This window comes from Carassius carassius, chromosome 41 (genome assembly GCF_963082965.1).
Source record: "Carassius carassius chromosome 41, fCarCar2.1, whole genome shotgun sequence".
NCBI classification, from domain to species: domain Eukaryota; kingdom Metazoa; phylum Chordata; class Actinopteri; order Cypriniformes; family Cyprinidae; genus Carassius; species Carassius carassius.
In genome coordinates, this window is record NC_081795.1 from 2,745,285 (window position 1) to 2,982,675 (window position 237,391).

General features: G+C 37.0%; 10 protein-coding genes, 1 long non-coding RNA gene and 1 pseudogene across 19 annotated transcripts; 10 read left to right on the forward strand and 2 right to left on the reverse strand.

The window, feature by feature from the left end:
• Positions 1-5,898: 5,898 nt before the first annotated feature.
• LOC132123430 (2-phosphoxylose phosphatase 1) lies at positions 5,899-17,562 on the reverse strand. Of its 3 annotated transcripts, none has more exons than XM_059534039.1 (6): positions 17,470-17,562; positions 15,871-16,012; positions 11,635-11,796; positions 11,421-11,547; positions 8,405-8,544; positions 5,899-8,012 (listed from the first exon to the last, which is right to left on the reverse strand). In XM_059534039.1, the coding sequence occupies exons 2-6, from the start codon at positions 15,947-15,949 to the stop codon at positions 6,991-6,993; spliced, it is 1,530 nt and encodes a 509-aa protein (XP_059390022.1). In that variant the 5' UTR covers positions 15,950-16,012; positions 17,470-17,562; the 3' UTR covers positions 5,899-6,990. The 3 variants fall into 3 exon arrangements, with proteins under 3 accessions (XP_059390022.1, XP_059390021.1, XP_059390020.1); XM_059534038.1 differs by lacking the exon at positions 17,470-17,562 and adding an exon at positions 16,205-16,369; XM_059534037.1 differs by lacking the exons at positions 15,871-16,012; positions 17,470-17,562 and adding an exon at positions 12,677-12,893.
• A 3,451-nt stretch (positions 17,563-21,013) lies between these two features.
• Positions 21,014-33,029, forward strand: LOC132123433 (solute carrier family 25 member 36-A-like). Its single transcript, XM_059534045.1, has 7 exons — positions 21,014-21,394; positions 25,592-25,756; positions 27,654-27,731; positions 29,369-29,469; positions 30,688-30,754; positions 30,864-31,153; positions 32,195-33,029. The coding sequence occupies exons 1-7, from the start codon at positions 21,354-21,356 to the stop codon at positions 32,386-32,388; spliced, it is 936 nt and encodes a 311-aa protein (XP_059390028.1). The 5' UTR covers positions 21,014-21,353; the 3' UTR covers positions 32,389-33,029.
• Positions 33,030-35,106: 2,077 nt separating this feature from the next.
• LOC132123010 (tripartite motif-containing protein 16-like) lies at positions 35,107-37,542 on the forward strand. The gene is made up of 5 exons (XM_059533545.1): positions 35,107-35,127; positions 35,979-36,233; positions 36,378-36,531; positions 36,624-36,683; positions 36,820-37,542. The coding sequence occupies exons 1-5, from the start codon at positions 35,107-35,109 to the stop codon at positions 37,335-37,337; spliced, it is 1,008 nt and encodes a 335-aa protein (XP_059389528.1). The 3' UTR covers positions 37,338-37,542.
• A 4,665-nt stretch (positions 37,543-42,207) lies between these two features.
• On the forward strand, positions 42,208-45,276 carry LOC132123432 (gastrula zinc finger protein XlCGF8.2DB-like). Of its 4 annotated transcripts, none has more exons than XM_059534044.1 (3): positions 42,208-42,614; positions 43,197-43,385; positions 43,667-45,276. In XM_059534044.1, the coding sequence occupies exons 2-3, from the start codon at positions 43,289-43,291 to the stop codon at positions 44,698-44,700; spliced, it is 1,131 nt and encodes a 376-aa protein (XP_059390027.1). In that variant the 5' UTR covers positions 42,208-42,614; positions 43,197-43,288; the 3' UTR covers positions 44,701-45,276. The 4 variants fall into 4 exon arrangements, with proteins under 4 accessions (XP_059390027.1, XP_059390024.1, XP_059390025.1 ...); XM_059534041.1 differs by having other exon boundaries at positions 42,209-42,690; XM_059534042.1 differs by having other exon boundaries at positions 42,209-42,531.
• Positions 45,277-46,004: 728 nt separating this feature from the next.
• On the forward strand, positions 46,005-49,100 carry LOC132123444 (uncharacterized). The gene is made up of 3 exons (XR_009426511.1): positions 46,005-46,254; positions 48,609-48,677; positions 48,881-49,100. It is a non-coding gene; the product is annotated as an uncharacterized LOC132123444 (long non-coding RNA).
• Positions 49,101-51,260: 2,160 nt separating this feature from the next.
• LOC132123436 (SPRY domain-containing SOCS box protein 4-like) lies at positions 51,261-54,058 on the forward strand. Its single transcript, XM_059534047.1, has 2 exons — positions 51,261-52,101; positions 53,240-54,058. The coding sequence occupies exons 1-2, from the start codon at positions 51,384-51,386 to the stop codon at positions 53,365-53,367; spliced, it is 846 nt and encodes a 281-aa protein (XP_059390030.1). The 5' UTR covers positions 51,261-51,383; the 3' UTR covers positions 53,368-54,058.
• Positions 54,059-56,610: 2,552 nt separating this feature from the next.
• Positions 56,611-109,684, reverse strand: LOC132123424 (calsyntenin-2-like). The gene is made up of 17 exons (XM_059534024.1): positions 109,405-109,684; positions 101,068-101,190; positions 94,889-95,084; positions 90,504-90,712; positions 90,227-90,376; positions 82,399-82,584; positions 80,616-80,873; positions 79,644-79,765; positions 71,766-71,928; positions 68,810-68,976; positions 67,397-67,545; positions 63,876-64,078; positions 62,788-62,958; positions 62,563-62,705; positions 62,364-62,478; positions 57,584-57,765; positions 56,611-56,943 (listed from the first exon to the last, which is right to left on the reverse strand). The coding sequence occupies exons 1-17, from the start codon at positions 109,466-109,468 to the stop codon at positions 56,767-56,769; spliced, it is 2,778 nt and encodes a 925-aa protein (XP_059390007.1). The 5' UTR covers positions 109,469-109,684; the 3' UTR covers positions 56,611-56,766.
• On the forward strand, positions 104,753-111,844 carry LOC132123437 (gastrula zinc finger protein XlCGF7.1-like). 2 transcript variants are annotated; one of them, XM_059534048.1, is made up of 3 exons: positions 104,753-104,859; positions 110,796-110,891; positions 111,014-111,844. In XM_059534048.1, exons 1-3 carry the CDS (start codon positions 104,853-104,855, stop codon positions 111,754-111,756), a joined length of 846 nt encoding a protein of 281 aa, XP_059390031.1. In that variant the 5' UTR covers positions 104,753-104,852; the 3' UTR covers positions 111,757-111,844. The 2 variants fall into 2 exon arrangements, with proteins under 2 accessions (XP_059390031.1, XP_059390033.1); XM_059534050.1 differs by having other exon boundaries at positions 104,753-104,828.
• A 6,671-nt stretch (positions 111,845-118,515) lies between these two features.
• Positions 118,516-128,520, forward strand: LOC132123011 (NACHT, LRR and PYD domains-containing protein 12-like; annotated as a pseudogene).
• A 10,316-nt stretch (positions 128,521-138,836) lies between these two features.
• On the forward strand, positions 138,837-175,782 carry LOC132123425 (NLR family CARD domain-containing protein 3-like). The gene is made up of 13 exons (XM_059534025.1): positions 138,837-139,048; positions 139,219-139,298; positions 139,650-139,736; positions 139,887-139,970; positions 158,171-158,257; positions 159,025-159,108; positions 162,211-162,297; positions 162,507-162,596; positions 162,882-162,932; positions 165,393-167,201; positions 167,573-167,746; positions 175,124-175,302; positions 175,638-175,782. Coding segments are annotated over exons 2-13 (2,775 nt in total). The 5' UTR covers positions 138,837-139,048; positions 139,219-139,257; the 3' UTR covers positions 175,640-175,782.
• A 1,911-nt stretch (positions 175,783-177,693) lies between these two features.
• LOC132123446 (ubiquitin carboxyl-terminal hydrolase 16-like) lies at positions 177,694-185,293 on the forward strand. 3 transcript variants are annotated; one of them, XM_059534057.1, is made up of 19 exons: positions 177,694-177,853; positions 178,122-178,202; positions 178,279-178,463; positions 178,537-178,637; positions 178,709-178,824; positions 179,670-179,872; positions 179,957-180,052; positions 180,143-180,273; positions 181,323-181,410; positions 181,560-181,641; positions 181,771-181,916; positions 181,987-182,160; positions 182,874-183,138; positions 183,169-183,567; positions 184,219-184,313; positions 184,408-184,494; positions 184,603-184,750; positions 184,919-185,115; positions 185,147-185,293. In XM_059534057.1, the coding sequence occupies exons 2-18, from the start codon at positions 178,142-178,144 to the stop codon at positions 185,041-185,043; spliced, it is 2,502 nt and encodes an 833-aa protein (XP_059390040.1). In that variant the 5' UTR covers positions 177,694-177,853; positions 178,122-178,141; the 3' UTR covers positions 185,044-185,115; positions 185,147-185,293. The 3 variants fall into 3 exon arrangements, with proteins under 3 accessions (XP_059390040.1, XP_059390038.1, XP_059390039.1); XM_059534055.1 differs by having other exon boundaries at positions 177,695-177,853; positions 182,874-183,567; XM_059534056.1 differs by having other exon boundaries at positions 177,695-177,853; positions 182,874-183,567; positions 184,922-185,115.
• A 14,310-nt stretch (positions 185,294-199,603) lies between these two features.
• LOC132123447 (neutral amino acid uniporter 4-like) lies at positions 199,604-221,219 on the forward strand. The gene is made up of 12 exons (XM_059534059.1): positions 199,604-199,928; positions 200,864-200,968; positions 201,646-201,748; positions 201,960-202,050; positions 202,609-202,697; positions 205,967-206,062; positions 209,848-209,932; positions 210,123-210,368; positions 211,666-211,764; positions 212,682-212,851; positions 214,770-214,939; positions 220,486-221,219. The coding sequence occupies exons 2-12, from the start codon at positions 200,947-200,949 to the stop codon at positions 220,734-220,736; spliced, it is 1,422 nt and encodes a 473-aa protein (XP_059390042.1). The 5' UTR covers positions 199,604-199,928; positions 200,864-200,946; the 3' UTR covers positions 220,737-221,219.
• Positions 221,220-237,391: the final 16,172 nt, after the last annotated feature.

Consider the following 237,391-nt stretch of genomic DNA (forward strand, 5'->3'; position numbering starts at 1 on the left):
TTTATGTGTGGTTTTTTGTGTGTGTGTGTGTGTTTGTGTGTGTGTGTTTAAGCCATGATTTCCATCGACTTACATTATATATCTTGGTTTGTGTTCTACTGAAGAAACAAAGTCATCTACATCTTGGATGCCCTGGGGGTAAGCAGATAAACATAAAAATTTCAGTTTTGGGAGAACAATCTCTTTAAGCAGTTAAGAAATAGTGCCACTTACTGTTTAAAAAAATATTTTATAACTGACAAATGTTAGATTAGGTTTCCATTTCCTAACAAATCCAGTTGGTCCATGCATTTTCCTGTAAAATGCTAACAAATATATAATATATATCTTTGCCATGATTTTAATTATTAGAAAACAAATTAGTATGTGACCATGGGACTGTGTCCTGTGTTGTATCACAATAAATTACTGGACAATAAAATAATTCAAGAACCAAACAGCATAATCAGTTCCTTGGATAAAGTGTGTAATTTGACACATAAACTGATACATAAATATACTTTATTTAAACCAGTAAAAAAAAAAATATCTGACTGATTGATTTTATCTAAAATATTAATTCATCCACCAAAAGTAATCCAGAAAATAAAAGGGGGAAAAACCTAAATGGAGGAAGAATTTCACTGCTTCCTCTGTTTTTTTTCTTTCAGACAGATTTAGTGCAGTTCGGGAAGTCATAGATCCTGCATCTTTCACTGTAGAATTATACACACAGAATGAGGGATATTTGACCTTAAGAGATTTTCAAGTCACTGGTTTTGTGTCTTATGTGTCAGTGTTGATAAGTCCATCATAACTGAACTCAACCACCCCACAGTTTTAACCCACACTTCTTATACACACAAGTTTATATCCACAGATTCCTTCCAAAACACTGAATAATGAGTGAGATACAAATCTACCGACTGACTGACTGACTGTTTGTTTGAGTGTTTGTGGGTCTCGCGTGGCTCGGTTAGTGATTGTGTTATGGTATTGCAATATGTGTGTGGATTTGTTCAGCCCTGGGGGGTTCTGTGTCGTTTTGGCTCGGATCTGTTCCACCCATCTGGTTTTGGAGCACAAAACTGAGAGGATCAGACCAAGCCAGAAATATTTCCCTCACTCACACACACAATGAAGAAACAAAGCAAAGAACAAACAATTAGAACTTTAATTAATTAACAATAACTTTAACATAAGAGTTATTTCCTTTTTTCTTTATTATCTGAAGTTTGACTATTTCTGATCCCAAACAAGTGGAACTTATACTTTCTAAGCTATTCTGAGTGCTTTTAGTGCATTATTATTGTCTTGGGTCTCATATGGATTTTACAGCAAAGTTAAACACTTTAAGTAAGAGTTTTAGAAGGAATATCTAAAAAATATTAATCTAAACGAATAGTGCAGATGTAAATTAAGACACAAAAGGAAGTAGATGCATAAGGAGATCAGAGGAAAAATACAAAGCAACACTTCTTTATGTATGTGTATGTGTGTGTGTGTGTGTGTGTGTGTGTGTGTGTGTGTGTGTGTGTGTGTGTGTGTTTCCCTGCGGGAGGTGAGCTGGTATGACCTGCAGCTCAGTGTGCTGTTGAGGAACAGGTGGAGATGGAAGACACCACAGAGACTGTCACAGGGGTGTTTGGGCTCAACCATGTCATACCTGTGAGCACAGCATGAATTGAGTCTCTTTTACTCTTTGCCATCCAACGCAGTCATGCAGTCGAATAGAAAGCTTTGGCATGCTTGTATTCATGGGGAGAAGAACACAAAGAAAACTAGACCTATAGTTAATGAAGAAAATCTGTATAGTGTTTGCTTATGCAAAACTAATTTCAGTGATTGCTAGTTTTGTCATTGAAAGGTGTTTGCAAGGTTGTTCAGATGTTGATGTGGCATTGTTAGTTGTTTGACAGGAGGTTGCTATTACATTGCTAGTCAGTTGCTATTATTTTCTTTAGGGATGTAACAAGTCACTCTCACAATGTGATACGATTCACACAACTGATTTCACGATTTTCTCTGAATTATTTTTTTTTTTTTTTACTAAATGAGAATTACCACAAATTATAAAGGTGTCTTTTAGTGTTTCTCAGAGAAAATGCTCCGCATTTCTTTGTGAAACTGAAATTTGTATAATAGCAAAACTAAACTGAAATATAAAACAAATCCCAAATCAAATACATAAATAAATAATACAAATAAAAGAAATGTTTTAATATAAACAAAACATTTCTGAACGAAAACAAAAAACAAAACAACAGACAGACTGAATGAATGAAAATGCAAACTCACTCTCTGACAGCAGGTGGCTCTTATGGAACAGCAGCAATACAGCGTTTCCTTGATTACCGCTGTAAACAAAGCAACGCTGCGCTAATAAATTCTACTATTTTAATATTCACTATACAGAGGCAAGATGAAAAGAAAATACCATCTTAACTCTTCTAAAGACAGTAAGTTCCCCTCAGAGATACAGTACATTCATACAAACCTCCACCCACAACTCTATCGCGATGATCACAACTGAATCGTGACACATTTTTAACCAACTCAACTCAAAATTCATCGTTCATCGTTAACATTATGTTCTTAACTACTGCTAGGCGGTGTCTGGTGTGTTGCTTGGGCATTGGTTGCATGCTGCTTGGATGCTCAGGCAGTTGCTAGAATGTTTTTATTGCTAGGCTAGGAGGTTCTCTTGTGGTTGTTAGGGTATTTCTAGATGGATGCAAGAGTGTTTCTAGTCATTAGAGTTCTTAGTGATTGCTAGGGCATTCAGATGGTTGCTTTGGTGTTGCTGGGACATTGTTAGGTTGCTAGCATGTTGCAAGGGTGTTTAAGCAGTTGCTAGAATGTTTTTTTTATTACAGGGCAATTAAGGTGTTAAGGTGTTCTGGGTTGTTGCTAGGACATTTCTAGATGATTGCTGGGTGTATCTAATCAGTAACTACAGTGTTCTTGGTGATTTCTAGGATGTTGCAGGAGTGTTTAGTTACTAGAATGTTCTAAACTATTGCTAGGTAGTTGTTAGGGTGTTGCTAGGCAGCTGAGGTAGTAAGGTAGAATGTTCTAAATTATTGCTAGGGTGTTTTGGGTGGTTGCTAGTGTGTTGTGGTTTCTATCAATTATGTACAAATGGTACAGGAGAAGCTACATCTTAATTAGTATAGCTGAAAGTCTTTTTCTTTGTTTTGTAATTAGAACAAGCTGTTTATAGAAACCCACGCACACACATTTGTTTACTCATTGCATCTGGTCTCAGATGTTCATTCACTCTGTCAGCGTGTTGAGGGGCGATTGGAGAGAAAAGCACACCCGATTGGCCCGAGCTGATGAACTGAGTCCAACATGTGGAGGTCAGGATTTCTGAAACACTTCATGATCACTCAGCACCAGCATTCACTCGTCATTCTTTTCCTCGCTCAATCACTCACGCTGACACACGCACACACAGAAATACTCACAGTGCGTTAATGTCCCATGGCTTTCTGCACCTTTTAAGTGTGTGTGTGGAGATGTATTCGAGTTGTAAGATCTTTTTTGGAGGGAGGAAACATCAGGTTGAAGAAAATGTTATGACAGAGCAGTGAGTGAGGCATCGCAGATGTGACCACACACACATTCACAGCGCTGAGAAAACCTTTTATGAAGACACGCTCATGTTTATGTGTGTCTGAGGCCAATCGTTTAAAAATCTTACAGCAGACATGATGAAGATCTTGATGGTGTTGCTCTAGTCTAAAGAGTTGAATGTCTCATTTTTAAATGATTCCCTTCAATTCTGTTTCTCCGTTTTACATTATTTCACTTGCTGATTATCAGTTTTAAAAATAAAGGGTCATAACCTCCATAGACGATGGATACATTATTCCTGTATTTTGATTGGTGGTTGATTAAAAAGTGGTTTTCATGCATTTCATTTATAATTTTGGACCACCCTAAACTTAAATATTTGGTTTGTAGTTTTAACCACAAGTTTCCAGTAACATTTAGGCCAAAATTATACACCCTTAATGTGAAAGGCAACACTGGCCATTCAGATCACATTTAATACTTACTATAAGTATAGGGATTGTTTTTTATAACAATAAAACATCATATTCATTTAACATACTACTATTTTTAGCATCAGTGCTGGGTAGATTACTTACAAATTGTAGTTATTGATTCCAAATTACACAAAAATTCCAATAATCTATTACATTACATGGTTTACGTAATATAATTGGACAATTTTATAATTATTCTCCGATTCTTTTTGACCTAACTTGTTTATCACATTGATTCAAATAGTATAATCTTGTAACATATTGCTATAAAAATACAAAGAGAAAACAAATATATTAAATTCTTTGTTATTATCAACATCAAGTACATTGCGTTACATTAGATTTCCTTAGGCTTTGTGAAGGAAATGCAGGGGGGGGGGGGGGGGGGTATAAATTGAATGAAAATGTAATAACTAAACCTTAAAAATCCAAAACAAAAATAAAACATTTTAAAATAACCAAAAATCTAAATGCTTACTAAACTATGCAAATGTTCATAAATCCAGTGCTGTGTGGCATTTTCTGTGTAATTATAGTCAACTGATTGGTCTTCGTGTGAATGTCCACAAAACTAGAAAACTTTTTGAGTATGTGGTGGACTATTTTAGAAAAAAAAAAAAAAAGATCACTTAGAAAGAAAATCAAAAAACACTTAAACATTTACTGCTATTGTGTGAATGTGAAATCATATAATCAATAAAAAAAAAATTTTTGGAATCTGATTGCGTAATCCAAATTCCATGTAATAATTTACTGCCCAGAAGTCAGTTCTTCTCTTTTTATAGAAATAACCAAGCCATGTTTTGCATAATTGCAAATTAATCAAAAGAGAGTCTGGACTGTGTTGTCTTGAAGCTGCTAATAATTTCTGTATCATGCTTAATTTGCTAAGTTAATTTTATTTCTCTCTCACTATAACTATAACACTCGCCGGCACACAAACACCATCTGATACACACACTCTAACTCTCTGTAATTAAGATTGATTTCTCTGTCCTAGTCAGTAAATGAATGATCTTTTCTTTGGCGAGGAAGGCAGCGGCTAATTAAAATCATCCCGTAGAGATCAGAGGACCTCAGATTCCTTTACTTACATCCCAAGACACACTTCTGGGGAAATTCTGGAGATTACTTCTGGACAGATTTTTGGCTGTTGTGATTGAGTTATTCAACAGGAGAGGCTAAAAACAAGTCAGCATGATTTGCAATCTCATATTTAACAATAACTACTCAAAGCCAAAAAAGGCTTTCTGCATTTAGTGTATGTATAATGCTGACCACTGAACTGATGTTTGTTCTATTTCTATAATGCTGACTCAACCTGAGGTCACTTGATTGGATTTTTACTCTGAGCCACTGATGAAATTCTCCTGCCACCTAGTGGTGATCACATGAAACATAAAAAAGTATGCTAGTTATCAAGCAAGTTCAACACTGACCTACTTGAGTGGTTTAGCAGAGCAAAAAAATTCCAAGTTCCAATCAGATTTACTAGCTTTACACAACTTTGGGATATCTGAATTCACCAGTCTGTCTTGAAACAAATTTTTATTGTTAAACTAGATTCTCTCATGCAGAATTGAAAAGACAGAAATCCTTGGTTTTCTGTACAGCTGTTCTCATACCAGCACTGTTGAGCAATGGATGTGAATGCATTTTTCCATGCTGGACTGTTATTGTTTTATGAAGTAGTTTAGATAAATGGCATGCAAATCAAAAACTGTGGTTGGATGCTTTACTCTAAATGTCAATCAGAAGATCTCTTCTTGTCTAAGCGGGTGGATCTTGGACAGAATGGGCTACAAAGTGGCTCAAATTCAAAAAGATGTGTATTTTTTTAGACAAATCACAGTGAAGTTCCTAGACAAAATTATTCTTTTATTGAAAAATGTTCTTGGAGGTTTGGAATGTGGCAGTACAGACTGATCACAAGAACACCATTCATGATACAATTAGTTGATTGAATCAGTTTTACAGTACTCAAAAAAATACTACCACTCCTGTTTTAGACTTGACATTATATGTAAACAAAGGCGAAAAAAGCACAAAATGTGTGAGGAATGTGTCAGGAAAACATGATTGTGCTAGAAAATATGCTAATACTATTCAAGTGAGAACTTATCCGGGAAATCCACTGGAAGAGAGATGTGAAATTGTAATAACATTGATTCCCGATCACTGAGGGAACTCTGCAATAAAGTGGCATTGTGCCCTAAATTTAATACAAGTGTTTAAGAAATGTGTTCTAAAAATGACAGTTCAAACTCTTTTTTTATATTTAGCAAACCCACTGGGATTGTCATAATTCCTAGATCACTGACTCAGAATGAAGGCAACAATTGACCGTTTCTGTGTTTGTCTAGATTCAGGAGCTCTTGAAGGGTCCTTGACATCACGCCACAACATCGATCAGATAATCAGTCACAGCCCACGGTTTAAAATGATTACAGTAAACCACTTCAAATTTTGTCAGCGGGATTAGTCAAGTGTACCAAAAACAATTTTGTGCAGAGATAATTATTTGGTCCACAAACTTAACACTACATCAGTAACATTAGTAGTGCTCAGTCTTAAAGGAACAGTTCACCCAAAAATGAAAATTCTGTCATCATTTTTTTAACCTTCATGTCATTCCAAACCAGTTTTTCTTTCTTCAGCCGGACACAAAAGAAGAGATTTGCTGCTCTCGATCAGCACAATTCAAGCATTCAGTGACAAGCACCTGGAAACTCCTTGGAATATAGTGCGGAAGTCCTATGGACTTTTAGGAAGCTTTTTAAGTCTTGCATTCATTGAATATTCATCACAATTTATTCAGTTGCATTCCATGAAAAATCATATGGGTTTGGAATGACATGAAGGGACTAAATATTGACTGAGCTGTACAGAATATTTGGGTAAACTATACTTGTTCCTCATTCTTGCTTCACGTTTGCTCTCTGTCAGTCTTTCACATTTACAGTACAGTTTGGTGGCAGGCCTGCTGGTAACTCGTCGCATTGACAATATTAAACATATCCTTTCTCACAAAAGACAGGAAATTACCCAGAGGGCACAGCGGCTGAGCCGAGTGTCGATTGTGGTCACGGCAGAAGGCTGTGTCAAAGGTCAAGTCCTCACCGTTATAGAGAACACGAATTAACATATTTTCCAACCACTTTCCTTCTTTTCTATCACTCTTTCTGTCTTTGTCTTTCTCTTCCGGGCTCTTCCACAGCTCAAACACCAGCCGCGCTGCAAACTTTGGAAACCCCACCCCTTCCAAACCAAGTGCGCTTAGAAGTGGTGCCATTGTTACGTCATGAGCAGATGCTAAAGCGAAGACCGCCTCTTCCTTGCCTTTGCGCGTTTGGCTTCCTCTGGCAATCCTCTCCATCCGTGTTGCAGTGCGGTTTAGGTACGGATGTGCCGCGAGAACAGCATACTGGCGGTAAATCCCCACCTCCCGCCGCTCAAGTTCATCATTTTTCTGCTGCCGTCGAATCACAGCAAAGTGCTGTAGTTTAAGACACACCCCCTCATCCGGAGCGTTTGATGTAGTCTGTGTGCTAGAGCATGGAAAAGAAAGACCATGACAAAAGTGACACAACAACGCATCCACCGGATTGGCCGCCCTTAGAGTCTTTGTGGCCACGCCCAAAGTCTTCGCCATTGTGACATATGTGTGTTCCAGTTCGGTGTCTGCAGTCCTCTGCCGATACTGCCTGCGCTGCTCCTGCTCCAGGTACCGGTTGCGTGCGGGACAGTCGCACGAGGAACCGCAGAACAGCGTACTCCACTGCTGTCTTACCGTCAGCCGTGACCAATCGAAATGAGGCAGGAACCCAAAGAGGAAGGCCAATCCACTCTGAAGGGTGCGGCTCTTACCTGTAGTCTCCACCCACAACTGCTGTGGCGACCAATCAGAAGTGAGCAGATTGTGACGCTTGATGTAAGCCTGGCGAAGATGATCGCCGTTTTTCAAGTGCTGTACGACTCCTTAAGAGGAAAAAAAAATACATTTGAGTAAGAATGTGGAATAATATTATTTTATATCTTGTTATTTTATCAAGGCTATTTTTTTATCGTAGATATACTGTTATAGTTAATATTTTGAATTTGTTTCTAGTTTTAGATTTTTTTGGTCTACGTTTGTAAGTTTTAGTTAAGCTGTGTGTTTTGGTCATTTATATTAAGTAGTTATTTTTTATTAATTTATTTTATAATTTATTATTTCAGATTTTGTTTTTTTAGTCGAGTTCAAGTTTCACTAAAGTTAACTAAATAAACATTATCTCTTGACTTAAAATAAGTTTCATACATACATATACATACATTCATATATATATATATATATATATATTCTATGGCTGTGCACTGTGATTGGTTACCTGTCTGTGTGAGCTCTCCCATTTCACAGGTGCTGTGATTGGGTAATCTGGGCAGAGATACCAGTGATGTGTCCCAGTGACCACGCCCACTGAGAGCCATGTGACTAATGAAGGAGGCCAAGAGGGGGTGAGAGGGATTTCTGCAAAATTACAACAACAACAACAAAAAAAAGTGTTTTAGAACTTATTTTAAATCATAAATAATTTTGATGTGATACATTTGTGAGACTTTACCAATCAAAACAACACAGTAGGCCAACAAGTAAGTAGCCATGTGAGCATGTCATTACTAGACATATTCAGATGGGGGAAGCATGATAACCTTCATAATTATATGAATTTAACAAGCTATTCTACATTAGGGACTTCTTCCAAGTAGAGTTGGGCGATATGGTCATTTTTCAAATCGTCATATCATCAGCCCGTGAGATCGACGATACACGATCTTATCGTGCATGGGTGGAGCAAGAGAGAGACTCTTTGTTCTTGTGTTTTAAACCGTGCAGGTGCGTGAGAGAGCCTATGGAATCACCAATTATTGAAAAAATATACTTTAAAACATACTGATAAACTAATGTTAAATATAAAAATACTGTATTTAAAACAGCTACGTTCATATATATAGTCGGACACAACTGTCATATCGTGCGTCCTGTGACAATTTGCCGCATCTGTGTGCAGAAGTTATCAGTCTAAATGTTCTGCATAATCAGTCAATGGTGAAAATCAATATTAGATTTCATTTAAAGTCCAACAGTTAAACACTAATATTGGGCATAAACGAACAAAGAAGTTAAATATAAAGTATTTAAAACAGGTAAGTTCATATATTTGGAGTAAAGTTGAATTGAACAGATGCATCAGTCATACAGTGCTCCGGACCGCGCGCCTCATGACGAGCTCGACGCACCGCAACAGAAACAAGAATGAGATGCATTCTAACATAACTGTGGCATTAAACTCAGTGAGGGCTCGTTTAGTGCACATATATAGGCCGTTCAGATTACTTGTTAAAGTGCAATGAAACACCTTATATCTGCAGACGATGTACGTCTGTTTGTGGATGGTGACTTAGTAACGGCCAAAACTCTGTATTTTGCATGCATCACATTATAGTGTGGTGTGCATGAAAATAATAACAAGGCTGCAGAGCAAACTTATCATCCATAGTGGTTCTCACGTAGTCCTTCTACGTCATCACCACATAGTGAGTGTTATAAGTGATAAGTCTAATAGAAGGTCTACGTGAGAACCACTATGGATGATAAGTTCGCTCTGCCGCCTTGTTAATATTTTGTCTTTACTTTATTTGTAACGCCAAGAAAGAGTTAATCTGTCATGTATGAGAAGAGCGCGTTGCTGTATACCAGCCATTAAATGTGTGGGACACCAACTCCTTGTTTTCTATCTCTTTCATTTCATGGATTTAACGAGTTATCAGTGTCAAGACGGACAGTTTCAGTGACTACAGGCTCTAATCCTCCTGCGCTCGCACGCGCGCGTGTGTGTGTGTGTGTGTGAAATGCGATGCTGAAATGAAATAGCTGGGCAGTTTTATTTTAATAAGCAGCCTAATAAAAATAATAGTTATTATTATTATAATCTAATACATTAATAGGAAAATGAGCCTAATATCGTCTTGATTATCGACAGAGAAATCTGCTTATGTCGATATCTCTGACTATCGTCGATACACGATACTATCGTCTATCGGCACAACCCTACTTCCAAGGTTCATAAATAAGTCAGTTAGCCTTTTGATTAATTATAAAACTGCGTATAACTACATTTTGGGTTAGTCTGTAGTAAAATATATATTTTTAAATAAATTAAAAACAATAAAAGTCAAGGGCAGAGGTCTGTTACCTGCTTTGTTCCTGAAAACTAATACTCATGGTTATAAGATGACAATAGCATATGCAAAAAACAATGCGAGAGCACTGATACAGTATTAACTACACTGAATTGATGAATAAAAGAACTACAATTGCATGAAACATGCACCATTTAAATAATTACTGCATGGAATTAATGCAAGTCTCATGCAACTAAGGGAATCAAAACTATATCTAACACACCGGGTATTATTTCCCTTTGCAGTCAGTTTTGATTCCTAAAAACAAGGGATGTCAGATCACTAAATTTTATTATAATGCATTCTCATTTTTGAGTCAGAGCCCATCAGAACAGTCCGGTTGGGTCAGGTCACAGAGTTAATCTGAATCATCTGACCTCTGAGGGTACGTCTGCATTTAGATAGTAAGGTAAGCATATTTGAGTGCATGTGAAGAACCAGAGCATGTTTAAGGGGATGAGAAAGAAGGATTTGTGGTTGAGGATTACTTTGTAATACATAAATCTCAGCCATCATGGGAATATTATGATATGCTGTGCATGATTAATAATTTTTGGAATACTCTGGACAAAAGCATTGGTCAAGCCATTGGTAAGAAATCTACAGTGAAACCATGGAAACACAACAGTGTTATTTTCAGCAGTGTTCCAGTGAATTTTCAATGCTGCAGTCACCACAGAGACACGGCTCAGGAACGGCTAAAAGAGACGACGATGGGAATGAAATCTTAATCTGATAATGATTCATAAACTGCATGCCCTCTGACAGACATCAAACACTGATAAACACACGCACAGAGTAAACGCAATCATAATCCCACATTTACACACCAATCACTGTTGGTTATCAGCTGTAAGATCAAAGAAACAAAATACAATCCTCTGCAGCGAGGGATGAGTCTAATCAGTTTTGATTCCTTGAAAAAACAAGCTGCATTTAAAAAAAGTGCTTTTTCAGTCATTTAATTAGATGGATGGATGGATGGATGGATGGATGGATGGATGGATGGATGGATGGATGGATGGATGGATGGATGGATAGATAGATAGATAGATAGATAGATAGATAGATAAAGATTGTAACTTTAGTGAGCATGAGCATCAGAAGTTGTATGTTCATTTACAAATATGGGGTTCATCATCAGATGATTTGCATATGTACCTCTTTTCTGATAGTAAACAGTCTATGGCGGGTTTCTTGGTTTTGGGGATGGAGTACAGAGGGAAACGGTCTCCATGCCGAATCATCACGTGTACCGACAGCAGCCTGTAGTCAGCCGGACTGTGACCTATGACACACAAATACATCAGCATTCAGCACACATCTGAGAGAGTCTTCAGGTGAGTGAGAGAGAGGGGAAATTAGTGTTTCTTACCCTCCCAGCCGTGCTCTGTGAGGTTGGGGTAATTGCAGTACTTGTGAGTGTCTCGGATGGGGTCTGGAGCGGGAGCATCCGTGTGGAGGACCGGATTCACACGCTTTCTGCTTTTACCAGGTGACCTTTGCTCTGCCACCGGATTGGTTGGAATGAGGTGCACTGGGGAAAGAAAGAAAGGACTATGTGAGTCATTGAGCTCAAGCACACACTTTTTCCAGCTTCCTCAGTTCTGACCTCATAAACCAAATATTGAGACTGCACAGTGCTGTGGATTGTAAATTTTGGGAATTGCCATGGTGATGTGGGCAGAGGGAGGAGTCTGACCGGATATTAACCAGTGAGTGACAGCTAACAGAAAGAAGGTGCTACAATCCTTCAATGTGACAGGTGAAAACACAAGACCAACATCTGGATTTTACGCTGCATACTTACATTTTAAGTACACATAAACAATGACAGCAACTCATGCTCAGGGCTCATAATTATGATAAATCAAATTGTCTCCAGATTGCACTATAAAAACAGACTCTAGCATTAAGAACTCAAATTTTCCAAAACCAGCATCTATGTAAAACTAAGACGCTTCAATAAAAGACCATGAAAAACTCAATTTTGATTGTTTTGGAACAAACAAAAAAACACTTCACTAACATTATAAGAGTATTTAAAAGAAAATAAATAAAATGTGAAAACATATGATATAACCCTTAAAGAGCATGAAATGCTTTAATAAAAGAATCGAGCGGCATCACCCACTAACTACTAATTAAAAGTATGTTTAACATGGCATCAAAGTAAGCCAGGGATTGTTAAAACTTTTCATTGCTCCTGTTACATAATACAATTTGGCATCAATTTAAGCATAGTCACTTTCAGTTTCTTTGATTCCATTCACATTGGAAATATGTATGCAACATTATGAAGAAAAAAAACTGAGAAAAGCATATAAATACTGTTGCTGAACTTAATAAATAAAATGGGCTAAACGATAAACACTAGCATTTCCAACTAACCCTAACCAACGAGGAGTTAAACTCACCAGACAGAAGTATAATGGTTAGCTGGTTTACACGCACCATGAAAGACATTCTGGAGATATTAAAGTGAGCCTGTGCAGGTTTGTACCTCATACTGGTTTTAATTCAGCATCAAGCCCTATTTGACTCCTGTAAAAGCTGCCTGACCAATCAGGCGTAAGCTCAGAGTTCTCAGCCAATCACAGCTCAGTGCAGAGGCCGGCCACACAAAGAGCTCTTTGTTGCTGAAAGTCCGAGTAGGGTGTACAAAAAGAATCACACACACCTAAACACAAATACAAGAGACACAAATCAAGCAGGACAGACAGTGCTGTTCAAGGCCGTCCGGCTGATATTGTGTGTGTTGTTAGCAGTGTGTCCTTCAGCAATGAAGCAATGTTGACAGAAACAAACATATCATGGAATGAGAATGGGTCATTTTTCATCTTTCTCAATGTATGGCCTCTTTCTCTCATGCCACATTTACACATAGCCGGTTATTTAGAGAAACAAATATTTCCCCCCCTCCGTTTTCAAAAATAACATCGTGCACACAACATCGTTTTCAAAAAAGTTGTCGTTTACATCAACCCGCATAAATACGCCGTCGAGCGCCATCATAACTATGCCAAACCTATGGGCGACAGTGTAGGGAGAAGGATAAAGCCATGCAAGCCAATCAGAATCCTCAAAATCGAGCAACTTTGCAAATGCAAACAGACCAAAAGCGTTTGCACAAACGTAAAAATGAGTACCACCTTAACAGCATCCATGATCAAACAGTAACGTTACCCAAACAAACTCTAAACATAGGGCGCTCACATGACGTTAAGCATTTTCTGGCGCATAATGTGACGTTTGAGAACCTAAAACCCCATTTCTCCCAGTTGACACGGCAACACATAACCGGCGTTTTCAGAAATCTCCACTTTGGCCGGAGTTTTTAGAAATAATCGTTTTCAGGGATAAAAACGGCGTTTTCGTGTAAATGACAGGCCAAAACGCAGGGAAATATCTGCGTTTTCACATCGTGTAAATGGGGCCTCAGTCTCAACAGATTCTGAGCCTCCTTCTCTAAAACTACATCAGTCATGCTTGAGTGAACTGAAGTGAAGAGAGAGAGGAAGAGAGAGGAAGAGAGAGAGAGAGAGAGAGAGAGAGAGAGAGAGAGAGAGAGAGAGGCTAATTTAAGACCCTGTTCCGTCCTACATTCAGACAGCTTTCAGCTCTTGTTGAAACACCACAAAGGAAGGAATGAATTAGTAATGACCTCACTCTAGGTAAAAGCAAACAGGGAACGTGAGGAAGACAGTAAGGATGACAATAAGATTCAGCGAAAATACAGATGCATTTAAGCATTTGAGACACTTAAAATGTCATTGCATTAGATTAAAAGTGTGTAAGCAGATGCGGTTTTCTGAACTAACAGCTGAGTGAAATGTTTTAAGTACAGAGAGAGACTGTAAACCAGATCAAAGGGCAACTCTTTACTATCACCAAGCACATGTTCATGCCTGAGCACAACCAAAATTTGGTTCTCTTATGTTGGCCTGTTGCTCAGACTGAACTGTGATTGGCTGTGGGATGCAGAAGGCGGGTATTTAAATGATCACTGACCAATCCCTGCTTGCCTTGTCAAAAGATGTCATGGTTTCATTCGAGTTGGCTTTGCAAATTCTTACCATCTGTGATTTTAAACGACTAAATTAGCGGGATTTTTCTGTAGCTGTCACATTAAACGTTTAATCTGCTTATATATAACCGCAGTCATCTGGGAAAGAGGATTTTTTTTTAGTCAAGGACATGGGGAATCTAGGAATAATCTGTCTCAGAAGCTAATTTGATTGACCACTGCATTAAAAAAATTAAAATACATAAACATTTCTCTGCTATAAACTATATTCTCTCCAATGACTCTGGGTCTTCCAGGTTTCTGGACTGCTCATTTTCACTAGTTAAATATTTCATGTAAACTTAAATTTCTAGTTTCCAGCATTTAGACCGTCAAACCTATCGGCAGTGAAGTATCATCCATGTGTCGGCTGGCAGCCCCCAACTTCTACTAGTTCACAAGCTCATGCAAACATTTTCAGAGGTCAGACAGTCTCTGCTTTTCTTCTTAAAGTCAGCTTGAAATAAAATCTCTTTATTTTTCAAATGCTTATTATAGATCTAATTGTACATTTTTAAATTGTGTTTGACCTCATAATTTTTAATCAGAATGTCATAACTGGACAGATAGATAGAGATTTTCTAATTTATCTAATTCATGCTATAGATCTTATTATGGACAATTCATCCATGCATGCATTTATTTATTTTTTGTTTTGACCTCATAATGTTTAATCAAAAGGTCATAAATGGACATTCTCGTAAAAATACTGGACTTGTCTCACAATACAGAAGAAAAATCACTACTTGATGATAACTTTATACTGTTTAACATATTTCTGAGCAGAGTATCAAGCAGAAAGCATTTCATCTGTGAGATCTCATGCTTTCTTTTATACAGCAGATGCCATTGCTACAAACCAGTTCTTTAGAGAATAGTGATTTGTCTTTACACTTACAAAATAAAATAAAAAAGTACCATGGGTTGTTGGACATGCACCATTCCATACCATGACATACTTGGAAAGACCCTGAGGTAAAGTGTATTATTATGATATATTTACTGCTACACTACCTTTTTGTAGACATTTAAAAATTCATAACTGAAAAAATCCTATATTGACTGACCAAAAATCTTAGGGTATATTTAGGGTGTTTATGGTGGCCAGGCGTGGTAGTAACAGTGTTTTTGACTTGGTAATAATAAAGTATAAAGACACAATTAGTCTTTTTTTATTTGTTTGATTTTTTTTATTCATTTTTTAACAGCCAATTAAAAAAGTACCCTTTAAAACTGTGTTTTACTTAAACAGGGAACAATTTATGAAATATATATATATATATATATAAATACAGCATGTCTTCAAGGGAAATGCCTTTGTTTAGTGTGTTGAATTCAGTCTAATTGAGACCATATTCCCACTGGACACAAAACCCACACTCGGGCACATACTAAGAAAGTAAATACAATTCAGCGGAGGTTATATTCCCACCTGACACACCAAACACACATACAAAGCAGTCCTCGGTGAAAACTTAGAGGATGCATGAATAGCTGTAAATTCAGGAAATGTGACTGAAATGATACATTGTGTTCCACACTTACAATACTGCAGGCTGAAACTCAGCACCGCCAGCAGGGCACCCACCATCAGCACCAGCATGAAACAGCTTCGTGCCAGCATTGTCCTGTGACTGGTTCAGACGCCTGTCCATCAGCCATACATGCACAGCCCACTTACGGTCACCTGGAAAATTAAGAGCAATGGAAACATATTAATATTGCACACATATAAAAAACAGAACATGCATGCGATGCTTAACAAATGTTAAAATGTTGATCCCACAGTGCTGTTTTCACTTTTATAGGCATATTGCAAAAAAAAAAAAAAAACATGACACAGGACAGCCAAAGTCTGGTGAAACAGAAACTTACAAACCTTCACACAGCACCAAGAAGCAACGTGTAATTTACCCCAGTTGCACAGAAGCAAAAACTGCTATTAACTCTAAATACAGATAATAGCTGTGCCTTTAAATTCCTACAATGAGCTTTTTGACCAAATCTGAAGTGCACATACAAACATGCACGCCTGATGAACTGAGCACATGTTTATAGCCGCCAAAGAGCATTAAACCACTTCCTAGACCACACCCTCACTCCTCTGCAGCTAAACTCCAAATACTGAGATGAAAACAAACATGCTGTGACATTTTAAAAATGCAATATCACACCAATTTTGCAGCTGCATTTTGTCACCTTTTTTGCTGTTGGTAACGTTGTGCTTCTAATGCCAGCAGTCTCTTGCAGTGTGATGGTGTGACATGCATTATTCTTTTGTGTAATTATTATTCATGCTGTTTTATGGCCTCATTTTAAAGGAGACACATGAGATGAAATATTGATCCTGTCAAAATGTATCACACAGCAGGATAATTCAAAAGAACTAGTAAAGGCTAAAACAGTTAAAAAATGAAATTTAAACAACTATTTGAATGCACACTCTTTTATAATAAACATGTTTTGGGATTTTGAACTGAAAAGAGAAATTTTGTAAGTTTTATAGAAAACTATAAAACACCCTCATTAAGGTGTCTCAAGGTCATCAAGTTCATATATTTAACATATTGGAACTTTATATGAAAAGGCATGTTTTGCTCAAATAAAAATTGATATATATATATATATATATATATATATATACTCCCTTTGTTTGTATTGTGTATGTTTGTATGTATGAAACCAACAATAATGCAAATATGACATTTCTAATAACTGTATATATATTTACTTGATTATACCTAAATGTGTTTCTATATTTTTACTATTTTCTTTACATGATTTTATTTCTTTATAGGCCATATGGAGAAGATGCTGTTGACAGCGCGCATGTAATAACGCATTTTAAACAATAAATGTCACTGTCTGAAAGTGTTGAATCTGAAAAATCCGACAATGCTGGAACTCGCTGTTTTTCTGCATAACGTCAGTTAGTCGTGTTTTAGCAGTAGCTAAAGACGATCAGTTTGCGATCTCAGTAGCGCAACATCGGTGTCCTCGGGAAACCGTGCAAAAGGAGCACGAGAAGAATTCATGTGGAAAAAGGGAACGCTGCATATTCAATCCTGAATTGTTCAGTGAGATCAGCGGATCAAACACACGTACAGACACGTCACGGCACGAGAAGAGGGAAACCCGCTTTACCTGACCGAACAGAGCCGAGATATTCCGTTCAGACGACACGATCCGAGCGGTGAAGAATGACCGATCAGCCCTACTGCGAGCCTCTAACGATATTGAGAGGTGTGTGTGTGTGTGTGTGTGTGTGGGTTAGACATACTGTCGAGTTCAGTGCTCCATCTGCTGGTCATAAATGGACAAATATACAAGATTTTATGTCACGTTCAATTTATATTGACTTACAAGCAGTGAAATGTAGGAACAGAAGTGAAATGTAGGAAAACCACATACACACCAAGGTGCAAATTGAGCAACGCCAAAGACCAAAATTGTGGTGATACCATGGTATCATATGGTACTTGTGTGTGTAAAGCCTAGTCAGCTATGGAAACAGTCTATGGGATGTCCTCTTCACTCAAATAAAGCTCTTCTGTGTAGGCCTGGGTGTTTGTTGTGCCTCCATGCACTTGAAAACAATTAATAGTTCATGCATTCATGACCTCTAGACTGGACTATTGTAATGCACTTCTACAGTAAGTGGTTGTCCTGCATCTTCAATAAACGAGCTACAGGTATGCAAAATGCAGCAGCTACAGACCTTACCAGGTCAAGAAAATATGATCATATTACCCCAATATTACAATCTCTGCACTGGCTACCTACTAAGTTCCGTATCAGTTACAAATTATCATTATTTACCTATAAGGCCCTAAATGGTTTAGCTCCTGCGTACCTAACTTATACCACTTTACAACCCATCACGCTCCCTAAGGTCTCAAAACACACCTTCCACCTTCGCCTTCCTGGTAATGTTTGGGGTTCAGACACACTCTCTCTGTTTAAATCTAGATTAAAAACACATCTCTTTTGCCAAGCATTTGAATAATGCATCTCAGTTTTATCTGATCAAATGTGCATTATTATTCTTTAGCTTGGGTTAAACTAATTAAATTTATTTGGTTGGAACAGCAGTTACGCTAAGGATGTCTCTATTTGTTTCTCTGTTTCTGCTGGGATTTACATCCCGTGGTAACTAGGATTTACACAAGCTCCAGTCTGGATCCAGAACACCTGAGAAGAGATGATGCTGACCCCTCAGAGGACCTCAGACGATTCTAACCCTGAAACTACAGAACTAACAAATATTGCTACAAGTGTGATTGCATCATAATAATTGCTGTGTTCATCGGTTGGTTGACTACATCTTGTATTGATTTTTCAGAAAATTTCTGCCATATGCACATAAACTGACAGTCACCACTGATAAGCTACTACTAAATAATGTAGAAACTTAATTTTCTTTAAAGTTGCTTTGCAATGATTTGTATCGTAAAAAGCGTTATACAAATAAACTTTACTTATAAACTTTTGAATTTAATTTAATTTAATTTAATTTAATTTAATTTAATTTAATTTAATTTAATTTAATTTAATTTAATTTAATTTAATTTAATTTAATTTAATTTAATTTAATTTAATTTAATTTAATTTATGATCCACTAGAGGTTTCTGTGTTTCTGGACACAGATTTAACATCGGACATCAAGTGCCAGAGTACACGTCTCTCGAATTTGGCTGGGAGTGTGACCACATGAAAACAGTGTTTATCATTGTTGCAGGGAAACCTATATTCACTCCTTGTGAAGTATACTAATAATAATAGCATGCCCATTTATTTTGCAAGTATGCACATTTAAATGGTTAGTTGCAACGTGTTATTTGCATTTAACAATTTATTTATTTTTTTTACTGTCTGCAACCCATTTTATGCCGTGTGTGTGTGTACACTCTGCTTGTTTGTATGCACAGATTCGGCATTATTTGAACTGATTTCCAGTTCAAGTGTCTGAGACCAGGTTGCCCTTTACACTAGATCACTCTTTGGCAATGCATTTGTATGTTTTTTTTTTTGCTGCACGTTTGTTCTTGTTAAACTCATTTCAGGGGTTAAAGTGGAAATGTAAAGCAGCTCTAACAAGACAATGGCACAAATATTTAGTTCAAGTCAGTTCAGTTCAAAATGTTCAGGTTTGCAGGGAATAGTGGAGCAGAAGGGAATGAGGAACTGCAACAGGGAGAGATTGGTTTATTTGGATAAACCAGTTTAAAGAACTACAGTAATAATTAACCATTCTTCCGTAAACAAAAAATTAAATAAACAAAAGATGAGTGGTTTTCTCCCCTTTCACACATATTTTACTGCCTATGACAGGTTTGCTAGTTCATGCATGTTTGCCGCACTGACTCATGTGACTTATATATAAAGTTGCACATAAAGCCACGACCTGAACAAACAGAAGACTGAATCACTTTAAATATAGATCTACCTGTTTACATAGAACACACACAGTTCAAAGAGCCTTTGTCTTCTATTCGTCCTGTTACTGATAGATGTGATAGAGATATGCTGTGTCTTCATCTCTCTTGAACACACAGAAGCAGAAACAGTAGCTGCAAATGTCTCTATTAACTACAGCTGATAATTTTGGTTGAATGTTTGAAGTTTGTTAATTGCATTTTGCAAATCTGTTCATTGTTAGATTATATACTTTTATAATAATTTGATTAGGAACAGCGGGTTTTACAAGTTTTGTCTGATTGCTCAGGTTGAAGACGTGTGCAAAGACTTTACTGATCATGTTAATAAACCAGTGATCTATAACATCCAGGTAAATCCCAATAATTCTACTTTATATGCCTTTATATTATTTTTATAATAAAATTAAAGAAATTCCTCAGAAAAAAAAGAAAAGTATTATTTATGGTAATTTTTCAGTAAGCTGCTCAGGTAAAGAGTTTGTTTTGGAAAACATATATTGTCAATAAAAGAGTGTGTTTTGTGCACAAAGTTTTTGTTTGCTGTCAAAGTACAAGCTTAAGGTTTTCTGTTTTGAACAGCATTTTTTTTCTCCTCCCATCCACAGATGCAAAAAAAAAAAAAAAAAAAGTAATGGTCTTAAAATCATAATGACAAAAAATCAACTCAAAATAACCCCTGCCAAATAAGTCCTCTTTATTTAGAAAAAAAATAAATATCTCTAACTGTATCTATAAAAAGAAACCTAACAGATGCTACATCATCTAGGAAAATAATAGAAAATAAAAATAATCATTATTTTAAAAATAATTAATTAAAGAAAAAAAGAACAATTAACACTGTCTGGGACCAAAGAGTGCAGAGGTTAGTTATAAAACGTTGGGAATAAAAAGTTTTATAAGTTTTACAAGAAATTGTTCAATTTTTCATGTTTAGCCAAATTCAGTGCGTTTCTTTGTAAACATTTGATACATTTATAAGCCATGTCTGGGGGATAATTATTTCAGTGTACTAGGCACAGAATAAAAAATAGTTTAGTTATTTCTGGCAAAGTTTGTAATTTTTTATTTTAGTTTTGTCACACATGTAACCCACACCACTGTTATGTAGGCTATATGTGAAAGAGCAGAGATCACGTGACAGGCGCTTGATGGGGGCGGGCTCTGGTGACGTCAACTGAAAGTCGACCAATAGACGCTTTTGTTTTGCGCTCTGATTGGTCTATAGCTAGAGTGAACAGTGAGCGCGTTCGCGTCGTGGAATGTGAGTGAACACGAAGGTGAACTCCGTGCGAGGCAAACGTGCACGTTCTGTATACCCTGATTTGACCTGACAGTTGGATTTTGACCCAGATCAGTGATATTTAGTCACCTATCCAACGCAGACTCACTTTCAGACTAATTATTGAAGAATCGACGGCCGTGGATCGATCAGCGGGGGTTTATTGGAGGCGAAGCCGCGCCGAAATGCTTTGAGGTTTCAAAAAGTGGCTGATAGTGACCGCGACGCGACGCACACCCGCATAAGCGACACCCGGACACGGACTCTGACACTTGCTCAGCCCGGTGTATCCCGAAGAGAATGAGCCGAGATGAGCCAGAGAGACACACTGGTGCATCTGTTTGCTGGGGGGTGAGACAGCTTCACTCTTCAAGATTACACAAACAACATAACTAGAGTCTAGAAGTACTACTAACAATATTACTAATAATAGTTAATTTGATTGATTATAAATTATTTTTTACACTGTTTTAAAATATTTTATATATTTGCACACACACATTTTAATGATTTTTAACCCTCTGGGCTTCTTCGGGTCAAAAAAGACCGAAACCATGTACGTTTTAAATTTTTAAATTTTTTTGCTTCATCGGAGGGGGATGAAACTTGGTGACTTTTGTTGTATTACCTATGTGAACACACAAAAAAATCAAGGAGATGATTCTGATATGTTAAAGGGTCGTAAAAAAAAATTGCACACTTAGCTTCCTACGGGTCAAAAACGACCCACATAGGAAATGAATGGGAAATACAAGAAAATCCGAAAACTCAGAGAAACTTTGGTGGTACAAACTACAGATCAGCCACTGTGCAGAAAAAAAGTGTACAGCAATGAAGGGGTGACACTCTAAAACATCAAGAGTGCAAATAAGACACCCTCCCCCCCACACACACACACCCACACACACAAACACACACACACACAGAGAAATTAACTGGTAAGACTGAAACAGCAAATTTTGCTATATTTTACTATATAATCATAATAACTCCAAAACTATAGCAAGGAGAGTCAAAAGGTAGGTATCGTTTGAAAGAACTCTTTTTAAATTTTTCAAAAATATAAATTAGATTACATTTAGACATTGTCCTGCAGAGAAATTGCGGATAAAAGACAAAATATATATATAATTTGTATTATGATTTTGCATATCTTTCTTATTTGTCATGGAATAACTCAGGAAGGAAATAAGGTAGGAGGAAAATTCTTTTTTAGTGAAGTCCCCCTACATGTTAGCTGCATCTGGATAAAAAATAATAATAATTTGGATAAAGGAATCAAAAGTTACAGCATTTGGAACAGAGATAGCCTTTTTGTACAGTCTTTGACGCCCCCTCATGGGCAATTGTTTCTCCATGAAGAATATCTAGTCATAAAAGCAATAGATTATGTTAATTTTAGGCTCATTGTAATTGTAATAATATGCTGTAAAAAATGAAGTGCCATTTTCAATGATCTGTGAATGTTTCATGAGCTGTATGATGTTTTTGACACATTGCAGTACATTATTTTATAGATTATGAAAAAAAAAGAAATTGTATTTATCACCAAATAACTCAGCAATACTTAAGATTTTTTCAAAGTGGATACATTCACTGTAAAGGTCATACCCTAAGCTTTCAAATGACATCAACTTTGTGTTAATCAAGGCAATATTTTTGAAAAATATGGTAATGAATATTTTCGCAGCTAGGTGGCGCCTGCTGGCGGTACACTCGGTTTTAGAGGGATTACTCAGCACTCGTTAAGAGTTAATAAATGTGATTAGATGCATTAAAAAGCTGAGATCCTAAGCTTTAAAATGATATATAGATTGTGTTGTTCCATTCAGTGGTTGCTTAGTAATTCGATTTTTTTTCTTTCCAAATGGGAATAAAAAAAAAAAAAAAAAAAAAGCTATGGCAGCCTATAGGCGGTTACAGGACATTACACACATTTATTATATTTTAAAGCCACTGGATGGCGCTCTTCTCACTTGAATTTTTTTTTATTTTAGGCCTGCACTCTATTTTGATGTGCAATGGTGCATTTATTGAAAAAAAATTAAAATTAAAATAAAATAAAAATATATATATTAATTCTAATGGAAAAAATTGCTCATAAAAAATATATAATTAATGCAAAGTATCATAAAAATCTTTAAAAATTCTAAATAATATACAAAAAATATTATTGAACAAAAATATATTTGATTGGTTTTCCTGGGAAAAAAAAAGTTACATTTTTAAGGCTTCGGTCTTTTTTGACCCGGAGGAAGCTAAGTGTAACCCATTTACGAAGAAGCCCAGATTAAAGAAGCCTCTTCTGCTTCTTATGTGAAATATTATTGCAATCTAAAATAATGTTTTTCTATTTTAATATACTTTTAAAATAGAATTTATTTCCGTGATCAAAACTGATTTTTCATCATCATTACTTTAGTTTTCAATGTCACATGATACTTCAGAAATCATTCTTAAATGCTGCTTCACGTTTCTGTTGAACTTCAACTTCATGTTTTTTTGTTTAGGATTCTTTGATGAATAAAACATTAAAACGAACAGCATTTATTCAAAATAGAAATCTTTTTTTTTAACAACATAGACTACCATTCAAAGTCTGGGGTCAGTAATTTTTCATTTTAATTTTTTAAAAAGAAATGAATGCTTTTATTCAGCAAGGATGTTAAATTAATAAAAAGTGATAAACTCTTAAATTGTTAGAAAAGATTTCTATTTTGAATACATGCTGTTCTTTTCATGTTTACTAAGCAGCACAACTGTTTCCAACATAAGCATATTAGAATGGTTTCTGAAGGATCATGTGACACTGAAGAAGACTGCAATGATGTTGAAAATTAGCTCTTTTAAACACATTAAAAATCTTACTGATCCCAATAATATATATATATTTAAATGGGGGAAAGAAAAAAAACTGTACCCCATGCTGTTGCTATTACCAACCATTTTAGAGAACAATTGAGTTTTTGTTTGGTTATGACGGACATGAGAAGCGTCAGGGTGACAGATTGAGGGTTTTAAGATCAATTCAGTTTTTAATTTTTTTTTAAGAGGAGTGGCTTTAATAATTGTGTTTTCAATAATTCTGAATTTCAATTCAGAGACAATATATTCCTATTTATTTATAAGATCGACGTTAATTCGTTGCTATTTAACTTGCTGGGTTTACCAAGTCAAAAATGATCCTCCAAACACTGAAAAGATCATTACAATAACACACAATATACCAAAGTCTACTCCATGCTCGTTTAAAGCTGTGATGATGAGATTGTTTTTCAATGCATGTGATGAGTATTTCAACATATGTTTGATGCAGTATAGTTTTCATTAATATGTTTGCATTCCCACTGTGTATATACTGTACATACATAGAGGTCAGATTGCTCCACACGTCCAATAAGTTTGCGTTTCCCGGTAAGAGTAAATCTGATGCAACACAGGAACTGACAGCTGTTATAGAGTCATTTAGGGCTGATAATGTTTTCACTAAATGAATAACTGATATATAGACATTCAGTTTGATTCTGAAACAGACAGAAAATCAACAAGCACAAATGAACCTAAATATAAACAACGCATTAGGGTTTGCAGTATGACGTTGCATAATTTAGCACTGCCAGTGCCATCCCAAGAGGCCTTGAATTCAGCCACACTGATGTTTATATTACAGTCTACATAGAGAGAGAAACCTCAGGATATTTGTGTTCTTATTCTTTAAAAATAAAATAGAAGGTTTAAATCTTTATTCTTTAGTAATACTTTAACAGTGAGAAGGTGTTTTAGAAGTGACAGTCACTAAACTCTTGCGTTAGTGTGCTTTCCTGAAGTGACGAGGGACTCATCATTTCGGCATTGATATTCAATGATTGTAGCCTGTGCTCTAAATGTCTGTCCTCTGATAAACCAGTGCAGTTTAAAATAGAACTATTGACTGGCACTCTGTTTCTACACGATACTGTCAGAAAACTGGCTTTTTATCCCATCTTTATGTCCCATATACTCCTGTAGTAACTGCACAGTATTGCATACCATTTATAGTCTTAGTGTTTTCATATATGAAAATAACAATCAAAAGTAGCATGGTATTGCTATATGATACTTTTTTTTACATGCATTAATTTACTTTTTTATCTTTGTCTAATAAGCTGTTCCTCAACCACATTTCTGTAACTTTAGATTTGTATCACATGTATCACACCTCACATTTCAGATGGCGTTTTTCCATTGGGAATCACTGATATCAGGTTGTTTTTGGCAGGTGAGGGGTGGTTTGGGTTACTGTGTTTGCTGACCCACATCTCGCTGCACGAGTGCAAGTGTTGGAGCCGATTAATGGCAACTTGCCTTTGACATTAGAGTTGAAATTCTATCACCCTCGTTTCCTCTATATCCATGTTGTGATGTTCGACTGAAGTCTTGTTCGTTTCAGATAAGAAGTCATGGGATGAATGTCCTACATTGGCAGAATTTGATTATATTTTCAACATCATTTCTTTTAATTGATTCTTATGTACAGAGCTGAAATAGCGTTTTCTCTGTTTCTCTCAGATGTGGAGGCACGGTGGGTGCGATCCTGACCTGTCCGTTAGAGGTGGTGAAGACGAGGCTTCAGTCTTCCTCAATAACGCTCCGCTTCTCTGAGCTGCATCTGAGCACAGTTAATGGAGCCAGCGTGGCACGTGTGGCTCCTCCGGGGCCCCTACATTGCCTCAGGTACGTTTAAACAAGTTAGACCTCTCTGAGTTTTGTGCAGTGCATGCATACACATTGCTTTCTTTTATCTGTAAGTACACTAACAAAAAAGTACCATGCTATTTCCATGTTTTTTTGGAAATTAACCGTGATAAAATCATGATATTCTTTGAATACAATACTGTGATACAATACTGAGGTGCATAAATATATTATTCAAATAATATATTTATATAATAATCATATTTTATACATCAATTCTATATTATATATATTTATTTATAGATATATGTATACTAGATATGAAGACAACAATATTTACTCATCCGTTTTAACATGTTGGTTTTAGTTCTGGATTCAGGCATGTTACATCTGCGTTGCATGAGCTCAGGGTTTTGCAAACATTTGCTCTTTGGTTTGTGGGCCTAAAACCAAGCGTCCATCTTCCCTGCCAGAGGAAACGCCCCTTAATTGTCGGCTCTTTCCAAAAATGTGGTCATATTTCTTCAGTACACCACCAAATGTTACTAAATAAGGTCAGAAGATGAGACAAAATAAGAAACGTTGGTTTTTAAGAGTTTTGATACTAGTTGGTTCCACATATATAATATATAAATGTATACATTACCAAAGCAGATGTTCATTGTTTATACAGCGCATATTGCATAAAGTATATAATGCACTCTCTTTGCATGTTTTCTTTATAAAGAGACTGTTCACAGTGGTTTCCACTCCCCCTTACCCAACCAATCACTGCCCTCACACTAAACACTGCGTCCTGGCTCTCGGTGTGTTGGTGTGTTGGTGTGTTGGTGTGTGTGTGTGTGTGTGTGTGTGAATCACTGGCTCTCAAAACAGGCCCCTTGTCCTCATAGTTTAACTCATGTTATATCACAGAAAGATAGCAAAATACAAAACACAAAGACATTTATATCGACTTTGGTCTCATTTATTAATTTTAAACGGTAAATAAAGGACTCTTACATCATACACAACACTCCTGGCTTGTTACATAACCTGTCCATGTTGGCATCTGTCTATTTTGGCTATTTGACACCTGAAATTGCATCTTAGTACTGTAGACTTTGATTGGACACATGTACTTTGACGTCAATAACAAAAGGTATGGGAAGTATTTTTGCTTCCTTTTTAAAAGTTGATAAGTTCAATACCAATTATGGCAACTTACACCCAATTACACACGTAGTTGCTTTTTATTTTTCCATCTAGCATTGTTTTCTTGCCTGATGTCCATGAACTTATATGTCCCATTTTCTTTCATAACCTGCCAGTTGCAAACCACTGGGGATAAAGAATAAATGCAGTATTAAGATTGTATATATTGAAGTTCAAGATGGAATATAAATAACTCTTGAACAATCTGAACAAGGTCATCATTCATTTGATTTCATCTTTATTTAGCTTCTCTTTATGTCTTTCTTTTATACTATATGTGTGGGATGTCAAGCTCTCATGTACACAAGAGAAATGTTTTAGGTGCGTCTCTGAGGAATTTCTTTGTTTGAACGTGTTCTTCTTCAGAGGTGTGTCTTATTGACTGATCGAAGGATTAAAAAATATTTTAGTGATTCTCACAAAAGAAATGTTTTGGTTATATTTCACTCCAAAACAAATCAGCTCATTTATATAGTAAACGCCTTTACATAGAAAATAAAAAAGAATACATATTTGTTTTCATAATTAATTTAATGACAATTAAGCTCCCATTTTTTACATTGATTTTGGAGTGAAATATAGGACATATATTACCTCTGCCCCCAAATATTTTTTAGGAACCACTTTTTAACAACTCTAGACTGTTTATCTAATGTTCACAAAGTCATTCAGAACAAAAGTGTCACTTTGGTACGTTTGTCTTGCCCTTCTGTTGATATGTTTCTCTCTCTGTCTTTCTCAGATTAATTCTTGAGAAGGAAGGCCCTCGTTCTTTATTTCGGGGCCTGGGGCCCAATCTGATTGGAGTGGCTCCTTCGCGGTGAGTGTTTGTCCATTCATACAGTTAAACAGGCAGATTGAAACACCTGTAAGAGCGTGTAGTCCTGAACTGTGTGTGCTGAAGTGGTGTGAATCTGACCCTGCTCAACCAGTAAAGCTGCAAATTTACAGAGCTTGGGAAAAACACACAGACACAAGTGAAAATGAAAATTCTCTTATTATTTAATGACTTGTTAAAATCCCATATGACTTACTCTCAAATTTAGGACTGAAGAGATATTTTGAGAAATGACTCTGTGTTTTTTGACTGTCCAAACAATGAAACACTTCCTAAATATCTTTTTTGTTTGCGAGTTTTGGGTGAACTGTTCCTTTAAGACGTGAAAAAGTACATGTAGAGTTTTAGTTCTAAATGATACAATGCGATTTTCAACATAATTTACCACTGAGTTTATCATCAACATCACAAAGCTCAATTAACAACTGTAGATTAAATCAGGTGTTAAACCCTGCTGTTTCCTGCCACTCCAGCATTTTTGAGGTTTTCAGGCACAATGAAGCTCATATTCTGAAATCCCAATGAGCCGTTTCTGCCTTCACCTGAGGTGTAACAAACCTCAGACGGCTCCGATATAACAGCACAGCTTAAAGAGCAATTTAATAAATAAGTGGCCATGATAAATGGTGGTTTTATCATTTATTGTCTGTATAAACAGATGTTTTACATGCATGCATTCAGGATAAAGCGTTTGTCCAATGAGGCATGCATGATAAATCAGTGCCGGACCAGTTACTTTAAAGGCTGCTTATGTAAACGTGTGTGTTCTACAGGCAGTTTGGTGAGATCAAACTTGAGATTAGTTGCGAAGTGTGTGGAGAGTGTTTTCCTGTTGAGTGTTCACCATCCAACAGTTAAGAGCTTCAGGATAGTACATGTGCAAACATTTGCAGTTACATGCGAGGCTTTGTGAGGAACATGCTGTCCTTGTGAGCTGGCTATGTAGGCATCATAGTCACCCAATATGAATTTTAGAAGGTGGGGAGTGAAATTATGTTGTATTTGGCAGCTTTGCATTTATCCTTTGGAAAAATCTAGCTTAGCCTTGGTATTTGTGTTTGGCCGATATGATGTTAATCAGATAATATCTAAATTTTATTAAAAAAAATAAAATAAGGCTATGGAAACTAAATATTAATGTATGAATGTAAACAATTCTGTAAAAACTGATGCCGCATTATAAACTTTGGCAGAATTGCATTTATTCTCCTGAAAAATCATTATCTTTGTCAGTTGTGTCCAGAACTTGGTGGATAGTTTTTGCTGTTCACCAAACAACTTGTTTCAAAACCCCTCTAAACTAGTATGAGGTTAGTTTGTTGCAGATAATAAATGACTTGGACCAGCTAATGACCAATTTTCCTCCTGAAGGGAACATTTTAAACCAGCCTAATTGGTGATTTGCTTGTCTTAGCTGGTTTAGATGATATAATCAGATGAGTCAGATAATTGGTACACGGTTAATAAGTCTCCAAGCTTGGCCAAGGTGGTGTTCAGCTGCTTTATCTGGTCTCCCACACCAACCAAAGTGGCCAAAACCAGCCTGGCCAGTCTGTTGTAGTTCAGAAGGGTGTTATATCGTTGTGTGTCGTTACTCATGTGTCCTGCTGTGTTTTCAGGGCCATCTACTTTGCCGCCTATTCCAGCTCAAAGGAGAGACTGAACTGTGTGTTTGAGCCAGACTCCACACAGGTGCACATGACGTCTGCTGGGATTGCAGGTAACTTTCAGCATGCGATCCAACTATATCCTGTTTCCTCGGTTTTGATGGGCTCATAAAATATAAACCGTTTACTGCTTAATTGCACGTGACAATTTCTTCAGTGGATTGGAATAGCAGCTTTTTCCTTTTGTTCCATGCTGTATCTCAGTAACAGGCTAATAAATGTCACAGCGCTCATGCACTCAATAAAGACCTGGCACACGGCCAGAAGAGAATGTGTGTGTGTGTGTGTGTGTTTGTTGGTCTCCTGTCACCTGGACGTTTGCCAAGGTGGATTAAGTTTAACGCCCGTACTATGCTAGAGTTTTCTTACGCCTTTAAGCTGCTTTTTCATTGTTTATGAAGATGATAGACAGAAAGTCGTTTAGAAGAAAATCACACAAGGAGGGCAGTATTTGTTGAAAACTGGCGCTGTAACTCTGAGCTGCAATGTTTTCCTCCAAACAATGTGAAAATTCAGTGCTATAACATATATATAAATTATGCTCACATTGTGCAAAGATATAAACATACAAAAAAAATGTTTACTCCAGTTTTAAAGCAGCAAGACGGTTTGAATCAAATTTTGAATAACAATAAAGAAAAATAAGCACACAAATTTCCAATAAATATGGTTAATTTTAAACCTAAATGTCCAACAACAACTATTATATCAAAATGAATTTGGATGGTTTTGCTAAAAATGATTGCACTGCCTGCTGTTGTTTAATAGTGACATGCTTGCTATCAGGACGGCCCTTTATGCAAAACTAAAATATTCATAAGTGTTTAAAAGTTTGAGGTTGATGAGATTTATTGGTGTTTTAAAAGAAGTCTCTTATGTTTACTAAGACTGCATTTATTTGATAAAAAATACAGTAAAAAGTGTGATATTGTGAAATTATTACAATTTAAAATGTATTCTATTTGAAAAACGATAAAAAAATTTTTAGGATTCTTTGATGAATAAAAAGTTCAAAAGAACAGCATTCATTTGAAATGGAAATCTTTTGTAACAATGCAAAGATCTTTAATGTCAATTTCATGCATCCATGTTTAACCAAACTGTTAATTTTTCAAATGATCTTCAAACTTTGGAATAGCATTGTGTTATAAAAAAGTTAGTATTTAAAAAGTAGCTAATTTGTCAGAATATCTGTTAGTGTGTGAAAGTTTGTGCTCATTTCTGTGTTTAGTAAATTTGCATTTTAATCTTTCTTCTTCTTCTTCAATAAGGATTCACGGCTATAACTGCAACCAATCCAATTTGGTTAATTAAGACACGTCTACAATTGGACGCCAGGTAAATGCAAACAGATATGTGGCATTATGCAAGTAGATTATAATTTTAACATGACCTAGTGCTGCTTATTCATGATTCCAGACTAAGTTTTGTATTTGACTCTGCACAGGAAACGCGGAGAGCGTCGCATGAATGCGTTTGAGTGTGTTCGGCGCGTGTATCAGACGGACGGTCTACGCGGGTTTTACCGCGGCATGTCTGCTTCTTACGCAGGCATCTCAGAGACTGTGATTCACTTTGTGATTTATGAAAGCATAAAACGCCGTCTTTTAGAAGCCAAAGCAGCAACGCACATGGATGGGGCGGAGGACACAGCCAAGGACGCGTCGGACTTCGTGGGCATGATGCTGGCAGCCGCCACTTCCAAGACCTGCGCCACCTGCATAGCCTATCCACACGGTGAGCATGTGCATCTTACCATCAGAGCACCTTATCGTCGTGAAGTCAGCATGAAACATCATTAACAACCTATTTCCATAATGTTACATACACGACTGTTCAAACGATTTGAATTCATTTATTCAGCAAGGATGCATTAAATGCATCAAAAGTGAGTGTAAAGATGTGTTTCTAAGGGTCTTAAATAGTCTTAATTAACCCTTTTCACAATTTAAAGCCTTAAAAGGGTTTTAAATCAGAGCAGAAAGTCTTAAATTCATAAAGGCGTGACATTCAACGTTGCATGCATTGTATAAACAGAATTATAAATCCTCTTCCTCAGTGTTTTTGTTTTGCAATAGAAATACTTAAACATCATTAAATCAAGATACATTTACTTAAGATGCAAATTAGAGAAATTAAGTGTTGCAATTTAAGCAATTTTATGCTTCGAATGTGAACAAATATCTGTCAATGGAAAACTTGTTTTTCCTTTAAATAGTGTACTTACCCTCATGTTGTCCCAAACCCAAAACAACATGTGGGTGAATAATTGGTCACATAATTTAGATTTTTGGGTGAACTGTCCCTTTAAGTTGATTTTTCTGAGCGTTTTGTGAGATATTTGTCATTGTTTTAATCATAAACTCAACTTCAGTTTGATCAATTTCACAGAAAACAAGTTTTGTCTCTTAAATAACTATATCTTGATTTAAGAATCTTAAGACGTGTGAACTGGAAAATAAGACAAAAATACTGAGGAAGAATATAACCTTTTTTTGTTTTTTTTGCAGTGTGTTCAGAAGGTAGAGTTAAAGTTGTGACAATATTCTAGTGAGTGGGTAAAGTTATTTTAGATTGCAATAACAGTTCATTTTCAATCTGTAATGAAATAAATACAACCTTGGTGAGCATAAGAGATTTCTTAAAAAAAAAAAAAAATCTTATTGACCTTAAATGTTTGAATGGTATGTAAAAATTTGTCATTTTGAGTGTCAAGTGTACTATTGATAGTTTGTTACCAACTCTGAGCATATGTGTGTTTTCTGTGTGCTTCTGCAGAGGTGATCCGCACACGGCTAAGGGAAGAAGGCTCCAAGTACCGCTCGTTCTTCCAGAGTCTCAGTTTGGTGATTCGAGAGGAAAGCTATCGAGCTCTTTACCGAGGACTCACCACACATGTGGTCAGACAGATCCCCAATACTGCTGTCATGATGTGCACCTACGAGTTCGTCGTCTACCTGCTTGATGGCTAAACTTTGACCTCAAAGACAAAAAGCTATGTGGTTTCATTCACCATTTGGGAGTGTCTTCGGAGAAGAAGGTGTTAGGAGAAAAAGGGAAATGACTAAAAACGTTGTGTCTGGAAGTCATTGTTCTTGTTTCTTGGTTTTCCTTAACTTTCAGTCTTTTAATGTTCCTTAAGACGATGCTGCTTCTAAAAAGCCTTGACAGTCAGTTCACCTTCAGCCTCCTCTGAGTTTGTTTTTCCATCTCAAACAGCACTTCACGTCAGATAGATGTTGTATGTGGATTCAGCAGGATATTTCTGTCAGAGAAGCTGTTCTTATGTAGGCAGGTCTTTCAGGTGGTTGTCGGCATCATTGCGATGCTATGAGGGCGATCAAAGCTTCACTGGATTTTCTCGAGGTTTGGATTCGGAGAGGATCCAATCTGAGACTCACTTCCTGTCTGGGAACAGCCAATCAGGTTGCACTTACAACCATGCAATGTAAAAGCAAAAACATCTTGCACAGATGCATATACCTGACACTGTGTGCACATTTATGCAAAAACAGATGTCCAGTTCATTTATCACTGTACAGGTGATTGTGTTCTAGTCTGAGAGTGTCATATTTGTCCGTTTATTCCTGTTATTGTGTGTTTGAAACCCCTATTTGACATCCTTTAAATAAGATCAGTTTGCTTGAGAAGAAAAATTGCTTTAGATATTAAGACGTTTTTAGACAGTATATTTCGAATATACAATTTTTAATTACAATGTATTAATACTTCATTATAACTTAAAAAGTATAAATCTGTTTTGTTAGATTTATACTTGACTCATTGGCAAATTTCTTTTTGTTTTGTTCTTAAGTAAAATTTGCATTGTATATTTACTGAGAATGTCTTTATATCTATCTGTATTTATATTTTTGTTTCTCAATTTCAAGTAATTGATCTTGTTATTAAAAATGTTTTAGTTTTTTTTTCAGGAAAACGACAGAAATAATTTTCATTGCATTGCAGACAGAAAAACAGTCAGTCATATAAAATATTGTCAAAATTCATGTTTTTCTTTATGATGCAGTTTTTTATCTTGTTCTCTCACTCTTTTATTCCATCATGGTATGTCACAGTGTTTTGTTTTGTTTCTTTCAGTGTTTGGTTGTTTTGTTTACAGTCGGTTTGGTGTGACCTGCTCTGTTGTCACTGTTCATTATGACATTAATATTCAGCAGATGATCATATGTGAAAATAAAGCATCAAAAAAAAACAAAGAAGGACGTGCATAATTTGGGTTGGATGGAGATTCCCGATGGTTTTAGAGGATAATTAGTCCTTGCCACCCCTGTCTTTTCAAAGAATAGTACATTGGCAAATGGGACAAGTATAAAAGAAGAAATCCTAAAGGATAAATCCTACTTCACATCGGCAGTGTCGGACCAAAAAAGCTGCATTTTGAATATCAGTAACGTTGATAACTTTAATTATTTTAAGCGGCTCATGTTGTTATGAAAACATTCATATATTAGAATGATTAGAAAAGATCACGTAATATTTAAACAGTCTTCTGTCTGTACTGCCTTCATTTACATGCTTGTTTTCATCACTTTTGCTTTAATTCTCGGGCACTGACTCGTTCGCTAACCTGAACATTTTTTATTCTGTGGTGGAAACGGGCTTCCATAATAAAGCTGATGATACACAGGGCAACTTTTTGAGCAATGTTGCTGAGCAACTTTGGCTTGTTGCTGTTAACGAGAAACTAGTTTAGACCGGACCCACGACCGATCTAAAGTATCCAGGTATACATTTGTTTCCCATTCTCAAGTGCCCAAGTAGCACTGCTCAAAAATGTCTCCCTGTGTATATTTCTATTGTGACTTTAGCTACATGCTGACGAGAAAAAATATTAAATTTTGAGATATAAAGTCAAAAATACTATTTTCTTGTAAAACACATTCCAAAAGCTAATTTTTATTTACAACTTTGAAAGACAGTTCTTTTAATGAATGCTATTTTCAGGTAGTTGTCTTTTTCTACCTGAGCTGATAAAGTTTAATTAATTCAATTTTTAGGATAATGGTACACAGCATCTTACTTGATATTTAACAATTACAAGATTGGCAAGGTGTGTATTTCTACTTTTGTTATTTAATGATTGTGTGTGTTAACATCCTCAGGAAGAGTTAAAGGAGATAAACGTGGCGTGTCAAAAGCTGAGAGAGAGAGAGGTCAGCAAGATCTCAGTGAAGCTGTGAAATATTTTAAAGCGAGTAAATGGGTGAGAAAAGAGAATTGAACAATAAAAGCAATGCTTCGTATAAAAACTGAATCCTACAGACAACCTTTAGTAAGATTTTGTATGCATGAAAAAAAAAGATTTAAATTGTTCTTGTGTGCACACAAAAACACCTTTTTGTTATATTTATTTTCAGAAACATCACTTTAAAACTAATCCACTATAAAAAGGCAACTTTTCTTATTTTGCAAGATTCATTTATAATTATGGAATAATACATGTAAAGGGGTCATATGATGTGATTTCAATTTTTCCTTTCTCTCTGGAGTGTTACAAGCTCTTAGTGCATAAAGAAAATCAGTAGAGATGCAAAGACTAAAGTCTAAAAACCAAAGAGATATTCTTTATAAAAGTTAAAACTCTGCCACACACCCCTAAAACGGCTCGTTCAAACACGCCCCCACAAGTCTATGTCACTATGTGGAAATATTTGCATAATGCCGTCCAAATGTTCACGCAAAGAAAGAAGGTTTGGTTTCAGAAACCGCTATTAATGTTGAAGCTGTTATGTCCGGGAGATGCTGTGTGTATCTAGGCGAAAGCAAAAGCACTTTATTTGGCCTTCTGAAAGAAGATGCAGTTAGGAATCTTTAAGATTACTCACAACAGAACAGCGACGCATTTTATGGACAACTATTTCATGAACCTAGGAGAGGAGATCATTCCGACTTTGCTACGACAATCTGTTGCTTCTGAATCAGCTACTGTAAGTATGTTTTGTTATTAGTTTAAGTATTTGCTATTGATCAAATGCAGAGTTTGGTGTGCCATGTGTGTGTGTTTGTGTGCTCAGGTTTTTGTGTGAGAGAGAGACAGTGTCACACAGTGGAGTCAGCTGTCTTAACCGTCCGTGGCTTCAGGCTTGTGTACTGTCTGCAAACACATACGAGCTTCATCACTGAGTCTGTCACGCGACTCTGTTCCTCTTTCGGGCTTGACCTGATGGTTAAACTAAGGACATCACATTATTAATGGTCTTTACATTTATTTTTAAAGATGAAGCTTGTGATTATGGAAAGGGGCGTTATATTTCCGATGTGAGCCTGCCGTGTTCGGCCAATCACAATGCACTGGGTCAGTTGGCCAATCAGAGCAGACTGTGCTTGTCAGAAGGAGGGACTTCGTAAAAAAAAACTAAAAAAAAACAATGCGTTTGGAGAGAGGTATAGAGGGCCTAGAATAATTTACAGTATTTGAGAAATAATGTTTTTTGAACACTAAAGGATATATATATATTCTGTTACACCAAATACACAAAATAATGATCTTTAAAAAAGGCAGCCCTTTAATTGAACTTGGTCACATAAATACAATATTTAGGCTGTTGTTCCTCTCCAACAGAGTTCAGCACAAGAGGCCGTGGAGGACATTGAGAAGGTCTTCACTGAGCTCATCTGCTCTCTGGAGAAGAAACGCTCTGAGATTAAAGATCAGATCAGAGATCAGGAGAAGACTGAGATGGATCGAGCAGAGAAACTTCACAAACATCTGGATCAAGAGCTGACAGAACTCAGAAAAACACAAGCAGAGATTGAGAAACTTCTGATTACTGATGATCAGATCCACTGTCTGAAGGTGATGAAAGTCCTTTAATAATCATGCAGGATATAACAGGGGGCTCACCAATCATTGTTCTGTGCTTTTTCTATTTCCTTTATTTAGTGGAAACAGTCACTTGTGTGTCACTAAGTAAGTTTTTAATTATTATTGTGATTTCAGAGCTGTCACTCTGTGTGTGTTTTACCCTCATATGAAGACGTTCCCAGCATCACTCAACACACTCATCTGTCTTTTAAAGACATTTCAATCTCAGCATTCAGAGAGGTTTTGGAGGACGCCTGTCAACAGCAAACAGCCAGAATATCTCAAGAAGGTCTGAATATTCTGATATATTTGTATTGTCATATTTACCGAACAGGATTGAAACTTTAAATTAATTATGTTTGCTTTGTTTTGTCTCTTAAGTGTCAAATGTCCATGTTGCAAAGCTTCCAGAACCAAAGATTCAAAATGATTTTTTGCAGTGTAAGTTGAACTTCAGTTTCTTCTAGGCAAACACTCATTAAATAATAAGTATCAGTGATCTGTTACAATCTGACCATTTTGGAACCAAAGTGTATTTTGTTCAATATTTGTTATTATGTCCATTTCTCCCCCTCAGATTTCTGTCAGCCTCACCTGGATCCAAACACTGCACACAAAAATATCATCTTGTCAGAAGACAACAGGAAAACAACATATTCAAATGTAGTCCAGCAATATCCTGATCACCCAGAACGATTTGACATCTATGAATATGTCTTATGTAGAGAGGGTTTGTGCGGTCGCTGTTACTGGGAGGTTGAGTGCTGTGGGAACGACTGGGCTGTAGCAGTTTGTTACAAAGGAATTGGACGTAAAGGAAAAAATGATGACTGTAAACTTGGCTTGAACAAGATATCTTGGAGATTGGGCTATTTTAATAAAGATTTCTGTTTCTTACATGATAAAGCACAGGTCTGTGTCCCTGCTGCCTCTAGAATAGGAGTGTATCTGGATCAGAGAGAAGGAACTCTGTGCTTCTACAGCGTCTCTAACACAATGACTCTACTACACAGAGTCAAGACCACATTCACTGAACCCCTCTACCCTGCTTTTGTGGTTGGAAATTGTTCAATTATCAAGATAATACAACATTAGAAAGTTCACATAGACCAGTAATAGACTGATCAAAAATAAATTATTTAAAAACATGCTGTTTAAAGGGTAATTATTCTCAAATAAATATCAGTGCTGCGTATTTGGTTTCTGTTATATTTAGAGACCCTTTGATTGAGAAGCCATTAGTCAGTGGAGACAGAGGTATAGCGTAGGTTTTTGCTTAATACCTTGTTTCTGTTTCTATTGTTTATATATATTGATGACCTGGGGCCTGTTCTTCGTACGTCGCTAACTCAGTTAACTGGATTTGATTGTTGATGATTTGGTGTGATCTTGGATCATTTGGTTCTTCAAAACTCATCCCAGAGTTGCTGTCATAGCAACAGGTCTTAAACCTGCTCGGGAGCAGGCTTATTTCATGTAAACAGAAGTAGATAGCTTCTTTTCAACCAGAACTGATACTCAAAATATGTCTGCTACCACTGCTACTTTATTACAAGAGTATCGTACTGATCCAGGGACAATAATTTAAAACAATAATCATTTAGAAAAATTATTTAAAAATAATATAAAAATTATGTTTAGTCCATAACAGCCTACTATAGACACAGCCAGTTTTACTCACTGAAATATTTATTTGTTATAAAATTATTACTTCATAATTGTATTAGAGTCTTACACACATGCTATACAGATAATAGAGTCGTGCATTATTTTGAGTGATGACTGCTATTATAAGAGTGGCTTGTTGGAGTGCAGGAGATGCAGATAACATGATATTGACCCTTAAGAAACTTTCATTAATGCTGCCTGTCACGTAACAAATCTGTCCAAATATAAAATGAAATGAATAGATAATTTCTACATTGAAATAAAAATGTAAAGACTGCACAACTATTATAAATTGCGAATCTAAATAATTGGGAATCATGAAAGAAAATTCTAATAAAATAAAAACATGTATCTATTATCTGTTTCATGAATCTGTCACACCCAGGGGCTGGCTATGCTTTAACTAAGCCACACCCCTTCTCAACTTCCACCTCGAGGAGGTCCCCAAACCCGACCCAATGGCCAAACAACACGAGAACAAGTAAGTGATAAAACAATCTTTATTTAAATATCTAAAAATAGCTTGGGGAATAGGGAAAGGGCAATTAAAACTAAACTCTGACTCGGCCCTCCAGATGGGCTATGGCCGGGAAGAGGTCAGGGAGCAAGGGGGCCACGGGGATCCGGGGCGTGGGACTCGGGCCCCGGCCTGAGTCTTAGGTATCCGTAGCGCCCTCCTTCTTCCTCCTCTTCGCTGAATACAGCTCACGGTAAGTACTGGTTCACACAGTTCGTTCTCGAGGTGCTCACTCTCTTTCTCTTCCTCCACAGGCAACGGGCTCTTTCTCTTTCTCCACAGGCAACGGCTGGGACACACAGGCACAGTTAATTCAGCTTGGTTTTGCTCTCACCTCTTCGCTGATTACAGCTCACAGTAAGTACTGGTTCACACAGTTCGTTCCTTGGGTGCTCACTCGCTTTCTCTTTCTCCACAGGCAACGGCTGGGACACACAGGCACAGTTAGTTCAGCTTGGTTCTGCTCTCACCTCTTCGCTGATTACAGCTCACAGTAAGTACTGGGTCACACAGTTCGTTCCTTGGGTGCTCACTCGCTTTCTCTTTCTCCACAGGCAGCGGCGTAAGTACAGGTTTCCTCAGTCTCTCCTCGTGTTACCCACTCTCTCTCCTTTTCTCTCCACAGGTATCAACTTGGGCACAATAGCACAGTTAGTTTGCTTTGAATGGCTCTCACCTCTGGGCTGGACACAGCGTACTGTAAGTACAGGGTTCGCTCTATTCCTCCTCGTGTTATTCACTCTCTCTCTCTTTTTCTCTCCACAGGTATCAACTTGGGCACAATAGCACAGTTAGTTTGCTTTGAATGGCTCTCACCTCTGGGCTGGACACAGCGTACTGTAAGTACAGGGTTCGCTCTATTCCTCCTCGTGTTATTCACCTCTCTCTCCTTTTCTCTCCACAGGTATCAACTTGGGCACAATAGCACAGTTAGTTTGCTTTAAATGGCTCTCACCTCTGGGCTGGACACAGCGTACTGTAAGTACAGGGTTCGCTCTATTCCTCCTCGTGTTATTCCCTCTCTCTCCTTTTCTCTCCACAGATATCAACTTGGGCACAATAGCACCGTTAGTTTGCTTTGAATGGCTCTCACCTCTGGGCTGAACACAGCGCACTGTAAGTACAGGTTTCCTCTGTTTCTCCTTGTGTTACTCACTCTCTTTCCTTTCCTCTCCACAGGTATCAACTTGGACACAAAACACAGTTACTCTGCTTTGGATGGCTTTCACCTCTGGGCTGGACACAGCGTACCGTGCTATCTCCGGAGATCTGAAGCACGCTCACAACATATACTGTACTGAACTAGGCTAGGACCAGCAATCTCCTTGTCCTCCCACGCCGAAGTGCGTGAAGGCGGGGGTTTATCTGACAGGACACACGGCAATACACAGCAGCCCACAGCAATATACAGCACCACGTCAAAATTATAGGTTTTCACAGCACGAAGACTCACCCACCACACTCAGTGTACGGAAAGGACACCCGTCTTCCTTCACCTCGCCTGGTTCGGATCTGGCGATGGAATATGCGGCCTAGCTAGTGATGTCGTCGTTGTGACTACTTCAATAAGTATTCCTTCGGCTCTCCCACCACACTATATTAGGGGTAGGGCCGCCCTCCTCCTCCTGGAGAGATCTACACAACGCCAGGTCAATATACAGGGCACTTTCGACTGGCTCTTAGTACTCACATCAATGCCACTTCCAATCCCCTTTTTCACGTCGTCTCAGTTCGCCGTATAATCTGTTCACTTCTCAACCTTTAAGGTTCGCGATGTCTTCACAATCATACAATTCCAGCCTGAGGGAGAGAGAGAGTTAGACAGCTACCAGCAGCGTACCAAGACGGGCACAACCCAGTGCTTCACACACACCAAAAAGAGCTTCCCAGACTGGGAAATAACTTGGCCTTAAGTACTGCCTTGTCCAGCGTATCCTCCAATCACCAACCGCTGTCCCTAACTAGGCACAGGTGCATCGAATTCCCTGATTTTCCTTCTTACGGCGCTACCGGAAGTTCCGGTGTTCTGTTTTTCCGGTCCGGGCGGAAACGCTTCCGGGCGGAACCAAACTTCCCGAATTTTGGTTCCGCCCCTAAAGATCGTCACCTTGTGACATATCTATTATAACATTTATGTAGTTTTGTTTGCTTGGCTGTTTCCCTTATAAAAGTCCAGAAATGTGTCAAGTTTTTCGTCGGGTGTCATTTTAAATTATATGACGTCATTACATTGCCGTCTTGCCACCAGCCAATCGCTGCACTGCTGATCATGGTTTCGAGTATCGATACATATCCCCTTTTAAGCCAACGCATGAACGCGCAATTATCTCAGATAACTAAGAGTTGGACTCGCAATCGAAAGGTTGTGAGTTTGAGTTTCGGGCCGGCAGGAATTGTGGGTGGGGGGAGTGCATGTACAGTTCTCTCTCCACCTTCAATACCACGACTTAGGTGCCCTTGAGCAAGGCACCGAACCCCCAACTGCTCCCCGGACGCCGCAGCATAAATAGCTGCCCACTGCACCGGGTGTGTGTTCACAGTGTGTTTGTGTTTGTGTGTGTGTGTGTTCACTGCTCTGTGTGTGCGCACTTCAGATGGGTTAAATGCAGAGCACAAATTCTGAGTATGGGTCACCATACTTGGCTGAATGTCACGTCACTTAACATGATATGTATATATATATAATTATTATTATTATATTTTTTTTTTGGTATGTCTGCATTTTCTGTGAATTGTGATTTATTTTGGTGAGTATAATAATTGTGGTGGGATGTGATGAAATGAGCCAAAACCACTATAACCTATCACTGTTTCACGTGTTTACATATGTATTACTGCAAAGTCCAAGTGAAATGCCAAATTCAGCTGCACTTTTTAATGCCAAGGTAATAGAAAACAATGTGATTGCTACATTCTATTATCAAGTGTTTGTAATTCCCTCGCCGTTTAAGGAATTTTTTTTGTGAGGGATCATATAAAAGAATTGCATTCTTATGGATAGCAATCAATGTTAAGGCATACGGTAGAATGAATATGACAGAATATTTTACAGTGTTTTCACTGTCCTGTTCTCAAATGAGATGCATATACTGTATGGAGCTTGCCTGGATGTCATTTTGTGGCACTTTTCGGTTCACTGTATATTACTTAACATATAAGAATGCATGCAACATGCAACTGTGACTTTGCTCTTTACATGTAACGCGTTGCTACAAAATAAAAGGGAGCCTACTGTATCCATGCAATTATGTATATTATATTTCTGCATACTATAACTCCTGCCTATACACAAATTTGCCGTAGTAAACTTTTACCTGCTGTTGAAATCTGTATCTAAAAAGTGTTATACACTACAGCATTCAGCTAGTCAAAATTGCCTTTCTTGTATTGTAGTATATTCAGCTGTCAAACAAAACAAAACAAAACAAAACAAAAAAACAGAACAAAAATGTATAAAGTATATAACTAACATATTCCATGTTTGGTGAAAAACAACTAATTATTTTGACAATGACAAAAACGTCTTATTTTGAAAACCAATAATCAGAATCAGAAGTAGCTTTATTCTCCAAGTGTGTGCAAACCCACAAGGAATTTCTTGTGGCTTTTAAGGAGCTCTTGTTACATAGCCTACACACATACTGTACATAAGCTACATACAATAACAAGGTTTTGAAGCGTGAAATAAAGTGGGTGGGTTACTAAAATCTGCAGACTTGCAGTAGCCTAGCTGTGATGTCCTATAAAACAGTGTCATTTTAATTAAAGTCAATATTTTATACGTCTATAAAGCATGTGTTAACAGAAATTTCCAATAGGTGGCAGAAATGCGTTTTCGAGTTTGTCCTAAAGAACAAACCGGATGCTCAAAGGAGAGGGTTGCCAAGTCCGCTGTTTTACAGGCGATCTTTCAAACTGATGCACTGAGAGGATCCTGGGGATGGTTTTGTTTCGCACACCTGGCAACCCTGCTAAAAGCTAAAAGTGAGCATTTTAACCATCGTGAAAGAAGGGCTAATATGGAATATTTTCGACGGATGTGAGATTCAAGACAGATTTACAGAGATTACGGATATTAACCTGCTCCAGAGTTCAAATACGAATGTAATGAAACGCATCATATGTCCCGGTTTGTTATTAATTATAGTCTATTGTGTTGACAGCGAGTTTTTTTAAAGGCTCTATGAGTGAGTGTGTAGCTCTGTGTGATCAAGATTTAATTCCAAGGCTTAATGTTATTAAAAACCGTGTTTCTTGATGTTTGTGTTGATCTTATGTACATTGTCCATATGTGAACTACTAGAGTAGCTAACGATACATTGTATTCTACATCGAATCATCATTCATTTTGATCAGCTTCCATTCAGTCTGTTCATATTTTGTATAGAGTGGATCTCTAGAAAATCCTCTTCTTTTCATAATTTAACCTCTGCTTAAGATTGTTTTTTAGATTTTTTTTTTTTAATAGGTCTTGTACACCACGAATAATATTGAATCAGTGATGCATGTCTTATGTTCCTGTCTGCTAAAACATAATTTAATGTAACGTTACATGTAAATCTCTGTTTTCTATCATCGATTTCTGATTAGTTTGTATATTCTTTTAAGAATATAAAATCCTTGGTTACATAAAAATGAGCAACCTTCTTATGGAGTGGTTTTACTAACATATAACTATATTAACATACTCTATATGTCTGAAAACACACATTCACTTAAATTAAGTGTAATTAAAGTAATTCAGTATGAATTATTTTTTCATTTGGCAGCTCTGGTACACATTTCACAACAGACCACCAATGAAGGTTAGCAATATTCCCATCATCCTCTAAGAAGAGAAACTGCTCATTTGTGACACACTATGGCAAAGACTGAGTTGGTTGAAGTGGAGATTGATGACATGAGTGATCCACAAACATCCCGAAACAATTATGATGAAGAAACTGAGGAAGAAACAGGTTGGTCTTTATTATTGACTGCTGAGAAACATTAAGATAAAGCTTCAGTTCACCAGATTTAATGCTAGTGAAATAATAAGCAATATATGAATGATAAATGAAACAGAAAATGCATCATAACCTTACATTGCAGCTGTCAGCCACATTTTGATCGTATTATCAAGCAAATGACAGAACTAACCTTTGGCAACTTTTGGCATATATTGTTGCTTTCTGTTCTTAAATCATGTTAACTTAAACTGATTAAGTTAAAAATTAACTATTAAGTATGTTTATTTCAGATCGGATGGAAGTGAAAGAGCAAAGACAAGAACTAAGCGAGGAGGAGGAGGAGGAACATCGCAACTTCAAAACTCGAAAAAGAAAATCCAACAAGCAGCAGCACATTTGCTCACATTGTGGAAAGAGTTTCAAATATAAATCAGGTCTCAGGAATCATCTGTGGTGCCACTCTGCAGAAAAGCCGTTTAACTGTGCTCAGTGTGGTAAAAAGTATATTTCTTTATCAAATCTAAATCTTCACCTGAAAGTTCATTCGGATGAGAAGCCTTACGCGTGTTCTGTGTGTGGAAAGAGTTTCTCTCGACTGGACTGTTGTAAACAGCATCAGAAAACACACGATGAAGTGAGAGATCACGTGTGTTGTGAGTGTGGAAACAGCTTTACTACAGCTGGCCAGCTGAAACAGCATCAAGTAGTTCACACTGGAGAAAAACCTTACAAGTGCTCATATTGTGACAAGAGCTTCGCTCAACGTGGAAACCTGAAATCACACGAGCGAGTTCACACTGGAGAGAAGCCATACCAATGCACTCAGTGTGGAGAGAGTTTCAAATATTCAAATTTTCTCAATGATCACATGCGTGTTCACTCTGGACAAGAGCCATTCATCTGTGATCAGTGTGGCAAAGAGTTTAATGCATCCTCAAATCTGAAAAAACACCTGAAAATCCATTCAAATGAACGGCCTTATGTGTGTCCTTACTGTGGGAAGAGCTTTTCAGTGTTGGTCTGTTGCCAACGGCACCAGAAAATCCACACTGGTGAGAAAGATTACGTGTGTAGTGAGTGTGGGAAGGGCTTTACTACACTCGGCCAACTGAAATGCCACCAAAAAATTCATACTGGAGAAAAACCGTACAAGTGCACGTTTTGCGACAAGAGTTTCACTCTGTCTTCACAACAGAGATCACACGAACGAATTCATACAGGAGAGAAGCCGTACAGCTGTACTCAGTGTGGAGAGAAGTTCAGACATACAAACTCTGTAGTTAATCATATGAAAAAGCATTTTCCACCAAGTCTATCCACTTAGTTCGTTTCCAGGTGCTTTGTAGAAATTACGCATATTTATATATTCAGGTCTTAAAGTAATTGCATTGTTTCTGCATGCAATTAAAATTGAGGGTGGCGCAAAACAACATAAAGAAAATCAAAACACTGCAACTGGCAACAAAATAGGTGGCATTGAAGAATAAACATTTATATAGGAAAGTCAATAAAGTATGAGTGTTGTGGCCACATACAGTGTAAGCATTATTCTGTGGCACTGTGAGATCCTGTGTTTTAATTAAATAATGTGAGATTCGGATAAAGTTAATGTGTTAGTTACAGTAAACTTGAATTCCTGTATAATCTTTCTTTTTAGATTGCCTTTTTTTATGATGAATCGCTTCTTGTATTCCCCATTTGTAAGTCGCTTTGCATAAAAGGGTCTGCTAAATTAATAAATGTAAGCTATATAACACAATAATTGTGGAGATATTTATTCTGTTATGTTGGGGGACAATAAAAGTTTTGAATCACTTGAATCTTACATGTATTTTTACTGTTTGAGTGCCCCTCATTAAGGCATGGACAAAATAAATTAACCCAAATTAAAAGAGACTGGACACACACACATATATATGAACAACAATCAGTCTTCTGTCAGTATGAAACGATTCCCTCAAGTTGAGTTTTTAATTTTTTTTAAACTTACGTTTTAAATCTCCTAGATGGAAGTTGTCTATAGTCTCTGTATAATAGCAGAAATATAATTATTATTGCATTGACAACATCTCTGATTATGTGTGATATTAAAGGAGTAGATCACTTCCCTTCCACTTGTTCCAAACCTGTATGAGTTTCTTTCTTCTGTTGAACACAAAAGAAGATATTTTAAAGAAAAGGTTGGTATCTGAACAGTTGATGAAAATAAAATAATACTATGGAAGTCAATGCTGCCCATCAACTGATGACTTAATTTTAATTCTGGACGTGAACTACTCATTCAAGTAATGTTGAAATGTAAAAGTAATACTGGAGCAATAGTATTTTAAATGTTTGTGACGGTTTTGTTGCCTAGCCTAGGATTATTTTTGATGCCATAACACGAAACAAGCGCTACATATTAATAAAAGAACACACATTTAACAGAGCCTTCTCATTTGGTTGTACCTAATCTAATAGATTACATTTAATTGATTAGAGCTGAGTTTTTGTTGCATTTACATGATTTTGGACAGTCTGGTGTGTTTCGAGGGTTTTGAATAATTTTGAGTGTGAATGAATCATTCGGTTCAAATGATTCAGAGATTCGAAAAGCTTCACCACAGAACTCCGCCCTCCCTTCGACGTGGCCAATCAGCTCGCGCTGGCCTCGCATGATGTCACGCGCCAGCTAGCTCTCGGAAGAAAAGCCACCTGCGCCGCGCGCTCCGCTCCTCCCCGCCGGATGCAACCGAGAAAACACGGACGCGTTAGTTTTCAGCTTTAAAGTTTGTTTTATAGGAATTAACGGCGTGACATACGGTCACACACAGTACAAAAGTGTAAATCTCGGCGAGTGTTTTTGTCCGCGCCGAAGCTTCGAGGAGTTCTCGCGAGAGTAAGTATAGTAGCAGCGCGTGGCTGGTTTGTTTGTGTTTGTGCTTTAAATTGTTTCAAAGCAGTTGAAGCCGCAGGACCGCATTGGGTCGTATTGCGATTGTGCAATCTTGTTCTGCACCATGTTTTACACGAATTATATTGACAGTATTCCGGATGACTGTCAGACAGTTACGAAAATAGGTTTGTGTATCATTTTCACTGTTAATGTGCAAAGGTCACACTGAATGTTGTGAAATGCATGAACTAATCAGAGGTGAACAGTGAGGGGGAGTCTCTTTAAAACCCTTTACATTTAATCTTCTGTGTATGTCAGCGGTGATTTAGACACTGCATGATGGTATTTCCTATTTTAGGCCGCTGTCACTTCTGCAAAGTTCTTTCCATTCCCTTTGTCTCGTGTGATTTTGTACTTCTGTTGTCTTTAAAATCGTGCCCACTTCCTGTTACCCATTGAATTTGCATATGTTCGTTATTCATTATGGATAACTTTCTCAACCCTTACGCAAACAAGCTCTGAGACGTGTGTGTGTGTGTGTGTGTGTGTGGTGTACATGTGTCTGTTTGAGTTTAAACGGCAGGTTCTGTACTTTTAATGATCAAAAGGTAAGTTTATCAAATAAATCTGATATGTATCAATCAAAATTAACAATATAACCCAGAAATGTTTTTGATATACAACTGTGGAATTCATAAATTTTTTAATTCAAACATTTGGGGCCTGTGTTAAAATCATCTTCTTCTTCTTATTATTATTATTTTTTTTTGACCGTTTTCAGATGGATGCAATAAAGTGTTGAAATACAGTAGTTTTCTCTCTTCATAGTAAAAAAGCAGCAGACATCTGCTTTCATCTAAAGTTTTGACTGTCTACTCGACTGAATCGCCTCATCAAGAGGCCACTGTTAATTTTCTTAGCTGCTGTTTATCAGCTGAGGTCAAGCTTAAATCACTTCTCTGAGTATGCTCAGAACGAGAGAGGAAAGCAGGAAGTCTCAGTAGCTAAGGCTTCCTCTTTCTTTGATCTCATTCGATTTTCAACTTTTTTTATGGGTCATGTAAAGCTGTTTTCTGCATCGAGGTCAAACGGAGGATGAGGTTGTCACAGAAACACGACACAACATCTCGACTTATTCTTCAGGAGTCTTGATGTTGAACTCTGCCTGACCTTTAAACTTTATTGCGACTGGTTGTTAAAGTCACTCCTGTGGAGGCACTGACCACATGTGGTGCACAAAGTTTTAACCCCTAAAGAAGTTATTAGTTTTCAATTTTGCTAAAGATTGATGCTATACAAAAAATAAGGTGGCACGATTAAGGGGAAATATATTTGTTTTATTGTCTATTTATTTATGCAAGTTTAAAGTATAAAGTGTAAAGTTTGTAATAATAAGTCAATGGCTAATAATAATAATAATAATAGTATTAAATGTTAAGTATTATTATAATTATTATTATTAAAACAGTAAGAAATATTACTGTTGTAATGTTACTGTAAAATAAAAAACATTTAAGAAAATACAAAAAATATTGATATTTTGCATTACAGCTGTAAATTTACAATACTGTCTTAATTTCCCCTTATTCACATGTTAAACCATCAGTTTTTTTTTTTTTTTTTTTTTTTACTGCTGTGCATTTTGAAACATGTCGCACATTTATTTATTTATTTAAAAACAGCCATATTACAATTTTGGTTTAATTTTCATTAATCGTGCATCCCTAATGCACAGTTAATTCACTTATACAACTTTCTGCAGCTTGAGACGTTTTTTTTTTTTCTCGTTATTAATGACTCAATGGCTTTTTATTTTAAGTTACTTTTTAAGTGCTGCTAGAGTTTATTTATTTTATTCCTTTCCATCTTGTTTTTAGGAAACCAAGATAAATTAAAGTAAAATCATTTATTATTATTTATGGAATACATACTTGGCACAAAGGAAGGGTTAATACCTGAAAATGTTCTGCACATTTGCTCTTTTTTTTTTTTATTGCATATTTTTGTGACCTGAGGAATAAATGTTATAAGCTTTTTTGGCTGAATTTGGATGAGTGTGGAATCTTTCATCTTCATATTTTTGTATGTTTTGGAATAAATAATAAAAAATACATTTATTAGCTTATAATAAATTTATTTTTAAAGTTGGAATGGGATTGTCCATTACCAAGGCCAAACTTAAATCTGGGTCTACATACATTTATGTTTAGTTAAAAAAGAAAAAAAAGATTTTTCTTCCTGAGAGAAAGTTTATGTATATGTGTGTGTTGACTGATGAAATTGTGACTTCTGGTTCTGGTTCTGGTTGAGCACAGGTAGCTGTTCTCCTAACAGAGCTCTTCTTTCTCTCCGCGCAGGAGTTTGAGGCTTAATAACAGTCGTCTGGCTGACGTGGATCCTCCCTCAGTCCTGCAGTGATCTGAAAGGTGAGTGTTTGCTCAGTAATTCATAGTTACACCACAGTTTATTCCAGTGAAACACCATCGTCATGAGGGAGTCGAGAGAGAGAGAGAGAGAAGCCAGTCGTGTGTTTGGTGCTCGTTGAGGGAGGAGAGTTGCTCTGGAATCACTCCACTCTGAACTGCTTTCTTTAATTTTCTCCCTTTTCTCCTGCTGTATGCTGACACAGAAGCTGCAAGGCATGGAGGGTAAGACCAGACTTTGTTCTACATGTCTTGTGTAGATTGTGTGGATAAAATCTCACAGTCTTCTTCTTTCATTACTATACAAGCTCATAGTTGATGGTCTAAACGAAGCACTAGAACTCAGTACTGAACTTTAGTGTGTAACACAGGCCGCACTATTTGTGCTCCGGACATGAATGATTCCTCAAGTTCAACTAATGTGTCTGGTTGACAAGAGGTGTGCTGTTACTTTTCTAACTGATGGAATACATTTTTTTTTGCTGTGCTTGTTTTAAGGGCTAGTCAAAGATTTTTTTATAACTTTTATACCAACATAATTATATAATAGTAATAATAATAATGTATTGTTATTATTAGTAGTAGTAGTGCATTTATTAAAGTTATTTATTAAACTATTAGAATATTATTAAAATACCAATATCACAACAACAATATTAATAATAAATAAAATAAAATATTATAAAATAAAATAATAATTTGTAGACGTAGTAGTATTAAAAAAATGTAAAAGATATTAAGTAAAAAAAAAAAGATTAAAAAAATATCTGTAAAATTGCAATACTGGTTTTTGTGGCCGTCATAATTTCTTAAAATTTAAATGTTAAAGTCACCATCACATCAAAATTGACAGTTTTGCATTATAATTAACACGGCAATATAATAACTTTTTGCTCTTTTTTTATTTTTTTTTATTCATGCCCCTTCATAATCTTCAAGTGAAATCATTAGCCTAACTTCCCTTCCCTTGCAATGACATCTCATCTTTTCTATACACTGGCACTTAGTTTATAAACTTCCATGTTTTGTTGCTGCATTCTCACATTTTGGGTGAGATTTAACATTGATGGTGATAGAAATATAAATGTTCTTCATTTTGATCTCTGTCTTGGTTTGTTATTACTTGTGTGAGAGTGTTTGTTTGGTTTAGACCAGTCGAGCTCATTTCCTGAGAAGGGTTTGGCTCCGGGGATCTCTGTTCAGTAACTAGCTGGAATAAGTGAAGGATGTGACACGTGACTCCTCTTCTGGAGAAAATAAATGCATCAAATCAGCATATTAGAATGATTCCTGAAGGATCATGTGACTGTGAAAACTGGAGTAATGATGCTGAAAATTCAGCTTTGCATCACAGAAATAAATTATTTTTAAATGTATTACAATAAACAGGTGTTTTAAATTGTAATAGTATTCACAATATCACAGTTCTTAGTGTTTTAGATCAAATAAATACAGCCTTGGTGAGCAGAAGAAACTTCTCTCAAAAAGCATTAAATGCTTTTGAACTGTAGTGAATATTTAAAAAACACTGTGTTCAAAAGAAGTTTAAAATTATTTAAAATATTCATTATCTCATTTTAATTTTGTGCCTCTTTCAGCAAAAAATAAGCCCTTCCTCCGTGTTGTTTATTGACATGTCAGAAATCATGATGTCATTGTGCGTGAGAGTTCAAGGGAGAGTCCAAAGCCATGTTTCCACCGCAGGAACCAGAATCAAAATAAAGTACAGAGTAAATAAAATGCCCCTTAGTAAGTCCCTGCTGTCGAGATGGTACTCTATCAAAGTTCCTGAACTTTCGGGGGCGGAACTTGGGCGCTAAACATCCTGATTGGTTGAGTTCACGCAGCATTGTGATTTCAACCACCATTTATTTGGATAATTTTTAAAATATTACTGTTATTGTGTCGTGAAATGTAGTTTTAAAAGTATTTTTATGTGAGAATGTAGTTGTTTAAAACTCAAATCTGCGGTTTATTTATAAAAACAGTGCCTATTTAAAAATATGTTTCGCCGATTTCGGAGAGACTGTGGTCTCCATGCGATCAGCGTGTATCCTCCAAGAGCAGCCTCGCCTCGGCTAGACCTTCTGGTATGTGCCACTGGCTCTGATGTCTCTTTAGTGGTTAAACATAAAATATAATTCGTTTTTAAATTAAAACGAAAGGAGGCAGTGGTATATGATTTCCTATTTTATTTTATTGTGAATATACAGTGAGGAAAATTGCAGTAGCCAAGGCGAGCTGACTGATGAGCAAAGTCTGAACCACTGAGGATGCAAGTCCGAAATTTGCATACTTAGTAAGAAACGCGTGCAGACCTACGTCACCAGACTATTTGCCTAATCTTCACGGTACTTTAGACCACGGTGAAATGCAGAAAGGTCTGGGGGAAAAAAAGTTAATGGTACAATTGTTCCGGGTAATTTCGATGGAAATACGGCACAAGTGTACTCAAAATTGAGACACCTGGTCTGCGATTTGTTTAATTTAGTTTCAAGTGCAGCAATATATAACAACACACTGTGTCTTTAAAAGTCATAACAAGCTTCATTACTCTTTTATTTTACTCTACAGTGCCGCTGACTCCTCTCTGGACTACTTCTTGCACATGGGATCGTGTCGTCTCTTTTGATTGGCTGCCGCTCACCGGTCTGTCCTGCTCATGAGGTAACCCCGGCTGTGGTTGTTGATGCCCGTGGCTGGGCCGTGATGGGGCAGAGGGTGTCAGGTGTGGTGAAATCCACGGATGAGCCGGAGACGAGCGAGCTGGTGTATCCGCCGGTGTTCACGTCGCTCCATAGCCACGGCGTCCCGTTACCCGCCCGTCTGGAGTTGCTGTTGGACATGCCGCCGGCGGGACCGGATATCCAGCTTCAGCACGCCTGGAACCCAGACGACCGCTCGCTCAACCTCTTCATCAAAGACGACGACCGGCTCACGTTCCACCGTCACCCGGTGGCCCAAAGCACGGACTGCGTGCGGGGAAAAGTCGGATTTACCCGTGGTTTGCACGCTTGGACTTTGCGCTGGCCCGTACGGCAGCGCGGCACACATGCTGTAGTCGGGGTCGCGACTTCTTCCGCTCCCTTGCTAGCCGGCGGATACTCCGCCGTAGTCGGCAGTGATGCCGAAGCCTGGGGTTGGGACTTGGGACGAGGTCACCTTTACCACGACAGGAAGAGCCGGACCGGCCCTGCGCCGTCGTATCCGGAGTTTATCGAGGACAAGGAGGAGGAAGGGACGTTCACGGTGCCTGAAGAGTTTCTGGTGGTTCTGGACATGGACGAGGGAACGCTGGGATTCTGTGCCAATGGGAACTACCTGGGCGTGGCGTTTCGCGGGCTGAAAGGGAAGCAGCTGTACCCGATCGTCAGCGCCGTGTGGGGTCACTGCGAGGTCACCATGACCTACGTCAATGGATTAGAACGTACGTGTCTTTTTCAGTTTCTGCGGCTTCTGGTTTTCCTCCTTTTCTCATGTTTTCTGTCATTACTATCCATGTGCTTGAGTGCATGTCAATTTCAGTCCAGCTCTTTAGAGATCTTTTCATAGCTTCGCTGTTGCTTCATATGATTAATTGCGCAACCACTCACACTAACTGGTAAAAACATGTTTTTCTAATCCTTTTCTGTAAAAGCAGTTTTAGATGCACCTATGAAATTATTCCCATATTGCTAGCACAATGCCACATTTCCAGACTTCTCTAAAAAAGGCAGTTTAATAGGGGTTTTACATGGTTGCAACACCAACCCGGGAATTTACAGAAGCGTTTAAAGAGGCCATATCCTACATTTAGTATCATTTTATTCATTTTGTTTCTTCCCCAAAAAGCCTACTTACAGTTGATTCAAATATAGTTGGATATGCAAGTCACACCTATTTTAAAAATTCACTTGGTGTGCTGCAGGATCTTTTCACTAACATCACATTTCTTTCTTGCTTTCTTTTTAAAAGTCAGTGTACACTACTGTTGAAATGTTTGGGGTTGTTGTTTTTTTTATGTTTTTGAGTCTCTCATGCTCACCAAAAAAATATGAAATATTAATACAATTTAAAATTACTGTGGTAAATATTCTATTTGAATTTTCTTCAATGTTTAAAACCGTTTTCGCTGCTTAATATTTTTGTGGAAATGGATACTTTTTTTGTTTTTTTTTGTTCAAACGAAGAGCATTTATGTGAAATAGAAACCTTTTGTAACACTATAATATACTTAACTGTCACTTTTGATAATTTTAACACATCCATCCTCATTAAAAGTATTATTTAATAAATACAAAAAAAAAAAAATAATAATCACACTGACCCCAAACTTTCAACATGTAGTGTTTAAAGTCAGTTTTTAAATGTTTCACAATGCTTTGTCATTTTCAACACTATATTTAAAAAGTAAGTTATAGTTTAAACGGATGTTAAACTGGATGTTGAACCATTCTTCTACAACATCATGAATCACTCAGCTTATCTAGGATCAGTGCTGACTTTGAAGTCATAATGAGTGTTTTCACATGATCACTGGAGGTCTTTGACCCTTGACCCTTACTGATCTCTGCTTTGTCCCGCAGCTGAACCCCTGCCTCTGATGGAGCTGTGCAGGAGGGCAGCACGACAGGCTCTGGGACGCCACCGAATCCATCACATCGAGTCTCTGCCACTGCCTCAGATGCTCAGGAACTACCTGCAGTACCAATGAGAGACACAAACACACACATACAGCCAAAAAAAATCACCTTCGTTCACTGAAAGCGTGCTCAGAAATGATCTGCGGTGCTGTAGAGGCTTTGTGCTGTGCACAGACATTAAGTGTCGTAGGGACAGACGCCCCATGACGAGTATCTGGTTTTATACATGATTATGAGATGATTAATGAGAATGAGATGTCTGTATTTGTGTGTGAGAACGACTCAAGTTCATGTCTTCCATAGAAATAATTTTCTTAAGAGCTGATGATTTTTGCATTTAATTTCACTTTTATCCAAACACTATTAAGGACCTAGCTTTCTTGGACATAAATCCAACATAATCATATTAGAGTAATGCATTTTATTCCAGAAAATGGGTTCTTATTCTTTTGCAGGTTTTAACTAATACACATCCGCAGCGCCTGAGAGCTTTTAAAATCCTTTTTCCGTTTGTTCATCATGAGTTTGTTTTCGTTTGTGTTCATGACGAAGCTGATTAAATCAGTTTTCAGATGTTTTTAGCGTATAAACGCAACTTTGAAATAGTGAAGCAGATTTTTGCAGATTTATTATTTCAGATTTTTATATGAAATGGATGCTTGTCTTTTTCAGGGATCCAACAGAAACCCGCAAGACGGCAGACACGACTTTGTTCATTTGTGACCTTTGAAATGTGAATAAAAATAAAACTCCAAAGCCAAACGCTGTCCGCTTCTCTTTTATTTCTGTAGTCTCACTTGCTTTTAAAATCAAATGTTTGACTCCGATTCTGATGTGATCTGTTTATCTAATATGACAAATATGAAAAAAGTATTTATAATTAATATTTTACTTGAAATAGCATTTTATGTCTCATCATAATATTTGATATTTATTTGAATGTTGACCCTTTAGTGAGGAATGTTGTCATAGTATGGAGTTATTTGTCACAATTTTTCACAACTGTTTTTAAATGTGTCCTTGATATGTTTTTTTTAATCATTATCAAAATCCTCATCATGATTAAATACTCCTAATTATATGACCAGTTAGAATGTCTTTATTTAATGAATTTATTATATACTCCTGAGAACCAGAAAAAATGGTTTCAGGCTATTTTTAGCAAACTTGTGCAAAGATGATCAGTTTTATGAAAGATGAAACAGAATGAGTTGATATACTACTGCACTTTATGGAATATGTGTGTACAATGTCCATGAATTGGTGTTTCCATTATATACAATGTATCTATACATTGCATCTGATAAGCATGAATGTATTATTGGGGTAAACCATAATGAAAAAAAAAAAAGATTGATCCATAATTTATTATGTCTCCCCAAAATGTCTGATTAACATGATGCTTGTCTTGGTGTCCTCTACAGAAGACATGAATGAAAAGTATTCCCCGTTTTGTAACAAAAAGTCATATTCCAATTTGAAACCCCATAACATTTGTCTGTTTATTTATGACAAACAATTCGAAAATGAGTCAGATGTAAATGATAATCGCAAAACATTATCATATTTCCCTAAGAGTGCTAAATTTGATCATTCTAATACCAGTCATATTTAAAGATAAAGAAAAAATTGATACGTATAATATGCTTTGGCAATATTGTATTATTTACATTCATGCCAATAAAGCAATTTTGAATTGAATTGGAAAAGGAGTGTTTATGATCAAACTTTCAATATTTGGTATCTCTAACGCCCTGAATGTGCTCTGTACAAGACATCTAGACCTAAATCTGTGGCCTTTTTTTTCTTTAAATATAACTGTATGCGACACTTTACCCAAATCTGGCAAATGCTAAAATACATGAGGACACAAAGAAATGACTGCGTGAACGTGCTAAACGTGTGACGTCACTAGATGTCGCTGTTGTATGATTGTGTGCGTTCATGGCGTCTCACCAGTCTGAAGTGCCAGTTCGACGTTAATGCATTTTATTGTGGTTAAATTCCAGTAAAACATCAATGTTTATGAGTAAAATGATTTAGGAGACTAATTTCTTAAAACCGTTTTTATTGACCCATGTAGAGAAAGTGCAACAGAAAGGAGCAAATTGAGTCGGTAAGATGTACAAACACATAATACATTCAATAGCACTTGTAATGAGAGAAAAGTCATTTACAAAACAGCTCGCACACAAATGTACCGCATGTTACACACAAGAGAGACCGATGGAGTAAGACGACACTTAAAATGAAGCACGTACGGATTTACAAAGAAAAAGAAAAATCTTTTCAAGGACGTCAGGTTTCAGGTTTATTATGGATGTCTGATCATTTCACATTAAAACGTCTGCAAGATGTCTGTTAAAGATCAGTTCATCTGGAAAGCATCTGCTGTTGTACTACCAGTCAAAAGTTTTTGAAAAGTAAGATATAAAAAATATATATTTTTACCATTTAGAATTACTGCTTTCTATTTGAATGTATTTTCAAATTGAATTTATTCCTGTGATTTCAGATCAGATTTTTCAGCATCATTACTCCAGTCTTCGGTGTCACATGATCCTTCAGAAATCATTCCAATATTCTGATTTGCTGCTCAAGAAACATTGATTATTATGTTGAAAACAGCTCAGTAGTATTTTTCAGGTTTCTTAGTTAGCATTCATCTGAAATAGAAATATTTTGTAACATTATAAATGTCTTTATCATCCTTGCTAAACAAAAATGAGAAAAAAAATGTAACAGACTCCAAGCTTTTAAATGGTATAATGTGTAACAAAAGCTTTTTATTTCAGGTAAAATGCAGAATTTTTGATTTTTCTATTCATGAACCTGAAGGGAAAAAACAGCTTCTCAACTGTTTTAAATAATAATAAAATCAGAATATTAGAATGATTTCTGAAGGATCATGTGACACTGAAGACTGATGCTAAAAATGCAGCTTCGATCACAGGAATAAAATACATTTTAAAATATATTCAAAAAGAAAGCTGTTATTTTAAATCATAAAAATATTTCACAATATTACTGCATCTAAAATATTACTGCATTTAAAATGTTTATGATTCAAAATGTATGTAAAACTGACATCTTAGAGAAGCCTATCAGATGTTTGACACAGCAGATGCTTTCCAGATGAAGAGATCTTTAACAGACGTATGTGTGCTATCTGGGAGAAAATAAGATGCACTGTAGAGACCTCAAAATGAGTCTCTCTTTAATCAAACTCCTGAACAGGAGACTGCTCGAGGTTCTTCTGTGACCTCACTGTCTCTCATTCTGTTATTGTCCTCCAGCGGTAGAAACAGAGAGTGTAAAGGGAAAAGACGGACTTTTATTAGTTTGTCATCTCACCAAAAACTGTATCACAAAGGATCAGAGCTGTTTCGAAGTCTTTCGAAGTGTGTTTGCACGTCAGCTCACTTGTATTGCAGGTCACTATAGAATGCTACAGGTAGAGCGTTGTGTTTTCAGCAGTGACATGTTGATGTTCCCCATTGCACCCTGGTCTGATGATGTATGGAGGAAGTCATGCTGGTTTCCTCTTCATCACTATCTGATTCTGTAGTAGAGATATCACAGTCATCTTCCTCATCTTCCTCTTCCTCCTCAGTTACTTCTTCTGCTGACTGAAGCTCCTGAAAGCTCTGGAATGAACCAAATGAATCTACTGTCATAGACATTATTCGAATTATTTCAATTTTTCCATTTATCCAGTGTCATTTAAAATACATATAAATGTAAGTAGTGATTGTATGTAGTTTTTGTGCATTTTTTGGGGCTTTAGAGCCCCTTGCAGTTAAGGAAGTGAAATTCGCTGTCGTAAATATATATAACACACAAACTGTTTACATTCAGTGGCCATACTATTGAATCTCTTGAGTGTTTTAACGTTTACTCAATTCCCAATTCTTAACCGTTAATTTTCTATAAATCCAGCGAGGGGAAGGATAGTCTGGGTAGAATGATATTGAGACACTAACCTACAAATCTGATTGGTTTTTAAAGATGTTTTATCAATAGAGATACTGATTGAGGTATATGACATGGCAAAATACTAGGTCAATGATCCCTCACAAAACTTTAGTCTTTTTTTTTTTTTAATTACTGTGTTTAAATCAGTTGTTCAGCTCTAGCTGATTGTGTAACTGCTGTTCTGTTTCGCAATGCTATAAAGAAAAGTTCTGGTTTTCACTGAGACTGTGATGCTGTGACAGTTTGACAAGTGTCATCTTCTTTACATCATGGTGTCTTGTGTTGTGTGAGCATGTAGACGGTTTGTCGTACCTCCAGAGGGTTGACGATGATGGAGACAGAGGATCTGTCACAGTCCGCCTGTTTCTCTGGCAGTGTGTGTGTGTGAATGTGCTCTTGGTTTTGTGGTTGGTTGAGGTAGTAAACACTCAGCAGCACTACCAGCAGGGCGGCGATACACACCACAATGACTGCAGTAGCAACCGCAGGTACAACTACAGAAAGACAATAAACTCATCTGAATCTTACAATCTATAGACTTTATAGACTCTATAGAGTAGATGTGGGGGATGACAGTCACTGCACTTATCTGTTTAGTATGTTGTAATAAATAACTGCCATGTTTTATGGAGGTTTTTTTCTGTCAGTTGGTTCCTTAATGATTGCATTTGATGATTGCAATGATTCTTTTGCTACTTTTAAGGAAGCTTCACCAAATCAAACTGTATTGAATGTGAATCTTAAGGAACATAGTTACAGGTTTTAGTTTATTTGAGTTTATAAAAGTAATAACTAGCTCTTCTGTAAGTCAATAACCAATCCAGCTTATTCAGTAAGTGATCCATAACCTGATTTAACCTTCTTTTCTTTTTTTTTAAGAAACATTTGTTCAAAAATCAGACTACACTGGCATTGGTTATAAACTGGAACCAGTTGTGTGTTTTCCAACCCTAAATGGTACAATATATTGAAAACACTGTTTGAAAAACATTTTGTTAACATTAGTTAATGCATTTAGCATCATAAGCTAACTATGAACAAAATACTTTTATTAACATAATTTAATTTATAGATTTATTATTGTTAATGTTTATTTCTTGTTCCTTCATTTTTTTATTTTTTTTATTTAAACTTTATTTAACCAGGAAGTCCCTTGAGATAGAATCTCTTTTTCGAGGGAGACCTGGCTAAGACGGCACACCAGTTACAATTTAAATACAACCCGAATTCCGGAAAAGTTGGGACATTTTTTAAATTTTAATAAAATGAAAACTAAAGGAATTTCAAATCACATGAGCCAATATTTTATTCACAATAGAACATAGATAACGTAGCAAATGTTTAAACTGAGAAATTTTACACTTTTATCCACTTAATTAGCTCATTTAAAATTTAATGCCTGCTACAGGTCTCAAAAAAGTTGGCACGGGGGCAACAAATGGCTAAAAAAGCAACCAGTTTTGAAAAGATTCAGCTGGGAGAACATCTAGTGATTAATTAAGTTAATTGATATCAGGTCTGTAACATGATTAGCTATAAAAGCTTTGTCTTAGAGAAGCAGAGTCTCTCAGAAGTAAAGATGGGCAGAGGCTCTCCAATCTGTGAAAGACTGCGTAAAAAAATTGTGGAAAACTTTAAAAACAATGTTCCTCAACGTCAAATTGCAAAGGCTTTGCAAATCTCATCATCTACAGTGCATAACATCATCAAAAGATTCAGAGAAACTGGAGAAATCTCTGTGCGTAAGGGACAAGGCCGGAGACCTTTATTGGATGCCCGTGGTCTTCGGGCTCTCAGACGACACTGCATCACTCATCGGCATGATTGTGTCAATGACATTACTAAATGGGCCCAGGAATACTTTCAGAAACCACTGTCGGTAAACACAATCCGCCGTGCCATCAGCAGATGCCAACTAAAGCTCTATCATGCAAAAAGGAAGCCATATGTGAACATGGTCCAGAAGCGCCGTCGTGTCCTGTGGGCCAAGGCTCATTTAAAATGGACTATTTCAAAGTGGAATAGTGTTTTATGGTCAGATGAGTCCAAATTTGACATTCTTGTTGGAAATCACCGACGCCGTGTCCTCCGGGCTAAAGAGGAGGGAGACCTTCCAGCATGTTATCAGCGTTCAGTTCAAAAGCCAGCATCTCTGATGGTATGGGGGTGCATAAGTGCATACGGTATGGGCAGCTTGCATGTTTTGGAAGGCTCTGTGAATGCTGAAAGGTATATAAAGGTTTTAGAGCAACATATGCTTCCCTCCAAACAACGTCTATTTCAGGGAAGGCCTTGTTTATTTCAGCAGGACAATGCAAAACCACATACTGCAGCTATAACAACAGCATGGCTTCGTCGTAGAAGAGTCCGGGTGCTAACCTGGCCTGCCTGCAGTCCAGATCTTTCACCTATAGAGAACATTTGGCGCATCATTAAACGAAAAATACGTCAAAGACGACCACGAACTCTTCAGCAGCTGGAAATCTATATAAGGCAAGAATGGGACCAAATTCCAACAGCAAAACTCCAGCAACTCATAGCCTCAATGCCCAGACGTCTTCAAACTGTTTTGAAAAGAAAAGGAGATGCTACACCATGGTAAACATGCCCCGTCCCAACTATTTTGAGACCTGTAGCAGAAATCAAAATTGAAATGAGCTCATTTTGTGCATAAAATTGTAAACTTTCTCAGTTTAAACATTTGCTATGTTATCTATGTTCTATTGTGAATAAAATATTGGCTCATGTGATTTGAAAGTCTTTTAGTTTTCATTTTATTAAAATTTAAAAAACGTCCCAACTTTTCCGGAATTCGGGTTGTACAAATACAACATAGTCAAAACAACCAAACAAGCATCACATAAGAAGGAACAGGTCACATATGGCAGTTACATTTTTGAGTTATATGGCATTTTAACATGGTCTTGAATTCCTTTAATGGGACTAAAACATTTAGATGTAGCAAGTTTTGCAGATTATTCCAAGACCATGGTGCAAAGTAAGAGAAGGCTTTCCTCCCCAGCTCAGTAAAAACCCTTGGAACCTGGTAAGAGAGCCACCTGGTGGAACGGAGATGAAAACTGCTGGAATTCTTCTTAAGAAGATTACTTAAATATGTCGGCAGTTTACCTAACATGGCCTTGTTTAGAAAAATATGAAAATGAAGTTGTCTACGTAGACTTAGTGACGGCCAACCAATCAGTTCATACAACGTACAATGATGAGTACGGCAACCAGAGTTAGTTATAAAGCGCAGAGCACTGTGATACACAGAATCTAAAAAGTGGAGAGTACTAGAGGCAGCATGCATGTAGACAACATCACCATAGTCCAAAACACTCAAAAAGGTAGCCTGCACAAGTTTTTTTCTATCTAACAGGTTAAAACAAGCCTTATTCCTAAAGAAAAACCCCAGTCTTACTTTCAGTTTTTTTACAAGCTTTTCAACATGAACTTTAAAAGAAAGTTTGTTGTCCAGCCAAAAACCTAAATACTTATATGATGTAACATTTTCAATTAAGTCCCCATTTAGTGTGTTAATAGTTATATTATCTGGGGATTGGGAACGAGCCCTTGAAAACGTCATAAATTTGGTTTTCTTAGTATTTAGCACTAACTTAAAGCCATGTAGTGAGACTTGGAGCTCTTTAAAGGCTAATTGAAGGTAATTTATGGCTTGGCTCAATGAAGGGGCAACTGAATATATCACAGTATCATCTGCGTAAAGGTGCAGTTTAGCAGTTTGCACATCCTTTCCAATATTATTTATAAATATAGAAAATAAAATAGGGGCTAAAATCGAACCTTGAGGAACACCCTTGGAAATCTCTAAAAAGTCTGATTCAAGACCATCTATAGAAACACATTGCGTTCGTTCTGTAAGATAATTTTTGAACCAATTAATAGCTGTGTTTCCTATTCCAATATTACGTAATCTATTTAGCAATAACTCATGGTCAACAGAGTCAAATGCCTTGGACAGATCCACAAATAAGGCAGCGCAATGTTGCTTTTTGTCCAAGGCATTTATAATGTCATTTAATAGCAACAAAGTTGCTGTAACAGTGCTGTGTCCAGCTCGAAAACCTGACTGTACATCAGTTAAAATGTCATGCTCTGCCAAATATTCTTTTATTTGACAGTTTACTTGAGCTTCCAAAATTTTTGCAAGAATAGAAAGTTTGGAAATTGGTCTATAATTATGAAGATCTGAAGGGTCGCCACCCTTTAGCAAAGGAAGCACGTAGGCTGCTTTCCATAATTTGGGAATTAAATTTGTCTGCAGACTACAATTAAAAATGTATGCTATAGGCTTAGCTATAATTTGAGTCAATAGCTTTAAGAGCAATACAGACATCCTCTTTTAAAATGGGTCTAAAAACAAAAGTTTCTAGTAGTGCTTCAGTGCTGGAGTCAGAGCAATGATAATTTGATTTAGACTCATTAGAAGTACAACCAGCTGATACAAAGTGATTATTAAAATTATTAATTTTTCATAAAAAAAAATTAACAGTACTTTATAAACTTCGATTCAATATTTGGGTTAGTATGATTTTTATTTTAAAGAATTAATAATTTTATTCTGAAATCATGAATTAAAATGTTTAAAAATGATAGCAAACCATTCACGATTTTACAAAGGATTTATATTTTAAATAAATGCTGTTCTTTTGAACTTTCTATTCATCAAAGAATCCTGAAAAAAATGTATCACAGTTTCCACAAAAAAAAATGAAGCAGAAAAATGTTTCTTGAGCAATCAAATGATTTCTGAAGGATCAGGAGTAATGATGCTGAAAATTCAGCTACAGAAATAAAATACATTTGAAAATATATTCAAATTTCTTTAACTTGTAATCATATTTCACAATATTTTTCCTGTGATTTTGATCTAATAAATTCAGCCTGAAGTGACTTTTAAATGTGGTGTATAACTTAAGAAATGTATAAATTAATATTTAATGAGATTAATAAATCAAATGATTAAATGTTTGGTATCTCCTCAGCTAATGTTTACCATGTCTTTTCAAAATTAACATAATCACAGACACGCTTAATTAATTCTGACACAATCATTATGTCTTTCACTCACCTAAGCTGTAGCCGTTAGATTCTGTGACTGTAGGATGAATAATTTGCATGTATTTGGGTGGAGCCATCACATGATTGACATGTTCAATAGCTTCCTCACTGTGAAGGATGTTGACCTTGAAGAGAGAATGATAGAGATCATCTTTAGGTCAAAGATCAGAGTGTGGCTTATGTATAGCATGCCTTTGTTTGGTTCACACCTGTAACGTATACTGCTCGCTGGTGTAACGTCCGCTGAGCTCAGAACAGGTGAGTCTGAAGGAGCGGACGGAGTCGACAGCCTGACGGCTCTGATAACGCACCTGTCTGATCACCTCTGTGAAGTGACAAACAGAGTCCACACCTAAAACAGATGCAGAAGATGAAAGATGTGAGACAGTTGTACAGGCAGTAACAGAAGTAAACTGTAGAGTTAGTGTTTTTACCGTATATGGACATGCCGGTGCTAGAGTTGGCGTATTCCAGGTGTTTGCCCAATAAAGCGCTGCGGTGCAGTTCCAGACTCTCTAGCCCCGCCCCTAACTCCTCCCCCAACACCATGATGTCACAGTAGTCCAGATTATGTGCAATGTCCTTCAATGCACCTAATCTGTGATCTGCACACATACAAAGATGAAGCTAATTAATAATAATAATAAACATATAACCCTTCCTTTCTTTGTCTGCTACAATTCCCATATTTTTCAATAATATAACATATAGTCCATGGGAAAACTGGACTAATTTTTTTTTTTTGTTGCCTTTTTTCAAACATAAAAACATACATTTGTAACATAAAGGTCTTTACTGTCACTTTTGATCAATTTAATGCATCCTTGCTTTAAGTAATAATTTTGAATTGCTACTGAATATCTACATAGTCATTGAAACTTTAATTGGAAAGAGCAAGTATAATATGGTTTCCCATGATTTGTGCTATTTAAAGTAAACATGTAAGCCCTCAGGATAGAGGAGGGAGAGGCATTTCAGATTCAGAAAAGCATCCTCATGAAAGACTCATGTGATGTGTTGTGTTGTGAGGGTGCAGGGTTTAGTAAGCATCTGTCTTTTATGATTTATTAACATGTTTTTTTTTTGCATTTACTGTTGTTTGCCACTAAAACAGGACTACACCTGCGGCCTGTCAGTGAATAATGTGCTCTGTGCAGTGTTTGGGGACTTTCTTTGTGGCTTGTTTTCATCAGGAGTGTTTTTGTTGCAGAAATACTTCACCCAAAAATCTGTCATTTACTCACCCTCATGTCTTTGCCTTTCTCTCTTTTATTCAACAAACAAGGAAAATTTGATCAGGATGCTTTGTTTCTACACTTTGGGATAAATTCTGTCAAGCTCCAGTAATGATGATAAAACACATCGTCATTCCTGTATATTCAATATGGTGGGTCAAGACTGGTTTGAATAAGCACTGCATGTTTATAATGACATGAAAGTAAGTAGATAATGACACTTTTCTCATCTGAACAAATTATTCTGTTAAGAGAAGCAAGGTGATTCTAGAACTAATTCTCTGTACCTGTGTTTCTCTGTTCTGCGCTTTTTGTAACTGTGCTGATGATATGCAAATCTCTGAACAGGGATAGGCCGAGGGCAAGGTTGGAGGCGGGGACTGTCAGGTGCTCCGCCCCAGTAATTATGATGCGTGGTTCACTAGGCTGGATTATCATGACAGCTGTCTCAATATCAGGGACAGAAATACATACATCCTCTCCGAAACACCTGCAGAGATCATAAACACAACAACATATTATTTCACTTTTGTGTGTTATTTTAGATACACACAAACACACACGGGGTCCAAAAATAATGTACCAATAGCCACACTGCCAGGGATTTTATTAGGATATATATATTATATATATATATATTTTTTTCATTTTATATATATATATATATATTTATTATTTTCTATTTTAATTTTAAAGTTTTAATTTTAAACTTTTTGTTGAGTGTGTTTGTCAGTTTTATTCATTTATTTTTAAACATGTCTATAGTTTTCAGTATTTTTTCATGTTTGTTATTTTTCTAAACCAAGATAAACTAAATGAAAATGTTGCTTTAATTTGCAACATGTGTAACATTTATTTCAGTTAGAGTTTTTTATTTCAAGTAGCAAATACTCTTTTATGGTTTTTAGTTTTAGTTGACTGTGAATATGTAACCTGATATTTAGAGCTGGTCAATGTTGTTCTCTTGTTATTGGCAGATGGGGCATAAAGTTAGTTTTGGGTCCTGCAATCACTCCCTCAGAGGTGAAGACATCTCTACTCAGATATAAATAATAAAAAGCGTTCGACAGTGATGTGTAGATTGTAAACAAATCTCTTGGAGCTGTTCCCAACTCATTACAGAGACAGCAGCGTTGATAACTTCACACAAAGAGAAAACTTACGCCTGGAGTGAATTAATAACACTTCAGCTTTCTTGGATCTCGCAGTAATTGGACTTAATAAGCTTAAAAGCAAAACACAAACAGTGTTTACTAGAATTAATTTACAACTCTAGTGAATGCACCATGCAGCTCTGAATGACAGGAAGGAAGTCCATTATCCACAAATGAACCCAGATCCGCATTCTCTAATTAAAGATGTTGTTCGTAATCCTGTCGCAAACAAACACTCGCATTCATCAACAGACAGGAAATGAATGGAGGAAACCATCTGTGACTGAAGGTTTAGATATAGCAAGGCTTGAAGAGATTAATCCATATTTCATTGTGTAAACAGCTGTTTGCTACAGGATACAGTTGGTTTAAACCAAAATATGATTTTACTTGTTCTTTTACAATCTGTGATGATTGACTGATGATGACCATACGATGCATGCTATATGACATCTTTAGCCCTATATTTGGTTGTTAATTGTTTCTCATGGTGATGTGTGTTGAACAAATGCATGGATTTTCTATGATAAAGTTCATGTGTTCGAATGGCAGTTGGTAAATGAAGGATGAGGCATTCTGCCATCCATAAAACCTGGATGTTTGCCTCACATCTGTTAAACACATGAAGATATTCCAGCATTGCACTGAAGGAGCTTTACATTTATATGCTTTTTTTTTGTTGCTAAAATGTATAGTTCATTTAATACTATTAAATGTAATCTTTAGCAAGTATAAATATATATATATATATATATATATATATATAAAATTAATATCGTTTTTGTAATATTGCAGTGTTGTGCTGCATGAAGGGCTGGGCAATAAGCAAATCTTTAAAATGTTTTTATTTTATTATTATTTATATTTATATTTTTGGCTTCCAACAGTTTAGTAATAATAAATAAACATTTAGTTATTTTTTTAATGGAATAATTACTACTACTATCAGTAATTCAGTACTTAAAAATATTATATAAAAATAAATAATAATAATATCAAAATTGGAGCAATACAACAAAGTTGATCTAATATATTTTAATTTATTATCTTTAAATTAATTAATTAAATGCTTACATATATTTATTTTTGTTTTATTGGATACCCACTGTTAAAAAATTATTTAAATAAAAAAATGTTCAATAACATAGTTCAGTAAATGAGTGATTTTTGTCAATTAATAACCAGGATCTCAATATTGACCAAAATAATGTTAATCATGATTTTATTTGATTGTTTATTTGAAATTCATGTGTAGCATTTTAAACAAGTGTTTTTTATTTTATTTTTTTATTTCATAAATCAAAGTAGTATTGAATTTAATTTATTCGTTAAAAAAAATAATTCTGCCTCCATATGTCTACATGCTCGCTTTTCTATGTTTACATCCTTACATTTTATGCCAAGTTAATATTTTGTTTCCTTTAATTCGAAGTTGTTGCAAAGTGTTTGTCTTTTTAAAAAGCAGTCTGTTACTTTGCAGAAGTGTAAATGAAACTTTTAGAAAAAAGTTACTAATTATGCAAAACACAACACATGTTTGTCTTAATATAAGTCAGCAATGATCAACAATCTAGAGTTCAATTATATGTCTTACAGTAATATAATAATGAATTGCTCTATGTGTGTTTGTTTTCATGCTAATTCTCTGTTGCTCTTTGTTGAAGGAACTCCGCCCACTGGCAGTGCTCAAGCCTCAGGGGGGCGGGTCATAATCCTTTAAGGGCTTATGCATATTCATGATCTGCTTTGAATAATCATGGGGTGCCAGTGGGTGCAATTGTGCTCCAAAAAACAAATCTCTCTGCCATTCTCTTTGCATTTCCCTGTCTGTACATATAAATTAAACCTCCCTCAACACAGAATATGAATTAGAAAAGAACAGAATGAGTGATATTCTGTTAATAAAGGTTACAATAAGGCTTAGTACTCCTTATAGTATACAATTAGGGATTTGAAATAGTCAGTAAGCAACCAGAAAGCAGCTAGCTAGCAGAAAATGTACAAATCTAGTTACAAATACACTTAATAATAAAGGTTCTTATTGGCATGGATGGTTCCATGAAGAACCATTAGCATCAATGGAACCGTGCAGTGTTCTTTATAGTGGAAAAAGGTTGCCAGATTGAGGACACACAATCCACGTTTTAATATTACTCTGTTCAGGTCCAAAACAAAAACAGACATTCTGACACAAAATGCACATTTCAAAGTAGAATAACTGTAGCAAAGTTTTCTGGAGAAACAAGTATGTAAACTTAACATGTTTCCTAAATATCTATAAACAAATTAGGGTATTTTTATGTTTGTACAGTCAAAAAATTACCTACAGCGCCTTTAAATAAAAGAAAGGGCAAGTAACACATTGTATTAAATGTCAAATCTATTAGATAAACTAAAAGTGTGCTTTCATTTAAAACATACTCCAATAATCATCGTTTTATTTCCTTTTTTTTTTTAAATGATACATTTTAAAAACTTTTCTAGCCATGGGTCAAAGCACAGATTAACATTAAGTTCTCGTATGACTCTGGGGGGCAAATCAAAACTGTGCAACCAGATATAAATGGTTTGATCATTTATATTGCCGTATTCCAGAGCTGAACCTGTAGTATTGTAGTTCAGAGATGAGATCTCATGAATATTTATGATCTTACTGCACTGCCGTTGAGATCCGGAGGTGACGCGCTCCCTCGGTGGGAAACTGCAGAGAGTTGATGTAAGAAACTTTCCTCAGTGCGGCGTTCATCTGCTCCAGATCCTCTCCCTCCATCACCACCAGAGACTGAGCAGGATTCAGATGAAACTGAGAGGAAGACAGAGGCAGACAAACGTGAGATATTAAACTATCAAGGTGTTTGTGAGAGTGAGTGTTTGAGGCAGAGATGGGCAAAATTCAGAAATGGCTGTGAATTGGTATTTGAATTAGAATGATAGGAAGACGAAATTCAACAAAGGAATTGTAACAATTACATTGCATAAACTAATTAGGTAAATAATGCATATTTATTCAATTTTGGATTTTATTTTATTTCACTCAGAAATTGATAAAGTTTCAGAATTATAAAAATATGTGCAAGTGACATTGAATAACAAAAAATGTTAGGCAGAAAGACTTTAAATGTACTCCAATAATCTTTGTTATATTTGCAAAATAATTTTTACAATGTAATTTTTACTGTGAAAGACTAAACATTTATTATTCTTTAATCATTTATGATTAAATTTATGTACCTTATTATTTATGTAATTTATTATTAATTTTTTGTAAATATGTTTAATTTGTTACTGTACTTTTACAGAACTTTACAGTGTAGTTTTGCTTTAAAATATTTCATTAATGTTGTTGTGAACATGCTCACACACTAATGTCTAATGTGTAAGTAAATCAATGTTTATAGTCCGTTCTGAATCAGTCATGTGAATTAATAAATTGGTCTTTTTTTAATTATTTGATCAGTATCCAGGAAAAGTCTGGAAATGCATTGTTCAGAACTCTGTGGCATCAAGATAATAAACTAGACTTACAGCAGTCATATGAATTTCTTTTCTAAATTCTAAAAGTAAAATTCTGCATCCTGCATCACGGCAAGAACTGAACTCTTATTTATCAAAAAGCCATCATCAGGTCGTTTATGAATGAAGCACACTTCTGCTTTGAGCTTCTGAGCGATCAGACCACCGGAGTGAAGGAACAGTATTCTGTCTCTCACTAACTCTGACTCTGTCTGTAAAACCTGCTTTCATTTGATCCTCGAGTCTTCCCTAGAGCTCCTCGAATACAATAGAACAGAACAGAGGAAAGCAAAGCAGAAAAAGGAAAATGTGCATGCAGAAATATCTCTCCTCAAGTCTTGTCTCCTGGCTTTTCTTAACCTCTTCCTCATTAGTTTTCTACAAAATAGTGAGCTACAACTCTTCTGTGGTTTTATTCGGGCAAACTCCTTTTCAGTATTAACACAAAGCTTTTAATGGCATTTTACACTGGCTTCAAGCACAGCTCATTAATTCAGACATATAATGTAGAGTTTGTTCTAAGTTAGATGTGTGTGTGTGTGTGTGTGTGTAACCTTGATCCTCTGTCCGAGGCTCTCCGGTGAGGTGATGTCCAGCCCTTCTTTGCAGGTCTGTAGACAGGAGATGATATTCTGGCTTGCAATCTTCCCAGATCGTATCGTCAGTCCAGACAAACTGCCTCGGAAATACTGCGTAAACTTTGCTTTAGAGACTTCTCCACCTGTACACAAACATGTGAATCATATTCTAGGCTTCTGTATAATTGTATTTATCCCGCAAAGTACATTTATAATGTTTCTTGCACCAAAACCAGACAAAATGTAGATTTTTCTTAATGACAATTGTTTACCCTCTGTTTGGTTAATAGAATTAAAAAGGATGTTTTGGGTCCTTTTTTTTGTGATTCAGCAAAGATGCATTTAATTGATCAAAAGTGACAGTAGAAATGTATAATGTTACAAAAGATTTCTATTTCAAACACATGCTGTTCTTTTGAACATTCTTTTCATCAAAGAATCCTGAAAAAAAGTATTTAAGTTTCGCAAAAATAAAAATAAAGCAAGGAAGTAAGACAGGGTATGGAGTTTTTGAATGTTTAAGTAGACCTATATTACATATTATATTGAACTGTTTAATTCTAATAGAGCAATATAAATCCTTATATTTATATAATCCTTTTATTATTTTATTTTATCTGAATTAAATATTTGCTTGTTTTAAAGAATGAAAATAGCATTCGATAAAGTGGTCACAAAAAGTTAAGCAATTCATAAAGGTCTATATTTTAATAATAATAATAAATTGTAGAATGAAATAAGTGCTGTAATCATTAAATATTCACTTGTGTAAGCTTTCTAACTTTGTTCTTGATCATTAGACCTGCCCTGGAAGCCAGAAAGCTCTTAACATTGGAGGCACCCTCAAACAAGAACAAGTTCAGTCATTGATTGACTCGGCAGCTGCCTTTAGTTTCAGACACACCTACGGTTACACATCACACACACACACACACACACACGCATGCGCACAACATAAATACAACATAAATTTCAGCTTCAGTTGAGCTAGATTGAGGTCTTTAGAAGCTGCACTGAAATGAAGCAATCACATAAATCAACTTAATGATGACCTTAGTCAGAGATAATGAGCAATTAGATGCATCTCTCTGCTCTGTATGAGACGTGTTCGAGTGTAATGAAGCCTCTCTGAGTGTGTTTGTGATCAGGTATCTGTGTGATGAGACTTTGAGCCTCGGGCGATGGCATACTGATGTGTATCAGGCTCCTGTGTGTGTGTGTGTGTGTTTACATGGCTATAGATTGGGGACTAAATTGTCACAGCAACATTGGTTGACACAGTTCGCCCTGGCCAGGATTCTCAAACAAACAAATCAATGTGTTGATAGAAAATAATGAAATGGAGACTTGACTTTCAGCCTGAACCCATAGGCTTGATTTTTTTTTTTTTTTGGTCAAGAGTTTCATACAGATCATTAAAAAAAGTCTACCTTTGTGTTCCACTGATAAGATAACAGAATATAAATAAATCTACTTAAATGTATTTGAAGTTTATTTCATGCATATTTATGTACTTGCTAAAATACCCTGCAATTGTACTTTAAACTGGAATACTTAAATTCTACTACATTGGAACAACTAATTTTGTACTTAATGCACTTTAATTGTGCAGAAGTCCAATTAAAGACATACTTATTGATTATGCTAAAGTGGAACTATTGCAAGTATACTTTAGGTACAAATATAAATATTTTACATTTAAAGACCGATATTGTTCGAAGATTATACAATCCTCATCAAAAGTAACATTAAAACACAGTTTAAGCTTAAATGTGCATAGTGTACAAGTAATGCAAGTCTTGAGTTATCTGTCAGTAAATATATTAATAAATTTGAACTACACTTAGTTTTGAAATAAATGTATGTTAAATATCACTTTTTAGGATATCTATATAATATTATAGTATTTATTAATAAATTGAATTAGCTTTTATATTTTCTTAATACTCTTAGAATATTTATTAATATTTATTATCTATATCTTTTATATCTTATCTTAATTTTAGTTTTAGTATTTTTTTAATGTATTTGTTATTTTTGTTTATTTTTTTTATATTTCTATTTAGTTTAAATGTATTTAAATTTTACATTTAGTTTATTTTCAGTTAGTTTCCAGTTAGTTCAGTTAGTTTATTTTTTTAAATCTAATACAAACACTTTATATTATTTAATTTTGTTTTTAAGTAATGAAAATGATTACTAAAATCACAACGGGGCTCTTTGCAGCATTATTATAGTAAACTAAAACATCTTCATTGCTTGAAATAGAATAAACTAAGATAAAATATAAAAACAAACTTAACTTGATGTACTATAAAAAACTGAAAATAAAATTAATAAAAACTAAAAGAATAATAGACATAAAGACAAAAACTACAAAAATACTCAACATAATTACTAATTTAAATTATAATGAAAATGGAAAATATAAAAACATACAAAATATTAATAGCATAGAATCTTGATACACTGGCTCTTTGAAGAAAATCATTCATATTAACGTTATAAGTGTTACAAATATTGTATATCAAATTGAATCAATAATCAGTTCATTCAAAGTGGTGTAAACTGAATCGAACCGAATCATGAGAAATCATTAAACTCTTATCATTAAAAGCTCCACAAATTTTTAAAAGAGCACATGTCAGCTCTCGTTATATTTTCTTCCCATGCACATGCACACAATGATCTTTTTATTATCTCTCTCACTCATTTATTGCTTTAATTCTGAAACAAAGCATCTCAGAGACACAAAGAGAGAGCATGGGCAGGTCAGGAGGCCAACACGTTTGTGTTTCTGAGCTGCGTTCGGATTATTGAAGAGAGAAATACAGATGAAAAGAATGAAGAAAAGAAGTGAAACAGGGATATTTGTTCATTATGGATTTGCATGCTGTAAGATTTCACATTTCTCTTTCACATCATTTCACACCTTGCCAGCAGGCTCCTACAGTCAGCTGCAGGTCGATCTGAGAGGAGTGGATGGGCCAGTCATCGGTCACCAGGTAAGGGTCATAGGTCACGCCATCCACATATAGAGTCACCACCGGGAAATCAACACTGATGATGTAATAATGCCACTCCTTATCACAGATCTGAGAGAAAGAGAGAGCATTTCTGTGTATGTCTGATGTTTTTGCTTCAGAGTGTTATTTTAGTATAATTTGTATACCGTTTTGGTTTTTAATATTATTAATTTTAGTTTTATTGTTATTAATTAGGTTTATATATTTTCAGGTTTCATTGTGTTTTGTCTTTTATATATATATATATATATATATATATATATATATATATATATATATATATATTTAGGTTTAATTTATGGTCACATGAAATGCAGGTAAACAAAATATTTCAACTTTGGATTTTCAAGTTTTTTATTATTATTAGTATTTAAAAAGAATCTACTATATTTCATGATTATTTAAAAAAATGCCCCATATTATTATTAGTTTTAGTAATTTTATATGCTTTTATTTAATTTTAGTAATTCTCCTTAAACTTACTGTATTTTATTTCAGTCAAGGGCAACATTTCAAATTTTTTTTAAAGTTTTTAATCTAATATTTGTATTTCATTTTAGCTTTACTTCAGTTAAAGACAATTACTTTTAATAGTTTTACTTAACAATAAATCTTTGATTAAATCACTAACCATAACTATATGATCAGTAGTACTTAGCCTTTGCAAACAAATAGACCGGTCGGTTTAAATGTAAAGTCTCTGGAAGTCTGTCTGTGCTTGGCCCGTCTGGACCGCTTCCAGTCAGAAGCACACAGCAGCAGACGGTTTCTGCTCGCTCTGTCACACACAGTGTGTGTTTGTGTGTCTGGGTCGAAGAGTCGAGTGGAACTGATTGTTACACCCTCATATGAAACCACCAGACATTTCTCATCTTCACTTTAGATAGAATGTCTTCCTCTCCGCCCAATGTTTTCCTTTTATATTCCTTTTATTATATTATATTATATTATATTATATTATATTATATTATATTATATTATATTATATTATATTATATTATATTATATTATATTATATTATATTATATTATATTATTGATTCATTTATTTAATCAATCTTACATTAGTTATTAAAAATTATAGATTATTTATATCTTAGAAAATATGATATGATGTGTTTTGTGAGGTTCCGCTCATTCTCTGCAAATATCCAGGTCGAAATATATATATATATATATATATATATGTCCACATATACAAACCATCGACTGTATAAAAACAGTACACACATATATATTTATTTTTTGTAATATTCAACTCTCTATCTCTCTCTCTCTCTTTAAAAGCAACTGTAATTGATTTCATAACGATTAATCACACCCAGGTTCTCATTATTGTAATTTGTTTTAATGTTTTTAAAATGTGATTGTTATTAATATTGCTTGCAGTTTTCTTGCCTGGCAAATGATAAAATGTCAATGAAAAAAATCAAACCATATAGCAATCTATCAAAATGTAAGACAGATTTTTTTAGGTAATTAATAATAATAGGTATTTTTTGCATTTACAGTAATTATGAAATATGAAAATATCATACTGCAAAAATATTGATTGTACAAAAATACAATGCAAATTATATTCTTGACAGATGTTGTGCAATTCCGCCAGAGAGAGAGTTATTTTTCAGTGTTTTTCTTTGATGGATTCCTTCTCTCTGTGCACACAAGTCATCTCTCTGAGTTCTTATGATGAATACATTGATTACTTTTTCTTTAAATTTCCCCTTTTATACTCTATTGGTATTTTTCTCGTATTTCTATTCAGCTTCTTCAGCCTTCTTTTCTATCTCTGGTGTGTCTCTGGACATGCATTGATTTTTTGCAGAGATGTGTGTGTGTGTGTGTGTGTGTGTTTGTGTGTGTGCGTGCGTGTTTGTGTGAATGTGAAAATGGCTGTGTATAGCAGCTGTGGTTCATGCAATCCTGTGAATCCAGATTTAGTCATTTATGACTGTAATTTTTCATCTAACATACATTACTGTGTTTTCATACAGAAAACATTTACAATTTGTCCATATTTTGGATGTGCTCACAGTGTGTCCACGCAATCTCTAGAGAGCAGAGTACCTCACTGTGATGTTTTCTATGAAGGTAAATCAGTAGCAAAACTCGAGAGGTTGAAGATCTGATTGTGAGAACTTGTCATATTAATATTTGTATTTGTAAGTTAAAATTTACACTCACAGCTCTGATGTGAAAATCTGAATCTTTCAATTTGCACACACAGACAATGATCAAAACACCCGTGTTTTTAATTGGAAGTTGTAGATTAATAGATACAAATGTGTAGAATGACATTCACACAAAGAAAATGACATACACACATGTTTACGACATATTTACTTTTGCACTTTACTTCAGTTTCGCTGCACAACGTCAAGTCGGCACTTACAACCTCTCAGATCTGGAAGTACAAGTTCAAATCCTAGCGCTCTGACTTTTGCTACTCTTTTTGCGGTATTCTGTTGCAAAATCTCACTTGTGCACTTGTATATGCAGATGTGAGAGAGCAGAGCTGGGGGCGGGGCTTTGGTGCGAATGAAGACATTGTATTGGTCGATGCCCGACCAATGAACAACGCCAATTGTTTTCACTGAATATCTTTAGCTTTGACAGGATTTTAAGACACTGCATTCATTTTGCCATTCAGGTATTATCTAGTAGACAAAAAAATGCAACATATTTTATATGTATATCCCACTGCATATTACAGAGTAAACTCGCTGTACCAGAACATGCTTTGATCTCACCGCCACGCGGTCACGTGGTTCATGGAGCTATCAATAGTACTAAACTAAACGTTTTGTCAATATGCTTGAAATGTATTAATTGGGACAGACAGCAGTTTCATTATATTTGCAGCGATTTCTAGTAATTTGTAACACTTAAAGTGCATTGATTATGCATGGATAACTACGTTGACTAATGACTATGCGTTACAATAGCATTTTATACTGGAAAATGGAACAGCATTATGTTCTCATACTCCTCCTTGGCAGTTAAATGTGACTAAACAAGTAAGTGTAACTTTTAACCAATAAAATAACTGTACTACATGTTAACTCAGTCCTGTTTAGTTAATTTGAAGAGATCATGGTACTAAATAATATGCGCAATAATTATGATCCATGAATGACCATTTGAAATATAACATTTTCTAATATGGTTATTATTTATACTACAATAACTGTAGTATTTAGGTTTAAATTCCAGTGCAAAGAGGCACGCTTTAAATTAGAGGCATTTGGTGGCCAGAAAGATAATATTCATATGCAATTCCATTGCTTAAACACTAGATGGCCTTGTTGATGTTTAATAAATACATGTATTTAGCTCTACTAGTTGCTCAAAACAGTATTTCTGGTCATAAGTGCTTATTTTTTGGTTTTGCTGTTTAATGTACATTTAGACATTATTAAACACTCGATTTTTATAAAAAATAATAATAATAATAATGTTGCATTTAAAAAGGTTCATTACTGACAAGCAAATTAGGAATTTAACCCAATGAAGAAGTTAAAATTATTTTTACAAAACATAAAAATAATAAAAACAGCATTATATTGTAACTCTGGTAGAGTGATATGCAGTGGGATATACATATAAAATATGTTGCATTTTTTTGTCTACTAGATAATACCTGAATGGCAAAATGAATGCAGTGTCTTAAAATCCTGTCAAAGTTAAGGATATTCAGTGAAAACAATTGGCGTTGTTCATTGGTCGGGCATCGACCAATAAAATGTCTTCATTCGCACCAAAGCCCCGCCCCCAGCTCTGCTCTCTCACATCTGCATATACAAGTGCACAAGTGAGATTTTGCAACAGAATACCGCAAAAAGAGTAGCAAAAGTCAGAGCGCTAGGATTTGAACTTGTACTTCCAGATCTGAGAGGTTGTAAGTGCCGACTTGACGTTGTGCAGCGAAACTGAAGTAAAGTGCAAAAGTAAATATGTCGTAAACATGCGTGTATGTCATTTTCTTTGTGTGAATGTCATTCTACACATTTGTATCTATTAATCTACAACTTCCAATTCAAAACACGGGTGTTTTGATCATTGTCTGTGTGTGCAAATTGAAAGATTCAGCTTTTCACATCAGAGCCGTGAGTGTAAATTTTAACTTACAAATACAAATACATGGGGGAAGTCGTGGCCTAATGGTTAGAGAGTCGGACTCCCAATCGAAAGGTTGTGAGTTCGAGTCCCGGGCCGGCAGGAATTGTGGGTGGGGGGAGTGCATGTACAGTTCTCTCTCCACCTTCAATACCACGACTTAGGTGCCCTTGAGCAAGGCATCGAACCCCCAACTGCTCCCCGGGCGCCGCAGCATAAATGGCTGCCCACTGCTCCGGATGTGTGCTCACAGTGTGTGTGTGTGTGTGTGTGTTCACTGCTCTGTGTGTGTGCATTTCGGATGGGTTAAACGCAGAGCACAAATTCTGAGTATGGGTCACCATACTTGGCTGAATGTCACGTCACTTTCACTTTTTTACAAATATTAATATGACAAGTTCTCACAATCAGATCTTCAACCTCTCGAGTTTTGCTACTGATTTACCTTCATAGTTTTCTCTGTGTGTGTTCAGTAAACGCACAGCACTGAATCGATAGAAGTGGTAAAAGACTTATAGCCACACTAAGCCAAAGTCCACTTAATGGCAAGGCAATTTATCAAAGAGAGAGTGAGCGAGAGAGGTGAAGAGAAACCATTGTTTCAGTTGCTATAAGTACACTGGGCACTTTAACAGTTACTGCTGTGCTATCGTGTCTCACATCCGTGTGAATTCTGTCATTTTGCCTCTATTTCAGCAACTGTCCATTTCTGAGTAGTGGTCAACTGCATTGGCATTTTTCAAATATCGGCATTGATCGATAAGTTTTTCTGTTCGCGTGATGTGTTTGAGGTGGGACTTTTATATCGATGGCACTGAGAATGGAATTCTCCCGCTTCATTGTTTGCTGTCACAGTTCTGTCTAAAATGGAAAAAGTCTGTCTAATAATCATTCAATTTATAGACAAAGGAATTGAAAGGTATACAAAAAGTATATATATATATAGATATAGTTCGCTTAAAATAAACAGACTGTTAAAAGTTGCTTGTGTGGATGCAAATATAGTTATCATTGTATTTATAGTTATCATTATCACACTTGGTGTGAACGGGCCTTAACATTAAATAAATCAAATGACAAAAAAACAAAAAACAAATGTACACTGTTATTAAGAGGTTTGAGATTGAATACATGAGGACGAATTTTTGTGCCAGATTCACCTGTTGTGAATCTGGTGGAAATTTTTCTGCATGCATAAATATACAAATTGTACAAGGATGTTATGTTTTTGTTTTGTTTTGTTTCGCAACAAGTGCATAAAGCACACGGGGGAAAATGATATTAGTGAAATGCAATGAAAGGAATTGGCATTTATGTTACTGAGCCAACACTCAGCACTCGTCCAACAAAACTTCACATTTGCATTAATATTCATCTTTTAATATCCATTTTCATAATGGAAACACAACACCATCCTTTACTAATTAAATTAAACTCTCAGATTCTTAAAAAAAAACTAATTTAATTAGATCTCTTTGCTCTGCGGGTAGAGGAAAGAAAAAGTCTTTAGGAAAGATAAGAAAAGATTGCTCATGTTCTTTGAAGTGTCTTAGATGTGCAAAGACCAAAATATTTCTCCCTCAGGCCAGTGGACCCTCCACCCCATATATTTTATGTAACGCATTTATGTATTTATGAAACTACATTATGAAATTCGTTTTAAGGTGGGGTGAAGTTCTTCAAGAGCTTGTTCTCCACTGGGGAAAAGGCTCTTTGATGCTTAAAATCTCAGCAGAATCTATAAACTATCTTTGCATCTTCTAATGCTGAGCATGTAGGTATAGCAGATGTACAGTTATGTCAATAAAGATTTCAGAGGAACAGAAATGAAAAATGAATGCAACTGCGCTGCTTCATATCCATGCTATCCATACAGGTGGCACTAAAATGGCTCTTCAATGGTTTGCGGGTTTGATGCTCTGATGTTAAGTTGAGCTTTTGTTGGTTCGTTTGTTTTGCCTGCAGAACTATGCTTGCCTCTTGGCCCAATCATGTTGGAAGAGTTTGTGTTTTAAAGACCCCCTGCCATTTTTCTGATGTGGTTTTAAGTGGGCTTTGGCAGGGACGTTCATGCAGCACATTGTTAGTTTTGTGTTGTGCAGCGTTTGTGTGTTTGTTCTCTCAGATAATTAAGTCTTCCCGGAGCTCCGTTCTCTGGCACAGCAGTGAGAAGAATTCACTGCTAAACAAACACTCTTTTAATGACTGCACTGTTTTCTCTCCCTTTCTTTATTCTAAGGCTTTATCTTCACCCTAAAAGTGGATATTTGCATAATTATATGCTTGATGGACTAATTCAAGTATTGTTGCATGAACGAGATGAAGGATTCAATTAACCTGCAGCAGACCTGTGAATCTAAACACCACCACTGACACGAGAGCACAGTACGTTTCATAAACGGTGTCTTTAAGAGGAAATTAATTACTGATATTTGTTGGATGGTTGTTGTGCTTAAAGTAAAGAAAGTTTTGTGAAGAAGTTTCTTATGCCACTAAATTGAGGCGGGCACAAGAACGAGGGAGAAAAAACGAGCACTCAAAGACACTTGTCGGTTACTGCCTGGTTAAACTGGGTGGCACTGGGCAAATGATCTGTCTGTCTGTCTGTCTGTCTGTATCTATGTCTGTATGTCTGTCTGTCTGTCTGTCTGTATCTATGTCTGTATGTCTGTCTGTCTGTCTGTCTATCTGTCTGTTTGTCTATCGGTCTGTCTGTCTGTCTGTCTGTCTGTCTGTCTGTCTATCGGCCTGTCTATCTGTCTGTCTGTCTATCGGTCTGTCTGTCTGTCTGTCTATCGGTCTGTCTGTCTGTCTGTCTGTCTGTCGGTCGGTCTGTCTATCGGTCTGTCTGTCTGTCTGTCTGTCTGTCTATCGGCCTGTCTATCTGTCTGTCTGTCTGTCTGTCTGTCTATCGGTCGGTCTGTCTGTCTGTCTGTCTGTCGGTCGGTCTGTCTATCGGTCTGTCTATCGGTCTGTCTGTCTGTCTGTCTGTCTGTCTGTCGGTCGGTCGGTCTGTCTATCGGTCTGTCTGTCGGTCTGTCTGTCTGTCTATCGGTCTGTCTGTCTGTCTGTCTGTCTGTTTGTCTGTCTGTCTGTCTGTCTGTCTGTCTGTCTGTCTATCGGCCTGTCTATCTGTCTGTCTGTCTATCGGTCTGTCTGTCTGTCTGTCTGTCTGTCGGTCGGTCTGTCTATCGGTCTGTCTGTCTGTTTATCTGTCTGTCTGTCTGTCTATCTATCGGTCTGTCTGTCTGTTTATCTGTCTATCTGTCTGTCTGTCTGTCTGTTTGTCTGTCTGTCTGTCGGTCTGTCGGTCTGTCTGTCTGTCGGTCTGTCTGTCTGTCTGTCTGTCGGTCTGTCTGTCTGTCTGTCTGTCTGTCGGTCTGTCTGTCTGTCTGTCTGTCTGTCTGTCTATCGGTCTGTCTGTCTGTCTGTCTGTCTATCGGTCTGTCTGTCTGTCTATCTATCGGTCTGTCTGTCTGTTTATCTGTCTGTCTGTCTGTCTGTCTGTATGTCTGTCTGTCTGTCTATAGGTCTGTCTATCTATCTGTCTGTCTGTCTGTCTGTCAAATAAATTTATATTAGCTAAACATGCATACATGAGTGATTATATTTTGTATTCATCTAAAGAACGTTTGAAGTGAAATTCTTAGTGCAAAGCGTCTCTCATACCTGTTCTAATTTCCAGTGGAATTCAGCCGGTCTGAATGAGTCTGTCTGAGTGTAGTCCGTCCTCAGCAGGAAAACCAGCCTGCAGTTATGCACATACAGAGAGTAATGGTGCCGGTTCATCTCTGAGAGAGAGACGAAGAGAGCATAGAGAGGTCAAGAGACAGACAGAGAATACAATTACCTCTTGACATACAAGATAATATCGCTAAATTAAACCTGAGAGAAAAGAAATGGCACCATTCGGTGAGTGTTTATCTATATAAAGATCCTGACAGGAGACGATAGTCAACTTAAACAGGCTTAAAGTAGAGCTCCAACTATCCAGTACAAATGAAATTTTGATCTTAAATGTTTCCACTTCAACCCTGCTGAAAAGACCAGCATGAACCTCCATATCCTGGCTGATTTTTGCTGTTTATCTGTTCATAAATAATTGTAAATAAAGTTGAAATGCATCATAATTTTTGATGGTTTGTTTGTCATGTGTTTTAATGCATTATACGTTCTAAAGCCGTAAAGTATGATAATGAATTATAACTGTGATTACAATATTTAAAAGATCATTAAATGCATAATATAAAGTTGGCAAGGCAAGGCCTTGCCTTGCCTTGCCTTACCTTGCCATATAAAGTTAATTAAAAGGTATCAAAACTACTTTTATAATGCATTGTATATAAAGTCTTTAACTAAAGTGTTACCAAACTTTCTAGCAAGCCATCTTATTACAGAAGTTATGGATTAATGTTTTATAGAAGTATTTTATTATATATTATATATATGATTATGTATTATATATATATGATAAATTATTAAGTAAATTATTGAGATATTTAGAGTTTTTTGGACCTTACATCTGGGTGGAATGGGAAACAACAGAGATCTCATTAGTAATGACAGGATTCATAAACTGGTCTTTTAAACAGGTTTCTCCTCTTATCTGCTCTCTTCTCATTCATATTCTCTGTGTCTCACCTGTTTTGTCAGAGTTGCAGAGCAGCGTTTCTTTCTCGGCTCTCTGTCCTGGACTCGGCCCGTGCTTCATCCATGTGGTTATGGTGAACTGATGGGTTAGATTCTGCGGGACGACCCAGTCTGGGATCTTGGCAGCTTGACGGCCATCAAAGCGGTATGAGAGGTCACTGTCCCAGCCGCCATCTGCCACAAGAGTCACCGTCCAATTAAAAACACCGCTGGGAGCCGGCAGAAGATCTGTGCTGCCTGATGAAGCTCCTGGTATGTTTCCATAGAAAAGGGTCAGTTTAGAGATAAAATGATCATTTGTACATTTTAATTTGTACAGAATTTCTACAAAATAGAGAAGAAATTTAATTACAGAATACATTTCTGTACCACAGTAAAATGAATAGTAAACACAATCTTTTTATTTTAATGTTTACTATGAAGATAATAACAAACAAAATTGATATGATTAAATAAGCAATTAAATAAACATTGCGTGTAATGTTGTAATTTAAAGTATATTGACAGTAACATTCACATTCATATACAGTATATATATATATATATATATATATATGTGTGTGTGTGTGTGTGTGTGTGTGTGTGTGAATGTTATTGTTATTATACTTTAAATTATGCTTTATATTAATTTGTTATTGTAATAATTATACTTCAAATTATTCTATAGCCACTGTGTGTATATATATATATATATATATACATATATATATATATATATATATATATATATATATATATATATATATATATATATATATACACAGTACAGACCAAAAGTTTGGACACACCTTCTCATTCAAAGAGTTTTCTTTATTTTCATGACTATGAAAATTGTAGAGTCACACTGAAGGCATCAAGGGCTATTTGACCAAGAAGGAGAGTGATGGGGTGCTGCGCCAGATGACCTGGCCTCCACAGTCACCGGACCTGAACCCAATCGAGATGGTTTAGGGGTGAGCTGGACCGCAGACAGAAGGCAAAAGGGCCAACAAGTGCTAAGCATCTCTCGGGGAACTCCTTCAAGACTGTTGGAAGACCATTTCAGGTGACTACCTCTTGAAGCTCATCAAGAGAATGCCAAGAGTGAGCAAAGCAGTAATCAAAGCAAAAGGTGGCTACTTTGAAGAACCTAGAATATGACATATTTTCAGTTGTTTCACACTTTTTTGTTATGTATATAATTCCATATATAATTCCACATGTGTTAACTCATAGTTTTGATGCCTTCAGTGTCATGAAAATAAAGAAAACCCTTTGAATGAGAAGGTGTGTCCTTCTCATTATATATATATATATATATATATATATATATATATATGTGTGTGTGTGTGTGTGTGTGTGTGTGTGTGTGTGTGTGTTTGTTTGTATATATGTGGAAATTTCCACTGCCTTTTGTCTTAAAATATGAAATCTTATGATGACTTCAGTTTTAGCTTTGCATGGGTTTTCGTTACCAAATAATTAATTTCGACACATTAATTAGATGCTTCATCCCAATGCAATAGGATATTCTGACACGTGTCATATGAAAGGACCATTAGTCTTCTTGAATATCTGTGAAGAGCTGATTTATTTGTAAATATAGCTTCATTTGTAGTTCCTGATATGGATGAATTACACTGCTAATGATTCTGCTCTGAGACACATACCTATTTTAAGACAAGGGTGGAGGTTTTGTCTGACTAGTTAAGCCCTCAGGCACATTTGATAATTAAACCAACCCAAGAGAAATGAGGAAGCGAGCAATGGAAGAATTAATAGCTATTAATCGTACCACAGAGCTTCTGTGAGGCCCTCTCAGAGTGAGACTGTCTGTCACAGCCTCTCCCAGAACCGCTCGACTCCAGCTCCACTGTGCTCCTGATCCACGACACCCATCCCTCACACGTCTCCAGGTGCATCTTGGGAAATAACAGCTTACTACCTGTTCCTGGTTCATAGTCAATCAGCTTGCTCCAGCCTAGAAAAAAGGCATTTAGGAAATGTTTTGATAAGTAGCTTGCATACTTTGTCTAGACTCTTAAAAATAAATGTGCCTCACAATGCCTTTGAAGAACCTTTGTGTCTAAATGGTTCCATAAAGACCCTTTATCATCTGAAGAACCTTTATGTTTCACAAAAGGTTATTTGTGGTGATTCAGGTTATAAAAAGGGAAGTAAGAACCTTTGACTGAATGATTCTTTGTGGAACCAAAAATGGTTCTATTGTTCTGTGGCATCGCTTGAAAAACCTTTTAAAGCACCTTTATTTTTTAGAGTGTAGAACTGAATTGGTAATGTTGTAAATTTTGGAATTAAGAGCTATTTTATTAATTTTTTTGAGGAAGGACCTGTTAAAATGGCCAGGAAGGCCCAGAGTTTATGTTGTTGAAGTTTTTATGGTTACAGTTCTGCTGAAGAGAAGATCTTGCGAAGATCATAAACACTTGCTTTAACAATTGACTAACATAAAAAGTATATACTTATTCACTTTAATTTTACTTCGTTAAACTAGTTTTATGTAATTTCTTGCATGACATTTACTTACATTTGTAATTGTAATTTTAATAAAAATGTACTTGATATATGGTAAGCAGTTCCCTAAATATATATTAAATATAATTATATATATTCAGCACCCCCTTAATGTAATTTTGTGATATTTTTTTGGAGAACAAAAATGACAAGTAGCAAAAAAAAAATTGTTAATCTGAACTGAATAAGCCCATTTGTTTGTTTTTGAATGAAGAAGAATGGTATTTCCTTTTTGTTTTATTCAGTTCTAATTTATAATATATTTGAGGTTTGTTACCCAGAGCTCTTAATGTGTCTGGTGAGATATTTCTTTTTTTTTTTCTGGCTACATTGTTGCTGTAATGAATTCTATAGCCAGGGGTTATTTAACATGAAGTTATGGGTGAAAAATTGAAACGTTGGACAGTATTAAATGGATTATGTAAACATGCATTCACATACAGGCCACACAAATATTAGCTCACACACACTTTGAGCTGCTGGGTTTGGACATTTGGAGCTTAAATGATTATTTTATGCATGGACGGAGCCTAAAGGTACTGTAACAACAAAATTAGTGTGTGTGTGTGTGTGTGTGTGTGTGGTGTGGATGGTGCATGTCCACACCTGCTGAATTATTCACCCTTGCTTATGAGAAACAACGGGAAGCTGTTTACTTTTCTCTCTCCTTCATGCTTTTATGTCAGATGTGAAAAATGGCCTTGACTCAACTTGTCATCATCCAGTGGGCTGGAAAAATTGTCCTGAAGCTTTGACCAAATTCGTGTGTGTGAGTAAAGAGGAACATTTTCTGAGCCTCCGAACTCACCTGAGGGACAGTCACATCAGAGACACAACAAAGTGCATTCTGGGATAAACAGTCTACTTTAGACCAAAAGTTTACTTGATTTTATCCATAGGGCATTGACTGGATGGTGAAAAAGCGAATGAAGGGGATGAAAAAAATATGGGTTTGATGACGTTAGGAGACAAGAAAAAATTTTGAGGGGATTTTGATTACAGTTTTTTTTCAGTCACTAACAAGCGTTTGTCCAAGCAGTTGTCATATTTTCAAAACTCTAAACACAATTAGCACAGCATCGGTCTATTGTGGCCATACCATTCACACATTTCATGTCGTTTTCACACAATATGGAGTCATTGAACACATCTCCACAATGCTTACATTTTCTTAATAGACAAGCTATACCTCCCAACAAAATTATGGATTGTTTTTGTAGTATTTACGAATGTTAACACACAACATCCCACAATAGCAAAAACAATATTCCAAACCTTAGATACAGTATAAAAACCTCTGCTTCTGCAATGATATCAGTTCAAAAACAATATATCTTAGCTGATAATAAACAAACAATTGATTAATTGACACACAGCTGATTTATGTTGTGTAAATTGGGCCAACCACAGCTGATTCCAGTCTGGCTTAGACTCAGTGGCAGGGGTTATTTTTTTCTATTATATTGACACTTATACAATAAAAGGAGGACTTTGAGGAGTGATGTTTTTGGAAACAGAAACAGAAACAGAAAAAGACAAACACTGTAATGTCTGGACGAGGAAGAGTAAGAGCAAGGGGCCCAGGGAGAAGAGCAGGCCCAGTGAGAGATGCAGTGAGATGTGCAGTGAGATGTGCAGGAGCAGTGAGAGATGCAGTGAGATGTGTCGTGAGATGTGCAGGAGCAGTGAGAGATGCAGTGAGATGTGCAGGAGCAGTGAGAGATGCAGTGAGAGGTGCAGGAGCAGTGAGAGATGCAGTGAGAGGTGCAGGAGCAGTGAGAGATGCAGTGAGATGTGCAGTGAGATGTGCAGGAGCAGTGAGAGATGCAGTGAGATGTGTCGTGAGATGTGCAGGAGCAGTGAGAGATGCAGTGAGATGTGCAGGAGCAGTGAGAGATGCAGTGAGAGGTGCAGGAGCAGTGAGAGATGCAGTGAGAGGTGCAGGAGCAGTGAGAGATGCAGTGAGATGTGCAGTGAGATGTGCAGTGAGATGTGCAGGAGCAGTGAGAGATGCAGTGAGATGTGCAGGAGCAGTGAGAGATGCAGGGAGAGGTACAGGAGCAGTGAGAGGAGCAGGCCCAAAGAGAGGGAAAGGTAGAGGTGTAAGAATGCGTGGTGGTGGCATTCCAAGGGCTGCAAGAACAGTAGTCAGTGATGAAATTTGTGCCACTATCATTGACCATGTAATCAACCATGGTCTTTCACTAAGAGAGGCTGGTGAAAGAGTGCAACCCAATTTGAGGCGGTCAACAGTTGCCTCCATTATACGCATCTTACAACAAACCAACAGGTAAGTATTGCATTTTACATGGATTGTTTCTGTTCTCACTTGACATGTCAATAAGGTCATACAGTAATGCATATGTCGAATTTTTTGTCCCTCTAAAGAATGCAACATCTTCCACCCTCTGGGGGAAGAGGAAAGCTCCTAAATAATGATCAAGAGCTTGCCATTGTAGAAATGGTTGTTGCAAATAATGCAATAAAACTGCATGAAATTAAAACTAGAATTGTAGAGGACCATAAAATATTTGATAATATCGATAGCATCAGCCTCACAACGATTATGCGGACATTGTCCAAATACAGAGTGCGGATGAAGCAGCTCTACACTGTTCCCTTTGAGAGGAACAGTGAGAGAGTCAAGGAGCTATGTCCAGGTATAGTGCATGTTCAATTCAATGTCCAGTTCTATAAGCTTTGCACTTTGCAAGTAGGTAACCTTTACAGTAATAGGTTACAGTAAAGTATGGTATATAGTAATGACATGATTTACATAAACTTCGTTTCAGAGAGTTATGGAATTGGAGGCCAACCAGGCCCCTCATGAATTCATATACATAGATGAGGCAGGATTCAATCTGGCCAAAAGGTGTCAACGTGGACGAAATGTAATTGGGAAAAGGGCCACAGTTGATGTGCCAGGACAGAGAGGGGCAAACATTACCATGTGTGCAGCAATTGCAAATGCAGGATTACTCCTTCACAGATGTCAGGTTGGACCCTGTAATACCGAGCGCCTCCTTGCCTTTCTCAATGATCTCCACCAGCGCCTGGTTCCAGAGCAGGATCAGGAGGGTGAAAACATGAGGACCTTTGTAATTACCTGGGACAATGTGGCAAGCAATAACAACATGGTTTGAAGTCCACCCAAGACTGATATGTGTCTTCCTTCCACCCTATTCACCTTTCCTCAACCCCATAGAGGAGTTCTTTTCTGCATGGAGGTGGAAGGTTTATGACCATCAGCCACATGACCAGATGTCCCTCCTTGAAGCCATGGATGCTGGCTGCAGGGACATCACCATTCATGATTGCCAAGGGTGGATCCGACATGCCAAGCGGTTTTATCCCAGGTGCATCGCCTTGGATAATATCAGATGTGATGTTGATGAAAGCATGTGGCCTAACCCTGAAGATCGCAGAGATTAGATACAGTAATTTTGTGCCTGGGTTTTTTTTTTTTTTTTTTTTTTTAGTTCCGCCCCTTTTTATCTGGGCTTTTTGCTGTTGTTTTTTTGTTCATAATGCTCTTATGTGTTTCATGGATATTTTGTTCACTGTAAGCAATACTTTAAAACCTTTTCTGTTCTATCATACCGTTGTTTTTACTGTACCTCCTGCAGTAAACAGTAAAGGAAAAAATTGCTTTTTACTGGAATGCTTTTGAATGTGAACATTATTGTACATTTGGACATACAGTACCTAGCCAAGAAATTTAGTGTAAAACGGTGGATTGCATGTTTTGCATGCAAATACCTGTGAAACTGAAACCTAAAAGTCTATGCAGTTTTTGTAATGTCAACAATAGCCAGTATTTTGAAACCTGGTTTACTTTGATTGACTGCATGTACCTTGTGAGGTGAAAAACAAGTGTTTTTCTTTGACAGAATAATTTAATTTTGAGTCAGATTTCGATTTCGTTTAGCAGTGTATATAGGAAACCACTCATGAGGAGGTGTTTAAAATGGAAAGAGCTTCTTAACATCATTTTAGGCTTTTTTGTTGCTTTTTACTTCTCATCGTGTAGAATGAAACATGTCTGTCTGCTCTCAAATGAGTGGAGAGAGATGCAAGCTGCTTAGCTAATGCAGTTTCTACAGAGACAAGAAGCCGTGAGAAATGCATTTATATTGTATTAGGCAAATTATATGATATTGATAGCAGTTGACTTCTGCTAACTAGGCCAGATTGCTTTTATACTAAAGCTTATTGGAGTTTGCATGAAGCCTAAATGTATCTAAATGAACCAAACACTAAAATCAAACTGATCTTTGGTCTGCATCTAAAGTTTTAAAATGAAAGAATGAGAAGTTCTGCATGAATATTTTTTTTCTCCCATTTAAATGTTGCATGTTATTTTATTTTGTCTTTCCTCGCTGTCTGCAATCATAACAGACCCTTTTTTTTTGCAGCCAGCTGAGCAGCTCTGCTTTAGATGTGTCATATCTTTAGCTAGTAAAACTGATATCAGGAGCTTTCAAAGAACTGCATAATGCATCATGCTGGCTATCATATAAAAGTGTGTGTTAATTCTGATGCAAGCCTCCTGTGGCAATCAAAAGCAAGAAAAAAGCACAAACCTACAGGAAATAAAACAGAGATGCAGAGAAACGGGAGGGGTCAATATATTGAGTTTAAAAGCAAACAAAAATAGCTTCAAGGGAAAAGAAAGAGACGGACAGAAAGTGACAGGAAATTCAAAGCACAGATCTGGCCCTCGTGTGTGTGTGTGTGTGTCTCACTGGATTAATCTGGTTTCAGACAGAGCACCTGTCATGCACAGATCATAGGAAATGTATGAAATTGCTATACCAGAACTGTATTTTGATTGTTTACTCTTTTTTGTGCATTTAAGTGTTAAACATGCATCTAATTTCCACACTGACCTGGTATTATTATATTGATTCATTATGGCAATGAAACAAGTGAATACTCACATGCATTCTAGTGTTGGGGAGCAAAAAACAAAATGGACTGTTATCAAGTTGAGCTGTATGGAGCAAAGAGTCTTAGAAGCTGAGATGCTCTCTTTAATTGTCCTCCTTTTGGATAGATTAGTAATGTCTGGAAGTTTGATTCATTTCAGAGAATGTTTATTCAGATGATTCATTTCAGTGAATCAGTTCAATCCACTGATTCACAGATTGAAATCTAAAAGGTCTGTCAGATTCAAACTGAACTTCAATTCATTTTAAGGTTATTATTACACATGCGATGTAGGAGCAGATTTATCTAAGATGGTTTATTAGTGTTGTTATTGTTAACTAAAATTGAAACTACTTTTTTGCATTTAGCAGACTTACAAAAGTAGAAAAAGGCAATTTGTTAAGAGCCAACAATGATTGTATGTTATAATGTCAGGTTTATTAGACAACTAGATTAGGAGTCTAATAATTAAAATAAAGATTAAATCAAATAAAATGTAAATAAATAATCTTGATGGAATGCTACAGAAAATTACAAAAACTAAAACATAATATAATAATAATAAATATGAATAAAAAACATAAAATTATTAAAACTTAATAAATATATATATGAAAATAAAAAATAATAAATGCTATAATAGTAAATAAATAATATAAAAATAACACTGATAATTATTTAAAACTCATATTCAAATAACTTTACAGCAGTCCAGCTGAACAGTCTCATTAAAAAAGTACACAGATGTTATTATTGCAGTACACTTTCAAAAGGTACTATGCACTATGTACCTTTAACCACATCAACTCTGGGGACCCACCGGTGGGTCCAATATTGCATATGCCTAATTCTCAAAAAATCAAAATAACAGCTGAAGTGGTTAAGGTACTAAAATGCATAATTTAGTGGTAAATAAGCTACAAAGATGTACCTCTAAGCTTTTGTACCTTAGGGTGCCGGCCCACTGACAGCGTTTACCTTTTTTATGAGAGTGTACAGAAAACACTGAAGAATTTACCAAATTAGCTTTCATTGACTCCATCTGCCAATGTATTGGTGAAATTAATATTTGGATGTACCAGAACATTCTTCAGTTAAACAAGAAAAAAATTGAAGTCATAGCATTTGGAAACAAAGATGAAGTGTTCAAGGTGAATGCATACCTTGACTCTAGGGGTCAAACAACTAAAAATCAAGTCAGGAATCTTGGTGTGATTCTGGAGACAGACCTTAGTTTCAGTAGTCATGTCAAAGCAGTAACTAAATCAGCATACTATCATCTAAAAAACATTGCAAGAATTAGATGTTTTGTTTCCAGCCAAGACTTGGAGAAACTTGTTCATGTCTTCATCACCAGCAGGGTGGACTATTGTAATGGGCTCCTCACCGGCCTTCCCAAAAAGACCATTAGACAGCTGCAGCTCATCCAGAACGCTGCTGCCAGGATTCTGACTAGAACCAGAAAATCTGAGCATATCACACCAGTCCTCAGGTCCTTACACTGGCTTCCAGTTACATTTAGGATTGATTTTAAAGTACTTTTACTCGTATATAAGTCACTAAATGACCTAGGACCTGAATAAATTGCAGATATGCTCACTGAATATAAACCTAACAGAGCACTTAGATCATTAGGATCGAGTCAGTTAGAAATACCAAGGGTTCACACAAAACAAGGGGAGTCCTCCTTTAGTTACTATGCAGTTGGAATCAGCTTCCAGAAGAGGTCAGATGTGCTAAAACACTGGTCACATTTAAATCTAGACTTAAAACTCATCTGTTTAGCTGTGCATTTATTGAATGAGCACTGTGCAATGTCCCAACTGATTGCACTGTATTTTACGTGTTCACTGTATTTTATGTAAAATCATTTTCTATTTTTAACTGTTTTAAATTCATTTTAAATAAGTAATTTTTTAAATCATTTACAAAGTTTTAAAATTGCTTGTTTTTATTTTTGTTTTATTATTTCTTCATGACTATTTTACTTTATTTTATGTAAAGCACTTTGAATTACCATTGTGTACGAAATGTGCTATATAAATAAACTTGCCTTCCTCAAAATAGCACAAATTGGTAACTTGTGAATATGGCTTGGTTCCCTGGTTGACCACTGAATCCTGACCATTGCATGCGCAAAATGCACTTCCAGATCTTACCTTGCCATCCAGGTTTGCAAACGGGTTTGACATGGATGTGTACGACAGCGTCCTGCTCCGCTCTCTTCTGACCGCAGTCAAACGCTGTCACATAGATTTTATAATGTGACTTCTTATCAAAGCTCAGGCTCTCTGTGTTCCTGATGTTACCTGCATGTAAACACACACACACACACACACACACACACACATATTTATATAAAGACGATAGCAAAGTGCTCTCTGCATGTGTGAATGTCTTTGTTTATTGTGTGTGTGTGTGTGTGTGTGTGCTGACCGTTGCGGTCTATAGCGAAGGCTGTGTCCTGAGAGCTGATCTGGTAGTTGCAGATCTGGCTGTATTGTGGAGAGCAGTCCTGGTCTGACGCCTGCACCTGCAGAACACTGTCATACACTTTTCCCTCCATCACCGAGCCGTGATACTCCAACTGACCGAACACCGGAGAAAACTCATTCACATCTCCCACCTGCACATGCACCATGGCCCTGAGAAAAGAAAGAGAGAGAGTTTTTTATTGCTTTTTCATTGTCCAGGAGACTTCATGGAGAAAATGTTCTCACCCTCAGGCGAGTACCCTTCATCTAAGATGAAGATGAGTTTGTTTTTCATTGGAACAAATTTGGAGAAATATAGCATTTCATCACTTGCTCACCAATGGATGCTGTGCAGTGAATGGGTGCCGTCAGAATGAGAGTCCAAACAGCTGATAAAGACATCACAATAATACACAAGTAATCCACACCACTGCAGTCCAAGAAATAAAGTCATCTTCGATGTTTTTAACTTCAAACAGTTGCTTCATGCTTAAATATGAGTCCTCTATGCATATTATTGACTTCTCCAGTAGTTTTATCAGAATCAGGAGAGGAATCTGCACAGATCAAGCACTGTTTACTAGCCAAAACAGCTCTATCAAATATGTTGGTGAATTTTGATGTGGGAAGACAACAGGGGATGGACTTGTGCATTGGAAGAAGCGTTATGGATCATGGATGAATATTTTGGCTAGAAGCAATTTTTGTTGTTGTTTTTTTTTACTTTACAAGCTGTTAACTGATGGACTGGACTGATGTGGATTACTCATGATTCATTGTGATGGTTTTATCAGCTGTTTGGACTCTCAATCTGACGGCACCCATTCACTGCAGAGGATCCATTGCTGAGCAATTGATGAAATGGTACATTTCTCCAAATCTGTTCTGATTAAAAACAAACAAATAAACAAACACACATATCTACATCATAGATGTCCTAAGGGGGAATAAAGTTGATATAACTATATTTTAAAGTGTCAACTTGTCTAATGCCTGGTTCACACGGGACGATTTTAAAATTGTCGGCCGATTTTCCAAACCTGAGAGACCCCACACACGGCGATAAAAAATCACGGGTCTAACAGTGTTGGTCATACAGTGTGTGGTGTGCAGCCACACGGCAAAATCAACACATCACACACGAACCGATTTGACTCCCGAGCATTCCCAGGTCAGACGGGAAATCTCGCAAAATCCCTCGAGATCTAACGTGACTTCAGAGTAAACAATCATGGCGGACGAAGAGGATGCAGTGGCCATAGTTTGTCCTTTGTTTGTAACCGAAAAAAAACATAAGAAAAAAAAGAAAAGGCGATTGTCAAAGAAGTGGAGACAAAGTCCTCCATCTCCGACATCCACCGGACTTTCTGGTGCGCCATGCCGCCGGCTGTTTTGATTTTGTTTCCCGGTACTTCCTCGCCGCCTCATCACCTCGCTTTCTGATTGGCTACACGCCACAGTCCACAGGCTGTGTGATCGTTTGTCCTCGGGGGACACCACATATCCCCGATTTGAGATCGGAGTGGTCCCGACGTCCTTCCGAGCAGAGGAGAGCAGTCTTAACACACCACACACGGCAGGAATATCTGATCAGATTATTTTACGATAATCGGAGCATCCTTAAGATTGTCGGAAGGTGTCAATCGGGGCTAAAATCGGCCTAATTATCCTGCCGTGTGAACCAGCCTTTAGATGTTTCTGTTCAGTTTTACTGCTGATTTCAGACTTTAAAACTTTTGGCAAATCTGAGCACAGTTTGCGATATTGTGCTAATTCCTCCAAATGTAAAGTAGGAAACAAGAAACTTTAGTAATGTTTTTATTGTTTATACACACAAACACTGTTTTATTTCTGTTTTATTTTGATTAACAAAGCCATTTTTAATAGTTTTTAGTCAACAATAACAACACTGTTAATGCGTTTAATAATTGGGATTACATGGAGAACAATGAACACTTTTCTCCTGAGAAAAAGACTTCAGGACATGTGTCTCCTCTAGAGCAGAGCTCACTTATTTCTCTAAATTTCCTTCTCTTCATCAGCTTATTAAAATAGCAAGTATATGTCAGGTCAGGTTGGGTTCATCAAGAAAAGAGCATGGTTGTCTGCATTTTATTTTGTTTATTTTGATTTTACTGGAACATATGATAGTGCGCCACATATTTGACTACTGAGTTAAAAGCATATTTCTACGGGGCCTGAAATGAAAAACAGCAACTAAAGCCAACGTAAATAGCATCTATAATGAAAAATGTTCAGGTCAAAAGTCAAAAACTAATAATAATAAAAACGTCTAATAAACTAATAAATAAAAATCTAAATAAACTAAATAGTCTCTCCAAGACTGCTGCTTTATAAATAATTCTAAACTGACTAGTGGGGAGCAGATTTTTATTTATTTTTTTCATGTCATTTTGAGTAAATTCAGACTTTACATTTTAGATTTGCTAATAAAGCTGTGCTGCAGATTTTCTTGCGATTTTTGTGTCTATATTAATTTATGAGAAATGATTTTTTTGTGTTCCAGATCTGAACTACTGTAATTATTGATCTCTGCTTTAGAGGAGACACGTGTCCTGGAGTCTTTTTCCCAGGATAAAAAGCACTAAAAAGTCTCCATTCGTTCTCCATCAAGCAGTGAACATACTATAGAGATCTCGTTTTGTGATTTCTCTGTCCTGCAGGTCATTATAAAGTCTTCGGGGAGAGAAAGATAATTAAAAAAAAAGGTCTAAAGAAAAAAAAACTGCTTGCATCATTCATGTCAAAGACAGAGTGAAAAGTGAGTAATGCTTTGCAAAGGGCAACAGCTCGTCTGAAAAATGATGTGATACAAACACTCCTGCTAATCTGTGCTGTAAAAACCAGAACATACAGTACGCAAACACACATATGTATATGAATTAAGCATGAAATCTCTAGTAAAGCTGTGTGATTTTGCAGCTTTACTCCCCTTTAGACTCCAATATTTCATTTTTATCCTTTATACGTCTGTGTGTGTGAAGAATCGTAGATCCAAGCTGTCAAACCAGAAACAGTGATACAGTAATCCTGTCTGGATTAAAGAGATACAGAGTAATGAGGAAGTCTCTCTCTCTTTTTTTTCTCTTTCCACGATTTCATCACTAACCTCATTTCTATCTCACTCAGTCACAAATGTCTTTTTCATTTTGTTTCAAAGGAATTCGGTCTAGCTCACTGCATTAGCTCTGTTAAAGCATCTTTATATCTGCCGGTGAAGAGAAGCGCCTTTGGCTCAGTGTTTATTTGCAGCTCTCAGTCTGCAGGTACACAGGTGCAGCGTTCACTGTAGAGCTCTTAAAAGCTCTTAATGCCTGAAGGTCAGACACCTGCTGTTCATAGTCACTACTGAGATAAAAAAAAACTAGATTTTTGAGTGGCAGTTCAGTATCCTACAGTTCTGAAAAAAAAGAAAGAAAGAAAACTGTGAGGCATCTTTAAATTCTGTATATATGCTAATGTAAGAATAAGACTCTTATGCTCAACATACGGTAAAAATGTGAAATATTTTTACAATTTAAAATAACTGTTTTCTATTTTAATATATTTTAAAATATTATTTATTTCTGTGATCAAAGCTGAATTTTTAGCATCATTACTCCAGTCTTCAGTGTCACATAATCTTCAGAAATCATTCTAATCTGTTATTAATAATGCTTGGCTTTTTACCAATGTTTTTTTTTTTTTTTTGATAGAAATCTTATCTAACATTTTTATTGACTTTGCTGGCACTTTTGAGCAATTTAAAGCATCCCTAATGAATATTAATTTGGCTTTTTAAAACTGTACTTACCTCAAAATTTTAAATAGCAGTTTCCAAAAAAAATATGTTTTCAACATTGATAATAATCAGAAAAGTTTCTTGAGCAGCAAATCAGCATATCAGAATGATTTCTGAAGATCATGTGACTCTGAAGACAGGAGGAATGATGCTGAAAGGATCAAAGGAATACAAAGGATACAATGTTGTTTTGGATTGTAGTTACATTCCACAATATTACCGTTTTTATGTATTTTTAATTTAATAATGCAGCCTTAGTGAGCATAAAAAGACATAAATTAGACACCAAACCTTTTTTTTTTTTTTTAAGTTTCAACTACCAAGTAGCAGGTGCGTGAATTAAAGGACATAAAAAAACAGGGCACTTTTTTAAAAGTAGGAAAATAAAAAAATCTTCAATGAAACTGTGAATAATAGAGAGAGGTGAGTCAAGCACGGATGAATCATTTTAGAAATAGTTCACTGTGTTCCTTTCAGTTCAGAAACATCACAAACATGAATCAGACTGAGGAGGAGAACATGCATTTCTTTAAACACACACTGACTTGTGTGATCTCTTCTCTCCGTGTCCCTCCGGTCCTGTGCCACAGTCACGTGCTTGAATGATGAAGGTGAACTCTCTGTGACGCTCGCAGTCGATCGGTCCACTCGCACACAGACGGCCCTCTCCGGACGTGCGGTTCAGAACCACAGCCTCGAACGGCGTGCTGACACCCTGCACGTGAAAGCCACAGATTTCTCCTAAAGAGTAAGAAGACCACAGATTAACACTTCCATTCTTTTCACCAACTTTCTTGTTTGTAATCTCAGGCTCTTTATAATCCCATGTTTTGCAGTGACTGAAAGGGGCGAATTCTTTACTTTTCTAGCTCTTTGTGGTTTTCCCTTTGTTAAATTGTCAATATAAACATGAACTGCCAGACAAAGTATGGAATAGTTAAGTTTTTAATGTTTTTGAAAAACAGTAATATTATGAAATATACTTACAAGTTTTCTACTGTGATACGTTTTAAAATGTAATTTATTTCTGTGATGCAAAGCTGAATTTTCAGCATCATTACTCCAGTGTCACACGATCCTTCAGAAATCATTCTAATATGATGATTTGCTGCTCAAGATTCATTTCTGATTATTATCAATGTTGGAAACTGCTTCATGGTTTTGTGGAAATCACGATATACTAACATTCAAAAGTTAGTTTTTTTTTATAAAGAAAGAAATGTATACTTATATTTAGCAAGGAAAAAATGAATTTATCAAAACTGACAGTAAAATATTTTATAATGTTACATAAAAATTCTAGTTGAAAGAAATGCTGTTCTTATGAACTTTCTATTCATCAAGGAATCTTGGAGAAATGCATCACAGTTTCTACTTTGATAATAATGAGAAAAGTATGAATAATTAAGCAGCAAAAGGCTGGAGTAATGATAAACAAATAAATTATAAATTATATTTTACAGTATATTAAAATATAAAACAGGTATTTTAAATTGTAATAATATGTCACAATATTGCTGTTTTAACATATTTTTAATCAAACAAATACAGCCTTGGTGAGCATATGAGACTTCTTTCAAAAACATAAAAAATAAAATTATTCCAAACTTTTCGACAGCAGTATAATATCTATTTGAAAAACACTTATAATGTTAGTCAAGTTGACATTGTCCCCAGTTCTCATATGGAGGTGATCTTGGCTTGTAAGAAACCACCTAGCAACCACCTACAACACCTTAGCAACCACGGAACACCATAGTAAATGAGCACTCACTTTTGGTGAAATCTATTAATATGATTGTGTGTGTGTGTGTGTGTGTTGTGTAAAACAGCACTGCTGTCCAGCACAGATAAGAGTATTCTCCATCTCTCCTCTCTTTGATCTTCAGAGTAAACCCATATTCATCACATATACAGAACAACAGAGAGAGGAAGAGCCAAAGAGATGGAGAAAAAAGCAGCAACCCTTTTGCTGAATAATATTTCACAATCTTTCATTGGCTATGTTTCTGCATGTGTGAGTGCATGAGACTAAACATGAATAATAGTGTATCCAGGCGTTAAAAAAGCAAGCATTCAGACGTATGTGTGAGTTTTAGTTTGTTCTGTTTTTTTAAGCTTTGCTTTTATCAAAATGCGCTGACACTGATATAGTAAGGGGGTGTTCACACAGCATGTGCTCTTGCCTTTATTTTGCACTGTTTTTTAATGAGGTATATATATATATAATTGCAAGCTTTATCATACTGAATATTGAATATATTGCAATATTGATTATCGTGACAAATAAATTAATAGATGGTCAAGAAATATTGATTTAAGTTGGAATTATGTTAAAGAAGGAGACTGTGGAGTGATATGAGGGAAATGAATGATGTTTTCCTGAGAGCTGTGCAATAACAGACAATAGTTTGTGCACTAACGTATAGAAGATGTGTAGATTGGACACAAACAGACCCACTGACTCGTGATATTCAGTATCTGTGATATAAATATATGATCATCCTATGCTTTATAGTCATAAATATTGCTGTAGAGATGATCATAACAGTGTTCATTACGAAGGAATGAAAAATCAGTATTGAGTGAATGAATTGAAGACTGGATCACTGAAAGCATTCACACACACACACACACACACACACACACACACACACACACACACACACACACACAGTATATGTGTGATTGACAGCTGTCAGCTGAACACAAACCTCAGAGAGAGAGAGAGAGAGAAAGAGAAAGAGAAACCCCTTAAAAGATAGAATTCCAGCTTTTATCTTTTCCTGAAGTCTAACTGTTTCTTCTCTCACTTTTTCTCTCACCATATTCTTTAAACCAGTGTCTCTCAACTGTTTTCACTTCAGAAAAGACTATATTTTTTGTGCATTTTATAAAAAAAAAAATAATGTTTTTTTATTTATTATTATTTAAATATATTAATATTGAGCCTTCATAAACTGTAACAATGTGCAAAATTATTCATGTAAAAATACTGAAAAGGAAAACTGGACTAAATACCAATTTCTAAACATCTCTCTCTGCAAACAATAATTCATAGCACAATGCAAACTAATTAGGAATATATCTTTGTGTGTGTGTGTGTGTATATATATAGACACATATTAACTTTGTGATGTTCTCTTAATTTTTATCGAGGTTTAGAGCATTCCAATGTATATGTTGCCATCTGTCTAATTTAACTGGCATCTAAGTGAATGGTGAGTTTTTGAGTTTGACGGGACACATGACCTTTGACCTCAACAACAAATGACTATTTACTTTGCTATGCATGATTATTAGCTTTAGTTGCTTGTTATTATCTGCATTTATCATTTTTTAAATCAATACTGACCTGTGACCCACTTACGAATTTACAATTGCTTCGTTTAGTTTTCAAAGTGTAATTATGATGCATTTGCCTTTAAATCAATAACATATTTTCCATAATCTTCAAAGCTGTGCAAGCATGAAACTGCTGCTGTGATGACCAGTGAGACAATGTTTTTGTATGGTTAAAAAGAGTGTGTAAAAAAACAAAAAAACAAAACAAAAAAACCATTAAATACAAAATGCTATTAGCAGAATATATATTGTTTGTGTGTGTCTTTTTGTAGGTATGTTTTTAAATGTCTCTTATGTGTTTGTGTGAGCTTTATCAAAATTCATAAAGCTTTATTGATTTTAAAGCCACCTATATTGAGGTTTCAGTAACCATAACATCATCACATCTAATTATATAGTTCAGATGAGCTTTTGAGATAACTAAACAACCATTAAATAACTACAACATGCATTATTATTTTAGAAAAAAATAATAATAATAATTTTGACACCATTACTCTTTTTACCTGCTGCTGAATTGCATGCACATCATTGTAAGACATCACTGTCAATGTCAGCTATTGACACTTTTATGCATAAAGAAAGCATGGCTACGCAGACACTGAACACTGACACTGAAACCTCTGTATTGTTACTGGGACACAGCCAGATTTTAGTGTGTCTCATTTACTGCCATGTGTTTGATCAAAGTTAACAGAATCCGAGCAGCTGTGATTTATACTGTCTGATACTGTCCCTCTTAGAGACAGAGCATCTTGAGGGAGTCGTATACACCTGCACTCGCAGTGACCCCTCACACACACACACACACACACACACACACACACACACACACACACACACACACACACACACACACACACACACACACACACACACACACATTACTGAACGCTGTCTTTTATCATTCAAGTGCCTAGTGAGCTTCGACATGCTTTCTCTCCTTTCCTCGGTCACTCATGCTTTCTTTCACTTCAATCACTTATTCCCCTTTAAACTATAAAGACAGTAACAAAGAAGAAACAGTGCTTTTTATAAATATAAAATATATACAGTAATGTAATATAATTATATTTTATATATAACATATAATATGAACTATAATTAAATTATTATAATACAATATAATTATATTTTATATATAAATATATTATTAAATATAATTTTATATATATTTTTGTAATTAAATGTAAATATTTTTCAGCCTATGAAAATGAGATTTACATCCTTGTATATTGCACCCATCAAAAAAACATCCAGTCCTTTTTGTGCCCATTCACTGGCAAATGGTCTATATATATATATATATATATATATATATATACATATATATATATATATATACACATATATATATATAATTTTAATATTATACAGTATATTACAGTATGCATTTTTATTCAATATAAAATTTTATAATAATAATAAAAAAAAAACATTTTGCAACCTATGACAATGACAATTTTCAGCTGATTTTTCATGCATATTGCACCTGTCATAAAAACAGTTCCCATTGTGGCAACCTACTGGCAAATTTTTTATTATTAATCTGAAACAACATTTTTTTAGCATTTGGCACTTAACAAATGTTATTTTCAGATGCTGGTGCCTTAAAGTGGTTAAGAGACATTTCAGATGGAATACATAACTTCAGTCTAAACAGAATTACTGGATTTATCACCGTTATAACCATAACAGTCCCTGCCTTTGGTTCGTATACCGTCTACTGTTCTTTATTTTGAGGTAAAGTTCTTTACAGTGTTTATGATTAAAACCTATCAAAGCATTGTTTAGCAACTACATGATGAATCTTGCATTTGATCTAGCGTTCACAGCAATCACTCAGCTCTTTAAAAACACTGCTCTGGTACAGCGTTCAGCTCAAATCACTGGAGCATTACACCCATCAATTATTCAGCACGTTGATTTGTAACCTGCCAGCAATTACCCTCTTAACAAACTCAATCTCGCTTCAACATAAATTACGCCCTCTTAATTAATTACTCTTCATCGTTGGTTGCTGAACTTGGCTTAATGTGATTAATGGCTTAATGAACCATTAATCACACTTTATATTTAATTACATTTATAGGTATATTACCTGTAACACACATCGGAGACATTTTGAGTGTCAAACACAAACCTAATTCAGTCAGATCTGTGCTTTTACATGCATGGATAATGTTTTCTTAGTTCAGTGTGTTTTCATAGTTTTCGTAAGCATGGTTTATGAGGACACTTTCTGTGTCCCCATAAAAAAAACAAAAGGCTTAAAAAACATATAAAACGGCACTTAATGATATTGACAAATTGCCAGTAGTTTTTTATTTTAATGTAATAATTAAAAATATATCACATTTATTTTGTCCCTGTTAAAACAGAATTATTTAGCTTGTTTTTGGTGGTTTAATATGAAGGATATTACACTTGATCTGTATTTTTATGTTTGATCAAACTATAACCTAGAACCCCTTTATCCCTTCTGTCTTCCTCCTCTCGGTGTCTGCATTATGTACACTAGTTAATTAATTTCCTTGTCAGAATACAGTCAGGGATGTTTGTGCAAAGGTCACATGTGGCATTAAATCACATGAAAGGATACTGAATGTTGGGGAAGATGGGAACAGGTGGCGATAAAACATTTGTGTGTGTGTGTGTGTGTGTGTGTGTTAGATGTCAGGGATCTCAGTGTCTTTCTGAAGGGTTGGGTCTCTTTCAGCAGCAGCTGTCTGACTAGAATTCTGCCAGTATAAACTCCACTAACGTTCCCCAAAGAACTCATTTATTTAGGTGGAATAAGAAAGAGAAGAGATTGTTAAATCTGGTAGTATTTTACGAAGAGAACACTAAATCTTTAGAAATGGAAAAGTGCTAGAGGGAGGAGTAAAAAGAAAGACTTCCTTTTAGAACTATGCCAATTGTTATTTTTAGTTTTAATTAATTCCACCTGAATCTTTTTAAATTGCTTTGAGATGCTTTAGAATTGAAAGTTTATTTTGATTCCAGTCTGAAACGATGGATGGATGGATGGATATAGACAGACAGACAGATAGACAAATAGATAGATAGATAGATGCAGTGCTGGTCGTCTGTGTGTGTGTGTGTGTGTGTCCTCAGGCAGTGACTCAGTTTAAGTGTATCAGAGAAATACAGTTCATCTGGAGTATCTGATACATTGGCAGTGTGATCTGGCAACCAGCAGGGGATCTGGAAAAGCATAAAGCATCTAATAATCAGAAAGAACAGATGGAGTAGACAGACAAAAACACACACACACACACAAACACTCATCAGCTGAGACTGCCTCAGGAAAGATGTGCGTATAGCGCTGTACTACAAACCCATCAGCCTATAAAGCGCTCATTCCTTGCTTTCTTACCTGCAAATGGAACAGGTGTGTCTTTGTCCAGAGCCACTAAAGGAGGATCCAACAGAACCACATCTGTGTTTTCTGTGATGACGCCGTGGTATGAGCTCTCGATCCACGGCTTGTGCTTATTCACTAAGAAAGAGAAATGATCTTTGATTTACTTTGAAATCAAACCATTGACAATCTGTTTTGAAATACTTCTTCATATCTAAACACAAGATTGCACTCTCTGTAATGTTCACAAAGACATGATTCTCAGAATACTGTTCGGTCAGTTCACACTGACCTAAATGCAACTCTATAGTAGAAATGCTGCAAAAACGCCCTTTTTGAACCTTTATTTTTAATTAAGTGTGTACTTTGATCTTTTTTTATCTGTTTAAAACAGTTGGTAAACTCAGTTGCACTTCCTTCTCAATCAATGCATGAAATATTCCAGGTGTGTCTTCTACTTTATTTCCAACAGTTTATTCACCAACAGTGAATGTTAAACTTTGCACCGTGCTTGATCAGGCTGACTGGACTTTTCTTTCCTCGTCAAAAATGAAAGAAGGAGCCAAATTTTCTTCAGTGTTTATTTAAGGAGCTGCAAAGGTTGTTTTAAGCATCACACAATAATGTTAATACACACAATAATAATGATGATACATAGGGCAATTGGTTTTGAGATAGCGATATTGCTTGGGGACTTTGCCATTGAGAATGGGCAACAAATGTGCCCATCTGGATACTTTAGATTGGTCGTGGGCCCTGTGTCTCACCTGGTTGCCCGCTGACAGCAACATTGTTCACAAAGTTGCCCAGCGTATCATCACCTTTAGGGCTACAACCAGCAACTTTATGGATTGTTCTTTAGTCAGTCTGTCTTTAAATTAAGCTTTTTTTTAAATCCTCAAGACTCTGTAGGCACTTGTGGAGAAACTGTTCAAATGACATGCATGTGCAGTAAAGAAAGGCTATAATTGAGGCAGACACACAATGCCGAGCCCATATTGCAGTCTGAAGTTGAATCGTAAATCAGTGCGTTTTACAACCAACCATTTAAAAGTGAGTTGTCAGCTTAGCAGCCAACAATTGTTTTATGTTTTACAATGAAATGTATCAAAGACATGAATTGACATCTTTTGATCTTTAAGACTACATACAAACTATATTGTTTGATTTCTAACCAGACACTGAAGAGAATAGAGACAGAAACCTGGCAAATGAAAATATACAATCATTTGTAATTAATTTATGGTCTCTTGTTGTGGATTACACCTTGGAAAGCTGCACCTGATCTGCCCTCACTTTTCTTCTCTCATCTACTATTTTTCTTCTTATAAGAAATAAAGCATGCCCTCTAAAGGTCAGGGCCACATCATTTACTTGTTTTATGTCCCAGAGAGACCAACTAAAGCTGAGAGAAGCACAGGAGAAAGAGGTAAAAAATGGAGGACAGAAAGAAAGATTGAGAGCGTGAGATTGAATGGAGGCCAAATCACTAAAAATCGACTTCTGTTTGAAAGACATGGAAAACAAGGACTTTCATTGACTGATAAATACAGCAGTCCACTTTATACCCTGCAGAGGGGAAAACATATTTATTAAAACTAATACAAATGCGCTAAATCAACCCAGTTACTCATTCTGGGTCAATCAAAGAGCTTGCAGAGCCAAGCGAAAGAGTCTCTTTTTCTCACATACACAACAGAGGAAATAAAGTGTTGATCTGTCTCAAAGCTGTTTTAATCCGCTGGCAGCTGTTATGGGTTTTTCTACATCCCGAAGGTTCGATCTCCCTCCCAAATGCATGCTCTCTCCTTTCCACATCTGCTTTCTCTTCTAACCAGTGCCATTGTGTTTTGTAAAATGGCTGTTTCTAGCAAGAATTGTTTTAATGTGGCTAAAAAAGAAATAGCAACAAGAAAAAGTCAAAAATATTATTTTCCCAATGAAATGCAATGTTTATTTCAACCAGCTTGATATTGATTCATAAAATATAAAAAAAATGATTCACCCGCACACTTACATCTTCTGCCAAATCTACGTCTCCACAGCTAAATAAGTCATATTTTATAGAGTATGTAGTTTTAGAGTATGTAATCTGGATTGACCATAATAATAATCAAAAATAATAGAAGAATTGGTGTGTGCTGCAAAATAATGACAAGAAAACGCGTAAAACTTTTAATAAAATTTGTAAGTAAATATTTTTTTATTAACCCCCTCCCCCTTAATAGTTGTAAAATATCATATATTTAATATATGTAGTTGTAATATATCACAGCTTTATAAAATAAGTTCATTCAGTTGGTTTAGATGGTATTTTGTTGATTGTTATATGTGAAGTTAGTGAGTGAACTGCATATTGTGGGCAATATTATTATTTGCTGCGATAATTTTGTATTCTTTTTATTATATAAAATCGACTCCAAAAATTCTTATATTTTCTTTAGGACTGTAGGGTCATTACCACCCAAACTCACTCTCTCTGATCACTTAATGTGAAGATGCCTGATTAAGTGACTCTAAACTCTCAGATGTTTCCATTAGGCTGCACTAATGGACTGAGCTGAACTTAATTCTGCAAAGATTACAGGAGATGAGAAGATCAGAGATGAGTTCAGTGGCCTCTCTGAACACACACACACACACACACACACACACACACACACACACACACACACACACACACACACACACACACACACAGATGCCATGCTCCCTGTGACTTTGACAACTGTGGGATTAAGCGACTTTGTTAGTCTAATGGAGAATATACAATGGGAAAAGATACTGTTTAAAATAAGTTTCAATATCATAAAATATATCAGAGCCGTACCAGACTGGGTCAAACTGCCCACCTTATTAGTTGATATTCTTGATGCTGCTCTGTTTGTGCTCTATGCACTTCTCTGTATGTTGTTAGGATGACAAAAACATGCACTTATTATTGTCCAAGTGTTCTTTGATGTCAAAATGTTTGAGTTGCCTAATCACATCAAAGAAGCTGGAGTTAAGTTTTCATAGAAACTGAGTGTGAATTCCATTGTGACAGTGAAAGAGTGCAATGTAAGACAAACATTAGTACTTGACAACCATTCAATGAAACAAATGTTAAATGGTCAACTTTAGCTGTTTTGATTTTAAAGCATCATTTGCATGATTCATGTAAAGTAATGAATTATTGTGACATGAAAAAAGGAGCCATTTTCAGCATATTAGGCATATGAATGTGTGCATATTGTCAAGTAAAAGCAATATTCCCAAATAGTTAAAATTGATTATTTTACAATACTATCCTAAAAAATATTTTACGTTTTAAAAACTTTTTTGTAATATGTAATAATCTTTCAATTACTCAAACCAGGGTTATTAAAGTTAATTAACACTAGAACTGAAACTAAATGTAAAGCCATACAAAAAAGATTATTCCTAAAATAAAATACATGTTAACCATGATGTACTAAAATAACTAAATACAGAAATAAAAAAAAAAACTACTAAAAACTACACAATTACTAGAACTTTAACTAAAATTAAAATAAAAATCTCAAAGATACAACAAGTTAATGACTGAAACATTTTGTAAATATGTGCTTTTAAGACCTGCAACCTTTATTTTTGACTTTATTCTCTGTTTTTAATATAATATAATATAATATAATATTATTTCTTTGTCTCTTCTTTTCCTCTATCCTGTCCACTCTTAGAATCCCAGCAGATCCTGTATAGAGGAAGATGAAGAACGCTCTGCAATACTGCTGTAACACTTCCATAGTCCTGATGTAAGAGCTCCTAAACTCTAAGACATGAGGAGTGTGTGGAGAGGTGTGCATGCATGAACACAAAGTTGAAGGAGAAATGAGTGATGAACATATGGTGTGAGCCTCCCATGAGCAGCCAAACACACACACACACACGCACACATGCACGCATGCACACACACACACACACACACACACACACACACACACACACACACACACACACACACACACACACACACACACACACACACACACACACACATTCAAGAGAATAGGAACATGTAGCTTCTTTTGTGGGATGATGATGATGATGATGATGATGACACACTCACTCCACTAATGAATATATATGATAGATGCATGGTTAACAATCATTCAGAGGGCTGTCAGAACCCACACAGGTTCAGACGGTCGACACATTAATCAAATGTATGTAGAACGCAACCTCAGCGAAACCAAACCCTAGAGTCATCAACCCACGAGCCTAACGAGGTCTGTTCAAGCTGATTCTAGTTCAAGCACTGCAATCTTCCAAACAACCTGTCTTCCAGTGTACAGGTGATGTATAAAAAAATACTTTCTAAAAACTTTAAGGCTTAAACTTGGTGAAATCAATTTGGGAACACAATAGCATGGACCCGATTGTCCCAAGGAGGGCACTATAAATACAAGAAAATACATTTTTGACCATAACTCCTGAACCGTTTGTTATAGACCCATAACAATTATAATTTTAAACTGTTGATTCATCATTGTTTAAACTTTTACTTCAATGGCTATAACTCTTGAAAGAAATGAGATATTCACTCTTATGTATAGGCTCAAATTAAAAATGTTCTGAAAAAAAAAATTCTGAAAAGAGGTTTGCTAAATAATACATTATATATTTTTATGCACACACTTAAAGATCTTAAAGTGTCTAAATCATGATAATTGCTTTTTGGAACTGCTTTTGTAAGGTGGCCAAGACAGCGCAACACGTGCAACTTAAGAAAACACATGCAAATTGAAAAAACATCAGCAAGTGAAGAAAACATCTTCATCAGTTTGACAACACAAGTGTTGCAAATCATCACAACACATGCATATAACGAAACACGCTGCAAATCATCACAACACATGCATATAGCGAAACACGCTACAAATCCTCACAACACTTGCATACAACAAAATGCACTGCAAATAATTCACAACACATGCATATAGCGAAAAGCGCTGCAAATCCTTCACAACACATGCATGTAACGAAACGCGCTGCAAATCCTTCACAACACATGCATGTAACGAAACACGCTGCAAATCCTTCACAACACATGCATATAACGAAACGCGCTGCAAATCCTTCACAACACATGCATATAACGAAACGCGCTGCAAATCCTTCACAACACATGCATATAACGAAACGCGCTGCAAATCCTTCACAACACATGCATATAACGAAACGCGCTGCAAATCCTTCACAACACATGCATATAACGAAACGCGCTGCAAATCCTTCACAACACATGCATATAACGAAACGCGCTGCAAATCCTTCACAACACATGCATGTAACGAAACACACTGCAAATCCTTCACAACACATGCATATAACGAAACGCGCTGCAAATCCTTCACAACACATGCATATAACGAAACGCGCTGCAAATCCTTCACAACACATGCATGTAACGAAACGCGCTGCAAATCCTTCACAACACATGCATGTAACGAAACACGCTGCAAATCCTTCACAACACATGCATATAACGAAACGCGCTGCAAATCCTTCACAACACATGCATATAACGAAACGCGCTGCAAATCCTTCACAACACATGCATATAACGAAACGCGCTGCAAATCCTTCACAACACATGCATATAACGAAACGCGCTGCAAATCCTTCACAACACATGCATATAACGAAACGCGCTGCAAATCCTTCACAACACATGCATATAACGAAACGCGCTGCAAATCCTTCACAACACATGCATGTAACGAAACACACTGCAAATCCTTCACAACACATGCATACAATGAAACGCGCTGCAAATACTTCACAACACATGCATATAACGAAACGCGATGCAAATCCTTCACAACACATGCATATAACGAAACGGGATGCAAATCCTTCACAACACATGCATATAACGAAACGCGATGCAAATCCTTCACAACACATGCATACAATGAAACGCGCTGCAAATACTTCACAACACATGCATATAACGAAACGCGATGCAAATCCTTCACAACACATGCAATCAATGAAACGCGCTGCAAATACTTCACAACACATGCATATAGCGAAACGCGCTGCAAATCCTTCACAACACATGAATATAACGAAACGCGATGCAAATCCTTCACAACACATGCATATAACGAAACGCAATGCAAATCCTTCACAACACATGCATACAATGAAACGAGCTGCAAATACTTCACAACACATGCATATAACGAAACGCGCTGCAAATCCTTCACAACACATGATATAACGAAACGCGATGCAAATCCTTCACAACACATGCATGTAACGAAACGCGATGCAAATCCTTCACAACACATGCATACAATGAAACGCGCTGCAAATACTTCACAACACATGCATATAACGAAACGTGATGCAAATCCTTCACAACACATGCATATAACGAAACGCGATGCAAATCCTTCACAACACATGCATACAATGAAACGCTTGCAAAATGATTTGCAGCGCGTTTGTTAATTGCATGTGTTGTCAGGATTTTCAGCGCATTTCGTTAATGCATGTGTTGTGAGGATTTGCAGCGTTTCTTTATATGCATGTGTTGTGAAGGATTTGCAGCACGTTTCGTTATATGCATGTGTTGTGATGATTTGGAACTTGTTTGGTTATATGCATGTGTTGTGAAGGATTTGCAGCACGTTTCGTTATATGCATGTGTTGTGATGATTTGGAACTTGTTTGGTTATATGCATGTGTTGTGAAGGATTTGCAGCACGTTTCGTTATATGCATGTGTTGTGATGATTTGGAGCTCATTTGGTTATATGCATGTGTTGTGAAGGATTTGCAGCGCTTTTCGTTATATACATGTGTTGTGATGATTTGCAACACATGTGTTGTCAAACTGATGAAGATGTTATCCTCATTTGCTGATGTTTTTTCAATTTGCATTTGTTTTCTCAAGTTGCAGCGTGTTGAGCTGTCTCGGCCACCGTACTTTTGTTACCTGTCAACATTGCTAATTATTTGAATATACCAAACAGACAGAAGCAACATTTTGATTTAAAACACCTTTTGCATTTTTATAAATCAGTAGTTTCAGCCAGTAAAAAACTAAACAAAAACAAAAAACATGCAAAGACAGATATGTGCAGCATATAACCCATTAATACTGCACCATACCTGAACTCTTGTGTTTATAAGAAATTTATTTGATCTGCTATATAAATAATGAAGTGAAAGAAGTCCATATATCATTGATTTGAAAACCCAAGGCCTACATGGGTTCTTTTCTCTTCCTTATAATGCATTGCCCTTTGTTGCTTGGAAACGTGGAAACGTAATGCAAGAGACTGACCTGAGACCTCAGCATCTGCTCAGTGTGTCACAGTAACTGCAAACAGAAGGTAAAGGTGTCTAACTACCAATACCGGTCTATACAGCATCTGCTGACACTGATCTTTGTGGTTTATTTTGTGATTTCAGATGTTTATGATCATTCCAGGATGAATTAACTTTTGTTTATTTTTGTGCAAAATCAATTTTGACATATACTACTATCTTACGTTTCTGAGGTAGAGAGAGAGATTTGTTTACTCCCGTGACAGGGACAAACAGCCCGAGGAGTCTGCAGCTAGTGAAGTGAATCATGAAATACACAAACAAGCAAAGCTGAAACACAGCATGGATAAACACTGAAAATGGAAAGAGAAAGACAAGAACATGCATCACTGGACAGGGCAGGACAACAATATAAGACAAGAAAAAAAGATGAGAAAAGCTGAGCATTGATAAATTATTGTAAGCTCAATGTCTTCAGTCAGTTGCATACACAGTACACACTATATATTTTATGAGAAGGCATTTGCAAGGAAGAAAAGCAATAATTTTGTCTCAAATTAAACCCTTTTAAAACTAGATTTACTGTATTGTTATAAACTAGGATTGCAGCTGTAGAGTACTGAATTCACTAAAACGAATTAACTCGCAACCAAAACAATTATTTATCCACCATTTGCATTTTGAAAACATTGTTTCAATATTTTACTCTCAAACCTTCTAACTTTGATAATGGCATCACATGATAGGCTACTTATTGTGACAGAAAAAGAGAGAACATAACTATTGTATGCCAAAAACTCACATACAGCATCATAATATGTGATGCAGTTCTTCCAGCAACTGATCAGTAAGTTAGCGTTTCATTAGACACTCAACCTTAAATCTCAACACAACAATAAAAACTCGTCATTTAAAACTATTAGGATAAAATCGTATTTTTAACAAGTTTTAAAAACTTAACCCCCCCCCCCCCCACTGTTTTGATAAGTTTACAGCGTTTTGTCTCATAAATGCATCATATCCTGCAGTTATGCTGATGTTGTCTTACCTATGTGGGCGCGCAACCAGGAGAGCTCGAGCGCGAGCAGCATCAGGACCAGTATTCGATTCATTGTAGTAAAACTCTTCCGGTCGTTCTGTTCTTCCTGATCTCTCTCACTCTAACACAATGATGAGATGTTTAAAAATACATCTAAATTAAACTGCACAATCAATAAGAGTCGCTGAAAGATTTAATGTGAGCTGACGCTCTGTCGCGTGAAAGAGCTTGATACTGAGAGAGAGAGAGAGAGAGAGAGAGAGAGAGTGAGAGAGAGAGAGAGAGAGAGAGAGAGTTTCCTTAACGACTACTAGACTATCGCCACCCTTTATCAGTTCATGATTTTATTCTCTGTGCAGTCTGTGAAGTTTTTTTTTTGTTAAATATAAAAATATTTTAACTCAGCCCATAAAAAAAAGGTTGAAATATTTTATGATGGATCTTGAAAAGGTTGATTGTGGCTCCACCTGGTGGCGGTTTATGTCAACTACAGTCTGGCATATTTTACATCAAAATATTTCAGCAAAAGCTGTCCCTCATTATTTTAAAGAAATGATATCGAGACCCAAGTGCGATTACCGATTTGCGAAATAATGGTGTAGTTTTGACGATATAAAACGATTTATTTGCTCATCAATCCATGTACGAGCCAATTATATAAGTTTTGGGCGGGGCTATATGGGTAGCCACGCCCCAAACGCCGCGAGAGACGAGTGCAGTGCTGAGAGTTTCACCTGTTCAAGCTGTAAATGCTTGCTAATAATACCTGAAGATGCTTTAATGAAATTATAGACGATCGCCGACGGATGCCTCATGCAGACACACGTGGAAGATGTTCGATTTCTAGAAAACCAAACGCCAAATGCAGGTATATTTTCTGCTCGGCTGGTGACTCACAGAATCACATGTCAGTCTGACCAAAGCCCGCTAGTCCCCATATAGCATCATGTTTTCATCTTCTATCTCGTTGAGAAGTGCTTTCCCCAGCGCATAACTTTTATTTGACTCAATATTCTGTAAATATTATGAATTTATTTTAAGTTCTGCGCATATTTCCATTATGCAAAAGTTTATTATAAGCAAAAAATGTCAAACTGACTGAGCTCAATAATTAAAAAAGAAAAAAAGGAACCAACGAGATATACACTTAGATTGCGATTTTTTTTTTTTAATTATCTAAATTTATCTTTAGTATCTTATGATTTTATAAATGTGAACTAGTTATTAAAACTTTTTGGAAAACAATGTGTATCTCTAATAATAATAATAATAATTATTATTCATATTATTTAGAAATCACATTTATTCAAATAAGCTTTATGCTATTAAATATATTTATAAATTTATAAATGCTTTGTATTTCTGACATATTTTGATTTTGCCATGTCTGGTGTTTTTAGCCTCTTTGCCAGCATTTCACCCTGAAGAGGAGAGTGAAGACATGAATTATCCAAATCCATGCAGCGAGATGCATGAAGATACTGAGGAGCAAAGAGGTTGGTGTCCATTTTTGATTCTTCATTATTAAATGCTAAGGAACATTAAAGTAGCAAAGCTTCGGTTATATAATCATAGTAGCATGATTTGTTAAGTACCACTATAAATATGTTTGTTTTAGATAAGATGGAAGTAGAAGAGAGACCTTATTTGTGTCCAGTGTGTGGAAAGAGTTTTTCACGACTGGCCAACTGCAAGAAACACCAGAAGATTCACTCTTCTGTGAAGAAGCATGCTTGTGTTGAGTGCGGAAAGACCTTCATTACACCTGAGTATCTGAGAAAGCATCAGAAAACACACACTACAGAAAGACCGTTCACCTGCTCTCAATGTGGACTGAGCTTCAAAGTAAAAGGCCACCTTGTGACACATGAAAGAATTCACACGGGAGAGAAGCCACACACGTGCCATCAGTGTGGGAAGAGCTTCATACAGTCATCAGGACTCACTTATCATCTGCTGCATCACTCTGGAGAGAAAACATTTAAGTGTGATCAGTGTGGGAAGAACTTTACATCATCAGCAAATCTAAAAAAACACCTCACACTTCATATGAATGAGAAGCCCCATAAATGCTCTGTGTGTGGAAAGAGTTTTCCTCGGCGTGACTCTTTGAAGCAGCACCAAAAGATCCATGATGCTGTGCGGGATCACATGTGTTTTAAGTGTGGCAAGAGCTTTATAGCAGCTAGTCATCTGAAGCAGCACCTCAGGATTCATAATGATGAAAAACCATTCAGCTGCTCGCAGTGTGGAAGGAGTTTCACGCAAAAAGGCCACTTAAACAAACACATTCAAACACACGCTGGAGAGGAACCTCAAGCACCAGCTCTCAATCATCTGCGCAGTAGATCAAATAAATGAGATTCTGATAATGCAAATATTCTGTTATTGTTCAAATAGAGTAGTGTTTTTTGATCTGTTCAAATAAAGTTACTTTGAAACCTCACAAGATTTGTAGAGATGTTCCATTTTTATTTTGCAATTTATTAGGAGCATGCTTTAATTGTTGTCCTGATCATTGAGACACACAAGGACAGGACCAGAATATGCAAAAGAAAAAGACATGATCATCTAAAGCATTTAGTCTGTTTGATGAGGATTAATGTGAACCAAACTTAAAGAACAATTAAACAAAAAGATGAGGAAAAAAGGAACCCCTAAAGGGACTTTAACAAAATAAAAAATACACAACTTTCTCATGCTCACGAGAAACTTCCGTGTGCTCATGAGAAATTTTTCACTACGTCTGATTTAGGCAATCTATATTTGACCCTCTAATATGGGATTAGAATCCCGCCAAATGTATTGCAGTCACAGATCGAAAAATAATAAGCATAAATAAAATATTTAAAAATAAGTGTAAAATAACACACAAAACCGAAAAACAAATGCAATTTTTTTCAAATAACAAACAGCGCAGTCATGGATTGCACAAAACTGAAACATGAATTCAAAATTTTCCAAATCGCAAACAAAATCAGGTTTCCTGCTCATGTTATTTTTTTTGTGTGTGCTTGTGATCTTATCCCCTTTGCTCTTGTTTCCACGTTCTGCGCTTGCGTTTCTAAAAGTTGCAGTTAGATTTACATGTAAATCAGGGCAGGCTTCAGTGTCACCATTGGCCCACAAGTTCTAGACTGACAGCTGCTCCTCCAGCCAATCAGTCCAAGGGGGAGTTGACGTCACTCCAATGCGACTCGTGGCTGATGTGGCAGGTGTGTGAAGATGGATAACCAGCGTCAGCAGACAAATCCCTGACGATCTCAGGTAATTAGCCAGAAATATTTTGTTAGTGGGTGACAGAAACATTCTCTGTGTATTATGATATTTTCTGCAAGCGCTATGTAGCGCCTGTTTGCTTTAATCTGGCTGGTAAAGGACAGATCGTTAACGGCTGGTCTATGTGGTAATACAGTAGCCTACATCGGGCAGTACATCCAAAAGCCCACCTATCATTCATAGACCTCAAATATAGCTTTTCATCTAAAAGATGTATGTAGTTATAGCTTTACATGGCCGCTCAATCTAATGTTAACCTACAGAAATGTGCGCTATTGAAGTGTGTTTGGACACTGAACAGCAGGACAGATGGATGCACGGTGCTCTCACTTGCTCTTAAAGGTGCTCTAAGCGATGCTGGGAGTCGTAACTTCTTGTTGACGTTCAAATTGTTGTCAAACAAAACGGAGGCTAGCTAGACCCTCCCTCCTCCTCATCCGTGCACTAACCCCCCAAACCCCACCCCCAAATCTTTCTTGTCAGTTATTGGCTGGAACAGTTTGTTATGTTTTGTGGTGCGGGTGAGCCCAGTTTGTTTTTCTTGTTGTTTGTGGAGCCTGTGGTGTCTAGAGAGACCCCGTTTTTTTACAGTGTGTTCAGGGGACAAGCAGCTAGCGGATAGTGAGGAGATGTTTGCTGGATGTGACAAAAAATGTTTTGGCCTAAAAAAATGTGTGACATCACTTAGAGCACCTTTAAAATACTCCGTCATTTTTGGTCATACAGATAAAAGTAATAAATCTTTCGAATCCGCATACGTTTATTTGTGTGACTCAGAATAACAACGAAATGCTGTGCTTCTGTAAAATAATAAAAAAAACAAGATGCACTCCTGTGTCACCCTCTACTTCACACACCTGCCATAGCAGCCACGAGTCGCATTGGAGTGACGTCAACTCCCCTTGGACTGATTGGCTGGAGGAGCAGCTGTCAATCTAGAACATGCGGGCCAATGGTGATGCTGAAGCCTGCCCTGATTTACATGAAACTCTAACTGCAACTTTTAGAAATGCAAGTGCAGAACGTGGAAACAAGAGCAAAGGGGAAAAAACCACAAGCACACAAAAAAATAACATATGAGCAGGGAACCTGATTTTGTTTGAGATTTGGAAAATTTTGAATTCATTTTTCAGTTTTGTGCAATATAATTTTAAATGTGTTTACATTTTTTATTTACGCTTATTATTTTTTGACCCATTACTGCGCTGTTTGTTATTTAAAAAAACTGCATTTGTTTTTTTCGGTTCTGTGCGTTATTATTTTACACGTGTTTTTAAATATTTGATCTTATTATTTTTCGATCTGTGACTGCAGTACATTTGGCGGGATTCTAATCCCACAGGTGAGGCATAGAGGAGAAACAATAATGTACATTATGTGGAAAATAATATTTTTTTGCACCTTAAACTGTATAAACACATTTCATTACACCAAATACACTAAATAATATTATTTTTAGAAATGTCATATGACCCCTTTAAAATAGCACCAAAAACTTCACAATGATCTGCGAGATCTCATTTGTTTTGAATGTGGGAAGAGCTTTACTGCAGCTGGTCATTTGAAAAAACACCAAAGAATTAACACTTAAACAAACACATAGTAATGAGGATCCTCACACATGGGTTGCTATCATCTGTACAGTTGTTCAAATAAATAATCTTAGATTCTGATAAAGCAAAAGTTTTTAGGTTATTGTTTCATTAAAACTGTGTTTTAAATTTATTGTTTAAATAAAGTAGCTATTAAATGTTGCAAGATTGTAGAGATGTCTTTCATTTTGTGGGAGCAGCAGGACTATTGCAGTATTTAATCTATCATAAACATATATATATATATGTGTGTGTGTGTGTGTGTGTGTGTGTGTGTGTGTATTCTTACATTTATTTAACAGCATGCTTTAATTGAAAAGCTTCCTAGTTAAGACGTGGACAAAGATATACAAAAATAGACTGAGAAAACTGCTGATTATAAAACTTGATTTTCAGAAATGGTTCATCTGTAACACGCTGATAAATTAGTAGGCAAACCGTTTTTTGTTTTTTTTTAAACTTGTACAAACATACAAAAACCAGGCAAGCCAGACATAAAAACACTCCAACAAGAAGCAATCATAAAATAAAAACAGACATTATGGATTTGCATATCAAATTATAGTATTATTGATTAGTAGGCAAACACTTTTTTTTATATTAGAGCGTTATAGACAAAGAAAAAAGCAGTTGCAATCTCAGAAAAAAAAGTAAAAAAAAATAAAAAAATACAAGAAAAGAGAAAGAGAAAACAAAGTAATAATTAAAAAATACAGATATATAACAACCTACTACAGGATATATACCAGATCACATCAAAGAAAAAGATTAATAGACTTACAAATTTCAATTGTTTTTACACGTGTTAAATATAGTCCCAAAGTAATGCTGCACTTCAGCAAGCAAACCATAAAAAAGTGATTTCTGACCTGAACATTTACGTATATAAAATATTGTTAATAAAACGTACGCCCGCGCGTGGCGTGACGTCATCGTCGCTCACAAATGAAAGTGAAATAAATGTTGTTTCGCCTTTTAAACCGTCAGAATCGATTCTTTACAATACGGAGTATCAGCGTGTAGGCTACATTTATAATTAATTTACCTGTAGCTACTTGAGTGAAAGAGAGGATATGTATAGCCTGAATCTGTATGTTATTAAATGTTAGTCAAGGCGAGCTGCTGGGTAGCTATAGGTGACTTCCGCTTCAATATTTTGCGCTGACGGATTTATTTGTTCTTTGAGATTTTTAATGTGTATTTTATGTGTTGTTTCGTTACCATTTCGTGAGACATGTGGTGCATTTTAGCATTTGTGTTTATATACGACTTCATGTATTTGAGTGAACACCGCGTCTCATGCTCGTTTCTCTGACTCTCATGATCCGTTCAGCAGAATGTGTTTGTTTGTCATTTCCATCCAGAGTCAGTGGAGATAAGATTCTGTCAGCTGTTCATCTGTATCATGGATGACACACAAGCATCTAGAGATGAAGATCCTTCCCCAAGATGCAGGTACTTAGATGGTAGTGGTAATGGTCTACATCGTGGTGTGCGTTTTTTTAGGTTAAAAGTGACAAATGTATTCATAAATCAATCAGAAAAACACTTAAAGATCTTAAAATAAAATTATCATTATGATAAAGGATTCAGTATTTACTGTTAGTTCATTTCATCAGAACCAGAGACCAGCTGTGTGTCAATGAAGAGAAATTGGTCTATAGATGAATTGATTTAAGTTTCAATTCAATTCAAGTTTGTTTGTATAGTGCTTTTTACGATACAAATCATTGCAAAGAAACTCTACAGAAAATTAAGTTTCTATTTGATGCAATAACTTTGGTAGCAATATTTGGTAGTTCTGTATGTTTTAGGTTTAGCATCATCTGAGATCTCTTCTCAGGTGTTCTGGATCCAGAATGGAGATTGTGTAAATCCAAGTTACCACGGGATGTAAATCCCTTGGCAAAACAGAGAAACAAATAGAGACATAATTATCATAGCTGCTGTTCCAGCCAAGAAAAATTAATTAGTTCAACCCAATAATGCGCATTTACATTTGCATTTATCATCTTTGCGAGGGCATTCGTTCTCGCCAGCTCCCTCGAGGGGGAAACCCTTAGGATGCTGTTCCGGATCGGGATGATTTACCATCGCCCCACAGACCTCCCAGACACCACCAATCCAGAACCCTTTAGCTAGCAGTTCCCGAGTCATGTCAACTGTTGTCCATGGCTCACCCAAGTTCACCAGCCGTTAATGGAAACTAGTGATGGGAAGTTCGATTCTTTTCCGCGAACCGGTTCTTTCGGACGGTTCGATTCAATAAACCAGTTGAAAAAACTACTTAAGAAACCCAACCTCAACCCATCTCTTTTAGAGAACTACAGACCAGTTTCCTTTCTTCCTTTCATTGCAAAAACACTTGAACGAGCTGTGTTCAACCAAGTCTATACATTTCTCACAAACAACAACCTCCTTGACAGCAACCAATCTGGCTTCAGAAGTGGACATTCAACTGAGACGGCCTTGCTCTCAGTTGTTGAAGCTCTAAGACTGGCAAGAGCAGAATCCAAATCTTCAGTACTTATCCTGCTTGATCTGTCCACTGCTTTTGACATGGCTAACCACCAGATCCTCCTATCAACCCTACTGGCAAAAGGTATCTCAGGAACCACACTTCAATGGTTTGAGTCTTACCTATCAGATAGGTCCTTCAAAGTATCTTGGAGAGGTGAGGAGTCCAAGTCACAACATCTAATTACTGGGGTGCCTCAGGGCTCAGTTCTTGGACCACTTCTCTTCTCTGTCTACATGGCATCATTAGGTTCTGTCATTCAGAAACATGGCTTTTCATACCACTGCTATGCTGATGACACTCAACTATACCTCTCATTCCATCCTGATGATCCGACGGTTGCTATTCGCATCTCAGCTTGTCTAACAGATATTTCTTCCTGGATGATGGACCATCACCTTCAACTCAACCTTGCCAAGACAGAACTGCTTGTGATTCCTGCAAACCCATTGTTTCATCACAATTTCACCATCAAGTTAGGCACATCAACCATAACTCCTTCAAAAACAGCTAGAAGCCTTGGAGTTATGATTGATGATCAGCTGACTTTCTCAGACCACATTGCTAAAACTGTCCGATCCTGCAGATTTGCTTTATTCCACATCAAGAAGATCAAGCCCTTTCTTTCGAAACATGCTGCACAACTCCTTGTTCAAGCTCTTGTTCTGTCCAGGCTGGACTACTGCAATGCCCTCTTGGCAGTTCTTCCAGCCAATTCTATCAAACCTTTACAATTAATTCAGAACGCGGCAGCAAGATTAATTTTTAATGAGCCAAAAAGAATACACGTCACACCTCTGTTTATCAATTTGCACTGGCTTCCAATAGCTGCTCGCATAAAATTCAAGGCATTAATGTTTGCCTACAAAACTACCACTGGCTCTGCACCCATTTACCTAAATTTGTTACTTCAGACTTATGTGCCCTCTAGAAGCTTGCGTTCTGCAAGTAAACGTCGCTTGATTGTGCCATCCCAAAGAAGCACAAAATCACTTTTACGGACTTTTAAATTAAATGTTCCCTCCTGGTGGAATGACCTCCCCAACTCAATCCAAGTCCTTAGCCATCTTCAAGAATCGGCTTAAAACACATCTCTTCCATCTTTATTTGACCCTCTAACTTTAACACTCACTATTCTAATTCTATTCTTTAAAAAAATCTAACTACCTTTCTAATCTTTTTGTATTCCATTTTTTTTAATATATTATTTAAAATCCCATACTACATGTACTTTGTTAACCTAACTGAGACTTGTTATAGCACTTATATATCATTGCTCTTTTTGTTGTTTTTGATTGCTTCCACTGTCCTCATCTGTAAGTCGCTTTGGATAAAAGCGTCTGCTAAATGAATAATGTAAATGTAAAAAAACGGTTCAGCGGTTCTTTTACGCTCAATGTAATGTCGTCATTGGCCTACATCACCAGTCTATTTGCCTAATCTTCCCGGTACTTTACACCGCGGTGGAAACGCAGAAAGCAACAGGTCTGGGGGGAAAAATGTTCCTGGGGAAAAAAGTTCCTGGTACAAATGTTCCGGGTAATTTCGGTGGAAACGCGGCAATAGAGACATAATTAGCATAGCTGCTGTTCCAACCAAGAAAAATTAATTAGTTCAACCCAATAATGTGCATTTACATTTGCATTTATCATCTTTGTGAGGGCATTTGTACCGCTCACTCTCGCCAGCTCCCTCGAGGGGGAAACCCTTAGGATTCTGTTCCGGATCGGGATGATTTACCATCGCCCCATGGAGCACCCAGACACCACCAACCTGGAAGGAGGCAGTCATCCGGTGTCTGGAGAGTCCCTGATCCCGATCCAAAACCCCTTAGGTAGCAGTTTCCGAGTCATGTCAACTGCTGTCCATGGCTCACCCAATTTCACCGGCCGTTAATCTGGCAAGCCGAACAACATTAATCTGGCGAGCCGAACTAACATATATATGGCAAGCCCACGGACATTAATGTGGCAAGTTTGCCAGTCCCAAAGCTCACTCCAGTGCCTGCTCCTTGTAAGCGCCTTCCAGAGCACCCTCCAATGCCAACTCCTTGTAAGCGTCTTCCAGAGTTCACTCCACTGTTGGCCTAGGTTCCAGAGTTTGCTACAATATTGGTCCAGACCACGCCTTTTCCCCCATCCAGAAGAGGAAACTAGGGCTGAGGAGAAGGGTGTTGGCCCAGTCCACAGAGTTCGCTCCAATGTCAGCCCAGCCCCTGAGCAAAGCCCAGGATGGGCTCCTGTTCCCAAGCAAAGCCTAAGATGGAATCCTGTTCCCATATACCAGTGGCCGTGGTGACCAAGCCGGCTAAGGACACGGAGTATCCGCTATGGCAGTGGTTTTAAAAATCCTGGTTCTGAGAATTAAAAAATGGGTTGCCAGTGATTTTTCTTTTTTTTTTTACTAAAATAATTAATTCCATTTTCTAATTTCAATAACTTTGAATAGAAATACACTGAAAAATAATTCAAATACATGCAAAATAAATAAAACAAAATAAATAAAAATAAAAAAAAACTAAAAAAATCTTGCGCGCAGAGTTGTTGATACAGCCATTTTCTTTTTCTCACTGAGATGATGCAACATTTTAGGTAGCGTGACATTAGTAGTCCGTATTTAATTTATTTTATGCTGAACATGAGCAAGCCAAAGTCAAAAAGCATTTATGATTTTTTCACAAGAAAAAGAGGGCCAGAGACAGAGACCCCTTTAAATGAAGCAGCAGAAAAGGCAGCCAGTCGTCAAACCCTGCCGCAAACAGCGGAGATCAGCAGGGAAGATAACGAAGGAGATGCATGTGAACAGAGTAGCAGTACTTGCCCAGCAAAGAAAAAGCAGAAATCCGGAGTAAGGCCATATAAAGATGATTTTTTGAAGTTTGGGTTTGTCAACTGTTCGGACGCAGTCCGTGCTGCAATACCAATGTGCGTAATATGCGGTGAAAAGTTGGCAAATGAAAGTTTGAAACCAGTGAAGTTGGAAAGACATTTATGTACACGCCATGCAGATCTTGCGGACAAACCATTATCTTTTTTTCAGAGGAAGTCTCAAGAAATTAAGTCATCAGCTCAGTTACTCAGCAGAAGTGTGACATACAATGACAAATTGCAATTGGCATCTTATAAAGTTTCATAGCTAAGGCATAGCTCATAGCGAGACTGAAGTCAGCGAGCGAGGGATTTTGCTATTCAGCTGGATGAGAGCACTGACGTTGCATCAAGCGCTACGTTACTTGTTTATGTTCGGTACATTTGGCAAGGTGAATTTCTTGAAGATCTTCTGTGCTGCCTAACTTTGCCTTCTAGCACGTCAGGAGCACATATTTTTGAACAATTAAATGCATTCATAACAAAAAGCGGTCTGGATTGGGCCAATTGCAAAGGCATCTCCAGCGACGGGGCGGCCAACCTCACTGGCAAAAACAATGGAGTTGTCAGAAGGATTAAGGATACAGCAGGACAAAACATTGTTTGGTACCATTGTTTTAATCATCGTGAAGCGTTGGCATCAAAAGGAATCCCACCTGAGCTTGAAATAGTGATGAGAGACACTGTCAAAGTTGTGAACTACATTAAAGGCAGTGCTCTTAATAGCCGACTTTTAGAGGCCCTGTGTGTTGAAATGGGAGCCGAGCACAAACATTTACTCTTTCATACAGACGTGAGATGGCTGTCGAAGGGTAGGGTGCTCAGCCGAGTGTACGAATTGAGGGATGAAATACGTGCTTTTCTTACTGATAAACTGTCACCTCTCGCAAGCCAATTCAGTGATTAGAAATGGCTTTTAACCCTTTCTTATCTGGCTGACATATTTTCTGTTCTTAACTAACTGAATCTAAAACTACAAGTGACAGTGAAAGTGACATTCAGCCAAGTATGGTGACCCATACTCAGAATTCATGCTCTGCTTTTAACCCATCCAAAGTACACACACACAGAGCAGTGATAACACACACACACTGTGAACACACACCCGGAGCAGTGGGCAGCCATTTATGCTGCGGCGCCCGGAGAGCAGTTTGGGGTTCAGTGCCTTGCTCAAGGGCACCTAAGTCGTGGTATTGCAGGTGGAGAGAGAACTGTACATGCACTCCCCCCACCCACAATTCCTGCCCTGCCCGAGGCTCGAACTCACACCTTTCGATTGGGAGTCCGACTCTCTAACCATTAGGCCATGACTTCCCAAGGACGGGAAGACAACATTTTTAGACATTGCGAACAAATTCAGGCTTTCCAGAAATCACTTGAACTCTGGCAGCTGCGACTCAAAACCGCGAGCTACTATATGTTCCCCACAATGATGAAACACACTGAAGGAAACGATGTGCCCAATAATCGGTCACTGGCCTGACGCGTCTCATTCAGTCACATCTGGATGCACTGATGGGGAAATTTTCTCGCTACTTTCCCCAGGCGAAGTTCGATGAATTAAAAGACAAGCTGTGGGTGAAAAATCCCTTTGACTTTGAAACTCCAGATTCAATTGCTGAACTGAATTTAACTCCTTCTGAAGAATCAGAAATGATCCAACTAACCAGTGACAACACTTTGAAAACTCGTCACAAAACAGAAAAATTGTCTTCGTTCTGGATTGGCCTCTTCACCGAGTATCCCATGCTGAGCAAAGCAAGCATTTCATTGCTACTACCCTTCACCACTACCTATATGTGTGAAAATGGATTCTCAGTTTTAACCAAAATGAAGACGATACAACGAAACAAACTGAATGCTTCTCCGGACATGCGTGTTGCCCTCTCATCCTGCGAACCGGCTTGGGACCAAATTATGCAGAATAAGCAGGCCCACCCTTCTCATTAATATATATTAGGCCTACTCGTTCGCTCCATCGGCAGCAACACACACACACACACTTTCGCTCCATCGGCAGCAAAACACACACGCGCACACACACGCGCACACACATACACACACACACACACACACACGCACACACACACATACAAACATAAACAAACATACACACACACTCACTCGTTCGCTCCATCGGCAGCAACACACACACACACACTTTCGCTCCATCGGCAGCAAAACACACACGCGCACACACACACACACACACACAAACATAAACAAACATACACACACACTCACTCGTTCGCTCCATCAGCAGCAACACACACTTGTTCACTCCATCGGCAGCAACACACACACGTGCACACACACGCGCACACACACACACACACACACACACACAAACATAAACAAACATACACACAGACTCACTCGTTTGCTCCATCGGCAGCAACACTCACACACACTTGTTCGCTCGTTCGCTCCATCGGCAGCAACACACACACACATTAAAGAGTTCAGTGAACATGAGCCTTGTCTTCTGTCACACACACACGCACACACACACACAAACATACTGTGAGCCGTGTCCCGGGCACCTATCAGCGTCGCCCTGGCAACGGAGGAGATCCACCTGCACTCAATCACCGCGGGCTGATCGGTCCCAGCTGAAAGTGCTCAGACGAGGACTACAAAAGCTGTACCCGAGAAGACATGGGTGAGAAAGCTCTCCAGAAGATCACCAGCTAATGTTGTGTCTCTTATCTCTCCAGAAAGCGAGTGACCGACCAGCCCGCCACCTGAGCACCGGACACCGATTCCCCTTGCACTCAGCCGGCCGGCAAACAGGATCACGCAGCACCGAGGACGAGCACCGGACACTTCTGGCACCTTCAGGTTCACAACCACTAATAAATACACCCTCCGGGGCTTTAAACTTTCGTTACAGCCTGCCGTGTGATTCTTCAGCCCGCGACAATACACAAACATATACACACACATTCACTCGTTCGCTCCATCGGCAGCAACACTCACACACACTTGTTCCCTCCATCGGCAGCAACACACACACACACTCGTTCGCTCCATCGGCAGCAATGTGATTGTGATTTTTGGTTGGGTGACAGTTGTTTGTTACTTGTTCTGTTCTGAATATCACATTTAAAGGATTTGTTGTGGAATATGTTTTGTGTATTTTTTAGCATGCAGCAAACGATAGTAGGCTTTTAATTGGTTAAAATTCTTATGATGGTTAATGGTTAACAGGTTAATGAGCATCCCATAGCTAGATCAAATTAGTGGGGAATCAACTTTGCATTGCAATCGCGTCAATAATCATCCAGTGCACGTGCATCATCAAAAGTGGTTGTTATTGTTATTCTTATGCTTGGCTTAAGAATAAGCCTATGGGTCGCGTAAAAAAAAAAAAAAAAGGGTCGCTCTTGAAAAAGTTTGAAAACCACTGCAGGGGCCCCAGATCTGCCATGGTATCCCAAACTGCTTGCTCCGCCATGACTCCCTGATCCGCCCTTCCCGATGGTATTGTTACAGCGCGGGACGCATTGTCTGGGAGGGGGGCGATCTGTCACATTTATGTTCCTGTTATCCTTATTTGGTCCTTCCTGTGCCTGTCCTCATCATGTAAATTAGTTCCCAGCTGTCTTTCATTATTTAGTTTATTTGCTCCCAGGTGTGTCCCATTGTGTCTGTGTATTTAAAGTGTTCCCAAGTGTGTTCCATAGTTCTTTGTCTGCTGCTAAATGTCATCCTGTGTTTGTATGTGTATTCTCCAGCATTTCCTCGTCTCTCCCTCATGCAGCATGACATGCATGATAAATGGAAACATTGTGCAGTGGTTACGTACATGAATATTTAATTGTTTGATCAAAATTATTGCTATAGGGACGGACAATTTGTTAGTCACTGGATTTTGATTTATGGACATGTCCATAGCGTCCCTACTAAGTTTTACACCTACTAAATTTTCTTACACTCCAAAGACACATCTATGAGAGTGCTTAGTTCAAATTACAGTTTTTATATAGCATAAATAAACTTAAGTGATTTTTAAAGTGATTCTTAAGGATAAATTCTTTTTTTTTTAAACAGAATAATTCAGAGCGTTTACTTACAACTCTCTTTGTTATAGTTCAGTTCATCCGATGAGATCAGAGCCCAGCTGTGTGTCTATGAAGAGTAACTGGTCTATGGATCACCCGGCGCATTTTAATAGTGGAGATACACCGACTGATCTCAGGTGTAACATTTCTACATAAATGTTATTCATAATAGCAATTTTTATTGTTGTCTTAAATTGTAAATTTTTTTCTCACACAGAGTGACACATCTATAAGAGCACTTAATTGAATTTATAGTTTTTGTATCGACATAGTGTAAATAAAATAATAAAGTGCTCTTTAAAGCTAATTTATTTTACTTTATTAATATTTTTTTAATACAGTAATTCACTCTTGTTAACTTAAATCCTTCTTTGTTATAGTTCACTTCAGCAGAAGAGATCAGAACTAAAGCCCAGCTTTGTATTTAGGAAGAGCGACGGGTCTAAGGATCATCCAGTACATTTTAAGAGTGGAGGTATGCAGAGTGATCTCAGGTATAGCATTTCTGTAAAATATATGATTTGATGATGATACAGAATACAAAGAAGGAATTGTGTTTATTAAGTAATTTTATAATGATGTATTTTAAGTTAACAGTCATGAAGTCATCAACACATTTAGAATAAATCTGTAGAAGAAGTTTGAGTGTCTGTATGAGGGAACAGCGATGCAGGGAAACCCAACACTCCTGAATGAGATCTACACAGAGCTCTACATCACAGAGAGTGAGAGTGGAGAGATCAGTAATGAGCACGAGGTTAGACAGATTGAGACACAATCCAGGAGAGCAGCGACAGAAGACACACAGATCAAATGTAGAGACATCTTTAGAGCTTTACCTGGACAAGACAAACCCATCAGAACTGTGCTGACAAAGGGAGTCGCTGGCATTGGAAAAACAGTCTCTGTGCAGAAGTTCATCCTGGACTGGGCTGATGGGAAAGAGAATCAGGACGTCCAGCTCATATTTCCACTTCCTTTCAGAGAGATCAATCTGATGAAGGACAAAACACTCAGTCTTTCAGATCTTCTTGAGGTCTTTTTCCCTGAAACAAAAGAAATGGAAATATCCAGTGAAAAATATAAAATGTTGTTCATTTTTGATGGACTAGACGAGTGTCGTCTTCCCTTACATTTTAAAAGGAATGAGACTCTAACGGCATGCAAAAAAAAAGAAACCGGTGGACGTGCTGCTGACGAACCTCATTGTGGGGAATCTGCTTCCCTCTGCTCTCATCTGGATCACCTCCAGACCAGCAGCAGCTGATCCCGTCCCCTCTGAGTGTGTCCATCGAGTGACAGAGGTACGAGGCTTCAGTGAGCCACAGAAGGAGGAATACTTCAGGAAGAGGATAAGTGATCAGAGTCTGGCCGAGAGGATCATCTCACACCTGAAGTCATCAAGGAGCCTCTTCATCATGTGCCACATCCCAGTGTTCTGCTGGATCTCAGCCGCTGTTCTGGAGAAGATGTTGAGTCGAGCAGAGAGTGGAGAGATTCCCAAGACTCTTACTCAGATGTACACACACTTCCTGATCCTTCAGACCAACATCAAACATGAGAAGGACTATGAGAAGAACGTGACAGATGAAGATATGATCCTCAAACTGGGGAAAGTGGCTTTTCAGCAGCTTGTGAAAGGTAATGTGATCTTCTATGAGGAAGACCTGAGAGAGTGTGGCATTGATGTGACAGAAGCATCAGTGTACTCAGGATTGTGCACTCAGATCTTCAGAGAGGAGTTTGGCTTGTATCAGGGGAAAGTCTTCTGTTTTGTTCATCTGAGCATTCAGGAACATCTAGCAGCTCTATATGTGCACCTCTCCTATAATAACCACAACAGAAATGCGTTTGAAGCAATCACCAAACAGAGTTTATGGTAAAAAATTAAGGACTTGTTTTCAACTCAGTTCATCAGAGCATTTTTCTTTATCTGACCTGCACAAGAAAGCTGTGGATGAGTCTCTACAGAGTAAAAATGGACATCTGGATCTTTTCCTGCAGTTTCTTCTGGGTCTATCAGTGGAGTCTCATCAGGTTCTTCTACAAGTATTAATGACACAGGCAAGAAGCAGCTCTGACAGCAATGAGGAAACAATTGAGTACATCAAGATGAAGATCAGGACCATTTACTCTCCAGAGAAATCCATCAATCTGTTCCACTGTCTGAATGAACTGGGTGATCATTCACTAGTGGAGGAAATACAACAATATGTGAAATCTGGAACAATAAATAAATCCAAACTGTCTTCATCTCAGTGGTCAGCTGTAGCTTTTGTGTTGTTGACATCAGAGGGTAAACTGAATGAGTTTGATCTTAATAAATTTGTTGGAGGAAACAATAATGCTGAAAATATGAAAGTTTTTCAGAAGCTGCTGCCTGTGATTAAAGAAGCCAGATCAGTTCAGTAAGTATCACTGAAAACAATCACTTCACTGTTAAAAACATTAAGAAATATTTCTTAAATGAGATTTGTATGTGGATTTGTAGCGGATTCTTTGTTAAATCGATCTGATCTGAACTAAGAGAGTGAAGAGTGTCATTGTTCTCTACAGGTTGAGAAATTGTGGTCTCACAGATGAAGGTTGTGCTGCGCTGACTTCAGCTCTTAGATCAAACCCCTCACACCTGAGAGAACTGGATATGTCTAGGAATAAAGTTGGACATTTTGGAGTCAGTTTGCTCTCTAAAGTACTGGGGGATCCTCAGTGTTACCTGAATAAACTAGAGTAAGATCATATATGACTTCGACATGAACCTCAATGTAAATTATATCTGAAGTGTTCAGACTCTTTCTGCTGCTGTGAGTTCAGCTGATTGAGCTGGAAATGATTGAACACATGAGCTGCTCTTCAGTAACATGATACTGCAGGACTGAGAGTCACACTGAAACACACACTTTCACGCTTAATCATCATTTAAATCTCTTGATCTTAAACACAGTAAAATCGGAGTTTGTTCATCTTTCTTTGTGAAAATATTTATTAATTGTGGAAAATTACACACAAATCACTACTGCATACAGATTTAAATAACAGTTAATAAAATCAGCTATAAATTGAATAGTATTAACAAATCTTGCATAAATCAAACTAAAAAAATGCAGATTATTTGGGCCATTTAGAAATATGTGTATTTTTGAATGAGAGGTTAGAAATGTTATTATCATGTTTTGTGCTATGTGGCATTTTAGATCAGACTGTTATGATCTGATCATAGAGAGTGAATAGTATGTGATTGTTCTCTGCAGGTTGAGGTATTGTGGTGTCACAGATAAAGGTTGTGCGGCTCTGGCTTCAGCTCTGAAATCAAACCCGTCACACCTGAGACAACTGGATCTGTCTGGAAATAAACTAGGAGATTCAGTGATGCTGCTCTCTGATGCACTACAGAATCCCCACTGTAAACTGGAGAAACTTTGGTAAAATCATATATGCCACAATGTATAGAAAGTATAAACCTGCCTTTTCCTGATTCCATTCTTCCCCTTTTTCACATATTAGCTCAGAAAGGTGTTTGTTCATAAGGAAAAAAATAAGAAAATATTCACAAAATGTTAATAAAATGTCTAATAGACATTTAATAGGCAGTTAATTGAAATTGGATGTGGTTTCCTTGCATTGATCAGAAGGGCTGGTACGTCGACCTCGTGCAGCTCATGTTGTTACCACTCAAAACTGTGACAATCTTCCTGCACTTTCACTCAGCTTTGCTGATTAGCAGGTGTTGTGTGTTTAGGGTTGGAAGTAGGGTTGGGCTTTGGGGACCGTGACAAGTAAGGACACAATAAGGCAGAATCTGTTTATGATTTTAATGAATATGGTCATATGCATGTTATGTTTTTTTTTTGGGGAAGTCGTGGCCTAATGGTTAGAGAGTCGGACTCCCAATCGAAAGGTTGTGAGTTCGAGTCCCAGGCCGGCAGGAATTGTGGGTGGGGGGAGTGCATGTACAGTTCTCTCTCCACCTTCAATACCACGACTTAGGTGCCCTTGAGCAAGGCATCGAACCCCCAACTGCTCCCCGGGCGCCGCAGCATAAATGGCTGCCCACTGCTCCGGGTGTGTGCTCACAGTGTGTGTGTGTGTTCACTGCTCTGTGTGTGTGCATTTCGGATGGGTTAAATGCAGAGCACAAATTCTGAGTATGGGTCACCATACTTGGCTGAATGTCACTTCACTTTCACACTTTTTTCACTTTTTTTTTTTTTGTCATATAACACAATACACTAATACGGAAGTAGTATCTGTGACAATTCATATTTATAAGTATAAATAATGTTTAGGTGATCTCAGGCCTCATGGATAGTAAAACCCGAGATCACACACACACACATAAATATTAGTACATATCTTCTATGTAATAATTAGTGTTATTAATAAAACAGATTTAGCATAAGACAGACATTTTGCATGCAGTAAAGAAATATTTATATTTTTTTTGACAGACTTTAGATGTTTCACGATCATGTTTTGTGCTCTGTGACATTTTAGATCTCAGTCTAATGGTCCATCAAACATATTTATTTATGCTTCAAGTTTGTACTTTCTTTTTAATAATGGGTTCAGTGCTAAACTGATCTGATCTGAACCGAGGGAATAAAAAGTGTGTCATTGTTCTCCAAAGGTTGTTGGATTGTGGTCTCACAAATAAAGGTTGTGCAGATCTGTCTTCAGCTCTGAGATCAAACCCTGGACACCTGAGACAACTGGATCTGTCTCAGAATAAACTACAAAATTTGGATGTGAAGCTCCTCTGTGCTGCACTTCAAGATCCCAAATGTAAACTGGAGATACTGGAGTAAGGTCATTTCCTGATTCTCTCATGTCTTTGTTCTCTGTAAGATGTTTCCTTTAATATAAATTCTAAAACTAAAATTATATTATATGAAAAAAATGTACAGTGAACACACTAAATCTTAGCACAAATGAATCAGATGACTGTAGATGAAGTTCATTCATCTTCATCATATCACATGACCTGCTGCTCCTGTTTTTGACCCACCAAGCATTTATTAGACCTTCAATTGCTTCTGGTAGTTTGATTAATACTCCTTCACCTGCCCATCTCTGTGTACAAGTTTATTCTCCTCTTATTCTTATTTCTATGCGTATTTTCTGAAATCCCATGAGCTCAGTTTGTTCTCAAAGATGTCATTAATATTTTAATTGGATGATCAGCCAATAATGTGTGATTTAGTGAGCTAGAGTCACTGTGACTTACCAGGTTTAGCTTTTAAGCTGCCAGATGTGACCAAATAAGACACAATTATGTATTTGATCACAAGAGTTACTAAATTATATTTAATGGGGAACATGTGAGTCCTGTGAAGGAATTGTCCTCCTTTAGGTGTTTATTAGAGATGCAAGTGCCTGTTTCTCCAGACAGATCCATCCTTATTGTAGATTGTTTCAAGAACTATACAGTGTTCATTGCTACACTTCAGTGCACTTTGAATGGAATATATACATTCGTTTCGAACTGGAATTATGGTGGAATATCCTGTGATGTTCGCTTCGCAGGACACTTGCGTTCAAATAAAACAAACATCTGAAGCCATAAGAGAAACATACAAAATGTGCAGAGCAGGAGGGGCGCAAGGACTGCAATTGAGAACCACTACTCTGCACTGCTCAAAACTCACATTTAAATAATCAGTGGCAAATCTTTTACATATGTAAACATACTTACAGGCTGTGAGTCAGAACAGCCGGCACTGTAGTCTTCTCTACCAGGATCAGGAAACAGTCTTCCATAAAATGTGTTGCACACATCTAAAAATTTGGGTTGAACTGTTCTGGGACAGTGTTGTAAAGACAACTTAACCACTGATTGTAGTTGTGTCCTCTTTTTGGAAGGCCAAACAAAGTATTTTTGCTTTCACAAGAAAACAGTGTCTCCACGACATGGCTCCGGCAGCAAAAGTAGGAATCAAAGGATACACCTTCTTTCTTTGCTTGAACATTTGGGCGGCGTTATGCAAATCTTCCCACATAGTGACGTAGCTATGTGGGGGGCGTGTTTAGGCATTTTAGGAGGGCGGGACAAGTCAACTTTTATAAAGAATATCTCTTTGGGTTTGAGACTTTAGTCTTTGCAACTTTACAGATCTTATCTATTATCTAACACTCATTAACATACAATATAATATTCACAACTAACTAGGTAATAAGTACAACATAACACGTTACATTGAGAGTTACTTAAAGAAGTGTCTGTAACCAGTTAAATAGTCTTGATAACAGGGGTTGGGACCTCTTCCAGAATGAGTAACTATACTGTAGGCTAGGCAATTGCTGCACCACAGTTGACAGGTGCTTCACTCGGAGGTGGCAACACTGCAGATGACAGAGGGGCTGTAGAATGTAGAGCTGGTGAAAGGGCCTATAATCTTCCTCTTCACCTTCATAGAGAAGGAGATGTAGATTTCTTGTGTACTGTCGGTGGTATTAGAAGTCCATCCTCAACCAAAAATTAGTATCTTGTGACAAAGAATGGGTCAGAGATCACGTGAAAGCTCTTTGAAAGAGCTTGGCCAGCCATGCATTATGATGTTAACAAGACTTTGGCATGTGGAATCAGATTCTGTCCATTGCGACAAAAGACCTTGAAGTGTCATTACCTCTATAAAGTCATCCAAAAGAAGAGGCTCAGTGGAAGGGAAATGAGCATGTGATAGGGCATCAGTGACAAAGATTTCTTTCCCCATTTGTAGATTACATCATGAAGACGCTGAGGGACTTCAGCAGCCTGATCGAGACGGTTCGCAGCACGACGCCCGCGGCGACGATCGTCGTGTCAGGACCACTGCCCACGTATCGACGAGGACACGAAAGGTTCAGTAGACTTTTTGCTTTAAATGAATGGCTGTTGTCATGGTGTAAAGAACAGAAACTGCTATTTGTTAATAACTGGAATCTTTTCTGGGAGCGTCCTAGGCTGTTTCGCGCTGATGGATTACACCCCAGCAGAATCGGAGCGGAGCTGCTCTCTGACAACATCTCCAGGACACTTCGCTCCATGTGACTAGTAAGACAATTCTCTAATAACTATTATGATGAGTTTTGTTCCACCCGCTTAAATGATAAAAGTACGTGCGCTGTAAAAACTATTAAGACTGTGTCTGTTCCCCGAATAGTGAGGTCAAAATATAATGTAGGATCTAGAAAAAATCTTATCGTAATTAAACCAGAAAAATGTAAAGTAAATGAACAAAAACAATTTTTAAAGTTTGGGCTCATAAATATTAGATCACTCACACCCAAAGCAGTTATTGTAAATGAAATGATCACAGAAAATAGTTTTGATGTACTCTGCTTGACTGAAACCTGGCTAAAACCAAATGATTATTTTGGTCTAAATGAGTCTACTCCACCAAACTACTGTTATAAGCATGAGCCCCGTCAGACTGGTCGTGGAGGAGGTGTTGCAACAATATATAGTGATATTCTCAATGTTACCCAGAAAACAGGATACAGGTTTAACTCTTTTGAAATACTTCTGCTAAATGTTACACTGTCAGACATGCAAAAGAAGTCTAATGTATCTCTTGCTCTGGCTACTGTGTATAGACCACCAGGGCCGTATACAGAATTCCTAAAAGAATTTGCAGATTTCCTCTCAGACCTTCTAGTTACAGTTGATAAGGCGCTAATCATGGGAGATTTTAATATTCACGTTGATAATGCAAATGATACATTAGGACTTGCGTTTACTGACCTAATAAACTCCTTTGGAGTCAAGCAAAATGTCACCGGGCCCACTCATCGTTTTAATCATACACTAGATCTAATTATATCGCATGGAATCGATCTTACTGCTATAGATATTGTACCCCAATGTGATGATATTACAGACCATTTCCTTGTATCGTGCATGCTGCGTATAACTGATATTAACTATATGTCTCAGCGTTACCGTCTGGGCAGAACTATTGTTCCAGCCACCAAAGACAGATTCGCAAATAACCTGCCTGATCTATCTCAACTGCTATTTGTACCCAAAAATACACATGAATTAGACGAAATTACTGACAACATGGGCACTATTTTCTCTAATACATTAGAAGCTGTTGCCCCCATCAAATTGAAAAAGGTTAGAGAAAAACGTACTGTGCCATGGTATAACAGTAATACTCACTCTCTCAAGAAAGTAACTCGTAGTCTTGAACGCAAATGGAGAAAAACTAACTTGGAAGTTTTTAAAATTGCATGGAAAAACAGTATGTCCAGCTATAGACAGGCTCTAAAAACTGCTAGGGCAGAGCATATCCACAAACTCATTGAAAATAACCAAAACAATCCAAGGTTTTTATTTAGCACAGTGGCTAAATTAACAAATTACCAGACGCCACCTGATTCAAATATTCCACCAACGTTAAATAGTAATGACTTTATGAATTTCTTCACTGATAAAATAGATAACATTAGAAATACAATAGCGAATGTAGATTCTACAGCGTCTAACACTTCAGTTTCATCCATCGCACCCAAAGATAAGCTGCAGTGCTTTACAAATATAGGACAGGAAGAGCTAAATAAACTTATCACTGTATCTAAACCAACAACATGTTTATTAGATCCTGTACCCACTAAATTACTAAAAGAGCTGTTACCTGTAGCCGAAGAACCGCTTCTCAATATCATTAACTCGTCGTTATCTTTAGGTCACGTCCCAAAACCATTCAAGCTGGCGGTTATCAAGCCTCTTATTAAGAAACCAAAACTAGATCCTAGTGTACTGGCAAATTATAGGCCCATTTCAAATCTTCCATTTATGTCTAAAATTTTAGAAAAAGTTGTGTCTGCTCAATTGAGCACCTTCCTGCATAAAAATGATCTGTATGAAGAATTTCAGTCAGGTTTTAGGCCCCACCATAGCACAGAAACTGCACTTGTTAAAATTACAAATGACCTGCTTCTTGCGTCAGATCAAGGCTGCATCTCATTTCTAGTCTTACTTGATCTTAGTGCTGCGTTCGACACCATAGATCATGACATACTCATAGATCGATTACAAAACTATACAGGTATTCAAGGGCAGGCTCTAAGATGGTTTAGATCCTACCTGTCCGATCGCTACCATTTTGTTTACTTAAATGGGGTGTCATCTCATTTATCATCAGTAAAATATGGAGTGCCACAAGGATCCGTCCTAGGTCCCCTTCTATTTTCAATATACATGTTGCCCCTTGGTAATATTATTAGAAAATACGGAATTAGCTTCCACTGTTATGCTGATGATACTCAGCTATATATTTCAACGAGACCAGATGAAACTTCCCAATTATCTAAGCTAACAGAGTGTGTTAAAAATGTAAAAGATTGGATGACAAATAATTTTCTCCAATTAAATTCGGATAAGACAGAGATATTAATTATTGGACCAAAAAACACCACACAGAATCTTGTAGATTACAATCTGCAACTAGACGGATGTACTGTTACTTCCTCTACAGTCAGAAATCTGGGTGTTATATTGGACAGCAATTTGTCTTTTGAAAATCATATTTCCAATGTTACAAAAACCGCATTCTTCCATCTTAGAAACATTGCCAAGCTACGAAACATGTTATCTGTTTCTGATGCAGAAAAGCTAGTTCATGCTTTCATGACCTCTAGACTGGACTATTGTAATGGACTTCTAGGTGGTTGTCCTGCTTCGTCAATAAACAAGCTACAGGTAGTCCAAAATGCAGCAGCTAGAGTCCTTACCAGGTCAAGAAAATATGATCATATTACCCCTATTTTACAGTCTCTGCACTGGCTACCTATTAAGTTCCGTATCAGTTACAAATTATCATTACTTACCTATAAGGCCCTAAATGGTTTAGCTCCTGCGTACCTAACTAGCCTTCTACCACGCTACAACCCATCACGCACCCTAAAGTCACAAAACGCTGGACTTTTGGTAGTTCCTAGGATAGCAAAGTCCACTAAAGGAGGTAGAGCTTTTTCACATTTGGCTCCCAAACTCTGGAATAGCCTTCCTGATAATGTTCGGGGTTCAGACACACTCTCTCTGTTTAAATCTAGATTAAAAACGCATCTCTTTCGCCAAGCATTCGAGTAATGTATCTCTTAAATTGTGAGTGTAGTTGCATCTGCATTTTTATTCTTTAGCTTGGGTTAAACTAATTTTACTTTGTTGGATCAGCAGCTATGCTAATGATGTCTCTATTTTGTTTCTATGTTTTGCCACGGGATTTACATCCCGTGGTAACTAGAATTTACACAAGCTCCAGTCTGGATCCAGAACACCTGAGAAGAGATGATGCTGACCCTCAGAGGACCCCAGATGATGCTAACCTTGAATCAACAAACAGAACTAACAATTATTGCTACATGTGTGACTGCATCCTATAATTACTATTAATTAATAATATTGATAGTTCATCATCTAGCTGACTACGTCTTGTATTATTATTATTATTATTTTTATTTTTCTAAAATCCTGTCAAACGTGCACAAACTACTAGCTACTACTAAATATTGTAGAAACATAATTTTCTGTAAAGTTGCTTTGTAACGTTTTTTTATTGTAAAAAGCGCTATACAAATAAACTTGAATTGAATTGAATTGAATTGTAGATTACATCATGTTTGTAATGTTGGAGCTTGAGCATTCTGCTTTGAAGATATGTTGAGGCAGTGTGTACTGGCTTTTTAAGATTGTGATGGGAGGTTGGTGATCTATTTCCTCAGTCATGAAACTTCTGTGTTGCAAATACTAAGGCTGGCATTACCTTTTCAATTTGGGCGTACCAAGCACATTAAGCAAAAGCAACAGGAGCACCCTGCTGAAGACATATGGGGCTCAGGTTTAGTAACATCAAAGTTTTGCAGAACTGGGGGACTGGATACAGCATCCTTCAGCTTTTGGAAAGCAGCATCCTGCAGGTCATGCCATTACCATTCCGCATCTTGCTTTAACAGAGTTTTTTTTTTTTTTTTTTAATATTATGTGTATTTGTAATGTGTAGCTTTACACAATTACACAAAATAATGCCCAATTTGGCCTAAATATCTGCCATTCTTTTTTCTTTTTTATATTTTGTAAGGCTTAGTTTCTAAAATCGGGAAATTTGTTGCCTGTACTGCTCAGAAAACTTGCAAAATAATAAAACCAACATGACAAAGAATTGTGATAAAACCATGAATAGTGATTTTCCTGAAAAAAAAAACTTAATATGATATTTTTGCCATATTGCCCACCCCTACTTAAAGAAAAGGTCATATGGGTTTTTGAAAAATATCTCTTTTCCAGTTTATAACGTAGCTGGCCTTAAATGAAAACAATCTGCAAAGTTGTTAATCAAAAAAGTAAATGTTAAATAAAGATATTCTCTCAAAAGAGAGAGTCGACTCAGAATCGCCTTTACGAATCGTCATATTTTCAAGTCTTTTGCCTGTTACCAGTATACGTCACTGAGTAACACATTTGCATAATCCCTACCTGCCGGTGAAATATGAATAGAGTCTGATCTGCCCACAAACACTTCTGCTATTAGTGTGTTTACATCATAAAGTAACACAGAGTCTGAGACAGGCCAAAGCAAATTTTTTCATTAAAATAATAGAGAATGCAAACGGCAATGGAACATTAGTATGGCAAAACCTAAACAAACTGCTTGGTCGACATTTAAATAAAAATAATAAGGAAATGGAGCTTCAAATGAATGACTTGATTATTAAAGATCCATTTTCCATAGCCACCAATTTTAATAATTTCTTTATAAATTCTGTGAAAGAGATTACGCAGCATTTTGATTCAGCTCTGTGTTTTGACAATGTCTTTGATCCACATCAGCCTGTATTTAAAATCACTGAAATCTCAGACTATGAAGTAACAAAAATTATTGTTGGCATGAAAAATTCAAAAGCTCTTGATGCATTTGGCCTTAATACATACTTTTTTAGAGAGTACAAGGATCATCTAATATGTCCAATATTACCCATCTTCTTAACATGTCCTTTAACCATTCTATAGTCCCTGCAGATTGGAAAGTGGCTGCAGTGACACCAATACTTAAATCAGGTGCTATAACAGACATGTCTAATTATAGACCTATCAGCATTCTTCCCGTTATATCAAAAATAGCAGAGAAGTGGGTAGTCAGACAGTTGACGGCTCATCTGGAAAATGTCCAACCTTCACTACATCCATTACAGTTCGGTTTTCGGAACCATCACTCCACCGATAGTGCCCTGTGTGTGTTAACAGAAAACATAAAAGGTCTGCTTGACAAGAGTCCTTATGTCGGAGCTATCTTCTTAGATTTGAAGAAAGCCTTTGACTCTGTTAACCATCAAATTTTAATATCCAGGTTGACTCAATTTAACATCTCTGATCAAGCACTTTTATGGTTTAAATCCTACCTGTCCCACAGGAAACAGTATGTGGTAGTAGATGGTGTCAAATCTCCTTGCTTAGATTCTGGAGTTGGTGTCCCGCAGGGGTCTGTTCTTGGGCCGGTTCTGTTCTCTCTCTTTATCAATAACCTACCAAATTCATGTCCAAACGTCTTCTCGCAGATGTATGCGGATGATGCAGTAATTTACACTCAAGCAAAAACCATCCAACAAGCAGCTGCTGATCTCACAGCTGCCCTATCTTATGTGCAGGACTGGCTCAAGAATTCATGCCTCATGTTGAACACCAGAAAAACCGTGTGCATGTACTTCTCAAAACGTCACGTTGAAGTAAGCAGGTCAAATGTCTTTTTGAATGGAGAGGAACTTCACCTGGTCTCAGAATTCAAATATCTTGGGGTAGTCCTTGACTCAACACTTTGCTTCAAAAATCATGTAAAAAAAGTAGCAAAGGTCGTCAAATTTAATCTTCAAATTTTTTGTCACATTCGAAATAATTTAACTATGGGTGCTGCTAAAACATATTTTTATTCGATGATTATTTCTCATTTTGATTACTGTCTGACTACCTGGTCTCTTGCTTGTCCTACAACACTTAAAACCATAGAAAGTCTATATAAAAAGGCATTAAAAACATTAAATAAAAAACCGCTATCACACCACCACTGTCAAGTGCTAAAGAAACATAGATTACTAGATTTTCAAAATATGATTAATTTGTCTGATATATAAGGTCCTTCACTCCCTCGCTCCGCCACCGCTGAAGGACTTTATTAAATCCAAAGAAAATTCTCTGAGGACCACACGAGCCTCTACTAGAGGAGACTTGATAATACCTCACAGGCGTACCACCTTCGGTCAGACTGTTCTGTCTGTCCGGGGTGGGAACCTGTGGAATAGTCTTCCTCTAACACTAAGAGAATGTACTACGTATAGCTCGTTTAAAGTCCAGCTGAAAAAATGGCTATGGGCAAATCAAAGCTGTACACATTAGTATGTATGCTTTATTCTCTTTTAAATTGTTTTATGTTGTAATGTGTATATGGATGAGTGTTTGTGAAGTTGAATGTAGTCTTGTTTGAATATTGTATATAGGACTTAGCTAATTTATGAACTGACTGTAGATGTAAATTTTATTGGACAATGTTTTCACAAAGAAGTCACAAAACTAAAACAATAATTTTAAACAACAATAAATAAGAAATTTGTCGTCCAAAACAGAAAACTTATTGTAATGTGATAATGTGATTTAAATTATCAGTATAACTTTTTAATATGTTTTTTTTACCTTCAGTAAACTCAGAAAAGGGTTTAGAAGTTTGACTTTGAGAAAATAAAGAGACAAAGATTATGCAAATGATTTCACTGAAAAGTTATGTCTGTAAAATATTTGTATTATTGAGCCATTTTTATGATGATCTATTAAAGATTCCACCTAAATCTTCATATTCTTTTACTGATTGCTTACTTTTCTCCTTCTGTCTCAGAACAGAGTTAATTAATATTAATTGCAATATTGAATCATATTCCTCTTAATGGCATTTCTGGAGCCAACATCAAAGCAGTGATGAGACATTCACTCTTGCCTAATTGTTTTAGATTGGCCATGTTCTGTATGATCCCAGACCCTCTTTAAACAAACATAGCCTATACAAATGTCTATTTGAATCTTAACAGTGTAGAAATATTCTACTAGAATTTATTTTCTGTTTAGGGCCTGATAACTTTCCAGTTTACATTTTATTTTCCTAATGGTCCAAATATGCATTTCTCAATTATAGAAATCCATGCAGCAAGATATATACTGAAGAGCAAAGAGCTTGATTGGTGTCCATTCTTGATTCTTCATTACTGAATGCTGAGGAACATTATAGCAACAAAGCCTCAGTTATAAAATCATAGAAGCATGACTTGTTAAGTTTCACTATGAATATGTTAATTTTAGATGAGATGGAATTACAAGAGAGTCCTCATTTGTTTCCAATGTGTGGAAAGAGTTTTTCAAGACTGGTCAACTGCAAGAAACACCAGAAGATCCATTCTTCTGTGAAAAAGCATGCTTGTGTTGAGTGCGGAAAGACCTTCAGTACACAGTGAGTATCTGCGAAAGCATCAGAAAACTCTGTTTTATACTTGATTAAATATAACATTATAAGAATGCCTTAATCATTTGTCCATGGAAAGAAAATTACTAAATGTAATCGCCACCTTGACTTAACCTTGTGGCTTCAGAAATAAAAAGTAAAAGTAAGGTCATAGAATCATAGAATCTATCACAGAAACAGTGAATTTACCAACATTCAAGATTCAAGATTTTTATTCGTCACATACAAAATTATATATAGCATATATAACCAGCAGTGAAATGTGAGATACACATACAGTGTGTGCTCTCTGAGTGTTAGTAGTAATAGTAGATTTCTGTACAGTTTAATAAACAAAGTAGGCAAAATCAAAATATTAATTGTATAAGTAAATCATGAAAAATAATCTAAAACAGAATATTGTTAGGGCACTCAAATTTAAATAGCACACTTTAAAACAATAGGGAAACATCCAAATAGGTTATATGAACAATGTCATGGTGAAGAAACAATAAAATAAACATTTTAAGGTTTTAATTTAATGCTATAATATATAAATAGCAACAGGGGGCGGTAATGCATCTATTTACGTTGGTTTCCAGCGGCTGTTAAAAACCAAGAAGAAGATGAATCGCTTCCGATTTCGAAATGTTCTCTACATTATCGTTTGCGTCACAAGTGAGAGTAAAAGTTCAGTTGATGCTTGGCAAATAAAACAAACAGAATCGATTTTATTCGGAATATAAAAACTTTTATTGGAACAGTTATAAAAGCAATACACGTGCAGCTTTTTTGAACTAGTATTTAATTAAATGTCAATCAAGGTGTCTTCTTATTCAAGACACTTGACAGGTGACTTCCGCATTCATATTTACAGGTAAGAAATTAATAATGTTTTTGATGTGTTTAATATTTTATATCACTTGGTTCATTTTTTTGTATATGCAAATTAAAAAATCATAAGTGTTTTTAATTATGTATAATTGAATGAGTACAGTTTATTATTATTATTATTATTATTATTATCTTGAATCTCTCTTTGTCCAGTACACCAGAAGAGATCAGAACCAGAATTAATTCAGCACTATGTGCAGTGACAGATCTATTGATTATCCACAGGATTTCAGGTATAACATTTCTTTAGAAGACGTCATTGACGTAATTATAATTTGAGCTTTTATATTAAGTATTCCTGGTGTTAGAGTATTCATATTAAGTATTAGGCAGCAAAATATATATTTGAAAGCATTTTATTTATTTTTTAAATTCAAGATGTAAATTAAAATATAAGTGTTTCATGATGAAAAAAAATATTATTATATTTTTTTTCTGGTATTATGGTATCGAAATGTATTTCTGGTATAATTTCCTGTTTTTATGGTATTAATATCATGTATTTATGAATATGTGATACAATTATGAAAGCACTTAATTTTTTTGTTGTAAAAAAGATTTCCTTTATTCTGTCTTTGTTATAGTTCAGTTCAGCGGAAGAGATCAGAACCAGATTTCAGTCATGTGTCTGTGAGGAGTGACTGGTCTATGGATAATCCACAAAATTTCAGGTTACATTTCTTTATCTTAACGTTCTTTATCTTTTTTCACCCGCAGTTGCTCCTAGAGATGTAAATGAAAAGTTCAAGAGTGTTTTTTTTTGAAGAATAAACATGATTACAATAATTTAAACAATTTACTTTATTCTGTCTTTCTTTTAGTTCATTACCACGAAAGAGACCAGAACAGCCAGAGACCAGCCATGTGTGGAGAGACGTATCTACAGGTCATCAACAAGATTTCAGGTGTAACGTTTCCTTAGAAGGCTCTATTGACACACACACACACACACACACACACACACACACACACACACACACACACACACACACACACAATATGTATATATAATTGTTTTAATTTAATATGAAGAATTCCTAGCTGTATGATATTCAGTGGTGTGGTCCTAATGAAAAAAGTGGTTTACTATTATCCAGTAACCCCCCTTTTTTTAAAATATTATATAGTTATTTAGTAACGTGAAGTCAAGTCACCTTTATTTATAATGCGCTTTAAACAAAAAAGGTTGTGTCAAAGCAACTGAACAACATTAATCAGGAAAAAAGTGTGTCAATAATGCAAAATGACAGTTAAAGGCAGTTCATCATTGAATTCAGTGATGTCATCTCTGTTCAGTTTAAATAGTGTCTATGCATTCATTTGCAATCAAGTCAATGATATCGCTGTAGATGAAGTGTCCCCAACTAAGCAAGCCAGAGGCGACAGCGGCAAGGAACCGAAATTCCATCGGTGACAGAATGGAGAAAAAAACCTTGGGAGAAACCAGGCTCAGTTGGGGGGCCAGTTCTCCTCTGACCAGACGAAACCAGTAGTTTCCAGGCTGCAGCAAAGTCAGATTGTGCAGAAGAATCATTTGTTTCCTGTAGGGGTGGGTGATATGACCAAAATCATATATCACGATATAAAAAATCTTGATATAGTTATTTTTTCATTTAATAAGTTTTTTTGTGATATTCAGATCTTTGATACCAATTTTCATAATCCTTGTCACCAGTGACGATATCAAACTAATACAAGAAAATAATACAAATAACACCCCAAAAAACTCAAGCTCACTGGAAATAAATAAACAGTCAGTGATGAAATAAGAACAAGAAACTAATTACAAGCAATAGGACAAAAAACTACAATAAATAAGAAATACATTGTGAAAATGAGTTAGTCTTCACTGTGTAAGTTATATCCATCCATCTATATATCCATATATATCCATATATATACATATATATGTATATATATATATATATATATATATATATATATATATATATATACAGTATATATATGTATATATGTATATATATATATATATATATATATATATATATATATATATATATATATATATCCATGTTGTTTGATTTTAATGAATGGCAGACAGGATGAATATTGGACAGCTTCCACTTTAAGACAAGTCTGGATCCCATATACTGTTACATATTCTCTCACAAATGTTTACATTCCCTTAAGATCTAAATGACTGTTTATGAGGATACTTGCAAAGCAGGGCATTTGGACGCATATAACTGTTTATGCAATCATTCAAAGCCAATACATTGGCAAAAATGCTCACGAGCTCTATTAGCAGATGATGCATAGCTTACGCATATCTCTCACACAGAAGCAGAAAAACAGAGCTCATATAGCGCTGTTGTTTGTGTTTCAATGGCATAAAATCAGTTGTTTTAAACTGCAGTACTTAAAAATATGTGCAAACATTAAGTTTTCGTGACCACGCGTGCTGCAACGTGACGTGAACGTGTGCATGCTGTTATTCACTCGTCTGCCTGTATGACCGCGTAATGCATATAAGACTGCCATCATTCAAATAATGAAAAAGTGTTTCAGTAAACAATGTACTTTGCGACACCATGAAATAAACGATAGAGCATAATATGAAACGACAGACTTTTAATTTTGTCCATCCGATATATATATTGTCATATCACCCAGCCCTGGTTTCTTTTGGTCTTGTCCCGGTGGTCGTCTGAGACAAGGTCTTTACAGGGGATCTGTATCTGGGGTTCTAGTTGTCCTGGTCTCCGCTGTCTTTTTAGGGCTGGAAAGATCCTTTCTAGGTGCCGATCCACCATCTGGTCTGGATACGTACTGGATCCGGGTGACTGCGTGACCCTCTGATCTGGATACAGACTGTATCTGGTGGCTATGGTGACTTTGTAATAAGAGAGAAACAGACTAATATTAGTGTAGATGCCATTCTTGTAACGTTGTAGCAAGTACATCAGGTGTTATGGGAAGTGTTCCCGGTTCCGGTTTACCTCATTAATGCAGCTAAAAATCCTTTAACGAATTTGGATATTAGAAGCGTATTAGTATGTTATGTGTAAACCAGGTTAAATAGATGGGTCTTTAATCTAGATTTAAGCTGCAAGAGTGTGTCTGCCTCCCGAACAATGTTAGGTAGATTATTCCAGAGTTTAGGCACTAAATAGGAAAAGGTTCTGCCATCCGCAGTTGATTTTGATATTCTAGTTATTATTAAATTGCGTGAGTTTTGAGAATGCAGCGAATGAGGAGGACTATACTGAGGTGCTAAACCATTCAGTGCTTTATAAGTTATAAGCAAGATTTTAAAATCTACACGATGTGTGATAGGGAGCCAGTGCAGTGTTGAAAGAATCAGGTTGATATGGTCATACATCCTGTTTCTAGTAAGAACTCTAGCTGCTGCATTTTGTACTAACTGGAGTTTGTTTATTAAGCATGCAGAACAACCACCCAATAAAGCACTACAATAATCTAACCTTGAGGTCATAAATGCAAGGATTAACATTTCTGCATTTGACATAGAGTGCATAGGCCATAATTTAGATATATTGTTGAGATGGAAAATGCAATTTTACAAATGCTAGAAACTTGGCTTTCTAAGGAAAGATTGCTACCAAATAGCACACCTAGGATCCTAAATGATGACGAAGAATTGACAGAGCAGCCATCAAGTCTTAGACAACATTCTAGGTTATTACATGCAGAGTTTTTAGGCCCTATAATCAACACAGAATTTATCAGTAAGAAATTACTCGTCATCCAGTTTTTTATATCGACAATGCATTCCATTAGTTTTTCAAATTGGAATGTTTTGCTGGGCCACAAAGAAATATAGAGCTGAGTATCATCAGCATAACCGTGAAAGCTAACACCGTGTTTCCTGATGATATCTCCCAAGGGTTACATGCTAAGCGTAAAAAAAAGTAACGGCCCTAGTACTGAGCCTTGAGGAACTCCATGCTGCACTTGTGATCAATATGATACCTCTTCATTCACTGCTACGAATTGATGGCCGACATATAAGTACGATTTAAACCATGCTAATCAGAATCAGAATCAGAATCAGAATGAGCTTTTATTGCCAGGTATGTTTACACATACGAGGAATTTGTTTTCGTGACAGAAGCTCCGCAGTACAACAGAATGACAGCGACAGAACATAAAACACATAATAAAAGAAAATAAAAATACAAAAAATACAAATAAGTAGATAAGGAATGACAATATACAAATTTACAATTGTAGGCAGGTATATTACAAAAATGCAGTTATGTATGTACATGTATATTATGTGCAAAATGTAAGTGTATACTAAGTATGTGTGTTAGATAAATTAAGTGTATGTGTATATAAATATAAAGTGTAGTGTGTTCAGTGTGTTCAGTGTGTATCAGCTGTTCATAAGATGGATTGCCTGAGGGAAGAAACTGTTCCTGTGTCTGGTCGTTCTGGTGCTCAGTGCTCTGTAGCGTCGACCAGATGGCAACAGTTCAAAGAGGGAGTGTGCTGGATGTGAGGAGTCCAGAGTGATTTTAACAGCCCTTTTGCTCACTCTGGATAAGTACAGTTCTTGAATAGATGGGAGAGTTGAACCGATGATTCGCTCAGCAGTCCGGACTACCCTCTGTAGTCTTCTGAGGTCAGATTTAGAAGCTGAGCTGAACCAGACAGTTACTGAAGTGCAGAGGATGGATTCGATGATGGTGGAGTAGAACTGTTTCAGCAGATCCTGTGGCAGGTTAGACTTCCTCAGCTGGCGAAGGAAGTACAACCTCTGCTGGGCCTTTTTCACAATGGAGTCAATGTGAATGTCCCACTTCAGGTCCTGAGAGATAGTGGTGCCCAGGAACCTGAATGACTCCACTGCAGTCACAGTGCTGTTCATGATGGTGAGTGGGGGGAGTGCAGGGGGGTTTCTCCTGAAGTCCACAGTCATCTCCACTGTTTTGAGCGTGTTAAGCTCCAGGTTGTTGAGAGTGCACCAGACAGCCAGCTCTTTAACCTCCTGTCTGTAAGCAGACTCGTCACCGTCCTGAATGAGGCCGATTAGTGTGGTGTCATCTGCAAACTTCAGGAGCTTGACAGAGGAAGTTTGCAGATGAAAACTAATGCACTTCCATTAATGCCAACAAAGTTTTCTAGTCTATGCAAATGAATGTTTTGGTCAATAGGGTCAAAACACTGCACTAAGATCCAATAGCACTAATAGAGAGATACAACCACGATCCGATAATAAGTGCAGGTCATTTATAACTTTAAGGAGAGCAGTCTCAGTATTATGATATGGTCTAAACCCTGACTGGAAATCCTCACAGATACCATTTTTCACTAAGAAGGAATATAATTGTGAGGATACTCCCTTTTCTAGTATCTTGGACAGAAAAGGGAGATTCAAGATTGGTCTACTCTCGAGTTCAATTCAATTCATTTCAAAAAGCATTATTGTCTATCCCCAATGGGATAGAAAATTGTCTTCAGACAAAAGGCTCAACACACAAACAGTACAAATAATCCTCCTAACAAACTACATTACATCACACACAAAAAAAATCCTTCTGGATCTCTTCCGTTTGACTCAAGACCGGTGAGTGGCGCAGGTGTCACTCATTTCCATTTACTCCACCGGCCTCACTCCATCCCCACGGCTCTTGGCCCTGCCCCACTATATATATATATATATATATATATATATATATTTTAATATCCCATTTCAATGATATTATTCAAAATTAAGTTGGAATAAACATCTTCTTATACTTGGCCTTTTTCACCAAAGGCACTTTGTACCGTCTTCCAGATGGAAGTAATTAAAAAGAGCTGTGCAGAAGATTAGTACAGTCGCCTACAATAACAGAGGCTTTCTCAGTTACAGATTTTTGTCTTTCACCAATTATTTAACTCGTCACATTTATAATCCTCAATAGTCTACTTTTACTTTTAACAGAGGGAGAGTTAAACCAGGACACAATATTAAAAGTAAGAACAGATTTGATAAGTGACTTTTATACAACAATCAAAATATCCTTTTCAATGTTAAAACTCCTCAGTTTCCTCAATAAGCCTAATTGTTGATAAGCCTTTTTAAAAACATTATCTGAATGCTTATCAAATTAAAATTGGGAGTCAATCTCAATGCCAAGGCATTTAAAAGATCCCACGTGTTAAATTTAATCTCCATTAACTAACAAAGGTTCAAAAAGTGAAAAGTGAAGTGAAAGAAAGTGAAGTGACATTCAGCCAAGTATGGTGACCCATACTCAGAATTTGTGCTTTGCATTTAACCCATCCGAAGTGCACACACACAGAGCAGTGAACACACACACACACTGTGAACACACACCTGGAGCAGTGGGCAGCCATTTATGCTGCGGCGCCCGGGGAGCAGTTGGGGGTTCAGTGCCTTGCTCAAGGGCACCTCAGTCATGGTATTGAAGGAGGAGAGAGAACTGTACATGCACTCAGTACTAGGGCCGCTACTCTTCACGCTTTATATGTTACCCTTGGGAGATATCATCAGGAAACATGGTGTTAGCTTTCACTGTTATGCTGATGATACTCAGCTCTATATTTCTTCGCAGCCCGGTGAAACACACCAATTTGAAAAACTAATGGATTGCATAGTCGATATAAAAAACTGGATGACGAGTAATTTCTTACTGCTAAATTCTGAAAAAACAGAGGTGTTAATTATAGGACCTAAAAACTCTGCTTGTAATAACCTAGAACACTAAGACTTGATGGTTGCTCTGTCAATTCTTCGTCATCAGTTAGGAACCTAGGTGTGCTACTTGATCGCAATCTTTCCTTAGAAAGCCACGTTTCTAGCATTTGTAAAACTGTATTTTTCCATCTCAAAAATATATCTAAATTACGGCCTATGCTCTCAATGTCAAATGCAGAAATGTTAATCCATGCATTTATGACCTCAAGGTTAGATTATTGTAATGCTTTATTGGGTGGTTGTTCTGCACGCTTAGTAAACAAACTACAGCTAGTCCAAAATGCAGCAGCAAGAGTTCTTACTAGAACCAGGAAGTATGACCATATTAGCCCGGTCCTGTCAACACTGCACTGGCTCCCTATCAAGCATCGCATAGATTTTAAAATATTGCTTATTACTTATAAAGCCCTGAATGGTTTAGCACCTCAGTATTTGAATGAGCTCCTTTTACATTATAATCCTCTACGTCCGCTACGTTCTCAAAACTCAGGCAATTTGATAATACCTAGAATATCAAAATCAACTGCAGGCGGCAGATCCTTTTCCTATTTGGCGCCCAAACTCTGGAATAACCTACCTAACATTGTTCTGGAGGCAGACACACTCTTGCAGTTTAAATCTAGATTAAAGACCCATCTCTTTAACCTGGCATACACATAACATACTAATATGCTTTTATTATCCAAATCCGTTAAAGGATTTTTAGGCTGCATTAATTAGGTAAACCGGAACCGGAAACACAGTGTATTCACACTGTTAAGAGTAATATAATTACACAGTATAGAGTTAATTTATCTACAATTTTACTTAAAAAAAAGACACTTTATGTGTAATATTTACTTTTTATTTCTCTAGTGTTTTAAAAAATATATATAAATTATAAGATGCAGTGTTACTGAATTACAGAACTCTTAACTACTATCCAAATAAAAACAAGCACAATAACACTAGATCACAGAACTCACAATTTATTGTAAAAAAATAAAGAATTTCAATGTCACTGAATTTACATTGCAAACCCATTGCTCTGTCTGTCTCTGACAGAAACATGTATAACATAAAAATGTTTACCAGAGAAAGCAATATGGCACGACAAGGAGAGTTATGTCATTCCCTCCATATGACACTGACTGAACTGCTGTGAAGAGAGAACTGAAGATGAACACCGAGCCGAGCCAGATAAGAAGAATCGAGGAGCTGATGATACTGCGCATGTGTGATCACCATCTCGGGTGCTGTCCGATGCCAGGAGGACAGGGTGCCGTTGGGGACCTCGACTGAAGTTCTTCCTCTTCTGGCGGTTCCCGGCAGGGCTGGCAGTCCGGGTGATTTGGGTGAGCAGTTGGTCAAAGCCTGGCCAGTCTCTTCCCAGCAGGACGGGCACGGGCAAGTCCCTGACCACAACAACTTCCAGTGGCCAGGTGCCTGTCCTCGTGGAGAGAGTCACCCGCCGGGTAGGTACGTTCTGGGTGTCCCCATGGATGCAGGTGATGGAGAGGCGGGCTTTGGTTCCCATCCGTGGGGGAAACATAGAGGACTGGACCAGGCTTACCACACTACCAGAGTCCAACAGGGCTGTATACGGATGGCTGTTAATGAAAACCTCGGTCTGGGGTGCCTCTCGTGGCGGCTCCAAATGGATGGCACAGCCTGCCAGCCAGGCGCGATTGGGAGAGGGTGGTGGCTCCATTGGCATCGGCTCGTCCTGCATGCCGGGAACCGCTGACCTGCTGGCTGTGCGCTGGGTGCCCCTCTGGCGTGTGTCGCTACTGGTACACCCTCCGGGGAAATGGTGGTGCTCGCCCCCCAGCCTCTCGTCGCATCGTCATCTCCGCTAGCTCAACGGCCTCGACGATCTCTCCCACGGTGTGTGGATTCCTCATTCCGGCCGCCTGCCGAAGGGGCCGTGGCAGGGCATGCAAATACCGGTCCACGACGACGCGTTCGGCCACTTGGGCGGCGCTGGGGTTCCCGGCGAGCAACCAGTGATGGGCGAGGCGGTTGAGTTCGGCGGCTTGGGCGTGGGCTGGCAACCGACTGTTATACTCCCAGGTTCGGAATAATTGGGCCGCGGCGATGGGAGACAAATCCACGCGCGCCAGAATTTCCTTCCGTAGTTCATCATATGATTCCTTTTGGCGCGCTGACATGGAAAAGTAGGCCTGCTGGGGTTCCCCAGATAGCAACGGTGCCAGTATCCGCGCCCACTCTTCGCGGGGCCAGTCCTCTCGAGTGGCGATGGACTCGAACATGCCCAAATAATTTTCCACGTCGTCGTGGACAGTCATTTTCGGAAGGAGCTGGGTGGCTTGAGTGCAGGGGTCCGGCAGTGGAGCCCGCTGAGCGGCCGTGAAGCGGAGAGCGGCGACTTCGCGCTCCGTTTCTCCTTGCGGAGCGGCCATATACTCGACAATCTGCTGCTGTCGAATGCTTATTTCTGTCAGGTGTTTTAGAAGCTCTTCCATAGCTGGCGAGGGAGTCACTGCCTGATGAAAAGCAAATTAGTGAGCCGGTAGAGTCGTGTGGGTCGGTGATCCTTCAGCAAACTGCCTGCATTCTCCACCAGTGTGGCGGGCTGAGGAATCACACGACAGGTTATAGTGAAAAAGTGAAGTCCCGGAGGGTGTATTTATTGACAGATGATTTAAACCGTGAAGGTGCCAGTGATGTCTGGTGCTCGTCCTCGGTGCCGCGTGATCCTGTTTGCCGGCCGGCTTAGTGCAATGGGACTTGGTGTCCGGTGCTCGGGTGGCGGGCTGGTCGCTCAGCAGTTTTCTGGAGGGACAAGAGACACAACATTAGTTTCTGTCGTCTGGAGATCCTCTCTCCCTGTGTCATCTTCAGGCGCAGCTTTTATAGTCCTCTCCTCATCTGCTTCAGCTGGGACCGATCAGCCCGCGGTGATTGCGTGCAGGTGAATCTCCCTCGTTGCCAGGGCGACGCTGATAGGTGCCCGGGACACGGCTCACAACAGCCAGTTTGAAGGTTTTGGGGATATATCCTAATTACAACGAGGAATTAATAATAGTCAGAAGAGGATTATGCCTTTTGGAAGCACCACTTTTAGGAGCTTAGATGGAATAGAGTCTAAAATACATGTTGTTGGTTTAGATGATTTAAAAGTTTATACATTTCTTCCTCTCCATATATTAGAGAATGAGTGGAACTGTTCCTCAGGGGGTCTATAGTGTACTGTCTGATGCGATACTGTAGCTGATGGCCGCATTGGTTACAATTTTATCTCTAATAGTTATGTTTGTTTTCTTCTGAAAGAGACTAAAAGTAATCAGATCTAGCAGTTTTTAATGCTTTTCTGTAGGATAGGTTACTTTCCTGCCAAGCAATACATAATACCTCTAGTTTTCTTTTCCTCCAGCTGTGCTCCATTTTCTGTGCTGCACTCTCTAGGGGTGCAAGTGTTCTCACTATACCATGGTGTCAGACATTACTGCTTAAAGGAGCAACTGTATTTAAAATGCTAGAAAATAGAGAGTGCATCGTTTCTGTTACATCATCAAGTTGTTAGGAGGTTTTGGATATGCTAAGGAATTGGGATACATAAGGAAGATTACTTACAAGGCAGTCTTTTGTGGTAGTGGTGATGGTTCTACCATACTTGTAACAGGAAGTATAATTTACAGTAGGGCTGTCGCGATAACCGCAAAATTGTAATACCGCACTATTGACAAGCAAACCGCAGAGGAAAGATAGCAACCGCAGAAACCGCGGCATCCGCAGTGTTCAGGTTTTTTTTTTTTTTTATGAGGCTGTGGCCTTATTGTTTTTTTTTTCAATTTGTCACTGTGCATTCAATGTTAAATAAATTAATGATACAATATAGTCACGACTGTAATTTTCTCTAGCCGTTGTAGCTTTATGGTGCTTCGTTAGTTTTGAATAGGCCGGCTGAAACGATGGGAGGCGTTCGATCTCGTCCCAAAACCTAATGTCACGTTGCCAGTTTGGGAACATTTTGGCTTTCAACCCAATGAAAAGGACGAGCCAGCGAATATAGATGAGCCGATATGCAAAATGTGCTGCAAAAAAGGTTCCTGTGACACTGCAATACATCTAATTTGAGGTCATCGGGACATTCTAAAACGCTTAACGGGAAAAACGCTTAATGTGGTTTAATGTACCAATACAGTGATATTAACAGACCAAACTCACTAAACATTATATTAATAAAGTATATTATCTACAAAAAATCAGATGATCCCTGAATATGAATTCAACGCGTTTAATAACACGTTATGCCTTTTCCTCTCATAGAAAACCATCATAAGGCTTAACGTGTTATTAAATGACTTGCATTCATATTCAGGGATCATCTGTTTTTTTGTTTTGTTTTTCTTTGTACATTGTATACTACTTTATTAGTATAATGTTTAGTGAGTTTGGTTTTTAAAAATCACTGTCTTAGTACATTAAGCCACATTAAGCGTTTTCTTATAACGGTTTTCTATGGGAGGAAAAGGCTTAACGTGTTATTAAACGAGTTGCATTCATATTCAGGGCTCATCTGATTTTTTATAGATAGTATACTTTATTAGTATGATTTTTAGTGAGTTTGGTCTGTTAATATCACTGTCTTAGTACATTAAGCCATGTTAAGCGTTTTAGAGTGTCCCCTGTCATCCAGCGCAGCTGCCCCCTCAAGCATCAGATCGCGGAGCAACATCAAAAAGAACAGCTGAGACCGGCCGACAGTTAGGAGTAGCTGAAGCCTTTGCGAAATCTGTAAAATACAGCCGTGAATGTAACAGGCATACCTGCTGAAGTCACGGACAACCTCTGCGTCAGTGCCCATACCCAAGAGAGCGTGAGCAGATAACGAGCTCACACGCTATCTGCATGAGGAGTGCATCGACTCCAGCGTGAATCCACTGTCCTGGTGGGCCAGTGCCATGATAATCAGTCTAGATTTCCGCTGCTGTCCAAAGTCGCGCGCACATACATGTAATACATGTTAGAACTTGATTTCTTAAAAAAAAAAAAAAATTATTGGAAAACGCATGTTCTTGTTGCTGTTTGGCATTTAACAATAAATAAAAATGTTTTAAAACGTCTCTGTCAGTTAAAAAAAGCAACAATATATGCTACATAACTCAACGATAGAGCTTTGTATGCAGCAAAATCAGGATAAATTAGGTATGTAAAAAAAAAAAAAAAAAACAGCGGTAATACAGCATATCGTGCTATTGAGCCACCCATAATAACCGCAGGGGAAATTTCTTAACCGCGACAGCCCTAATTTACAGTTTTATCTATATGAAGTTTGCACAAAACTATATAATGATCTGAGATATCATCACTTGGCTGCATAATTTCAACACTATGAACATCAATTCCATGTGACAGTATTAAATCTAGAGTATGATTTTGACAATGAGGAGGTCCTGAGACATGTTGTCTAACCCCAATAGAGTTCAGAATGTCTACAAATGCTGATCCCAATGCATCTTTTTCATTATCAACATGGATATTAAAATCACCAACAATTAAAACTTTATCTGCAGCCAGCACTAACTTGGATGTAAAATAAGCAAACTCATTAATAAAGTATGTATGGTTCCCTAGTGCCCTGTATAAAGTAGCGAGTACAAACATCACATGGGATTTATCATTAACATTTGTTTCTCTGGATGTGGAGAGATGGCTGCCGTCCGTGAAGGAGCGGAGGAGTCGGCGCCGTTCGCCAGGTGGCCGGAGCCTGCTGCCATCCGCCGGAACGGGGAGGAGCAGGGAACGGGGGACTCCTGCTGGCTGCCCAAAACCGGAGGAGCCGTCGCCGTCCACCGGGCGGCGGAGGAGTGTCGTGCCGTCCGCCGAGGGCCGCCAGGCACCGCGGAGGAGATCACCCAGCTGGTGGAGGGCCGAGCAGCAGTGCGTCTGGGAACCGGAATTTTTTTTTTTTCTCCTCTCTCCCCTCTCTCGTCTCTGTCGCTCCTCCTTCCATCTCCTTTTCTCTCGCCTCGCCTGTCCTACCCCCAGGTTCCCGCAGGTCCCCGTGAGCGGTCTCCCCCGGAGGGGGGGGGGGAGTAGAGCGCAGTCTCGGGAGTACCCCCCGGCCTGCGAGGGGCGATGGGGGTATGTGACGAGTGGGGCGGGGCCAAGGGACATGGGAGCGAGGCCGGTGGAGTGATTGGAGATGAGCTACACCTGTTCGACCCACCGGTCTCGAGGCCCACGGAGGAGATGGAAGGATATAAAACTGGAGCGACGACAGTGAAGGACGAGAGAGGACCAGGCCTGGGCTTTTAGTTGTGTTTTGGTTTTTATTTTGTGCGCACCAGTCGCCCGTGAGGGGCTGGTGCGCTGTTTTGTGTTTATTTTGAATAATTAAATGTTATTTGATTGTCCGCCGGTTCCCGCCTCCTCCTTCCGGATGAATATGAAAGGTTTTATCGTTACAATCGTTAAAACTGACTGTGTCGAATCTCAACGACAAATTACAAAAAGATGTATAATTTCAGAAATACAATCTTTAAGAAAAATTTTCAATTCTGTCAGCTATAACTCATGCGAGGGGGTGTTTCCCCAGAGACAAAGGAACGTTTTTCCCGCTTCAGATCGCGGACGTTCATTGGTTGTTCACGCAAACAGAGGCGTGAACCAGTCAAGCCATAAGAACTGAAACCAGGAAGTTCTTTTTCTTGGCTTCTTGCTCTTCTTCGTGCTCTTGCCCCGCTCTCGGTCCTCTTCTATCTCCGTTGATCTCAGCACGGCGGCTGAGAGAACAGCCTGTTCTCATGGCTCCTTCGGGAGCTTTCATCTCTGTTGTTTTCATTTCTTTTACTTACTAAGTTCCTCTCTACACGAGGAAGACGAATTCTGAATCATTACGTTTGTTGGACCTTTCAAATATCGCGCGATTCCGCAGCAGCCCCGGAAGACACGAGAGAACACGCCCGATCACTAAGAGACCACATGCAAGTATCATTCTCTATGGAGATTTAAATGCTGCTTAAATGTTACCTTTATTTATATAGCGCTTTAAACAAAATACATTGCGTCAAAGCAACTGAACAACATTCATTAGGAAAACAGTGTCAATAATGCAAAAATGATAGTTAAAGGCAGTTCATCATTGGATTCAGTTATGTCATCTCTGTTCAGTTAAATAGTGTCTGTGCATTTATTTGCAATCAAGTCAATGATATCGCTGTAGATGAAGTGTCCCCAACTAAGCAAGCCAGAGGCGACAGCGGCAAGGAACCGAAACTCCATCGGTGACAGAATGGAGAAAAAAACCTTGGGAGAAACCAGGCTCAGTTGGGGGGCCAGTTCTCCTCTGACCAGACGAAACCAGTAGTTCAATTCCAGGCTGCAGCAAAGTCAGATTGTGCAGAAGAATCATCTGTTTCCTGTGGTCTTGTCCTGGTGCTCCTCTGAGACAAGGTCTTTACAGGGGATCTGTATCTGGGGCTCTAGTTGTCCTGGTCCCCACTGTCTTTCAGGGATGTAGAGGTCCTTTCTACGTGCTGATCCAGCTTCTGGTCTGGATACGTACTGGATCCGGGTGACTGCAGTGACCCTCTGATCTGTACACAGACTGGATCTGGTAGCCACGGTGACCTCGGAACAAGAGAGAAACAGACAAATATTAGCCTAGATGCCATTCTTCTAATGATGTAGCAAGTACATAGGGTGTTATGGGAAGTGTTTCCGGTTCCGGTTTACCTAATTAATGCAGCCTAAAAATCCTTTAACGGATTTGGATAATAAAAGCATATTAGTATGTTATGTGTATGCCAGGTTAAAGAGATGGGTCTTTAATCTAGATTTAAACTGCAAGAGTGTGTCTGCCTCCAGAACAATGTTAGGTAGGTTATTCCAGAGTTTGGGCGCCAAATAGGAAAAGGATCTGCCGCCTGCAGTTGATTTTGATATTCTAGGTATTATCAAATTGCCTGAGTTTTGAGAACGTAGCGGACGTAGAGGATTATAATGTAAAAGGAGCTCATTCAAATACTGAGGTGCTAAACCATTCAGGGCTTTATAAGTAATAAGCAATATTTTTAAATCTATGCAATGCTTGATAGGGAGCCAGTGCAGTGTTGACAGGACCGGGCTAATATGGTCATACTTCCTGGTTCTAGTAAGAACTCTTGCTGCTGCATTTTGGACTAGCTGTAGTTTGTTTACTAAGCGTGCAGAACAACCACCCAATAAAGCATTACAATAATCTAACTTTGAGGTCATAAATGCTAGAAACGTGGCTTTCTAAGGAAAGATTGCGATCAAATAGCACACCTAGGTTCCTAACTGATGACGAAGAATTGACAGAGCAACCATCAAGTCTTAGACAGTGTTCTAGGTTATTACAAGCAGAGTTTTTAGGTCCTATAATTAACACCTCTGTTTTTTCAGAATTTAGCAGTAAGAAATTACTCGTCATCCAGTTTTTTATATCGACTATGCAATCCATTAGTTTTTCAAATTGGTGTGTTTCACCGGGCTGCGAAGAAATATAGAGCTGAGTATCATCAGCATAACAGTGAAAGCTAACACCATGTTTCCTGATGATATCTCCCAAGGGTAACATATAAAGCGTGAAGAGTAGCGGCCCTAGTACTGAGCCTTGAGGTACTCCATACTGCACTTGTGATCGATAGGATACATCTTCATTCACTGCTACGAACTGATGGCGGTCATATAAGTACGATTTAAACCATGCCAATGCACTTCCACTGATGCCAACAAAGTGTTCAAGTCTATGCAAAAGAATGTTGTGGTCAATTGTGTCAAACGCAGCACTAAGATCCAATAAAACTAATAGAGAGATACACCCACGATCAGATGATAAGAGCAGTCTCAGTACTATGATACGGTCTAAATCCTGACTGGAAATCCTCACATAAACCATTTTTCTCTAAGAAGGAATATAATTGTGTGGATACCACCTTTTCTAGTATCTTGGACAGAAAAGGGAGATTCGAGATTGGTCTATAATTAACTAGTTCTTTGGGGTCAAGTTGTGGTTTTTTGATGAGAGGCTTAATAACAGCCAGTTTGAAGGTTTTGGGGACATATCCTAATGACAATGAGGAATTAATAATAGTCAGAAGAGGATCTATGACTTCTGGAAGCACCTCTTTTAGGAGCTTAGATGGTATAGGGTCTAACATACATGTTGTTGGTTTAGATGATTTAACAAGTTTATACAATTCTTCCTCTCCTATGGTAGAGAATGAGTGGAACTGTTCCTCAGGGGGTCTATAGTGCACTGTCTGATGTGATACTGTAGCTGACGGCTGAATGGTTGCAATTTTATCTCTAATAGTATCGATTTTAGAAGTAAAGTAGTTCATAAAGTCATTACTGCTGTGGTGTTGGGAAATGTCAACACTTGTTGAGGCTTTATTTTTCGTTAATTTAGCCACTGTATTGAATAAATACCTGGGGTTATGTTTGTTTTCTTCTAAAAGAGAAGAAAAGTAATCGGATCTAGCAGTTTTTAATGCTTTTCTGTAGGATATGTTACTTTCCCGCCAAGCAATACGAAATACCTCTAGTTTTGTTTTCCTCCAGCTGCGCTCCATTTTTCGGGCTTCTCTCTTTAGGGTGCGAGTATGCTCATTATACCATGGTGTCAAACTGTTTTCCTTAACCTTCCTTAAGCGTAAAGGAGCAACTTTATTTAAAGTGCTAGAAAAGAGAGAGTCCATAGTTTCTGTTACATCATCAAGTTGTTCTGAGGTTTTGGATATGCTAAGGAATTTGGATACATCAGGAAGATAACTTAAAAAGCAGTATTTTGTGTTAGAAGTGATGGTTCTTCCATACTTGTAACAAGAAGTAGAATTTACAATTTTGGCTATATGAATTTTGCAAAGAACTAAATAATGATCTGAGATATCATCACTTGGCTGAATAATTTCAACACCATCAACATCAATTCCATGTGACAGTATTAAATCTAGAGTATGATTTCGACAATCAGTAGGTACTGAAACCTGTTGTCTAACACCAATAGAGTTCAGAATGTCTATAAATGCTGATCCCAATGCATCGTTTTCATTATCAACATGGATATTAAAATCACCAACTATTAAAACTTTATCTGCAGCCAGAACTAACTCAGATGTAAAATCACCAAACTCTTTAATAAAGTCTGTATGGTGCCCTGGTGGCCTGTATACAGTAGCCAGTACAAACATAACAGGGGATTTATCATTAACATTTGTTTCTTTGGATAATGTTATATGAAGTACCATTACTTCAAACGAGTTATACTTGTAGCCTGCTCTCTGAGAGATCCTGAAAACGTTGTTATAAATTGAAGCAGCACCTCCCCCTTTGCCTTTTAGACGTGGCTCATGTTTATAACAGTAATCTTGGGGGGTGGACTCATTTAAAATAATGTAATCATCAGGTTTTAGCCAGGTTTCTGTCGAACAGAGTACATCTATATTATGATCAGTGATCATATTATTTACAAAAAGTGTTTTCGTAGAAAGGGATCTGATATTCAATAAGCCAAGCTTTATCATTTGTTTATCCATATTGCTTCTGTTTTTTATTTGTTGAACCTCAATTAAATTGTTAATCTTAACTTGGTTTGGACGTTTTTTGTTTTTTCTAGTTCGGGGAACAGACACAGTCTCTATTGTGTGATATCTAGGTGAAAAAGTCTCTATGTGCTGAGAATTAACTGACCTCTGTGACGGGAGGCAGCTAGCAGACGGTCGGTTTAGCCAGTCTGTCTGCTTCCTGACCTGGGCCCCAGTTAGTCAAGTTAGCTTAAAGTTTGTCTATTACCTTTTCAAGGTGATTTGATTCGTTGTTGTCTTTCAAGGGTTACTGTCTGTGAGTTTGCATAACTGAGCGTAATTCTGTGATCGCGCCTAATTCTCTAACCTCTCTCTCTCATCCTCTCTCACTCATTCTCTCTCTCTCTCTCTCCCTCATTTGGATTCCGTTATGTCTTGTACAAAGTTTACTGTCTGTATTGTCGTACGCGTATTTACTCTGTGTGATTTGTAGTTTGATGTATTATTAGTTAAATTATTAAAAACCAATATATATTCATGATTGCTTCTGTCTAAAACGCTTACATCACGAGTCAATGAAATGTCTGATCTTTAGCTAACAGTTACAAGCTCGTTATTTTTCAGTAACTGAAATTTCATAATGATAGGAAAATGTTTTCATGGCCAGAGACTATTTTTCCTTGAATTATAAGAAGTGATAACCCTATTGAAAGTTGATAAGTTAATCTTACGGCCATTTGCTGGACAAACCACTGTTTGATTTGCGGTAATTCACAGTAATAAGAGATATCACTATAATTGATATGAAGAATGGAATATTGACATATTAATGAGTAAATTACAGTGCCTTGTTATGAGTTATTGATATATACAATTGACCTATTTTTCATCTTCAATAATCTTAATGTAACTGTCATATGAGATATATATATTAATCATATTCCTGATTAATTATTAAAATTCCCTATATATCATTTGAGTTAATTATAATGTACAACCCAGTGCGGCTACACCTGAAAACATTGTTATAAGTTGAAGCAACACCTCCCCCTTTACCCTTTGTACGTGGCTCGGTTTAGCCAGTCTGTCTGCTTCCTGACCTTGGCCCCAGTTAGTCAAGTACAAACTCTAAAACTCTGTGCCATATTTAGAGAGAATAGCGGCACCACCCCTGGAGGGATGAAGACCATCTCTTTTGGCTAATGCAGTGCACTCTAAAATTGATTGTCATATGTGAGTAATTCACATTCATGTGCCATCTCTTCAGTGACTGCATAAGGCTCAGATCTAAATTTAATGTAACGGGGGCTTGGGCTGTTAGTTAGAATATTTGAAAGTAGTTGTTTCACGTCATGGCCACACTATCACATTGGGCTTGCTTTTTCAATTGGCTACTATCTAGAGAATGTCTCCACTAAAATCTGTGCACTCACTACCATATTTCCTTAAGGTGTTTGTGTCAACTGCTGCAGCATGAGAACTGCGCTCAGTGCCACTCAAAACACAGAGTGCGAGTGGCAATGAGTGGCGTTAAATGATAGAAGTGATAATGAACCAATTACAAAGAATCACAAATTTTACACAACATTATGGGACATCATTAAAGAGGAAGCTATGTGACAGGAGATTAAGGACTTGCGAAGCAACAAACTGTGGATATACCGAGGGTATACACAAATATTGATCCTTAGAAGTCGTAATACGCATACAGCCCAGGGAAAATAGTAAGCATATGCCGTATACTTGCGTATGGCCCCGACTACACCATTGATGGTATTTATATTGGATATGCAGATAGACATGTTTTCATTATGAAAGCACAGTTCAGTTTTGACATGAAAAGCTCATTAGTGTTTTTGATTGGCAAATAAATATGAATACAATAATTTACATTATCTTTATTCTGTCTTTGTTATAGTTCAGTTCAGCGGAAGAGATCAGAACCAGATTTCAGTCATGTGTCTGTGAGGAGTGACTGGTCTATCGATAATCCACAAAATTTCAGGTATAACATTTTCTTCTTTTTTTTCACAGATGCTCATAGAGATGTAAATGAAAAGTTCATATGTGATCTTTTTGGTAACACTTTCTATGAAGCCCGTATTTATAATAAATTAAAAGGGTATTTTTAAGACATTATAATTACTGCATAATGCTTTATAAAAAACCTTATAACATGTTGTATCATCTCATTAATATTCATAAGAACAGTTTTCATATATTATAATATTTACTTATTTGTGGTTATAACTTTTAAGAGTATGATTATTTATAACACAATGAACATGTTGCATCCACTTTTTACAATGGATTATATTTCTCATAGTTATAATGCATTATAAAACTCATATCTTGCCGTATTTTTGATGCTACTTTACTTAAAGCAGTCAAAGAACACTTATAAGTAGTAGTAATAATAATAATAATAGATAAAGTTCTCTCAGACACCCATAAAATTAGATATCAGATCAGAATAAACAATGTCAACAATGTCAAGATATGATTATACTGAAAATGAAGTAGATTTAATATGGAGTTCGTTGTCTGTTATAAATAATCATACTCTTAAACGTATAACCACAAATATACATAAGTATTATGATGTTATGATTATTCATTAGTTGATGTTTTTTATAATGCATTCATTATAATGCCTAAAGAATTCCCTTATAATGTATTATAAATACGGGCTTCATAGAAAGTGTTACCTTTTTTTTGAAGAAGAAGAATAAACATGAATACTTCTGTCTTCTTATTCTGTCTTTCTTTTAGTTCATTACCCCGAAAGAGACCAGAACAGCCAGAGACCAGCCATGTGTGGAGAGACATATCTACAGGTCATCAACAAGATTTCAGGTATAACGTTTCCTTAGAAGGCTCTATTGACACACACACGCACACACACTCAAAATATGTATATATATATATATAATCATTTTTATTTTAATATGGGGTGCTCCGATTGATCGGATACCAATCACTATGGGTCGATAATCACATTGGGATGTTTGATCGGCGGTCTCTAATAAGGCCGATATCTAGCTGATGACGCTGTCGAGAGGTTTGGCATGACATGCAGAACCACTGTCTCATTCTCTCTCTTGCACAGGTGAAATAATAATGCTGAAGGGGAGGTACTTGCCTTCATATTTCTTCATTAAATAACTTAAACTAATTTGAAAACTTTGTGTGAGATGTAATTTCACAAACCGCGCGAGTGAATCACTGCGTGTGCGCTCTCTCTTTCAAAATATGCAAATAGCTTCAAATCTCTACACATCACGTCTGTCTATAAGTGAGCTGCACGCTGAACAGTTGACACAGGAATTGTCTCAAAAAAATTGAGGCAGTGTCACATCATCATTAAAGTTTAGAAATAGCATTTCTTTTTTTATTCTTGCCAGTGCCATTCAGTGCTCGCACACTTTCATGGAGACTGAGTGCTCCTGCTCACTTTTATTTGTATTTTGGGGGGGGGGGGGGGGGGGGGGTCGTGGCCTAGTAGTTAGAGAGTTTGACTGCTAACCCCTAGGGTTGTGGGTTCGAATCTCGGGCCGGCAATACCACGACTGAGTTGCCCTTGAGCAAGGCATCGAACCCCCAACTGCTCCCCGGGCGCCGCAGGATAAATGGCTGCCCACTGCTCCGTGAGTGTGTTCACAGTGTGTGTGTGTGTGTGTGTTTGCTGCTCTGTGTGTGTGCACTTTGGATGGGTTAAATGCAGAGCACGAATTCTGAGTATGGGTCACCATTAGGGCTGGGACAACGCGTCGAGGTCATCGATGACGTCGACGCAAAAAATACGTCGACGCAAAATATGCGCATCGATTCGTCGACCTGTTTTTATTTCTCTAAAAAACGTTTGCAAAACGTTTACCTTATGTGCGCTGAATATACGCGATGGCCGGATCAACATTCTGTCCGAAGTTATATAACCAATCCATGGGTTTTTCTGCATTGATCTTTCTTTTTGGCGGCTGTCAAAGCCTTATTTGATCGGTGAGTGACAGTGACAGGGCGCGTACGAGAGAGAGCCCCGGCTGCGCGCGCACTCACAGTCTTCAAACAACACGAGCGCTTCTTGCTCTCTCTCTCTCCCTCTTTCTCTCGCTCCATCGTGCATATTAACCAAAATCATTAAACACGATAGAAAAAGGGCGAAACACCCAAGTTTCATGCGCGCTCGCGCACTCACAGTCTTCAAACTACACGAGCGCTGTCTTGCTCTCTCTCTCTCTCTCTCTCTCTCTCTCTCTCTCTCTCTCTCTCTCTCTCTCTCTCGCTCTCGCTCTCTCTCTCTCTCTCTCTCTCGCTCTCTCTCTCTCTCTCTCGCTTCATCGTGCATATTAACCAAAATCATTAGACACGATAGAAAAAGGGCGGAACGCCAAAGTTTCACGTGGAGCATTCGGAGATTTTTTTTTCTACATGACAGGCTGCTGGCTCCCACTGTTAATTTTTATTTTTTATTTTTTGGAAAAGCAATCTCTGTATTAGCTTAAAGCCCTAAAGTTTACATTGGTTACTGTATTCTTTCAATTGCTCTAAACAAGTATTTTGGGTGAACTTTTTTATTGAATGCTAGACATCAAGTTGTTGTTATTTTCATCTGTGCAAAGTAATGCATTCTTAGTCAGTCTTTTATTTTGTAATTTTAAGAGAAATAAAGGTATATTGCAATGTTAAGGAATTCATGTTTTTTTCATTCAGATATGTAAATCAACATGTATAAATTGTTAGTAGTCAATTAATGGGGAGATAATCGAAATCGAATCGGTCCGGGAAAATTAATCGTTAGATTAATCGATGCATCGAAAAAATAATCGCTAGATTAATCGTTTAAAAAATAATCGTTTATCCCAGCCCTAGTCACCATACGTGGCTGAATGTCACATCGCTTTTTTATTTTTATTTTTTGCAGTGCACACACATAATGCCAGGTTCACATTACTCTGTTTGCAGTGCACATACGGAGCATATTTTTCTGTGCTGAATTAAAGTAACAGCGCATTTTTTGTTGTAAATATTAACATGGATTGACACGAAAATTTTGTAATTACACCATAAATGCATATAATTAAAGTCTACTGTATTTCACAGTCAGCAGATATGGCTTTTTGGCTAGGTTTAAAGCACTTTTAGATGAACAAGGCAATAATATATGGCACTCGTGGGGGTAAGAAAACAATGCTCTTTATGAACCACTGGATTGTTTGTAATAAAGATTTAAATGCAAAAAGAAAGGCAGTGAAGCTGACTAATTCTGTCAATGGTATGTTTGTGATAACGTAAGAAATGTTTAAATGTTTTGCCACTTGCTTGAGCAACTTAATATAAATCTAGAAGTAAATGCAAAAGTAAAAAGCATTGAATAATGTGTTGCTTATATTTATTGTGTTTAAGATTGTATTACTATACTGTTTAAAATAATAATTGCATTGTTAAGAAAACATTTTCAGTGTCAATGTTTGTATTTGAAATCAAAATAATGAATAAATGCTGTGTTTGTGGTAAACAGCCACAGATAGTGGACTCTTGTGTGAAAGCACACTCTGTGCTGCTTCACCTCTCACAAGAGTCACATAAGTGGGGAATTCCCCCATTTTCAGAAATTAAATTCAGGCACTAAATAAATATCTAAAAATCCTGATTGGAGTATCACTATAAATAGTTATAAATGATTAAAAGCAGGCTTTAAAAAGACTGGTTTTGCTGATAGGTATCGGCAGACATTGCTTTGTGTGATCGGTGATCGGCCTCAAAAATCCTGATTGGAGCACCCCTAATATGAAGTATTTCTAGCAATATGGTATTTATATTGCATACTGGCAGAGAGACACATTTACATTATGAAAGCATTGAGTTCAGATTTGACATTAAAAACTCATTATAGTTTTTGATTGCTGAATTAATATGAATACAATAATTTACATTATCTTTATTCTGTCTTTGTTATAGTTCAGTTCAGCGGAAGAGATCAGAACCAGATTTCAGTCATGTGTCTGTGAGGAGTGACTGGTCTATCGATAATCCACAAAATTTCAGGTATAACATTTTCTTCTTTATCTTAACGTTCTTTATCTTTTTTCTTTTTTTTAACAGTTGCTCATAGAGATAGACCGGTGAAAGCACTTTGTTCATTTTACAGTTTCTGTGTCAATATGATGTAAATGAAATGAGTATTTTTTTTTTTTTGAAGAATGAATATGAATACAATATTTTAAACAATTTACTTCATTCTGTCATTCTTTTAGTTCATTACCACGAAAGAGACCAGAACAAGCTATGTTCAGCCATGTGTCTATGCGGAGAGACATATCTACAGGTCATAAACAATATTTCAGGTATAACGTTTCCTTAGAAGGCTCCATTGACAAAAACAAAGACACTCAAAATATGTATATATATTTTTATTCTAATATGAAGTATTCCTAGATGTGGTATTTATATTGGATTTTGTGCAGAGACACATTTAAAGTATGAAAGCACTTAAAAAAAATTTTTTTTACAGTTTGTTTTTTTATCAGCAGTTGAAAACATAGTTATATGTTTATATAATAGTTTTTTGACTATTGAATTACTATGAATACAACAATTAAACATTTTCCTTTATTCTGTCTTTGTTTTAGTTCATTACCACGAAACTGGGGTGGGCGATATCACCAACAGCTTATGTCACGGTATGAGAAATTTTATTTCATACCACATATGATATTTTCACACACCACACGTGATGTATTTCATATCACAATTTTATTTCAACAATATATATCTCGACTACAGTTGTGCTCAAAATAATTCATACCCTTGGTAAATATGATCAAAGTCTGTGAAAATAAGTCTTCATTGTTTATCTATTTTTGTATATTTTATTGAAAAATGTTTTTATAAAAAATTTAACCTTTAATTGAAGATGGGGGAAAATGGGGGAAAATCACATTATGAAATGAATAGTTTTCTCTAATACACAATGGCCACAATTATTGTTACTCCTAGATATTCATCTTATTAAAATATCTCTGAAGTATATTCCCATTCATTTTTTATTTTTATTTTTAGCACACCAGGGTGAGTACGAAAAAATTATTCAGTCATGGCTTCCTGTTTCACAGGAATATAAATATGAGGAACATAAAGGCCAAATTCCTTTAATAGTCCATCACAATGAGTAAAACCAAAGAATATAGTCAATATAAGTATCAATATAGAGACACTTGAAGTTAAAAGTAACATCTGAATTATTCAAGTAGGGTAAGGATAATCAAATCTAGCCTATACTATGAAGTACTCACCCACTCACAGGTTGAAGTCCTTCAGAAATGACATAGAAGACTCCCTTGTGGTTGTTCCTGTATAAGGCCCAGTTTGTAGTTATAAGTAAAATCTTATAAGAGTTAATCATAACAATTAATCACAATCTCTTATTTTATTGATTACAATACAAAGCAGTTAATGCAAAAACAAAATCAGCAAAGCCACGAGTTCTAATCTTAAAAACTCTAAACAGCAATATTTGAGATGCTGTTAAGCTCCCCTCAATAGGTTATCAGGTGTCCTTCATGCTTAATGCAGACCTTTTATACTTCTTTTTTTGGGGAATTCCAGTTACACACATGTCTGTGACTCATGTCTAATAAGACAAATGTCCTTCCTCTGTCACTTATGCGGCTCTCTTTGTCTAGCACTCTTCCTTTCCTTTATGTTAGTCTGCAACATGCTCTCTTCACCTATTTTTAACCTTTGTGGTTGATTACAGAGCATGAGCCTAACTTTCAAAACTGTTGCTGTTCTTCATCCTAACAATGCAAGTATTAATAGTGCAAGCATTTTTAAATTAAACCATGTATGGCTTTAACATAAGCAAATAGCATAACAATGAGACTGGTAAATATCAATATCAATATCCAAAACAATGTTTTGGGGATATCTAAATGTTGCATTGCATCAGTTTTCTCTGACATTTTGGGACTCGGGGAATGAGATGCACATGTCCAGGTGATTTTCTCTGTCCAGCTGCATTTTTTAAATATTGTAAATAAGCAAATGTACAAGGTATGATACATTTTATTATCAGGATATACCGTGATACCAGTATACCAATATAGCTCAACACACAATTTTTTTTTTTTTTTAAATGTCTTTGGAATTCCCCCAAGGTTGAAGATTGTCTAATATAATTCCGCATATTATTCCATAGCCTAGGGGCAGCTACCGCAAAAGCGTGGTCACCTCTAAACTTAAATTCAGTCCCAGGAACGAGTAACATATTATGCGTCTGAGAGCAAAGTACTCGAACTTGAATCAGTTCAGCAATATATGGCAGGGCTGTATAAAGCAATTAAAATCTTACAATTCATTCTAAAACAAACTGGCAGCCTGTGCAGTTATGTAAATATATTTTCGGGTACCAGTCGACAACCTTGTGACAGTGTTTTGGACCATCTATAATCTATCTAAGATTTTATTCTGAGCACCAAAATCGATTGATAAATTGTAGTCTATACAGTAGATTAAAGGTACACGCATTAATAACCTTTTCTAAATAAAGGCTAAAAAGGGCTTAATCCTAGAGATCTCAGAGATTCTCAGTTGTAAGAATTTTGACATTTCATGTAACTGTAGAGCACTATGACAAGCCACACCCACATTTTTAACCAGATGATTCCTAAGGGGCTCATTGTTCCTTGGTTAATTTTGGCAATGTCATCTGATTCAGAGGGACCAAAAATCATTACCTCATTTAAGTAAAAAAATATTAAAGACATCTATTCCAAGCAGGCCAAGCAAGTCTTTCCAAATAAGTAGAAGAGAGTGTGACTTACAAGGTTGATACAAATGGTATCATCATTGTAACAATTAAATGACACACCATAACACACAATATTTTCTTAAAAATCATATCTAAAGAGAGTTCTCCAAGTGCATACATGTCACCAACATTTAGCCTGATCTCTGTCATAAATAATTTAAATTCCAATTCCTGAGGAATTTGTTTAGGATACATTATTCACTTTTCATAAACCTAATAACATTTCATTAACCTATAATATCAAAATTTCCAGTGTCTCAGAATACAGAAAAAAATGATATACATTTAATATTTTAAATTTTTGTAAAAATGTAGTATTTGAATTTTACAGCCATGAAGTCCTCAACACATTTAGATCAAAACTGAAGAAGAAGTTTGAGTGTCTTTATGAGGGAGCCGCAAAGCAAGGAAACCCAGCACTCCTGAATGAGATCTACACAGAGCTCTACATCACAGAGAGTGAGAGTGGAGAGATCAGTAATGAGCATGAGGTTAGACAGATTGAGACACAATCCAGGAGAGCAGCAACAGAGGACACACCGATCAAATGTAGAGACATCTTTAGACCTTTACCTAGACAAGACAAACCCATCAGAACTGTGCTGACAAAGGGAGTCGCTGGCATTGGAAAAACAGTCTCTGTGCAGAAGTTCATCCTGGACTGGGCTGAAGGAAAAGCGAATCAGGACGTCCAGCTCATATTTCCACTTCCTTTCAGAGAGCTCAATCTGATGAAGGACAAAACTCTCAGTCTTTCAGATCTTCTTCAATTTTTTTTCCCTGAAACAAAAGACATGAAAATATCCAGTGGCAAATATAAAGTTTTGTTCATCTTTGATGGTCTGGACGAGTGTCGTCTGTCTCTGGATTTTCAGAGTAATGTGAGGTTGTATGATGTAAGTGAATCAGCATCAGTGCACGTGCTGCTGAAGAACCTCATTGTGGGGAATCTGCTTCCCTCTGCTCTCATCTGGATCACGTCCAGACCAGCAGCAGCTGATCTCGTCCCCTCTGAGTGTGTCCATCGAGTGACAGAGGTACGAGGCTTCAATGATCCACAGAAGGAGGAATACTTCAGGAAGAAAATCAGTGATCAGAGTCTGGCCGAGAGGATCATCTCACACCTGAAGTCATCAAGGAGCCTCTTCATCATGTGCCACATCCCAGTGTTCTGCTGGATCTCAGCCGCTGTTCTGGAGAAGATGTTGAGTCGAGCAGAGAGTGGAGAGATTCCCAAGACTCTTACTCAAATGTACACACACTTCCTGATGGCACAGGTTAATATTAAAGATACAAAGTACAATGAGAAGAAGAGCAAAGACAAAGAGATGATTTTCAAACTAGGGAAACTGGCATATGAGCAGCTGGATAGAGGCAACCTGATCTTCTATGAGGAAGACCTGAGAGATTGTGGCATTGATGTGACAGAAGCATCAGTGTACTCAGGATTGTGCACTCAAATCTTCAGAGAGGAGTTTGGCTTGTATCGGGGGAAAGTCTTCTGTTTCGTTCATCTGAGCGTTCAGGAACATCTAGCAGCTCTATATGTGCACCTCTCCTGTATAAACCACAACAGAAATGTGTTTCACCAAATCCCCAGACAGTATTTGTGTTGGGGATTAAATGACTGGTTTCAACTCAGTTCATCAGAACGTTTTTCTTTATCTGCTCTGCATCAGAGAGCTGTGAATGAGGCTCTACAGAGTAAAAATGGACATCTGGACCTTTTCCTGCAGTTTCTTCTGGGTCTGTCAGTAGAGTCTCATCAGGTTCTTCTACAAGTATTAATGAAACAGACGAGAAGCAGCTCTGACAGAAATCAGAAAACCGTTAAGTACATCAAGAAGAAGATCAGGACCATTGACTGTCCGGAGAAATCCATCAATCTGTTCCACTGTCTGAATGAACTGGGTGATCATTCACTAGTGGAGGAAATACAACAGTACCTGAGATCTGGAACAATAAATAAATCCAAACTGTCTTCATCTCAGTGGTCAGCTGTAGTTTTTGTGTTGTTGACATCAGAGGGTAAACTGGATGAGTTTAATCTTAATAAGTTTGTTGGAGGAAAAAATAAAGCCGAAAATATGAAGGTTCTTCAGAAACTGCTGCCTGTGATTAAAGAATCCAGATCAGTTCAGTAAGTATCACTGAAAACAATCACTTCACTGTTAAAAACATTAAGAAATTCTAAAAGCTCATAAATCATCAGTGCTGCAAGTGTGTTCCAGAGTTTAGTGGTCAGTACTTTCATGTTTTCTGTACAGTGTTTCATACTGTTTAGATATGGTAAGATTGTTTAAATTTTCTGATTTGCTGCTCAAGAAACAATATCATTTAAAATAATACTTTTATTAATACATATTGTAATATAAATGTATTTACTGACACTTTAGACCAATTTAATTTAATATTATTCAATAATACATTTTCTTTAAAAAAAAAAGTTATTTATTCTTATTTATTTTTTAGTTCATAGTGTTTACAAGAACCATTTTCATCTCTGTACAGGTTGAGAGATTGTGGTCTCACAGATGAAGGTTGTGCTGCTCTGTCTTCAGCTCTGAGATCAAACCCCTCACATCTGAGAGAGCTGGATCTGTCAGGGAATGAACTACAAGATTTGGACCTGAAGCTTCTCTGTGCTGCACTTCAAGATTCTCGTTGTAAACTGGAGAAACTGTGGTAAGATTATCTCTCTGACAGTCTCACACATCATTGTCCATTATAAGCCTGTCCTTTGAATATAAATGTTAGTACTAAAATCTGCTTGTAAAGTAAATGTTCAGTAAACACAGTAAAGTATTAACAAAACAGGACAAATTGGTGCAAGACTGCATTTCATAAGTGTTGACGGGAGTGGAACGTTCTGTGGGTGATGTACTCACAATGCATAAATTAAAGAACACAGATGTAAGCAGATAATTTTGTCTGCAAGCTATGAAATCGGCATACAACACAAACAAAAACTTTACTGACTTAAATTTAATTTAATTTGTTTATAAAACATTTGTCACCAAAATGCTGGGAACAAACAAACACACTTGCAAAACTCCGTTGCTGCCCGGAGAGACACACTATTCCCTTCACACTGGGTTCTTTGGGAAGCTAAACAAGGTTATCTGTACTCCCTGTACTGGTCACTGCATTATTGTGATGTGTGAGAGGTAGGTTGTAGGTGGTTGGGAGGGCCAGTTGAAATCTCGTTCCAGGACCCGGGCCCCTTCTCAATCTATGTATTTTGAGTAAAAAAATAAAATAAAATGAAAATGTTAATATTTACTTTTCACAATATCTGAATGTCCTGCACCATGATGCCCATGTTAGTTTTAGGTCAGGCTGACTAATTGATCACAGAAAACTTGAAATAAATCATGTGACCAGCATACTCAAGACAGACCAGACTATGATAAACAAAAAAAAAGGATTTGATGAAAAAAAAATCTTTCTTATGCCCCAAACAAGACAATAAAAACCTTGTAACTCGTGGTACAAGTTGTCTGTTTTAGGGTTAAAATCATTTGAAGATTTTCAAGAAGTGCATGATGACATGAATTTAAAGTTGAATGACATTTGTAAACATGATTATTTACATGAAATAATGATGGTCTGTTATTCATTGGATAAATAATAAGAAGCACATAAGTAAACATTAACAAGCACATTATCTCATAATTATAGCTATGTTAATGTATAAACTAATAAGGTAGATTTCCTGGGGGAAGAAACTGTTCTTGTGCCTGGTTGTCCTGGTATTTGGGGTTCTGTAGCATCTGCCAGATGGCAAAAGTTCAAAAAGGGAATAACTTTGATGTTAGGGATCCAGAGTGATTATCTGAGCCCTTTTCCTCACTCTGGATGTATACAGTTCTTAAAGGGTGGGCAGGGGAGCACCAATAATCCTTTCAGCAGTCCAAACCGTTCTCTGTAGTCCTCTGATGTCTGATTTTGTAATTAAACCAAAACAGACAGTTATAGACGTGCACAGGACTGACTCGATGGTTAAGTAGAACTGTTTCAGCAGCTCCTGTGGCAGGTTAAACTTCCTTAGCTGACAAAGAAAGTACAGCCTTTGTTGGGCCGATGTGAGAGTCCCACTTCAGGTCCTGGGAGATGATGGATCCCAGGAACTTGAACGTCTCCACTGCAGCCACTGTGCTGTCTATCATGGTGAGTGGGGAGAGTGCAGTGGGGTTTCCCCTGAAGTCGACTATAATCTCCACTGTTTTGAGCTTGTTTAGCTCCAGTTTGTTAAGACTGCACCAGACAGCCAGCTACTCATCCTCTTGTTTGTAAGCAGACTCATCACCGTCTTGGATGAGGCCCAATGACTGTAGTGTTATCTGCAAACTTCAGGAGCTTGACAGAGGGGTCTTTAGAGGTGCAGTTGTTTGGTGTACAGTGAGAAGAGCAGTGGGGAGAGAACACATCCCTGAGGGGCACCAGTGTTGGTGGAGCAGCTGTTTGACATGAATTTCCCCAGTCTCACTAACTGCTGCCTATCTTTTTAAAAACTGGTTATCCACTGACAGATAGAGCTAGGAAAGTAGAGCTGGGTTAGTTTGGTCTGGAGGAGTCTTGGAATGACGGTGTTGAAGGCTGAACTAAAGTCCACAAACAGTATCCTCACATAAGTCCTTGTTTTGTCCAGATGTTGCAGGATGAAGTGCAGTCCCATGTTGAGAGCATCATCCACGGACCTGTTTGCTTGGTAAGCAAACTGCAGGGGGTTTAGTAAGGGCCCAGTGATGTCCTTTCCTTCTGATAAGCCAGAACCAGTTTTTTAAGAACTTCATGATGACAGACGTTAGTGCCACAGGTCTGTAGTCGTTAAGTCCTGTTATCTTTAGTTTCTTTGGAACGGGATGATGGTGGAGCATTTGAAGCAGGAAAGGACTTCACATTCCAGAGATCTGTTGAAGATCTGTGAAAAGATGGGGGCCAGCTGTTCAGCACAGGTTTTCAGATAGGCTGGTGTAACACCGTCTGGGCCTGGTGCATTCTTCTCTTTTCTTCTCTTGTTTTCTGAAGACCTGACACAAATCATCCTCAATGATCTGAAGTGCAGGAGAGGGGGGTTACAGGAGGTGTTAACAGTTGTGTAGCGAGATGGTCAGAACGGTTGTGGGGGGTATCAAATCTACAATAAAACTCATTCAGGTCTTCAGCAAGTTGTTGTTTCGCTTTAGTGCTGTGAGATGGTGTCTTGTAGTCGGTGATGGCTTTCAGACCTTTCCAGAGTCACTGGAAGTGAAATTATCTTCCAACTTTTTAGCGTAGCTCCTCTTAGCCACTCTTATCTCCTTAGGCATCCTCTTTGGCCCGACAAAAATGTCTGAGTTTTGCTGTAAACCATGGCTTACTATTTTTGAATGTTACCGCGCCATCTTGCTTATAAATTATAAATGGATCATTGGATCATTGACTCAATTACTCAATACTCAATTAATTCAAAAACAGATTAATTTAGGAACAAAAGGCTACAGAGCAAAAACCTATACATGGGTATTTTTTTGCTTTCATAACTTGACATATAGGGGCATTCAAACTGCATTTTAATAGGCTTCATCTCACAGTGAATGCTTCTGGACCTTGAAGATAAATTTAAATGACAATTTTTGAATCCCACACTTTTTAGTGTTCAAAAGCTCTAACAATGGATAGAAAAAAATAATAATAAAATAGATAAAATAGGTTGATCATTTCTGAATGGAACGCATCCCCTGTCATAGTATCTTCTCTCTGTCCCTCAGTCACACATACAGCACAATAACATTATGTCGGGAATGACTTTAAACAAATGTCGGCAGCCATATCACCCTGGAGCGCAAGACCGGTTTCCCACTAAAGCTAAGCAGGGCTGAGCCTGGTCAGTACATGGATGGGAGACCTCCTGAGAAAACTAGGTTGCTGCTGGAAGAGGTGCTAGTGAGGCCAGTAGGGGGTGCTCACCCTGTTGTCTGTGTGGGTCCTAGCGCCCCAGTGTAGTGATGGGGACACTATTCTGTCAACAAGCACTGTCCTTCAGATGAGACGTTAAACCGAGGTCCTGACTCTCTGTGGTCATTAAAAATCCCAGGATGACTTTCGAAAAGAGTAGAGGTGTGACCTCAGCATCCTGGCTAAATCCGCCCATTGGCCTCTGACCATCATGGCCTCCTAACAATCCCCATATCTGCTGATCGGCTTCATCACTCTGTCTCCTCTCCACCAGTAAGCTGGTGTGTGGTGGGCGTTCTGGCGCACTATGGCTGCCGTCGCATCATCCAGGTGGATGCTGCACACTGGTGGTGGATGAGGAGATACCCCCTGTCTATGTAAGCGCTTAGAAAATCGCTATATAAATGTAAGGAATTAATTAATCAAGAAAATATCACACTTTTGTTGTCTTCTTTTTAAAGAACCATCTCACAGTACTTTTTTGTGCAAAAAAGACAACACAGGTGAAATTATGTTTTATGTTCTGATAGTGCTCGTTCTTTTGTTTGTAAATTGTTATATGTAAAGAAGTTTAATATTTAATTTACATTTACGAGTTTTACAAAATACACAACAATATTAATATAAAGGGGATGGTTGTTTAAAGGGGTATTCATATATTTTCGTAATTTTGTTTCATTCAACTTTGTGTGTCTGTTCAGTCCTCTTGATCCAAGATGGCGCCGCACATGGCTGCTTCAGTGCTTGGCTCTCCAGTGTTTGTACTGTTTTTGTTCGTTTTTCCTGTTTTTTGTTTAACAAACACGATCAGTTTCACCAGGGATGAACTGCTGAACATTCGGCAGAACACACCACATGATATTTTTCCGGATTTCTATTATACAGACGTTTTACTGAACATTGTTATCGGAGGAGCAGCAGCGCTGATCAAGCGCTTCAGGACGCGCAGACGGGGAAAGCAAGCGGGAGCGCTCGTCAGACTCAGGAAGCGCGGATTTCGAACGCCGTTGCCTAGCATCCATCTCGCAAATCTCCGCTCTCTACCCAACAAAACGGATGAACTCCTTCTGCTTTCTCGGACAAATAAGGATTTCTCTCACTCTGCTGCTCTGTGTTTCACGGAAACCTGGCTGAATGACGCCATACCGGACAGCGCGCTCCATCTGCCGGGCTTTCAGCTGTTCAGAGCGGATCGCGACGCAGAATCAACGGGGAAATCGCGCGGCGGTGGGACATGCTTTTACATCAATGAACGGTGGTGTACAGATGTAACTGTGTTAAAGAAGATGTGCTGTCCTGATCTAGAAATGCAGTTTGTCAACTGCAAGCCATTCTATTCGCCGCGGGAGTTTCACTCGTTCATTCTGGTTAGTGTTTACATCCCTCCTCAAGCGCATGTGAGCTCAGCTTTACAGAAACTCGCTGATCAGATCACAGACACAGAACAACAACACCCAGACTCTGTTTTAATCATTCTTGGGGACTTTAATAAAGCCAATCTCTCCCGTGAACTGCCAAAATACAGACAGCATGTTACCTGTCCCACCAGAGACAGTAATATACTGGATCACTGTTACACCACAATAAAGGATGCATATCACTCTGTTCCACGAGCAGCTTTGGGACGTTCTGATCACTGCCTGGTTCATCTCATACCGACCTACAAGCAGAAACTTAAATCTGCTAAACCTGTAGTAATGACTGTGAAGAGATGGACCAGCGAAACAGAGCAGGATTTACAATCTTGTTTTGACATCACAGACTGGAGCGTTTTTGAAGCTGCTACCACCGATCTGGACGAACTCACAGAGACTGTAACATCCTATATTAGTTTCTGTGAGGATATATGCATTCCTACCAGGACTTATTTAACATTCAACAATGATAAGCCATGGTTTACAGTAAAACTCAGACACCTTCGTCAGGCCAAAGAGGATGCCTACAGAAATGGGGACAAGGTCTTGTACAATCAGGCCAGGAACACACTGAACAAAGAGATTAGAGCGGCTAAAAAGACCTACGCTAAAAAGTTGGAAGACCAGTTTACTTCCAACGACTCTACTTCAGTTTGGAGAGGACTGAGAGCCATCACAAACTACAAGACACCATCCCCTTGCACTGAGGCTAATCAACGACTTGCTAACGACCTGAATGAGTTTTATTGTAGATTTGAAACCCCCAACACCCACTCTGACCATCTCCCTACACAACCATTAACACCTCCTGCAATCCCCCTCTCCATACCTCCTGCTCTTCAAATCTGTGTAGATGATGTGCGCCAGGTCTTCAAGAAAAACAAAAGAAGAAAAGCACCAGGCCCAGATGGCGTTACACCAGCCTGTCTGAAAATCTGTGCTGACCAGCTGGCCCCCATCTTTTCACAGATCTTCAACAGATCTCTGGAGTTGTGTGAAGTGCCTTCCTGCTTCAAACGCTCCACCATAATCCCCATTCCAAAGAAACCCAAGATAACAGGACTTAACGACTACAGACCTGTGGCTCTAACGTCTGTCGTCATGAAGTCGTTTGAAAAACTGGTTCTGGCTTATCTGAAGGACATCACTGGACCCTTACTGGACCCCCTGCAGTTTGCGTACCGAGCAAACAGGTCCGTGGATGATGCAATCAACATGGCATTGCACTTCATCCTGCAACATCTGGACAAAACAGGGACTTATGTGAGGATCCTGTTTGTGGACTTTAGTTCGGCTTTCAACACCATCATCCCAACAACCCTCCAGACCAAACTGACCCAGCTCTCTGTTCCTAGCTCTATCTGTCAGTGGATCACCAGCTTTCTGACAGATAGGCAACAGTTAGTGAGACTGGGGAAATTCATGTCAAACAGCTGCTCCACCAACACTGGTGCCCCTCAGGGATGTGTTCTCTCCCCTCTGCTCTTCTCCCTGTACACCAACGACTGCACCTCTAAAGACCCCTCTGTCAAGCTCCTGAAGTTTGCAGACGACACTACAGTCATCGGCCTCATCCAGGACGGTGACGAGTCTGCTTACAGACAGGAGGTTGAGCAGCTGGCTGTCTGGTGCAGTCTTAACAACCTGGAGCTGAACACGCTCAAAACAGTGGAGATGACTGTGGACTTTAGGAGAAACCCCCCCTGCACTTTCCCCACTCACCATCATGAACAGCACTGTGGCTGCAGTGGAGTCATTCAGATTCCTGGGAACCACCATCTCTCAGGACCTGAAGTGGGACAATCACATTGGCTCCATTGTGAAAAAAAACCCAACAAAGGTTGTACTTCCTTCGCCAGCTGAGGAAGTTTAACCTGCCACAGGAGCTGCTGAAACAGTTCTACTCAGCCGTCATTGAGTCAGTTCTGTGTACTTCAATTACTGTCTGGTTTGGTTCAGCTACAAAATCAGATATCAGAAGACTACAGAGAACTGTTCGGACTGCTGAAAGGATTATTGGTGCTCCTCTGCCCACCCTCCAAGAACTGTACACATCCAGAGTGAGGAAAATCACTCTGGATCCCTCACATCCAAGTCACCCCATCTTTGAACTTTTGCCATCTGGCCGGCGCCTCAGAGCCGCAAATACAAGAACAGCAAGGCACAAGAATAGTTTCTTCCCCCAGGCAATCTACCTCATGAACAGTTAAATGTTTCCCACTTAAACTTATGCTTATGCAAAAATGTGCAATATCCTTATATTTATTTGTTACCCCTCCATCCTAGAACATTCCTGCATCTCACTCAATCCTATTCCATTATCATCTATAGCACAATTGTTTATACACTTATTTATTTGCCAATTTGAAATTCTCCTGTAAATATTTTTTTTTTTTTTTTTTTTTGTCTGTGTGTTGTTGTCTCTGTTTACTGGAAGCTTATGTCACTAAAACAAATTCCTTGTATGCGCAAGCATACTTGGCAATAAAGCTCTTTCTGATTCTGATTCTGATTCTGATTCCTGAAGCACATGACCGTTTCAAACAGCACCACTGAACATCAACATGCATAAATCTCATTCTGTCAGCAGCAGTACTGTATGTGGCAGTGATTGTTATCATATCTCCTCTTCTTCTCTGAAACCAGAGTCAATGACAAACTACAGATACTTCAACTACAGTTCACAGTGTGTCGTTGTTCTCTACAGGTTGAGTGATTGTGGAATCACAGATGAAGGTTGTGCTGCTTTGGCTTTAGCTCTGAGATCAAACCCTGGACACTTGAGAGAACTGGATCTGTCTTGGAATAGACTAATTAAATCAGATGTGAAGTTACTCTCTGATCTGGAGGATGATCCACATTATAAACTGGAGAGATTATACTTTTGTAAGTATATTTTTATTTAAAGCATTTAAATTGGTCCAAGTTTAGTAACAGGGATCTTACAGTATGTGTGTAACTGGGGTATTTGTGTTAGATAATTGTTCAGCTCTGCATTAGTCTATACAATTTAACATTCTGTAATTTGACTGATCTACCAATATATCAATATTTTTATATTTTACAGTGTCTCTGTCATAAAGAGAGAATTGTTGGTCATTTACTGTTAATTTTATATTAGCAGTTTCTCATATCTCTGGCTGTTTTCTGAAATGGATCTGCTGATGTGATAGCATTAATGTCTCAGTCTCATATGTGACTGTCTGTGTGTTTTATTGTAGGACTCTCAGTATTTAGACTTCAGTCCAGTTTCTTTAGGATCCACTGCTACAGAGACACAATCACACAATCAACACACACTGAAGACACAGAGACAAATGGCAATCTTTTTTTTTAAATCTCTGTTCTCTTCAATTATGGATTTCCACAATATTTTGTTAGAGGACCTGAACTCACTCTGTCATTTAAAACTGTCATTTAAAAAAAATGTATAAAGTACCAAGTACTGTTAGAGAGTTGGGATTGTTTTAGATTTACTAGATACTGAATACAATGTAGCTCTTAAATCAAGAAAAGGTTTAAAAGTTTTACTTTGAGTAAAATTTAAGAGCCTGATTAATGAAGAGATAGATGTTATTAATGTGTCTACTAGAGAGACCAGAGAGAGACAAATATGCAATTTTTTTATTGAATTATTTTTGTAAAATATTTGTATTTTTAACTACTTTTATGATGATCTATGAAAGTTTACACCAAAATCTTTTATATTATCTACCGTTTTCCTGACGTAAAAATGGGCGCCGCCATTTGTAAATTACAGCTATTTTTAACTGTACAAAACAGTACGTTTTGCTGCTTGATACTGACAGTTAATGTGTCCTATCATATTATTTTAATCTGTTATCTTCATTAAGAACACACTTGTTTGTACTGCAAACAGTTTTACCGTTTACTGCACGTTGTTATTCTGCTCGTTATTTACCTATAGCGACTAATGAAACGACAGTCTCACCCATAGGCTTACTTCCACGTTGAGGAAAAAGTATTTAGTTTCTTACTTTTTTCAGTCTGAACAAAGTTCATTACTAATTGTTTTTAGTTTAATTACTAATGTTGAATCATATTACTCTTGATTCCATTTTTTAAGTCACACAGTCAATGCAGACTGAAGACACAGAGACACACAGCGATCACACTGAATTCACATCACTGTATTGTTTTTATATTTTGTGAGTCTGTTTTATTTGAAGTACTGTTGTCATTACATTTCCACAATTATCTCTTTAGAGGACCTGAACTTGCTGTATAATTTAAGACTCAATTTTGTACATGATCTGTGCATGAATGTTGAATACCACTGTGTACAATTTTGGATTGTTTTGAATTCGCTAGATATGATTACAGTACATATGCTGTAACACTTGTTTCTTTGATGGCAGAGTTTTCATTTTTGTGGGAATTATCTTTTTAAGTGACAAAAGTCAAGCCATAGACATGAAAGTGAAAAAAGAAAGTGAAATGCATTGTATAATTGTATAAAAGATATGTATTGTGCACTAGACAACTTTTTTATGGGAGAAAGAAATCAATTTTACAGAAACTTAATTTTTTTTTACTTTATTACTCTGTGTAAATTTAATTTAAGGTGACATGTTTTACATTAGAAAATATATATTTTAAATGTTGCATTTTGTATTTAATGTTTCCTTCCCTTTGTTGGCAAGGCAATAAAGTTTTCGGGTTTGTATTTGAAGAGAATTTTATTTATAAAAAAAAAAAAATTTTGTACAGAAATATACTCTAGAATGATCTGGTTTAAAAGGTACTGTACATATTTGGAATAACTTTTTTAATAGATTGGATGGAGAATAGAAGACCCCACATTTCACAGAACACACATTTTGGCTCATAGTTTTGTTTACTTTAATTTTCCTTCTGGATCTTGGAACAAAGCATTCAAGCTTCAGATCACGAGGTGTTAAATCACCGAAAAAGCTGATTTGTGTGAAGGCAAAACAGTGTTAAAGCATGTAACACATAAACCAAAAATTAACAAAGCTTAATTTGTTTGAAGTCATAAATAGATTATAGATAACATTTCTGAATACAAATATAATAATAAAAAGTCTTTCGCGTGCACGTCTCAAGGGGGGAAATGTCAAATTTTTCAATAAATAGTGAGTTTGAATGTTTTAAGTGTTTTGAGTGTAAATCTAATCTAATTAACATTATATATATATATATATATATATATATAGCCTTTAACAGTGGCATAAAAAGACACGTGTCCTGTCCAATCTGAATTTAAATACGCTTCAGTCAGACTCTTATTTTGAAATGAACTTATCGCGCTTCAACCGGAAACACTCCGAGCAGTTGATGCTCATGCTTTACACTGATGTTATAATGCATTTTGTAACGCTACAAACTATTTAAACTCGGGAATTTGGATGGATGAAATTCCCTTTACAGAGTTTTAAATGAATTTCGTGGCTTCGTAAGTTTACTTGAACGGTTCTCGTCATGTTTTTCTTCTGAAAATCACAGCTGCTGCAGTTCATTTGCATTTTCGGTGGATTTAACGTCCAATATTAATTGTATACTAATTAAGCTGACTCAACTTTATTGTATCGGAGAACGTTATTTGCTGATACAGTCATAAACGATCTTTTGTCAATCATTGGCGTTTATTTGTTGTAATAAATGTATTATGTTGTATTATTATGTGCTGTTAATATAGATGCCATGCTTTTGACCCCATTCAGGTGCTCTTCTATAAACCAGAATGGGTAAAAAGAAGGGGAAAGACAGAAGTCCACGAGCAGACAGAAGTCCTGAGACAGCAGGTACATGTATGACAGCTGCCCTTGAACAGTGATTTTAATCATGAAACCTCACACGACTCTCCTGATGCTTTGTTAGGAGTGTCCTGCGCTCACATCCGTAAAGGAATAGAGCACAACTTACTGAAGAAAGCCATTCTGGATGAGCACTTGAGCTCGTGTCAGGACTGTGAGCCGGACAAACCTGTCGAAAAGCAGATTTTAGAGGATGAACCTGACAGAGAAAGTCCAGCTGTGTGGATATGTCTGAAATGCGGCCACAGAGTAAGTGCTCAGGTGACTTATAATACGTTACTGTTGGCCTGCACATAAAAACCCATGTTATGGTCCTCGTCAGGGCTGCGGGAGATCGGAGAATCAGCATGCGATCAAGCACTACGAGACGCCTCGATCCGAGCCACACTGTTTAGTGCTCAGTCTGGACGTCTGGAGCATCTGGTGAGTGACACACATCCACTTCCTCACTGAAATGTGGCAGGTTTGTGTATTCAGAGCTCTGTGTGCTGCAGGTGTTACATCTGTGATGATGAAGTTGAGTATTCCAGCACGGGGAAGCTGGCGCAGCTGATCACAAACATAAGAAAAGAGGTGCTGATGGATCCTAGCAAGAGGAACTCCAACAAAAGTAGGTGTTTTAGATTTTTAGGTGTAAATTTACCCTTATAAAATATATGTATTTTATGTGTTTAGAGGTGATGATCATAGAAATTGCACATTTAAAAAAAAAAAAAGTCATTTCAGTGATGTTATCTATATATATATATATATATATATATTTAATATTCTAAAAGTGTTCGGGATTACCAAAGGCACTAATTTAAGGCAAGACATCACACATGAATATGGTAAAAATCTGTACTTTTAGATATCACCATACCCCACCCAGCTTATTAATCATAATATTTTAAGATTTTTTATCATATTAGAAGTATTACAGGTTTTTTGAATATGCAAATTAGATGTTATCTAGTTAAATATACGCTAATTTGCATTTCCAGATTCTAAATCGGAACATTTAAGCCATGTTCAAAATTCCAGTTTGATTGACGTATTAGAGTTAAAGGTTTTTACTAGGGTTTAATCACTTCATTAATCAGAAAATTGTGTAAACGGCCAAAAAAAGTTAGGAATAAAATATTATATAAATCATGTGAATGATATATAAACAAACATTTCTATAAAAACCGTCAACATTTATAAACTGGGAAGTTGTATGTACTGTAAGCCCTGCTGAAGGGGAGATTTCCGACTCCATTTGAGAAAATTATTGGTAAAGATATGTTTCATAATTTAAATAGGTGAAATGTAATAAATAAACACTTAATTGTGTATTTTGGAGGTTTTCTTTCCATTAGTCTGAAATGTTTTGGAAGCAGAATGACCTTAAAATTGACCGGTGAATGAAATAACAATGATTTTGCCTGTAGTGTTTTGCCTTAAAAAGCATCAATTTGCATGCATACTCTGCAGAAAGTAAGAAGGAGAGCTTAGTGACGAATCCTGCAGAGCAAGCGCTGGACGAAGAGAAAGAGGTCAAGAAGCAAAAGAGCAGCTCAAATCATGATGAGAGTCCCAGAAGACAGAAAGCAGCATCCGCAGGAAGCTCTGGTGTCTTGAGCGTCAAGGGTCTCAGTAATCTGGGCAACACGTGCTTCTTCAATGCAGTCGTGCAGGTGCAGAGTATAAAACACTTCACATGACAAACAGAAACATGCATGCATGCTCCGCTAACCCTGATGTTCTTGTCTCCCTCTCAGAATTTATCACAGACGCAGTTTTTGCGAGAACTGCTGAACCAGATCACAGATGAGAAGAGCTGCTTCACCATAACTCCTGGCCTGTCATCTGAGCTGGTACTGATGCTGAGCCACAGTGTGTTCTCTTCTGGATCAATTTATGAGTAAAGCTTCATCTAATAGGATGTTTCCACATTATGTTTTCAGGATCCTCTTCAGATCCAGCTGGAAAGGCCCGGGTCGCTCACGCTGGCAATGTGTCAGTTACTGAATGAAATCCAGGAATCCAAGAAAGGTGTCGTGACCCCGAAAGAACTCTTCACACAAGTGTGTAAAAAGTAAGTAGCCGAACAAGAGTGTTCCCAGCGCAGACGCCTCATGTTATATAACAACAATGTTCTGTCCTGAAAAGATTTGATTGCTTGTTTTTAGTTTGGTCATTATGACCTTGTAAGAAACTGGATTATGTCTCAATCAATCTCTTTTGACTAACTTTTCACTTTTACAGTAGATCAAAGTCTTAAGTCGCTGGGGTATATTTGTAGCAAAAGCCACAAACACATTGTATGGGTCAAAACGATTTTTCTTGTATGCCAAAAATCATTAGGATATTAAGTAAAGATTATGTTCCATGAAGATATTTTGTAAATGTCCTACCATAAATATATGCAAACTTAATTTCTGATTAGTAATATGCATTGCTAAGAGCTTCATTTGGACAACTTTAAAGGAGATTTTCTCAATATTTTTTTCTGCACTCTGATTCCAGATTTTCAAATAGTTGTATCTCGCAAAATATTGTCCAATCATAATACATACATCAGTGGAAAGCTTCTTTATTCAGCTTTTAGTTCATGTATAAATCTTAAATTGGTTTTGTGGTTCAGGGTCACAAATGTCAGCCTCCAAAAAATAATAATAATAATAATTTTTTACCCTACATTTCAAAAGTTTGGGTCATTAAAATTAGGTCAGTTTTATTTTTTTAACCACTGACTACTTTTAGTCAGCAAAAATGCAATAACATGATCAAAAGTGACAGTAAAGTCATAAATATTACAAACGATTTCTAATTCAAATAAATGCTGTTCTTTTGAAATTTCCAAATCACCAAATAGTCTTGAAAATGATCCCAAATCAGCATATCAGAATGATTTCTGAAGGATTATGTGACTGGAATAATGATGCTGAAAATTTAGCTTTGATCACATGAATAAATTATATTTTAGAATATATTAAAATGAAAAACAATTCTATTAAATTGCAATAATATTTTACTATATATATATATATATATATATATATATATATATATATATAAATAAAATGTTTTTTTTCTGTGTTCTATTAAATAAATGCATTCTTTCTTGTTATCTGTTGTTGACAGAGCTCCACGATTTAAAGGCTTCCAGCAGCAGGACAGTCAGGAGCTTCTGCGGTACCTTCTGGACGGCATGAGGGGAGAAGAAGTCAAAGTATGAACCTCTAACAGCACATCAACACAGACCAGAAGAAATGTGCATCAGTTTAGCAGTGGACTCGTGTCATTTGACTATAAAGAATGTTTGAGACGTTTTACTGTAACTGAGTCCTTCTGCTGTTTTTTAATCCCTGTGTTTTCCAGAGAGTTCATTCTGGGATTCTGGAGGCTTTGAAAAACTCTGGCAAAAGTTTAGAAGCTGAGCAGATGAAGAAGGTTATTAAAGGTACAAGTCATTATCAGATTACCAGAATGGCAAATTATATATTTTAATGTAATGTTAAACCATGATTGAACACAAAACGTGTTGAATTATATCTATGTCTTTGACTTTCTCTTGCATCGTTTTCACCAGAGTACGAGAAAAACGGTGCACCCAAGAACTTTGTGGACCGAGTGTTTGGTGGACAGATGAGCAGCACAGTGATGTGTAAAGAGTGCAGAACTGTGTCTCTGGTGACAGAGATGTTTCTGGATCTTTCTCTTCCTGTAGCTGATGAGGTGAGCGTCATATAGACTCTTTATCCCTCATGTGAATATTCTGGGAAACTGATTTGAGTGTTTCCTCCAGGCTTACAGGAAGAAGAATCAGAAGAAGGTCACCCAGCATCGAATCAGTGTCAGTGATGATAGAGACCGAGAAAACACAGCATCCCTAGACAATGGGAATGAAGACATGCCTACAGGAACAGGAAGCAAATACCAGCAGAAGAAAGCAAAGAAACAGGCCAAGAAACAAGCCAAGGTGAAGACACACACACACACACACACGTAGTGATGCTCATATATATTGACAAGGCTGTTTAATATTTAGTGTTAACTGCATTGAATGATAAAAAAAATTTTGTGTGTGTGAATGGAGTATATATTGTTTAAAATAAATGTTCATTCAATTTAAATTCTGGTGTGTATGTATATGTCACCATTATATGAGCCAGAATTAAATTGCAAAAATATTTAGCTGAAACATTTTCAAACATTTTAGCTCCAATTTTTTTTTTTTTTTTGTGAATTGAGTAAATATCGCAGTATGTAAAATTAAATGTTCTTTAAATCTCATAGAAATCTATTATTTATATTTTGCCTTTATATTGCCATTCATTAATAATTGCTTTGGTGGAATAATGCACATTTTAGCCTCGACTCTTCTTATTTTTTAGTGAATTGAGAAAAATGTAAAACAAATGCTCATTTCATTAAATTCTATTATGTATACATTGCCATTATGTAAGACAGAATTAAATTGCAAAATATTGCTATTTATTATTAACTGCAGTTTCAAACTCTAATGACACCATGCCTGAATTATCTGAATTAAGGTGTTTTTTGTTGTTGTTTTTTGTCCCGACATATGTTTGTTCCACACATGTTCCAGTAACATAATTTCCAAAATATTAAGTAGAATTCAGATGACATGAGATACAGCTATATGCTTATTATTGACTTTTGTGTCCATAGGGTCAGAGACGTCAGCAGAAACTGGGCAGTAAAGTCACTCTGGACTCTCTGACCAATCAGAGCACAGCTAGCAGCACCGATCCAACAGACTCCTCCAATCAGAGCCTATCAGTAAATGGCAGCGCTGATGCAGAATCAGGCGAAAACATCCAGGAGTGTTCGAACCTTGAGAAACCTCCTGTATGCTCACAAAATGAGGATGAAGATGATGAGGAACCAGAGCAAGAACCTGCTACTTCTGTCAACAACCGCTTCACTGCCTTATCTGAAGACCGGACCCCTGAAGACCGGACCCCTGAAGACCGGACCCCTGAAGACCAGACCCCTGAAGACCAAACCCCTGAAGACGTGTCTTTGGAGGGAGAAGAAATAGAAGATGTGAATGCAACTGAGAAAGAGAATGGTGCTGACCAGCTTTGTGATGAAGAGGACCAGTTAGTAGAAGAACTGAATGCTATGTCACTAAAAACAACTGGAGACGAGGCCTCGTGTGATGCTAAAGAATACACCGTAGTGAATCAGGACCCGGACCTGGCCTTTCAGTCCCTGGCCAGCAGGACGGCGCCAGAGAAGCAGGAGTGTTCGGTGGAGTCCTGTCTGTATCAGTTCACTGCGGTGGAACATCTGACAGAGAACAACAGACTGATGTGTGTCACCTGCACTAAACGCCAGTCTGCACACAAAGCCGAAGACGGTACTGTGCTCAACTATTAGCATAGCTCTCTCTTGTCTCGGTTTTAAACTCAGTTGACAGCCCAGTCCAGGGTTCAGAAACATTTCGTCAGCCGAACCACTTAGAACACATTTACCCCCTGAAAATTTAAGTTACTTAGTATTTGTATAATTTAACAGTAATGGTATTGTTAATGATATTTGTTAATGGTTGTATGACATTCAGGTGTACATAAAATAACACTTTTATTCTGTATTATGATTTCTACATGTATCCACCGCTGAGACGAAAATAACTTAAACTGTTACTATTGTAAACTAACTTTGAAGGTTTTTTTGGTTCGATCTCTAGATAGAACAAACTAACTCTACAAGTTACATTACAGATGTTTATTCTTCCCTTTCAAATGTTCACATTCTTGAGCTTTTAATGGCGTGTTTTGCACGCTAATTGTTTTAGCTTTTTTCAAACATCTCATTTTGCGATTGTTAAATACATTAAAATATATTCCATGTTTATTTTTTTTATGTGTATCATTTATAACTTTATTCATCCCTGACCATTTTAAATAGTCATAATAAGCTTCCAGAAATCATTGCACACCGTCAAGTTTTTTCATAAACCTCAATTATGAGAGCAATGCTTGTAAACAGTTTTTGTCGTTGTGTTCAGGTTGTAAGAAAGCTGTTTACAGAGATGCCCTGAAGCAGATGCTGATCTCTGATCCTCCAGCGGTTCTCACGCTCCACCTGAAGAGATTCCAGCAGGTAAAACCGCTTGTTCCTCCTCCGTCACATCTCTTCACACCAGTCAGCTCAAAGAAATCTGCATTAAGCCCTTCATTGTGTCATTCACCTGTAGGTTGGATACAGTGTTTGTAAGGTGAACAGACATGTGCAGTTTCCTCAGATCCTGGATCTCGCTCCATTCTGCTCTTTAAGCTGCAAGGTGAGTAAATGATCACTGGTCTTCACAACATTTATCCATCACTCCTTGAGTTCTGGGTTTAGTGAACTCACTCAAAACTGTGTGCATCAAACAATGTTTGTGTTTTAGGGAGTGAAGGAGGATGAGAGGCGAGTGCTGTATAGTCTTTATGGTATAGTGGAGCACAGCGGCACCATGCGCTCTGGACATTACACCGCTTACGTCAAATCAAGACCTTCAACTCACAATCATGTAGAAAACGGGCTCGATGCTGGTTGTGAGTATCTACGCTGCTGAGTTTTTTTTTTTTTTTTAACTAACATGCATTAATATTATAGGACATAAAATCAGTCAAACTTGATGCGAGCTTATTGCATCAAATTGCATTTAGTTGGAAACAAAAAGATGTTTTGTTTATTATCTATTTCCAATCATCTTCTCATAGCAGGTCATGCCGAGGCCAGGAAAGGATCTTGGTTTCACATTAGTGACAGCAGTGTTCATCCGGTTCCAGAGGCCAAAGTTCAGAGTTCCCAAGCCTACCTCCTGTTCTACGAGAAGATCTCATAACTCACATGAGGAACGGTCTTCAAAACAAAGGGCTGCTGCTGCTTCATTCCCACTCGGGTGCTGCTGCTGCTGCTGCTGCTGCTGGGAAATCCTGTTGAAACACACTGCAAATCAATTGAAAACTTGAATCAAAGTCCTTTGTATGAGCATCATCTTTTTTTTTTTTTTTTTCTTTTTCTTTCTTTCTGTTATCAGCTGCTGTTCATGGGAAAGTTTTCATTCATCCAAACAAGATGCAGAACTAACTTGGGATTTATTTTTTTAACCGAAGTTATAATTTTCAGTGGTGATGATTCCAAAGCGATGAAATATTTATCTTACCTCTAGATCATGATGGGATGGTTTGATGAAGCTGCGGTGCGGTTGTTTTTCTCATACAGTGTTTCTCAAAGAGTCTCTTTATGAGCATGCTTCAATCTTCCTGGACTGATAGTCATTTTGCATGAATCTCATAAGGAATAGTCATATTCCACCCCAAAATTAATGGTATATATATTTTATTCTCATTGTTATAAAAATGATTTATCTATGTTTAGTAAATTATCATAGACACATTTTTTAATGTTATCGGTTGTTTAAAATCTAAATAAATAAAGGTCTTAAGAATGGGCTTAATTTTTTTATATGTAAAATAAAAAAACGATTTTCCTTTTATTTTGTGGTAAATATGACCAATATTTACTTTACTAATATATATTGGTACAATTTTATATTGCAATACATACCGTGCTGTCCTCAATATAATGGCACATGTTTGTTTTCTAACATTTTAAAAAGGCTTAAAATAAATAATAAATAACACTGACAATTTTCACTTCTCGAAACAAGTGTCTCTTGTCAAAACAATACTTTGTGTTGTGTATTGAGTTCAAGAAAACAGAATATTATTGGGCGGCACTATTTACTGCGCAAAAATAGAAATGTATTATAACAATAACTTCCTCAGGGGCGCAAACATTTTTTACACTCTAGTTTCTTTTCCACAGTGGGTCATCTGAAAGTGGAAAAACATTTGCCTATTCCCATAATCTGATTGTCTTAAAAATATTCTATTATATATTATAATACTAAAGGGGAAAAGAGTGAGGTGCAACATAAGGAGTTAAATTGTTCTTATTGAAGAATTTATGTGAAAAAAACACTTTTTTTGGTTTACTTTGTGTTTCAAAATTTAACATAAAGATTTTTAATTATTAAAAAATGGGCTCTTACAATATTCCCAAATAAATGAATAGACAAAAACTAATAATGTAATAAAAGAACAAAAATCCGTTCATTTACTGAAAACCCATGTGACTCTATCATCTGTGAAAGTCAAGGAGGGACGAATGGAAGGTAATCATAAATGTCAAGCTTCAAAAGCTTATAAAAGTGCCATACAGTATTGCATATCATTTATTCTCTGTGTTCTAAACTTCTGAAGTTTTTCAATTAATTTGTGTGAAAAAGAGACTGAAATGTAGACCGTTCTTCATCTGGCCCATATATGCCAACAATGTGATCAAGTTTCCTTTTCTGATGTGAAAATGTTATGAATAAAGATTATTGTTAAAAGTTCCCCTCTTTTCTCTTTATCTCAGGTGCTAAATGAAGAGTTAGAGGGACAGTTTCAACACCGGAAAACACTTGACTACAGACAATATCACAACAAATTTAAGGAATTTCTATTTAGTTTCAGTTTTAATGTCATTTGATGGCATGAAATACAATTGCACTTTAGAATTGACAAGGTGTCATAAGAAACAAAATAAGAATGATAGTGATAGTTGAACAGTAAAATACGACTGTATATAATTGAAATAGCAAAGTAAAATAGCTAATAAAACAAATTGAGCAAATTAACACCAATTAAACAAATGATTAAGAAGAATAAAAGCTGGAAGATAAGACCAAGTTTACCAGTGATAGTAAAAGTGAACAAGTTCTGCTGCTAGTTTCTCACACACACTGTTGTGCTTGTGCTGTTTGTTCAGACGGAGCGAGATTGTGTGTGTAAACACCTTCAGGAGCAGGATCTGCTTTTAGACACAGCCATGAGGAGCGTCCAGGCTGAACTACAGGGCACCACATCAGAGAAACTCACCCTGTGAGATACACACACCGATTCAGCACTGTAAATCATTCACCGCAGGAAAAAGAGCAACGCTTCCTGTGTCTTATGTTGCTGACGCCAAACGCTGTATTGTTAGATTAGGCTGATGGCAAAATGTTGCATGATCCTTGAAAACCATTACCAAAACTGCACAAGATGAAATAAAATATGATATGTAAATCACAGTTCTGACATAATGCACTGTAAATGACATCAAGATTGCAATGTTTGTAATCATCAGCTTTTAGTTTCACTGAAGGCAGATCCTGGAAGACTGCAGCAGAGTTCCACTGTTGCCGGGGAGACGGCTGTCAATCATCAGCAGATGATGGAACGCTCCATCCAGAGGCTTCAGGGGGAGCTCAGCTGTGAAAGATGGAGAGACCCTGAGAGAAGACATCAGATGAAGAAGGTCAGTTAAAAGTTCTTTTAGAAGTTTAAAAGAAAAGAACATAGGCACTGCTGTTTAAATGTATATGAATGAAACCAATAGTTCTGGCACTGAACCTCATTTGAAACATTTATTATTTTAATTACTATTATTATTATTGGTAGAGGTAGTAGCAGTAGCAATATATATTATATAATAATATAATTTATAAAAAAATTATTAAAATGTATCATAATTATATATGATAAGTTATCCATAATATACATATACACATTTTATAATGTCTTATAATTATTACAATTATTAATTTGATGCATCAAATACATTTTTATTAATAGTAATTTTAATGAAATTGACAATAACAATTTCATTAAAATTACTATTAATAAAAAAAAAATAATAATAAAATGTATTATAAGTTATCATAAATATATGATACATTATACATTATATACATATACACATTTTACAATGTATTAATTATTAAAATGATTAATTTGATAATAAAAGAAAAAAAATGATTAATAATAATTATGATGACAATAACAAAATGATTTAATAATAATACAAATAATAATAATACAATGTTTTATTAAGTTATACATAATTATATCATTAATATTCATAAACACATTAAAGTATCATAATAACATGATTACATGTATTTAATTTATTATTAAAAAGGATAATAATAACAAATAAATATAGTATTTATTATACATGTATAGTCATGTATTTCAATTATTAATATTAAAAATTTATAATGTTAATACATTATTATTTTTATTGTTATTTTTAATACTACTATTAAAAAGCTGCTGTTTTATCAAAGAAATACAGTGGTTGTGCATTACCACCGTAATTCTTTTCAGATCATATTAACAACAGCTCTTAACATTTGTAAAAGCACTGAACCACAAACCACTTGTGGACCAAACTTTATATATCCAAATCTCAGGTGAAGTCTGCAGTCTTTTTGATGGAGAAAGAGAAGAACATCTGTCACAGGAAACACAGCTGTCAGAGAAATATGAGGTCACTTCCAGTCCTTCTCTGGTGCATTCAGGAGATCAGTTCAATTCCAGGTTGAGTTTTTACACTGAACTTTCACTTTTCTCATTTGTTTGCTGGATATAAAACGGAGCTCATTTTACCTGCTATACTGACTCCAGTACAGCAATTACCATAAACATCTTCTCCTTCCCCCTGTGATGGACAGGTGGAGATGACCACGGTGAACTCAACACTGCAGAAACAGGAGGAGGACAACAAGGAGCTGATGGAGAGCCTGGCAGCCTTCAGCATCCGCAGGTTTAACATCAAAAGATCACGGAGTCAGATGCACATCAAACTAAGAGTGTGCTAGTAAGTCTCTCTCGCTCTCTCTGTCTGTCTGTCTCTCTCTTTCTCTGTCTGTCTGTGTCTCTCTCTCTCTCTGTCTGTCTGTCTGTCTCTCTCTTTCTCTGTCTGTCTGTGTCTCTCTCTCTCTCTGTCTGTCTGTCTGTCTGTCTCTCTGTCTGTCTCTGTCTGTCTGTCTGTCTGTCTGTCTGTCTGTCTCTCTCTCTCTCTCTCGCTCTCTCTCTCTCTCTCTCTCTCTCTCTGTCTGTCTCTCTCTCTCTCTCTCTGTCTGTCTGTCTGTCTCTCTCTCTCTCTCTCTCTCTCTGTCTGTCTGTCTGTCTGTCTGTCTGTCTGTCTGTCTCTCGCTCTCTCTCTCTCTCTCTCTCTGTCTCTCTGTCTCTCTCTCTGTCTCTCAATTCAATTCAGTTAGCTTTATTGGCATGACAAAAGTACATTTTGGATTGCCAAAGCATACATATGAAAAGAAAACATATACAACAGTGTAATTTGGAACAATATAGCAATTAAAATAACATTTGAACAAGTAATATTAGAAGAACAATATTAAAACACATGGATGCATATAAACATATGATTTTCTAAGAGTTATGTAATGGATTATTTATTATTTACAGATTATTTAGGTCTGCAGGTCTGTTTCACACATGTTGCATGTATATGGATTAATTGCACACATTTTGCACGGTGTGACATACATTGATGCTTGAACAGTTATATAATGAACAAACATCATATGTCACAAACACACACCAGGCTTCAAATGAACAGTGTGTGTGTGTTTACACAGGCACAAGTGCAACAGATGGCCAATGAATGTACTCAACACTGAGCAACACTGCACTGCAAAACACTTACACACACACAAACACACACACACTCTAACAACCACTTTCACCAGCTCTGTGCCGCTCAGGTGTGTGAAGCTGAACTGCATGAACACAGAAAGGCAACTGACACTGGTCAAATTTGAACACTGTTTATTGATTAATGAGTTCATGTCATGAGTCAGAGTCAGATTAACAACAACTTTTGAGGTCACACAGTTTGCTGTACTTCCTCTCCAGTCCATTCTATTAGAAAAAAACTAAATAATAAATGTACTAAGCAACAAAACTGCTTCTTTTAAAAACCACAAAGTTTCTGTAGTGCTGAGCTGGGATTACAGTTCTGGGTGATACCTGACGAGCCAAAAATTATTTTCTAGATATGACAAAATATTTTATTAAGAAAGCACTACACACAAAAACAAGTCGATTTAAATGCTACAAGTACATGCTAAACATCACAGCATTATAATTTACAATATGAAAATAGATATTAATTTTGAGATTAGATTTAACAGTATTATTACAATATTTGTATTCTTTATAATATCGGTCATTAACTGACATTTAACTGTACTATAGCTTGCATCCCTGGATTCTAGACATTTGAAAGAAAGCATTAACTTTTGACTAGCATTTAACAATGTCCATTCTGTGTTTATAATGTTAACTTGCCGAGCCAGAGCAATATAATATTAGCATCTCTTTTCACTGCCCATTGTTTTACGTGGTTGTTATGAAATGATGGATCATTTAAAAACTGTGTGAGAGCAGCAAAGTGTTTTTGGACGTAGTGTGCAAAATGGTGATTTAATACAAAATAATGGTTGTTTTTCAGAACCCAAAATTTTTAAGAGAACTTTAAGGCTAAATATTAAATAATGCATGATATGACCCCTTCAACTAGTGAACTACTGAATATTTAACACTCTTTCTGTCTCATTCTCAGACGCAGAGAGGAAATCAGAAACTAAAAGAGCAACTCTGTGCACTACAGCAACACCACAGAGACACGGTGAGTTTTTCATCAGCCAAAATTGTACATTTTCTGAAAATTTTATTTGAATAATTGCAAAATCTGCACCTCTTCCGTGGCTTATTTTAATTTCATAATGAACTTTACTCTTTGAAGTCAAGCAGCAGAAGTTAAGTGAAAATATGCAAATACTTCTGGCCCATTTTGGGGTGAACTAAATATACAAGACTAGATTTACATGTCACTGTTTATAACACATTCTGTTCATCCTTTGCTGGGTCGCTTTAAAAAAATTGGGGCATAAATTAAGAGAATGCCCACTTCTCCAAGCACCACTACAACACTGTATGTGCCATGGAGCACACGTCGCTGGGGTTTATTTGTAGAAAAAGCCAAAAAAACATTGTATGTCAAAATTATAGATTTTTCTTTTATGCCAAAAATCTATGGGATATTAAGATCATGTTCTATGAAGATATTTTGTAAATTTCCTACCACAATGAAATGAAGAACCACAATGCACAGGAGAAACTTAACACCCTCAGCGAGAGGTAAGGGAAGGTGAGTTTCTGGTATATTATGAACATTATGATTTATCAGTCACTGATATATGGTGCATACCTAAACTTTTTGTGTTGGATTGTTCATGTATTTTCTGTATACACGTGTCCAAGGTCCATTATATATTTTACTAACAGAGCTTTTTGCATTATCTTTGCCTTCCCAACAGGATTTGGAAGCAGAAATTGAAAGTCTTGAAAAAGCAAGGGATGAATATAAGAGGAAGAGTTATGAACAGGTATGCATTCAAACTTGTTAATATACAGAAAAAAATCGTCTCTCTGAAGGTTATGCTAAACCAATATTTTTTAAATCCTAGTTGATGGTTTATTAAACAAATGCTTGGTCTTAACCGACTAAAGATGTATGTATCATATTTCATACATGACTTTCTAAGGCCTCTACATCTTTTACATAATTAATACTGTCACAAAAGAACTTTTCATCTGCATGTCTTCTGTCCCCTTGCAGATTATCCATGCAGATCAATAAGTAGAAGAACTTTCAATATAATTTCTAAATGTTATTTGCTCATTAAAGTAAGGGCAAGGATAACTTTATATTTTACTCGCCTTAATATTTCATTAATATTAATATAGAATTTAATTGTTTATAAAAAAGTGTTGAAGTGCAATATATGAGGCATATTTTAATCGTCCTTTTTATAATGCATTTCATAGTGTATTTTGTTGAGCAAAATAGTATCAAATAGAATTTTGCTGAGATGTAATTTGAGTGATTTCCAATCTAATACTATTATTTGTTATTATTCAGAATTATTATTTTACATATTCCTCGCAAAAATAAATAAATAAATACATTTAATTATTGTTAATAATTATAGGAGCACTATTCATCAAACTTGATTTGAAGTTTGACCATATTTGTCTTAAAATGTAAAGCTGAAGGCAGAGACGTTATTATACAAGCGCTGCTTTACTAGATTGAAAACAGTCTAAAAAGTTTCATTTCTAAATTCACCCTTTAAAGCACGTCTGCTATAAATATAAGAGCTAAAATTTGGATAATCGATTTATAACCAGCTTGCTGGACTATAGTGAATGTCCCAATCCATCCCTATTAAAGATGATATCTCACAGTGTGTAATGTGTGTTTCAGTCTGATCTGCAGTGTCTGTATTGCACTCAGCAGGTGGAGCTACAGGCCGAAAGGGATCTCAATCGCACGCTACAGGAGACATGTCGAGTCAGCGCTCTCTTTTTCACCTTAGATCTCTGACACTGTCCCAGATGGACCCTCAGCTCTTGTGGTCCATGCAGAATTACAGGAGCCATTAGTACCCATTCTCCTTTTCTTCTTTCATCTCTTTCTCAGTTTCTGTTTGCTTTGTGATTCTCTCTCCTCATTTTCCTTCCCTTGTGCAGTATCAGCAAGCCACAGTTCCCTTCATCTTCCTGTCTGTTACTCCCTTCAGGTCATCAATACTGCAAGACCAACAAAGTGCTGGAGAATTGCCATTATGTAAAGGAATAATCAGGGGGTTTGTGCTGAATGCTGCTGTTATGTGTGTGCAGCACCTGGAAGAGAGTTTGAAACGGCTCCAGGATGAGGCAGAAGTGAGACTCGGGGAAGTTTATCTGGAGTCACAGCAGGTAAACAAACCCCACCAACATCAGTTTATACACAAGCAATATTAATTGAGTTTCTATTGTTGAGTAAACTATCTCTTTCAACTGGATCCGAATGCTGTTGTGTTTTTCGATGTGATCGTCTCCTGTGTTCTAAAATCCTGAAATTGATTTTAGGATGCCGCCTCCTTCTCTGATCACAGCCAGTGTTGAAATCATGCAAGCTCTCCAGAGGATGGAAATTTCTTTTGCCTCGCAATTTTGCCTTTGATATGATTCCTTCGTTTGCATCCGGCTTCTCTGTTCCTCGGATCACAGAGAACATGGACGAGGACCACAGAGGGCTCTGCTCTAAATCTGAGAGCTTTAATGGCCACAGAAACGCACAGAGAGCTTTTGCAAGATGGGAAAAGACAGCACATGGTCCCCTTCAGCTCAGGTAGCAAATGAAACATGATTCCTGAAATTATTTTATACTGTTTTTATGTAAAAAAAATAATAATTAAAAAGGCTCCTTACAAATTACGTGGTCAATCATAGAGAAGCATTTTTAGAAGAATTTTAACTGGTTTGACAAATGGATTAAGAAAATAAATTTGAAAGGATCTATACATTTATTAATCAGCAAGGATGCATTAAATTAATCAAAATGTATGTTGCAAAATATTTCTGTTTTTAAATAAATGCAGTTCTATTGAAATTTCCATGAATCAATAATAAAAAAAAAAGTTTCCACAAAAATATTAGTAGAAATGTTTTCAACATTCCTAATAATAATAAATGTTTCTTGAGAAAATCAGTATATTAGAATGATTTCTGAAGGTTCATGTGACTCTGAAGACTGGAGGAATGATGCTGAAAATTCAGCTTTGCCTCACAGAAATAAATTACATTTTAAAATATATTCAAATAGCAAACAGTTATTTTAGGTTGGAATAACATGCCACAATATTACTGTTTTTATATCAAATTATTTTCATTTTTTTCTTTCACAATTGAAAAAAAAAAATAAACACGAATATATATTTGATTGCTTGAAACTTAAAAAAAATGCACTAGGAAAAAAATGTGTTTGTTGAAAGACACAGATGGTGCACAGAGCTGCACTTTATAACAACATGCCCTAATTACTTACAATTTACTCAAGTTAAACATATTTCCCTGCGACCCGCAACAAAGTTATTCAACTGAAATAAAACAAGGTCAACCTCCAATACCTGCTAAATGAAATCCCAGAAAGTGCAAATATAACTGCAAGGAAGGTGAGGAAAGGGACAACCTCTATTTCTTTTATTGGTATATCTTTTATACCAATAAAGCCACTTGAACCTGAAAAAATAATCATGTAATATAACAACAATTATATATATATATATATATATATATATATATATATATATATATATATATATATATATATATATATTATTGTTGTTATATTACATGATTATTATTGTTGTTATATTACATGATTATGTTATATTACATGATTATTATATATATATATATACACGTATGTGGTTTATATTGTTTTTTAATATATATATATATATATATATATATATATATATATATATATATATATATATTTCCAAGGGAATTCATTGCCCTATAAATGTTACTTCTCTTGAGTTTTTTGTCTTCTAACTGAACAGCCCACGTCTCCAAACTCCGCCCATCACTGATGTGTCAGCCAACCAGAACACGTAAAAAGCCAGGGCTTGTACTCTGATTGGCTAAAATCCTGTGGGTAGCTCCTTTTTTTTTTTTACAAAGTTAGTATGTTACGGAAATAAATTTTATTTCTCAAGACACACTTTTCGGTTTTACAAGTCACATAATGCGGGCATTTTGATGTTTGTTATAAAAAATAAAATAATAATAATTTACAAAGGTTTTTGTTTAACAGAACACTCAGCTCTGGTCATCGTCTCCGCCTGTCGGTGGTAAGGACTCACTGTCACTCACTGCTGAAGGTTTTATTTTTGTACCTCGTTTCCTTGTCTCGTGCCCCCGCAGACAGGGAGAGAGCGCGCGCGCTGCTCCGGTACTGCCACGTAATCTCAGTCGAGCCCCCGCTCGCTCACTCACTCAAAACTCAAAACCTCCGGGAACAGTGACAACGACTACGGAAAATTAAAAACACACTGTACGAAACGCCTCCGGCCGGTGCACAGTCTGCAGCGGTAAGCCAAAAGCGCGTGGAAGTGTCCCATCAGTGCACGAGACGCTGTCCACGTTTAGCACATTCTCAAGAGCAACAGGGCGATCCGCGCGTGTGAAGCGGAGCCGAGTAGTTTTCAAGTCGTGTCGCATGCAACAGGTCGTTGATTTGCTGTCGATAGCACATCATAAACAACACCGACGCGGAAGAGAAAGCGTGCGGCTCGTGCTGTCATGCGCTACGTTTTTAGTGTGTTCTGTTCTGTATCAGCCTGATCTGAAAGCTTGATTTGAACTCTGCTTTTCTCAAACGCTGTTTTAGTGTTTCGAGCAGAGATGCTGAGAACTTTAACTTTTGTTTTCACGTGCAGAGAAGTTCAACGCATCCACCTGCATATTACAATTTATGAGAGTTTAAATATTTTTTTATATACAGTCGTGGCCAAAAGTTTTGAGAATTACATAAATATTAGTTTTCAAAAAGTTTGCTGCTGAACTGCTTTTAGATCTTTGTTTCAGTTGTTTCTGTGATGTACTGAAATATAATTACAAGCACTTCATACGTTTCAAAGGCTTTTATCAACAATTACATGACATTTATGCAAAGAGTCAGTATTTGCAGTGTTGGCCCTTCTTTTTCAGGACCTCTGCAATTCGACTGGGCATGCTCTCAATCAACTTCTGGGCCAAATCCTGACTGATAGCAACCCATTCTTTCATAATCACTTCTTGTAGTATGTCAGAATTAGTGGGTTTTTGTTTGTCCACCCGCCTCTTGAGGATTGACCACAAGTTCTCAATGGGATTAAGATCTGGGGAGTTTCCAGGCCATGGACCCAAAATTTCAACATTCTGGTCCCCGAGCCACTTAGTTATCACTTTTGCCTTATGGTACGATGCTCCATCGTGCTGGAAAATGCATTGTTCTTCACCAAACTGTTGTTGAAAGAAGTTGCTGTTGGAGGGTGTTTTGGTACCATTCTTTATTCATGGCTGTGTATTTGGGCAGAATTGTGAGTGAGCCCACTCCCTTGGATGAGAAGCAACCCCACACATGAATGGTGTCAGGATGCTTTACTGTTGGCATGACACAGGACTGATGGTAGCGCTCACCTTTTCTTCTCCGGACAAGCCTTTTTCCAGATGCCCCAAACAATCAGAAAGGGGCTTCATCGGAGAATATGACTTTGCCCCAGTCTTCAGCAGTCCATTCACTATACTTTCTGCAGAAGATCAATCTGTCCCTGATGTTTTTTTTGAAGAGAAGTGGCTTCTTTGCTGCCCTTCTTGACACCAGGCCATCTTCCAAAAGTCTTGTCCTCACTGTGCTTGCAGATGCGCTCACACCTGCCTGCTGCCATTCCTGAGCAAGCTCTGCACTGGTGGCACTCCGATCCCGCAGCTGAATCCTCTTTAGGAGACGATCCTGGCGCTTGCTGGACTTTCTTGGACGCCCTGAAGCCTTCTTTACAAGAATTGAACCTCTTTCCTTGAAGTTCTTGATGATCCTATAAATTGTTGATTTAGGTGCAATCTTAGTAGCCACAATATCCTTGCCTGTGAAGCCATTTTTATGCAACGCAATGATGGCTGCACGCGTTTCTTTGCAGGTCACCATGGTTAACAATGGAAGAACAATGATTTCAAGCATCACCCTCCTTTTAACATGTCAAGTCTGCCATTCTAACCCAATCAGCCTGACATAATGATCTCCAGCCTTGTGCTCGTCAACATTCTCACCTGAGTTAACAAGACGATTACTGAAATGATCTCAGCAGGTCCTTTAATGACAGCAATGAAATACAGTGGAAAGGTTTTTTTGGGATTAAGTTAATTTTCATGGCAAAGATGGACTATGCAATTCATCTGATCACTCTTCGATAAAATTCTGGAGTATATGCAAATTGCTATTATAAAAACTTAAGCAGCAACTTTTGCCAATTTCCAATATGTAATTCTCAAAACTTTTGGCCACGACTGTACACTCCTGTGTATTCACTCCCCTCTTATCAAAATATAATAACTTGCTGTGCCTCCTGAAACAACTTTTTTACTGTCTTCACATCCAGTCAAATCCTAATGGATAAAATTCAAATCTTTTAATAATTCAAGTTCTTTTAATAATCATTATACATTTATAATTCATAAGACATACTTGTCACACTGGAGGATTGTTTAACAGATAAAAAAGCAAAGGGATTAAAAACCTAAAGTCAAATAAAAATCATATTTGATATTAATAATATATAAATATTGTAATTTATTATTTAATATGCATTCCTGGTACTATTGTATAGAATTGATCAGTGTTCATTAATATAATATATATATAAATTCTATGGAATTATGAATTATGATCCAATCAAATCCTAAAGTATGATTTCAAACTTCACCCTGCATTTTTCTCATTGAATATTCTACGTCACTTTAAAATACGTTCAACTGAAAGACCACTAAAAGCATCGAAATATACATTTAAGATTTATGTAAAAAATAAAATAAATAATTTATGTAAATGAAAATAATTTAGCATCACAAAATTGTATATGCTTTTTACAGGAGATTGTCTTTTGGGTTTTCTTTCGGGATCGCCGGTGACCCGCTGTGTGGAAACTGAGCCATGCGCCAGTTGAAGGGCAAGCCAAAGAAGGAGTCGTGGAAGGACAAAAAGGAGCGCAAACAGGCCATGCAGGAGGCGCGGGAGCAGGTGACAACCATCGTTCTTCCGACGCTCGTCTTCCTCGTGCTGCTCATCGTCCTCTTAGTCTACGTGGCGACGAGACCCGGAGCCATCGAGTAGACCGACTCCAAATAGCCAAATGTCCTCTGCCCTTGTCTTTCTCTTACATTTCCCCTTGTTCCTTCCCAATGCCAACTTCCCAATGGACTCAATCATAAGGATGAATGGATTGATAAAGGAGTGGTTTTCTGTGCAATGTTTGGAATATGTTGAAGGAGTCTTCCATTTTGGCTCCTGACAGCCTCTTCCAGCCACCATCATTTGCGTCTGTGGTAGCCATGTTGGCTCCAAATGCACTTACAGGGTTCTAGTTTCATACCAAAGCACCTGAGACGCAGCAGACTCAGACTGACCCAGGAACCGGGCCAGATCTGATGCCTCTGTGCTTAAAGTCAGTACAAACGAGAAGTGATTGTAGTATTGCGCATGTCTGTAGCATGCAAACTTATGCATACACACACACACACACACACACACACACAGAGATACACATATTAACACTGATGGGTGTCACATAAAACCATTAATGACAGAATTGTATGTAACCTAAAATGTATACTTCTTATTGCTCACTACCAAATGCCTCTTAACAAGCAGTTGCTGATGTTTTTGGTTAAGGTGTGTGTGTGTGTGTGTGTGTGTGTGTGTGTGTGTGTGTGTGAGCATATGCACATTGAAGTGCATGTTTCTATGACACATCTGTGATATACAATCCCAGCTGCAAATGTACTCCTATTTTAAAATGTATTCCAGCAGGACTTGGATCTAAAAATGTGCCTTAACTTTTAATGACATAACAGGATTTAAAGTATTAATAAAGAAATAGAAAGCCATGCCGACTGGTTTTAATAAGACTCTGTGTTTTGATCTTTCAAGTTTTTACTCCCATCTGTCTCTTACAAAAGTATTTAATTATTTTGGGAACTTTGCTTTTGCTGACAAAAGGTTGTGATTTCTTGCTAAAATTATTGCATTTTCTTGAAAAACTTTACATGCACAAGCACTGAAATGTAGTTTACATTTCCGCAAAAGCTTTGTGAGCGCATGCATTGAAATCGATTGAAATACAATTTCTCCTCGCGTGTCTTCTCACAAAAGTATTTGTATTCCCCTGAAGAACTTTGCATTCGCTTACACAAGAATTCAAATATAGTTTTTCAACACAAATGTTTTATGAGAGAATGCACTGACTGAAATATAACTTTCCTCCAGTCTTTCATGCAAAAAGTATTTTGTTCCCCTGAGAAATACTGCATTAGCTTGCAAAACTTTTTGTGGTCTCTCGCAAAACTTTTTGTGCTCTCTCACAAAAGTAAGGCATTGTCTCCTAAAGCTTTGCATTAGCTCACAAAAGCATTGAAATTGTTTTTCTCCTACTTGATATTAGCAAGAGGACTCAAAGTTACTTTTTACACTAGACAAACTACACACTTTCCCTGTCTGCCAGAAGATAATGTTCCAAATGTATTAACAATTCACAAAAAAAAGGATAAATTAAGCAGCTGCCATAGGATTCAAGAGTAAGTTTCAGAAGAAAGCAGCAAACACTGTAATGCAGAATTTTTTTTTTTACTTCTATAAGTATCATACACAATTATACTAACATACAATACATGATTGATATTTATGACGTTTTTATTGGAATTCTAAAACTCTCAGTACACATGATCGAACTTTATTAAAACACCAGAAGGACACAGGTAGGCTAAAAGAAAAGAAAAATCAGCTACTAGTGAAACTAAATATAATATAGGATATAAATATTTCCAATCTGTAGTTTGGGTAAAAATGTCATAATTAAAAAAGTAGCCTGCATTATGCTGTAGTAACTGCTAAAACTAACCAGTCAGACGTGCCTCTTATCCGGCGGCTGTTTTAGTGTCGCGGCTCCTTTAAGGATTTGCTCCGTCGTGACCGCGGTGACGTTGCGCGCATAGTTTGTGTGTGACTGTGGGATCCTGTGATGATTTCCATCGTGCGAGTCTGTCTCATTCGCTGTCATCCACTACAAATCTCACACCCAGGACTCATATTCATGGATGGCATGTCATCACTTTACGCCTGAGTCAGCTGATCGCGCGGGTTGTTCGGTGAGGATAGCGAAACCGGATCCAGCACAGGGCCGGTGATGGTCGTGCGTGAAGCCGAAGAGAGCAACAGAGGAGCGGCTGTGATTTCTGCGCTCCGTCGGTAACATCCTCCACTTCCATCACGCTATACAGCATCAACATTTAGCTCCTTATACTGATTTATTTTTAAAATGTAAAGTTGTTGTTTAGCTCTTTTGATTGAGTGTTTATATTTAATGATAGGGTTCATATTTATATAAATATTTACTAGAAATATAGGTAGCGATCTTATTAATTAATTGTAAAAAAATAAATGAATAAAAAATAAGTAGGTTTTTAGTGTTTTATGTAAAAAAATATGTAAAATATATGTAAATTGTGTACTATTGTGTGTTTAAAAATTATAATATTGTTATTATATGCATTAGATATAATGCAACACACACAAACATGTATATATTTAATGTTTTGTTACCACACTTTTTTAGTAAATGCATTAATTCACATATTTCTGTGAATCAATATTTTAAATATTTTTCTAATGTTCAGTATATTGTGTTGTGTATTGCTTGTATAATAATTATACATGAATTGTAGATTTTATTGTTATTATAATCATTATTGTTATTTATTATGCAATACTGTATATATGTATTATATAATATAATAATATTATGTGTTACGTATATAATATAAATAATATTATGTGAGAGTATATATATATATATATATATATATATATATATATATATATATATATATATATACAATGGAGCAGAGTGCAATAGTTTTGATGACTTTACTTTTACTCTAAAATGTGGAAAAATAGTGTCTAGTAGCTTGCATAGTGTTTGCAACACGATATGTATAATATTTATGTGTTTAAGTTGCTTAACAGTTATGATTAGGAACTACTTTAACATTTCACCTTAATGTAATTACAAGTTAGTTTTAAAATGTCACAGTAGTGTGCAACAAGTCAAATGGCGTAGTTTGAGTTTTCTGTCTGTCATGTGTTTGAAGTGTAATGAACCATTGTGTGTATGCCGTCTACAGCTGATTCCCCGTGTGCCAACTCATCAGAGTACACAACACCTGCAGCAGGTTTGAACAAACACCCTCCAGATGAGCAGCACAAGATGCCAGCAGCTGAACAACTAGGTAAAGACGTGTGTTTTACCTCACAGACCACACTGAACCAATCCGTGATGTCTGACAATGGCTCTGTTGATTCATTGGCTTCATGCATTAAATTCATCACATCAAAAAACAATAAAAACACTGTACTACTAGATCGTTTTAAAATCAAATATTTTAATATTTAATAAAAAAAATATTCAAATGTTTTGAATAACCCTATATAATAATTAATAATATGCACTATAAATGTACATTTAAAATGTTTTTTTTTAAATATTTATTTAAAGAAAAAAAGTAATTTAAAAATAGACACACAAATATGTATATATTAAAATGAAATAATATATAGTTATAAATTTTTTAATTCTTACTTTTTAAAGTTAATTTAATTTGAACTACACCAGTGCTTTCTCAGCAGGGACACCAGTGTCCTTTAAACTTGAGGGCAGTTTTATCTCTGACCTGTTATGATCACCAGATGCAGGGTCTGAGAAACACATCATCCACATGAGGCTGAGCGGTCAGACTATTCTGGGCTGCTTCTTTATGAACTGAATAAAGCAGCAGTGTGCTGTTTTTAAACCGACCTATTTTTATTAATTTTTTTATTATGAACTAGATCTGTTTAATTAGGCCATTCATTTAATACTCTGTAAGATCCGATGCCTTTAAGTCTGTGGTTTTATTTCACGGAGCAGACATGGAGCTGATGACCCCTCTGATGGAGGAAGCAGGAGGTGAAGAGGAGGAGGAGGATATAGACGTAGATGAAGATCCAGAACATCTGCCGCAAGGCATCACGTGAGTCTCACATCAGGGTTTCTTTTGTAGATTTTGGTTAAAACAGCTGTTTGTTTGCAAACAGTCATTTTTTTATCTGTAACAGATGTGTTTGTGTATAAACAGCAAATTACATAATACACCTTGTTGTAACCTCTCTCATGTCTGACATCTCCCTGCTTTAAATAACAACATAAAGGCAGACAAAACGTCTGTTTTCTCTGTTCCTCAGGTTTACTCAAACCCTGCTGCATCTCTTAAAGGGGAATATCGGCACAGGATTGCTTGGGCTTCCTCTAGCAGTGAAGAACGCTGGGATTGTGGTATGTAGCATCGCAGCTCCTTCATGAGCGATAAACCCAGTATAAATCGATTTCAGCCGCACACAGAACCTTACTTTCCTTCTTTTCAAAGTTTTAAAACTGACCCGGAATCCGAACACTCTTGTAGTTTTTGTGTCCGGGTTTTCAGGGTCAGACTACACCATGTACACCACCGACTGTAAAAACCTGAAATGCTTGAGAGGAGTTTTAAATGAATGTGTTGGTCCCAGCTTTATTGCTCCTGTGATTAGATGCATTTGTTTTCACCATCATGTCCTGATCGCCCGATACTGAGTGTTTAATGGGTGGAATGTGAGTTTAAAACAGGTCAGACTGGTTTACAGACTGAACCCGTGTAGGCTGTATTGTGTGCGGACAGCTTAACTGTTGTTTGCTTGTAAGCGTGTCAGTCCACTAACTTTATTGCTGCCATAAAGGACTTGTGCAGTATGTAAGCAAAGTTCACACTGAGAGAGAACGATAAGGCTTTATTGCTCTAGTAGACACTTACAGTTTTAAAAGTGTCTAAAACACATGATTCTCCTTTTTTTCCTTCAGCTCGGTCCAGTTAGTCTGGTTCTGATGGGTGTTGTGTGTGTCCACTGCATGCACATCCTGGTCAGCTGCAGTCATCAGCTCAGTGAGCGGTAAGAACGCACCAATCACAGCCCACTGCTTCAGACGCCACAACCAATCACATTTCAGCTTCTGTTTTGTTTTTTCTATTTAGTTGAAAAAAAATGTGAGCGCGAGACAGTTCATTAATGGAGAAGTGGTTTGATTTTGAAAAGTGGGTGTTGAAAGCAGAACTAGTACTGTGCATAACTAAGCATGGTTTCTGTGGTGAACAGTGTTGGGCTAGTTACTCAGACTGTAATATATTATTCACTACTAGTTACTCCTTTCAAAAGAAATGTAATATTATTACTTTCTGGCAACAGTGATTAGTTACACTACTAGTTGTATTACTTTTCCTTCGCCCCACAGAATATGTGATTGTTTATCTTCCACATAAAATTCTTCTAGAATGTTACTAACAACATATTTCTGTCTCATCATTTGACCAAAATCCACATTGGATCACAATCAGATGTTATTACAAACACTCGATGGTGCTTTATAGCGACATTCAAGTAGTTGTGTTGTACTATTACTGTCATTAATTGTCATGTGGAGCTTGAAGCTTTCATTAAGTATTTTATCAAATCACAAGTTTGTAAGAAAGGGTTAGGTTATAGGTATGGTTAGGTAGTTACTCAACAGTGTTCAGATCATCTTTTGTCCTGACAGAATCAATATAATGCAATATTTCTATCTGCTGAATGTAAGCTTTTCCATATTACAGGCTTCCCTGCTGCACTGGGGACATCACATCATATGCAAGTCAGGAAAATTATGTAAATAAATCTAGGAATTATTTGATTGTTGGATTTTAAATCATCGGGGTTGAGGCATCAAAAATAACTAAGCTGTTTTATGGATGCTAACTGTAATATTATTACTGAAAATGTATTAGTAATTAGTTGCACTACTAGTTAGTGCAAAAAGTAATATTATTACAGTAACTAGTTACTGCCCAACACTGGTGGAGAATCACCATTCTATTATGATCAGTGATTATTTTCTTAATAAAATACAAATTTGACATTGGAACTGGGGTGCGATGGCTGATGCGCATTGAGCGTTATGTCACATCGAGCCATGATGCAAACATGAGCGAACTAGGTTTGAGTTATCTTAGTCAGGGTTATAGTTAACTAAAATATTCAATTGAATTGAAACTAAAATGTATATGTTAATTATTGAATAATTAACAATAAACAATATATGTTAATATGGAATTAAAAAACGTAACAAAAAAAAGAGCAAGGGCAAAATTAATTGTATAAAAACCGCACATACTATATTTATCAGACGAGCTGAACGAGACGCAGATTCACCCTCTGCCAGCAGGTGGCGCCTAAAGCGTTTCCTTAGTTTCTGCTGTAAACAAAGCAGCGCTGCATTTATGAACTTTAAGATGTGATATATAGAGGCAAGATTAAAATAAAATAAAAATACCATTTAAACTTTTCTGAAGACCGCAGGTTTCCCTCAGACATACATTCATATAAACTCTTAGCCCTAGTTGAATCACGATTTGTTTTTCATCTCAACCGATCAACCGCAACTTTTCAACGGCTGGCGGTTAATTGTTACACCCCTAATATATACATCACGTGTTGACAGGGGAAAAGAGCTCGAAGGAGGCAGATAATATACAAACAGAGTCTTTAAAAAATCCACAAGGCAGAAATGGCAAAAATTATCTCTTTACATGACAGAGACAGGACAAAGTATAAATACTAAACCAAACGATGGACTAATAAGATAATTAATGAACACAGGTGGAAACTAAAGAACTAATCAATCAACAAAGGAAAACCAGGTCAGGCAGGGAGAACAGAACATACACATGACAATATATAAGGTGTTAGTTTTATTTAACTATGATAACCCTTGTTCTAGTCCAACTTATAATGCTGTATGATAAAAAACATTTTGTCAGCTGAACCCCATTGACCTAAAATATTGCCTTGAAGACCCCTTATAAATTAATATTTTTAGTAATTTAACAATGTATTTGCATGATCACAGTTCTGTGATGTTGGTTAATGGTCACATGGCATGCAGGTTTTTATTGTTTTATACATCTTATATATACACACACATAGAATTATTATTATTAATTAATATTTCAATGATTTAAAATTTAGCTTTTCATCCACTTGTGGGCCACTCATATCTCAGTTCCATTCTTCTCTCTCCTGACTAATTTCCAGTCATTCTTCACATTACCTGGAGAATAGACAAAAATAACCCCCAAAATAGTAATTTCACACAAAGCAGGTTCCCATCTCAGCTTTTAGATTAAAGCATCACACACTGCAGGTGACTTTCAGATTGTTGTGGCTTCCGGTGGAGTTTTTCCCACTCTTTTCTTGGAAGATTTTCTGGAATTCTAACCAAACATTTGATCCTGTGGTGACAAAAAAAAAATTAAGCTCACTTCCCATGCAACACAGCAAACACACATGCAGTGATAGCTGAATAAAGAGGCTCCCATGTCACATTTGAAGGGCCGGATCTGATGGCTAACCTGGAAAACTCATTATCTCATTAACTGTCTAAATAAACATCAGCGTCTCAGATTGTTTGTGAAATTCTAATCATAATGTTTTTGCAGTCAGCTCAAGCATTTGAATCATTGCATATTGTGTATTCTGAACACAGCAGTTTTCTAGCGAGTGGACTTTCCTGCAGTCTGGATTTTTGTGCATTCACACTTAAAAAACAGCGCTTCGTGCATGCACTCCCTCTTCAAACGCGATCAAAGGCCTCTCCCTCGGGTCTGACTCCTGAAGCGCAGGCTGCTGCATCAGTCAGATGTGGGACGGGGTTCTGCAGCGTGTGTCAGCGTTAGCGTGAAGAGATGTCAACCTCATCAGTGCGCATCAGTGCGCTGTCACATTTCTCAAGTTATCACAGTGAGGATATGATTTCAGATTATCAGTTAATCAGGTGAGATTTGGCTGTTTTGATTATTGCATCAGGGTTTATTATAGTTAGTGAGAACCTTAGACATGCACCCCTGCTTTGTGTGAAATTAGTATTTTTGGGAGTTGTTTTTGTCGTATATCCTAGTACAGTCACCAAAGAGCGGTCTTGTCAGATTTCGCTTTAGGGGTCAGTTTTGTCTCCAACCACATGAAGAGAAAGTGTCATGTGTGTTGAACTTTTTTTGTCCTTCCTCTTTTATTAAAGTGTTTTGACTGCATTTTTCTCTCTGGAATTACACAAAACACTGTTTTTTTCCTGCAATGCTTTGTTCTTGAAGAATATTTGCCTTTGTTTTCCTCTTTCTGTCTTCTTCCAGGTTGAAACGTTCCCCCCTCGGTTACAGCGACACGGTTGCAGTTGCCATGGAGATGAGTTCCTCCCAGTGCCTGAGGAAAGGTGCTCATTTTGGGAGGTGAGCTATCCCATCATGCAGTTCACTGGCATGACAGCCCCCCCCAACACCCCCCACACGTGTGCATATGTGACAGAGAGAAAGAGGGATGGCACGAGGGCAAATGTCTGTGCTTGACTGAATGTATTCAGGACGCCCTGCAGGGGTGTGTTTTCACATCTGATGTCCCACACACACACAGACCTCGCCCCTGAATCTTAAAAAGATCTGTCTTACCGGGAAATACTGTCTCATTTTTATCTGTGTCGGAAGATAATATCATGCACTTTAAAAAATAAAACCCTGATGATGCTACTTCTACAACAAAAGAAATATTAATAATAGTAATTATATTATTTAAAAAATTTAATTTTAGACAGCAGACAATTCTGTCATCATTTACTGTTTAATAATATACTACATACTGAAAAAAATATTATATATTATACAAATATTATTATACTGTACTTATAATACTAATTTAAAATAAAAATAATTTAAATAAATATTGTATTGTATTGTAATAATATGTAATATAGCATATACATTTGTTTGTGGAAATGCCTGAACTCACCTGGCTATATTTTTTTTGACACTTTTATGGTGCTTTTTTAAAAAGTCTTTATTAATAAAAAAAGAGCATGATCTTTAAATGAAAAGTCATAGAAAGTCAATTGGGTTCAAAAGAAAGTCATATAGGTTTCAAAAACCATTGAGGTTGAGTGAAATATGACAATTTCTATTCAGTTTTTTTTAATGAATTATATACAATTATAATTTTATTCATCTTTTTAATTGGCTTTTATTTTTATATTTTCATTAAATGTATTAAATTATTTGTATATTTTCTTAAATTTCATTCAAATGTTTTATTGAATTTTACTGTTGTGGACTTTTGTCTGTCATTTTTGTTTTAGATTGTTTTTTATTTTTTTATTCTTTTTAAGTTTTGTATTCATGTCAGCTTATTACCATCAGTTGCAAAGACAAACCTTCTCATTTAAATCTAATATTTACAATATTACCTTATTTCAGCTTTATTTCAATAAATAAAAATGTTTTTTAATAGTTTTAGTTAATAACAATATTTCGATTCCCTTTAAAAACGTCTCACATGGCTTGAATACTTGATTCTGATTCAGTTGCTTCAGTCAAATATTTTTGTATTGTTACTCATTTCTTACTTCCTGTTTCTTCTGTGTTTTCTCAGTCACTTTATTTCTCCTCACCTTCTTTGTGGTAATTGTTCTATTCTTTCTTTTATTTACTATTTTTCTCTTATCTTCTGGAGTTATTTGTTCTCATTTTTCACCTGGGATATAGCTATTCTTAACAGGTGTCCCTGTCCTATTCACTACACTAGGCATGCCTTTTCCCCAGTTTTTTGGGGCTCTGATTAGTCCACTTCCCAGAACTAGGGACACTTTAGTTAGTCTGCCTACTCTGGAGCCTAGTATTATATCTTTTCTGCTCCCCAGTTCTAGGTTTAAATGCTATAATGCTCTGAGTGGTTGTTCTCTTTTCTTTTTTAAAAGGCTAAGTACTAAGATTACACTCTGCTAATATGTTTTCAATATCCTTTTTGCTGGCATTGTTTAATATTGTGGCTAACGTGTGTCCTTCAGGTCTACTTCCACCTACTTCATGCAACAACCTAATCTTATCCTCATGAGGGCTCTAATCTTCTATTGACAGCCACATACTTAATATCAGTACACCACCTTTTTGAACTTCAACTAAGTCTTTTTTCCACTGCTTAACTTATCCTCTTTCCCAGTCAACTCTTGTGCCTTCTCCAAGGCTTCAGCAGAGACAGCGTGGCCTGTGCAAGTGTGCATTAACCTGCTAATCGAATCTTTGCCAAGTCTTGCAGCTTCAGCTGCTTTCATAACGCGGGTTGCATAAACACTGAGCTCCTCGCCCTGTTCTGCTGCCTTACAGCCTCAGTTAAGTTTAACTCTAATAATTCAGAGTCTAAATCAACCTGTTCTTCTCCTGACTCTTTTGAGGCATTAAATGTGAGGTATCTAGGAGTTGGAGTCTTTCTCCTTGCTATATTCAGGTTCTGGCTCTTCTAATGCCATTTGCAGTTCTTTCTTTTCTTTTTAAGGCCCTTTATCATTCTGTCCATCTCCCTAACTGTCTTCCTCATATACGAATATCCTTCCTGAAATATAGCCTGCTTACCAGACTCTGTCCAAACCTCTGCCCCAGCAATACTTTTGACTGCCGGAGATCTACTTGCTGTCCTCATTTGACCATATGTTAAACTTCTTTTTTATAGAACTTTTTCTCTAATTGTCAGCCTCTTTCTCTTCTGCTTGGTTTCTTGTATTTTATCCCTTTAATATTAACTTCAGGCCAATCATTATTTATTTGATGCAGCACTCTTCTGCCTGTTCTCTTTTTTCACAACCTTACTTCTCTAATATCATCTTCTGATGACTCACTGCTGTCCAGCCTTCATACATTCAGATCATTATCCTTTGTAACTGTGTTTCTGTAATGGGCGACCGAGGTGGGTGTGGGTCAGCAACTGTGACTACACTATCTCTGTCATCGTCTACATGTGTTGAAGTAAGGAGGAACTCGTGTGCATTTTGGAAGTCTGTCATTGCCTCTTTATATATCCTAACATTTTCCATATTAGCAGTCTCACCCCGAGACTTCTTCATGTTTTCCCCACTCATAGTGTACGGTTTTATTTTGCCTTGGTTCTTTTTACGGACCGTGCTCATAGTTCCCTCTGCCTCTGAGCTTTTGCATTGAATGGTCACTTCCTGCTCACAGTGGCTTCCTATTTCTAGGGCTCATTGTATGACTGCTAGACCATCTTTGGACTCTTGAAAGTCTCCTTTCTGCAGTCCATCCGTGCTTGGCTGACCTGGCTCTGTTTCCTGGACTGAGGTTTCTGCCCTTAAGGCTCTTTTCTCCCTGTGGTCTCCTCTGGTACATGCCTGTATTGAGATACTGCTGGATTTTCTCTGGGCTTTTTTACATATCATAGTAAAGCATCCCCTACTTCAGGTTTTTCAACTCCATAGCCCCTCTAGGTCTCATGGGTAGCGACCGCATTTCCTTGGCCCTTCAGTTCTTTCTCTGGACTGGAATATACTAACACCCTCAGGATTAGTATCACCAAATCCTTTCTGGATAGGTCTATGTGGGTCTTAGTGGTAGCGCTTCAATGTGGTATCTAGACATTCAATTTAAAACTCAAGCCTCAATGTTACTTGGTGCATGCTTTTATCTTACACCTTTACCTCTGATTATTCAGGTAGGGTACGGTTAGGAAAATCTTGCCTAAACCATAAAGCACAGGTTGAAGTCCTTCAGGAGTGATGTAGAAGACTCCCTTGTGGTTGTTCTTGTTTGGGGCTCAGTTTATAGTTAAAAGGAAAGTAGTAACAATAAAATCTCTTATTTTGTTGGTTGCAATGCAAAGCAGTTCATGCAAAAATAAAACAAAAGTCAGCTAAGTTAAAAGTTCTATAATCAGACTCTAAGCAGCATACATAGCATCATACTCTTAAGTCTTTCACAACTGTTGCTTGCTCATCCTAACAAAGCAAATATTGCAAATGCAAGCATCTTTGTATTAAATGGCATTAACCTTAAAACAAGCAAATACCATAACACTGAAACAGGTAAAAAGCAATACAATTATCAGTATACAAAACAGTATAAAAGCTGCTGTTAATACAGCTGATTTTCTACACTATGCTTGTTTCAAGTCTCTCACATCACACAATCTCGGTCTTCTCATATAATCCTGTGATATGCTCTCATGTCAATATCTTTTACAGGCACTTGGTGAATTTCTTCCTGGTTTTGACCCAGCTGGGCTTCTGTAGTGTTTATTTTGTGTTCCTGGCTGAGAACATTAAACAGGTATGTGTGACTAGAGCTCCAGAAATATACATTTTCTCCATAGATAAACTGATTTTTATTATGTGACGGCACCAGAGCTAATGAAAACTAATGGAAATAGACTTTTCCAGAATAAAACCCAGCAGCTGCCAGTCAGGTTTGTTTTTCTGAATGTGAAAGGCAATTGATGCACAGCTTGTGTGTTTGTTAGGTGATGGAGGGAGCTCATCTGAACAGCTCAGTGGAGACTGTGCTGATACACTCCAACAGCTCACAGGGGGAGACTCCTGTCTCTGCAGCTGCGGGGCTGGACCTGCGGCTCTACATGGTCTTCCTCCTCCCCTTCATCATCGTTCTGACCTTCATCAGAGACCTGAGGAACATGGCCGCACTCTCAGCCATCGCCAACCTCTGTATGGCTGTCAGCATCATCCTCATCTTCACATATATACTCAACGTGAGTATGTGTGCCATCTGCACAGATTGAGGAAAAAAAAAAAAAAAAAAACTAAAAAAAAAAAAAACTAAATTAAAATTGTGATTTAAAATGCATTCTTTTAAAGCTCCAGGTTTGCTGTGATTTAAATAGCAATAAGACTATAAAATAATAATTATTATTATTATTACTACCACTACTATTACTATTACTATTACGAAGTTGTTTTTACTAAGTTGTTAACAAAACTATTAAAATTGTAATATTTGTATTGTAATATTTTACTGTAAAATCAAGTAATTAATAAAACAATTATATAATAATTATTTATTTAGTAAGCAAAACTATTAAAATAAGAAATATTACTAATGTAATATTTAACTGTAAAATGATAAATGTAATTGGGATATATTACTGTAAAATCAATCAAGTATTTAAGAAATGTAATAATGATTATTATTATTATTATTAAACAAAACTATTAAAATAAGAAAATCCTATTGAAATATTTGAAATTTTTGTAAAATGATCAAGTATTTAACAAAACATTATGTAATATTAATAATAATAATTATTTGTAAATAAATCTAAGAAATATTTCTAATGGAATATCACTACAAAAAAAAACAAGTATTTAAGAAAAAAAACAATCATTATTTTACTTTTCAGTACAACTGTAAAACACATTACTAATATGACAGTTAATTATGGCTGTATTATTTCTTCATTTTCAAATGTTAAACCATCAAGCTTTTATTTCGGCATAAAACTCATGGATCCCTGCATTGAGCTTCAGTTATTGTAATGAGAAGCGATTTTATCAGAGCTTCTCATTACAAATTAAGATGGTGGATGCATGTTACGTTCACAAATGCAACTCAAACTGATGCAGAAAGGAGTTTGTATTGAGAAGCATTTACTGTGAACAGAGTCGCTCTGAAATGCTGGAAACAAGAACACAGTGCCATGATTCACTCGTGTATTACATATTTATTTAAATGTATCACAGCCTTTGTGATTTGATAATTGCACTAAGCCATATCACAGTTTTTTAAATAGGTTTTATTCTGATTAATCGTGCAGACCTTGTATATCTAGTCTCATATGTTCACTTTTGTAGACAGGAAACCTCATTGTTCATCCTAGGAACTCCACTGATACAAGCCTATGCATCAAAACGCGCACAAATTGTATGAAGCGTGCGTGCGTGCGTGCGTGCGTGCGTGCGTCTTCATCTGCTGTGTCCCAAAGAAAGACTGCAATTCTAATCCTGATGTGAAACTATATCATGTCTTTTACCCTCTCTGACTGTCTGTAGGATGTGAGCGATCCCAGACGTCTGCCGTACATCTCCACGTGGAGGAAGTTTTCCTTCTTCTTTGGAACAGCCATATTTGCCTTTGAGGGAATTGGAGTGGTGAGATGACGATTGAGGTTTAATTTTTTTTATTTCGATTTTTCAACTATACATGGTGTTTGATTAATCTGTTATTTATACATTTTTTTAAAGCATTTTTCCTTTTGGTATTGGAAGAAATTAGGTATTTTTTATATTGTAATAATAATAATTAAACTTTTTATACTGTATTTACTGACTCTTTAATTGTGTGCCTCTTGCTTTTTTCTATGGTCTTATAAATTATTAAAATAAAATAAATTATTTATTTATTTTAAATGCTGAGCTAGTTGCAATGCAATGCAATTTTGTTTTCTGCAAAGAGTACATTTACATTAATGGATGATTTTATCCAAAGCAACTTACATTATTTTTCAATGCAATATTACAAATTAGTTTTTTTCTTCTTCTTTAAAAAATAAAATAAAAATTATATGCATTTTATATAACTATATTGCTATAAATTGTGTTGTATTACCCTGCCATTAAATTACAAATCAAGTGAACAATGCTTCGAGGAGTGATAATAAATTTGACATCTCTCATAATCATTTTTATTTTTTCTCCCTCTGCTGGAAATACAATGGAAAGACAAGTCATGAAAAGACAATGGATTTTTTTTTTTTCAATCACCACTGTAACTGGTGAATTTTTTTTTTTTGTAAAGGTCTTGAAAAGGTGTCAGAATATAATAAACTGGAAGTGCTGATACTTGCAGATTTCCTGATTCATGCATTCCCTTGGGATTGAACCCATGACCTTACCGTTGCTAGCTCCATGCTTTGTTATGAATTTGATCAAAGGAAGGTGTCTTAGAAGGCAGCATCATCTTTCACACTACTTTTGGACTAGGCTTTGTGCATGAGATGCCTGGAGCAGAGCTTCACCACACACGATCAGTCTCCCGTATTTTTCTCTCTCTCGCTTTGTTTGTGTAGGTTCTTCCACTGGAGAATCAAATGAGGGAACCGAAGCGATTCCCTCAAGCCCTCAACATTGGCATGGGCTTCATCATCATCCTCTACGTGACCCTGGCGACGCTGGGATACCTCCGCTTCAGAGATGACATCAAAGGAAGCATCACACTTAACCTTCCACATGACTCCTGGTAAATATGATGCAAAGACACTTCAAAAGTCCATCAGACATCAGAGAGGCGTTGTGGATTTCTCTCTACGTTCAAAAGAACAGCTTTTATTTGAAATAGAAATCTTTTGTGACATAATTCAATTATTGCATGCCTGCTGAATGATGTTTTTTACATACCGACCACAAACTTTTAAACAGTATTATGTGTATATATATTAGTATAAATACAAATAAATCAAATATAATAGTAATATTATAGTATAAATAAAAAAATTAATTCAGTAGAGTTCAGTCTGGCCTGCATCATGTTCCCAACCCAGTCTCTCCTTTTGTTTTTCTCGACTACCTCCAAGTAAAAAGCATCAAAAGCTGAAAAATAAGTCTCATCCATCACATCTGAGTGTTAAGTCAGTTCAATTTAGTTATCGCAGCTCTCTGCTATAGTGGAGTTAAATTCAGAGAGCTAATATAAAACTCCTCGCTGGAGTCTCTGTCAGAAACATCTCGACTGATTGATCGCTGCTCCGAGCGCCTTAAGATCAAATTACAAAGAAATCAAAACCAGCTGCTTTCAAGTGTAGCTCTTACTAAATCCTGCCATTTTTAACTTACTTTCCTCGAGACTTTTATTAGCAGTTAACGTATTTCTAGATCCCATTAGCATCCGTTCAGCTGAGGACAATCTGCCACCAGATCTGATATCTGATTCAGCTTCTGGTTTGTTGACATATCCAGCAGTGACAGACGTGTTCTGCAGTGTGACGCTGTTAAACAACTCGAACATTTCTATTGCTTCATTTAAAGTCAGTTTTTTAAATACCTTTATTCTGTAGGATGCATTAAATTGATCAAAAGTGACAGTAAAGACATTTATGATGTTACAAAATGTTACAAAATATTTCCAATAAATGTTCTTTTGAACTTTCTGTTCATCACAGAAGCTTGTAGAAAAAAAAATGCATCACGTTTTCACTAAAATGTAAAGCAGCACAACTGTTTTCAACACAGAAACTCAGAATATTAGAATGATTTCTTAAGATCATGTGACACTGAAGACTGGAGGAATGATGCTGAAAATTCAGCAGCGCATCACAGGGATCAATTACAGTTTACAATATATTCAAATGGTTCAAAAACCATGATTTTAATTTGTTATAATATTTCAAAATATTGCTGTTTTTACTATATTTTAATACAATAAATGCAGCCTTAGTGAGCATGAAAGACTTCTTTTAAAACATTAAAACTTTTAAAGATTAGTGTAATTCTTTTATAGTTTGCTACCATTACGTTGTTAAATTGGTGGAAGTATTCAGATATTAAATAAATGTTTTTGAAAAATCATCATTAAAACAATTCAGTCAGTTCTAGTATTTTTTAAAAGAATCTAAACTGGTTCTAATTTTTTTTAAAGAGATAGTTCACCCAAAAATGAAACTTCTGTCATTAATTACTCACCCTCAAGTCGTTCCATGCCTGTAATACCTTTCATCCTCGGACACAAATTAAGATATTTTTGATGCATTCTGAGAGCTCTCTGACCCTCCCATAGACAGCAAGGGTACTACCACGATCAAGGTCCAGAAGCATAGTAAGATCATCAGTACAATAGTCCATGTGACATCAGTAGTTCAACTGTGATTATAAAAAGCTACAAGAATACTTTTTGTGTGCAAAGAAAACAAAAATAACAACAGTACGCTTGCAGTCTATGGGAGGGTCAGAGAGCTCTCAGAATGCAACAAAAAAAATCTTAATTTGTGTTTCAAAGATAAACAAATGTCTTATGGGTTTGGAACGACTTGGGGTGAGTAATTAATGACAGATTTTTCATTTTTGGGTGAACTGTCCTTTAATTGCATGCTCTGTGGTTTCTGTCTGGATCTGTTCTCCGTTTCTCTGCAGTATTCATGTGTGTGTGTGTGTGTGTGTTGCAGGTCTAATCAGCTGGTGAAGGTCTTGTACTCGTTCGGTGTGTTTGTGAGTTATGCGGTGCAGTTTTTCGTGCCGGCAGAGATTCTGGTTCCGCCCGTGTGTGAACGCATCCGGAAGAGCTGGAGACGAGCGGCTGATCTCAGCTTACGAGCGCTGCTCGTCTGCCTCACCTGTGAGTGAACACACACACACGCACGCACAGACACGCTCTCATCCAAAACACTGTGAGCTGCCTCTATAATCAGCATCATAGCCATGTATTTTATGATAAAAGCAATCCCAGAATGCATTGTGTCGAGCTCAGTGAAAACAAAAAATCCAAGATTGTGAATCAGAAGAAGAGAACAGCTGTAAGACAAGTATACTTGTATATCATTCAATACATATCATTTAAAACAGTGTTGCACTGTTCATCTTGAATTATGCTCCCGCTCCATCATCCTCTTTATTTCCATTCTGTTTTCTCTGCACATCTTCCACCCACCTATCCGTTCGTTCTCTTCCTTGCTTCCCTCATTTTTTTCCCTATTCCTGTCTTCTCCTCATCCTAGTCCTCCCTCTAGTATCCATTGGTGATGAGAGGAGAGATAGTGGAGGTTTGTTTCCCTCCCAAAATGATGGATGGATGCTGTGAACCATTGTAAAGCTGAAGGCTTTTGGATTAGTTTGATATATGTTTTTTATCTTTGGAAAAATTGAGTCTGCCACTGAACCGTGAACCATCTGGAGACCTAAAATATGAAAATAAATATTTGTTTAACACCGTCAGTCATGCAGGTACGAGAGAACGAGCGTTTGCTATGAAAAAAGAGAGGAAGAGAGAATGTTGCAGGAATTGAGTGAATGAAAAATTGAGTGATGGTGTGTGCTTTTGTATTGGAAGCAGAGAAAAATGGAGCGAGAATGTGTGAAATGCAAGCTGTTAAAACAGGATCTCTGCCTATCAGTGTGCTTTTCATATTATTTATGTACTATTATAATATTTTTTATAATACTTTATATTTATATTTTATATTATTGTCATCTATCCATCATTCATTCAATGTTCACTTATTCATTCCATCCATCCATCCATTGTTCATTCATCCATTCCTTGTTTATTCCATCCATCCATTGTTCATTCTTTCCATCTATTCATCCAACGTCCATTCCTTCATCCATCCATCATTCATTCTATCCATCCATACATTTTTCAGTCTGTCTGTCTTTTCATCATTCATTCATTTATTCATTAATTGTTAATTCATCTATCCATCCATCCATCCATCCAATATTTATTGTCATCTATCCTTCATTCATTCATTGTTCACTTATTCATTCCATCCATCCATCCATTGTTCATTCCATCCATCCATCCATCCATCCATTGTTCATTCTTTCCATCTATTCATCCAACGTCCATTCCTTCACCCTTCCATCATTCATTCTATCCATCCATCATTCATTCTATCCATCCATCCATTTTTTCAGTCTGTCTGTCTATTCATCATTCATTCATTGTTAATTCATCTATCCATCCATCCATTGTTCATTCATCCAATCCTCGTTCATTCCATCCATTCATCCATTATTCATTCATCCATTCCTTGTTCATTCCATCCATCCATCCATCCATCCATCCATCCATCCATCCATCCATTGTTCATTCATCCATTCCTTGTCTATCTGCTCTGTCTATCGGTCTAGCAATCCTACAGACATCTGTCTAGAATCTTTTTTTTTATCGTTCTAGCTAACAATCCATTGTTCTACCTACTGTTGTAGACACCATATCAGCTATTAATCTATTATTATAGTTATTGTTCTAGCTGTTATTAATAGCAACTATCATTCTACCTCTTGTTCCAGGTATAGATTTTGATATTCATCATTCCAGCTATTTTTTAGCAACCAGTCTTTCTTGCCATCTACCATTCCAGCGACTGATATTGTAGATTTCTCTCATTCTATGTAGATACAATCTTTCCTCCCTCCCCAGTGTCCTTGCTCACTATTCATTTGTCGGTCTTTTGTTCTATCCATCTCTCTGGTCTCCTTGGACATATCACTTTCTCCGCTTATGTGATTTTTTTTATTGCATCCATGACTTTTTTTCTCTCTTTTGTCCCGACTCATCGGTTACTCGATGCTCCGTCTCTCTCTACAAAGTTTCAACTTGCTACACGCCGACATGAAACATGGACATCGTTATTTATAGCGAAGAGCTTGGTGGGATTAGAATAATTCTCACATTAATTCATTGCAAAACTGCATTTAACGTTTTCGGAACGTTACGGAACGTTTACGGAACGGAACGTTACGGAACGTTTTTGATTAAAGTTTATGAAAAACATTCACAATAAAATGCGCCGTTGAGCTGTGTACAATAAGACCAGGGACATTTATTAGGATGGAAAATAGCAGGGTTCCCAAATTCTGAAAACACTGTAATTATTTAAATTAGAAATTGAGGCAAAAGTCAAATGTATGGAAAAGTCATGAGAATAAATGCAATTTTGAAATCCGTCATGCTCTGTGAGCAAATGGCTCTTTTTCAAGGCAGTCTACAAGTCTATCCAGCAGTCACAAACACCTGGAAAAATAACGAAAAAGTAATTACTCCAATAATCATATATAATAAAAAAAAAATTCTATATATTACTTTAATATTAAATAATTTTAAAATTAAATAAATTTAAAATATTAAAATATATATCATTGTTAGAAATTATATATATGAGCTCTAAAAATATAATTAATAATAAAAAAAATATTTCATATTTCAATAAAGATACAAATTTATAAAAGAAATCGAATTAATTTAAACAACTAAAATAAAAAATGTAAAATAAATTGTATTGATCTTTAAATATCAAATTATTTAGAATTTATCTTTAATATCACATGGAACTGCATCGTGTAGGTCTGGTGGATGTGGTTTTATGCTGCATGTAGCTCTGAGGAAGATCTAGATGATGCCTGTGGAAATGCTGTTGAACAGGGTAATGAGGTCCGTGGCCTCTGCTGGTAGATAAACAGATGAAGTTCTCCTTCTGTCTCTCGTTCATGCTGTCTTTTATCTCTCTCTGTGTTCTTTCTACCTGATGTGCTTCCTCCCTCTTTCCCTGGCTCGAGGCCGTCAGCCCTCGGAGCGCTGTGGTAGATTAGTGGGCACGTTGTGTGTATGGATATACCTGTGTGTGTTGGTGCAGTTTGTTTTTTTATGGTGTGTGTGAGAGCTGGGGCAGAGTTGAGGGACTCATTCAGTGTCTGCTCATTTATCTCAGTCTCCCTGAGGCTCTGTGAATTATTACCTGCCTGCCCTGTGGAGACAGGCCCATCATGGAGCTCTTCGCTGAGGCCTGTCACAGAGCTCCGTGATAGGGCTTATCACGCACCTGCATGGAAGACATTCTCTAAGAAGCCTCTGGCTTTGAAGTGTTTGTGTAGGAAGTTAAGTGGTTAAGGCTCACTGGTAACCCAAAGGTTGCTGGTTCAATCCCCTCAAGGATCAAGCTATGAAATCTCAGGTTGCTGCACTTGGATCATTGTTCTTTTTAGTATCATTACATATTAACATAGTTTTTATAAGTGTTTTGTGGTTCAGTTTTTTTTTCATTTTTTAAATGTCTGTTCAGTTGTTGTTATTATTATTGTTGTATTGTTTAAATACATTAACATAAACTAAAATTATTTCAGTTAGAAAAATAAAATTAATGATATCAGAATCATTTTATAATTAAATTACCGAAATAAAAGTTTAATAAAAAATTACATTTGTTTTTTTATATTTCATTTCAGTTTAAGTTAACAGTAAGGCTGACTATAAATAAACATATTTGGATATTATAATTGATTCTAATGATGATATAGAATTTGTGGATACAAAGTGTAAAATTGCTAATATAATATATATAATATTAGGGTTAATATATAAAAATACAAAATATATTTAATTTTGAAATATGAAATTATATTTATCTTTAAACTCGATAACGCTGACTTGGATTGTCTCTAAAACAAGTATATTAAATAGCAATAGATGTTTGCTTCATCAGTACCCATAAAACATTTCATTCCTTAATTAGTATTCATATTTGGTTGTTTGCAAGCTTGTTTGTTTGTTTTCAGATTTCCTTTTTGAACGCTGGGTCCATTTGTTGGTGTCGGTTTATCTCTCATATCATGTGCTAAACTGTCAAACGTTTTTCCTGAGGGTGGCAGTAGCACACAGAGAGGAGAAACTGAAGCGCTCATGCGTGGTTGTGAGATAGTGTTCAGAATGCCAGAGCGAGAATCCAGTGTGTGTTACATGTTACTGGTTTCTTTTGCAACAGAGAGAAGGAGAGAGAGACAGAGAGATGTAGCTTAGAGAGCAGGTGTGACACTTCCCACTCGAGTCTCATGAATTAAACATATGTGGAAATCCTGAGTGTGTGTATGTGTGTGTGTGTGTGCTTTTTGTTAAAGGCTGCGAGGAGCATTTACAGTCATTCCACTAAAAGCTGTATATGTGCACAGATATAAATTGTTGTGCCTTTTTTATTCAGGGAAAAGAGAAGGGGTTTTGTCTTTTCAACATCAGCAGAAAAGATGAATATTGATTTTTTTATTTAGTCCTTCTGCCACGATCCTCTGCACACATCCGTCCACGCACCAGTCAGGATGGCAGAGAGTTAAACACACACACACACACACACACACACACACACACACACACACACACACACACACACACGTTTGTTTTGTGAAAAGTGGGTACATCCCATAGGCGTAATGGTTTTTATACTGTACAAACTGTATATTCTATGGCCCTACACCAACCCTACACCTAACCCTCACAGGAAACTTTGTGCATTTTTACTTTCTCAAAAAAACTCATTCTGTATGATTTATAAGCGTTTTGAAAGATGGGGACATGGGTTATGTCCTCATAAGTCACCCTCTCCTTGTAATACCTGTGTCATACCCATGTCATTATACAGAGTTGTGTCCTGATATGACACAAAAACAAGAGCACACACACACACACACACACACACACACACACACACACACACACACTGCAGTTTGGCTTTGTAGCTTTTTACACAAACTGCTCATAAATAACACTGGTCTCCATCTGTGTCTGTTTTTCTTTATTATAATTAGTGGTGACCATAAGTATGATGTTTTGATATGTAACATGCTTTGTAGTGAAAACGAGCAAAACAGACCTAAAAGTTTGGCCCTAGCAACCACTCAACACATTAGCATATATATATATATATATATATATATATATATATATATATATATATATATATATATATATATATATATATACATAATTTTTTTTCTTCTAGTTTTCAACTAAGTAATTCTGTTGTGCTTTCATATTTTTTATTTATTTATTTATATATATTTTTATTTAGCTTTAATTTATTTATATTCATTCTTCGCTTTAGTAATTTTAGAACTTCAGCTCATTTCAGTAAGTTTTCAGGGCAACCAGGCTAATTTATTTCAGTTTTTATTTCAATTATCAACAAAAAAAGGTTTTTACTATTTTAGTTGTTAACAGTAATAAAACTGCAGAACACACTTACAGAAACATGGCAATTCCAGCAGATTCTCCCTAGCAACACCACTGAGTTTCACATGATCAAACACTACTCATGTTTTCTTAATTCTCATTATTCTTCGTCTCTCTCTCTCACGCTCTCTCTTCTCTCTCTCTCTCTTCTCTCTCTCTCTCAGGTATGACAGCAGTCTTGATACCGCGGTTAGATCTGGTGATCTCATTGGTCGGTGCTGTGAGCAGCTCGGCGCTGGCGCTCGTCTTTCCTCCGCTGGTGGAGCTGGTGGCGTATCCCAGCCAGCCTCCTCCTCCTCTCCTGCTCCTCAAAGACCTCTCCATCGCCGTCCTCGGCTTCATCGGCTTCCTGACCGGGACCTACGTGACGCTGGAGGAGATCATTTATCCCGACGACCAAGGACCGTCTCCGTGACACACACACTACCTCACCAGCCCTGAAGACCACGCCCACAAACAAAGGACCAATCAAGGCACAGTTCCATGTTTTTAAGGGCACGGTGTCATTTTAAATACTGTACCTCTTCTTCCTGTGAGTGTCTGTGGCTCTGGGGTGGAGAGCTTGTCTTACAGGGTTTGAGGTTTCAGTCATTTTTCATTCCACAGGCAGATGCCCGAGGTGTGCGTCTCTAGCGCGGATGCATGTGCGAGTGAGTGAGTGAGTGAGTGATGGTGTGCATGGGAAATATTTCCTCCACACAGGCTTATGGACTTTCCGTGACTCCACCCTGTTGTAGATGGAATGAGTTTTACTCCATCAGGTCAGAGGACCATATAGCATGACGGGCCGTCAGCTTTTAACACTAATAGAGAGCGCCGGAAGAAATATTCCACTCTGTAAAGAATGCACATTCCTGCTGACTAGAGATATTATTAATAAACCAACTGTTTCTCCTGAGGCTTGCGATATTTAATTTATTTGTTTAGTTCTTTTTTTGACTGCTGCAGTATTCAGGGGGATTAATGAGTATTTATTAAATGACAAACATTGGAACGTTAAATGTATTTCAGGCTTTTAAGCTGTTAAATAAAAATCCACTCTTGATTTTAGAAAACGAGCAGAATGATTCAGGATCCAAAACAAGTGGTTTCCACCGTATCTGTAATTTGTTGTCATTTAAAATGGGTTTTGACATCCCTCGGTTTGTAAAGACAAAGAAAATTCAAGTTTGAACCGATGCATGTACAAAAGGAGGCATTCAAGAAGCTTTATAGTTATAACTCTTATGACAGTGTGTTTCTGAATGATCCTTTTAAATATTTTTTTTTTTTACTGTTAATTTATAGAAATACATTTTATTTCTATTTCATCTTCAGTTTAGTTAATGTTTTTATATACCGTATCTATTATTTTAGTGTTCTCAGAGTTTAACTTTTATTTTTAGAATGTTCGCGGCTGGTGTTATTTAAAAATGTTTAATAGAATTCAATTTCCCAGCACTCACAGTGTTATTGCTGACTTGTGGCATTTTCATGTTAATTCAAAAGTTGTGAAGTTTCCAAATTGTATAATATTCCATGTATACAAAACTAAAATTAATTTGTGACCTTTTTGTTTTTGTTTTGAATTGTATTTTAAACAAGCAATGTTAGTAAGTACAGTTAATATAGTTAACTAAAAGTAAAACAAAAAATGTGTTCGGTTAATGGAATAAAATATATTTAAAAAAATATTTAATAATTAGATTAACTTCTTCTTTACAAACACATGATTTGAGCTGATGTTTCCAAGTGAAACAGGATAATGATTGAGGATCAGTTTGGGGCATTATATTTTAAACATTGTGAATTTACAGTTTATACCAGGGTGAAAAACATTAAGAAAATTTGGTGATGTCAGCTAAAAGGAAATGTGTTTCATGGCCAGAGGAAGTTATTAGATTTTGATGAAAGTCAAACGATATTTTTAAGTCTAATGTGCACTGATAATTCATTCACAATAAGCTCAGAACGTGTTATGAATGCACATAGGGTCAAATTAGCAATGAAAAGTGCAATATTCAGGAAGAATGAACGCCAGTTTGCATTAAATTAAATGTCGTAATTGCTTGTTGTCCATATCCTGACGGTCATCGGTGTCACCCTTGTCAAAAAATCCTAAAGGATTCCAATAAGAAAACTCTACAGGATTCTAATTGGAATTTCTATCATATTTTGGAACCGTTCCTATAGGATTCTGATAGGAATAGTCTTGTAGGACAAGACATAAATATCCTGTAGGATCAGTCCTATAGGATTTTAATGGGATCCAGTTGGGTGACTGTTTATATGGGATTTCTATTTTTTTTTTTTTTTTATTATTCTAAAGGTACACTTTTCCAACCTTTAGTAACATTGTAAACAACATGAGAGGTGATTTGTGCAGCACACAGCATTAGTGCAAAAATTTCTAAGGCACTGATAATGGATTGATCATACACATACACACGCGCACAGTCACACACACACACACACACACACACACACACACACAATGTAGCACTTGTGTCCTCCAATGTAAATATCCACTGGACCAGTTCTAGACTCGAAAGGAGTGAGGAGAACCATATGAAGTGTACACAGGAAACCAAAAGTTTAATATAAAAATAACACTTTACTGTAACAATAATAATAGCAAATACAATCACAACAAAGAACAATAAAACAATATGTAGAATTTGTAGAATTTGATATGTAACTCAATTAATGTAAATGTAATGTAATGTAAAAAGAGAAAAAAACTGAAAGAATATTGTATCAAACATATTCCAGAGCAATCACTAATGCTCTATCAATTGAACATATGCACAATTACTTCCTGGTTTTAGATAAGCCAGCTCAGTCATTTCCGGTCAAGTGTACTGTGCTTTAAGGGGAGTTACCTTTGCTCAGTTTCTCTACAAAATCTATTCACAATTTAATTAAAATTTTTGTTTATCTAAGAGGACCAAACGTTCACATTTACCATTTCAGGAATGACAAATGCGGGTGTTAAATATTAAGTAAGGTAAATCTCATAAATTGTTCTGGACTCATTGCTACGATTGACAGTAATAACGGAAGACAAGCCAATGTCAAAATAGAGCGGTCCATTAAGTGATTCAGACTAAATTCATAGTAGCAAAACTACAACCGTAACAAGTCTGTGTTGACAATATATTTAGCAGCTTTTACAGTTAAAGATAAAACTTAAAAATTGTAGTTACTAAATTAAATCTAAAAATATAAAAAAATGAGTAATGCATTATTTAATTTTTAAACCATTCATATTTAAATTTCATTTGTAGTTAACTAGTTAAGTATTTAAATAATTCTCCCTTATACACTTTATACACATATTTTTGTTCTTATTAAATGTCATGAGACTTTGTGTTTCTAGCACTTTTTATGATCAATTGTTTACAAGGCAACGTAACAGGTCCTCGCTGACAAAGGCCCGTCTATGGAAGCACATGGGTAGCGATATTCAATTTGGAATGTAATATGCAAAATGACAATGCAATATGTAAAATGACAATGCATTTCTGTATTTACATTTTCATTTTCCAATACATTTGTGCAACGTTTGGTGCAAAATGAAAATGAAAATTAAATTACATAATTTTCATTTGCCATTTCATACACCAGTTTTAATATGTAAAATGAAAACTAATTTTAACGCTTTATAAGTTGCAAAATTAAAATGAAAATGTATTACAGAAATGATTAGATATGTATAACATGTTCAAGCAAAAACTGTGGCAAAATTATCATTTAAATACTATTTTTCTTAAATGCATTAACACTCACAGTCAAGACACTTACGATTGCATTTTCATTCAGTGTCCCGCAATGAATGTAGCAAAATTCAATGTGCACATTGAAAATGCATTCCGAGCCGATCACGTGTCCGCCCCCTCCCGACATGTCAATCACTGCGTGAACAAGGCGGGGCTTGCAGAAGGTCTGAGACTCAAATCTTAAGAAGGATTCAAGTGAGAGAACAAGGACAAGACCGTTGGTCCGTGTACGTTTTGATCATTTCAGTTTATGGCTTCAATATTTCATTCGCACTTGTGGGCAGGGCTGAAACGCTGCTTTCATCTGATTGGTCGAATCGCTCGACCTTCAACTCGGTCTTTTCATTCTTTCAGGCAGAATAAGAAGCACCGCTCACTGTTAATTAGCATAATATTTGAATCAGATGTAGCTGGGCACATAATTCGTGCTGCTGCGACTTGCAAGAGACCCCGTTAAATTATTTCTAGGTTATAGTATTGTATGAATATTGTCCCACTGATAAATACAGTGCAAATAGTTCTGTCTCTTTGGAAAAAAGTGAAGTGGAAATAAAAATCAATAATAGACTGAACAGTTCCATGTCTGTAACATTTACCACTCTCATCTTTTAAGTCATAAGGCACTAGGTATGTGTGTGTGACATTAATAAATAATTGTAAAAATTAATATTGTTACATTTCTGAAATAAAAATAGTAAAATTAGCTCTATGCTGCTCAGTGCTCCTGTAGCCTACCCCAGAGCGCCCTCTCGTGGCTGTAGACGGTAATGTTTTCTCTTGGTTCTGAATAAATGCGACTTATATATGTTTTTTTCCTCGTCATGACGTATTTTTGGACTGATGCAACTTATACCGAAAAATACGGGTAACATTATTATTATTATTTATTATGAGAGTAAGTGACACAGACTAGAACTTTAATGTTTCACCAAATTCAGCTCAGATCTTCAGACTTGTCTGACTCGTGTTGCTGTATAACTGGCCAGACTTACCTTCCCAAAAAATCCTATTTAATTTTATTTCATAAATTTAACTATATTTATTTCCACTTCACTGTTATCCAAGGAGACAGAACTATTTGCACTGTTTTTATCAGTGGGACAATATTTATACAATACTATAACCTAGAAATAATTTAACAGGGTCTCTTGCAAGTCGCAGCAGCACGAATTATGTGGCCAGCATCATCTGATTCAAATATTATTCTAATTAACAGTGAGCCGTGGTTTCAGACATTACGCTTCACTCGCACTGACTCTTATTCTGCCTGAAAGAATGAAAAGACCGAGCTGAAGCTGGAGCGATTCGACCAATCAGATGAAAGCAGCGTTTCAGCACCGCCCACAAGTGCGAATGTAATATTGAAGCCATAAACCGAAATGATCAAAATGTACACGGACCAACGGTCTTGTCCATGTTATCTCACTTGAATCCTCTTCTTGAGATTTTGAGTCTCAGACCTTCTGCAAGCCCCGCCTTGTTCACGCAGTGATTGACATGGCGCGAGGGGACGGACACGTGATCGGCTCAGAATGCATTTTCAATGTGCACATTGAATTTTGCTACATTCATTGCGGGACACTGAATGAAAGTGCAATCGTAAGTGTCTTGACTGTGTCAAGTGTTAATGCATTTAAGAAAAATAGCATTTAAATTATCATTTTGCCACAGTTTTTGCTTGAACATGTTATACATATCTAATCATTTCTGTAATACATTTTCATTTTAATTTTGCAACTTATAAAGCGTTAAAATTAGTATTCATTTATATATTAAAACTGGTGTATGAAATGCCAAATGAAAATTATGTAATTTAATTTTCATTTTGCACCAAACGTTGCACAAATGTATTGGAAAATGTAAATGTAAATACAGAAATGCTTTGCCATTTTACATATTGCATTGTCATTTTGCATATTACATTGCAAATTTAATATCGCTACCCATTTGCTTCCATACCCGTCATCTTATTCTCTTGTCATTTCTTCTCCATGTAACTTAGACACACACACACACACACACACACACGCACGCACACACACACACACACACACACACACACTTCACAGGAGAATTGCTGTCCCATGTGTCAAACTTTTTAACTGGAACAGAAAACGAGATCAACAACTCACCAACAGATATAGTTAATTAACTCAAAAATGTTTGTTTAGGATGCAGCCCAGATAAGTATCGTTATTTCTTCCCTTTTAGCGTCTTTAAATAAACTTTTAACAAGTTTAAAAACTTAATACTCGATTTCTCAGCGTCCTCTCCTCTCTGACCGTTACTGTTTAAAGTATGCGCGCTACAGTTGCACGCGCACTACATTTGGATTTCTTAAAGGGGAAGCGTCACGACAATACCGTTATAGATGTTTGTGTTTCTATGAATTTTTAGTCACATGTAAGACATTTTAACTTATTTCGGATATTATTAAATACCATATTTATTATTTTTGCCTTACTGTATTATGAATTTCAATTTTTTATTTGTGTACATTCATGTAGGCTGCATTTTTATTGGTTACAACAAGTACACACACACACACACACACACACACACACACACACACCATTTAAAAATCACAATGTCCAATATGATACAAATCAATAAAAGATCCTACATGAAAAATGTAAATTCCATTAAATAAAACACAATGTCCAATAGGATTCTAAGCATCAAATAAAATCCTACAGGACACAGTTAAATTCCATTAAAATCAATCAGAATGTCCACCTTCAATGCCACGACTTAGGTGCCCTTGAGCAAGGCATCGAACCCCCAACTGCTCCCCGGGCGCCGCAGCATAAATGGCTGCCCACCGCTCCGGGTGTGTGCTCACAGTGTGTGTGTGTGTGTGTTCACTGCTCTGTGTGTGTGGACTTCGGATGGGTTAAATGCAGAGCACAAATTCTGAGTATGGGTCACCATACTTGGCTGAATGTCACTTTCACTTTCACTTTCAATAGGATTCTAAAAATCAAATAAAATCCAATAGGACAAAGTGAAAATCCATTAAAATCAATCAGAATGTCCAATAGGATTCTAAAATTCAAATAAAATCCAATAGGACAAAGTGAAATTCCACTAAAATCAATCCAAATGTCCAACAGGATTTCTAAGAATCCAGTAAGATCCAATAGGACAAAGTGAAATTCCATTAAAATCAATCAGAATGTCCAATAGGATTCTAAGAATCCAGTAAGATCCAATAGGACAAAGTGAAATTCCATTAAAATCAATCAGAATGTCCAATAGGATTCTAAGAATCCAGTAAGATCCAATAAGACAAAGTGAAATTCCAATAGGATATTTGACAAGGGTGCAGCCAGAATCGAAATATGTCAGCTGGTTGCCACATTTAATAATTGATTACTTTAAATAGAAATACAGATCAGTCCAGTCGCCCAAGGTCTGTCCTTTTCCTCCTATTTCTGATTAATTAAAAAGATCTGAAAAAGCTCCAAAGTGACACCAGACAGCCCTTTCTTACTCTCTCTCTCTCTCTCTGGCTCATTAGTCTGGTCTTGTTTATATTCTCCTCATGTTTGCTCCTCTCTCTGCAGAACGCTGGACACCTGACAACTGGCACGCAACAGAGAAAAAAAAAGATTGAGGCTGATCGAATATGAATAGCGAGAGGCAAAGCACTCGGATCAGAGAGAGATGGAGCAAATTAGAAGCTGAAAAATAGAGGGAGAAAGCGAGGCGTGGAGAGGGAGGAAGAAAGAACGGGGGAGAATTTGCACGAGAGCACCGAGTGCGTGAGGGGAGTCTGTCTGGCACGTGAGGACAAAAATAGACTTCTGCAAGCTAAATATAGCACAGATCACAGAGCAAGCAAGATGGAGTGAGTAAGAAAGGACTCGCCCGCTCTTTTGTAAATGATTTCTGAAGGAGCACACCCTCCATCCACCGGCTCCATTTCGGAAATCTATTTTCGACGTGCACAAAATGTAACATCTATAGTTAAAAGGAGAGCAGTAAGACTCACTTTAAAAGCGTGCATAATTCAGAGGGAAGGCTCTCAACGTGATGTGTATTTATAGGTGCAGCCTACGAGAAAGTATATTTAGAGTTTCTTTCTTTCGTGGATCTGACATGTCTGGAGGCCTTTGTCACATATGTGTTTGTCTGGAAGGACAGAAACATGAACGCTTGACTTTGCATGAGTCCCCATGAACATGCTTAAAGTGAATTGCAACTTGCAAGCCATTTTATTCCTGCAAAGAAAGGTAGTTTCAGAGGAGGAGAGAATAACAGATTATGAAGACATAACAGATTTTTGAATCCGGTGTAACATTCACCAATAAAACATTCACAATATCAGTTGATACAGAAAATTCTAGTGGCTGTACATCGCAAACACTGTAAAATAATAACACTGTGCAAATGTGCATTACTGTAAATGCAGGTTTTGCAAACTAAATTTTAGGTCAATTCTTTTCTGTAGGCTAATAATAAATTAATATACATTTTTATTGAAACCTATTAATGTCACCACATCTGTGCAACCCAGTTTACGTTTGCTTATAAAAGATTTTTGTAAGATTTGTACATGTTTTTGAAAGAAGTTTCTTACAAATGCTGCATTCATTTGATATGTAAATTATTCCTGTGATGCAAAGCTGAATTTTCAGCATCATTACTCCAGTCTTCAGTGTCACATGCTCCTGCATTATGAATTGTGATCTGACACATTTCAGAATGCACCACTGCATGACTTGATGAGTGTGCAAAAAAAGTATTTAATGAAGTTGTCCACCTTACAACCACCGGTACTTTTTTTGCATGCAACAAATGATGCTACCATGATGTGCATCCAAAGGTATTTTAATAGCATATTTGCGTGCATTGTATGTGTATTAAAATTCACCCCTAAAAAAGGGCTGAATGAATATGATAATGACGGCTACAGTCCTGTGGGTATGCTCACAATGAAATGCATGGCTTTCTGTTGTGTGAACTAGAGCATGTGTCTACAGAAGATGGAGTGAGACGGATGTGTCTACCTGCAGTGATCAGTAATGGATGAGCTGATCCAGGCTTGGCTAAACATTCAGAGTAAAGGATGGGAAGAGCCAAGTCTGTCTAAACGCACACAGAGCCGTCTGTGATGACTGACAGGTCATCTGTCGCTCCCGGAGCAGACCATGTGTCATTGTCACACATCCTTGCTCAAAATCACTGCAATCCATAATCTTTATGCATTTGTGCTTGTGTAACGAAATACGGTTGTTTACCGTTCTGTTCATCTGAATGCAGAAACATTGGAGAAAAATGCCTGAATTGCCCTTCAGGGGTGAGTAAAGCATTTTTCTATCAGGCATCAAGTGCTTGTTTCCCCAGTCAAATCTAAGATGATGATAGAAAAGACACAGGGATTTGAGATTTTGATTTGTGAACAACAATTCATTATGCACCAATGCACTTGTCACAAAATGACGACAAACCTGAAATATAAGCTCAAGACTGACAGTATCCTAACTAAAATGAAAACTACAGTTGACCGAGCCGTCGGTTTTATGTCTATATTGTTGCCAGAAACAGAGGAAAAACAAGTTTAATCTGTGCAAACAAAGACATTTTTTTTTAAATATCCAGATTCAATGATCCACTGAATAAAGTATTCAGGATCGCTGGCTTGCTAAGTACCGTGAACAACAGTGATTGTTTACCAAACGTGAGTCAATTAATGTTCTTTAGTGGATTAAACAATTGCCTTTTTACCTGACGAAAATGTAGTCAGTGCATCTGTGATTCAAATCTCATCACAAATCTGTTTTGTTGTTTCTAACAAATCCAAAGCGGATTAACTTGCTTATTGATTTCTCTGGTTTTTGCACTATGCATATGGTGCTGTCTGTTGGTTTTGCAAATTATGATGCTTGCTTGGAGCGAATCATACTTGACTTGACTTGATCTGTTCAAACCACTTCCAAGCACAAATGTTCTATGGCTTGTGTTAAGTCATGCAATTGTATTTTAAATAAACATTCATGACAGATTGTTTCGTAAATTGCATTGAAATTTGTGCTTCTAAGGAAAATCTTGACATAAGTCAAGGTCAAAGGTGTTTTAATTTGACTTGGTTTTTTCCCCTAATCTGTTCACATCACTACCAAGCTCAAATGATCTATGCATTGCGTTGTAAAAATTGTGCAATTTAATTTTTAAAGACACAACCTCCTAAAACAAATGATTTGTATTTAAAATGCACTTAGCTATATAGCTGATGCGTTTTCAAACAAAGTGACTTCAAAATCACATTAATGATGGCAATTACCTGGAGAAGTTGCTGACAGTATGCATGCGTGTTAAAATGCAAGTAGCAACTAAAACACGTTAAACTTCTAATCATGTCTTCTGAAGACACTTCTAAACGATGTAACTATCATGCTGCTCCGAATGAGTCCCTCTGGGTGAGTCATTTAAAAAAAAAAAAAAACTAAGATTAATTTCTAAGTGTTACATGTGAAATATCCGTCTGTGAATTACTTTTCTCTCCAATTCAGTGTTCCAATAATTCTGGTGTCCTCAGATGATCTATCTATAATTCTATCTATCATTCCATCCCTCCATCATTCTGTAATCCATCCATCCATCCATCCATCACAGTAAACTTCTAATCATGTCTTCTGAAGCCACTTATGTTTGCATTTCTCCCTCTAGGTTGTCATTTTACTAAGCACTTTTAACTAAGGATCATTTCTGCATTTAAAGTGTTCGTGAAATATCCCTCTGTGACTTATACCTTTCATTTATTCAATAATTCTGCTGTCCTCAGATGATCTATGAGGCTATTTGCAGTCTTGAGTTGAAAATGATTTCTCCTGGTTTTAGGAGAACTTGGATGATTTGAGCACCTTGTGGGAAAGTATCTCCATATTGCATCCGCAGTACACCAGGACTGAGGTCGTACAGGGACGAAAGAACTAATGAGTGTTTCTTGAGTTTGAAATCCAGTGCATTTGGTGTGATGTGCACTTCTGCCTCTGGTGCGAGTATTAACTTCTGTATTAAGTGTAACATTTAAGGGTTGAGAAGAGCTTTAGTGCTCCTGCTAGCTGCTGATTAAAGCTTAAGCAAACCTTGTGAGAAGGATGGACTATGTTTAGTTTTTAATGAATACATGCTTTATTTTTATCATTAAACGTGCATAGTTTATCTTTGTTTTCTGTTCTATTGCAAAGTAATTTTTTCAACTTATATATATCAGTATCTAATACTTTTCTCTTCCATTTCTGTTTGGCCAAAATAAATCAGGGGATGCTCTTTTGGTACTCAGTTAAAAAGACCATCAGTAGGACACATTTCACACCAAGAAGTTCAAGTTAAAGTATTAACTTTATCTCAAATGTTTTTCCTAAAATTCATCAGGACAAATTTAAATACAGCCGGATTATGGAGCTATTCATAATGGATAAACGGATGCATGTCTTGAAGAAGAGATGGTCTGAAACGCATACAAAATGCAAGGCAGCCACATGTAAATTAGGTAAATGTTTGTTTCGTGGTTCTACATTCTGATTTTAAACCTCTAAATATTACGGAGCAAATTAAGCACTTACTCAGCCATCCTCTCATCCCATCTGGATAGAAATTTCCATGACTTTGGTAAAAATATTTTATCACAACTCTTCCCTAAATTATTTTGACCTTTGTTATATAAATTAATTAAAACTAAATTTCTCGTCACGCTGCCTGGTGAACCTTCATTATGGATTTAGACCTTTTTGCAAACATTATGGTGAAAATAACAGCTGGTTGTTCAAGTACTGATGGCATCACATCCAACATACAAGGAGAAATTAATCAAAGGAGAGTGTCCACTTAAGACAATTATGTCAACTAAGTCAATTCAATCATTTCCTTAATTATATGCATAATGTTATAATTCTTCACATTAGTCTTGATCATTTCAGGTGTTGTTATGATGCAGACATTCAGTCAACAGTCACTCCCACCTTTTAAAGCCTGCAGACATTGTGTATTGTAGCTATTTGTTAAGAAACAAATCTCATCTGAACTGATGTCACTGCTGTCTCACTGCTGTCCAAAAAACAACAACAACAAAAAAAACCTGATTCTTATGGGAAAAGCTGGTAGTGAACAGTGGCAGTCTGTGAGACATTTTAAGCAATGTATACTGATCATGTTGCTGACTGTACACCATCATTCCATCCATCTGTTATTCTGTCTATCCATCTATTCGTTTGTCATTCTATCCATCCATCTGTCATTCTGTCCATTCATTTATTCATTTGTCATTCTATCCATCTGTCCATCTGTCATTATATCCATCCATCAGTCATTCTATCTATCTATCCATCCATCCATCATTCTATCCATCTGTCATTCTGTTCATTCATTTATTCATTTGTCATTCTATCCATCTGTCCATCTGTCATTCTATCCATCCATCCATCCATCAGTCATTCTATCTATCATCCATCCATCATTCTATCCATCTGTCATTCTGTCCATTCATTTATTCATTTGTCATTCTATCCATCTGTCATTCTGTTCATTCATTTATTCATTTGTCATTCTATCCATCTGTCCATCTGTCATTCTATCCATCCATCCATCCATCAGTCATTCTATCTATCATCCATCCATCATTCTATCCATCTGTCATTCTGTCCATTCATTTATTCATTTGTCATTCTATCCATCTGTCCATCTGTCATTCTATCCATCCATCCATCAGTCATTCTATCTATCATCCATCCATCATTCTATCCATCTGTCATTCTGTCCATTCATTTATTCATTTGTCATTCTATCCATCTGTCCATCTGTCATTCTATCCATCATCCATCAGTCATTCTATCTATCATCCATCCATCATTCTATCCATCCATCTGTCATTCTGTCCATTCATTTATTAATTTGTCATTCTATCCATCTGTCCATGTCATTATATCCACCCATCCATCAGTCATTCTATCTATCCATCCATCCATGATTCTATCCATCCATCTGTGATTCTGTCCATTAATTTCTCCATCCATCTCTTTGTCCATCTGTCATTCTATCCATCTGTCCATCTGTCATTATATCCATCCATCCATCCATCAGTCATTCTATCCATCCATCCATCCATCCATCATTCTATCCATCCATTTATTTATTCATTTGTCATTTTATCTATCCATCCATCATTCCATCCATCAATTTATTCATTCATCATTCTATCCATCCATCCATCCATCATTCTATCCATCCATTTATTCATTCATCATTCTATCCATCCATTTATTCATTCATCATTCTATCCATCCATCATTCTATCCATCCATTTATTCATTCATCATTCTATCCATCCATCCATCCATCCATCTCTTCCTTCTTTGTTCTATCCATCCATCCATTCGTGTAAACCTTCAAACTTCAAAGACCTTTACTTTTTTTCAAAAATTCAAATCAAATTCTTTTATATTAAAATTATTACAGTATAAGTACTAATTTTTACTATGTAAACTGACTAAAACATTAAATATGCTTATCACTTTAGTTAGGGGTGTGCAATATCACAATTTCTGAATGTGGACGATTAAAATGTCTCCACAATCTGCTTTTGAAGATATATAACCATTTCAATATCTAACGTGACATACATTCACACTAAATGCTAACTTTGTGGTAGAGTTACACTCACGGGACACTGCACTTATTCACACTCACAAAGTATGTTGTTGCATGTGCTTTAAGGCTTAAACATTTAATTTGTGTGTATTTTCTGAGTGTGTACACCCAACACTAAAAAGCCTGTCAATTAGCATCTGATTACTGGACTAAGTTATCTTACGTCTGAATGCACTAATACTGTCAAAAACACCCAATGTTTACATGTAAACAGTTGGTTGTGTCTAAAGTGCAAGCAAACAGTTGAGAGAATAACAAATGTGCACCTGTATATTAGATGCATGCAGATCTTAAAGTATTAGCAGACTAATTGTGTTAAACGTAATAAACAGACTAATGACAGGCGCTTTGCACTAAATGGATAGTTCATCCTAAAATTTAAATTCTTTCATTATTTACTCACTCTTTCTTGTGCTGAACTCAAAAAAGGTTAATAGTAGACTCTGATAGTAGAACAAAAAAAATACTATGGAAGTCACTGGGGACCAGCAACTATTTGGTTAACCACATTCTCTAAAATAACTTTTATGTTCAACAGAACAAGGAACCTCATCGTGATTTTTCTAAAAAGAAATCTTGATGTATTTTTGCCATATCAACCACCCCTTATTTAGTTGTTTCATTCCTTAAGAATAAATATTTAATAAGCTCAGTCTCGCTTGTACCACCAACAGTCACATAAAAGATGACCAACAGTCAGAACGCTGCCTCAGGAAACACCTCAATGACTCATTCTTCAAGCAGGTACCCACATGCTGTGAAATTTCTCAGTTCATCAGGTAAATTCACAGCCCATTAGGAACCGTGCCAGCCTGGACTGTATAATACTGTACGCGGTCAAAGAGGATTTCCTGAACAACACATCTGCACATCTGCCTTAAAAACAGCAACTAGAGATTTGCTCTCAGTTCATGTATTGATTTTCCATTTAGCAGACTCCACAAGAGTGAATAAACATATAGTTTGCATAAAAAAAAGAGAGAGAGAGAGAGAAAAAAAGGAATTTTTCAGTAACTTCAGTTTTTGTCCATCATTAGTCTTGTAAAATATTGTTTATCAGCAGAAAAGCAGGCCGGAGAGCCGTGGCAGTCCATCAAATGCATGAACCTGTTGAAGCCGCACAAGGCGGTGTGTCGATTGTTTATTTAGTATTGCAAAGAAAATCGTTACTTCCAGTTTGGAGAGATTGTTGTACATTTATTTTACGCAAACTGTCATCAGTGTTTAGCTCACACAAAATGTCAGTTGTTTATTGTTGTGTGTGTACTGTGTACTGCAGAACAGACAGTGAGAGATGTAATACTTGTTTGGATGATGTGTCTTTATCAGTCTAGTGTCTTGGCAGATGGCTTACTGAACCCTAGTGACACTGTGTGTGTGTGTAAGAGAGACACAAACGCCAGCTGGAGCTACAGTCTCAGACAGTTGAATGATTGACCTCTTTGACTTCAGCTATACTCTGGATCTCTCTCTCTCTCTCTCTCTCTCTCTCTCTCGAACACATAAATTCTGTCTTCCAGTTAAAGATAAAGACACCTGGTTTCCTTCCAAAGCCAAAAGTTAAAGATCCTGCTGGAACGTGGCAGAATGAAAGCAGGGCGTTTACTTTGGGACATCAATGTTACTAAATTACAAATTACTTTCTTGCTTCTGCAGGACATAAGAGGTGAATGTTTGGGGTATATTCAGGTTACTCTTTCTATTTCTAAATTGACATTCAAATCTAAAATTCTCCAATGAGACACAAAAAGTAACATGAACGTTTCAGAAAAGTAGAACAAACTATTGCACATATGTATAGAAGTAAAGAAAAATCAAAATACGCACATCCAAAAAAGTCTTGACCAGGTGCAAGATCAAAGGATGAATCGAAAAACAGAAAAAGGATCTGCGCACTGTTATGCTCCCTTTATTTCAAGAAGTTAAAACCATATTGTTTTAACATATGTATAGAAGCCTATTTCTGAGACAAAATAATATAATAGAAATGGTATTTTATGACTTTATTGCGAGATATAAACTCCATTCCGAGAAGAATTCTAACTTTACTGTCAAAATTAGTGTACATTTAACTTTTTTGGCTGCTACGAAAAGAAATCAACTGCTACTTTTTACAGTATCTCTCGATTGTATTTGTTTCCCCTTAAATTACAAGTTTTTGTCTCACAATTTAGACTTTTTTTATAACTTTCAATCATGAACATCTTGCACTGCAAACTTTTTTCTCAGACTGAGATATAAACTTGTGAAAAAAGGTGCTATTACATTTTGTGATACAAAAAGGTGCTATTAAATGTCACAACTTTTATTTTTTATCACATAAAAAACAAGCTTACATATAGAACATGAGATCTTTATGAAATTTTTATGCTGGTTTTTGAGTCCTTTTGGAGCTTAAAACTGTTTTTTTTTTTTTTTTTTTTACTTTTATCATATATACAAGAAAATTCATGAATTCGATTTCTGTTCCACTGAAGAGATAAAAAGTTCTGTGTGTTTGGCACAGCGTGATGACAGAGTTTTCATTTTATGGGTGTGCTATTGCACCATCACGGTCTGGACTGATGGACAGTGGTAAAGGCATGTGGCAGACCTTGTCAAAAACCTCCAATAAGAAGGACTGATAACCTGCAGCGACAGAAGTGTGTATGGTGTAATAGCTAGAGACAGACACAAGGCACAGCTAGGAACCATACTAGTGTGTGTGGGGCTCAGTCTCACAAAACTGTCTCATGTGTGCTTAAAAAGCCTTTTTTTATCATTTCAAAATACACATTTTCTTCAGGCCCAAAATGTAAGAAACATAGCCATATAGTACATTATTAAAAGATGATTTAACATACTGCCATTCAAAAATATCAATTTTAAACTGTAATTTATCCCTGTGATGCGAACTAAAGCAATTGTATAAATAACAGGCACAAACATGGAAAGCTGAGTACAGTCAGCTGTGAATATAATATATCACTACATGAGCGTGTGACCTTTGTGTAACATCTGCACATCAGCTGACAGTCTAGAACTAATAAACACACAAAAAAGTTTGTGGAACACTTGACAGAGCCCAATTGTTGAGCCATTCTCCATGTTAAAGTCCCTTAAGCTGAGGGGTCATTTGCACAACCCAACTCATTGTCTCATCCTTTGGTTCTCACGCACACATTCACAGATCGACACGAGCAGGTCAGCGCGTGGGCCGCAGTCCTGACGTCATTCAGTGCAGAGAACTCATCGAGTGTCCTCATTAGCAAACACGCCTATAACGAGTCACTCACTCTGAAAAGATGAGTGTAATTGGGCATTGACACTTCTAGATGGGAACTTTCAATTGACTTTGTTCTTAAGTGAAGCTAATTACTGTGTTTGCTAATGCTAGCATTGCTATTACTGTTCATATTTAGGGTAAGGGATTTGCTCAAAACTATTGCATCTTAGGGTGCACTGCCACAATAACGATTGTACTAAAAACAGAAAAAAAAATTTCTTTGCATTTTTGAAAAGGTTAGCATAGTTCACATAGGATCTGCAAAAACAACTGAAAACACTTTATTATGCATTCCTGGCCAGTAGTTGGCGATGCCACTTTGTAAAGAAACACAATACACCTATATGTACATACTAACGGAACACGTAATATGCATGATGTCACAGTTTTCACCAT

Coding starts and splice junctions, on each gene's coding strand:
- LOC132123436 (XM_059534047.1), top strand. CDS start 51,384: ATGGGGCAGAGGGTGTCAGGTGTGGTGAAATCCACGGATGAGCCGGAG. Junction 52,102..53,239: donor CTACGTCAATGGATTAGAAC/GTACGTGTCTTT, acceptor TTTGTCCCGCAG/CTGAACCCCTGCCTCTGATG.
- LOC132123010 (XM_059533545.1), top strand. CDS start 35,107: ATGTTCACGCAAAGAAAGAAG. Junction 36,234..36,377: donor ATCAGATCCACTGTCTGAAG/GTGATGAAAGTC, acceptor TTGTGATTTCAG/AGCTGTCACTCTGTGTGTGT. Junction 36,684..36,819: donor TCAAAATGATTTTTTGCAGT/GTAAGTTGAACT, acceptor TCTCCCCCTCAG/ATTTCTGTCAGCCTCACCTG.
- LOC132123447 (XM_059534059.1), top strand. CDS start 200,947: ATGCCAGCAGCTGAACAACTAG. Junction 212,852..214,769: donor AACCTTCCACATGACTCCTG/GTAAATATGATG, acceptor TGTGTGTTGCAG/GTCTAATCAGCTGGTGAAGG. Junction 214,940..220,485: donor GCTGCTCGTCTGCCTCACCT/GTGAGTGAACAC, acceptor TCTCTCTCTCAG/GTATGACAGCAGTCTTGATA.
- LOC132123425 (XM_059534025.1), top strand. CDS start 139,258: ATGTGCAGTGACAGATCTATTGATTATCCACAGGATTTCAG. Junction 139,299..139,649: donor GATTATCCACAGGATTTCAG/GTATAACATTTC, acceptor TCTTTGTTATAG/TTCAGTTCAGCGGAAGAGAT. Junction 167,202..167,572: donor AAAGAATCCAGATCAGTTCA/GTAAGTATCACT, acceptor ATCTCTGTACAG/GTTGAGAGATTGTGGTCTCA.
- LOC132123446 (XM_059534055.1), top strand. CDS start 178,142: ATGGGTAAAAAGAAGGGGAAAGACAGAAGTCCACGAGCAGACAGAAGT. Junction 180,053..180,142: donor CTGGCCTGTCATCTGAGCTG/GTACTGATGCTG, acceptor TTATGTTTTCAG/GATCCTCTTCAGATCCAGCT. Junction 181,642..181,770: donor GATGAAGAAGGTTATTAAAG/GTACAAGTCATT, acceptor CGTTTTCACCAG/AGTACGAGAAAAACGGTGCA.
- LOC132123433 (XM_059534045.1), top strand. CDS start 21,354: ATGAGCCAGAGAGACACACTGGTGCATCTGTTTGCTGGGGG. Junction 27,732..29,368: donor ATTGGAGTGGCTCCTTCGCG/GTGAGTGTTTGT, acceptor CTGTGTTTTCAG/GGCCATCTACTTTGCCGCCT. Junction 29,470..30,687: donor GACGTCTGCTGGGATTGCAG/GTAACTTTCAGC, acceptor TTCTTCAATAAG/GATTCACGGCTATAACTGCA.
- LOC132123437 (XM_059534048.1), top strand. Junction 110,892..111,013: donor AGATACTGAGGAGCAAAGAG/GTTGGTGTCCAT, acceptor TGTTTGTTTTAG/ATAAGATGGAAGTAGAAGAG.
- LOC132123432 (XM_059534044.1), top strand. CDS start 43,289: ATGGCAAAGACTGAGTTGGTTGAAGTGGAGATTGATGACATGAGTGAT. Junction 43,386..43,666: donor AGAAACTGAGGAAGAAACAG/GTTGGTCTTTAT, acceptor TGTTTATTTCAG/ATCGGATGGAAGTGAAAGAG.
- LOC132123424 (XM_059534024.1), bottom strand. CDS start 109,468: ATGAATCGAATACTGGTCCTGATGCTGCTCGCGCTCGAGCTCTCCTGG. Junction 90,377..90,503: donor CTTCGCTATAGACCGCAACG/GTCAGCACACAC, acceptor GTTTACATGCAG/GTAACATCAGGAACACAGAG. Junction 68,977..71,765: donor TGTAGGAGCCTGCTGGCAAG/GTGTGAAATGAT, acceptor GTTTGTGTACAG/GTGGAGAAGTCTCTAAAGCA.
- LOC132123430 (XM_059534037.1), bottom strand. CDS start 12,767: ATGAGGTACAAACCTGCACAGGCTCACTTTAATATCTCCAGAATGTCT. Junction 11,797..12,676: donor AACCATTATACTTCTGTCTG/GTGAGTTTAACT, acceptor TTCTTTCCCCAG/TGCACCTCATTCCAACCAAT. Junction 11,548..11,634: donor CACAGAGCACGGCTGGGAGG/GTAAGAAACACT, acceptor TGTGTGTCATAG/GTCACAGTCCGGCTGACTAC.